We start from the raw sequence: 221,931 nt of genomic DNA, 5'->3' as shown, positions 1-221,931 counted from the left end.
TGTGAATTTTGGAAAAATTTCTCCTAGCACATATTGCCCTGCACATAATAAACATTTAATATATTTTTTCTTGACTGACTAACTGAATGGTAAATAACTAAATTATACTCATCCACGTCTTATCTCCTACTCTTATCCCAACTCTCAATTATTTTCTCAGTCTCCACCCAAATTTTAGATAATTTTGCTCCCAAGTTTTGGCAGCTGGAATGGCTTTTAAAGTGCCTAATTAAGAATGATTTGTTAATGATTATTACCTTTTTAAAATAATTTCCTTCTCCTTTTCACTCTTGTAAGCTGTTTTTACACTTTTCAAGGCCCATGCTGGTTTTTAATTTTAAAGCTAGTTTTTATTAAATGAAAGAGAACAAAACTCTGTTCCTCTCTGCCTTTTAACAAATGTGACCCTGTCTGTCATCTTTTCCTTGGTCCTTTCCAAATCAGCAGTGGTTGCTATAAGTGAGGTTTGAGAGAAAACATGCCAAGTGCAATGGCTAAATTTAAAGAGAAGCATTTGCACCTGTTGTTAACTGGCAATAACACAACACACACCCAATTTGCTCCACCCTCTGCTTCTCACCAAGTGCAATCCATAAGCCCACTCTTTATGTGTTCCTTATAAACAAGTACTGATAAAGATTATATACATAAAAACAAAATGGAGAGTAAATATCATTTGACACTAAGTGAGTTCAGTTTCAGAGGAGCTGAAATTTGGGCAATGTTGTGCAATAGAGGCAATTGAGGAAGTGCTTGTCATTGTCTAAAGAGTTAGTTTAAATTAATTTGCCAGATAGACAACTCTAACCTGGAACAGCTCTCTAGAAGAAAGATAATAACTTAAACAATTTTGACAGAAAATATACATAGAAGGTAAAAGAAGAAGGGGATTATGGCTCAGCTACCCAAGTTAATCTAATCAAATGGGGCTGTGAATAAAGGGGTGTGGCTGACCTCATTCTCAGATCAGCTCACCTCAAGTACCAAAGTACTATGAAAGAAAGTCAAACAACAAATTATGAGAGTTTAATTCTACCTGGACATTCAGTCTCGGAGAAGCCCACGTTGGTCTTCAGAAGAGTAGAGTAGGTGCATACAGGGACAGTAAGAGCGAAGGGTTGGAGGTTGGAAGGTCAGGGCACATTCAGGGTGTAATAAACACCTGGAGTGTGCTGAGAGAGGGTAACCATTTACTGATTTGACATTTTTCTTTTATAATTCAGCCTTGTCAGAGAAGGTTTTTATGATTTTTTGGCATTTTTGATTCGGAAATGGATGATGTTGGATTCTGTAAGAATGTGTGCTGAGTTCCTATGCACTTAGAAGGTGTGGTTTATTTGAGTACAAAATTATTGTCCTGCCCCTTTGAATCACTTCAGATAGAGGCAAAAGACTTCTTGAATCCAAAGGTCTAGTAAATAGCAAAAGCCACAGGAGGCCACAAGCAAATCCAGTACAAAAAGGACAGCATTAAAGTTTGCTGCCAACCTCTCCAGTCCTGAGGAACATGAACAAAGACAGTCCTATCTGAACAAGCCCTGCCCTTCTCAACTCAGTGTTTTCCTGGTGTTGCGCTCTTGACAGAAAAATCTTGCAGATTGGTTATTCCAAACCTAAAAGAATGTTAGATTGCAGGGTCACTGAGTTATAAAATGAAAATGAAGTCAGTTATTCTTTGGAGCCAGACAGGGCATGAGACTCCAGCCAGACAAAAAATTTTAAGAGGGAATATACAAATATATTTACTACATTATATGTTTAAAGTATGTAAATGATTCAGGAAAGAAACAAAATGAAGGAAAAAATGTGTGTGTGTGCATGCTTAGTGAAGTGAGACTAGATATAGGTATAGATAGGAAAAGATTGGCTTAAGAGTAGTAGAGCCCTTCTCAGCTACACTTACTAGAAACATTCATGATCCACAGAAACTGACAGAAAAAGGATATAAAAGATCACAGAAAGTAGGAAGTCATGGGAAAGTGAGTGGTAGTGTTGGGGAGATGACTGCAGATGAATAGGTATAGAGAATAGGAGTAAATACATCTGGAAAAATAGTAAGGGCAAATAGCTAGAAAACAGATTTAGGCGTGGTTTATGATAAATATTTGAAGGCTAAACCCTTTGCTCTTGCTTTTTTTTCTTTGTATACTTTTCTCTGATTTTTAAGAATTGCTGATCTGACTTGGATAATAATTACATTATCAGTGAACCGTGAAACACAGTTCCCAGACCTCTAAGCAGATCCCTTTCATGTTTTCTTGCTCATGTTAATGAGCTAACTGTGTGTGTATCACCTACCCTGGCTATTCTGGAATGCTTAAGCAAATGCTCCATTGAGTTGAGTCATACTTGGGAACTGATTTCAGTGTATATTTTAGCAGGAAACCTAGTTAGGATTTCATGCTCCAGGAAATCTGTTCTGATTAGTTTTAGCTGAAAAAAAAGATCAACCTGTTTTAAGGAAGGAACAGGAAATAATTCTGCAGCCATGTAGGTTTCAGCGGCTGTGTTTTTATAGTTATAAAAATAACATGCAGGTGGGGAAAAGTTAAACCATTCAAAAAGGTAGCTATCCTTTAAAACTCCCCAGAGTTAATGTTTTCTTGTTTATTCCAGAATCACTATCTATTTAAATTATATATGTCTATATAAAACTTTTAAAAGTATCATCTATGCTGTACTATTACTTTTTTAAAAAAAGTATAGATGGGATACTTCTTTTTTATTTTAGATTTTTATTTTTCAATTAAAATTGACATATGCTATTATATTAGTTTCAGGTGTACGACATAGTGATTAGACATTTCTATAACTTGTGAAGTGATCAGCCTGATAAGTCTAGTACCCATCTGATACCATACACAGTTATTACAATATTTGATAATTTATTTTTTAATGGTTCTGTTTTAATAAGTCCCCATATACCGTGTTACAGGGTTATTGTTCAGTTTAACCAGTTCCCTATTGGAAGATGTTTAAGTTTTCTCCAACTTTTTACTTTTAAAAGTTATGATATTTTAAAGTTTTTTTCTGATTACCTTATGATTCCTTATAAACTTAATATCTCTAGAGTGATCAGTAGTGTCTGACATAACAGGTAGTTGATAAATATTAATTCCTTTTCCCTTCATATTTAATTTCCCTGCATATATACTTTTTAAAAAGGTATGAGGATGACTTTCTGTTGAGCTATCTACACTTTCTCCCTCTGGGGGCCTGGCCAACTACCTGATGTGATGTAGCTATGGAGAATATCTTCTCTGTGAAGAGATAATTGGCATTTGTTTAGATTAGTTTCTAGCCCTGGATCATTAGAACTCAGTTTAGTCAATGGATCCTCAAATTCACAGCCTATCTGTCTCTGTGGTGCATCTGTGGTTTCATCTTTGTAGATAGAAGATGAAACATTTTGGTAGAGAGGTAAGAGGAAAGTTTTGGTAATTACTCCAGTTTCAGGTTTATGTACTTAAAAAAACACCCTATTTACTGTGGTTCTTTTGTAGATGCATAGAACTAAATCTCAGTATGGCTGGGTGCACATACAATTTTTATACTTGGAAAAATAGAGGAAAGGCAATTCCAATAGAACTTCTTAAATTCTAAGATAGAGGGCACAATCCTGCTTCATAGCCATATTTGACGAAGGCACAGAAAATAAAAACAAGACTAAAATTCATGGTAATCCAAGTAAGAAATGTGAAGGGACAAGAGAGAAGGGGAAATGGCACTGGCACAGCTTGAATGCATAAATACATAAAATGCTGATGGGATAAATATTGGTGAGTAGAAAATGAAGGGAAGTTGTTTCAGAAATGTAACAGATTTCCAACTAAGGGAATTAATGCTTGCAGCTGTTAAGTGGGGGCGGGGCTTATCTCATTCCTAAATTATCAGGTTCCACTGTTGGGCAATAAATGCCTTTTGGGTGAGTGGCATGATAGTACATCCTGGAGAGGCTAATCATCTTATTGTTGTGGAGTGGGCTGGATGGATTAAGTTAATCAAAAGCTCCACTTAATTATTTATCTGCTCTTGGTCAAAAAAGGTACCATTTCAGTCAAGCTTTAAAGAATATTATTAGAACAAGTGACACAATAAAATTGTGTGTTTTTTTTTTTATCACCTAAGGCTACACTTCAAATATGTTTCCAAAATTTAGAATAATACTTTTTATTTGATTACCTGTTTTCCTTCTCCATATTTTAAAAGGAATTGTGAGAATTAACCAACTCACAATGATAAACAGGCAGTAAAGAAAAATCCTCTGTTAAGGGAACTCAGGAACCCCAAATCTTCCTTTCACAAACTTTAATGAGCTCTCAAAATGAACTTACTCCTTGTAGAAAAAAGCATTTTTTAAGAGAAAGTGATAAAGAGTTATTCAAAGGTATGTTATAATGCCTAATTTAGCTAATTTATGAAAATTCATTAAAATAAACTTCATATGATTTTTTATTACATTGGCCGACATGCTCTGTTTCTACAGTTTAATCAGCGCGCACAAGGTCAAAGATGGTAAGAAAATAGAGTATTGCTTCTGGAGAGTGTAAGAATATCAGTATCAAGGTGTTGTAAAAATGAACTGAGTACTTGAAATATATACACGTCTGTTAATTCACTCCAATCGCAGGTACTCATTCTGGGACTTTGATATCTTAATCGTTCTATCTCGCCTATACTACGCTACTTACTAGTAGCATAGTCATTAGATCACCCTATGATGTAGGGTTAATTTCAGCATACCCAAATGGCATCACTTATGAATAATAATTCTGGTCATGTCGTTGAGAGTTCCAAGCATACCTAGTTAATGATTATTAATTTGGTGCCTATTTTCCCAACTTACAACACTCACGGAGTACAAAGCTTTGCACAAATATCTATTTCCCCAGTTACCCTTGTCATAACTCTATCCTTGAGGCAAATTAGTCGAACTGACTATGCCATCTCTATTGCTTCTGTTATAGGGGGCTCGGGTGCCAACTATCAGTTCCCTAGAATTTGCCCGTAATTGACTAGGTCCCACAATAGGTAACTCTGGAAGTGACTGGCAACCTCAACTGTGGTTGTCCCGCCTGTTTATTGGGCCTTGCAGGAAGCCCCGCCTCATTAACTGAGTCAAGGGTTGCAGTTGGCCCGGCTCCGATGAATGGCGGGCCTCAGCTCCGCCCCGGCCGTCCGCTGCGCTGCTTGGGTCGGCGCCGTTTCCAGTTGAGAGATGGCGGCCGCCGCAGGTAGATCGCTCTTGCTGCTCCTCTCCTCCCGGGGCGGCGCCGTGGGCGCCGGCGGCTGCGGAGCGCTGACTGCCAGCTGCTTCCCGGGGCTGGGCGTCAGCCGCCACCGGCAGCAGCAGCACCACCGGACGGTGAGTGAGCGCGCCCGGCGGCTCCGGGGAGGGCGGGGCGGCGCTGGTGTGTGGGAGCCGCCGGCAGGCAGGCCGCCGGGGCAACGGGCGAGTTACCTCAACTCGCGGCCGCTCCCGAGGTTGCCGGACACCGAGGGGCCACCGTGCCCTTCAGGCGCCTGCGGCGCGACCAGGAAGGGAGGGAGAGCGGAGGAAGCGGAGAGGAGGAGGAGGAGGAGGGGCGACGGCGGGGATGTTCCCGCAGGACTGGGGACACCAGGGCGGGGAAGGCACAGGACTCGAACCTCTCACTTACCCGCCCCCGATCTCGGTCCCTCCCTCCTTTCTTAACAGCTCTGCCCCATTGCTCCCGAACTGAGACCCGTGCAAGTTGTCCTCTTTCCCTCCTCCTCTGGGCGGCTTTGGGTGTCCTGAGTTGCCGCGGCTGCCTTGTGTATGTGTCAGAAGAGTGGCAGTGCCATGCTTTTGGGAACTGTCCCCGGAGAGCAACCCAGGACCCCAGCGGGGTGTCTCCCTCGTCCTCTCTCGGCCCTTTGGGAATGGGCAAGAAGGAAAATCAAACTTTATCCCCCTCTGTGACTTCCTGCGTGTGCGGGGACGGGGAACAGCTCCTTGTTGAGGGATGCTGCATTGCTTCAGGAGGCAAGCTCCATTCCCTCAGGTCCTTAAAGGTCCCCGGTGGTCGTTTTGGAGAGCTGGTTTATAAACTTGTTCGCGCGTGCTTGAAGAAGGGTGGGCAGCAGGCAGAGGGGAAATGGATATGATAAGTTGTTCACAGAGTCAGGGATTTGGTGGTTTTCTTAGCCAGTTATTGCTGGTTTTCATTGGCTGGCAATGATCGGGAGTTTCTCTTTGAACAGCCTTGGGGTGTGTGTCTGTCTGTCTTTGTGATTTTTTTTTTCAGTTGCAAGAAATCAACTTGCCATGGAGTTCTAGACCTAACAAGTCGGCAGGTTCTCTTCCCTTGGACTTTCTAGACCCATATGTGTTGGTCTTTGGCCAACTCTGAGATAAAGAGTGTGGGTTTTAGTTCCTGGGGCTAAGTTCTGTAGTGTGGTAACGGGAGAGTCACTGCAGACAGCCTGATAGGGGAAACTAGTGCCTTGAGCCCTCCACGAATACATCCACCTGTCTTTCTGATTGCGTGGCTGTTGAGAGGAAACTGAGCTGGAGATTTTCAAAGAGGATACCCCAAGACTGATGATAGCATAAAATTGTGTCTGAAAGAGCTTTGAAAAGAACCAACACTCTGTAAATGCAAGATGTTATTGTCAATATTAGTCATTGGTATGGACGCTATTCTTATTCTTGTGACAAAATTGTACTTCTTCATATTTGGCATGCTGACATATTGCTTTGCTAAAGCTTTTGGGTGAGAGCCTAGCTTCTTCACAGTTCAGTTTGAATTTTCATGTTTCATAGCCTCCAGTTATGTGTTTTGTTCTCTTAGAAATATAAGAGCACCCCAAAACCAGATTGTATTTCCCTCTCCCTCAAACAATTTAAAGACTTCCCATGTTGTCTTTATTTCTATATTCTGATAATATATATGCTTTTACACAGTTTGTTTTTAAGACTTTTGGGGTGTGGTATTCGTGTAGTATTTTTAAATTTTGTGCCTTATATATTTTCCACTATGTGAATCTGTCAGGCTGTGAGTGTAATCCTTATGTGGGTACTTCATGAAAGTGTTCTGTGCTATTCTGGGGTGGGTGAAAGTAATGTGCTGAATTTGTAACTGAAAGCACAATTAAAGTGAAGTTTTATTTCTGAAGGGTAGAAATGTTATGGGAATAGCGTCTTGTAAATGAACTTAGATTTTTAAAAAATCTTACAACTGATTATTTTAAATATGCAAAGAGTGCTTTCCTTTTTCTGTGATTGCTCTGAAGCCATCATATATAGAGCTCTCCATCTGTTATTCTATGATTCCTCGCAAGGCTCAGTTTGAACGCTATCTCTTAGAGATTTGTTTCATTCTTGTCATTTTAAAAAGCCTGAAATTGAGGCCCAGAATGGGAGATACTTGGTCAGAATTACACAGCTAACATGTAACAGTTTTAGGACTCACACCCACCACAGATATTTTGACCCCGTTATTGTGTTCTTGTTATTGTAAAGTACTAGTTCGCATCTCTCTCTCCCTTGTAAACTAAGTATTGTTTGGTAGGAGAGTATTGGTATTTCAGAACCCAAGAATTGGAATTCTTGTAGGTAGATGTTGTTTTGAGGCACATGTATAGGCAAATATGGGAACAAACAACTTGCTCTTATAGAAGTCCCTGAGAGACACTAAGGTTGAATTCTGAATAGGAGACATCCTGTGTATGTGCAGCAGATGGCACTCTGCATTGAACTAGATCACAAGTCCAGCTTGTGCCGCTTTTGTTCTGCTGTAGTGGTTCTGGTAAATTAGAGACAGGCGGGCATTACAGTTCTGGTTAATTTTGCTTGAGAGGCATGTTTTTTGAAATCTGTCTATCCCCAGTTTGGAGAATGAGTTCTAAGCAATCCAGTTCAGCTAATTGGTAAATGTAGTTGCAAAGTTATAAAACATAACTCCCCACCCTTCATTAAAACATTATTCAACTGAGTAAGTAGGAGTAAAAGTGCAGGGATTTATTCAATATTTTAAGCACCATCTAGTAATTTTTTCTTTCCTGTGTGAAGAGCCTATATATTTTTTCTTTCTTGTGTGAAGCTCCTCAGCTTGCAACTGTAACTAAGACTGATGTAAAATGTTTGTTGCATGACTTTTTGTGTGGTTAGTGAAGGTGGCTGCTATTTTCAAGGATGATTCTCTAAGTGGGAACTGCATTTCATTGTGAGCTGTGTAATTCCTTTGCTACATCAAAATGTTTCATTTCTGATTATGACAGCCTGACTGTTGGTATTTCCTAGCAGTCAACGGCTATGCTGAATTACTAAATCTCAAGTTTTTTTTAAGTCTGTCATTTTGCTGTTACAGTTTGTGGCTGTCCCTTTGTACTTTACACATTGCAGTTCTTTGGCAGAGGTATCAATTCAGTTTAACCTGAAAGTTTTAACAGATTACATTGCTTGACACAGAGGCAAGTCCCAGTCCTTTTACTGGGCTCCTTATGGTCTGGCCTGGTCTTACTTTGCCAGATTCACCCCAGCACAACTTCTCCACTGTACTTAAGGCAGTATGAATATATTGATACTAAATGTTTATGCAGTTCTTGTAGCTGAGTATCAGTTTTAATCACTCCTCTAACCTCTAAGGTCCATTTCAGGTTAGAGACTGTGAACTTTGACTCCTCTTTGAGTCTCACATCCTTACTTTACACATAAGGAAACAGACCTAATGGGAACTGAGGAAAGTGACTTGTTAGGTTACATTTGTGGTTAATGACATTTGGGATTACAATTCTTTTTAACAGAGGTAGATTCAAGGAAAAGTCCTAGTCTGAATCTTCATTTGTGAAGTTCCTGGCTCTCAGTCCCATACTATTGTTTTATTTTGTCTTCTGAATTATGATAGGATTTATTGTTTTCAGGACACAGATTGACACTGACTTGTCTTGTTCTCTAAATGCGTCACCGTATCTTACTGGGAAGATAAGGCAAAGATTGTGTATCTTGTTACCTTTCTGTCTCTCATCAACTCCGAAACAGTGCTGGGTATATAGGTGACGCTCAGAGAAGCATTAAGTGAATATGTACCCTTTGTCTCTTGCCAGTGAAAAGGCACCCGGCCCGTGCCCCCGCTCCCTGCCCCCCCACCATTTTGACTGGTTTAATGGCCTGTTGCTTACGTAGTCACGTTTGGGTAATTGCTTAAAATTTGATATTGCCAGAGTTGTCTTTGGTTGTATATTGTACTTATTTATGATGGATTGATGGAGTGGGTAGGTACCATTGGGTTAGCTCTGCAGTGGTACTAGCTTTGTGTCCAAAGCCAGCAAAAGTATGATAAATAGCCATATTATTAGAAATATATGTTCAAATCAGATTCCAGATTTATTGTTGTTTAATATAATGTTAAAATTTGAGGGTTTTAGATAAATGTTTAGAGCAGACATGTTTTTTAGGAAGTAGCCATTATACTCTTGCTTATTTTGAACCCCATAAAATATTTAAATAAGTAAATTTGGATTTATTCAACAAATTTTGATTATTTGAACTTTCTTTTCCAAGGGACTGTATATGTTTTATGGAACTCTATTCCAAAAGGGAATCTAAATAGAAAATGCAGCATCAAGAGTGGTGTACGTCAAAAGCAAAAAATTGAATGTTGAATCATTTTGGTTTTGGGGCTGCCTCATGTGTGAAGTTGAATTCATGGAGTGGTCATGGTCTTCTGAAATAGCACCTCATTGATACTATTGTCTGAATAACTGCTGAGATGGTGCTTTTATTTCTTTTTATAGTCTAACTTTGCAATCCTGTAGGTTTTCTTAAGAATTACTATTTGTTTTCCTGTGTTTAAGGGTGAGATTACCTTTTAAGATCTTGAGATAGCCACTCTATATAAGGGAATCCTCTATTCTTTTTTAAAAAAATTTATTGATTTGAGAGAGTGAGAGTGAGATAGAGAAATATCGATTTTGTTGTCCCACTTATTTATACATTCATTGGTTGCTTCTTGTATGTGTCCTGACCAGGGATCGAACCCACAACTTTGGAATATTGGGATGACGCTCTAACCAACTGAGCTACCCTGCCAGGGCTCCTCCATTATTTACTTGACAGATTAATACCATATCATGGCTCCTGGATATATTAGAATTACTGGAATAACATATTACTAGGAACACTAAGATGTTACAGTGGAAGACATGTACTTAAAAGAATCTTGATATTTAGAGTTCAGAAAAACTTTATATTAGGAGAACAAGAGTGCAAGAGTGGTGGAATGTCTTTTCCCTTAGTAGTCCAGCAAATTACTCTGGAGCTGAAAATGTCTTATATTTCTGCTGGTTTTCCCATCAGTTCAATTACATAATTCTGTGTTATATTTTTAAAAAGATTAAACTGAAACTGGTTTTTAAAAGTGAATTGGGGTCATATTCTTTCAGTAAGTTCCTAAACTCAAACTCAGTCTTAAATTATTCCCTGTTTTAGATCAAGCTTAATGACATCTGTTAAAAACCTGTTCTCTGCAGGTTGAATGCAAAAGAGAAAAAATCCGTTTATTTGTTTCACTGTACTTTGTTAAATACCTACAGTGAGACAGCCTGTGTAAAATTAAAGTTGACTTGAAGCAAAGTAAATTTAACAAATTTAGGGAGTTATTGACCCATGAACTGTATACACAGGCTTCAATCTTTTCTAGTGATAAAAATATAACTTGGTGAATTACATCACCAACTGGGTCTAAAAGCACGTCAAAACTGAACTTTTTCTAATGCAGTTTTGGAATAATTGAATAACATGACGTTGCATTTTGAAATTTGTCTTAAACATAAGAGCCTTTTCCAAAGGTTCTTTAAGGGTATTAATAATATTTATTTATCCTGAAGAGTGGTGTTTACTTTTTATTTTTTGTTACTAAATTTTTCAGTTCTTACATATTTTTTTCTTACTATTTATTGTCCACTTTATTGTTTGGAGACCACTTGTAATAATCACCAGAAGATTGCTAAGGAGTGCGTCAGGTGTCTAAGGCTAACCAGAGGACAATCCAAGTATGCAGTCTTAAACTGTACTTATTGTGTGCTTGTCGTGTGCTTATAGGTTACATGAACCTTTAAACTTCTTGTTTGCTTTCTAAGGCTCGTCTACATTGGACTTCTTACTTATTGATAATAAGTGGTGTTACAGGATGTTTAAGAGTATTACTGTCTGCTTTAAACTCGGGAAAGTTAATGTGACTGATAATTGGTCAAATAACAGGAAAAAAATAGGGTAGCTTGAACTATGTGACCTGTGTAGTCAGAGGAGTAGATAAAGAAGAAACCATCTAAAGCTTGAGGGCATTGTGTGACCTCATTTAATTCTCACTCTAACCCTATGAGAGATATTACTATCCCAGTTTTATAGATGAGGAAATTGAGGGTGAGATAGGTTCACTTCTTAAATGTCATAAACTGTTTTAATGCTAGTGAAGCAAAGATGGACAAGACACATATTTTGGAGCGGAGACTTAAGTCTCAGTCTGGCTAGAATTAAAGTCGTCCCGTTTTGGTGTCAGTGTGGGTGATCCTTCCCTTTCATCTTCTCTCCTTTAGTCATGTTTCTTTCTCAAGAGGCTACTGCAGTTTTGTCCCAAGAGATGTCACCATCCTTCCTTCTGACAACTTTTCTTAACTCTATTTTTCCACCTTCCCCTCCAGGTATTTGCTGATAAGAGTCTAAGGTATGCTTCTTAGGGATCTTTGTAATTCAGTTTAGGATTCTAAAAAGTTCCACTTAGTAGACTTGATAATTACTGAGCATTGCTTCTGTGTTGGACACTTCTAGAACATTGTATAGTGTACTGCACAACAATCCTTCAGGCAAAATGCTACCCCCATTGTACAGTTGAGAAAACCAGGATCTAGAAAGGTTGAGAACCTGGAGTCATTCAGAAAATATGTCAAAACTCCCACTCTTCATGACATGCTGTGTTGGGAAAAAGAGAAGCCTCTGAAGAGGTCATGTGGCCAGGAGACATAGAAAAATGTGCTCGCTTCAGCAGCACATATACTAAAATTGGAACGATACAGAGAAGATTAGCATGGCCCCTGCACAAGGATGACACGCAAATTCGTGAAGCGTTCCATATTTAAAAAAAAAAAAAGAGAGAGAGACTGTAACTAGCTGTGCCTTTTTTTCCCCTTTATGGTGATTTAGTGGGAGCACTTAGACCTACCTGAGAGAATTGGGGAAGGTTTCACAGGGGAGGTCTTGCTTATGCTAAAATATGAGGAAATCTAATGTGTGGGGGACTGGAATGGTGTGGGGCGCATTCCAGGCAGTACCAAGATCTGATATGACAGTATGAGGAAATAAGCCAGTAGTTTGTTACATTTGGACTATGGGCAAAAAACTCTAGAGATTAGACTGGACACTACTAGTGCTATCAATAATAGTTAATGTTTATCAAGTGTACCATGTGCCAAACACTTTACATAGACACTTTTATTTAATTTTTGTGATACTCTATGAGTAGGTACTATTATTTTTGTTTTACAGATAGTAAAACTGATTTACCTCAGATTGGTTAAATGATTTGCTCAGGATCATAGCTGGTAAGTGACAATACAGCTAGTAAATGACTTGCCCAGGATCACACAGCTAGCCAGTGGCATATCTTGCATATAAACCCAAGCAGTCTGGCTCCAGAGCCTGCCTCTTAACCACTGTGAAGGAATTAGACTGTGAAGGGACTTGTGAAGAAGTTGAAATTTTATTATGTAGGTCCATGTTTTGTTTTTTGTTTTTTGTTTTTTTTTAAACTGAACCCACAGAAGAAATGCATTTTGTATCATGACCCAGCATGTGTACATAAAACCAAGGAAAGTTTTATGAAACAGTATTTTTATGTATGAGTTACACATAGCTTCTGTTCTGTATTGTTAAAGAATACTGGTTGGGGCCCACTTAAACTGAGTTTACAATTTAGGCTGCACTTTGGAAAAATCCTCCTGGTCAATAGGTGAGTGAAGAATTTCAAGTAGGGGGATCACGTGATCAGGTTAGTGGTTTTAGGTAGGTCGCACTAGCAGCAGTGGAAAGACTGGATTGAAGAGGAGGGGACCAGGAAGGGAGAGAGACCAATAAGGGACATCTTAATGGACCAGGTAAAAGATGCCTGAACTAGAACAGGAGTGTTGGGTATAGGGAAAAGGGGATGATAGAGAAAAGGGAGATTTAGGAAGCAGAACTGGTAGAACTTCGTGATTGGATGGAGGAGTATCAGCTAGTACCAGGTAGAAGGACAGGTTAATTCAAGGCGTCTGACTCTACTTCTCAGGCACTGAAACTTTGTATGTTTCTTTTTACAGTCATGTTAAATATACTGCTTTGTTGTCTTTTCTGTGCCTTTACTTTTGTAAATAAAAATGTGCTGACTTGGTTTAATTCTTTTTAAATGATTTTTAAGTTTGTATATCAAATTAGATGTCCTCCTTATCCCCACATTCCTGCCTCCCCTCCCTGCCCTCTATCATTAGAGTCTGAAAAATTTGCACAGCAGTATGAAAAAGATCACATAGCGTAATGAGCTATGGTTAGCATAATGAGCATAAAGATTTGTTGAGTGTGTTCTCTGCTATACTCTTCCAAAGCAGAAACTCTTAACGTTATGTTCATTAATTACAGGAATACTTTTGAGTAATTTTCTTTGATTTTGTTCTATTTATCTTTCCATTTTTGTAATATTTGATACCCTTTAGGGAATATTTAGGGGATGTCTTACTTTAAAAACAACCTAGCCATTCTGAAGTATAAAATCTTTTCTCAGTAAAATTTTAGCAGTTTTTCTTTCCACATTAGAAATACAGATGTGAGATTCATACTGCTTCTGGTACCCCAGTTTCTAAGAGAGGTATACAGATAAAATTATATAGTTGCGAACAAGGTATTTGGAGTGATTCTCTAGCATTTTAACTAACTAGATAGCCTACTGGAGGGCTTTATTTAGAAAGCACATGTTCTTTGGTCTTCTAGGTATTATAATACAAAGATAAGTATCTATTTATTTGATAACTATGACAATTTTTAAGAGACAATATAATATCTGTTTTACTGGAAGAGATTATATTTGCAATGTAGTTAGTTGGTGAGTCTTTTGAAATCTTACGGGAGCAAAGAATTGCAGTACTATCACAGAATTTTTTTAGTTTTGTGATATAGTTAAATAAATGAAGAGATAGAAGTGGTAAAAGGTGTGTGTATGTTTTTTCCAGTTGCCAAAATAAAGTGAAGAGGATCAAGTGCCATGTGGTAAAAGAGTTAGGCTTAGGGTTCCCTTCTTTTCTATTCTATTCTACTAACTTGCTATTTGACCTTGGGCAAGTGACTTAACCTTTTTGGTCCTAATAAATAAGAATGCCTAATTAGGTGAGCCTAAAGAGCTTCTTTAGTCCTAAGGCACATATCATTTTTATATAACACATAAGTAATTTTTATGTTATTTTATTGGGTGGTTTATATAAAAAATCAAACTCGAGTGTAATGAATTTGCTTATTCTCACAAGGTACAAACTCTTAAAGTGAAGAACAATAGTCTTCTAGTTCCTTTTTTAGCAAGTTTACATAGTTAACCTAAACAGTTTATCCTGCATTTTTCTTAAAACAAGTCATTATGCTTTTAGTTCCATTTTTCTCTTTTGTCTTCTTTTTCCAATCCAAACTGCTTAGTGAGTGATGGGAGAGGTGAAGATGTGTTGGGGACTCCAGAGTTGGAGTGATGGGAGAAAGAAAAAAGCAGTTAATATTGGAGTGTTGGGGTAAGATGGCCCTGTTCTAGTAATTTGTTAATTCTGAGTTGTTGCCTGCCAACCTGAGTGTGAAAACCTTAATAGATAATTAGTTGCCCATACTGGTCTATTCTCCCGAACTCTGTGAACTGAGCATAATAGTGGCAAGAGCATAGACATTGTCAGTGTTGGATAAATAAGTCAGTGAGTTAAAAAGTCCTGGAGACCATTGTATAAATCCTTCAACCTTATGGATAATGCTGCTGTAGCTCATCTTGCTCTTTGTGTCTAGATACTACAGTGATGGGAATCACAGAAATATGAAGAAGGAATTACTTTTCTTTGATTCAGGTAGCAGCCAGTAGTCTTCAGAGTTCACAGATTGTGCTGAAACAAGCAGGACTATATAAAATGCTAAATTAGAATAGTAATGAAAAAGACTGTAGTGCTATTGCATTATAAGTAATTTAAGAAATTGACATAATACATTTACCTGGCAAGTATTTAGAGTGAGTAGGGGAAAGAGGGAAAGGTAAAAGGCTGGGCTCTGCAGAAGAGAGAAAGGAACAATTTGAAAGAGATGCTGCCAACTCTAGGTTCCCTACATATGTATATTATATATATATTTCCAAAGATGACAGATTTTTGGAGGTGTTTATTTTGGAACTAATTTTCTGTATTTCCAGCTGCCCCCACTGTATCCTGTATCTTGCACTGCCAGAAACCTCCTAGCTGCCATGAAGCAGGGCTGTGGCAAGTGGCCAAGTGTGATAAAAAGCCTATTTTTTCATTTTAAAACAGGGTATAGATGTCAGAATACTTTAAAGAAGTATTTAAAGATAGATTGAAACAGAAGTAGTAATAACCTAATGAGAAGATTGAAAGTTTTTGATTTACTTTTGATGTGTTGTTTTTTTTTTTTTTTTTGTAAACAGAAGAATAACAGCTTATGTCTGTCTCTGTCAGTTTTTCTTTTTTGCCCCTCTTTCCCTGATCTTTGAGTGCTGGTGCTAGAAGCACCAAATAGACAGGATAAATGAGTTTTCTGATCAGGAAGTGGTATAGTGGCTTTATTCTTTATTTTTGAGGGGATCTCTATACTCTGTATGAATATCTTACATATGTATGCACATTGGTAGTTTGAGTTTGTTTCTTTATTTTGTTTTTGTTTTAACCCCAAAGAAAGTGACATCTTTTTTTTTTCTCTTCCCATTTCCAGCCTTTGACTTAAGCTTCAAAACAAGATGTTCTCTAAGCACAGTTGATCTGGTAAAACAGAATTATAGTATGACATACTGCAGAATTTTGGAATATTTCTCTATTAGATGGAGAATTGAACTCTAATCAGTAGCTTCTTTAATTTTAATATCTCATTGTGCATTGGCATTTGAGACAGAATGAAATCAAGTTCATTACTTGGCCAAGTGCCACAAAGTCAGGTGAGCTTTAAATATATAATGATTTCTTTTTAATGATTGCTAGAGCTTTTAGCAGTAAGGAGGGGGGAATGAAAGGCGATTATAATATATTTCTTGTCTAAAATGAGTATTCTTGGTAAGATTAAAAGTAGAGACAAGCTGAGGCCCTGGGTTACGGATCTGAAGATCATATCAAAACCAGCATCAGAAAGTAGCAGCACTTGTGGAAGAAAAGACAGAAGATAGCTCCTGAAGAGCAGGTTCTCAAAGAAGCTTAGATGGGAAAGGCTCTTCCATCACCAGGGGTTTTGGGGGGCTTTGGGGGAAGGGGTTAGGGGATGAGGGAGCCCTTCATAAGGAAATCAGATTGTGTTTAGGCAACATACAAGGGAAAAATTCTTTTCTTTTAAAATTATGAACTATGTTATGTCTATAAAAACAAGTAGAATAACGTATTTTCTTTAGCTTGAGAAATTAAAACTACAACTGTAATTACTGCCCCAAGCATCCTTCCTATTTCCTGTTCTCTCTCTCAGAAATAACATCCTCTCCAAGTTGTTGTTTACCATTCCCATGCATGTGTTTATGCTATACATGTTTATATATATGCCTTATATAGTATTTTAAGCATGTTTTAAACCGTATGATATTACGCTGTATGTATCCTTATGCAATTTTGTTCTCTTTGCTTAATACTTTAAAAAATATTTAGTCTTCATTCATTTTTTATTTTTAACTCCTTTGTGAAGTATTATTCCCAATTCCACATATTTAATAATTCTTCTGTAAAAAGACTGGAAGTCTTTTTAGCTGAATATTGGTGGGAGTTGGAAAGAGAAATATATTATGTCATTTTTAAAGTTAGATTGGGAATGTTGTTTTGACTTTAAAAGCAGCCAGTTTCCTTTTTTGGTGTGGAATGTCCTCATGTATTGTATTCTTGGGGAAACCCTTTGTACTTTCCAAGAGAAAGCAGAGAAGAGTAATGTTTCATTACACAGATGAATATGTCTCGTGTAAAATACAGAACAGCATCTGCTGTAATACAGAGAGCTCATGAGGGATTGAGCTGCTGCAGCGAAATCTTGGTTTACTATATTAAAATTCTCAGATTTTTCAAATGCAGACCAGCTATGGATGGAAACTCATTTGCATTTATTTATTGATTTTTTTCTTTGTGTTTGGAATAGTTTGAAATTTGGGACTATCCTCTTATTTTGTAAAAGGGTATGTGTCTTAAATGGTAAAAAGATTTCTTGAATTTTGTCTTGGTTTTGTGGAGCAAAGGAAACAAGGTCTAGGAATGAGAGGAGTTACTTTTTTTTGAGGCAGGTGGTTGGTGTGAAATAAATATTTCTTTTAATGATAAATCTTATTTATTTAATAATCTTATTTGCCAGTGTACATTCTTACATTGTAATCATTGTTTTAATTTTTATATTTAATTAAAAAATCTGCACTCAAGGATATGTTTAGAGAGAGAGAGGAAGGGGGTAGGGGGAGAGAGAGAGATGGAAACATCAATCCTTTGCCTTCCATATGCGCCCCTACTGGGGATTGAACCCGCAACCCAGGCAAGGGCCCTGACTGAGAATTGAACTGACAACCCATGGTGCACTGGACAGTGCTCCAACCAACTGAACCAGTGACTGTAGTCATTATTTTAAAAAGGCAATCTCTAGTAAATATTTTTTCTTGCTAATTTGATGCAATTTCATTTGTAACATCTTTGATAATGGTTTGAAAAATTTTGCAAAATACACAGTACAGAGCTTCATTCAGGTTGTTCCTCCAAATGATTTGCTGTAATGCATTAACCAGAAATGCTGATGCATCAGGGGAAACACTAATAAATGGTATGCTTTCCAGGGACTGTTGCCAAAGCAAGGCAAACACAAGCCAAAATTGAGAAGAAAATGTTAGTTAGGTACTCAAGATGTAGTCTGGCCAGATATGCTATTAACAGTGAATATCCCATTCTAATTAAATTAATTGAGGCCTGCACAGTTTAAATAGCGAAATTAATCTTAAAAATGTGACTCAGCTTTAAGCATATTCAAATTATGGGATAATGAAGTAATAATCTTTAAGCTAAACCTGATTAAGAAGAAAAACTTAAATTATTGCATAAATTCTTGTGCCTCAAGGATGATGAAACTCAACAACTTGTTTCTTCCATTGTGGTTCTGAAGGAAAGGATGCTGAATGGGCCTGCAAGTAAAAGAAGAGATTTCTTTTTTGGTAGGAATGATTAGACAGACGAGGAGAGTGGGTATTGCTAACTGAGAATGATTTTGTTTTTTCACTGTTGGTGTTTTTCATGCAAATCACACAAGATTTTTTTTTTTCACAAATTGTTTTACCCATGAATAATGTAAATATGGGGAGAGGAGAGAAAGCTTTGTGAAAACAGGCTTTAAAAAAAATTTTCATTGTTCTGTTTTGAATGATCTCTGATTCAGTTTACTGTGTCAAGCTTTTTTAAAAAATATATGTTTATTGATTTTGGGGGGTAGAGAGAGAGAGAGAGAAACATCAGCCAGTTGCCTCCTGTAAGCCCTGATAGGGGATCAAACCTGAAACATACGTATGTGCCCTGACCCAGAATTGAACCCACAGTCTTTTGGTGTACGGGACAAAACTCCAACTAACTGAACTGCACTGGCCAGAGCCAAGTGAAGCATTTCGAAACACAACTGCTAAACCAGAGAGTTCTGTGGCTAGGCAAAGAAATGAGATTTTGTTTGTATGTGTGTGCACCAAGATTTCTAAGTTTTGTAAACTTGTTTCTGAAACAAACGAAAGTTCCTGAGTGAACCTGGGTAGTCTTCTATTGCTAGGGTTCCATTAAGTTTTTAAAAACATTTACTTCTTCATTGTTTTTTATGGTTCTCTTTGCTCTTTGAATGCTGGAAGCATAGAGATGGGGTGAAAAAATATTACCTTCTTTACTGTTTTTAAAAGTATTGGTTTATGAATTGTTGCTTTAGATTCTCTATTTTTACATCTGTATGAGCTTACTATGTAGTTATAAAACATTCAAAAGTTTTTTCCTGATAAAATGCATATATCAGTTTCTCGTGAGCAATCTGGGTTTATTCTAGGTTATAATGCACATTCTTTTTTGTATTTATTATTATTTTATTAATATTTTTATTTGTTTCTTTGTATTTTTTGTTTTAATCTTTTTATTTATTTATTTATTTTCAAATACATTGGTCTCTGCCTACCCCCCACCACTGCTTCCCCTGCTCCCCTCCCCCCCCCTCAATTCTTCCCTACTTTGGCTTTGTCCATGAGTCCTTGCTATATGTTCCTTGACTTGACCCTTCCTTTTCCCCGCCCTCCCCTCCCTCCTTCCCTCTTGTCTCTGTTGATTTCTTTTTTCATTCAGTGTTGCTGGTCTTATTTTCCTTGCATCTTTGTTTTGTTGGTTAGGTTCCACTTATAGGTGAGATCATATGGTATTTGTCTTTTGCCCCCTGGCTTATTTCGCTTAGTATAGTGCTCTCTAGTTCCATCCATGCTGTCGCCAAGTGTAGTAGTTGTTTTTTTCTTTCTGCTGCGTAGTATTCCATTGTGTAAATGTGCCATAGTTTTTTGATCCAATCATCTACTGATGGGCATTTAGGTTGCTTCCAACACTTGGCTATTGTAAATTGTGCTGCTATGAACATTGGGGTGCATAGGTTCTTTTGAATTGGTGTTTTGGGATTCTTAGGGTATAGCCCCAGCAGGGGAATCATTGGATCATAAGGCAATTCCATTTTTAGCTTTCTGAGGAAATTCAACACTGTTGTCCTCAATGGTTCCACCAGTCTGCTTTTCCTCCAATAGTGTACTAGTGTTCCCTTTTCTCCACAGCCTCGCCAGCACCTGTTGTTTGTTGATCTGTTTATGATGGCCATTCTGACCGGTGTGAGGTGGTACCTCATGGTGGTTTTGATCTGCATTTCTCTGATGGCTAGTGATGCCGAGCATCCTTTCAAATGTCTCTGGGCCCTCTGTATCTCTTCCTTGGAAAAGCGTCTGCCCAGGTCCTTTGCCCATTTTTTGATTGGATCGTTTGTCTTCTTGGAGCGGAGTCGAGTGAGTTCTTTATATATTTTGGAGATCAAACTCTATCTGATATATCATTAGCAAATATATTTTCCCATACGGTTGGGTCCCTTTTCATTTTGCTGATGTTGTCTTTAGCCTTGCAGAAGCTTTTTATTTTGATGAGGTCCCACTTATTTATTCTTTCCTTTATGTCCCTTGCTTTACGGGACATATCGGTGAAAATATTGCTGCATGGGATATCTGAGAGTTTCCTGCCAATGTTCTCCTGTAGGACTTTTATGGTGTTGCAACTTATATTTAAGTCTTTTATCCATCTTGAGTTTATTTTTGTGTATGGTGTCAGCTGATGATCCAATTTCAATTTTTTGCATGTAGCTGTCCAACTTTCCCAACACCATTTGTTGAAGAGGCTGTTTTTACTCCACTTTATGCTTCTGCCCCCTTTGTCAAATATTAATTGTCCATAGAGACCTGGGCTTATTTCTGGGCTTTCTATTCTGTTCCACTGGTCTATGGGTCTGTTCTTGTGCCAGTACCAGATTGTTTTGAGTATAGTGGCTTTGTAGTAGAGTTTGATGTCCGGTATTGTGATCCCTCCTACTTTGTTTTTCTTTCTCAAAATTGCTGCGGCTATTTGGGGTCGTTTGTGGTTGCATAGAAATTTTTGAAATGTCTGTTTTATTCCCGTGAAATATGTCATTGGTATCTTAATAGGAATTGCATTGAATCTATAAATTGCTTTGGGTAGTATGGACATTTTGATGATATTAATTCTTCCAATCCATGAGCACGGTATATGCTTCCATTTATTTGTGTCTTCCTTAATTTTTTTCTTCGATGTTGTATAGTTTTCTGTGTAGAGGTCTTTTACCTCCTTGGTTAAATTTATTCCTAGGTACTTTATTTTTTCTTGTTGTTATATCGAATGGTTATTTTTTCTGATTTCTTCTTCTTCTATTTCATTGTTGGTGTACAAAAATGTCTTCGATTTCTGAATATTGACTTTGTATCCTGCTGTTTTGCCAAATTCACTTATTAGGTTGAGGAGTTTTTTGGTGGAGTCTACAGGGTTTTCTATGTACACTATCATGTCATCTGCAAACAGTGATAGCTTTATTTCCTCCTTTCCTGTTTGGATGCCTTTTATTTATTTTTCTTGTCTGACCGCTGTGGCTAGGACTTCCAATACGATGTTGAAAAGAAGTGGTGAAAGTGGACATCCTTGTGTGTTCTCGATCTTAGTGGGAAATCTTTTAGGTTTTTCCCATTGAGTATGATGTTGGCTGTAGGTTTTTCATATATGGCCTTTATTACGTTGAGTAATGCCCCATTTATTACCATTTTGCTGTGTTTTGATCATAAATGGGTGCTGTACCTTATCGAATGCTTTTTCTGCATCTATCAAGATGATCATGTGGCTTTTGTCTGTCTTTTTGTTTATGTGATGTATTACATTTATTGATTTGCATATATTGAACCATCCCTGCAATAGGGATGAATCCCACTTGATCATGGTGAATAATCTTTTTAATGTGTTGCTGGATGTGGTTTGCCAATATTTTGTTGAGGATTTTAGCATCTATGTTCATCAAGGAAATTGGCCTGTAGTTTTCTTTCTTTGTAGGGTCTTTATCTGGTTTTGGGATCAGGGTGATGCTGGCCTCATAAAAAGAGTCTGGGAGTCTTCCCTCCTCTTGGATTTTTTGGAATAGTCTGAGAAGGACAGGGGTTAGCTCTTCCTTAAATGTTTTGTAAAATTCTCCTATGAAACCGTCTGGCCCTGGGCTTTTGTGTGCTGGGAGTTTCTTGATTACTGCTTCAATTTCCCCAGCTGTTATCAGTCTGTTCAAGCTTTCTGCTTCTTCTTCCTTCAATGTTGGAAGATTATACTTTTCTAGAAATTTGTCCATTTCATTGACGTTTTCAAATTTCTTGGCATATAATTGTTCATAGTAGTTTCTTACAATCCTTTGTATTTCTGTGGTATCAGTTGTTATTTCTCCTCTTTCATTTCTGATATTATTAATTTGGGTCCTCTCCCTTTTATTCTTGATGAGTCTACTTAAAGGCTTGTCGATTTTATTTATCTTTTCAAAGAACCAGCTCCTGGATTGGTTGATCCTTTGAATTGTTTTTTTCATCTCTGTGTCATTCAGTTCTGCTCTGATCTTGATTAGTTCCTTCCCTCTACTTGCTCTGGGATTTATTTGTTGTTGTTTCTCCAATTCTTGAAGTTGTAATGTTAGGTCTTTTATTTGAAATGTTTATCTTTTTTAGGTAGGCCTCTATTGCAATGAACTTCCCTCTCAGGACTGCCTTTGCTGAGTCCCATAGGTTTTGGACTGTTGTATGTTCATTTTCATTTGTTTCCAGAAACTTTTTTATTTCTTCTCTTAACTCGTTATTGACCCATTCATTGTTTAATAGTGTACTGTTCAGTCTCCATGAGTTTGCAAGTTTTTGAGGTTTCCCTTTGAGGTTGGTTTCCAGTTTCAAACCCTTGTGGTCCGAGAAAATGCTTGGTATTATTTCAGTTTTCCTGAATTTGCTGAGACTTCCTTTATGTCCTATCATGTGGCCTATCTTTGAGAAAGCTCCATGCACATTTGAAAAGAATGTGTATTTTGCTTCTTTGGGATGTAAAGTTCTATATATATCAGTTAAGTCCATTTAATTTAATGCGTCATTCAGCTCCACAATGTCCTTGTTGATGTTTTGTTTGGAAGATTTGTCCATTTTTGACAGTGGGGTGTTAAAATCCCCTGCTATCAGTGTGTTGCTGTCTATATCTTTTTTGAAGTGCTCCAAGATTTTCCTTATATATTTGGGTGCTCCTATGTTGGGTACATAGAAGTTTACAATTTTTATGTCTTCTTGATGGATTCTTCCTTTAAGTATTATAAAGTGTCCCTGTGGGTGTCTTTTTATGGGCTTTGTTTTGAAATCTATTATGTTTGATATAAATATTGCAACCCCTGGTTTCTTTTCTTGCCCATTTGCTTGGAATATGTTTTTCCATCCCTTTACTTTCAATCTGTGTAGATCTTTTGCTCTGAGGTGGGTCTCTTGTAGGCAGTATATGTGTGAGTCATGTTTTCTTATCCATTCAGCTGTCCTGTGTCTTTTGATTGGGGCATTTAGTCCATTTACATTGAGAGTTATTATTGATAGAAACTTACTCATTTTTTTCTCTTTGTACCTGTGTTTTTCTCTTTCTCAATCTTTTTCTTCATCTTCTTAAACCAGTCCCTTTAACATATTTTGTAGTTCTGGTTTGGTAGAGACGTATTCTTTTAGCTTTCTTTTGTCTGGGAAACTCCTTCTTTCCCCTTCTGTTTTAATTGAGAGCCTTGCTGGGTAGAGCAGCCTTGGTTGTAGGCCCTTGCTTTTCATTATTTGGAATATTTCTTGCCATTCCCTATGGCTTGTAGTGTTTCAGTTGAGAAGTCAGCTGCGAGCCGTATCAGGGCTCCCTTTTGTGTTACTACTTGTTTCTCCCTTGCTGCCTTTAGGATTCTTTCTTTGTCTTTGATATTTACCATTTTCATGATGATGTGTCTCAGAGTGGGCTTCATTGGGTTCCTCTTGAATGGGGCCCTCTCTGCTTCCTGGACCCTTGAGACCTGTTCTCTCCTCCAATTAGGGAAATTTTCCATCATTACTTTTTCAAACACACTCTCTATCCCTTGTTCCTCCTCCTCTTCTTCTGGTATCCCTATTATGCAGATATTATTGCGTTTCAGGTTGTCCTGCATTTCCCTCAATGCCTCTTCATTCTTTTTGAGTCTTTTTTTCCATTTCCTGTTCTTTCTGGGAGCTTTTTTCTACCTTGTCCTCCAGCTTGCTGTTTCAATCCTCTGCTTCAGCTAGTCTGATTTTGATTCCTTCTGCTGTGTTCTTCAATTCAGAAATGGTATTCTTCTTTTCCTCTTGTGTCTTCTTGATAGTTTCTATGTCTTTTTCCAGATTGATATAGTTTGCTGTAAGATCTTGTTAGTTTCCTGCAGTTTCTCATAGTTCTCTTTGAGCTGGTTGAGCTCATTGAGCTTCCTTAGTGCCATTGTTTTGAATTCAATATCTGATAGTTCCCTTGCCTCTATCTCATTTAGCTCTCTCTGCGGGGATTCCTCCTTTCCCCTCATTTGTGGGGAACTTCTTTTCTTTTCCATTGTTTGTGAGTCTTTTTTTTTTCTTCTGCTTCAATTGATCCGTCTAGATTTTGTGAATTTGTGGATTAAACTTCTATGGTAGTAGGTGGGTCTTTTTTTAAATTTATTTTTTCTTTTCTTTCTGGGTCTGCCTCTGATGATGTTAGTTGTTGACCCAGTCTGACCTTGGGTCGTTTGTTTGAGCCTTCCAGGAGTCTACTGTCTGTGTCTGTCTCCTGCAGTCTGGTTACTCTGTCCTCATCTGTCAGGCTTATGCACCACAGGGCAGAGCAGTGCCTCCTGATGGCAGGACTCTCTTGTCCTTATAGGCTGCTGTCACTCAGGGGAGTGGTCTGCGTGAGCAAGATGGAGAATGTGGACTGGGGAAGGAGTCAGCACCGGGATCCCCCCCCCCCCCCCCCGCCCCAAGTCTCTTAGTTCTCTGCCCAATGCCTCCGCCTCCAGTCTCTCCTCAAGAGTCTCTAGGCATTTCTGTGTCCCCTTTAGCCGGGGGTCTACTATTTCAGCAGGCAGCTCTGCACTCAGCACCAAGGCCAGCACGCAACTTCTGTCCTGGCTGGACTGTCCTGAGGGCAGGGCTATTATGTCCTTTCCCGCTGCTGCCTCTTTGGGGCGTGGTCTGCCTGCGCAAATTGGAGACTACGGAGTGGGGAAGGAGTCAGCTCCAGGAATCCCCGCCTGGCCTGCAGTTCTTTCCCCAATGCTTCTATCACCAGTCTCTCCTCAAAAGTCTCTAGGCAACTCTGTGTCCCCTTTGGCCAGAGATCCTCTATTTCTTCCGGCCACTCTGAACTCAGCACCCCAGCCCACACGCATGCAAGCTCTGGGCAGAGCGCACAGAAGACAGGTTAATTGATTCACTTATGCCTGAGCGAGATGGTAGCTGCAGAGTGGGAGGTGAGTTATCACCGGGGCTCCGCTGGCCACCGTCTCAGTTCTCTTCACAAAGTTTTCCTCAGGCACCAGCCCACTCTCCTGCCGCCTCTACCCAGAGATCAAGGAAGGCGGCTGCCACTGCATATTTTTTTGTTGGCTCTTTTAATGTCTCTTGAGCGCTCCTAAGTTTTTTGGGGTTGCATTTTGTCTGTGTGTTTTTCTGGTTTCAGCTGCTGTAGTCTAGGTGTCCCTGTTTATGATTCAGACCCTGTTCTTCTCACAGGATCCAACTGGCCGTTTCAATGTCCCTCTGGTGCTGGGGCCCGTAGGCACCCAACCCACCCTCTTGAGCCTCCACCGCACTTCTCACCCGTTGGGATGTGTAAAAGTTGATTCCACTGTCTGTTCGTGGCTCCAAGGCTCCTCTCACTCTATTGTCCTGTTGTTTTCCAGGTGATTTCTCCACTATTTAGTCACAATTCCAGTTTGGTCTTGGGAGGAGGTCTGTGTGACTCCTATTCACTCCTCCACCATCTTCCGTCCTCCTAATGCACATTCTTTTAAAAGTGCCCTCTTGTCCTGAAGGTCACTGTAGCTGCCTAACTGGCAGCTAAAATTGACCTAAATAAGATCTTTTCACACTTTCTTTTCTTTTTCTGGCATTATATGCTGAGGTACCCATGTCACCAGGCTCAGGAGGGCCTTTTCCTTTTACATTGACTTTACTTTTTTCTATTCTTTTAGGTCTTTTACTACCATTCCTACAGTGGTTGGCAAGATATCGTTTCCACCTCACTCTCCATGTACGATGCTAGTGACATCTTAGCTGCTAGAGTGTGGAGCTGGCCTGTGGGAGTCAAGTAAGTGCCTTTTTTACTATTTGGCATGGTTTTTGCCTATTTTGCAAAGCCATGAAGAGGATCTTTTTAAGATTTGTTTTTAAAAAGGCACTTGCTTGATCCTTGCGGGACAGCTCTTTGCTCCAGCCTGCTGCTGAACACCTGGTAGTTAACATGGTGCTGAATTTCATGAGGTGACTATTGCAGAATGGAACATTTTTACTAGGGTAGACCCAAAAGGATGATAGATCTGCTCTTGGCCTGATTAGAGCATGTATAGATGAGCAGCCCCTGTCCCATCCCTGAATCAGTGAGAACTTCTGTTAGCTCAAACAGTTAGCCTTTTGGAAATGTAACAGGTTATGGATGACCAAGGGTCTGGGTTGCATGGAGAAAGAACAGCTCTCCCAGGGAAGCCAATGATCTTGACTTTTATCTGAATTAGTTTTCCTCAGTATATGGAAGAAGTGATGTTTGACACTAATGAGGTTTGGATTTCTATATTTATTGCTAAAATTGCTAAAACCTGGTATTTTACTTTTGCAGGTCACCTTGTAAATTTTGCCTACATAAATTAACATATCCCTTGTTATGTCATAACAACCATGTAAGGGAGAGTGTTTTCCTGCTCTGTCTTAGGTATTGGTGATGTGACCTGTTCATGCAGGGGAAATTTGAACATTCTCAGGTATGTGAAGATCATGATTAGTAAGCATTTCCTTCCTGCAAACAAAACAGTTTATTTCAGTGTGAACTCGTGATGTGGTTTTACCAAAATTGATGTTGCCAGTTGATTTTTCTTCCCCCGATAATACAGAACAGGGAGTGGTAAATTGTAGCTGGGACGTCTGTGGGTTTTTTAAAAATGTATTTATTGATTTCAGAGAGACAGTAAGAGAGAGTGAGAGATATTGACTTCTGTTGCTTCACCCATCTATGCATTCACTGATTGATTCCTGTATGTGCCCTGACTGGGGATTGAACCTGCAACCTTGGCATATCAGGATGATGCTCTGACCAACTGAGCTACCCAGCCAGGGTCACTGTGTGTTTTTGTAAATAAAGTTTTATTGGAATACAGATAGATGTATTCACATATTGTCAGTGGCTGCTTTTGCACTGCAACAACAGTGCTTGTTGAGTTTGACAGAGACCATATGGTCTGCAAAACCTGAAATATCTGGCTCTTTAAGAAAAAATTTGCCAACTCATGCTATAGAAGAACAAACTTCAAGTTACATTTAGATATAAACTTTCTAGAACCACAGTTGAATTCAAATAGTCCTCGAAAGAGAGCGCCAAGACCTCTGTGGTAGTACTGACCAGGAAGTAAATATTTGCAATATGTGTAGTGGTGGGATTACTAATACAGGTTAATGGAATGGAAAACTATGTATGATATCAGCCCACCTTTGGTTATATTTTCTTCCTCTTCCCTGCCCCCCCATCCCTCAGTAGGTGTAAACATTCATTCAGTGGTAGGATATTATTTTTCTTTTTAGACACTCAATAGTTTTATAAAACAGATAGGATAAAAGATTTAACTGGGATATCTGGCATAGCCAAGAAGTGATACGATGTTCAGGAAAATGTTCAGGGATACAGAACAGATTAGTGGCAGAATTGAAACTAGGGGCTAAATCTCCTGTCTTCTTGCCCAGCGATCCTTCTACTACCTCTCATCCCATATTAGGGTTACTTATTTTCCCTGCTAGCTGTGAGGCACAGTCCGTTTTTTCCCTTTATTCCTCCCTGAAGTAAAAGGAAAAACTCAGTGACTTAAACCACAAAAATTTGATTTACTGGAGAACTGACTTGACTTGGAGTTTGGATGCTTTTATTTTATTGTTTAAAGATAACTAGGGGATTGCTTTTAAATGATTCATTAAGTACTTACAGTGTGTACTAAAAAAGGTTAGATTATAAAAAAGGAAGTCTTGAGTCTTGTTCATAATTTCATAGCTAGGAACAAAACCAAAATCAGCATAGATAGAATGCTTCCCCCACATGTCTATGTGTCTAACTCCTTTAAATGAAGAGTTTATGTGTGCATGTATATGTATGCATGTGTGGGTGTATGACAACTCTTAAAGTTCATTTGGATTGCATTCTGAGAGTTTAGCAGTTCTATTACAATCTGTGGATTATGTTGTCATTTTTTAAATGAATTTTTAAGAATAAATTTTATTTAAAAACTTTTTGATTTACAGAAAAATGGTGAAAATAGTACATAGAATTCCCATTTTTCTCTTTTATTATTAATATCTCACATTATATAGAACATTTGTTACTATTAGTGAACCAATATTGATACATTGTCATTAACTGAAGTCTGTATTTTGTTCACATTTCCTTAGTTTTTGCCTAATGTTCTTTTTCTGTTCCAGGGTTAACAAATGTTTGTTAGCATGATCATGATCACTGATATAGAAGTTATCCACCTGAAGGTTAGACTAGTTCTGAAGCCCGTTCAGTTTGTGGGAATATGATTATATGAGTACAGGTTTAACTGTTGCAGAATTCTGACTGGTAACATTTGTATTCTGAAGCAAATTGAGAAAGTGGTTTACCTTGTTGATAGTAATTGCTCAGTTGTTTGTTCCTCAATATTTAGCATCATCAGTTCTAAAAAGGGCAAGACTAACATGGTTACTTCTGTTGTCATAGGCTAAATTGCAGGTGAAAATATTCCAGATTAAATTTCCTTCTTTGGAAGCAATGTGGATCTACTATTTTACTTTTCAATATGTTTGCCTTCCTGAAAGTAGTTTTTGAAGTCAACACTTTCTCATAAATCATTAATCATTCAAATTTCCCCAAATAGATCTTAAAATATTTCTTCCTTAAAAGTTCATTTGTTATTTACTAAAGTTGAACACATGCATGCTCTATGACTCAGCAGTTCCACTCCTAGATTTATACACAACAGAACTGTGTGCTTATATTCACTAGAAGTTATGGACAAAAATGTTTATGGCAGGGCTAATTGTAATAGTCCAAACTGGAATTTTCCAAATGCCTATTAATAGTAGGATGGGTAAATAAGTTTCCGGTATGGCCATACAATGGATATTGAATAGTGGTCACAATGAATAAACTACAACTACATGTAATGAATGGTGCGTGAATTTCACAAATGCGTTGCTGAGCAAAAGAAGCCAGACACTAAAGAGTGCATACTTTATGATTCTTTTACATCCATTTCAAAAACAGGTAAAACTAATCTGCAGTATCAGAAGTCAGGAAATTTATTATCCTTGTTGGGGGTTGGGGAAAGTGTTTAGAATAGAGTCTGAAGGGGCCTTCTAGGATGCTAGTTATGTTCTGTTTCTTGTTTTGGATACTAGCTTTATGACTGTGATCATTTTGTGAAAATTCAGCAAGTTTATATATTTTTCTGTATTTATGTTATTCGAAGAAGAGTGTACAAAAAATAGTAGTAGTTTTGGGGAAAAACACAAAATTCACTGCTAATATTTAAGGGCTATATGGAGAACAAACTGAACACGTTAATCTTATATCTTAGAATATACATGTTTCTGAATCGTAGGATTATGAAAGTGCCATTGTGTTACTGGAGCTGTTACAGTCCTATTTATGTTATAAGATGGATAAAGTAGGTGGTACTAATGACTGCTTTTTACTGTAATTAGGTTTCTGGGAAGCCTCAGAAAAGACATTTTCCCCCCCAGTCTGTATTAAGTAGAGTCACAAGTCACAATGGCCATCTATTCTTTTATTATATAATGGTAAAGACTGATAAGCTAAGTAGCTGTGACTTGGATCTATTACCGTGTTTATGTTAGCTGGAATTTGTCTTTCCCAATGGTTGATTGTCTTTGTTAGATCAGCGAGTGAGCTTCAGTCTTGCCTCTCTGATATTCTACATGTTCTTTTGGCTTTCAAGGCATTACTTCAAACCTAACAAGAATGTAGTCTTTTTCCCAAGTGGAGCCCCTTTTCATGATTTTACTGTTTTTTTTCTTACTGATACCTTTGGCTCTTCTGGCTACTTCAGTTACAATTAATTTTTGCCTCTCCCCTTCTCCTTAGTAACACTTTCCTACCTTTTTAAAAAAATTTAAATATATATGTAACTGAACACAAAATTCACCATCTTAACCATTTCTTAAGTGTCCAGTTCAGTATCCCACCATTTTATTTACTAACGAAATCCTAGTTGGAGCCTGCCTTTGTCTTTGCAGTTTCCATTATCATCACCTTTGCCCTTGTTTAAAACCCTTATCAGTGTGCCTGGACGTTAGTTTAAATAGCAGTTTAACGGTCTGTTTTCTTTGTAATCAATTCATTCTGTATCTTCCTGCCAGATTTATTTTTCTAACATTTCATCTCTGAAATTATTTTTCACACAAAACTTTTGGTTGCCACTACCTATAGGATTTAATGTAAATTTCTTAATCTCATATTCAAGGCCTTATATAATTGAGTTTCAATCTATCTTTCTCTCTTTAATGATAATTTTGTTTTTGGTAACCAGTAACTGCTTACTAATTCCTAGGTTATGTGAAGCACCATACATGCATTATTTTATTTACTTTAGTCTTACAAAGTATGTGCTGGAATTGCCACTGCTGAGGAAATAAAAGCTGGAGAGTTCTAAATAACATGCCCAAGCTAATAAGTAATGAAATCACGAGTTCAAACATATGTTTCCATACTCCATAGTTGTAGCCTGTATCTCGCAGTGCTCCTGAATGCCTCGAGCATTTGTATTTTTTCCCTAGCTCTTTTACAATACTTTGTAGATCCACTGCCTGAAAGGCCCTTACTTGTTTCTCTTTTTCCCCCTCTCACAATCTCGTACTATCTATCCTTCAAGGCTCAGCTCAAGTCCCATCTGTTCAGTGATTTTTCCCTCTCTTTCCCGGATTTATAGAATACTCATTAGCCATACCACACACCTTGTACATTCACTGCCTCCAATCTGTATCTTTTTATATACGGATGATTTAGTTTAGGCTTTAGATTGTAACCTCCTTTAGGCTGAGGGCTTGGATTATAGATTTTTTTTTTTTTTTGTATTCCCTGTAGTGCCTTGAATATAATATGTGCTTAATAAATATAAATGTGTTTATTATTTGAAATGGTAACGGAGCTGTTAACAGCTAAATTTCTAATGCTCACCTAAGACACTTCCTTGATTCTTTGTGCTTCTTGAAGCTCTTTATAAATCTAACTAGCAGTCTTAATTCAGAACCAGGAATGACATATTTAGATTAGAGCTAGATATTATTGAGTTGTAGGCAGAAATCTTGTTTACTCTCGCACATACTGCTTTAAATCAGAACAGCTCTTAATATGCAGAACTGGACTTTTTCTCACTTTCTCACCACTGGCACTTCCAGGTGTGTCCAACCTGCGGCCCATGGGCTGCATGGAGCCTGGGATGGCTGCGAATGCAGCCCAACACAAAATTGTAAATTTACTGAAAACATTATGAGATTTTTTTTTTTTTGTGATTATATGTCACAGTTTATTTAATGTGTGGCTTAAGGCAACTCCTCTTCTTTCAGGGTGGCACAGAGACGCCAAATGGTTGGACACCCCTGGAGGTCACGGCCATGTCTCACCTAGACGATATTAACGGCCTCCAAGTTAGTTTTTAGTTTCCCTGCTTTTGCCATTGTTCTTTATGGTCAGAACTTAAGCAGTGGGAGGCAGAAAACTACCTTTCCAACAGCTTCTGATCTCACCCAAAGTAAAAGACTAAGTACAGTTATATACTGCTTGACAGTGGGGATGTGTTCTGAGAAATGTGTCATTAGGCAGTTTGTTTGAATGTCATACAGTGTACTTACACTAACCAAATGGGATAGCCTACTACACACGTAGTCCATATGGTGTAGCCCATTGCTCCTAGGCTACAAAACTGTACAGCATGTTGCTGTACAAAACAACATGAGATTAAATCAAGGAAAGGGAAAATGATGCAACCAAGAGACACATGGTAAACGTGAAATGTATTAGGCTACTGCTGTGAAACACAGCATATTGTTTTATAGCAGACTTTTTTTAATGAGTAGAAAGAATATGTTCTAAAACAATATTAAAATGTATAGTATAGTAAATATGTAAGCCAATAACATAGTTATTATCAAGTATTATACACTGTACATAATTATATAAGCTACACTTTTATAGGACTAGCAGTTCAGTAGGTTTGTTTACACCAGCATTACCACAAACGTGAGTAACATGTTGTGCTATGATATTAACATGGCTATGACGTACACTAGGTGATAGGAATTTTTAAACTCCGTTATAATCTTATGAGGCCACTGCCATTTTTATGGTCTTTTGTTGACCAAAACATCATTATGCAGGACATGACTGTTCTTAAAGTAGCTCCATAGGAAGCAATGTGTTGATATATTGGATTTCTAGAGTGGGAAAAGCCTCTGATTTGTAGCATTTGCTTATTTTTGTAGTATAATTATTCCCACAATGACATTCAAAGTTCTAGAATGTATCTGTTCTTCAGCTGGTTACCAGCCAGCTCCAGCATACCACTCATGGACATTTGGCTCCCCATCTGACCGCCCTACTGCTTCCACTTTTTCCCTTACCCACTACAATATTGTGATACTGACCTTCTTGCTGCTCCTCAATCATGCCAGGCATGCACCTACCTCACAGGATTTTGCATTTGCATTTTTCTGCAATTAGAATGCTTTTCTCCTGAATACATGCAGGTTGCTTATTTCTTACCTTTCTTAAGTCTGCTCAGATGTCTTCCATGATCTGCCAATATAAATTTGCAATCTTTCCCCATCTACTCAACACTCCCTTTCTCCATTACATACTATTTTTTTTCTTGGCTTTTCCAACATATTACAGTGTATGTTATATATTATTTGCTCTTCCTTCCTTCCTCTTCTTCTCCCTTACAGAAGGAACATTTTCTTCACTACAGAATTCTTAGCACATAAAAGAATGCTTAACACACAATCACTCAAGTAGTTGATTTTTTTTTTTTTAACCTCTGAAGAAATTTTTTTATTGTATTTTTCCCATTACCATTTAAACTCTTTATGCCTGCCTCCCCGCTGGAATCACCATACTGTTGTCCATGAGTCTTTTTTGTTTTTTCATTCAATCCCTCTGTACCCTAACTTCCCTGCTACCAATAGCTGTCATCCTGCTCTTTATGAGTCTGTCTGTATTTTGCTTGTTAGTTTAGTTTGGTCATTAGATTCCACGTATAAGTGAAATCATATCCTATTTGTCTTTCTCTGACTGGCTTATTTCACTTAGCGTATGGTTCTCCTGGTCCATGCATGCTGTATAGCAAAGTGTGAAAATTTCTTCTTTTTATGGCCAAGTAGTATTCCATGGTGTAAATGTCCCATAGTTGTTTTATCTACTCATCTACTGATGGACATTTGGGCTGCCTCCACATCTTGGCGATTGTAAATAACACTGCAATGAACATAGGGATGCTTATATTCTTTTGAAGTAGTGTTTCGGGTTCCTTTGGATATATTCCCAAAAGTGGGATTGCTGGGACAAAAGATAGATACATTTTTAATTTTTTGAGGTATCTCCATACTGCATTCCATTATGGCTGCACCACAAACAGTGCAAAAGTATTCCCTTTTCTCCACATCCTCTCCAACGCTTGTTGTTTGTTGATTTATTGATGATAGCCATTCTGACAGGTGTAAGATGATATCTTTTTGTGGTTTTAATTTGCATTTCTCTGATGATTGATGATGTTGAAGATCTTTTCATATGTCTGTTGGCCATATGAGGGTCCTCATTGGAGAAGTGTCTATTCAGGTTCTTTGCTCACTTTTTAATTGGATTTTTTTTGGTGTTAAGTTCTGTAAGTTCTTTATAAATTTTGGATATTAACCCCTTATCAGATGAATTGGTGAATATGTTCTCTCATTCCCTAAGTTGTCTTTTTATTTTGCTGATAGTCTCCATTGCTGTGCAACGCTTTTTAGTTTGACATAGTCCCATTTGTTTATTTTTTCTTATGTTTCCCTTGCCTGGGGAGATATAGCAGGTAAAACATTGCTACAAGCAATGTCTGAGATTTTACTGCCTATGCTTTCTCCTCGTCAAGTAGTTGTTAAATGAATTAATACGTACTTTTAAAGATGTGTAACTGAGCCCTGGCCAGGTGGCTCAGGCAGTTGGAGTGTTGTTCCATACACCAAAATGTTGTGGGTTCGATCTCTGTCAGGGCACATACGTAGGTTGCGGGTTCAATCCCCGGTTGGGGGGGTGTACAGAAGGCAACGGATGGATGTTTCTCTCTCGTATCGTTATCCGTCTTTTCTGTCTGTCTCTCTCAAATCAACAAAGTGTCCTCAGGTGAGGATTAAAAAAAAAACCAAAATGCACATTTAAGTGTGTGTGTTTCCTCATCTGGGAACATCCTTTGTATGGAAGGAACTTTTAATTTTTATTTTACTGGTTGTCCTGAGAGGACTGCTAATATATGCAAAAGTGTTTTTGTACCTGTCTGATGCCTGGCAGTAGTGATACATTACTCCTTTTTCTAGGCAGTATTTTCTGTAGGTGGAAATAATGGTTATAATTCTGTTGAGACTGAAAAAGAAGCATTTCATTTTGTTTGAAATGAAAACATCTACAATACATATAAACAAATCAGTTTGGGCCTGTCATAGGCAATTGCAACTTGAAATAACTGTTCACTTGAGCTCCTTATAAAACTCAAAAATATTTATAGTTAAGTGTATGTAGTGTGTTATTCCCCAATAATGTCACTTTGAGTGCTAAGATCTGCGGTAAATAATGAGAAAATTGTACATTTTATTTGAAGATTAAAATTGATCTATGATGACATAAATATTAAAATTAATAGACCAATTTAGCATACTGGTTTTTTTTAATCCTCACCCAAGGATATGTTTATTGATTTTAGAGAAAGAGGGAAGGAAGGGTTAGGGGGGAGAGAGCGAGAGAAACAGAAAGAAACATTATTTGGTTGCTTTTCTTGTGCACTGGGGCCAGGGACCAAGTTCACAACCTGGGTATGTGCCCTGACTGGGAATTGAACATGTGATATTTCAGTTTAAGAGACGGTGCTTCAAATAACTGAGCCATCAGCCAGGGCTGCCTTTTTCTTTTTTGAAGAGGAATTAAACCCTCCACTTTACTTAGTTTAAACATAGACTGTCATTACAATGAAGTAGCAAGACTAGGTTGTAGTTACTGTCAGAGTTTTCTTTTTCTTTTTTTTTAAATGTAAGTTTTTTTACAAATAAAATTTCAGTGAAATTGGAGTTGAAACTCTGATAGCCAGAGTTACTTTTTCCAAATTAATCTTTTGTTGAGTAACCATAAGAACACATACTTTTTGGGGATTTGATTCATAGAGGTTAGAGAATAGAGTAACTTGAGCTGAAAACTCTCACCTCTTTTCTTGCAATTAAAAAGTAGAGGAAAAAAGTATTTCTTTTTTGTGAGCATGTTACTTTGAAAGACATTTTAACTAAAATTTGCAGTATTTCTTTCTTCAAGACTTTTGGATATGGAGAAAAAGTCCTTTTCCCTTATGAAAGATTAATTCCCCTTGTTTTTGTCTTTAGAAAAATATTTATCTTTTAGGGATTTTTAAAATTAAGACTTTATGTTTTTTTAGAGCAGTTTATGATTCACAGTACAATTGAGGGTTTTGGATTTTTTTTTTACAACTACACTTTTATTACTTGCCAGACATTTGTCAGAACAAAGATAAACTTAGTCGTCTGTCAGGTATATGATGCTATGATTCTTATTTTTTTCTAACACATTTAGAATTATCTGTTTTAAAGCTATGATTTATATATAATTATCTAAAAATTAAGTCTTTATCATAGAAAGATTAAAATATACAGAGGAATGAAAGGAAGAAGAAATGCTACTCAGAGATAACAACCATTGTTAACATGTTTATGTATTGCCTTCCAGACATTTAAAAAATTTTTTAAATCATGTTTGTTCTATCACAGTTGTCTCAGTTTTCCCCATTTTGCCCCCCTCCACCCACCCCATCACCACCCTCGACTCCCACAGTCAGTTTCCATTCTGTTGTCCATGTCCATAGGTCATTCATACATGTTCTTTGTCTAGTCCCTTCCCCTTCTTTCTACCATAGTCCTCCTTCCCCCGCCCCCTTGTCACTTTCAGTCTGCTCCATGTTTCCATGCCTGTGGTTTATTTTGTTCGTTAGTTTATTTTGTTGAATAGAATCCTCTTATGGGTGAGATCATATGGTATTTGTCTTTTACCGACTGGCTTATTTCACTTAGCATAATATTCTCCAGTTCCATCCATGTTGTCACAAAAGGTAGGAGTGAGTTTCTTTTTTCTTTCCTTCTTTCCTTCTTCCTTCCTTCTTTCCTTCCTCCTTCCTTCCTTCCTTCCTTCCTTCCTTCCTTCCTTCCAATGCAGATTGATTTTATTTATTTTTTAAATGTCAAAATCCATGATAAAATATGAAAAAGTTTAAATCCATTATAAAGTCTCAGCAATTAAAACAACATGACACCAGCACAGAAATAATCAAGTAGATCAGTGAAATAAAATGAGCATTCTAGAGACAAATGTATATGTGATTCAATTGATATTTCAAATCAATGGGAAAATAAGACTTGTCAACAAATAAGGTGCATGGGCCACTATTACTTGAAATAAAATAAATATAGAGCCCTATTTCACACATATACAAAGTATATTCAGGTGAATTAAAAATTAGTATGTAAAAATCTAAGGAGTTTTAGGAGAAAATACAAAATAATATTTTTCTTATCCTGAAGTAAAATAATTAAACCCAGGAGCTATAAAGTAAAATATTGACAATATGACTATATTAAACATTTAAGATTATATAGTAATGTATATATTAAAAAAGTTAAAGGATAAGTAATTGAGTAGGAGAGAGTGTGCCACACATCTAAAAAAGGGTTAATAGTTTTTTTTTTTCCTTAGGACAAAAATTCTACACACCTTTAATCAAAAAATGGTTAAAGAATACCAAAAAAGTCATTTAAAGCTTTTTAAAAATAGAAATAGGCAAGAAATATACAAAAACAGGTTTAGTTTCAACAAATAACAAAGGAACAATTAAAATAACATATCATTGTCACAATCAGCTTAATAAGTATTAAAAATATTGGTAATATCAAGTATTGGTAACTGTGAAAGGAACTGGGTATTCATAGATACTTTTCAACTTCTTAAAGCAGTCCCTTTAGCATATCTTGCAATGCTGGTTTGGTGGAGATGTATCCTTTTAGCCTTCTTTTGTCTGGGAAGCTCCTTATTTCGCCTTCCATTTTAATTGAGAGCTTTGCTAGGGAGAGCAGTGTTGGTTGCAGGCTTTTGCTCCTCATGACTTGGAATATTTCTTGCCATTTCCTTCTGGCTTATAGTATTTCTGTTGAGAAGTCAGCGACTAGCCCTACCAGGGTTACTACCTCTTTCTCCCTTGCTTCCTTTAGGATTCTCTGTTTGTCTTTGGTATTTGCTATTTTAATGATGATGTGTCTTGGAGTGGGCCTCATTGGGTTCTTCTTGAATGGGACCCTCTGTGCTTCCCAGAGTTGTGTGACTTTTTCTCTCCTCCAGTTGGGGAAGTTTTCCATCATTACTTTTTCAAATAGGTTCTCTATCCCTTGCTCCTCTTCTTTGCCTTCTGGTATCCCTATTATACAGTTATGATTACGTTTCAGGTTGCCCTGCATTTCCCTCAATGCTTCTTCATTCTTTTTGAGTCTTTTTTCATTTTCTTGCTCTTTCTGGGAGCTTTTTTCTACCTTGTCCTCCAGCTCATTGATTCATTCCTCTGCTACATCTAGTCTGCTTTTGATTCCTTCTACTGTGTTCTTCAATTCAGAAATTGTATTCTTCATTTCCTCTTGTCTCTTATTGATAGTTTCTATGTCCTTTTCCATGCTGATGTAGTTTGCTGTAAGTTCCTCGTAGTTTCCCTGTACTTTTTGGTAAATCTCTCTGAACTCACTAAGCTCATTGAGCTTCCTTAGAACTGTTGTTTGGAACTCAATATCTGATAGTTTACATGCCTCTATTTCATTTAGTTCTCTTTCTGGGGATTCCTCCTTTCCCTTCACCTGGGGCGTGTTTCTTTGTCTTCCCATTATTTGTGAGACTCTTCTTTTTTGCCTCTGCTTCTTAAATTGATCTGTCTTGCTTTCTTGACTTTGTGGTATGAGCTTCTATGGTAGGAGATGTCTGTTTTCGCTTTCTGGATCTGCCTCTGATGATGTCAGATGTTGTCCCTGTCTGACCTTAGGCAGTCTGTTTGAGACTCTTAGGAATTTACTGTCTGTGGCTGTCTCCTTCAGCTGTTAATCTAGTCACTCTGCACTCAGCAGGCTGGCTTAGAGACACCTCAGGGCGGGGCAGTCCCTCCTGGGGGCGGGGTTATTGGGTCCTCGCACTCTGCTTCTACTCAGGGGAGTAGTCTGCCTGAGCCAGATGGCTGCTGCCGTCCAGGGGAGGAGTCAGCACTGGGATCCTGCCAGCCACTCTCTCTGTTCTCTCCCGAAAGCCTCATTCCCCAGTCTCTCCTCAAGTGTCTCTAGACCAGTCTGCACCCCCTTTAGCCAGGGATCTACTATCTGTAGCTGCCACTCTGTACTCAGCTGTCAGGCTTTAGCACTACCAGGCCAGAGCCGAGTCCCCTGCTAGGGGCAGGGTTTGTGGTGTCCTCCCATGCTGTTGCCACTCAGGGGTGTGGTCTGCCGTCTGGGGGATGAGTCAGCACTGAGATCCTGCCGGCCACTCTCTTCAGTTCTCTCCCCAAAGCCTCCTTCCCCAGTCTCTTCTCAGGTGTTTCCAGCCCATTCTGCCCCCACCTTTGCCAGAGACCATGGTAAGTGGCTGCAAATAAAAATTTATGTTTTGGCCCTTTAAATGGCTCTTTGCGCCTCCAGCCGCCTGTCTCTGGCAGAGAGTAACCCTGCCATTTTTTGCAGCTGTTTGTTATCTGTGTACTTTTTAGGCTCTGGTGCTGTAGGCTAGAGATCCCTGCTTATAGTTTAGGCCCCGCTCTTCTCAGGGGCATCCAACTGGCAGTTTCAGTACCCTTCTGGTGCTGCCTCCTGTGGGCACCCCGCCTGCCTTCTCGAGTCTCTACCGCACTGCTTACCAGTTAGGTTGTGCTAAAGCTGATTCTTCTGTCTGTCTGAGGTTATAAGGCTCCTCTCTCGTTATTGTTCTGTTGTTTGTTCCAGGTGGTTTCTCCACAATTTAGTTGTAATTCCAGATTGGTCCTAGGAGGAAGTAGTGTGACTTCCACTCACTCCTCTGCCATCTTGATTCTCTCCTTGCCTTCCAGACATTTTTTTTGAAGTTTACCTTGCTTTTGATAAAAGAATTGTTCATTTTTACATACAACATGAAATCATATGACTATATTTTGCTTCCTTTTCTTAGCATTGTATTAATTATCTAACAGAGCTCTCATGAACATTTAATAGTATGACATTCCCAAGAGTGGGAATATAATTGTTTCTGTTTACAATGCAATTTTCAAAATAGATTTTTTTGGTGGCACATTTGGGAGTCTTAAAGAATAAACCATCTTTCCCCTTGAAACAAGTTTCAGGAAACTTGAAAAAAAAAAGTCAAAAAACCAATATTCACCTCATGAGCTTTCTGTAACATTGTGCTATGTGAACAGAGTTGGCTACTGCACTGACAATGGTTGTACATAGTCACAAGTAACAGCCACAGATTCCAAAAAGGCTTTTTAAAACATCTTTAAAAAGTCCATCTGTGTGAGACACCATCTTTATGAAACCTTTTGCCATTTTCATGAAAACTGTTAGATTCTCCTTAGGCTATGAGAATGCCCGTCCTTTCATCTATGGATTTGGTAATCCAGGAATATTACAAAACACTGTCTGAAAAACTTTTTTTTAGAATTGCTATGTGATGTTTTCATAGGATTTTTGACTCCTTCATTAAGTGTAGATGAACTACACTTAAACAAAAATCAATATTCTCTGTTATACATTTGTTTCCAGACTTTTGCTATTACTTACTTACATTGCTACAGTGAATAACCTTGTGCATTCATCATTGTTCTTGTATGAATGTATAGAATGTGTTCCTAAAAGCAGAAAGTATGAGAATTACTGTGCTTACATTTTTGCCAGTAGAGTGTGTTGTCAAACTTTTGGATCTATATCAGACTGGTGAAAAAAATGGTATCTCAGTGTAGACTTAATTTGCATTAGTTGAGTGAAGTTGAACATCTTTAAAAACTTTTTTTGTTTGTTTAGTTTTTAGAGGGGGGGAGGGGAAGGGAGAGAAAAAGAGAGGGAGAGAAACATCAATTGGTTACCTCTGGCATGCCCCCAACTTGGTACCTGGCCCGCAACCCAGGCATGTGCCTTGACCTGGAGTGGAACTGGTGACCTTTCGGGGTCCAGTACAGTGCCCAGCCCACTGAGCTACACCAGTCAGGGCTTGAATATCTTTTTAAAGAACTGTACATCCTTTTTGCTGTACACTAAAATTCCTTTTCCTTAACTCTTATAGTGATGTTGGTCTTTTTGTTTGTGATTTGTAGGTACTCTTTGTATATTAGGGAAAGTAACCCTTTGTGATCTGAGCAGAATTTTTTTTTTTTGTTTGCCATTTTTTAACATTTAAAGCCCTTAAGTCTGAGTCTATACTTTGAACTCTTAGGCATGTTTAAGGGTTGTGTTAAAGTAGGGAGCTACCTATAAATGTTGCTAAGTGAATAAAATATTAGTCCTGAAAATATCTGAAGACAATTATGTGGATGTTGGTTAGATTACATTCATTCTTTCTCCTTAAATGAAGCACATTTGAGCCAACCACATGGAAGAATTTTCTTTTATATCAGCTTTAATCTGAAATGGACATCCTTGGGATTAGATTGATTCTTTGTTACTAGATCTGTCATTAGGAAGCAGATATCAACCCTTGTGCTTGCTCATTGCACAAAATAGGCACTTAGTGTTGAATAAGTGAATCTTTGAATCATTCTAGAAGGTTAGATTGGCTAGTTTCTATAGAACCCTTTTTTACTTTTGTACTGTTTTTATTTAAAAAAAACTAATGTCTGTGTCTACACATTTACTTTTATATAACTGAATGTATAATTTTTACTTCCTTTGAGTAATTCCCTTTATCTTTTTTCCTGTATTTTTCTCTAAGGTAACCATATTTTATACTGTATATCCTTCCATATTTTTCCCCATACTCAAATCATTATCTTACCTATTTTTTGTCTGCCTGTCCATTAATATATACACTCCACCAGGTACACGTGCATATATGTAGTTGTTTTATTTTTTACTTTGTTTTTTAAAATTGGATTGTAGTATACATTCCAATTTTCTTCATCTTGTTTTTCTTTCTCAATAATTAGTAGAACATCCTCCAAGTGAACTAGCATAGCACTGAATTATTCATTTAATGGCTATTTAAAATATGTCATTAAATATGAGGTTATTCCCTAGTATAGCTACACCTTTGTTTATTTAACTAATTTCTTGTTGTTGATGGGCATTTACTCTTTTTTTTTGTCATTGTGAACATTATAGCGATTGATTCGTGCTGGCACATTTATTCTTTAAGATAGAGTCAACAGTGGGGTTGCTGATTCAAAGGATATGTACATATGAGATATATATATTTAATAGCATTTAATAATTACTGTCAGATTGTTTGAAAACCTACAACGTAAAGTCTTGCTCAGGTCCCTTTTAATTCATGTCAGACCATAAAATATAATAATTATCTAGCCTTTTTACAATTGTTAATTATAGGATTTGCTGGGTTCTTAGAAGACTTTATCTGAAGAGTTATCTTTATAAAATTGATTGTCTTTTTGTGTTCTGAGTGACTATTACTTTGGTACAAAATAAAACAAAACTTTTTCCTCAGAGCTCTAGTTTATATACTCATTAGCAATGTAGTATTCTAATAGACTGAATGGTAAATGGAATAGAGACAAATTTTAAAACCTGACTTTGAGGATAGGGTTATGAAATAAAGGACATTTCGATAATAGATTTTAGTTTTTAAATTGGGTATTCATTTGGTTACAAGAGGATTAATTATGAGAATCTCTTTCTCTAGTAGTCTCTCATCTTGAACAGATAAATATAGAACATCAATGTTCAAAGAGGGAATGCTGTAGAAAATGTGTGGGTAGCTGTTGAAGTTTTACACAGCAGATAACAGCTAAAATAAAGAATAGGTTAGAATGCTCATTGAGGATTAGTGTTCTTGAAACATTATCACATACAACATTCCAAAGCCTAGCATTCAAGACCATTCATAATCTTGCCTATCTTGCATATTTAAAATATTTCCCATTGAGCTCAACACACTTTACCTTAACTCTGTTTTTTTTTAATGTTTGCCACACTTACTCCCAGTATTTGTTCTTATCCTTAAAAGTAATATATCTCTTCTACAGCCCTGTAGAAAGATTAATACAGTCCATCTTTTCTTTTCTTTTTTTAAGTTGAATTTATTGGAGTGGCATTGGTTCACAAAACCATTCAGGTTTCAGATGTACACCTCAATGAAACACCTGTACACTGTATCATGCGCCCATCACACAGAGTAAAGTCTCTTTTCTGTCCCCATTTATCCCCTCTTTGCCTACCTCCCCATACCCCTAGCCCCCTTCCCTCTGGCTATTATCACACTGTTGTCTGTGTCCATGTGTTTTTTTATATATATATATATATATATATATATATATATATATATATATATTGTGTGTGTGTGTGTGTATATATGTATTTTTGCTTAATCCCTTCACCTTCTTTCATCCAGCTGCACAACCACAGACCCCTCTGACAGCTATCAGTCTGTTCCATGTATCCAGGCCTCTGTTTCTATTTTGTTCATTAGATTGGATGTGTTAGTGAGATCATATGGTATTTGTCTTTCTCTGCCTGGCTTATTTCACTTAGCATAATCTCTAGGTCCATCCATGCTTTCATAGAAGGTAAGATTTCCTCCTTTTTTATGGCCAAGTAGTATTCCATTATGTAAATGAACCACAGCTTTTTTTAATCCACTCATCTACTTATAGATACTTAAGCTGTTTACAGATATTGGTTATTGTAAATAATGCTGAAGTGAACATAGGGGTGCATGTATTCTTCTGAATTAGTGTTTTGGTTTCTTTGGACATATGTATTCCCAGAAATGGGATCACTGGGTCATAAGGCAATTCCGTTTTTAATTTTTTGAGGTAACTCCATACTGCTTTCCACAGTGGCTACATCAGTCTGCATTTCCACGAACAGTGCATAAGGATTCCCTTTTCTCCTCATCTTTACCAACACTTGTTGTTTGTTGATTTATTGATGATAACCAGTATGACAGGTGTGAGGTGATATCTCATTGTGATTTTAATTTTCATCTCTCTGATGATTAGTCACGTTGAGCATCTTTCAGTACCGAAGTGCCATCTTCCTCAGGAAGTCTCTCTGACTTCTCCAGTTCACATATTCTTTTTAGCTATTAAATATTTTATTTAATAGCTAAAATATTTTGTTATTTTTATTTTTATCAATATTTTATTGGGTTGACCAAAAAGCCCCTTGAGGTTTTTTTTGTAAAATAAAAGACACATTTTTCATTTTCACCAATGACTTTATTGATAATGGATATCTTAAGTATGTTGGCTATCTCCCACTATTGGCTTCTAGTGGGTAGAGGCCAGGGGTGCTGCTAAACATCTTGCAATGCATAAAACAGCTCCACAGCAAAGAATTATTTGGCCAAAATGTCAGTAGTACCAAGAAACTTCATAACCACTTTTGATAAGTCATAGCACCTTCTCCATATACTGTACAAATCTTTTTTTGCGTTTCAATTGTGTTTTTACCTTTCTTGAAGTAATAAAGCGTAATACACCAAAAATGTGTATTTTATTCCATCTTCAGTATTAAAAATAGCTGCACAAAAATTAACCGATTTTGTGAAATTTTTTAAAAATGAACACTGATATGACAGCTGTCACAATACAATCTAACAAAATTGTTTCATATGAAGTTAAAGACAACCAAGCACTACGAGAGCCATTGTATGGAATAAACTCAACAAACTTTTTGGCCAATCCAATAAATTTCTTCCTCCTGGTTCCTAAGTATATATTTATGTAGCAATAGAGAGGTTTCTTTTTTTGTTTGTTTGTTTGAGTTTTTATTGAGTGCCTCTTGTATGTGCAGCACTACTCTAAATACTGAGTATAGAGGGATGAACAAGATAGACAAGTCTCTGTCCTCATGGAATTCATATTCTTGTGGGGAGAGACAGCTAATAAATAAAATAATTAACAAGAAAATATTAGTTAGAAACATTTATGAGGAATGAATCAGATATCTTAGTTGTAAATGGCAGAACCTACTATAGTTAGTTTAAGCAGAAAAAATATTTTTAAAGGTTACAGGTAGCTCACAGGATCTGTGGGGGAAACCAGAGAGGCAGTCTCGGAATCTGCTTAGCCAGGAGCAATGGGCAAATTGTACCACTAATCTACATCATTGAACTCTACTGTTTTTGCCGCTGTCTATCCTGAGAATGAGATGCAACTGCTAGGACCTTTGCCATTTCTTCTTCTGAAAGAAAGCTGATACCTTTCTGAAATGTTCTTCAGAATGGATTCCATATGGTGCCTCCATTATACCTCTTGTTTCCTAATTGAAAAAGTATGTGAATGTATTAGGTTGGCAAAACCTAGATCACTTACATACTTGCTTCCAGTTTGCAAGAGAGGCTGGTAAAGTGGATATCTGCCTTTTGTCTTGGGGAGACAGGAATTATGAGAAGAGAAATTCTCCAAAAGGAAGAAGGCTATTTAAAGGTGCCTAGTAATTAAAAATCATGAGAAATCTGATCCAATAGAAAGTGATTTCAAGGTTAGTTTAGACTTGAGTAGTCAGAGACGGCCTCTCCGAGGTCAAGATACTTAAGCTTGTAAGTATCTTGACTTGGAGAAATCCATCTAGTAAGGGTGAAGAATAGTTTAGTATAGTAAATAAGTGAAAAGGCTCTGGTTTGGGACCAGGATTGGGGTTTGGGACCGTGAGTAAGGTTGGCTTATAGGAGGAGCAGCAAGGTGCCTGATGTTGCGGGGTGTAGTGAGTGAGAGGGGGTGTCATATGACATAACAAAGGAGAGAAGGGTTTTGTTTTGTTTTGTTTTAGCAGAAGTTTGAGGTCACTCATTTTATTTCCTTTTTCTTCCCTTGAGATGTCCCATTGAGAGTGAGGATGCAATTATAGATGTGGAGAAAAGAAAAATACTTGTTATTAAACCCTATGTGCTGTTGGATATCATGGAATGACTAAAATTATTTATATACCATTTAGGAGGAGAACAGCATGAAATTTCTCACAATGATGAAAAATACTAGAAAGACTGTATGTCAAGTGAGTAGTGGGATGAATCCTGTTTTTATTCCAGTGCCCCAACCTGACGAGTCTTTAGGGACATTACTTGTTTATTCCTCTCACCTTGATGTACAGAAACAAGGTTTTGTGGTTACTGTTCTTTGTATTATACTAGTTCTCATAACTGCTTCAGAATATCAGAAGGCTCCAACCCCAATTTTTCTTATTAAATAATTGTATTATATAGTGAAGTGATAGAAAAATGCTTTTTAGACTCTTTTTAAGAAGAACTCAATGCCACAAGTGAGGAAATTTTGTCTTTGGAATGCAGAGCAGTTACCACTCTGAATAAAGGAGACTATGTCTCTTGTTCACAGTTTTCCATTTTCAGCTCAAATGGGGACAGGTAGTCCAGATGCATTTAATATTTTCAAACTGCAGAGTAGCATTTGGACTCGAGATGAACTAACAAGACCATTGGCAGTAGTATTCTAACTCAAAGTTTCTCAGCCTTGGCACTACTAATATTTCGTACCAGTTAATTCTTTGTGATTGGGGGACTGTCCTGTGCATTGTAAGATATTTAGCAGCATCCTGGCTTCTACCCGTTAGATACCAGTAGATAACAGATACTTTCCCCATTTGTGATAACCAAAAAATGACACTAGACATTGCCAAATATCACTCCTGATTGAGAACCACTGTGTTAACTGTATCTTTTCTGCTTTCTTTTAGAATTTTTTCTCCTATTTGTCCTTTCTAATAATATTGATGGCCATACCCTGTAGGTGCTTTGCAGAGAATGCATCCACGTGAACAGTTCAGAATATAACCTCTGAATCCCAAACATGCAGAAAGTTTTAACATTATTTCAACATGAGAAGACAAAGCTTCTTTTCCTTGTTTGTATGTATTTTGGATTTTTCTAATATTACTTTTGTAAGATCACGTAAGATAATTTGTTAAAAAGTACACTGTTGGCAATGTTAATGAATGTAACGGTTGACTCCTCAATAACTTTACCTTTCCTCCACTGTACAACAGCAATATGGTGTCTGAATTTGATCCTAGCTTCATGTGCGAACTCTGATTAGCTTAACAGTGGTTCTGAAATTTGCAAATATGACCTATTAAAGGATCATAAAATCAACCTAGTAGAGCCCTGGGCCTGTGGCTCCGTTTACTGGCTCCTGGTCTCATATGCCAGAAGGTTGCGGGTTTGATCCCCAGTTGGGGGCGTGTACGGGAGGCAATCCATCTATGTTTCTCACATTAATGTTTCTTTCCCCCTCCCTCTCCACTCCTCCCTTTCTCTCTCTTTAAAAATCAGTGAAAACATATCCTCAGGTGAGGATTAAAATTAAAAAAAAAAAATATCAACTTAGTAGAGGGGTAACCAACTTAAAAAAATATGTGTAATACAAAAAAATGAGTGCATTGTGCATGGTAAAGATAAGTATTATTTCATAAAATGTTAACTTGTCTGTGTGTATATTTGATTGTACTGAGTCTTTTTTTAAAAAAAAGTTTTTTGTTTATTTATTTTTAGAGAGAGGGGAAGGAAGGGAGAATGAGAGGGGGAGAGACATTGATGTGTGAGAGAAACATCAGTTGGTTGCCTCTTGCACGCCCCAAACTGGGGGCCTGGCTTGAAACCCAGGCATGTACCCTGACCAAGGAATTGAATCTCAGTGACTTTTTGGTTTTTAGGATGATGACCAGCCTACTGAGCCAAACCAGTCAGGGCTGTACTGAGTCTTGATGTAAAGTATATTTCTTATTGTGGCTTATGGATGAAAAAGTTAAAAAGCCACTGGTCTAAGCCAATCAAATTTCACCCCTCTTGCCAATGATTAATTTGGGAATCCAGGTCTAAGCCAGTCTATTCATGGAATCCTCTGATGGCAGTCATTGGTTTTGACATGACCTCACTTAGCCCAGTCAACAGGAAGGAAGGGACTATGGATAAGGGAGCCTTCAGTCTTCTACTTCATGAGTACAGGGAAGCCTGCAATCTACTCACTACTGGGTGTCATCTTTAAAACCACAGGAAGAATCAGCCAGTGAGGTTAAAGATGGACACATGCTGGGCTCTTGGAGACTTTGTGAAACTGCCGTATTAACTAGCCTGAAAGCCTGCTTCTGCTTCTGGCTCTTCATACACAGACAGTATTTCCATAGTGTTTAACCACTTCAAGTTTGTTTTGCTCTGTAACTCAGAGTACTGACTGATGGGTGTAGATGATAGCAGTGGTGATTTGGAATAATTGCTGGGAATTCATCTTATTTTCTGTAGAATCTGGATGAAAACCATATTGACTCCCTTTCCCATCCAGGAAATAGAATCGGGACTAAGTTGCTTGAGGTCTCACATAAAACAGATTACTTTATTTGAGTGCAGTATTTACTGTTTGTAGAGTGTGCCACTCTATGAATATGTGATTATTAAGGGCCCTAATAGCCATCCAGTTTTGGGGTTTTTTTTTCATTTATTGAAGTGGACTCTATTTCTAAACTTTCTTTTTACCTATTCTCAGAGATTCTTTTGTTTTCTGAGCTCAGAAAACAGCTAGGATTTTCCTTTACTGGTATGTTGGGTTATATTTATTTACTTTAGTATTCAAGAGGAAAGTATTATTTGTTTCATTCTTTTTAAATGGCAAAAAAAAAAAAAATCAAAGATGTGTATAGAAAAAGCCAATGAGAAAATAAAAATTATTAACTCATCTGACTTAGGGTCTTCTTTTCTAGGTATTCTTATCAGAGGGCATACAATTATTCCAGAGTATTTTCATCACCACAAAGAGAAACCCAATACCAAAATAAATGAACAAACAAAACAGAAACAGACTCATAGATACAGAGAGCACGCTGATGGTTGCCAGAGGAAAGGAGGTTTGGGGGACTGGGTGATATAAGGTAAAGAGATTAAGAAGTACAAATTGATAGTTACAAAATAGTAATTGGGATATAAAGGTACACCATAGGGAATATAGTCAATAATATTGTAAAAACTATGTGTGGTGCTAGGTGGGTACTGGAAATATCAGGGGAATCACTTTGTAAACTATATGATTGTCTAACCACTATGCTGTACATCTGAAACTAATACAAAAATAATATTGCATGTAAACTAATTGAAAAATAAAATTTAGATAAGAAAAAGAAATCCTGTACCCATTAGCAGTCACTCACCATTCCCCTCTACACCCATCCCTGGAAATCACTAACGTACTTTATTTTATTTCTATGGATTTTCCTAATACCAACATTTTACTTAAATGGAATTATGCAACACATGGCCTTTTGTGACTGGTTTTCCTCACCTAACATAATGTTTTAAAGGATCATCCATGTTGTACCGTGCCTCAGTAATTCATTTCTTTTTATTCAAATATTTCATCCATAATATTTCAACAGTTGATGGGTTGTTTCCGTTTTTGGCTAGTATGAATAATGCTGCTATAAACATTCTTGTACAGTTGTTTTTTTGTGTGTGCATATGTGTGTGTGGACATATGTTTTTATTTCTCTTGGGTATAAACATAGGAGTAGAGTTGCAAGGTCATAGGATAACTCTATGTTTACCTTTTTGAGGAACTACCAAACTCTTTTCTAAAGCAACTGCACCATTTACAATCCTGTCAGCAATGAATGAGAGTTCCAATTTCCCTTCATCCTCATTACTCATTAATATCTGTTAATGTTTGTATGTATGCATGTATGTATTTATTTATTGTTTGTTTCACTAAAGTCATCTGAAGCACAGGATAACCAAGGAGCAACATTATATTCAGGTACAACCACCTAATTTCTAGAAAAGAGAAAGGAAATGATATGATATGAACCTTTTTGATCAAAAGACTCAATGAAATGAGAGGGGTGGTTATTGTCTTTTTTATTTTAGTCATGCTAGTGAGTGTGAAGTGGTATGTCATTGTGGTTTTGAGCTGCATTTCCCTAATGACTAATGATATTGCCTACTTTTATGCTTATTAGCCATTTTTATATCTTTTTTGGAGAAATGCCTGTTCAAATCCTTAGCCCATTTTTAAATTGGGTTATTTGTCTTTATCTTGTTGAGTTGTAAGAGTAAGGATGTCTTTATAAAGCTTTCCTTTAGTTCATTACAAATTTATCATTTATTCATTTTCCATCTTATAACTCAGAATTTTTCCCAAAGAAGGCAGTCATGTATCCTTTTCAGTGTCTTTCAGCTTTTTTAAAGTGCCAGTCATAAAGACAGTAGGTCATTTTTTTGAAATTGAAATAGAGATTGTTGATTCACAAAGATAGATAAGTGGAAGAAATTATAAAGCACTACCAATATAGATCAAATGTGTTAGGATCTGGTGAAATGAATGAAATCTCTTTAGTTCCTATGGGAATCTGATTGAACAGGGAAGCCATTACTGCTGAATGTGTCAAACAAATGTTTTTGGTTGCTGACACACTCCTTAAGTACACTTACTCACATGGAATATAAGAAACATTTATACCTAGTATTGCAAGGTTTTGTGCATAACACTTTGGTTATGTATTTATTTTACCCTCCCTCAGAAGGAATTTGGGTACCAAAGAATTCACAACTGGTTTAACTGAATCATGAGAATGATTTACATAGCAGTCATAGGTACCATCTATTATAGTAGCAAATGAAGGCTGTTAAATATGTCCTTAGCTTGATTAAATTATAGGAGAGAGCATCCATGATACCAAAATTAGCCTTTTGATTTTTTTTTCTGCATTTGCTGGGATTAATATGAGGGTAATCTTTCAGTAAGAGCAGTCATACCTGATTAATATTAAATGGAAAAAAGTAAAACACACAAATAGAATATCTGTAAAGAGTGCTGAAAGACAGGTAGAGAGGATTGGAAAGAACACAGGCTGTGGTGCCAGACTGTATTTCAAAATCTACCATTTCCTCCTTGGGTGACCTTGGACAAGCCACATTTATCTCTCTAAATATAAGTTTTCTCGTATATAAAATGGGATGGATAAAATCTACCTTGTGAAGTTGTCGTAAAGATGAAATGAGGCAATGCATGAAAATCACATAAGCTAGTACCTAATAGACACTCGGTTGACGATACCTGTTATATATTACGTTTCAAATACATATATTTGGGGGAGGGGCAGACTTTAGTTAGTCTTTTTTAGCTGAAATTGAGCACCTATCAATTTTTTAAAAAGTATATTTTATTAATTATGTTATTACAGTTGTCCCAATTTTTTCCCATTTGCCCTCTCTGCCCAGTACCCGTGTTCCCTCTAGCAATCCCTCCCCTTAGTTCATGTCCATGGGTCACGCATATAAGTTCTTTGGCTCCTCCATTTCTCATATTATTCTTAACATCCCCCTTTCTATTTTGTACCTACCAATTATGCTTCTTAATCCCTGTACCTTTTCCCCCATTTTCCCCTTTCACCATTCCTGCTGATAACCCTTCATGTGATCTCCATTTCTGTGATTCTGTTCCTGTTCTAGTAATTTGCTTAGTTTGTTTTTTTTTAGATTCAGTTGTTGATAGTTGTGAGTTTGTTATCATTTTACTGTTCATAGTTTTGATCTTCTTTTTCTTAAATACGTCCCCTTAACGTTTCATATAATAAGGGCAAAATATCCACCAAGCACCTATCAGTCTTGACAAGCCTTACTTCATAGTTTCATAGAAGGTAGATAAAACAAACCTGGACCTACTTTCTTTTTAAAGAATTAGTTTTTTACTGTACTGGTAAAATATGCTTGCTAAAGAAAATTTGGAAAATTATTTTGAAAGTTACATTTTTAAAATTTAAAAGATAGATAGGAATCTGTGAACAGAGGCTTTTAATTGGAATGGAGTCCAAGAAGGAAAGAAAAATCTCTTGAGTTAGTAGTAACAATATTAATTGGAAATTACAAGAAAGAACTGAAGGAGGATTCTTTAAAGACTGATGCATACTATAAAAGAAATTTATTGCTTTATTCAGATCTAAACAGACCAATTGGTTTACAAAATACAAATGAGGAGGATATATAATCTAGAGTGACTTTAGAGTATTGTCAAAATGGGCTCAAAATGAGATGTAGCTTCTAAAGTTACTAAGACAACAAAAACAATTTTAAAGACTGTGGCATAATAGGAATAAGTAAGAATGGGTTTGCTATTTACATATAATGCTGTTGAAACAGATGACAATGAAAATATAATTCTTTACCTCTCACATTTCTGATAAGGAATCTCTTTTGACTTGAAGGATGAAAAATTACACTAGTAAAGGCTAGTCTGTGTGTGAGAATAGTGAAGAGCCTGTAAGTTAGCATACAGTTATCCCAGGGAAAACAAAACAAAATTCCATGCTACTCAGAATCTACATATGAGATTGTCTGTGGCCTTTGAGAAATCTTACAAAATGAGAGAAGTCCTGGAAGATTAAAGATGGGTCCTGTGAAAAGAAAAAAGTAGATTTGCAGACCATAAAAAGACTAGTGACATAGGCAGGATTCTAGAATGGATGATTAAAAGTGGATTTAAAAAATTGTACAATATTTAAGGAGGAAGTAGTAGTTATAGAGTACCCTAATTTTATTTACATATAGGGTTGTGAAACTAGTGGTTGAGTAAAATGTCATATCCATGCTCTTCAGTAGACTAGCCACTAGCCACACAGGTGAGTGAAAATGTAGTTTGAATTTATGTGAACTATAAGTGTAAAATACATATCAGGTTATTTACATGTTGAAATAATAACATTTTAGATATATCATGTTAAATATATTATTAAAATTAATTTTACCTATTTTTTTTACTTTAAAATGTGGCTATAGACTATTTTAAATTATATATGTAACTCACATATTGGAATTATATTGGGCAACACAGTGCTTTAGGATTAGTAATTGTTAACTAAGTTAATTTTGGAAAATTTAAAATTACGGTATTGGATATTAAATCAAAGTTATAATAATTTCCTTATAAGAAAACGAGTATTTTACATTCTTATAATTGAGGGGATTTACAACTAAACATCCAAAGAATTCTAATAAAAAGAATGCATATGCCTAATGGTATGATGTTCTAGTTGTAGTGACTATGATAACAGTAGACAATGGGAAAATGGTTGCAATAGACAGACACTTTGTTCAGCATTTTAAAATTAAAATTTTTATTTTTAGGTAATTACAGGCATACCTTGGAGATATTGTTGGTTTAGTTCAACACCAGCACCATAATATAAATATCACAATAAAGAAAATCATGAATTTTTTGGTTTCCTGTACATGTAAAAGTTACGTTTATACTATATATTGTGGTCAACTAAGTGTGCAATAGTATTATGTCTGAAACACAATATACATACCTTTATCAAAAATACTTTACTGCTAAAAAATGCTAACTATCATCTGAGCCTTCAGCGAGTCATAATTTTTTTATTGATGGAATCTCTTACCTTGATGTTGGTTGTTAATCACACTGATCAGGGTGGTAGTTGCTGAAGGGTGGGGGTGTGTGTGTGTGGAAGTTTCTTAAAATAAGAAAACAATGAAGTTTGTTGCAGTAATTGATTCTTTCATGAATGATTTCTCTATCATTTGATGTTGTTTGATAGCATTTACTCACAGAACTTCTTTCAAAATTGGAGTCAGTTCTCTCATACCCTGCTATTGCTTTATTAACTAAGTTTATGTAATATTCTAAATTCAGTTTAATAGTCTGTACAGCATCTTCAGCAGGAGTAGATTCCATTTCAAGAAACCACTTTCTCTGCTCATCAGTACATAGTAACTCTTATGTTAAAGTTTTATCATGAGATTGCAATAATTCAGTCATATCTTCAGGCCCCACTTGTAATTCTAGTTCTCTTGCTATTTCCACATCTGCAGTTACTTCCTCCACTAAAGTCTGAAACCTTGTATCTTCAAGCCCCACTTCTAATTCTAGTTCTCTTGCTATTTCCACATCTGTAGTTACTTCCTCCACTGAAGTCTTAAACCTCCAAAGTCATTTATGAGGGTTGGAATTAACTTCTTCCAAATACCTTTTAAGGTTTCTGTTTTGATGTTTTCCCATAAATCATGAATGTTCTTAATGGCATCTAGAATAGTGAATCTTCCCAGAAGGTTTTCAGTTTACTTTGTCCATATCCATCAGAGGAATCACTGTCTATGGAAGCTGTAGCCTTCTGAAATATGTTTTTTGAATAATAAGGCTTGAAAGTTGAAATTACTCCTTGATCTATGGGCTGCAGAATGAATATTGTGTTAGCCGTTACGAAAAAAACATTAATCTTGTACATCTCCATCAGAACTCTCAGGTGACAGGTGCATTGTCAATGAGCAGTAATATTTTGAAAGGAATCTTTTTTTTCCTAGTCAGTAGATCTCAACAGTGGCCTTAAAATAGTCAGTAAATTATGTTGTAAACAGATACGCTGTCATCCAGGATTTGTTGTTTCATTATAGAGCACAGGTAGAGTGTATTTTCAGAATGGTAGGTGAGCATTGGCTCTTGCTTAAAATCATCAGTTGCATTAAGCCCCTAACAAGAGAGTGAGCCTATCCAAAAGCTTTGAAGCCAGGCATTGACCTCTCTTGAAGCCAGGCATTGACTTCTCCTCTCTAGATATAAAAATCCTAGATCACATCTTCTTTCAATATGAGTTAATCTCTGGTAGCTTCATACTTTTCCTTCTGCAGCTTCCTCAACTCTCTCAGCCTTCACAGAATTGAGGAGACTTTGGGCCTTGCTCTGGATTAGGCTTTGGCTTAAGGGAATGTTGTGGCTGGTTTGATCTTCTATCCAGACCACTAAAACTTTTTCCATATCAGCAGTAGGCTGTTGTGCTTTCTTATTATTCTTGTGGTCACTGGATTAGCACTTTTAATGTCCTTCAAAAACTTTTTCTTTGTATTCACAACTTGACTGGCATAAAAGGCCTGGCTTTCGGCTTCTCTTAGCTTTTGACATGTCTTCCTCGCTAAGTGTAATCATTCCTAGTTTTTTATTTAAAATGAGAGATGTGTCACTCTTTCTGTCACTTGAACATGTAGAGGCCACTGTGGGGTTATTAATTGCCCTAATTTCAATATTATTGTGTCACAGGGAATAAGGAGCTTTGAGAAAAGGGAGAGAGATGGGGAAATGGCTCATTAGTGGAGCAGTTGTAACACACACAACATTTATCAATTAAATTCACCATCTTGTATGGGCGCAATTCATGGTACCCGAAAACAATTACAATAGTTACATCAAAGATTACTGATTATAGATAACAATGGTGATAACAATGATAATGATAGTGAAAAGTTTGAAATAGTGTGAGAATTACCATAAAGTGACACTGAGACATGTAGTGAGCAAATGTTAGAAAATGGTGCTGGTAGACTTGCTCGATACAGGGGTGCCACAAACCTTCCATTTGTAGAAATCACAGCATCTGTGAAGCAGAATAAAGAGAAGCACAGTACAGTGACGTATGCCTTTACAGATTTACATGCAGTTGTAAGAAACATTGCAGAGAGACCTAGTGTTCCCTTCCCCATTTCCCCCTAATGGTAGCATTTTGCAAAACTGTGGTGGTATAATATCCCAACCAGGATATTGACATTGATACAATCCACTGATGTTACTCCATTTGCTTAGTTTTACTTCTCATTTGCATGTGTGTATGTGTTTATTTAGTTCTATGCTATGTAATTACATGTATAGGGTTCTGTATCCACCATCACACTTTCATTACCATAAGGATCATTCCTTTTGTTCTTTTATAAACACTCATCTTTTCCCTCTTTACTTCCTTTTTTTTTAAAAAATGATTTTATTTATTTTTAGAGAGAGAGGAAGGGAGGAAGAAAGAAACATCACTGTGTGGTTGCCTCTCACATGTCTCCTACTGGGGACCTGGCCTGCAACCCAGGCTTGTGCCCTGACTGGGAATTGAACCGGTGACCCTTTGGTTTGCTGGCTGTCACTCACTTCACTGAGCCACACCAACCAGGGCTCCCTCCCTACTTTCTAACCCTGTCACCCACTCATCTGTCTATTTCTATAGGTTTATTATTTCAGTAATGCTATTTAAATGGACTCATACAGTATGTCACCTTTTGAGATTGGCATTTTTTGTTTTATCCAGCTTGTATCAATTGTTCTTTTTTCTTTATTGTGGTAAAATATATGAGACATGGTATTTATTTTAACTTTTTGTTAGTGTACAAATTAGTAACATTAAATATGTTTACAGTATTGTGTATCCGTCACCAATATCTATACCTCAAACTTTTTCATCATCTCCCCCAAACTCTGTAACAACTGAACAATAACTTTCCTCCCCCCATTGCTTAGTAACCTCTATTCTTTCTGTTTCTATGAATTTTCCTATTCTACGTACCTCATGTAAATATAATCACACAATATATGTCCTTGTGTATCTGGCTTATTTCACTAAGCCTAATGTTCTCACAGTCCATCCATGTTGTGGCATATATCAGAATTTCAGTCCTTTTTATAGCTGAGTAGTATTGTAACATCCCACATTTTTATTAATAACATGGATGAAATATTGATGACTTGCTTTGCAATTCTATATATGATCTTATGCTACAATAAGCTGTATAATTAATGTGTTTTTTCAAAATAGAGATTGAAAATAGTTATTAGAATAAAGAATAGACTAAATTGCTCAAAATGTATTAAACATTGGTACATGTAAAATTTCACAGGGGATTCTAAAAATAAGTGTTACTGTAGATGGATGCTGTGTGGCTTAACAGCAGGTAACTTAAAGAATACCTGGGGACTTTCATTTGACAGAAATAATTAATGCGAGTACACAGTGTGATTTGGGCTCTGTTAATAGAAGCAAAGTGTCAGGGAGGACAATGATTGTTCTAGGGTATTGTATTCATATCTGGGCACCTTATTTGATGGGTACACATTTTAAAACAGACATATTTAAGAGAGAAAGCAGGATGATCTGACAGGAAGGTATTAGAATAAAATCTGTTAGAAGATGGAGTGAACTACCTTGAGAGGTAGGTAGGTCCTTGTCAAAGAAATTGTTCAAGCAGAGGCTCACTAAACATTTGGCAGGGACATTGTAATGAGTATTTTGGTATCTGTAGTTGGGGGTAGGGGGATAGAGAAGGTGCTCCATTATACATATTATCTTTGTGGGTCCTCAACCTTGAGGTTTTGTAATTATAGAACATTGTAGAATCATGGGGTTTAAACCGTTAATAATGGTTGTCTCTGGGGGATGGGATTACAGGGAACTGCCACTTTCCATGTTATATATTTCTGTATTTAATTTTAGTTTTCACAACTATAACTCTTTTTAAAAAAGCAAAAACCTGTGGTACGTTTATACAATAGAATGCTACACAGCAGAAAGAAGGAATTCTTACCTTTTGCTACACAGCATGGATGGAACTAAAGAATATTATGCTGAGTGAAATAATCCAGTCGGTGAAAGACAAACAACCATATAATCTCACCTATAAGAGGAATCTAATGAATAAACTAATGCACAAAATAGAACCAGAAGCATGGAAACATGGAATAGACTGAAAGTGACTGGTGGGGGGGGGGATAATGGTGGGAAGAAGGGGAAGGGACTAGACACAGAACAGGTATGAATGCCCCACGGACGTGGACGACAGAGTGGGAGTTGACTGTGGGAGTGTCGAGTGGGCTGGGTGCAGGAGGGCAAAGGGGGAAAAATTGGGATAATTGTAATAGAACAACAATAAAAATTATTTAATAAAAATAAAGTCATAAATATTCTTGTTTTGAAAATACAATATAATATTTTAGTTTTTAAAATTTGAAAAATAATATAAACATTTTTAGCCTTTAAAACCCTTTGTGTGCATGGAGAGGTGTGTGTACACATGGAAGTTGGATACATGAATTTTTTTTACATCTTTGGGAAAGTGGTTTGCTTCATGTTTGCCTTTATTCCTTTCAGTAGTTCTCTGGATGGTGACAGTGAAAGCTGGCTGGGCTTTGGCAGATCATTCTGCAAGCTCAGCTTTACCTCCAGTTCCAGGTTTGGGTTATTAGATAGCTAAAGAGTAAGATTCTGACTAATTTCTGTGGTTCATTTTTCTTCTCCTTTGGCTGTTGCTGCCTAGTCTCCCTGTACTTCAAAGACTGCTAGTTCTAAAAGGAAATGAAAGTGGAAAAAATGGTTGCATTCTCTTAGGAAAATATTTCCTTCTAATTTAGACATTTTTTGTTTTCCCTAAGATGGTTGGTTATATTTTATCCCCCAGACACCAGGGTTGGCCCTTTATGAATGTTGGGAAAGAAAGATTATGACCAACACTTGCCTCCTCGAGATGTTTAGGAGAACTGTTGCTAAGCTGCCTTAGTAAATATGCTGTAAACATAACTCTGAGCCACACCTCCTTTCTCCATTATTATCTTGGTAAATTTTAGTTTTGGATTCTAATGATTTAAATGCTTCAGTTCTCTCAAACTTTTAAAAGGGAGTTATTACTATGCTTCCTTTACCTATTAACAGTGCCCTTTTGATGATTTTTAGGCCAGGCATTTAGCAATCTAAATGGTGGACAATCTTTGATACCATTGCTTGATGTCAACATGAAACTGTTTGGTGTTTGAGACTGTAGTGCTAGGAGAAATGGTTCTGTTAGCATTTGGTCAAAGAACTTTCATAGCCTGGTTGCTTTCAATGTTTATAAAAAGTTTCCACAAAAAATTGTTTATAATTTGCTGCCGTATTCACTACAATGTACTCCAGAGCTTCTTAGTCTTTTTAGTGAAGGATGTAGGGCATATGACCTGTGGCTTGAACTCTAAATGGCCACAAACATTTTTCTCAAAAATAGCTCTTGTTTTCTCCAAACTTCAAGAGTTCTTCAGTTGGTGCCATAATACTGGTACAGTCTGAACCCTTCGGTCATAAGTTGGCATTCTTAGAGATGTTATAAGGAGTAAACTGAGTCTCGGGGGTAAGAAACCAAAGAGAAGTGGTTTCTAATGTACTATGACAATAGCAGGACCTTTCTGTGAGAGCAGTATCGGACCAAAAATGGTAAAACAGATGAGCAGAAACCTCAATTCAAGAAATACTTAATATAAAAAACAACATATTCTGTACCTTCTTTGTAAAAGTGCCACATTGCTAGTCCTTGACCCCAGATCTCAAATAGCACATAACCTAATTGTAAGAGATTTATAATTTAAAACTTAAAATGAGGGGATAAGGGAAGCAACTCTATATGAATTCCTTAGGAGGAAGATTGGTAGTGTTTTACCTTTTTCTGCATGTTCTCTTTTGATCTGAATTTCAAAGGTACGCTGCCCTGGATATAGGCACCAAGGACAGCATGATGCTGATGACATCTGTAACAGCTCCTTATTTTCCTCTTGCTTTTAAGTTGGCATGGGGGTCGGGATGGGCAGTGGTACTGATGAGGGTTATGTGTAGATACAGTTGCTCTTTAGTAATCATTAGGACTTGCAGGCTTCTGGGAGTTTGTGCAGCTGGAGAAATCCTGTAATATAATATTTACTTTTTAAATTTTTAATTTTTAAAGTAATCCAGTGATAGTTTAAAAGAATGAGAGCGAGAGCCTAGACTGGAAGTGGGGACAGAGTTACAGTCTGCAATAAATAAAAACCAGTGAAAAAGCTTTCTAGCTCTGTTAATGGAATAAAGCTCAAAATTATAGTAATCAAAAAGTTTATTTGAGGAAGATAGAGAAGGAACTGGAATAAAGTTATATGAATGAATACCCTGGGCACTCTGAGAAGCTCCTGCCTTTTTTCCCTACTTAGTTATATGTCCAACAAATCAAAAATAGCCACATAGAGTAAAGAATAGAGCCAGCCATGTATAATAATAAAGTAATATGTACCCTATGTGCTGGATTTAGCTTTTAGTTTGAGCAAACGTTTGAAAAGGCTCTATTTATTTCTCTGGTTTGTGCTGTTTGTTCTAGATAAAATGACACAAAAAGACAGAAGCCTTTCTAGAAAGTTTATGCTAAGCAAGGAAATGTGTATTTTTAACTGTCTGGAAAAGGGAAATGTTGAGTACTGATAGCCATGGTGCTGATGTTGTAGCCTCATATTTCAACAGTTAAAGATTATAGATAACAGAACGTAAGGAAATATGTGAAACTTACAATTTCTTATCTTGGAAATTACGTATTTGGTACAGTTTTTAAATTGAATTTATTGGGGTTATGTCAGTCAATAAAATTATATAGGTTTCAAGTGTACAGTTCTACAGTACATCATCTGCACATTGCATTGTGCCCTCACCGTCCGAAGTCTAGTTGTCTTCCTTCACCGTTTGTCCCCACTTACCATCTTCTGCCTGCCCCCACCGCCCCCTTCCCTCTGGTAATCACCAAATTGTTGTCTGTGTCCATGACTTTTTTTTTTTTTTTTGGTGCTTAATCCCTTCACCTATTTCACTCAGCTCCCTAGTCCTGTATTTGGTACAGTTTTTAATGGTCACCCTTCTGCTTAAAATCCTTTGCTGCCTGTTGTCTGGAGAATATGAGCTTCAAAACCAAAACTAATAAAATTCTTGAGCTTTGGTATTCAAAGTCCTTCATGGCTTGAACGCTGTCTGATTTTCCATGGGTTTTTTTTTTTTTCCCCTCTCTTTTGCAACCTAGAGTTTTTGAAACATGCCTTACAGTTGTGCTAGATTTTTGAATCATGCCTTACAGTTGTCTTTATTCACAGCTTCTTTTTATGTAGGCTGTTCCTCCTCACCCTTTTCACTGGTCAAAATGCTGTTCATTCTTTAGGGTCCCACCTATTTTGTTTATTTGAAAAATAGTACTTTGGATACTATTTTGAATATTATTTTTTGTGTATCCTCTCATTAAATTTAGCTAGAGTCCCAAGTATGTTTGGGTATGTATTAGAAGGCAAGTACTATGTGCACTTAGTATAAATACTTAAGCTTAGATGTTGTGCCACAGTAATGTGCTACACATTGTATTGATAGATGCACAGGAAATTGTAATTACTCAGGTAGGAACTAAAAATCGGAATGTCTAGGTGTAACTTATGTTAATATTATTTGACTGCTAGCGACTAGTTGACTAGTTGACAAAAAAGAAAAGGCTGGAATGACCAGTAGACATTGCAGTGAAGTTCATGTTCATATTTGAGGTGGAGCCTTTTTAAAAAAAATCTATTGGGGTGATGTTGGTTAATAAAATTATAAGTTTCAGGGGTACAATTCTATAATACATCATCTCTAGATTGTACTGTGTGAGGTAGATCCTTTTATACACTTCAACATTTGGGATTATGCTTAGCATAATTTGAATCTTGTTAAATTGTATTGTGTCAAATAGGATTTTAAAAAATCCTAAGTGTTGGAAATAGTAAAGGTGAAAAAGTCAGACCATACATATGCTTTTAAAAAAAAAAATTCTAGCTACAAAGTGTTTAAGTTCTAGGCAAATTCAGTATTTTAACTTTTTGGAAGATTTTATTTTATTTATTTTTAGAGAAGGGAAGAGAGGGAAAGAGAAACATCGATGTGGGATTGCACCTCGGGCGCCCCCTACTGGGGACCTGGCTTGCAACCCAGGCATGTGCCCTACACTGGGAATCAAACCTGTGGCCCTTTGTTTCTCAGGCCGGTGCTCAATCCACTGAGCCACACCAGCTAGGGCCAGATTTGGTATTTTAAGAGCCTTCCTTTCAGCAGTCCTTCAGACTTCTCTGTTTATGACATAGAGAAAAATTTTCCATTTTATTTTATTTTATTTTTTAAATTTTATTTTAATTTATTTTTTCAAATACATTTGTCTCTGCCTCCCCCCCACCACTTTCCCTTGCCCCCTCCTTCCTTCCCTCCCTCAGCTCTTCCCCTTTGGTTTTGTCCATGAGTCCTTGCTATATGTTCCTTGACTTTCCCCTTCCCTTCCCTTTTAAAGAAAGCCAACTTCTTATGCTCCTGTATTCTTTCTTTTTGCGGGAGTAGGTTTGGGGTGTGTCATAGTTCAGCTTCTTATCTGTTAAAGTAGGCTTAGTATGTGAAGTTAGTCAGTGAAGGAAATTAGGATTTTTATTGTTACTCTGCTTTGATCCTGTTAGTCAGCGTTTTTCCACCTTGCTGTATGTTGATTAATGATAGCTCTTTTAGTTACTGTTCGAAGGTCAGCTGGGAAAGAGTGCTCTCATCATGGTCTTTTTCCTTGTAGCATGAAGCTTTCACTTCTAGTACCTCAAAATAGGAAGCTCCATTAGTGAAATGACAGAATATACTATTAGGAATGACTTTCTCAAAACAAAACTTCTTATCTATCAGTTTTGTTGGAATTTTTTGAACAAACAAGCTTTAGTATTGTGACTTGTAGTTCTGCATTTCTGACTTCTGTCTCGTATTCCTATTTGTATCTGAGTTGTTATTTGTTTTCTTTTTTTAAAAAGATTTTATTTATTTTAGAGAGAGGGGAAGGGAGGGATAAAAAGAGGGAGAAAGACATCGATGTAAGAGAAAAACATCAATCAACTGCTTCTCAAATGTACCCTCACCGAGGACGAAACCCTTAACTCAGGCATGTGCCCTGACTGATATCAAACCAACAACTTCTCGCTTTGCGGGACTATACCCAACCAACTGAGCAACACCGGTTGGGGCTGTTATTTGTTTTCTTGATTTCTAACTTTGATTCCAGCAAGCTCATAAAAGCTTGCATAGTACAAGGGTGGGTTCAATCCAACATGTACAATGAGTCATTTGCTCCTTTGCCAGTGCAACAAATATGCTGCTCTTATGTGTGATTGTCTCATAATGAACTCTTTGGGAAAACAGATCCTAATCCAGCTGTGGCAGTGCAGAGACAAGAGCATGAGAGAGGAGGATTTCTAGATCTAATAGGAAAGACTTACTGTATGCCTGAAGATTATAGCTGTATTTGGCATAATGTAGGCTGTTCCAGCATATTTCAATAGTTGTTAATGAAATATTAGTGCATTTATTCATATATTTAATTATACACACAATCTCCCCCCTCAGATATAAGGGTTAATGAGTTTAATAATTGAGTTCTTGAGAGAACAGTATACAGGTTTCAACAGACATAAGTAAATTATGTCAAAAATATGCCCCTATGGTTTATAGGCATTCATTGAAAAGGATAAACATACAGAAATGGTCTCCATTGGAAGGTGAAACCCACTTTCATACCAAGTGGAAGGAAGGCATCTGTACTACAGGAAGATTGCCCATGTTCCCTCTGGTCAGTGGGAACCGCTATTGACATTTCCTGTGTCATGCTTTCAAGTTGATTGTTGCTTCTGGATTATTTATATCTAAAACTTCTATTTGATTGCTATTTGATTGGTCTTCTTGTTTCTACTTGTTCCTATTTTTCCTATGTACTCTGTCCATAGTATGTGTCCATGTATCTTTGTCATCATGGGGATTTTTTCTGACTTGCAATTCTCTTTCAGTTATACTCTGTTGGATTACCATTTCCCCCCAGAGGTTCTCAGAATTTTTATATACATTTCAGCCACTTTTTTTAGACTACCAGGCTTTTGGTTAAGTGAATAATGCTCACAAATGAATATGATTCTTATAGTCACAGTCTACTGGCTCCCACTGGTCGGTGCTTTTATTTATAAATTAATAGCTGTGGTTTTTGTATGTTCATTGTGTGCCTGCCTATTCATGGGCCAGAGTGACTGAAAATATACTTCGTAGGGTTCATGTAGGTTCATGTTATGTTCATGTTCAAAATGGAACATAAGTCAGACATATGTGTTACCCAAAAACTTCAACACATATAGGTATGCCTAATCATGATGAGCCATTAATTTTAAAAGAATCTGTTGCCCGTGGTCAGCACTTGGACTATTGATAAATTACAGGGATTGATTTTCTCTGTGTAGGAGACAGAAAGCAACCGAGTACCTGAGTTAGGAAAGGTCTTTCTGCTGAAGATGTATTTAGAATGGCCTTTTGCTCGTTGGGCAACTTCTGAGCTGATTTTTAAGGGGTGCAAAGCCATAGATACAATTAAGAATTTTATTCAAGGTAGGAAGTCAGGGAAAATTGGGAAACAAGTATCCTGTATTTGGTTTTGGTATCAAATGGGTGTGTGAGAGTGAGTGGGAGTGGGAAAGCAAGAGCTACTTGATCACCACATTGTTGTTTATGGCAATGCCTGGTGATGAGCTGTGTAGGGAAAGGTTTCTAGGGTCCCTTTGATATAAGTGCTTAATGAGGGGGAGATGGTAAACTTAACTATGATTCATTTTTTTTATTCATTCAACAGATTTGTATACTTAGTACTTACCTGTGTATCAGCACTATTCTAATCATTGGAAGTATATAGATTTTTTCTGTACTTGTTCATTTAAGGTGCACATAAGTCATGTTTCTACTTCTAGAAGCTTGCAGTATAAGCTTCTTGATATAAAACAGTATGTTATGAACTTAGAAGCAGATGAATGAAACTTCAACCAAAAAGTATTTACTTTGTATTAACACCTAGAGGGGCACTTACTCTTATTGGAAAGTAGCGATGAAGGAAACGTGACAGATTTGGTATGTGGATGATAGAATTTGAGACTAACTAATTACACTTGAAAAGAACCATTGTTCTATGTAGTAGCATTTCTTCCACTTGAAGTTCCCTTGGTGCCTGATGGCAGCTGATTCTGAGAAGTGAACAAGGTACTACTATCCATCAGTATAAATAAACTCTGCAGCTCTTTCCAATAATTCAGCCATTTGTTTATGTAGGTAAAGCTCATCATTTTCACCTCTCCCTCTTGTCAGTTTTATGTGTGTGCATGTGTGTGTATATAACATGAATATATATGTTTTTTGTTTTGTTTTATTTTTATTCAAAAATTAACCCAATCATTTTTAAAGCTTCCTTTAATATAGGAAATCTTTCTGTATACTCCATAATTTTATTCTATTTATTATATAATAAATGTATAAATAATCTTTGGCTTCATTTTTCCTATTCTAGATCTAAAGCAGGTTTTGTTGGGTTTTTTTTTTAAAGATTTTTGGACGGTAATGTTAGCCGTAACATCATGTTCCTACTTAGTGACAGACTGGGTGCAGACTTGATGGACCAATGGGCTGACTTCATTTGGCCGATAGTTTCTTAAATCCAGAGTTTGGTGAGAAAGAGAAAATCCTAGAATTTTTGGCTGTCTGGTCACAGGATGGAAAATAAAGCAGCAAGGCTCACAGTAAATTCAAAGTCATAGGCCTTCTCTCCTTTCTTTAAAACCTCTGGTTCATTCTAGATTTCTTTGTGCCAGACTTGCTTCTGAGTTTTGTTGGAGTATTGCAGGAATGTTCAAATAGGACTCAGGGTCAGCAAATAGTCCCCATAACTCCATTTGAGAGTTCATATTTTCTTTTAAACCTTGGGTTGTAGTGTAAGATAAAGTTTTCTCTCCTTCAAGTGATCTGCCTTTCTTTGGGATTTGTGTGACAATGTCTAAAAATAAGTATTTCATATTAATATTATAAAATTGCTTATGTGGTTTGTCTATATGAGTTTAAAAAAACTATAAACTCAAAAGGCTTCTGAACAACTTAGATCAAATAGTTTAATTCAATGTTTTAAGCAAGTTTGTTTCTAAATGTTCAAATTCTATATTTACATCAAGTTATACTTAGTTTTTCTTCCAATAGAGTAAAAGCTGTTTAGTATTTTATACATAAGCAGCTACCACAGTATATTACTTTTCTCACAAAGACTCAGCACAGATATTTTGTTAAAAGTATCTTTGCAGTACAAGTTTTTTAGTGAGAGCCTTTTTGCTTATTTTTAAGTTTCAACTGTACCATGTACTATAATATTTTACGTGGGCAGAATTTCTCACCATAGCCTCAATGTCTTTTTGTGGGTGTCTGTAGTAACCTTTGGCTGAAAGTGGAAAAATGTACCTAAGATAAAATTTACAATTTAAAGTATATACTTCCGTGACATTCAGTACATTTATATTGCTGTGTACCATCCCCACTGTCCATCTCATGACCTTTGTCATCGTTCCATACTAAGTAGCTATTTTTTCATTATTTTTATTGTTGACACTATTGCAGATGTCCCCATTCTCACTTCTTTTCCCCCTCCTCCTAGCCCCAGTCCACCTTCTCTCTGGCCATTACCAAATTGTTAAGTGTTCATGAGTTATACATGTATGCCCTTTGACCAGTAATCCCTTCACCTTCTTTCATTCGGTCCCCCTCACACCTCCCCCAGCTCTGACACCTGTCAGCCTATCCCATGTTTCCATGCCTTGTTTGTATTTTGTTCGTTAGATTCTACATATAAATCAGGTCATATGGTATTTGTCTTTCTCTGCCTGGCTTATTTCACTTACATAATGTTCTCCAGGTCCATCCAAGTGGCTGCAAAGCGTAAAGTTTTCTTCCTTTTACGGCCACGTAGAATTGCGTTGCGTAACTACCCCATAGTTGTTTTATACACTCATGTACTGATGGACACTTGGGCAGCTTCCATTACTTGGTGACTGCCAATAACGCTGCAGTGAACATAGGGGTGCTTAAGTTCTTTAAAATTAGTGTTTCCGGTTCCTTCGGATATACTCCCAGAAGTGGGATTGCTGGGTCAGAAGGCAGACCCATTTTTCATTTCTTGAGGTATCTCCATGCTGCTTTCCACTGTGGCTGCACCAGTCGGCCTTCCCACCAACAATGCAAATGGATTCCCCTTTCTCCGCATCTTCGCCAGCACTTGTTGTTTAATGATTTATTGATGATAGCCATTCTGACAGGTGTGAGATGGCATCTCATCGTGGATTTATTTGCACTTCTCTGACGATCAGTGACGTTGAGAGTGTTTTCATGTCTGTTGGCCATCTGAGGGTCCTCTTTTCCAAAGTGTCTATACAGGTTCTTTACCCATGTTTTAATTGGGTCATTAGTTTTTTTGGTGTTGAGTTTTGTTAAATTCTTTATAAATTTTGGACATTAACCCCTTAACAGATGTGTCGCCAAATAACGTTCTCCCATTCTGTGGTTGTCTTTTATTTTGTTGATGTTTTCCTTTGCAGTGCAAATGCTTTTTAGTTTAATGTAGTCCCCTTTGCTTATTTTTTTTCTTTTGTTTCCCGTGCCGAGGGAAACACATCCGATGACAAATTTCTACGAGCTTTGTCCGAGATTTTGTTGCCTACGTTTTCTTCCAGGATTTTTATGGTGTTGGGTCTACCATTTAAGTCTTTGATCCGTTTTGAATTTATTCTTGTGTGTGGTGTAAGAAGGTGGCCTAGTTTCATTTTTTCTGCACGGACCTGTCCAATTTTCCCAACATGATTTATTGATTAGACTGTCTTTAGCCCATTGTATGTGCCTGCTTCCCCTGTCGAATATTAATTGACTATAAAGGTGTGGGTTTATTTCTGGGCTATCTATTCTGTTCCACTGACGTATGTGTCTATTTTTATGCCAGTACCAGGCTGTTTGGATTACTATGGCCTTGTAGTATAGTTTGGTATTAGGTAGCGCGATTCCTCCAACTTTGATCTTCTTTCTCAGGATCGCTGTTGCTATGCGGGGTCTTTGGTGGTTCCATATAGATTTTTGAAATACTTGTTCTATACCGTGAACTACGTCATTGAGCTCTTGATAGGAATTGTGTTGAATCTATAGATTGCTTTGGGCAGTATGGGCGTTTTAATGATGATAATTCTTCCTGTCCACAAACAGAGTATGTGTTTCCATTTATTTGTATCTTCTTCAGTTTCTTTCTTCAGTGCCTTATAATTTTCCAACTATAGCTCTTTACATCTTTGGTTAGGTTTATTCCTAGGAATTTTATTCTTTTTGAAGCAACTGTGAATGGGATTGTTTTCTTAATTTCCCTTCGTCTTAGTTCATTATTGGCATATAAAAATGCAACCGATGACTGGATGTTAATCTTGTATCCTTCTACTTTGTTGAATTCATTGACCAGTTCTAGTAGTTTCTTGGTGGAAATCTATGGAGCTTTCTATGTACAGTATCATGTCACCTGCAAATACAGTTTTACTACTTACTTTCCAATTTGGATACCTTTCATTTCTTCTTCTTCTTGTCTGATTGCTGTGGCTAGGATTTCCATTACTATGTTGAATAAGAGAGGTGAAAACGGATATCCCTGTCTTGCTCCCAATCTTTAGGGGAATGCTTGTAGTTTTTGCCCGATGAGTACGATGCTGACAGTGGGTTTGTCATGTATGGCCTTTATTATGTCTAGATATGTTTCCTCTATTCCCAGTTTGCTGAGAGTTTTTATCATAAATGGATGCTGGGTTTTATCAGTAGCTTTTCCTGCATCTATTGATACGGTCATGTGGTTTTTATCCTTCATTTTGTTTATGTGGTGAATCACATTTATTGATTTGCCACTGTTGTACCAACCTTGCATTCTTGGAATAAGTCCCACTTGATCATGGTGTGCGTTCTTTTTGATGCATTGTTGAATTCAGTTTGCTAATATTTTGTTGAGGATTTTAGCATCTCTGTTCATCAGAGATATTGATCTATAATTTTCTTTCTTTGTAGTGTCTTTATCTGGTTTTATAGTCAGGATAATGCTGGCCTCGTAAAATGAGTTTGGGAGCCTTCCCTCCTCTTGATTTTATGAAATAGTTTGGGAAGGAGAGGTGTTAGTTCTTCTCGGAATGTTTGGTAAGATTCTTCTGTGAAGCCATCCGGTCCAGGGCTTTTGTTTGTTGGGAGTTTTTTGATTACTGCTTCAACTTCATTAGGTGTAATCTGTCTATTCAGAAACACTGGTTTTTCCCGATTTAGTTTTGGAAGATTGTATGTTTCTAGGAATTTATCCATGTTGTCCGGGTTGTCCAGTTTGTTGGCATAATATTTTCTTACAATCCTTAGTTATTTCTTTGGTGTCAGTTATTTCTCCTCTTTCATTTCTGATTTTGTTTACTCGAGTCCTTTCTCTTTTTCTCTTGAGGAGTCTGGTTAAAGTTTTGTCGATGTTGTTTATCTTTTCAAAGAAACAGCTCTTGAATTCATTGATCTTTCGTATCAGTTTTATAGACTCTATTTTGTTTATTTATGCTCTGACCTTTATTATTTCCTTCCTTCTACTCCCTGTGGGCTTAACTTGCTCTTTTTCAAGTTCCTTTAACTGTGAAGTGAGATTGGTTATTTGAGCTTTTTCTTGGGGTTTTCGTTTGTTTGTTTGTTTGTTTTTTCTTTTTTTTTTTGAGATAGGCCTTGTAAGGCTATGAATTCCCCTCTTAGGATTCTTTTCCCAGAATCCCAGATTTTGGATTGTTGTGTCCCCATTTTCATTTGTTTCAGGGTATCTTTTGATTTCTTCCTTGATCTTACTGTTGACCCGTTCATTGTTTAATAACATGTTGTTTAGCTTCCATGTCTTTGCATGTTTTTCAGTGTTCTTGTGATTGAGTTCTAGCTTCATAGCATTGTGGTCAGAGAAGATGCTTGAAATAATCTCAGCCTTCTTAAATTTATTGAGACTTGTTTTGTGTCCCAACATGTGGGCTAACCTAGAAAGCTTTCCATGTGCATTTGAAAAAATATGTATATTCTGCTGCTTGGGGGTAAAATGCGCTGAGGATACCAATGAAATCCATTTGATTTAGTATGTTGTTTAAGGCCACTGTCCCCTTGTTGATTTTGTCTGGAAGATCTATCCATTGAAGTCAGTGGGTGTTAAAATCCCCAACTCTGATGGTATTTCTGTTGATGTCTTCTTTTATGTCCGTCAAGATTTGCTTTACCTTTTTAGGTGCTCCTTTGCTGGGTGCAAAAATTTTTAACTAGGGTTAAATCCTCTTGTTGGACTGTACCCTTTATCGTTAGGTGGTGTCCTTCTTCGTCTCTCACTGTAGCCTTGGTTTTAAAGTCTATGTTGTCACATATAAGTATGGCTACCCCAGCTATTTTTTTCTTTCCAGTTGCATGAAAGAGCTTTTCCATCCCTTTGCTTTTAGTTTGTGTGTATCTTTCCATCTGAGTTGGGTCTCTTGGAGGCAGGATATATATGGGTCTTCTTATCCATTTAGCTTCCCCATGTCTTTTGGTTGGAGCATTTGAGCCATTTACATTTAAGGTGATTACTGATAGATACATATGTAGTGCCATTTTATTGTTACAGACTGTTCTCCTCTGTCTTCTTTTTCCTTTCCCTTTTTCTTCTTCTTCTTCTTCTTCTTCTTCAAGCAAGCCCTAAAGGGCAACATTTGTTGCCACCCTAGTTTCCTGTTCACAAACTCCTCTTGCTTTTTCTTGTCTTGGAAGCTCCTTATTTCTCCTTTGATTTTAAATGACAGCCTTGCTGGCTGAAGTTGCCCTAGTTGTACAGGTCCTTGCTTTTCATCACCTTGAATATTTCACACCTCTCCCTCCAGGCCTGCAATGTGTCTGTTGAGAAACAGATGCCATTCCAGTTGGTGCTCCCTTGTATGTTACTACCTGCTTTTCTCTTGCAGCTTTTAGGATTCTCTCCTTGTCTTTAAGCCTTGTTATTTTAATTATGATGTGTCTTGGTGTAGGCCTCCTGGAGTCCAACTTGTTTGGGACCCTCTCAGCTTCCTGGGCTTACGTGACTTTTCCTTCAACTTTTTCCTTCATCAGGTTATAGAAATTATCAGTCATTATTTCTTCAAGTAGGTCCTCAATCCTTGCTCACTCTCCTCTCCTTCTGGTACTCCCATCATGCAGATATTGTTACGTTCTATGCTGTCTAAAATCTTTCCTAGGCTCTCTTCATTCTTTTAAATTCTTTTTTCTTTTTGCTGTTCTGCCTGGGTGTTATTTTCTACCTAGTCTTCCAAAACACTGATGCTGTCCTCTGCTTCATCTAACCTACAATGTATTCCTTCCCGTGTATATTTATGTCAGATATTGCATTATTTATTTCTGACTGATCCTTTTTTATGGTTTCTATGTCTTTTTCATATTTTTTAGTACCTTATAATCATTACTCTAAATTCTATCTCAACAATTGATTGCCTCCGTTTTACCTGGTTCTTCTAGAGATTTCTCTTCTTCCTTTGGGGTCTGTTTCTTTGTTTGCCTTTTTGGCTGCCTGTTTGTATTTTCCACCTGAGCTGTTTAAATTAATCATCGTTAAACCTGATCAACTTATTAAACTAATGTAGCTGTAATCAGTAGCATGGGCTTTAGTACCACTGAGCTGGGCAGAGTAATTCCTGTGGGCGGGTCTGTTGCTTCTCCTCAGACTGATGGCACTTGGAGGGGAGTGCTCTGCCTGTAAAAGATGGCTTCTGCAGAATGGAATGACTCAGTGCAGAGATCCTGGCAGCTGTTCCTTCAGTTATCTCTCCAGAGCCACCAACCCCAGGCTCTCTTCGAGGGTCTCTAGTCTACTCTGCCCTCTCTGTTCTGGAGCCCAGGGTAAGTGGCTGCAAAAAACATTATATGTGTTGGCCCTTGAAGAGGCTCTCTGAGACTTCAGCTGTCTCTCCCTGGTAGACTGAACTCTGCTGGTTTTCACAGCTGGATGTTGTTGTGGTTCCTTGTTGGCTCTGGTGCTGTAAGCTGGGAAGCTCACCTTGGTGTTTAGACTCCACACTTCTCACAGGGAACCGCCCCCCTCAGGCTTCTGAAATATCCCTCTCGAACTTTAGGTGCTTCCTATGGGAGCCCAGCCAGCCCTCCTGCATGTCTTCACTTCATACCAGTCATGTTGTGGTAAAGTAGTTTCTTCTTTCTCTCCATTGTTATAAGGCTTTTCTCTAGCTAGTGTTCAGCTGGTTATTCAGTATGATTTCTCTACATTTAGTTGTAATTTCAGATTGTCCTGTGAGGAGGTTAGTGTAGCTTCCACTTACTCATGCACCATCTTGGGTCCTCTCTCCCATTTTTAATTTTTTGAGGAAACTCTATATTGTTTTCCACATGGCTGTACCAGGAAGACAAACAATCCAATTGAAAAATGGGCAAAGAACCTGTGTAGACCCTTCTCCAGCAAGGACATACAGATGACCAAAGGACTTAATGAAAAAATGCTCAATGTCACTAACTGTCAGAGAGATGCAAATGAAAACCACAGTGAGATATCACCTTACACTTGCTAGAATTGCTACCATCAATAAATCAATGGACAACAAGTGCTTGCGAGGATGTGGAGAAAAGGGAACCTTAGTGTACTGTTGGTGGGAAAGCACTTGGAGTAGCTGTTTTTCAGAAAGTTTCTATTTATTTATTATTAGAGGGAGGGGAAAGGCAAGAGCAAGAGAGGGAGAGAAACATTGTTGTGCAAGAGAAATATCAATCAGTTGTCTCTTACATGTCCCCTTCTGGGGATCTGGCCTGCAACCCAGGCATGTGCCCTGACCTGGAATTGAACCAGTGGCTTTTCGTTTGCTGCACAGTGCCCAACCCACTCAGCTATAGCAGTCAGGGCTTGAGTAACTGTTTTTAATGTTTCTAATGAAATGGCTTCCCACCTGGTTCTGCCTATATTTTTTTTCCCTGCATCGAGTTTTTCTTTGCAACCTGATACTAGCACATTTCCTTTCTTCTCATTTTTTTCACTCAAAAAATACTCATTTATTGAGCTCCTTTGCCGTACATAGTAGGGCGTAGAACCTAGTGGCGTAACTATTGCCTATAACATTCAAATACAAAACTGTCTGATACCAGCCACACTAGCATTACAGTAGTTTTTTAAAAGTGAAAAGGAAAAAACCTCCGTGAAACTCTTGAATGATGACCAGACTGAAAAGGAAAATAATACAAGTAACATTATGTACCTGGAGAATCCAAAAGATTTTTTTGTGATGGTAAAAAGTGTTTTTGTACAATGGTCTTGGATTTTTAGTTAACTTTGTGAAAGGGGAATAATTGTCAACTCTTTTTTTATATAAATATTACCTCTGTATTAAGTTGGATAAATATGGTTCTATAGAGATACATCATTTGAATTATATTTATTGAAGCTATGCCTGTCCTGAGCACAAAGTCTAAAGTGCATTATTTTCATGTCTCCTATTAGTTCTAGGATATGTCATAAGACTTCAGTGTTTGAAATATCTGAAATTGCCTCTAAACAGAGATTATCCTAGCTACTATGTGTTTGAGGATTTTGTGCTATTTTATAATTCTAACATCAGCCGCCATCTGATTTCTAAACTTAATGCAAAATTTGTCATAATTGTTACTGTGCAAAGTAGGCCAGGTTACAAAAAAAAGAATTTATTTAACCCTGTAGAGGTTGTCTGATCTGAGAAGTACAAACAATTTTCTTAAATATTGTTACATATATCAGGCGCATAGGTTCAAGGTCATGACTAGCTGCGTGTTTGTACATGACTAATGTTAAGCCATAATGTTTAAGCTCTCAGTTTGCTTATAACACATGTTTTGTAAGGGTGTGTGATATTTGATAGTAAATTGTATATGAGAGATACCATGCACTCCAAAGTAGTGTTGGTGCAGTTGTTTTTTCTTGTGAACTTTGAAATCAGTGTTGTGTGTTTTTTTCATTTACCATTGGAAATGGCTGGAAAAATGTACCGATTTGATAATCCTGGAGATGTTGAAGAACTTCAGTGAGTGCTAGTTGAGTCCGATGATGAAAATGATAGAGTAGAATGTGAAAATGGAAGTGATTTAGAAGATGAAGATTACATGGAAGTTCGTTCAGAAGATTCAGATGCTGAGCAAAATATTTTTAGTGAATAAAATGAAGATTAATTAGACAGGACTGAAGAGTATTTTTTTTGGAAAGGATAAAGAATCAAAATGGAGAAAAAATCCAATAAGAAGACAAATTAGAAAACAGCCACAGAATATTTTCTGTCATTTCCATTAGTTTGGCCAAACGTAAAAAATGCCAAAACAGAACTTGAAACTTGGAACTGCTTTATCACAAATGATATTTTAGATATGATCTTATTATATACAAATAAATACATCCTTTCTATATCGAGCTGGTTTTCATGAGAAAGAGATGATAAACGAATAGACAAAATTGAAAGGATTTTTAGGCCTTTTATATTTAATTGGTTTATATCACAGCAATTGGCTAAATTTGCAGGATTTATGGGCTACAGATGGTAGTGGGATTGAACTTTTTAGACTTATAATATCTTTACAGAGATTCAGATTTATTCATAACTGTATCAGGTTTGATGACAAACTTACCCACTTAAAACACCTGAAAGTGGACAAATTAACGGCTATGAGAGACATTTTCTCAGCATTTGTAGAAAATTGTAAATTGTCACTCTGTGGGGACAATATAACAGTAGACAAAATGTCACCTGGCTTTAGAGGCAAATGTGGATTTAGAAAATCAATATATTCTTGCAGGACTTCTGGCAGGACTTTCAGCCAAGATGGAGGCATAGATAGATACACTTTGCCTTTTTGCACAAAAGAAGGACAACAAATTTCAAAACAAAGAATAACCAGAACTGCCAGAAAATTGAACTTTATGAAAGCCTGACAACCAAGGAGTTAAAGAAGAAACATTCATCCAGACCAGTAGTAGGAGAGAGACAGGAAGCTTGGGCAGAGAGGACGTATGGGCAAGGCAGCAGCTGGAGGACTGGGTGGTCCCACATTTGCATGTGGATAAACAGGAGGAAAAGTTGGGGAGCAAGACAGATCATGTAACCCAGGATTCCAGCATGGGAAAAGAAAGCCTCAAAACCTCTGGCTGTAAAACCCTGTGGGAGATGTAGCAGCAGGAGAAACTCCCAGCCTCACAGGAGAGTTCACTGGAGAGACCCACAGGGTCCTAGAATGTACACAAACCTACTCACCCAGGAATAAGTACTAGAAGGGCACAATTTGCTTGTGGGTAATGGGGAAAGTGACTGAAAGCTGATCAAGAGCTGAGCAAGCAGCATTGTTCCCTCTCTGATCCCTCCCCGACACACAGCATCACAACTCAGTGACCTAGGTTGCCCTGCACTGGTAAATACCTAAGCCTCCACCCCTTCCAATGTAACATACACACCAAGACAAAGAAATATGGCCCAAATGAAAGAACACATCAAAGCTCCAAAAATAGAACTAAGCGATGAACAGATAGCCAACCTATCAGATGCACAGTTCAAAACACTTATAATCTGTAACCTCTCACTGAATTGGTTCAGTATGGTCACAAAATGAAGGAAAAAGTGAAAGCTATGTGAAGGGAAATAAAGAAAAATTTACAGGGAACCAACAGTAAAGGGAAGGAAAGCAGGACTCAAATCAACGATTTGGTTCAGAAGGAAGAAACAAACATTCGACCAGAACAGAATGAAGAAAAAAGAATTCAAAAAGATGAGGAGAGGCTTAGGGACTTCTGGGACAACTATAAACGTTCCAACATCCAAATCATGGGCGTGCCAGAAGGAGAAGAGGAAGAGCAAGAAATTGAAAACTTAATTCAATTAATTAAAAATAATGAAGGAGAACTTACCCAATCTGGCCAAGGAAATAGACTCCCAGGAGATCCAGGAGGCTCAGAGGGTCCCAAAGAAGTTGGACCCAAGGAAGCACACACCAAGGCACATCACAATTACATTATCCAAGATTAAAGATAGGGACAGAATCTTAAAAGCAGCAAGAGAAAAGGAGACAGTTACCTACAAAGTAGTTCCCGTAAGACTATCAGCTGAATTCTCAAAGGAAACCTTGTACAAAAGAAGGGGGTGGCAGGAAAGAAGGGAGTGGCAAGAAGTATTCAAAATCATGAAAGCAAGAACCTTACACCCAAGATTACTCTATCCAGCAAAGTTCTCATTTAGAATAGAAGGGCAGATAAAGTGCTTCCCAGGTAAGGTCAAGTTAAAGGAGTTCATCATCATCAAACCCGCATTATATGAAATGTTAAAGAGACTTATCTAAGAAAAAGAAGATCAAAAACTATGAACAATAAAATGACAATAAACTCAAAACTATCAACAACTGAACCTAAAAAATAAAAACAAACTAAGCAAGCAACTAGAAAAGGAACAGAATCACAGAAATGGAGATCAGAGGTGAGGGGGTCGGGGAGAATGGGGGAAAAGGTACAGGGAATAAGAAGCATAAATAGTAGGTACAAAATAGACAGGGGGAGGTTAAGAATAATATAGGAAATTGAGAAACCAAAGAACTTGTGTGTATGACCATGGACATGAACTAAGTGGGGACGGAATGCTGGTGGGAGTGGGGTGCAGGGTAAAGGGAAATAAGGGGGAGAAAAAAATGGGACAACTGTAATAGCATAATCAATAAAATATATATATTATAAAAAGAACTTATATGCATGACCCTTGGACATGAACAATGGTGTAGGGATTGTCTAAGGGAGTAAGCGTTGCTCTGTGGAAGGGAGAAAATGGGGAAAAAGTGGAACTATAATAGCATAATTAATAACATTTATAAAAATTTTAAAAATAAATAAATTATACCAATTAAAAAAATAAAATCAACATATTGCATCCAAGCCCAGTAAATCTGGTATAAAAATTTTTGCTATGGTCTATTTCAAAGTATTTTGCACAGGAAATCTTGAAATATATGCCGGTAAGCAGCCTGAAGGTCCCTATTTGATTAGTAATAAACCAGCAGATGTAATTAGGAGACTTGCAGAACCCATTTACTCATCAGGATGTAATATTAGAGCAGATAACTGGCTCACTGATATAAATCTTACCTTCAATTTGAAAAAGAAGCGACTTTCGTATGTTGGTAATTTTCATAAGAATAAACCCCAAATATCCCCTGAACTTGTGTCTTCTAAAAACAGGCCTGAAAAATCCAACTTATTTGCTTTTGGTGCAGATTGCACGCGTGTATCTAATATACCCAAAGGGGGAAAAATGTAATTTTAGTTTTCAAGTATGCATTTCAATGATGCCATAAATTTATATTTGCATAAGCCTGACAGAATATTACAACTGAATTAAGTCAGGAGTTGACACTGTGGACCAAATGATAGGTACGTATAATGTGGCCAGGAGCACCAGAAGATGGCCCATGGTTATATTCTATGCTATTTTGAATATTGCAGGAATAAATGCTCAGACTTTTCACATGCTGAACAGCAATGTGAAAATAAGGTACAGAACGTAATTAGTGTCAGAACACATAAAAGAGCATTGAGAAATCTCTATAGGTGTGCATAAGCCTTTACACCTGAAACTTCATCAATTTCAAACAAACTGAGGAAAAGACTAATAACAACATAGATATGACTCCCTTGACAAGCAGAGAAAGAAAAAGATGTGTTAGATGCTATGCATCCAAAATGACTCACTTATCAAAATATTTTTGCAAGTGTTGTGAAAAGTATATATGCCTTGAGCATAGCAAAATTGTTTGCGATGACTGTTACAAACGTTTTGCAAAGCCACTTATTGAAGAATCTGATTAATTAATGTTAGACATTTTTTTGTTGTATTTTTTAGCAATAGCCTATGTTTTGGTTATTTGAAAGGAAAAATTTTTATTCTTTATGTTTTTATATTTTTAAAATAATTCCTAGATTGAAAATAAATAAAAATCATGTATTTTATTATATAAAAATAAAAAATCAAATTTGCAATGTTTTAAATTTTTTTTTTTTTTACATTTCAGAGTATGCTAGTAATGAATGTATCCCTCAGATACACATGATGTATGCTGTAATTTTTTTGCCCACGACCTCCACAGGGTCAGAGAGGTGACTGATTTATGACGTGTTTCCTAGAAGTTTGGTAAACACTTAATAGGAGGTTGGTGAGAATGAAGTTAGCCTATTTGAAATTTGGATATATAAAGGAAATTATGAACCTAACAATGAAATTGTTTAGGTCTTTTCATCCTAACTCTGGAGATGTGACCAAAAACACGTAAAAATATAAACTAAAAGTATAAGGGAAAATTTCAGGAGTAGATGTAGAGCACAAGTGCTAGAGTGTAATAGTTTTAGTTTATTTTTATTTGAATTTAGGGCGCCTTCTGTTTGCTGTGTTTAGTACATGTTCGGAGCCTCGATTTTGCTTCCTTATCTCACATTTCATTTCTTCTCTGTGGGTATGTTTTCCAAGCTGTCACTGTAGCCTTAAAATCTATGGTTGCTTGCTTTGAGATTTTTCAAGGATGGCACAGTGCCTAGAAAATAGTAGGTACTCAATAAATTCTTAGGGAATTAATTCTGCCTCTTGAGCACAAAAGTGAGGAGCATGGCATTTTTTAAATATTGAGTTTTGTCTTGGTTTTCATTTTCTTTTAAAAATTGTTAAGGAGGTATAGTGCTTGTTACTAAAGAGTAATGAGGACTGTTCTTGTTACAGTTAATTTTGTTGCTTTGGCACTTTTGGTATAATTACAAAGACTTTATACCTAACTCAGTAATGTCCCTGCTATTGTTATTATAAAAATTATTATGGAAACACATCAAAAGATCATCTATTATAAGACTGTTCAATAAAAATATAATGTGGCCATATATGTAATTCAAAATTTTTTAGCAACCAAGTTAAAAAGCTAAAAAAAAAACCCCATTAAATTAATTTGACTAATATATTTTAACACAATATATCAAAATATTATTTTAATATGTATACAATATAAAATGAATGAGTTCTTTTACTTTTTTTTTTTTTTTTTTGCACTGTCTTCACAATGTTATCGCAAAACTCAATTAGGTAGGACAAGACACCTTTAAAGTGCTCAGTAGAAGAGGTAGTGAGTGGTTGTCATATTATACTGTGTAGATCTATCGTGGTTTCTTTTCTACTTTCCCCCTCATATCTATTACCAAGGAATGATAATGAGTATTAACTCTTTCCTGTGCAACAAAATATACAAAATGTGGATGACAAGGAGTCCGGGCAGTTCATTCCCTGAAGAAATAAGTTTATTGTTTTAGATAGACTATAAAAAATAAAGACACCATGTTTGTTACAGTCTCAAGAAAGAATTTTAATTTGAAACTTGCTCTCTGACAATATCACATCAAGGAAACATAAACTTTCCACCTGCAGATATGATATATTAGAGTCATTTAGCTTCCTTAGAATTTGGCAAATAGCATCCTAAGTTGGAATAAAAAGCACTGACCTTTCCATACTATTAACTATCATTAAAATGAGAATGGAGGCATGGGTAGAGATTTTAAATGGGTGATTTATTTTTCTTCAACATGACTAATAGGAGTTTTCTCCAAAGATATTAGGATATAGATTAACTAGAGTTTCAGGTTGTTTATATGCAGTCATACAGTCTAAAAAAGAGAATTTTATTAGCTATCATTAACAAAATAGGTAAATACTATACACAGCACATTAGGTTAATCAAATTGTTTCCTGCTTTTTAAAAATAATGCAGTATAGGGACTTCTGTTCGTGAGGCCTACTTTCTATGTCTTGGTGATAGGTAAAGATTGTGAGTTAGGTTTCTAAAGGGAAATAGGTTAAGGGTAGGGTCGCCATATAATTTTATCTAAAGAGTGAAAGAGGATGCTGTTAATAATTGTGTCAGAACATCACGTGTCAAACCAGGACTGTCCCATGTAAACTGGGATATGTAGTCACCCTAGTTAAAGGGCATTGTTGTAGCTTGGCTTTCTTTTTGGGGGAATCCTGGTAGGCTGTGGAAAGTGAATTTATGCAGGTTATCAGTGTTAAAGTCCTGATCTGTTAGGGGGAAGTCTCCTTCATCTCAGCTTAAATAAGTTTTTATTCAGGGAACTCTGAATTTGAGAGGTTGAATAAGAAGGAAAAGATAAAGAATTTTAATTTAACAGAAGGACCATGTCTCCCATTCCCTGCAAGAAATGTTTTGCTGCCATGAAAACAACATGATAGAAGAATGTTTTAATTGTGCGATGTTATTGTTTTTAAAGTCTAGATTAAGTTTATAAAAACAGATACAAATAAACTTTAGTACTTTTCCTAAAAAAATTTTGTGTTAAGACATTGATTACATATTTGATTTTTATTGTTCATTGCCACTTTTTGGGTTTTTTGTTCATCTTTGAGGGCGATGTCATAGTATTTATGTGGAGGCCATCTAACTGCATGATCTGGTAGCCTTTTACATTTTTAGGAGGTGGATATGTGGTATGTAATGCCATATATCTTGCATATACATCACTTTGATTTTTTGTATAATAATATTGACTTTTTTGGGTGTACATTGATATGAATTTTGACACAAATGTAGATTTCTCTCACCACCTCAACAATCAGAATACAGAACAGTTCCATCGCCCCTGAAATTCTCTAGTGCTGTCCACTATACCAAAGCCCTCCTTCCATCCCTAATCTCTGGCAACCTTTGGTCTATTCTTTGTTTCTATACTTATGTCTTTTGCAGATTGTCATATAAATGGAATCCAATAATTAGTACTGTTTGGAGATTCACTTCCTTCACTCAGTACGATACCTCTGAGATTCATCCACGTTGTTCCATGTATCAGTAGTTTGTTTCTTTTACTGCCAAATAAGATTGCATTGTATGAATGTACCACAGTTTGTCTTTTACCAGATTTGTTAAGTTTTCAGCCACTGTTCTTCAAATTTTTTTTTCCTGCACTATACTCTTTCTGTCTTCTCTGATGACACAGATGTCATACTTTGTGGTATTGTCCCATATGTTCCTGAGGCTCTGACCTCCTGAAAACATTCTTACTTAGTTCTCACTGTCATCCATCCAGCAAACATTTTTTTAACTGTAAAATTTTACTTTATTTTTTCTTAGTAGCTCTTTAATTTTAAAAATTTTAATGTGTTTTTTCATTATTCATTACCATTTATTTTCCTTATATCCCCCTACCCACGACAGTCACCACACTGCTGTCCATACCCATGAGGCCTTTTTCCTTTTTCAGGAAACATTTTATAAACACTTGTTACCTGTTCTCCCATTGACAATCAGGCAGCTATTACCACTTTTTTTCCTATAATAAAAATGTTGCTCTTTTGAACATTCTTGTGCAGGTCCTCTTGGGAACCTATGCCAGGCTTTCTCTATGGCATTTCACTATGAATAAGATTGCTAGGTCATAGGCTTTACATACAGTTTTTTAAATAAATTCTACCCAGAGTTGTCATACTGATGAGGAGTACTGCATCCCGCATAGAGTCACCCTGGGTTGCCGTGGATGGAGGAAAATATAGTAAATCGTTCCAGATATTCTTGGTCTGCCAGGAAAAGGGAGTGGTGATTCCCTCTAGTGGAGAATGCCCCAAGCCCTTCTCTTGAAGTAGCTTTTATTGAGAATATGCACGAGAGTATCAAGCATGCATGCAAAGCTCATCAATCAGTGTCAGAAGGCTATGTTTACAGAACACAGATAGAGATCATAAATAACAACTGAAGGAACACAGAGATTTGCCTCAGGTCAGGGTCTTACAGACAGGGCTGCACCCATTTGGCCCTGAAACCTGGGAAACTGATCACATTCTATGCTCAGACCCCAAACACCATGACTCATTAACTCAGGGGCATTCTTAGCAAAGTAAGTTTCATAGGATTTAATGCATTCCTTTTCCAGGACTAACTGTCCCCAGAACTACCCCAATCCAGTTTAGGGCTGTACCTGCCTCTAGCATTGTTTCAAGCCTGAGCCAGGCGCGTGGAGTGGAACAGCAAAGAGAGAAGGAGACTTCTTTCAGATAGAATGAGGACTCTGGCCATGACTAAGCTGGGGGGGGTGAGGGCCTTTTGCCCCTTCTCCATGTCTCCCAAGTCCTTCCCTCATGGCCCCTATGTGACTGTGCCTATCTTAGGTTGCACCTGCCATCGAGGGGTCTTACCTGTCATTGACTAACCAGCCATCCTCCGGGGCCAAGCAGGGTGATGTGAGGGAGGCAGGGACTGCGCCCCTGCCAGGGGGACAGATTTTGTCTCCTCAGTGGCCTATTTTCCCAAGGCCTCCTTACTCAGCTCTAGCCATGGGGTCCTCTCACCTATCGGTGAGGCTACAGTCCCTGAAACCAGACAGGATGGTTCCCAACATCGTACGAACTTACTTTTTTTTTTTTTTTTAATGAGCAGTGTGTGTTTACACTGCTCTTTATCCTTTTCAACACTTGGTGGTTTGAAAACATAATTCAAAATATGTATTTTTTAATAATCAAGTAGATCAATGAAATAAAATGAGTTCTAGAAACAAATGAATATATCTAACAATGTAATATATGATTCAATTGATATTTATAATCAGTGGGGAAAATAAGGCTTATTCAACAAATAAGGTGCATGGACCACTATTACTTGAAATAGAACCAATATAGAACCCTATTTCACACATTATACAAAAAAAAATCAGGTGAGTTAAAAATCAATATGTAAAATCTAAGGAGTTTTAGGAGAAAATACAAAATAATATGTTTCTTACCCTAAAGTAACATACTCAAACCCAGAAGCTGTAAAGTAAAATATCAACAATATGACTATATTAAACATTTAAGACTATACAGTAATACACATATAAAAAAAGTTAAAGGACAAGTAAAGAATAGGAAAGTATTAGCCACACATCTAAAAAAGGGTTAATAGTAGTTGTTTTTTTTAGGGAAAAAATTCTCCAAACATTTAATCAAAAAATGGATAAAGAATACCAAAAAGTCATTTAAGCTTTTTCAAAAAATAGAAATAGGCAAGAAATACACAAAAACAGGTTTAGTTTCAACAAATTACAAAGGAACAATTAAAATAACACATCTTTGTCACAATCAACTTAATAAATATTAAAAATATTGGTAATATAAAGAATTGGTGACTGTGAAAGGAAGTGGGTATTCAAAGACTCTTTTTCTTCATTTTCTTAAAGCAGTCCCCTTAGCATATTTTGCAATGCTGGTTTGGTGGAAGTGTATTCTTTTAGCCTTCTTTTGTCTGGGAAACTCTTTATTTTACCTTCCATTTTTAATTGAGAGCCTTGCTGGGTAGAGCAGTCTTTGTTGCACACTTTTGCTTTTCATGACTTGGAATATTTCTTGCTGTTCCTTTCTGGCTTGTAGTGTTTCAGTTGAGAAGCCAGCTGCTTGCCATACTGGGGCTCCCTTATAAGTGACTACCTGTCTCTCCCTTGCTGCCTTTAGGATTCTCTGTTTGTCTTTGATATTTGCCATTGTAGTGATGATGTGCCTTGGAGTGGGCCTCGTTGGGTTCCTCTTGAGTGGGACCCTCTGTGCTTCCTGGACTTGTGTGACTTTTTCTCTCCTCAAACTAGGGAAGTTTTCCACCATTACTTTTTCAAACAGACTCTCTATCCGTTGCTTCTCTTCTTCTCCTTCTGGTATTCCTATTATGCAAATATTATTACATTTCAGGTTGTCCTGCATTTCCCATTTTCTTTTTGAGTCTTTTTTCCATTTCTTGTTCTTTCTGGGAGCTTTTTTCTATCTTGTCCTCCAGCTTGCTGATATGTTCCTCTGCTTCATCTCGCCTGTTTTCAGTTCCTTCTTCTGTGTTCTTCAGTTGAGAAATTGTATTCTTCATTTCCTCTTGTCTCTTATTGATAGTTTCTATGTCCTTTTTCATGCTGATATAGTTTGCTGTAAGTTCCTTGTAGTTTCCCTGTAGTTTTTTTGTAATTCTCTCTGAGCTCACTGAGCTCATTGAGCTTCCTTACAACCGTTGTTTTGAACTCAATATTTGATAGTTTATCTGCCTGTATTTCATTTAGTTCTCTTTGTGGGGATTCCTCCTTTCCCTTCAATTTGGGGGTGTTTCTTTTTCTTCCCATTATTTGTGAGACTGTTCTTTTTTGCTTCTGTTTCTTAAGTTGATCTGTCTTGATTTCCTTACTTTGTGGTGTAAACTTCTATGGTAGGAGACTGCTGTTTTTTCTCTTTCTGGATCCACCTCTGATGTCAGATGTTAACTCTGTCTGACCTTAGTCAGTCTGTTTGAAACTTCCAGGAATCCACTGTCTGCAGCTGTCTCCTTCAGTTGTTAATCCACTGTATGTTTTGAGATATAGGTCTTGAACTACCTTTGTGTTTCTGGCGTCTTCCTAGTTGTCTTTTTAAAACCAGTTGAGGTGGTGATTTTATTTCTCTGTGGCTTGCTTTATTTGTGAACTGTGTTCTAGATAAGAGGTATTATGCTTTAGTAATTTAGTAATAACCCTACACTATACACAAAAATAAACTAAATGGATAAAATAACTAAATATAAGTTATGAAACTATAAAAATCTTAGAAGAAAACATAGGCAGTAAAATCTCAGGTATCTCATATAGCAGTATTTTTGCTGATATATCTCCTAAGGCACTGGAAACAAAGAAGAAAATAAATGGGACTACATCAAATTAAAAAGGTGCACAGTTAAAGAAACCATCAGCAAGATGGATAGGGAACCCACTGTATGGAAGAACATTCTCACTAGTGATACACCTGATAAAAGCCTAATCTCCAAAATATCCAAAGAACTAAATGAGAGCAGCTTAACCCCAGGAAGACAAACAACCCAATTAAGAAATGGCCAAAGACCTGACTGTACACCTCTCCAAAGAAGACATTCAGAGGGCCCATAGACATATGAAAAAATGTTTAACATCACTAATCACCAGAGAAATGCAAACTAAAACCTCAGTGAGATATCACCTTACACCTTTCAGTATGGTTACCATCAGTAAATCAACAAATAAGTGTTGGGAAAGATTTGGAGAAAAGAGAACCCTAGTGCACCGTTGGTGAGAATGCAGTCTGGTGCAGCTACTGTGAGAAACAGTATGGAATATCCTTAAGAAATTAAAAGTGGAACTGCCTTTTGACCCAGTGATTCTACTTCTGGGTATACATCCTAACGATCCCAAAACACCAACACACACAGAATAATATATGCACCCCTAAAATAGCAGCGCTATTTTCAATAGTCAAGATTTGGAAACAGCCTAAGTGCCCATCAGTAGATGAGGGGATAAAAAAGTTGTGGTACATTTCCACAATGGAATACTGTGTAGCAGTGAAAAAAAAAACAACTGTCACATTTGCAATAGCATGATGGACTGGAAGAATATTATGCTAAGTGAATTAAGCCAATCAGTGAAAGACAAAAACCACATGATCTCATGTGTATGTGGAATCTAATGAAGTAAATAAACTAACGAAATAATAACAGAAACTTAGATACATGAAACAGACTGACAGCTGTGGGTAAAGGCGGGTGGAAGGATGGGATGAAAGATGATAAAGAGGTTGTTAACCAAAGGCACAACCCATGGACAGGGGAACAATATGGGGGCTGACTCAGGGAGGGGAGAGGGTGAGGCTGGGTGACGGTGGGGAAAGGAAGAAAAAGCAGGGACAACTGTAGTAGCATAAACAATAAATATAAATTATTAAAAAGACTAAAAAAAGTTAAAAAAATAAAAGGTGATATAAGTCATAAGGATTTACATTTGTAGAATGTTTCTATTCTTGGAAAGCACTCTCACAACCTTTCCTTTATAGTGCATTGAAATAATTAAAGCATGTATTTTTATATTTGCATGATGTAGTGTTGACAGAAACAAGTAATCCTATATGCATATCACTTTATAATTTAAAAAATTCGTTTTCATACATTATTTCAGAGTAGACTCACAGAGGCTAAATGATTTGCTGAGGGGACAACACAATTTAGTGACAGATTCAGATGTGAACCTATAGGTTCTTGGTGTCCATTCCATCAAAATGCGTCTTAATGAACAGAGTAATCTACCATAAATATAGAATGTGCTTTATACCTGAGTGCTAAGAAGATACAGGCATTAATATAGTTGAGAAAACATTCCTTTTTTCCTTTTAGTACTACTGTCTCAGTAAATGTGTAACTAGCATGCTGGTGGTAGTAGTAACTGAGTAGCAACCAAAGAACAAAACTTTTAAGCACATTTAGAACAAAGAGAGACATGAAAGAATCTCAGCAATATTAGGTCTTCATTTTATTTCAGATTTTGCCTACTTCATGGGTCACTGTAGCAGAATCCAGTTGTAGAATTGGAGGCTTCTTAAATCCTTTAATTTGCAGGACTGTGGTAAGTGTGTGTTCTCTGTAGCTTATGACTGCTGTGAGACTCTAAGCTTGAAATTTATGGTAATAGAAACTCTAAATATCCCAAATATTGCTATATGGTTAGAAGGAGCCCCTTTCTTAAGGGAGCAGGGTCAAATATCTATTTTGAGGTTGAATAGAATCAAGGGGTAGTTTCTGAGGAATGCCATTTCCAAGTTCAGAGAAACTGCAGTTATTCCCCATGTGTAAATCTGGTAGTTTATAAGTCTCATGTAGATATAAAACAGTCTTTGCCATTGAGAGGCTCTAATTTTAAGCAAGAAGGTTTAGTCTTCCTGAGGTGATTTTTTTTAAGTTAGCTTTGATAGATTATGGGATATTTTTTTTTTCCCTGACTGGATAACAGTCTTAGACCCATTAAATTTGTATTGTTTACAGATCTCTCTGATGAAATAATATTCTTCTCAGAATTTAGAATGATCCATGATCATAAATACTCTCTCTAAAATAAGAAACACCCCGAAAAATGAATGTATGACATAAAACTTTTAAGTGTCAATACAAACAGCAAAAATTCCATTTAATATTTGTCATGGATTGACTGAGAATTAGGTACCAAGAACTTTTTTATTTGCTAATTCTTTATATAAAAATTATAAACATGCACTAGTTTATAAAATGTTTCTCATCACAAATCAACATTCATAGAATTGTCTTGTGAAGTAGATATTTGTTTTACAAATGAGGGATCTGAATCTCAGAGAGCTTGTGATACTACTACACATGTCATTACAAGATATTGGTTACAATTTATTAAGCACTAATTAAGTGCCTAGCACTGTACTAAATGCTTTACTTGCATCATTTTATATAATCCTCAAAACCTCACTATGAGGAAAGTAATGTTTTCAAAGTGGACGAGGTAAAGAAGAAGATCACATCAGTGTTTTGGAAGACTAGGTAGAAAATAACACCCAGGCAGAACAGCAAAAAGAAAAAAGAATTTAAAAGAATGAAGAGAGCCTAGGAAAGATTTTAGACAGCATAGAACGTAACAATATCTGCATGATGGGAGTACCAGAAGGAGAGGAGAGTGAGCAAGGATTGAGGACCTACTTGAAGAAATAATGACTGATAATTTCTATAACCTGATGAAGGAAAAAGTTGAAGGAAAAGTCACGTAAGCCCAGGAAGCTGAGAGGGTCCCAAACAAGTTGGACTCCAGGAGGCCTACACCAAGACACATCATAATTAAAATAACAAGGCTTAAAGACAAGGAGAGAATCCTAAAAGCTGCAAGAGAAAAGCAGGTAGTAACATACAAGGGAGCACCAACTGGAATGGCATCTGTTTCTCAACAGACACATTGCAGGCCTGGAGGGAGAGGTGTGAAATATTCAAGGTGATGAAAAGCAAGGACCTGTACAACTAGGGCAACTTCAGCCAGCAAGGCTGTCATTTAAAATCAAAGGAGAAATAAGGAGCTTCCAAGACAAGAAAAAGCAAGAGGAGTTTGTGAACAGGAAACTAGGGTGGCAACAAATGTTGCCCTTTAGGGCTTGCTTGAAGAAGAAGAAGAAGAAGAAGAAGAAGAAGAAGAAGAAGAAGAAGAAGAAGAAGAAGAAGAAGAAAAAGGGAAAGGAAAAAGAAGACAGAGGAGAACAGTCTGTAACAATAAAATGGCACTACATATGTATCTATCAGTAATCACCTTAAATGTAAATGGCTCAAATGCTCCAACCAAAAGACATGGGGAAGCTAAATGGATAAGAAGACCCATATATATCCTGCCTCCAAGAGACCCAACTCAGATGGAAAGATACACACAAACTAAAAGCAAAGGGATGGAAAAGCTCTTTCATGCAACTGGAAAGAAAAAAATAGCTGGGGTAGCCATACTTATATGTGACAACATAGACTTTAAAACCAAGGCTACAGTGAGAGACGAAGAAGGACACCACCTAACGATAAAGGGTACAGTCCAACAAGAGGATTTAACCCTAGTTAAAAATTTTTGCACCCAGCAAAGGAGCACCTAAAAAGGTAAAGCAAATCTTGACGGACATAAAAGAAGACATCAACAGAAATACCATCAGAGTTGGGGATTTTAACACCCACTGACTTCAATGGATAGATCTTCCAGACAAAATCAACAAGGGGACAGTGGCCTTAAACAACATACTAAATCAAATGGATTTCATTGGTATCCTCAGCGCATTTTACCCCCAAGCAGCAGAATATACATATTTTTTCAAATGCACATGGAAAGCTTTCTAGGTTAGCCCACATGTTGGGACACAAAACAAGTCTCAATAAATTTAAGAAGGCTGAGATTATTTCAAGCATCTTCTCTGACCACAATGCTATGAAGCTAGAACTCAATCACAAGAACACTGAAAAACATGCAAAGACATGGAAGCTAAACAACATGTTATTAAACAATGAACGGGTCAACAGTAAGATCAAGGAAGAAATCAAAAGATACCCTGAAACAAATGAAAATGGGGACACAACAATCCAAAATCTGGGATTCTGGGAAAAGAATCCTAAGAGGGGAATTCATAGCCTTACAAGGCCTATCTCAAAAAAAAAAGAAAAAACAAACAAACAAACAAACAAAAACCCCAAGAAAAAGCTCAAATAACCAATCTCACTTCACAGTTAAAGGAACTTGAAAAAGAGCAAGTTAAGCCCACAGGGAGTAGAAGGAAGGAAATAATAAAGGTCAGAGCATAAATAAACAAAATAGAGTCTATAAAACTGATACGAAAGATCAATGAATTCAAGAGCTGTTTCTTTGAAAAGATAAACAACATCGACAAAACTTTAACCAGACTCCTCAAGAGAAAAAGAGAAAGGACTCGAGTAAACAAAATCAGAAATGAAAGAGGAGAAATAACTGACACCAAAGAAATAACTAAGGATTGTAAGAAAATATTATGCCAACAAACTGGACAACCCGGACAACATGGATAAATTCCTAGAAACATACAATCTTCCAAAACTAAATCGGGAAAAACCAGTGTTTCTGAATAGACAGATTACACCTAATGAAGTTGAAGCAGTAATCAAAAAACTCCCAACAAACAAAAGCCCTGGACCGGATGGCTTCACAGAAGAATCTTACCAAACATTCCGAGAAGAACTAACACCTCTCCTTCCCAAACTATTTCATAAAATCAAGAGGAGGGAAGGCTCCCAAACTCATTTTACGAGGCCAGCATTATCCTGACTATAAAACCAGATAAAGACACTACAAAGAAAGAAAATTATAGATCAATATCTCTGATGAACAGAGATGCTAAAATCCTCAACAAAATATTAGCAAACTGAATTCAACAATGCATCAAAAAGAACGCACACCATGATCAAGTGGGACTTATTCCAAGAATGCAAGGTTGGTACAACAGTGGCAAATCAATAAATGTGATTCACCACATAAACAAAATGAAGGATAAAAACCACATGACCGTATCAATAGATGCAGGAAAAGCTACTGATAAAACCCAGCATCCATTTATGATAAAAACTCTCAGCAAACTGGGAATAGAGGAAACATATCTAGACATAATAAAGGCCATACATGACAAACCCACTGTCAGCATCGTACTCATCGGGCAAAAACTACAAGCAGTCCCCTAAAGATTGGGGAGCAAGACAGGGATATCCGTTTTCACCTCTCTTATTCAACATAGTAATGGAAATCCTAGCCACAGCAATCAGACAAGAAGAAGAAGAAATGAAAGGTATCCAAATTGGAAAGTAAGTAGTAAAACTGTATTTGCAGGTGACATGATACTGTACATAGAAAGCTCCATAGATTTCCACCAAGAAACTACTAGAACTGGTCAATGAATTCAACAAAGTAGAAGGATACAAGATTAACATCCAGTCATCGGTTGCATTTTTATATGCCAATAATGAACTAAGACGAAGGGAAATTAAGAAAACAATCCCATTCACAGTTGCTTCAAAAAGAATAAAATTCCTAGGAATAAACCTAACCAAAGATGTAAAGAGCTATAGTTGGAAAATTATAAGGCACTGAAGAAAGAAACTGAAGAAGATACAAATAAATGGAAACACATACTCTGTTTGTGGACAGGAAGAATTATCATCATTAAAACGCCCATACTGCCCAAAGCAATCTATAGATTCAACACAATTCCTATCAAGAGCTCAATGACGTAGTTCACGGTATAGAACAAGTATTTCAAAAATCTATATGGAACCACCAAAGACCCCGCATAGCAACAGCGATCCTGAGAAAGAAGATCAAAGTTGGAGGAATCGCGCTACCTAATACCAAACTATACTACAAGGCCATAGTAATCCAAACAGCCTGGTACTGGCATAAAAATAGACACATACGTCAGTGGAACAGAATAGATAGCCCAGAAATAAACCCACACCTTTATAGTCAATTAATATTCGACAGGGGAAGCAGGCACATACAATGGGCTAAAGACAGTCTAATCAATAAATCATGTTGGGAAAATTGGACAGGTCCGTGCAGAAAAAATGAAACTAGGCCACCTTCTTACACCACACACAAGAATAAATTCAAAACGGATCAAAGACTTAAATGGTAGACCCAACACCATAAAAATCCTGGAAGAAAACGTAGGCAACAAAATCTCGGACAAAGCTCGTAGAAATTTGTCATCGGATGTGTTTCCCTCGGCACGGGAAACAAAAGAAAAAAAATAAGCAAAGGGGACTACATTAAACTAAAAAGCATTTGCACTGCAAAGGAAAACATCAACAAAATAAAAGACAACCCACAGAATGGGAGAACGTTATTTGGCGACACATCTGTTAAGGGGTTAATGCCCAAAATTTATAAAGAATTTAACAAAACTCAACACCAAAAAACTAATGACCCAATTAAAACATGGGTAAAGAACCTGTATAGACACTTTGGAAAAGAGGACCCTCAGATGGCCAACAGACATGAAAACACTCTCAACGTCACTGATCGTCAGAGAAGTGCAAATAAATCCACGATGAGATGCCATCTCACACCTGTCAGAATGGCTATCATCAATAAATCATTAAACAACAAGTGCTGGCGAAGATGCGGAGAAAGGGGAATCCATTTGCATTGTTGGTGGGAAGGCCGACTGGTGCAGCCACAGTGGAAAGCAGCATGGAGATACCTCAAGAAATGAAAAATGGGTCTGCCTTCTGACCCAGCAATCCCACTTCTGGGAGTATATCCGAAGGAACCGGAAACACTAATTTTAAAGAACTTAAGCACCCCTATGTTCACTGCAGCGTTATTGGCAGTCACCAAGATATGGAAGCTGCCCAAGTGTCCATCAGTACATGAGTGTATAAAACAACTATGGGGTAGTTACGCAATGCAATTCTACGTGGCTGTGAAAGGAAGAAAACTTTACGCTTTGCAGCCACTTGGATGGACCTGGAGAACATTATGTAAGTGAAATAAGCCAGGCAGAGAAAGACAAATTCCATATGATATCACTCTGAGTATTCTAATGAACAAACTATTTTAAGAGGCAAACAGAGATAGACTCATAGATGGAGAATAGATGACAGTTAGTAGGAAGAGAGTTAGGGAGTGGAGAGATTGAGCAAAAAGGGAAAATGTTCATGGATATGGACAATAGCGTAGTGGTTGGTGGTGGGAGGGTGATATAAGGGTACTAAATGGTAATGTCAAGAAATACAGTAAAGATTAAATTTTTTAAAAAGTAAAAAAACAAAAACAACTACAAGAAGAGAAAGCTACTTAATCCCTCTGAGTCCTCCCATCTCAACCCCAATGGGCATAATATATAGAATCACCTTCATATGGTCATTACAAAGATTAAGAAGGCTTGTAAAACACTTAACTACTACGTAAGTGGGCACGTATTATGCCAAAAATATGTTGGCTGATAAACCATAGTATTTTGATGCCTCTGAAGTGGGGAAGTATTATAAATTTTGGATTATGAAATGGCACTTTGATACCTCTAAATATTTTTAAATCCTTGATTCAAGAGATAAACTTCCAGTGGTAATTTATTTTGTCAGATACTCAGGAGACCTAAGTTAAAAAAGTAGCAAATAGATAAAATTGTTTTTAGTGGACCTTGGAATTGATAGAACTAAAAGTATGTTCCTAATGACAGTATATATGATTTTTTAAGAATATGTGATCTCTGATATGAAAAAGGACCATGGATTTTAATAAAAGCTATCTATTTGTAAGTTCCATGGGAAGACTTGTCCTGTTAATAAAAGTTAGAAGAAGTAAACTGGTATTAATAGATCTCTGTGCCTAGAATAATTGATGAGGAATGAAAACAATTCATATTGCCAATTAAGATTCTGGATTGAAGAAAATTTTTTTAATTGTAGTAATAAGATCTTTGGAATTAAATTATGAAACATGTATCAGTTCTAAAATACTGTTGAGCATATCTGTAGACAGAAGCTGTGCTGGGTACTGGGAATACAATTTTAAGTTAAGATAGAGAGTTCCTACCTTTGAACTGACAGAGACAGTAATAGTATAGCATCATAAAACTGTCCCCAGATGTATTAGTTTTTTATTGCTGCCATAACAAATTACCACAAATTTAGTGGCTTAAAGGAACATAGATTTATTATCTTTCAATTCTGTAGGTCAGAAATCTAACATATCTCATGGGGCTAAAATCAGGATGTCAGAGCTGTGTTTCTTGGCACGTTACAGGAGAATTCATTTCTTTGTCTTTTCTGGTTTTTAGAGGCCACCCGTATTCCTTGCCTCATAGTCCCTTCTTCCATCATGAAAACCAGCAGCAGTAGGTCCAGTTCTAACACTGATTTTAAGAACTTATGTAATTAAGTGGGGCTTATCTGGATAATCTTGGATGATGATTTTTAACTCATCATCTCAAAATTTTTAACTCTGTTTACTTTTGCAATATAAGGTAACATTCAGATTTTGGAGGATTAAAGTTTGGACATATTTGAGAGCCTTTATTTAATTTTTTTACTTTTTACTTTACATTTCATTTTTTTTTCATTTCAGAGAGAGTGGAAGGGAGGGAGAAAGGAAGGGAGAGAAACATCAACGTGTGGTTGCCTCTTGCATGCCCTCTATTGGGGACGTGGCCCACATCCCAGGCATGTGCCCTGACTGGGAATTGAACTGGTGACCCTTTGGTCCTCAAACTGGCACTTAATCCACCGAACGACACCAGCCAGGGCTTGAGGGCCATTATGTTACCTACCACACCAAAGAACTATGGAAAAAATAACTAATTTAAGGGTATAGGAAAAACTTCAAGGAGGAGATCACCTGAGTCTTGAATTGTGTAAAGGAGGAATATAGGGAGATGGCTGCTGGATGGTTATCAAGATGAATTAGAGGAAAGCATTTTGAGTTAGGGGGAGCTATATGAGTATATATGGAAGTGTGAAATAGCATGGCTTATTTATTTTTATTTTTTTAAGGAACCACAAATTCAATTAATTATGAGAGAGTGGAGTGAGGAGAGAAAGGTTTGACTATGATAGGACTTTTCATACTGTACTTCAGAACTTGTGTTTATCTTGTAGGCAGTGAAATGACATTGAAGGATTTGAAACTGGGGAGTGACATGATGAGATTTCACTCTAAATAGGTCATTCTCAACTGTCCAGAGGGAGTGTAAGACCAGAGGTAAAGAGACAGTGAAAAGGCTGTTACTTTTGTTTATGTATCTTTATATATAATTCAGTTGATTAAGTTTTTGGTGTAGGTGATTAGGTCATACCATCTGAGATAGAAGAATACAGAGAGAGTTTTGAGAGATGTCATAATACTACACACACACACACACACACACACACACACACGAAAAGAAGATAAGAACCTTGTAGAGAATTAACCCAAATTCTTAATTTCCTTCTCTGAAAGTAACCATTTACTGTCAATAAGTAAGCAAAAATGGCTTAGGTTGAATTGTTAGATTTTTTCCTATTCTTAAGAGCAAGCTTTTTTGCCCTTTGGCATCCTTTGCACATTTATATAATGTTGACTGGCCACATATTTGCCTTTCCCTGCCCTGTGGCTTTCTATTCCACTAAATGATTTAAGCAATCAGACCTTTGTAGAAGTCTATTCTAGTTTACCTTCTCTTCCTTTGGTATGCTGTGTTGATTGAGCCAGTCCCTGGCTTGCCAGAGAGTCCATTATTCAATTTAATGGGCAGCGTAATGTTGGCCGCAGAAGGAAGTTGTTACTTCAAGATATCAAAAAAATTTAGGGAAATGGTTGTTGATTGGGCGTGAAATTTATATGTAGACGTGGTAGTCTTTCCTTGTGGTTATACAGCAATTTAATATATTGCATAGCAAGGAATTCCAGTTATTTTGAAAGATGACTGTTTGGTCTGGTAGATGAAAGGTAGTATATAACATGTGCCCATATATTTTCTGTTCACTAGCTGGTATGCAAGTAGGGAATAATTATAATTTGAATTTAAATGGTTCCATTCCCATAAACAGATTTGGGGTTATATTTTTAATATTTCTAATTGAAATGTGGGGCACAATCTACACAGAGTAACTATGAAATGTAATTGCCATTGGGGGAGTACCAGAAACTTTCATCTACCCTCAAGGTTTTTTTGGCTGATTTAATAATTAGACATGAGACAGGTTAGCCCAAATTTAATTACATATGTATGTATGGGAACCCCACATAGGCGAGAGTTAGAGATCCCACATACACGAGAGGTTCTAAGACAGAAAGGGAAAATGGGTGTATATGACATTCTAATGTAAGGTGCCTTGAGGGCCTCAGAGGATCATTGCAGGTTGTTAGGAAGAGCAGATATTTAGTAAATAGAAGTTTGCCCTACTCTATGTATAGGTCAAAAAAGGTTATCTCTGATAATCTCACATTATGTGCAAGGTCCCTAATTCAAATTCCTCTAGATAGTTGGGGCTGGTGGTGGTGTGGGGGCTGGGATGACATTTCTCTTGAGCCCACAGAGTCTCAGTTGCTTTTTAACTCAAAATAATCTACATATCACCGAGGTACATTTTGGGGTGGCTTTTCTTGAACCCCTGCATCATGAAGTTCTAAGTTAATTTATATTACTTTTTTGGCCATATGGAAAATATGGAGTTTATCAGGGGATGGTCTGAATTTTTTTTACAAACTATTTAATCATTTTTTATTGTTATTCTATTACAGTTGTCCCCGTTTTTCTCCCTTTGCCCTCCTCTGCCAATTCCACCCCCTGCTCCCACAGTCCGTTCCCACTCTGTTGTCCATGTCCGTATGTTATATAGTTTCATTGTCTAGTCCTTTCCTGTAATGGTGAATTTTTATATAGGACAAGTTTACTGAAAATTCTTTGTTTAGTAGCCACATATGGAATAATTAATGACTGCATATTTGTAGAATGGGATAAAAATGAGACTTATACTGATGTGATATATGCCTTTAGGAAGAGAAGAATTAGACATTAGGTGGGTATAGAGAACAAAGGTCTTAATGAAAATAATGTGCTTTCCCCATTAAACTCAGTCTATAAGAATTCAGTTGTTGTTAGCATAGTATAGTTAACTATCTGATCATTTTGAAATGTATTAATTAAAACAGTTTTGTCCATAAAACGTTGCAGAATCTACAGATGGTTTCATTAGAAATGAAAGATGATGAGAGAAAGTTGTGAGTAGGAAGTAGGGAAAAGTTTATTAGCTTTTTGTTTTGTTTTATGCCACCTCCTTCTGGAAAGCTCTTATTTCCTGGGACGTGTCTTATGTTTCAAAGATTATTATTTTAATAACCTGTAGGGCTTTCTATTCCAGATATTAGAGGTAAATAACTTTATCAAGAATAAGGAACCCCCTTTTTTCACCAATGAGTTACAAAAGCTCTGAAACTTTTCAGAATAAAAACAATGCAGACTATTTTTTATTTCCTGAAGTTTTTATCCATTGGAATAAAATTAAGAGAAGGTTGGAAATTTAAAGTATCTTTTAGATAGCTCCTTTTTCCTTTTTCTCTCAGAAGAGATTGTTCTTTGGGGGTGAGTGGGGGAATTTTTCTACATGGTCTGGCCTTGATTCTGTGTCTTTTGTTCCTTTTTAAATTAACTTTATTTAACTATAATTTACCATACAATGAACTAACTCTATTTTAAGTGTACAGTTTAATGAGTTTGACTGGTGTATATATCCATGCAACCACCACTGCAATCACAGAGAGGATATTTTTATCACTCCAAAAGTACCCTTGTATCCCTTTATAGTTAATCTCTTCCTTCTACCTCTGATCACAGGCTACCTTGACCTGCTTTCTGTCATCATAGATTCCATATGTAAAAAGTAGTATTTATTTAAAACTGTAATTATTTTATGGCTTTTTATTATTTTAATGGATCACTTTGATTTGGAATATTAGGGGTTTCCAAACTACAACAGTTTTTCTTCTGCTGTCTGTAATGGTCCTCTCAGCTCTGAGATTTCCTAAGGAAGATACAACTTGCAATATGCAGATGAGAAAACTGAGACACAGATGTGAGAGAAGCTCAGAGATGATATAGGACCATGTGAATTCTTGTTTTTTGAAAATAGAGCTCAGTTTGAAGTCTCATGAGTGTATCTGAGTTCTAGTATGAAATTGGTTCATTTCAGCTCTTTTTTTCTTCTGGCAGATTACTTCTGGTGAATTTATAAAGGGTGAAAATTGAGGGCTTAGGATTTGTGTTTGAGTGCTGAGCCTGCCCTTTGTTTTTTTAGTGACTTTGACCAAATTACTTAAAGTTTTTGAAGTTTAGTATTCTTATCGATAAAATAAAACTAAAAATTCAGAGTTGTTTTGGGAGTTAAAGTGAATGTATGAGAAAGTATTGTACTGGCTGCTTCATGCTTTTGTTGGGCTCTTCACTTTTAATTTTGGCGACATGTTGGATGACCCGGTCAGCTTTAAAAAACAGCCTCTAAGGGAACATAGGAAATGCCAAGATTCTTAAAGTGACCTATACTAATGACAAGAAAAAAGATTCTGACATGTTCTAAATTAAATTAGAGCTGGCTGAAAGAGAAAGAGCCTAGGAACTGGGTGCTTTTGACAAAAGACTGCTCACATTCCTGAATGTCTGTTGGAGCTTTGGGTCACTGTCCAGGTATCTACCAGCCAACCCTGCATATGTATAACTTTTAGGACTGTTCCAAAGAAGCAAACACTTTTTTCTTAAGGACTCTGCACCTATTGCAGAATTAGCTCTTCTTTACCTTATCCCACCCCCTCATCTGTAGTCAGTGTAAATTTTTCAAAACAACTTACCTCTTTCTTTCTCCTACTCGATGTATTAAAAAACACCTGTCAACTCAGGACAGCTAGCATGCTGTCTTTTCCACCTAGTGCTGCTACTGGTGGTTTGGATTGATCCATTAAGGCCCAATAAACCCTTTCTTTTGAAAGACTTTAAAGCATGGTAGTTAAGTTTTTTGTTTAACACTATTAGAGCAGCAATTTTCAACCTTTTTCATCTTTTGGCACATATAAACTAATTACTAAAATTCTCTGGCATACCAAAAAATTTTTGCCAAGCTAACAAAAAGAATAGGTATAATTTTGATTCATTCACACTGGATGGCTATTGTATTGGCTGTTATCATTTTTGATTTGATAATCTAAGGGAAAAGAGGTCAGTGCCCCTTACTAAATGGTCAGATATTGCATGTTTTAAAAATTCTTCTGGCACACAGGTTGAAGACTGCTGTGTTAGAGTAAAAAACTTCTAGAGGGAAAAAAGAGGATTGGGAAATAAAGGGTAGTCAATTTTTAAACTAGAGAATAAAACAAGAATAAAAGGACTTACTTATTTTTTAAAAATTGTGTTTATGCACAAAATGAAATTACTATATAATCTTCCATAAATTCTAACTCTGGAATCCTCTGGGTGAAACTGTTGACTATGAAGTCATTTTGGTATTTTATTAATTAATCTTTCTTATCCAGGTCGCAGGATATTCAAAATCTGCTTTATAGTCAATAATAATAAGGTTCTGAAGAACTTTTTTACAAAGGATTTTGGTAATTAATTTCTTGATTTAAAGATCTTTGTATAATCTCAATGAATTTAGGATTTTGGATTCTTGTTAGAATTCCAGTAAATTAGAATTAGAAAAATCAGTCTCTAACTCAGTGCATTATAGGTATGAAGTTAGCAAGATGAAAATTTCAGACTCTTAAATGATGAGTGTAGTCCACTCATATTGTTACTAATACACTATATTTTATTGCCTCTAAGATACCATCAGTTGTAAGATACCATCATTTTATGTAGGAGTTAAAAAAAATATAAGTGAACTATGACATAATACTTTTTTATTTTTCAATTGCAGTTTACTTTTAGTATTATTTTATATTGATTACAGGTGTATAGCTTAGTGGTCTGACAGTCATATACTTTACAATGTGTTCCCCCATCCTGATATTTCCAGTACCCACCTGACACCATGCATAGTTTTCACAATGTTATTGACTATATTCCCCATGCTATTTTACATTCCTGTGACTGTTTTGTAACTACATCAATGTGTACTTCTTAAATCCCTTGACCTCTTTCACCAGTCCCCCAAACTCCTCCTGTAGCAACTAATCAGTCTGCTTTCCGTGTATGAGTCTGTTTCCTTTTTGTTTGTCTGTTTATTTTGTTCTTTAGAATCCACATACAAGTAAAATCATATGGTATTTGTCTTTCTCTGAATTATTTTTATGATGTAATGCTCTAATGAAAGAAAAATCTGATTTTATACTTATTGGCTGTACCATCTTAGTGAAGACTGTTTTCTCTGCACTGTATAGCCTCTTATATTTCTCAAAGGTCACAGTTTTTGGCATGCACAGAATCATCCGAGGATGGTGGTGGTGGTAGCATGGCTGTCTTTTGCTATCTCTTTTCCTGTTCTCTCTGCCTACCTCTATAGGTATCACACCCAGCTGTTAGCCTCCACTAATGGCCACTGATTGCTGTTATCAGTAAATGCTTGTGGCATAAATTCATTCATACCCTAACTCAATTAAATTTGGGCCTCATGGCAAGCATTTGAAGTTTGTTCTGAACAAAGGAGGAACTCTTTCTTAGCTCTCTCTTTCCCTGGTTCTCTGGTAAAATTTTAGATGTTCTGTAGTTTAGCTTGTTACTCTTGCAGAGCTACTACCAGTCTCTTGATTGCCTACCACCAAAATCTTTGTTTTTTATAGTGCCTTCAGGCTTGAACTTCCCCACTCTGTATTCCAAATAAAGTCAATTCCCTTGGGGATTGCTTCAGAACTCTCCCTTCTTATCGCCTGCTTCTAGCCCTGGACTAAACCTCTGCCACTGACCTGGAGATGAGAGGAAGGAAACAGTGATGCTTTCTCTTAGAATGACACTCCTGCTTGGTATTCTGTTGTGGAAACTTCACCTTGCAAGCAAGTTAGGGCAAGGGCAGTTGGGATCCCAGTATTTTTGGCCTGCCCACTATGGTCGAACTTCTGCCCAATGAAAATGTACTGGGTGTAAGAAATGGACTCCAGACCTCTTAGCTGCTCTTGTAATAGAACTTTTGCAACACAGGTGAGAAATGCAAATGGACTGCCTCTTCCAGGAAGATACCAGGGTCCTCAATTGGGAGTTGGAGAGTGAGGAACCCCTGCATTCTTGTTTGCGCTCACCCAGAGTGGAGCTTCCATCTTTGTGAACTCAGGGAAAGGTGGAGGAGGAAGCAGGTTGTGGTTCAAATGCCATAGACTTTTGCTGTTTTTATAGAGATTTAATAGACTTTCTTGAATAAATGTTTCTTCATTTACTACATATCTTTAGGACAATTTCCAGAACCCCTAAATGGTCAATTTTTTAAAATATATTTTTTCTGTTGTAATTGTTTTGCTGGCTAGAGAGATGGCCTATAGAACTCCTCAAACTGGCATTTTGGAAGTTGTCTCCGTTTGCATTTATTTTTATGATTTTGTTTTACTTTCTAAAATTATCCTACTCTTTCTGGTTTTTCCTTAAGCTTTTTCTCATTTCTTGCTCTTTCTTCCAGAAAATGTATGCTTTATGCCCATTTCTCCCTCTGTGGGTTTAAAAGTTGTGTTTTATCTACTCTATTAATATTTATTTATCCTTATAATTTTAACACGCATTTCTTACTTAAAGTCTAAAGTTAATTACTGTCTCTCCCTTTCTTTCATACATTCTGGAAACCTAGTATGTTTTACTGCTATCATTCTTCTACATACAAAATGTTCTTGTCTAGTTTTAAATTCTGTTTTTTTTTTATTTCTCCAAATTTTTTGTTGTTATTCTTACTGGTTTTTATATAATTCTGGTTTAGATTTGCCAGTATCTTTTCACCATTTCTTTTCTTTTAATTTTCTTCTTTCGAAGTGTATCCTTTAGTTCGTTCTCTTGGGTTTATTTATAGTGAACTTTCTCATTCTATGTTTTTGTGAAAATGTTTTCACTTTCCCTTATCCTTTAATGACTGGTTAGGTGGCATAGAATTTTAATTTGACAGTTACTTTATCTCAGCCTTTTGATGATGTAATTTCATTTTGTTCACACATCCAAAATCAGTCTAATTATTCTTTCTTTTAAAATGATCTGTATTTTTTCCTCCAGCCTTTTTTTTTATTGTGGTAAAATACACATAACACAAAACTTGCCATCTTAACCATTTTTAAGTAGGTCTGTGTTGTTATATACTTGTACATTGTTGTGCAACCATCACCACTATCTCCCAAACTTTGTCATCATCCCAAGTGAGAACTCTGTACTCATTCAACAATATTACTCTACTTTTTATCTCTCTGAATTTTACTATTTTGTGTACCTCATATAAGAGGAATCATATGTTATTTGTCCTTTGTGTGTCTGACTTATTTCACTCACCATAATGTTTTGAAGGTTCATCTGAGTTGGCTTATTAAAGCTGACAGTATTTCATTGTGTGTACATACTACCACTTTGTGCTTATTCATCAATGGATATTTGTGTTGTTTCTACCTTTTAGGTATTGTGAGTAATGCTGCTGTCAACAATGGTGTACAAAATATTTATTTGTTTGAGTTCTTGTTTTCGGTTCTTTTGGATATATACCCAGAAGTGCAATTGCTAAATCAAACTTAGATATAACAATTCTCCTTTTAATTTTTTGAAGAAACAATATTTTCTTTTCTATAGCAGCTATATCTATATATGTAAAATATCTATATATATAAAATATCTATAGGGGATATTTTACATCCCCACCAGCAATACACAAGGATTTAGTTTCTCCATATCCTGCCAACACTCTTTATTTTCTGTTTCCTCCCTAGTAATAGCTATTCTAATGGGTGTAATGTGGGATAATGATTAGTGATACTGAGTATGTTTTCCTGTGTTTTTCGGTGTCCTTTACTATTCTCTTTTTTTGTCTGTTTCTTCTACTACACGGTAATGTGTGCTCGTGTGTATACACATTATCATATTTTGATTCATGTCTCTTTTATAATTTTTGGGTAATTCTCAATCAGATGTCTCTACAAATGTTGCTGTTTTTGCATTATCACTCCTCTCGCTCTCTCTGTGGAGCATATATTAGCAGTACAGTGGTGGTTCTTTTCATTCCTTTTTATTTTTAAAGTTTTATTTATCTTTTATTAATGCTTTATGGATAATTTTTCTATATTTGACTTCTGGTTTACTCATTCTTTATTATGTCTCATGTGTTATTTGAACCTTGAATTTTACGTTTTAGTTACTAGGTTTTATTTTTAGAAGTTCTGTTAGGTTCTTGTTCAAATATACCCATAATTTGTATAGTGTTAAAACATTTTCCAAATTCTTCTTTTGGTCTTTATTCATCTTAAACTAATATGTTTTATAGTCTGTATCAGATGTTTTCTAGTATCCAAAGTTAATGGGGTAGGAATCTAATATTATCCATGGTGGATTATTCCCTAATGTGTTTTGTTTTTAGTTCCATAGGTTTCCTTTTTAACTTCTCTGGTTTTGTTTTGTTTTGTTTTGTTTTTGTTTTTTGTGTGTAGGAATTCTGAGTGGCGTAAGTTAAGGTTTTTGTCTCCAGAAATGTTTAAGTTTGATTTTTTTATGATTGCCTGAGATTATCATGTCTCAGCACAACTTTCTCTATTTCTCAGTTTGAGTGTTTCTTGTACTATTTGAATAGACACCAGGCTGATGGTATGTTTCCTTGTCATACCTCTGTGGTATGGATAGATTCCTTATAATCCATTCCTTCTTTAAGGATGTAGCACTTCAAGAGTTCTGGCTTTATGTGAGGATCTTAGTCATAACCTTACTTTTCTAATAGCTCATATTTTTTCTCCAGTACTGTTGAAGATTTTTTAAAAATGGTGGTGAAATACACATAAAATAAACTTTACTGTCTCAACCATTTTTAAGTGTGCAATTCAGTAGTGTTAGGTACATTCACAGTATTGTACATACAGTCTCCAAATCTCTCTTCATCTTACAAAACTGAAGCTTTATGTCCATTAAATAACAACTACCCATTCCTCCCTCCTGCCGGCTCCTATGAACCACCATTCTACTTTTTCTCTATATATGCATTTGACTACTTTATGTATTTCATATAAGTGGAATAATCGAGTATTTGTCTTTTTGTGTTTGGCTTATTGCATTTAGAGTAATATCCTCAAGATTAATCCATTTTGTAGCATATGTCTGAATTTCCTTCCATTTAAAAAGTCAATATTCCATTGTACTTATATACCATGTTATGTTTCCATTCATCTGTTGATGGAAATTTGGGTTGTCTCCACCTTTTGGTTACTGTGAATAATGCTACTATGAAAATGGGTGTGCAGATCTCTTAAGTTTCTCTTTCTTTTTGAGGACCTGCCATGCTGTTTTCCGTGAAGGCTGCCCCATTTTACATCCCCAACAACAGTACATGGGGTTTCAGTTTCTCAGCATCCTCTCCAATGCACATTATTTTGTTTTGTTTTTCTTTTTAACAGTAGCTGTCTTAATGGATGGGACGTGGTATCTCATTGTGATTTTGATTTGCATTCCCCTAATGATTAGTGATGTTCAGCATCTTTTCATGTGCTTGTTGGCTATTTCTATATCTTTCGATAAATGTTTATTCAAGTCCTTTGCCCATTTTTTAGTTGGGTTGTTTGTTTTGTTATTGAGTTATGAGTTCTTTATGTATTTTGGATTAACCCCTATCAGAATGATTTACAAATATTTTCCTCAGTTCCATAGTTGGCTTTTTAGTCTGTTGGTTGTGCCCTTTAGTGCACAGATGTTTTTAATTTTGATGTAGTTCACCATAGTAAGTTTTAAAACTAAAGCCTGTGTATTACCCAGACTAAGGAGTTTCCTCTGGGGCTCTTGTTTTCAGTTCTCAATTCATTTTTAGGCCCATGGGGTGGGTTGGTGGGTGGGGGGCGGGGGTGTGTGCGTGTGTGTTCACGCGCGTGCTTGCCTATGCATTTTAAAGGATGTTTGTTGTACTTGTATCCAGTACTTCTCTATTATGTGACAAGAGAGTTTTTCATTTACCTGGTCTAAAGTAAAGGTAAGAATGAAAGTACCACCTGATCTAACTTAGGAAATTTTGCATATGTGAATTAGGCTAGGGGCCTCTTAAAATCCTAGGATTAAAGAAATCTTTTTTTTGGAGGGGGTGTCATTTAATCATCTTTTACTTTTAAAACACAGATGATATACAATACTGTTCTAGTTTCAGGTGTATACCACAGTGAGCAGACACCACATAACCCACCAAGTTATCATCCTGGTAAATCCTGCACCCATCTGACACCACACATAGCTACTTGAATACCATTGACTGTATTCCCTATGCTGCACTCCACATCCCCACAACCATTTCAGAACAATTAATTTGTACTTCTCAATCCCTTCACCACCTTTACGCATCCTCCCCAACCTCACTCCCATCTGGCAGCCATCAAAATGTTCTCTGTATTGCCCTGGGTTTGCTGTTGACCCACAAAGCAAGAGGTTTCTGGTTTGATTCCTGGTCAGTGCACATGCATGGGGCACAGGCCAGGTCCCTGACTGGGGGCCTGCAAAAGACAACCAATCGTTGTTTCTCTCCCTTCCCCTCTCTCAAAAATAAATAAAATCTTAAAATAAATGTTCTCTGTATCTGTAATTCTGTTTCTGTTATACTTGTTTTTTAGATTCAGTTGTTGATAGATATGTATTTATTATCATTTTAAGGTTCATATTTTTGATCTTTTTCTTCTTAAAGAAAATCCTTTAACATTTGATAGTACTGGTTTGGTGGTGATGGACTTCTGTAGCTTTTTCTTGTCTGAGAAGCTCTTTGACCTTTTAAGTCTAAATGATAGCTTTGCTGGGTAGACTAATCTTGATTGTAGGTCCTTGCTTTTCATTACTTTGAATGTTTCTTGCGAATCCCTTCTGGCCTGCAAAGTTTCTGTTGAGAAATCAACTGACAGTCTTATGGGAGTTCCCTTGTAGGTAACTAACCGCTTTTCTCTTGCTGCTTTTAAGATTCTCACTTTGTCTTTAACCTTTTGCATTTTAATCATAATGTGTCTTGGTGTGTGCCTCTTTGGGTTCATGTTGTTTGGTACTGTGTGCTTCCTAGACTTGTAAGCCTATTTCCTTAGCCAGGTTAGGGAAGTTTTCTGTCATTACTTTTTTCAAATAGGTTTTCAACTTCTTGTTCTCTCTCTTCTCCTTCTGGCACACCCATGATGCAAATGTTGGTATGCTTGAGGTTCTCCCAGAGGCTCCTTATCTTGTCTTTATTTTGTTTTTATTCCTTTTTTGCCCCACTGTTCTGATTGGGTGTTATTTTCCTTCCTTATATTCCAAATTACTGATTTGCTTCTTGGCGTCATCTAGTCTACTATTGATTCCCTGCAAATGATTCTTCATTTCAGTTCTTCTTTTATGATTTCATTCTCTTGAAGTTCTCATTAAGTTTCTCAAAGTTCCCACTGAGTTCCTTGAGCATCCTTATAACCATTATGTTGAATTCTGTATCTAGTAGTTTGCTTGCCTCCATTTTAGTTCATTCTTTTTCTGGAGATTTCTCCTTTTCTTTCATTTGGGACCTGCTTCTTGTCTCCAAATTTTGTCCCCTAAGTTTGTTTCTGTGTATTAGGTAGAACTAGTATGTCTCCTGGTCTTGGCAGAGTGGCCTTGTATAGTAGGTATTCTGTAAGGCTCAATGGTACAACTTCCCTGTCGCCCAAGCTAGCCACTCCAGGTATGCCTCTGTGTGGGCTGTGTGCACCAGTCCCGTTGTAGTTGAGCCTTGATTGCTGTTGGTGTCACTGGGAGGGATTGATCACCAGGTGGATCAGTTGCTATGACAGCAGAGTAGCTTCTGTGCAGGAGCCAGCCCTACAGAGCAGGACTTGCCGCAGTGGGGCTTTGGTGTTCACTGAGTACGCCCCTAGAGTATGTCGATCGGGGAGGTAGTAGGGTTGTAATCTGACCTGGTTGGAAGCTGTCTATGGAGCCTTGCTATGGGACCACCCAGCATAAACTACAGTGCAATCTGAAGATGCCTGTTATTTGTGCTGGCCTTGGAGGTGCCCATTAGAGGCTAAGCTGTGAACCAAGGCTGGTTGCTGGTAGTGGCGGGCCTGGGGACTCTTAGTGAGAGGTATGGAACACAAGAAGGCCAGATGCTGCTTGTTTGCATTTTGTGACCCTTTGAGAGATTTTAGGAAATTCTGCAGCAGGAGCCAAGAATGGCAGTTTTTATAGGAAATCTTGGGTGTGCCTACAAGTTGGGTGGGGCAGCGTGTCAGGGAATCACCAGGGTTGGGCAAAATGTGTGAGCCAGATTGATGGAGACTCAGATATGGTACCCGTCTGTGTGATTTGTAGGGGTTGAGGGTTCCTTACAAATGGAACAGTGGCCTCTGCTAGAACTTTGTCTGGCAGAAAGCTGCCCCCCCCCACCCTAGCTCTTGCCCTGATGCCAGACAATTTAGTTCCTCCTTGTATATCCCTGGATTTTTTCAAACAGCTGCCCCCATGCTGGAGCTCCGAAGGAGTCCAAGTAAGTCCATGCATGGGCCCTTTAAGAGGATCTGCCTAGGACTCTAGAGGCCCTCTGTCACACTCAGCCACAATCCCTACCGTTTTTGTTTTGACATTGTATGTGCCCTGACTGGGATCAAGCTCTCAACTTTCGCATATTGCGCCAATGCTTTAACTGACTGAGCTACCTGGCAGGGGCCCCCACTGGTTGTTGTTCTTTTTTAAATTTATTTATTGATTTTTAGAGAGAGGAAGAGAGAAATATTGATTTGTTTTTCAATTTATTTATGTGCCCTGACCAGAGATCAAACCTGCAACCATGGACTATCGGGATGATGCTCTAACCAACTGAACTACCTGATGGTAGGCCCTGCTGGTGTTCACAGCCAGAAGTTATGGTGACTTCTCTTCTTGGCACTGGAACCCTGGGCTGTGGGGCCTGATGTAACCCCAGGACCCCTCACTCCTCAGGGACTATGTCAGGAGCAACTGAGGTATCCCTCCTGATTTTTATCTGGCACGTGTGGGTGTTGGACCAGCCTGTCCTGTGGATCTATTCCTTTTACCAGTCTTGAAGTGGCTTCTTAAATCACTAGTTGCAGTACTTCATTCGGCTACATTTCACGTAGTTCTGAATGATGGTTGCTCTGTAGTAGTTCAGTTGTATTTTTGATGTAGTTTTGGGAGGATTTGAGTACAGCATTTACCTACACCACCATATTGACCAAAAGTCAAAAGAAATCTTAATTGGCAATATCCTCTTCTTTGGATAGCTGGTATGTTGCCACAAGTGGGAAAGAGGATTCAAATTTAAATTAAGACATGCACTAGTACTACCGCAGCTGTAGATGGACTGAGGGAAGATGGATTGATAGTATATAAAGTTTCTTACAAATTATTTACAAATTTAGATAACGCAATCCCCTTGTAAGTTGTATAATGATGCTTTATTATTATTTTTATCTAGCACACAAAAGTATAGTACTATGAAGATAGTGTAGGACCCAATATGTCTCAATAATTTTTAAATAGATATCTATATATATTTCAAGCTGATAAAGAATGTACAGGAAACACTGAGAGGATATATTGTTCACTGTTTTCCATTATGTCTACACAGCTGAATATATATAGCCATTTGTCCTTGGGTCTTATTGGATGTAGAATGAAATATTTTTTGGATCCAGGGTTATATGTAATTGGTTCATGCAGTAGCCTTTTATTGTGGTTGATTTTTATTAAGTGGATAAAGCATGAGGTAGCAGAAGGTGTAATACTTAGTTTCATTTTTCCAGAGACTTGATAGCAATGTAGTTGCACACTTTATTGTTGAGTCACAAATCTTTGCTACTCTCAAACTCTTTGGCCAATTATTTTTCCGCACATACCAACCAATTAGTAGGAGGTATGCAGTGCTTTACAAATTGATTATTTCATTCTTTGGATATTATAATTAAGAATCTTGAGATGGGGAGATTATTTTGGGTCTAATATAATCACAAGAGTCCTTATAATGAGGCAAGAGATGAGAGTCTGTAGTAGGAGGTGTGCTGGCTGTAGAAAGAGGTTGGAGTGATGTGAGAAAGGGGTCTTGAGTCAAGGAGCGCAAGAGGCCCTTCAGAGCAGAAAAAGGCAAGGAGGTGGATACTCCACTCAGAGCCTCTAGAAGGAACCACCAGCCCTGCTGAAACCTTGAATTTATTTAGCTCAGTGAGACTCACTTTGAATTTCTGACTACCAGAACTGTAAGAGAATAAATGTGCTGTTTTAAGCCACTAAATTTGTAGTAATTTTTTAGAGACAATAGGAAACTAATGAAACAAGGAAAACCTAACTTCTGTGGTGAAGGCACTGGTAGTGTTAATAAAATATTCATATTTCTTGAGTAGTTTCATTTTTGTTTCAGGGAAAAATTTGGCTAACTTTTGTTTTTAAGCTTCAGGCATTTTCATAGTTTCATATCCTAGCAGTTACAACTAAGATTGTCTAACGTCACCTTTCTTCTGTTTCTAATAGTCAAATGAAAAGTAGATCAGAACAGAAAATTAAATTTACACAAATAATCCCATGGCTATTATACATTAGCAAACCAGTAACTTCCTTTTTGTTCTCTACTGCTGATATGACTGCTCACATTGTTGCTCCAAAATCAAGAATTAGAGTAAAATCAACTATTAAAGGCTAATTTCTACCATCGCAGATATTGAAGACTCCTCTGTTTTCCGCAAATACTGGCTTCTTTCAGAAGTAAATGGGTTTTAAAAGCATAGTGAAAGGAATGTTCACTTTAAATGATTAGCCAATAAATTCCACAAATACAGTATTTCTTTGAAACTTATTAATGTTTAATGAACTTGTTAAATTTCCAGCATAATTCTCAAGTTGTGTCATAGGGAAGCTTTGAAAGCTGTCATGTATTAGTAATTATCACATGAAAAAATGTTCAGCCTCTTCCTGGCTGATGTGGCTCAGTTGGTTGGGTATCATCCCGTAAAGCAAAAGGTTGTCAGTTTGATTCTAGGTCAGGGTTCATGCCTAGTTTGTGGACCTAGTCATCCCCGGTTGGGGTGCATGTGAGGGGCCACCAATTGATGTTTCTCCTTCACAGTGATCTTTTTCTCCCTCTCTTTCTCACTACCTTCCCCCTCTCTGAATAAATAAATAAAATCTTTTTTAAAAATGTTCAACCATAATATGTGTGTGTGGGGGGGGAAACCCTTTCTTACATTTGTAGGTAAATCCTCATATTGAGATGACCTACTGTAAAAAATAGGAAAAGGAAAGTTAAAAAAAAATTATTTTAAGCTCTTGAAGCCAAAGGCATGATTTGTAACTGGAACATGGGAGTCTTGTTCCCAAGACTGCTCTGAATGACTAGATTGCCCAGCATATGTCTGTTGCCTTGGCCGGGGTGTCTCAGTTGGTTGGAGTGTCATCCTGTACATGAAATAAGGTTGTGGGTTTGATCATCGATCAGGGCACCTACCTAGGTTGTGGGCTCGATCTCTGGCTGGGGTGTGTATGGAAGGCAACGGATTGATGTTTCTCTCTCATATTGATGTTTCTCTTTCTTTCATTACCCCTTACTCTCTCTCTAAAATCAATGAACATATCCTTGGGTAAGTATTAAAAACAAAAAACTTTGCTGTTGTTTTGTTGTTTAACAAGCAATATTTACTCACTGCAAATAGTAAATTAAAAAATGCAAATATATGGAAATAAGAACCAGTGATGATATTCACTGTTAACAATTTGGTATAGATCCTTCCTGACTTTTCCTGTATATGCTATTTTTTAAAGTGTTTTTTATCACATAGCATCACATTGAATATCTTTTCATGTGACACACCACAATTTTAATATATGTCAACTTTTCATAAAGCTCAAGTTTAGAATCTGGAATCAGACTTTGTTTTCATTTTGGACTTTTCAGCTTAAGACTTATATGATTTAGCTAATAAACCTCATTTGTAAAATGGGGGTAGGATTGTTTTGGAAGGTTAAATGAGGTAATATAAAGCATTTAACACCCATCTGATACACAATATTAGTTAATAAATCCTCACGTATCTTTACTTAAATATTCTATTATATGAATGTCCTATATAGGTAATGTAACAAATTGCTATGGTGGGAAAACTTTTTATATGTTTCAGGGTTATGCAAAAATTGCAATATTTAAGCAACTTTTTTTCTTATCCCCACCAGAGGGGATGCTTATTGATTTTAGAGAGAGGAGAAGGGAGGAGGAGAGAGAGGGACAGAAACATTGATGTGAGAGAGAAACATCAATCAGTTGCCTCTCGTATACACCCTGATCGGGACTGAACCCTGGGACCTAACCCTCAACCCAGGCATGTTCCCTGACTGGGAATTGAACCTTCCACCTTTTGGTTTATGGGATGACGCTCTAACCAGCTGAGCCACACTGGCCAGGGATAAGCTTCTTAAATGTCACGAAAACTTAACAGGTATGAGATTTGGGATTTGAATCTTAGTACCTTCCATGATCAAGAATAATAACCATGTAATCTTTTTATTTATTTTTTTAACTTATAAATCATGTTTATTCTATTACAGTTGTCTCAATTTTCCCCTTTTATCCCCCTGTACCCATCACACCCCCAGCCCCCACTCCCACAGTCAATTCCCACTCTGTTGTCCATGTCCATGGGTCATTCATACATGTTCTTTGTCTAGTCCCTTCTCTGTCTCTCCACAATTGTCCTCTTTACCCCTCCCCTCTTGTCACTTTCAGTCTGCTCCATGTTTCCGTGCCTATGGTTTATTTTGTTCATTAGTTTATTTTGTTGAATAGAGTCCACTTATGAGTGAGATCATATGGTAATTGTCTTTAATCAACTGGCTTATTTCACTTAGCTTAATATTCTCCAGTTCCATCCATGTTGTTGCAAAGGTAGGAGTTCCATCTCTCTCTCTTTCTTTCCTTCTTAAATGCAGATTGATTTTATTTATTTTTTTAAATGTCAAAGTTAAGTATAAAATATTAAAAAAATTTAAAACCATTATAAAGTCTCAGCAATTAAACCAACATGACACCAGCACAGAAATAATCAAGTAGATCAATGAAATATAATGAGCATTCTAGAGACAAACATATATATCTGGTTAATATATGTATGATTAAGTTGATATTTCAAATAATGGGTAGCATAAGGCTTATTTAACAAATAAGGTGCATGGACCACTATTACTTGAAATAAAACAAATATAGAGCCCTATTTCACACATTATACAAGAAATATTCAGGTGAGTTAAAAATCAATATGTAGAATCTAAGGAGTTTTAGGAGAAAATAGAACTAATATTTTTCATGACCTAAAGTAAAATATTCAACCCCAGAAGTTATAAAGTAAATATTGACAATATGACTATATTAAACATTTAACACTATAGTAATATACGTATAAAAAAAGTTAAAGGACAAGGAATAGAATAGGAAAGTATTTGCAACACATCTAAAACATGGTTAATAGGGTTTTTTGTTTTGTTTTTATTTTAGGGAAAAAAGTTCTACAAACCTTTAATCAATAAATGGAACAAGAATACCAAAAAGTCATTTAAAGCTTTTAGAAAAAAAAAAATAGGCAAGAAATACACAAAAACAGGTTTAGTGTCAACAAATAGTAAAGTAACAATTAAAATAACATCATTGTCACAGATTAATGAGTATTAAAGATATTGGTAATATCAAGTACTGGCAACTCTAAAAGGAACTGGGAATTCATAGAAACTTTTTCTTCATCTTAAAGCAGTCCCGTTAGCATATTTTGCAGTGCTGGTTGGGTGGAGGTGTATTCTTTTAGCCTTCTTTTGTCTGGGAAACTCCTTATTTCGCCTTCCATTTTAATTGAGAGCCTTGCTGGGTAGAGCAGTCTTGGTTACAGGCCTTTGCTTTTCATGCCTTGGAATATTTCTTGCCATTCCCTTCTGGCTTGCAGTGTTTCTGTTGAGAAGTCAGCTGTTAGCTGTATTGGGGCTCCCTTATATGTTACTACCTCTTCTCTGGCTTGCTTTAGGATTCTCTGTTTGTCTTTGCTGTTTGCCATTTTCATGATGATGTTTCTTGGAGTTGGCCTTATTGGGTTCCTCTTGACTGGGACCCTCTGTGCTTCCTGGACTTGTGTGACTTTTTCTCTCCTCCAATGAGGGAAGTTTTCCATCATTACTTTTTCAAACAGGTTCTCTGTCCCTTCTTCATCCTCTTCTCCTTCTGGTATCCCTATTATACGGATATTATTGCGTTTCAAGTTGTCCTGCATTTCTTTAAATGCCTCTTCATTCTTTTTGAGTCTTTTTTCATTTTCTTGCTCTTTCTGGGAGCTTTTTTCTACCTTGTCCTCCAGCTCACTGATTGGGTCCTCAGTTTCGTCTAGCCTGCTTTCGATTCCTTCTACTGTGTTCTTCAATTCAGAAACTGTATTCTTCATTTCCTCTTGTTTCTTATTGATAGTTTCTATGTCCTTTTTCATGCTGATACAGTTTGCGGTAAGTTTCTCATAGTTTCCCTGTTTCATACATATTCTAAGTGCAGTTTAGAATATGGTATGAAGAAAAAAACTTTAATTATGTTTACTTAAGTGTGTTATTTACAAAAGACACTGAACTGTATGATAATAGGTACATGAGTAGACCTGCAGTTTTGATACTCTGCCAGTGATTAGGTGAGTGATTTTGGACAAATTACTAATACCATGTGACTACAGTTTCTTTTGAGTAAAATGAAGGCATTGGACTACATCAGCAGTTTTCAAATTTGAGTAATATGTAGATCCTTTAAAAGGGACAAATATTCTAAGTGTTGATTTAAACTATATTGTTGTTTTTAATAATATACTTAAATAGTGTGGATAAACATAAAGCTAAATAGCAGTTCCCTCTGCTACATCCATGTGGAACCACAAAACCAAAACAATTGAAGTACAAACAAAACTACAAAACCAACATATTAACAACATTAATATGATGAATGATAATGGTTTGCTGAAAGTAAAATGCTGCTTCTGATGTGAATATATTACTGCTCCTTATTTTATAAGCTCTTTTGGATTAGGCTACCTAGAATAATGTGAACTAGATAATCATATAATTCTCCTATAATGTTTCTATTAAAACTGTCTCTTATGTAGTACATCATGGTATTATTTAACCTTCAACAGCCGAACTGTATTGTCTGCCTCTGCTGTTTTCATTAGCCTAGGATGGTGAGGGACACTGATGACTTTCTGTGTTGGTAAACACAAAAGGGGGACACAAATATCCTGGAAGCACTCAATTATAAAATATCCTTTCAGATGATCCAAATTTTCAAAGATTACCAGTGATCAAGGCACAAAATTTAAAACTTATCGAGAACCTATAACCTCTTGAACGTACAGTCGTTGATCTTGGCTGTGGTCCATACTGAGAACACCAAACTAGATTATTAAGCTGCTTCTATGATTCTGTGACTAGGAAACTGTTCCTATAAGTAACTATAGTAAAATATATATACATAGACATAGACATAGACATACACACATATTCCAGGGTGTCTCACTGTCTTAGATTAGGAAAATGTATTTATGAAGCTAAACAAAATTAGAGTATTTTTTTAAACAAGCAACTGAAAAAAAACCATACTATCTAATTGCTGTAGGGCATTGTTTCTCAATAAGAGGTAAGTTTGCATTGCAAGAGAGATTTGGCAGTGTTGGAAGATGTTTTTTGTTGTCAGCAACTGGTGGGGGGCAGCAAAGCTACTAGTATCAGGGATGCTTCTAAATATACTGTAATACACAGGAGAGCCCCTCACAACAAAGAATTATTCAGCCCAAAATGTCAGTAGTGCTAAAATTAAGAAACCCTGCTATAGGGCAATTTGCTTTAAAATAATTCTGGGAAGAGAGGGAGTAACCAACCTAAGGGTAGTTTTAGAGATAAAGAGAACAGCATGATCATATTTTTAAAAACTTTATTACTGAATGTATAGAATACCCTACAGTCTATCCTATAATATAGACCAGGACTGTTTAAAATCAAGAATTTGTGCAAGAGATACTAACTTTAATAATTTTTTTCCTAAAATGGGTTTAGGAACAAAAGAAGAGAAGCATGGAGCTGCTCAAGTTTTTTAAAACAAATGTGGTTTCCATATTGTAGTTGCAGAAGCTGTTACCTAAGAAAATTAATCTTATTTGATTTGTCTTACATTTTTTGGTAACTTTTTGTATAAGATTTTTCTGTTCTACAATTAAATTTGAAAGAATAACCTTTTTAGTTGTGGTTCAAAATTATACCAAAATGGTGTCTGAAATATGAAAATCTCCCTATCCTATATGACACCTTACCAAAAGAAAATTATTATGTTTTCAGCACTGGGTCACTCTTATAATTTTTTTGTTTTGTTTTACTTATTATAGAAAATTTTCAAAACTACATGAAGAAAAGAGAATAACTCGTGAACCCTGACATATCCATTAGCCGGCTTCAGCATATTCACATTTTGCCAATTTTGTTTTATCTTTCCTTACTCTCTTCCCAGAATTATTTTAAAGCAAATTGCAGATATCATGTTATTCCATTGATAAATACTTTGTAATGGTGTTTTAAAATGAAGGTAGAGAAGGTATTATCTTGCGGGGGGATGCTGTTGAGGAAGGGAAATTGTAATAAGTCTCTGGAATGGAGGTTTATTAGAAATAGGTGGCTAATCTAGAGCCTTCCATATAGAAGGCATTCTATTTTATATTTATCAAATTGAAAAATCTAATATAAATGATATGTGAAGTAATATTATAATTTTAATGTGCCACAAAGGCAATTTGCTGATTTTTAAAAATAGTTTTTATGCCGACTTTAGCATTGGCTTTAATCATAGCATGGCCCCGCCCCTGCTCTTCTGTTTACCCCCTGGCATTTTACTTATCCATATAATTTCTTCTGGCACTTTTCCCAAATGTGTATCATGACTCTTGACTCTTGGAAATCTGATACTACTTTGGTTCCTCCCTTTAAATATTTGGAATTTTGAAAATTCCTAAAGCTAATGAAATGGGGTTCAAGTGAGGGAGCGACATGAAAAGATTAGCATTTTTGAACTATAATTATGGTTATGTTGTGGAGGATAGATTGGAGGTAGTGAGAAAATGGGATTGGTACAGTTTAGCCTTGAAGATATTGAAATAGATGGATTGAACAGCTATTTAAGAACTAGAACCCACAGTCTTTGGTGACTGAATGAAGGAAATTGGAAGGAAGGAGTAAGGAAGGATGGCCAAATGTGTAATTTTGACACCTAAATTATGGTACCATTTTCTGAGAGAAGAAATACAAAGGACAGAATAGGTTTGTGGAAAAAATATTGTTCTATATAATTTCCTATTTTGGTGAGTGGAATAGGGGAAGAATCTTCTTTTGACTCTCAACATGGTATTCTAGTGAAACAAGAATTGTTTTACTTGAGAAGCATTTTGAAAATTTATTTAATTTATGATTTTTAACTGGTTTATGAGAAGGCTACTTGTCTTCCCAGTTCTTCACAGCATGAAAGTTTTGTGTAGTAATTAACTGAACCAGATTTTGTTACCTGACTCTCCCATGCCAGAGGTAGTATATGAAATGCCTTGAGAGAAATAATAGTCAAAGTTGAGCATACGAGATCTGTGTAGAAAAAGTCCAGCCATTGATAATACAACAGCAGTGGTTTGCGCGACATCGATATAACCTGGCAGCCAGGGAGAGCGGACTGGAATGTGCATGCATAAACAATGACAACTTCACTGTACTAGTCAGTGGGGGCGGTAGATGCCGTTGAGTGAGCATGTGCACTGTGCTGCCATCACTTTCAAAATGACTGAGTAGAGCAATGAGTCTGCATCAAATTTTGGGTTAAGCTTGAATATTCCTTCATGGAAACTATTTGGATGATTCAGAAGGCTGCAGCTATGGACCACTAGTGATTGGAAGCTTCATCATGATAACCTGCTTGCTCGTGCATCACGTCTTGTGCAGAGTCTTTTGATAAAACATCAAATCACCCAGTCCCCCTACAGGCCAGATTTGGTACCCTGTGATTCTAGCTTTTCCCAAAACTAAAATCACCTTTGAAAGGGAAGAGATTTCAGACCATGCATGAGATTCAGAAAAATACGATGGGGCAGTTGATGATGATTGGGGGAACTGTGTGAGGCCTCAAGGTGCCTGCTTTGAAGGGAACTGAGGGTCATTGTCCTATGCACAATGTTTCTTGTATCTTCTTCCATAAATGTCTCTGTTTTTCATATTACATGACAGGATACCTTCTGGACAGACCTTGTAAACCTAAGATAAATGAAAACATTTGTCTATACAAACTTGAATAAACATTTATATGTAGTATAAATTATTCATAATAGTCAAAAAGTAGAAATAACCCAAATGTCTATGAACTAATGAATGGATAAATAGAATGTGTTATGTCCATACAATGGAATATTTGGCAACAAAAGTGAATGAGTACTGATACATAGATGAACTATAACATATTATACTATAACATAGATGAACCTTGCAAATATTATGCTAGATGAAAGACAGTCACAAAAGACCATATACTACCTGATTCCATTTGTATGTAATATCCAGAACAGGCAATCCATAGAGACAGAAAATAAATTAGTGGTTGCCAGAGTTGCATGAAAGGGGGTGAGGAGAGACTACTAATATGCATGAGGTTTCTTTTTGGAGTGACAAAAATATTTTAGAATTAGATAGTGATGATGGTTACATAACTTTAAATGATGGTTACATACTAAAGATCACTGAATTGTATACTTGAAAAGGGTGAATTTTATGGCATGTAAATTATATCTCAAAAGTAGTCTGAAAAATAACTGTGGAAGAAGAAAATGGAAAATAAAGTTTGTCAGTTCTTTTGTACTAAGTAAGGCACTAAGATGTTGCTTGGCTAACGCTGTGTGTGTATCTATGAGTATGTTTGGATGAATTTGGAAGAGCGGAGGAAAGATACTTTTGTCATCATGTGTTAAAACAAACTTACCGTAATCTCTTAATAAAGCAGGCACATGAGGCCTACTTTATTTAGTTGGAAAGCCGCAGAGTTTCACCTCACCACTCCCCCAATATTCCCATCATCCAGAAAGGTCTAGCCAGAGTGAAAAAGAGTGAGAGAGAGAAAGAATGAACGAACCAAGAATAGTGCTATTTGAGTTTTATCATATCAACTGCATCTCTGGTTTTCTCCTGCTAATACCTTCCTCATATTCACGAGCTTATTGTGAGAGTCAAATGAAGTTAGGCGGGAAAGGGCTTTTAAAGAATTAAAAACACTCTACAAATGTAAAATAGCAAATATAATAGAACAGAATTTTTAATTTGGTGATTTATGAAATCCATTTAATTGGTTTGACTGACATGTAGAGATAGTAATTCAGTGAATAGTTTATTCATTTATTTCTGGGTATTTTTACCATCTTATTATAATTTTAAGAATTGGAACACTGGAGTAGGATGAAGGGAGGGAATATTAGATACGGAGATTTTTTTGTAGAATTTGGTATTTTGTTATTGGTAATCAGGAAATATTTGATGAATTGAATTTGTCAGGCAAAGATTTGGGGGATCAGAAATTGTTGAGTCTGAAGCTACTTGGAGCCAGTAGGGGCCTCTTTGTTTAGGTATATAAACTGATGCATCCTTAGCCTGGGCTACAAGCTTTTAGTTTTTCCCTATTGGTTACTTTGTCTCTGACACTTAGCTTTCTCTGTTTTTTAGATTTACTAATTTTAAATGAGTCATTGTGGAGTTAAATTCAACTTAAGGCTAGCCAGGTTATAGATGGTGAGGATTCCCAAAGGCAAAATATACACAAAGTATACTGTGTATGAGACATCATTCAGTTCATTCTCTTTTGTGTTAAAACAGGCTTTTGGGGCTTGAGTATTTATGTTTGTTTTCAAAAGTAGGTGGCTGTGTAGTTGTACATAAATAGATGGGTTTGTTTTCCAGGGAATCAGTTGAGACTTAAGTGTAGGAACTTAACCTGAGCTAATTTCTAGGTAAAGAATGAGAATGACGACTTCCTTAATATTCCTCAGATGAATAGGTATTTACTTTATTGTCAGTTCCTTCCATTTTATTAATCCCTTCCCTTGGAGATGTGATATACTTAAGGTCTTTGGTGGATTGGCCAAAGGGATAATGATCCTGGAATCTATTTTAGTGGCAGGATCTTTGTAGATGATCCAAATAATAGATTCTAATAGAATGAGGACACTGTGACTTGTGGTCATGCATAGGCTGCAAAGGGGAAACTTCTTTGTAGTCTCATCAGGTATTTGGGGTGACTTCCATGCAGGTAATAGTGGGTGCTGCCAGGACTGCAGACTCCTCTCTTTAGTCCTTGGATAACAATTCTCTCTACTCCAACCTCTTTTACTATTGCTGATTCCACAAAATAGTATATGTAACCACACATTTGGATGGGGGAAACCCAAGAACTGGCAATACAAAAGAATGCCATGTTTCTTACTGGTCCACCTGAAATCTCACATAGTGCTTGTAGAAGAGTAAGTCTACTTAACTGGTCCATTTCCATTGGTAGCATGCCTGGTACATTTTCATCTTCACATGTATGTATTTCTTCACTCATGCACCTCCAAATGCTCTCTTGTCCTTTTCCATTTATTTAAATCCTATCTATATTTAAAAGTCTAACTGAATTTCTGTCTCATCTGAGGAAGCCATTTTAATTTTATTTAACTTGACAAGGATATTTGTTTATTTTCCTTTACTGTTTTGTAAGTTCCTCATATGTAGGGCTTATGCATTATTTTCATCTTTGCTGGTAGTTAGCAAGGCCAGGAACAACAGAGGTTATTGTGACTTTAGTGTAGCTATCTAACATCCTGCAGTAGCATACAAGTGACTAGCCCTTGAATTTTAAAGGAAACCAGATAAATGATCAAGAATCCAGGGAATTTAGAAATATTTGTGACTGTTACTGTCCTCACTGGATCCTCCTACTATGGCAGTGATTTTCAACATTTTCATTAGTTTATGGGACACATAAACTAATTACTAAAATTCTGCAGCACACCAAAAATATATTAAATTTTTGCCAGTCTGACCCTCCAAAAAATATAATTGTGATTCATTCATACCAGACAGCTATTATTGTGTTGGCTGTTGTCATTTTTTTAATTTGACAGTGTAAGAGAAAAGAGGCCAGTGCCCCTGACTGAATAGTCAAGTATTGCGTGTTTTAAAAATTCTTGCAGGACACCGGTTGAAAAATCACTGTAATAAGGCAATTTGTAGTCTACAGTTCCACAGGAAAGTGGGAAGGGAGTTCCCAGCCATAAAAAAGGACACAGTAACTAAATTGCTATGAAATTTTTGCTGAATTTACTTGACGCATGATTAATATCCATCCTAAGTTCTTCATTTAATAGTTTAAATAAAACCACTGCTTTGCCCGTGCTCTGCCTTGGCTAGAGAATGCCAATGTGTGGATTGTTTTCAAGTTGGATTTTATTGCCCAGCATAGGGACACCATCTAGGTACATTTATGTAAAGCTTCCCGATAGTTTGGAGGACTAGATTATGTTTTTTTTGTTTTTTACTTTTCAGTTACATTTGACGTGCAGTATTGTATTAGTTTCAGGTCTACACCATAGTGGTTAGACATTTGTATAACTTATGAAATGATCCCCTGGTAAACCTATCAATGGTCACCCCCCCCAACATCATACATAGTTATTACAATATTACTGATTATATTATCCATGCTGTACTTTACATCCTGTGATTATTTTGTAACTACCAATTTGTATTTCTTAATCGCTTTGCAATTTCAACCAGTTGCCCAACCCTCTGCCTACCTGGCAACCTTCAGTTCTTTGTATCAATAAGTTTGTTTCTTCATTTATTGTTTTATTACATTCCACATATAAGTGAAATCACATAATATTTGTCTTTGTCTGACTTATTTCACTTAGCATAATACCCGCTAGGTTTATCCATTTTGTTACAAATGGTAAGATTTCATTCTTTTTTATCACTGAGGAATATTCCATTGTATGTGTATGTGCACCACTTCTTTATTAAATTGTCAATCAATAGACACTTAGGTTTCTGTCATATCTTAGCTATTGTAAATATGCTGCAATGAACATAGAGATGAACTATTCAAAGTGATGTAAAGCAAGTGCCTACAATCTAGATTACTCAACCCAGCAAGTCTATCGTTAAGAACTGAAGGAAAGAGAAAGAGCTTCCCAGACAAGAAAAAGCTAAAGGAGTTTACCACTACCAAATCAGTATGACAAGAGATGTTAAAAGTGTCTTCTTTAAGAGGGAGGAGGAGATAAAAAATGTGATTAGTAACATGGCAGTAACTACATACCTATCAATAATTACTTTAAATGTAAATGGATTAAATTCTCCAATCAAAAGACATAGGGTGCCTGAATAGAGAAGAAAACAAGACCTATACATAACTGTGCCTACCAGAAAGCCACTTCAAAGAGCAAGACACACACAGATGGAAAGTAAAAGGATGGAAAAAGATATTTCATGCCATATCCCTGATGAACATAGGTGCAAAAATCCTCAACAAAATATGAGCCAATTGAATTCATCAGTACATTAAAAAGATCATACACCGTGATCAAGTGGGATTTTATCCCTAGATTATGTTTCAGTTTTCCCATCCCTTCACTATCATGACCATGTCTAAAACAAGTGTGATGCTATTCCTTTTAGTGAATAATTTTTTTAGGACAAAGGCATGGAAAAAAATAACTATGGCTCCTTGAAGTGATGTGTTTTGAACTCAGATATGGAATTGCCACATGTCACTCATACGGGTCTGTCTTTGGCATCTCAGAGGTATTGCATATACAGTGTGAACCATCTCTTTCTAAAAGAGCTTGCTTAATAGGACAGTGTTGGGATTTCGAGCCCATTTTCTTGAGGCAAAACATATCAAGTTAAACATTGCAGGATGAAGAGGCTTTTTTGGGAGGGGGGAGAGCAGTTGTATAGAGCATATACTGTTCATTTTATCAAAGGAAGAGATAAAGCAGATAAATTCCAAGAAAAACACATAAGGTAGAACGAGGTGGAGAATAAAGTGTGGTAAGTTCCAAAAATCAGATGCATATATGAAGGATCTTCCTTGTAATTAGCTCCCAATGTTTTTTTTTTAAAGTAGTATTGCCTGTTTCTTTCTTTCTTAGTTCTTTCCTGTTTTAAAACATTTTTAATTATATTTTATTGATTTTGCTATTACAATTGTCTCAATTCTTCCCTCTTTGCCCTCCTCCTCAGCACTTCCCACTCTCTCAGGCAATGTCCCAACCATTGTTCATGTCCATGGGCGTGCATATAAGTTCTTTGGCTACTCCATTTCCTATACTGTACTTTACATCCCATGGCTATTCTGAAAGTACCCATTTGTACCTCTTTTTTTTTTTAAAGATTTTATTTATTTATTTTTAGAGAGGGGAAGGGGGGAGGGAGGAAGAGAGGGAGAGAAACATCAACATGTGGTTGCATTGCTCATGCCCCCTGCTAGGACCTGGCCTGCAACCCAGGCATGCGCCCTACACTGACAATCAAACCAGGGACCCTCTGGTTCACAGGCTGGCGCTCAGTCCACTGAGCCACACCAGCTAGGGCCTGTTTGTCCTTCTTAATCCCCTTACCTCTTCACTGATTCCCCAATCCGCCCTCTGCCCCGATCTGGCAATCATCAAAATGCTTCCCTTGTCAATGATTCTGTCTATGTTCTTCTTGTGTGCTTAGTTTGTTTTTAGATTCAATTGTTGATGGATATGTATTTATTGCCATTTTGTTGTTCTTAGTTTTGATCTTCTTTTTCTTAAATAATTCACTTTAACATTTCATATAATACTGGTTTGGTGACGATGAACTCCTTTAGCTTTTTCTTTTCTGGAAAGCTCTTCATCTGTCCTTTGATTCTAAATGATATCTTTGCTGGGTAGAGCAATCTTGGCTGTAGTTTCCTGTTTTTCATGTCTTGCCAATCCCTTCTAGCCTGTAAAGTTTCTTTGGAGAAATCAGCTGACAGTCTTATGGGAATTCTCCTGTAGGTAACTAACTTCTTTTGCTGCTTGTAAGACTCTCTCTTTATCTTTAACCTGTGGCATTTTAGTTATGATGTGTTTTGGAGTGGGCCTCTTTGCATCCATCTTGTTTGGGACTCTCTGTGCTTCCTGGACTTGCATGTCTATTTCCTTCACCAAAATAGGGAAGTTTTCTTTCACTGTGTTTCAAATAGATTTCTTAATTCTTGCTCTTTCTCTCCTCCTTTTGGCACCCCTATGATGCGAATGTTGGACCTCTTGAAGTTGTCCCAGATGCTGCTTATACTATCTTTGTTTTTTTGGATTCTTTTTTCTTCTTGTTGTTCTGACTGGTTGTATTTTGCTTCCTGTGTTCCATATTGTTGATTTTATTCTCGGTTTCATCCACTCTACTGTTGTTTCCCTGTAAATTGTTCTTTATTTCAATTAGTGTATCCGTTTCTGACTGGGTCTTTTTTATGCTGTGGAGGTCCTCACTAAGTTCCTTGAGCGTACTTATAACCAGTGTTTTGAACTCTACATCTGATAGATTGCTTATCTCCATTGTGTTTAGTTCTTTTTCTGGAGTTTGCTCTTTTCTTTCATTTAGGCCACGTTTCTTTGTCTCCTTGTTTTGGCAGCCTCCCTGTGTTTATTTCTATGTATTAGGTAGAGTTGCTATGACTCCCAGTCTCTATAGTGTGGCCTGATGTAGTAGGTGTCCTGTAGGGTTAAGTAGCACAACCTCTCCTGTCACTCAGGCTGGGTACTCAAGATGTGCCCTTCATGTGGGCTGAATACATACTGCTTTTATAGTTGAGCCTTGATTACTGTTGACAGGTCAATGGGAGGGATTGACCCAGGCCCAGTGAGCTGCAAGGAATGCAAGGACTGGCTGTGACCACTAACTACCAACCACCACCATCTGTGGAGACACAGCCCTCTGGGTGCTAGGTAGTGGTACTCTGACATGGTCTGTAGCTGTACACTGTGTGCACAGGCTCTGGGGTTTCCCGGGTGGTGCAGACCAGGGTCAGCTCCTACCTGTGTTTTGCTTGGGACCACCCTGACTGAGCTATAAAGCAATCTGAGATGGCTGCTGCTTGTGCTGGTTTTGGAGAGACCCAGGTGAAGCCAAGCTGTGAATTTAGGCTGGCTGCTGCTAGTGTGTGGCCTGGGACTACTTAGCAACAGGTACGGGGGTTGAGGACTCACTGAGGCTGACCTATGCTTGTTTGAGAGGATTTAGGAAGTTGTGAAGCATAAACCAAGGCCTGTAGGTTGAGAGGGACTGAGTCTCTGGGGATCTTCAGGGTGGGGCAAACAGTGTTAGCCAGACTGATGGATTCTCAGAGATGGTACCATCCTACTGGCTCTGTGGCTCCGTGGCTCCGTGGCGAGAAAGTTCAGAAAGGGAGAGTGGCCTCCTGCCTTTCTGTCTGCGAGAAAGCTGCCCCTCAGCTCTCACCTTGTGCCGGATACTTCAGTTCCTTCCTCTATTCCACTAGTGCCTTTCATACTGGTGTCTAGTGCTGGAGCCCAGAGGGAGTGAGTCTGAGTAAGTCTGTTTATGGGTTTTTTAAAAGGAACTGCTTGGAACTCCAGCAGTTTCTTCCACCGGCTCAATCCCTGCTGATTTTTGTAGCCAGAAGTTATGGGGACTTATTTTCCTGGTACTGGAACCCTGGACTGGGGGGCCTGGTATGGGACTGGGACTCTTTGCTTCTGAGATATCCCTTCTGAATTGTTATCCACCACATGTGGGTAAGGGACCAGCCTGCTCCTCATCTCTGCCCCTCCAGCCAGTCTGGATGGATGTGGTTTCTTTAATTCCATAGTTGTCAGACTTCCATTCAACTTGGTTTGTGACGGTTCTGAGTGATGGTTGTTCTATATTTTAGTTGTAATTCTTACATTTTAATTTTGATGTGATTGTCTCAGGAGGGAAGCTATATTTACCCATTCCGCCATATTGACTGAAAGTTTCTGTTTTTGTAGTTCTTTTCTAAACAAAATCTATATATATATATTTTACTTTGTCCTAGATTCTTTAGCTTCAAAAGCAGATTATGAAGAAATTTATTATGAAGTTTAGAGCCAAAGGCATTATTGAAATTTTTCAGCCCCAAAAGTCAATATCCAATTACTGTACCTTTTTGACTGTTCCGTATAATTAACCCTGCTGCTTGATTCAAGGGAATCCAAGGGAAGCCCTGGCACTGTTGGAAGTTGTAGCTTCTTGCTTAACCCTTCATGCTGTGCTGCAAGAGCCCACGTACCTGGACCTCTGAGGGGTTGGAGTTTTTGAAGAAAAGATTTCCTTCTGCTCTCTCTTGAGAACCAATGTAAAGCATATTGCCTAATACTCTTCAGAGAGAGAGAAAGATTGCTTTCTTTGAATTTGACTGAAAGGGGAGTGCAGAGGCTATTGTTTTCTTTTTCATTCCTTATCAAATTACGAATGGAAAAACTTAGCTGTTTTTTCTTAATAGAGCTCTTAGGATTATGTCTCCTGTGCAGGTAGTAATTGTTTTTAAAGCTAATATGTGTGATTTATTTACTTAAAATTAAGCCATCTTGTAGCCATGCATAATTTTCCTGAGCATTTTGTTTGGAAAGTAAGTGCAATAATTAATTGGCTACAGTTTGTTGTTGGAGAGATTGAGGAATAAATTTAAGTAAGTTTGCTGCCTACTGGCATATCAAAGGACAGAAAGTCCTGCAAAGCAATTTGTTGGTGGGGATTAGATCTCTGGATGTCTGCCTGTAAGGAAAATCCCTCTGTGCACCCAGTAACTGTCATAAATGTTAATTGTTGCAATGTGCAGGGAGGTGAGGACCATCTCATTTCAGAGCAAGTTGCTGGGGAAAGCCTGTCCTTAGGTATGCGTGGGTGTGTGTGAGAGCTGCTGAGCACTCTGCCTCTCTGTCTAAAATATACTGCAGAGCAGCTTCGCCTTTTCATTGGACTCTTGTGGGGGGAATCCCTCCTAGCCAGTAAATTTGGGGAAATTCCTAAATGCTGATGCATTTTCAGCCCTAAAATGATCATGCCTTTGTTGGAGTGAGGAGCAAAAAGCACATAGAGAATGTTTTTAAAACACGAGTCAACCAATTCCTAGTGTGTCTTTTACTTGCTTGACACAGCTGTGCAAGCATAATCTTGCTGTTGTCAGGGGAGCTGGGATTCCACATAGTCCAGAGATTGCTCTTTTCATTTACCCAGGGATCCTCCTGTTCTAATTATTTAGCATGCAGATGCAGTTTCATGATCCAGCAGGAGAATCTCCCCAATTTTCACGCATATCATGCAGTCAGTGAGGCAAATCGTAGTGGTGGCTGCTCCAGACAAACCTGGCAGTGTTTCTGCCAGCAGTTTTATAATAACCTTGGCGTCTCTGCAGCAAGGTTAGTGCTTGTGTGTTTACTGAAGCAACATCTTTCTTTTTCTCTCCTCTCTCTGCCTCCATCTGTACTCCTACCCTCCTTCCTGCCACCCCCTACACTTACGTTTATATGCTTGTCTATGGTATGCAGGAACTAGACATGCATTATTAAAATACATTTCAGAGTTTTAAAATATGTGCATAATAGAAATATATCTAAGTGTTCAATAACATTCTCTGATTGTCCTGGTTAGCGGCAGGTTAAGGAAACAGAATATGAAATAGCCAAATATTTTATAGGAAGTCATACCCACTGAGTAGGCATTTGTCGGAGAGATTGAAATGAGCTTCTTTTGTGTATTGGCATATAGTCCAGAATTGCAATTTTATTCACTTTATAGTGTTTATGTAAAATTCTATTGACTCATTTCATGGAAATGAGGGCTCATTTTATCTCTGACACTTGTTTGTAGCAAGATCCTACAAGGACAGTACTTTTCACCTTGGTTTAATTTGTAAGGAAAATATTATCATGAATGTGTAGCCACTTAATTTAGTATTAGTTATATAATCATAGAAGTGGCTGAAGAGAGAATCCTTTTGGAAAGGAGATTTTTGTAGAAACCAAAGAGTGTTTCTCAACAACTCTTAATTGGTATTTATAGAATATATACTCTGGGAATGTATTAAGCACTTTACAAATTCTGAAAAAGGACAATACCTTGTCTATAAGGTATTTCATACCAATTTAAAGAGATAAAAGTTGCCCATGGTACAGTAAGTGAATAAGACTCTATTAAATAAGGTTCTGAGCTATGCAATGAAAGTTCGAGAATAGAATGATACATAATGAACTGATTTGCTATTGAGATCATTTCATTAGATGTGAGATTGGTATTCAGAGATTTCACCCAGTTTAGTTAATTTAGTTCTACATAACTGTTTGTGAAGTTATGGCTAGTTTTTTAAATTTGTAGTGTCCATATCCTGTCTTTGAACACACTGACATTGAGTGAGCAGCCACTGCGTTTGCTACCTAAAAGAATGAGTCACATATGGTAGACAGAGATGAGTTTTTAGAATCAGATATATCCTATTTCAAATCCTAACTGCAGATTCCTTCTATTAGCTTAATTATGTAACATAAAATGTATAATTATGTAATAATTATTTAATATTAAGCTAAACAAAACACTATTTGAAAGGCACGCCTGCTGTCCCTGTACCTTTTAAAATTACACATCGTTTTGAACCCAGCTGAGGTCTCCCCTCCTAGAAGTTTTCTCTGGCCACTCCTGCCCACATTAACCTTGTCATTGAAAATTCAGTTCTCTTGGTTATTTAAGTTGTATTGTGTTTACTTCTCATTTGGCACTTAAGCATTTTTATAACTAATGTATATCTTTTGATGATCATACCATGCCTTACTAGTTAGATCGTTAGTTCTTAAACCACATGGACCTTGGTTTGTTTGTTTGTTTTTTCTTCCTGATAGCACCTCAGTGTTGCTCTTAACATAATAGGTACAGAGTTGATACATGAGAAAAGTGGTAACAGTTGTCAGGAACAAAGGGCTGATTGTATTCTGTATTCCAGTCCGTGAGGGGAATTCTGGCCTATTCATTTAATAGATATCCAGCCATTACCCAAACAGGTAATTGTTGACTTTGAATGTATGACTCTAGCTAGTTGAACAACTCAATGGCTGCTCTCCACTGTAGCCCTGAAATGATAAGATTGTAGTGAAAACACATAGGTAGTGAGTTCTATGAATGGTTACACATACAAACTAGTGATGAGTAAAATTTATCTAATACATCCTATTTGGAAATTTTACACCACATCCATATTGCTAAGGGATGGGTAAAGAAAATGTCTTAAAATCATTTTATTTTTTGCACTGTCACATAGTAGCACATCATAAGTAATTAACTCATGACAGAGTGCTTGCTTGTTAGTTTATATAGGTGCCTATTGGAATAAAAATCACATTTTCTTAAGTATGAACCTAAGAGAGTAAGGTTTGTGTATGTCTGAATCCCTTCTTCTGGCAACAGTCTAGAATGGAATGTGATGTCTTAGTGCTAGTTTGGCTGTTTTCTTGAATCTCATCTCGTTATCTCTTTCCCTAAGTGGAAAAAAATAAGCCCGTGCTTAGAGTTCTTGACTCCTAAAACTGGTTCATTTGTGCCTGTTTAGAATAATTACTGTGTCTACTCCAGGCTTATTAGGGAGGTGAGTTTGGGGAATTAGATGAGCAAAAATTACAGGGCAGGATTGTAACTTCTCAGTTTTTATCCTTGGTCCTCATTGACCGTCTCTGAGTTCACATGTAAGTATGCTGAAGTACACACTAGGGACCTTAAAACTTACCACCACCAAGTGAACAGAATTGACATTCAGTTAATTGGCTAGGTCCAAAAATGGTATTGAATGGCTGGAAATTTTGGACACAGTTATGGTACTTAAGAATATAATCTTAGCACGATAGGTAGTAAGATGTTCTGAGTTTAAATAATGTTACGTAATTCAAATTTTTGTGTTGGCAGTATGGATACCAGTTAATATCTAATAGAGTCAAATGTCTGGAATTTGAATTTGAGTACAGATTAACTATAATACAACGTTCCTCAAATGTCTATAACTCTGTGATATGTTTGGAACTGCAATAGCTTTAGCTTCATGTCAAGTAAATGTAGGAGCTTTTAAGAATTTATAATGTGCCCTGGCTGGGTATCTCAGTTGGTTACAGCATTGTCCTGATCCATCAAGTTTGCGGGTTTCCAGTCAGGGCACGTACAAGAAGCAATCGGTGAATGCATAAATAAGTGCACCAACAAACTAATGTTTCTTTCTCTCTCTTTCATATCAATAAATAAAAAATTAATTTATAATGCTAGCTCTATGTCATTTTATAGTCTATTCATCTTGTTTTGATCTCTCTCTGATTTTGTTTATGGAAGAATTGCTCCATTTCTATACTACGTCCACATACAGTAAGATTAAATCATATTTGACACACAAGGTTAGTTCTTGCCCCATTCCCTTAAACATAATATTGGTGAAGTTTACCTCCATATTTCTGGCTCTTCCTTTCTTTTTCCATTCATCTTGGTTAAGTCCTATTTGCTTGTAATTCTCCATCAAATTTGCACCCCTAGAAAATGTTAGACTATCAACATATTAATCATTATAACTCTCCTAGGCTTCTGAAATTAAATTCATTATTTCTAATCATGGTACAAAAGTAGTTATCCTCTTTTAAAGACATTATAGACTTTGTCAACCCACCTAAATCAAACAATAAAATATGGAGCACTAGAAGAGAAATTTGAAAACCACCTAGCATGATCAGAGATCCTCAAAAAGATTCAGGTCCTGTTCTTACTACATGACACACCAGCTCTTTCTGGTTACACACTTAGGGTGTATTTACTGGCTTTAGTTCTGGTTGGGCTCTGGTTCTGGCTCAATTTAGGAGACTTTTTTTGTGTGTGTGGAACCTATTTTGTGTCATGCATTGTCATAGAACACTTAAACTGTAGACATATACTTCAGAATTCTGAACTTTGAACTCTGTGGCTCTTTCTTAACCCTACAGCATTGCAGTCCTGATACCAGCATTTTAGTCTTAATTCTAGTGTATGTTTTTCATGTTGGAAAAATTCAGCAAACATGGAGGGCAGACATTCCCTAAATCTATATTAAGTGAATGTTGGCTTTTTTTTAATACTAAGAGAGTGGAAATGACTTCTAGGCTAATTCCAGACTATTTTTTTAGTGCTTCCTATCCTCCATCTTCTAAACCCAGTTGGTGGGTTTTGCAAGCTACACAGGAAGTTGTATTTGTTGTAAACCTCCCAGAAGCCTAACCAAACATAAAGATTGTTAATTGAATAAGCTCTAAGGTGAATTGTATGGACTCCTGTTAGAGATTTATGGTATTAAAAGAAAACTCTGCAAGATAATTCTGATATGTTTTATTTTTTTTTAAATTTTCTTTATTTTGTAGATGAGTAGAGATAGAGGTATAATAAGCATAGAGTAGAAATATTCATTTCTTAATAAGTTGGACCTCTTTTTGCTTGAAGAAATTACCCTGGATATTCCTGGGATTCCCTGGTGCATATTTTTTATAGGTTTGTATCTAGGAGGACTATATGATAAAAGCTACTAGGCACGCTGGATGCCTCTGTGCTCAGAAAGCTTTGATTGCGGAAGTACTTTTGTGAATACCAGCACTTCAGTTGACATGTAATGTCCTAGGATCTCAAATCCAGTATATATTTAAATCATAATAATGTTTTTCATTTTGATTATAGAGAAATAAACAAATATATTGTAGTCTGACAAGGATAGACAAATCAGGTATATTTGGAGGCATTTCAAAATCTTGAAAGCCTTGCTCTATTTGTATGTACTTACTAGATATTCTTCAGTGATTGATTCCCCTGGGAGGAATCATATGCATATGATATATTCTTCATAGTCTTCATAGGTGGGCAGAGGGACTGCAAGAATATATAGTAAGTCCTCCTTTACTCACGGTTTCACTTTCAGAAGTTTAAGTACCCGTGGTCAACCACTGTCTGAATATATTAAATGGAAACTTCCAGAAATAAACAGTTCATAAGTTTTCAACTGCTGCTGTTAGGAACAGCATGATAAAATGCTGTGCCATCCCACCTGGGTCCTGCATCGCCACTTTGTCCAGCGTATCCAAGCTGTGGACAGTACCCTGCCCGTTCATTAGTCACTTGGTTAGCAGGTCGATTGTCAAGGTGTAGAAGTGATTGTGTTCAAGTAACTCTTATTTTAATTATTTTATTATTATTCATTGTTAATCTCCTTAATTAATAGATTAAACTGTATCATAGGTACCTATGTATAGGAGAAAAACATACCATTTATAGAGTTCAGCACTATCTGAGATTTCAAGCAACCACTGGGGTTCTTCGAATGTACCCGCACTTTCAGGAATATTGACCCTGAATTGTCAAATAAGAGTTGTTTTATAATCAGTATGCCATAAGTAAAATGAGTAAATTTTAGAAAAATTTCTATTAAAACTGCTAAAAATTGAAAATGTATGTGATAATTGCGATTGTTTTAAAACTAATTTTATCTTACAGAGATACTAAAATATTAGTGTATAACATGATATAATTTCTAGGATTTTCTTCAAAATAATGTTAATGAGTGAAGTAGGATGTGAGACAGATGAAATAAGGTCAACCAAAAGTTGCTAATTCTTAAATCTGAGTGATGGGTTTATGGGGATCTATTGTACTATATATTTGTATATATTTGTTTTGTGGGAGGCAGCAAAAGTTATACACAGAGATTGAGTTTGTCTTTGCCAGCAATTTATTTAGCACAGGTTTGCTGTGGGAATTATAATAATATCACAAGCCAATAGCCTATAGGATAATATCTCTTAATAAGCAAAATATAGAAATAACATACTCCAAACAAATGACAGATTAATCACACTATTGTTCCAGGCAAAGGGAAGTGAAAGGAATAAAGTTCAAATTTAATACAAGGTGTACCTTGTATGGTGATTACCAGAGGGACAGGGGAGTAGGGGGAGGTAGAAGAGCGTAAAGGGGGAATAAATGGTAAAGGAAAGAGACCTGACTTAGGGTGATGAACACACAATACAGTATACAGATGATGTATTACAGAATTGTATGCCTGAAACCTGTATAGTTTTATTAACCAGTGTCATCCCAATAATTTAATTAAAAATATGACGTGTACCTTCTTATATGAGGAGGCACTCAGGAGGGTGGGTGAACAACTAAGAGCTGATTTCCAGCTGCCAGCACAATGAAGTCCCCTGTTGCTAAAGCACATTGCTAGACAATCAGGATGCTAGTGTTGGTAGGCAGGCTGATATTATTCATAGGCACTTTCTGGGGTTTGTTTTTTTTTTATTTGTTGCTCAATTACAGCTGTCCCCATTTCTCTCCCCTGCCTTACCCCTCCCCCCGCCCCCCGACACATTCATACTTTCTGGTTTATCACCACTGTCTTGGCCAATAGTGCCTCCTCAAGACAGGAGTGAATGCCCTAAGATTCTCCAGAGAGTTTTTAAGATTATCAAAGAGTTGCCTCTACCAAACCAAAACCCTCAGATAGTCCTCACAAACTCTCAGTGTTTGTAGTCTAAATGTCCCCTTGCCATAGTTATTTCTCCACATGTTCTTATCAGTACGCCCCCAACTGGGTTCCTCAACTGTTGGGCTTCTGACTGCTTATCAATGACAACAGCTATAGAATAGAATAATGACATCCTGGCATGACTTACATCATTCTTGTAACAAAACAGTGTGGAATGATGACATACTGTGATACAACTTCATAGTATATCAACACAACTTTTAAGTGGATTAAAACAACTTAAGTCGTAAACAAGTGGATTTGAAATCATATTAAACCTATACACAACAACATTGAAATTTTTCCACCATAAAAAGTTAAAGTAAAAATACTTTTAGAGTTCTCCAGAGGAAAGTAAGTTAAAACTTAAAAAGACTTTATACTGTAAAAGGTAAGCTTTAGTTTCCAGTAACTCGGCTTATGTGGAATACTCAATTTTCTGACAGTGCCAAGTAAATGGGGCCTCATATGGTAATTTTGGTCTGCTACACTTGTGCACCTAAACTTTTGTTCTCATTTTTTTTCTTTTAAAAAAAACTTTATGATTGCTGTGTTTATCCACAAAAGCTATTACATGATCTACTTTACTGGATCTTACATGGCATCACAACAAAAAAAGTGACTATACTAGGTAATTTTCAAAATACTCTCCTGAAGTACCCCTATCTACAGAGACTAAGCAGTATACCCCTCAGGATTGTAGGGAAATCCTTGGCAAGTGTGAAATTTCTTTGAAACCCCATGTTTTACCTTTGAAGGTTACATATATCTTTTTATTCTACTATGTACTAAGTATATCTATTTATTGTAATATTAAAATGCTTTCTACCATAACTCCAAGAAAAATACACTCCAGGCGATTGTGCCAGATTTCTCCTCTAACACCAAGTAACAACACGTGGGCACACCGTTACTTACTCATTCCCTAATTTGATCACAGCTCCTGATTACTGGAAATACTGGCCTCTGGTGAGACACCTGTTTGTTTCCTTATGATAAATAGCTGCTGTGCATATATATTCATAATTGTTATCTTTTTAGTGAATCATAACTCTTTGTGGACTGCCTTAGATTATCTCTTTCTAGTTATGTGATCTTGTATCTCTAACTGCTCTCTGAGCTTCAGTTTGACAGTAAAATAGGATTAACATAATTAATATATTGAGGTTTAAAAGTGTTCATAGTTATTGTCCCCTAATTACAAAGATCATAGTGATGTAATTTGAACAATACAGAAATGCATAAAGGGGAAAAATAACTACTCATCATTCTAGAACCCTAAGATGACCACCGTATTTTTATTACATCCTGCCCCAAATTTTTTTAAGTGCATTTAAATTTTTTTTAATTTTTAGAAAGCTTTTAAATTAGAATTTGTAAGTCAGTCAGATAATACAGAAGGGTTATAGAATAAAAAGTAAACATCATCTCTCCTTATGTAAAACTATTAGCAATTTGATGTAGATTCTTCCAAACTTTTCTCTATACATGTACAAATGTGATGATATATTTAATGTGAAAATACAGAATCACACTATATATTTTAACACAAATATAAAATCATACTATATTTAATTTTATAACTTAATTTTTACATGTAACATCTCTATGAGATACTCTTTTCACAGACATATGTGGATCAACCTTATTTTTAAAAAATTTATTTTTAGAGAGAAGAGGAGGGAGAGATGGGGAGGGAGAGAAGTAAGGAGAGAAACATCGATGTGTGAAACATCAATCAATTGCCCCTTGCACGCCCCCAGCTGGGGTCCTGGCCCAAAACCCAGGCATGTGCCCTGACCAGGAATGGAACCAGAGACCCACTGAGCCATACCAGTTAGGGCTCAACCTCATTCTTTTTTAACAGCTATGTAGTATTTCATTGTATTGATATACCATAATTTATTTAGACTGTTTCCAAATATTCACTATAATAAATAAAGCTGAAGTGATCATTCATTCATTCAATAAACATTTAATGAGCACCCTCTGTGTGCCAAGCACTTTTGGTTTTGAAAACACAGTGGCAAACAACTAGGTTCAAGCCTTCATGAAGCTATTCTCCAATGAATACTCCTATCTTTGTATACCTGCGACAAGTCACTACAGAAAGTTTTTGAAGGCAGAATTGCTGGGGCAAAGCACACATATTAGATACTATTAAATCTCTTTATTTTAATTTGATAGGAAAACAAACAACTCATTATTTTTAATCATTATCATTATTAAGATTAAACCTTTTTTTCTGATTATTGACCACTTGTATTTCTGATTTTATGAATTGCCTGTTCATATCTTAAGAACTTACATAATATATGATGAGTGTGTAATAAATGGCTTTGAAATATATTGGCCATTTAAATTTGGTTGGACCATGGTTTCTTTTATTAATTATTTTTTCTAATCAATCTGACAAATAATGCAAAAAGATGGAAAAGCCTCTTATTCATGTATCAGCAAGTCGATTTATTTACTGAATGACGTAGTGAATCCACATAGCTACCCTGTCTAAAAATTACATCCTCTGAGTTATTCTCTTTATTTGAAACCTGAAAAATCACTAATTACAAAGGCAAATATCCTCTAACAGAATACTTAATAAACGAGAAAGCTGTATTTTCCTAAAGAAATCTTTTAATTGAGTTGTGTTTGGATGATTTTTTTAACCTTACCAGCAAGTATTAAATTTTTTTAAAAATTTTATTTATTTATTTTTAGAAAGGGGGGAAGGGAGGAAGAAAGAGTGGGAGAGAAACATCACTGTATGGTTGTCTCTTGCATGCCCCCTACTGGGGACCTGGCCTGCAACCTGGGCATGTGCCCCAACTGGGAATCCAACCGCCCACACTTTGGTTTGCAAGCTGGCACTCAATCCACTGAGCCACACCAGTCAGGGTGCAAGTATTAAATTTTTTAAAATTTAAATATAACTTAACATGCAAAAAATAAATATAATTTACATCCAATTTAGTACATGAATCTTAGGTGTTGGATTATTTTAAAAACTGTTTCAGTAAAAGGAAAAACCAAAACGTTTAGCATATTATCACTAACTTGGGGAGATGGAGGCGAGTGCAGTCTCTATTTGTAGTCCTTTGAGTACTTCTTCTAAGAATATATAGTTCTTTAGTGTTATGATACAGTATCACCTATTAAGTTAGGTACTATTAGTGTATGATAGAAATTTAAAATGCTTTAGAAATGAAGGTCAGTGACGGGTTCTAATTGATTAAATAATTTTTAGTTAGTAATTAGTACTTCAAACACTCTAGTCCTTTTTGCCGAAGTATTTCCTAAAGCTCTCTTCTGTTGTGTTGATATTTTAGGTACAGTGTAGTGACTCTTACTTGAATGATTATATTGCCAGGTACTTCAGGGACATTATTTTGAATGTATAAATATTTTACCATCTAGGATTGGAGTATAAAGGCTGTAGTATCAAAAATGATTTGATAGAAATTTGTAATCAGGACCTTAAAGATCACCTAATGAAGTACTCATATCACAGATGGAGAAATCAAAGTTCAGAGAGAGGTGAGGGACTTGAGAAAGCTCATAGTCTTAGCCAGTACTGGAGCTAACATTAGAACTCTGGCATTCCGGCCTCAGTCACCTGTTCTTCCCATACATACTACTTCTTTTGACAGGCTTACACTGACTCATAGACTTCTTAGAAGAATACTTTCTGTAATCCTTTGTCAGTTTGTTTTCTTGAAAATTGCCACTTCATTCTAAAAATTAAGAACAGGAAATATTTTATTTTGTGAGGGTTCTAGGTAATTAACACAAGGTAAATAATTAAGCGTGTTTTCCACAATAATGTAAGATTTCTTTGAAGAGTACATATGTGGCCTTTGAGGAATTGTAATACCAAGTTTACAGCTCAAAAAAAAAAAGGGGGGGAAATTCCGGCATTGTAGATGTTGTTCCATTCTACCTTGAAGGCTATAAGGCATTTCCTGACGCAAAGGGGTCTGAGAAGTAGGCTCTTAGTGTTACCTGGTGATTTTCCCTACCTCCTTTGAGCAAGTCATCTATTGTTGCTTCAGTTAACTTCAGCATTTTCAGTGAGTCTAGAGTAGGAATGAAAAATGGACAAGACACGACAAATTTTGTCAACCCCATTTCCATTTAAAAATAATTTTGTATTTAACTAAAATACAAATGAAGCCTGTTTGAGTTTTCTTAAAAAAAAAAATAAAGGTTTATGAGTGACTCAAAGCTAGCAGCTCTGGCCAGGGCTTCTGAATGATGTCTTAAAAATGTTTTAGTAAAACTAGCAAGAACCTAAATCAGGCCTACAAATTTGTAATTTCATCAGAAACAGTAAAAAGGGAAATTACGGTAAAGGTAAGTACTTAACTGCTCTAGGCTATTGGATAGTCACAGTGCTCAGAGCCTTCCCTACTCAAATACTTATATTATACTATATTATATTATATTTTATTTTATCATATCATATCATATCATATCTTCAAATTATTCAGCCTTTGCTTTTAAAAACAAATAAAACATTGATTCCTTTGCATAATTCTTAAAGCGTCACTTTTTGTTTTATTCCTTTATTTAAACATTAAAATAGTATTCATTTATATATTTTTCTTTATTCTATAAATGCCTATGAAAAGTGATTCTGTAAATCCGTTCAGTCCTTTACAAAAACGTTACTACTTAAACTTATTTTAAAATATTTATAACTCCTGAGTAATTGTGTTGAGTAGCTATTCACTACAGTTTAATCAACAGTGGTTTCATTCCCTGTACAACCTTTTAGCTCATGAACTAAAAGAATTGTATCTTATTTCATTTATACTATTCATGACTCATTGTTTCTGTATTCTCTTATAATAGAATATTTTCTCCCCGCTTGCTGCCTTCTTTGTGTGTTGTGTGTGTGTTTGCCAGAGAAGATAGATTTAAAACAGAATACTTTTTAAGAGCAAAATTAGGTGGGTTTTATCATCTTGATAATTTGTCTTATTGTGGAGGAGAATATAACTCCTAGAGTGGACCATTTGGTTTTCTTCCTGCTTGTGTGTTTGTTTTTGTAAAAAAGCAGCAGTTCTACTTTTACCTGTATTTCTTCATCCACTTGGCTCTCATTTTTCTCTACTTGCCTATTGTGATAAAGACTCAATGGCCCTGAGGAAACTGCAGAGCTTTCATTTAATAATGCAGTTATGAACACATTGTTGCCACAAAGAAAAAAAAAATCCAAATTCATAAATCTGATTATTTGATTTTTTTTCTCAGTAGCATCCTCTGCTATTAATTTATGTACATACTCTGAACACTGCAAAAGGGGCTTTTGTTTGAAGATTTTTCTTGGAGAATCCCAAAATCTGTTCAGTTCCTATCCTCCATTTTTGTAATAAATAACCTTAAGCTTCCATTTACTATTCTTAATATTTTATTGTGAAAATTTAAAACTTTCAGGAGAGTTGGAAGAATTGTTTAGTGAATTCCATGTATCCATTACCTTACTTATTAGTTATCAACTATATGGCTCATCACATTTCATCTTTACCTTCACCTGTTTACACAGACACAAATACTGGAGCGTTTTATGCAAATTATTTATCATATCCTTTTTCCCAAAATACTTCAATAAATTTCTCTGTAAGGATAGCCACGGTCCCGTCATCAGATCTAAAAATATCAACACTTCTTTCATATCATTAAATAACTAGTTATTGCTCAAATTTTCCTAACTGTCCCACTAATATTTTATTACAGTTGGTTCATTTGAAGCAGAATCCAAACTAGGACCATACATAATATTATCTTTTAATATATGGGTTCCTTTCCCTCATTTCTATTTAGCAATATAAATGAATATTAGAATGAGAAAAGAGCTCCAACAATTTACACATTTTAAGAACCAACAAATACATATTCCAGAAGAATATTAAAACATTTGAATATTAAAGCGTTTTTATTAATTGGCACACTTCTTTAGTACTCTTTAATTCCACATTTTTTTTGGTCTTTGTACTCTTTGATCACTTCTTCATATAACAATTTTATGAAATTTGTTTTTTATTGTTGATAGTTTGGATGCAAAAAATGAGAAAATTCACACACAGATGCACTTATTATTTATAATATTACTACACACAGGAGTACTGATTAATTCTGTTTTGTGCTATATCCAACAAAAATGAAAAAAGGTATGGTGTAGTATAATTGTATGCATGTGTTATCAAATATATTTCTTTTTTTTTTTCTGAATATATTTCTGACAGAGAACTTCCATTTGACTGGGTGCTAATGAGAACTGAATCTTTCACTTGCATTTTTCCCCCTTGCCATTTATTTGTTGAACAAACTAGGTTGTTTATGCTGTAGAAATTCCCTATAGAATCTGCTAATCCTTGTGGCATTTTTTAAACATATTGCTTGTCTCTTGTATTTCTACAAACTGCTAATTATATCTAGAGGTGTGATCAGATTCTAGTTCAGTTTTTTGGCAAGGATACATCACAGGTGATTTTGTATGCTTCCTATTGCATCACATCAGGGGGCACAATGGTTGCATATTTCTCCTTTTGTCAAGATATATTAGCATTTTCCCCCAATTTTCAGTTTAATTTTTTAAAAAAGCTAATCTAAAACCTTGATGTTGAAGTTTTGCTTTAAATATAGCAATTTGGAACTTCTAACACTGCAAAACAAATTTATCTTTTTCTTTTGTAATGTGAAATATGTATTTTTTTAAAAAAAGACACAGAGAACAACTCTAATTCCCAGAATAGGCCCTCTTACATGAGAACTATACAGTGAAACAGCTATTTACTTAAATTAAGGATATTATCTTAAGTTTTATTTTCTTTCTTCATTCCACAAATATTTATATATATTTATTGAGAGCCTTTTTTGTGCCAGACCCTTTAAAGGCAACATTGTTCCTGCTTTCATTAAGCTTACAGTCTAATAAAGGAACTGATATTAGTCATAATCTCACAATTAAATATAAAGTTGTATTTTCATTAGTGTTAAAAAAGATATGAATAACTTTAAGAGTATTTAATAAGGGAGTTTGGCATAGTCTGGTTATCAAGGAGGTGGTGATTGAATGAGATTTGCAAAAATGAATAGGCATTAACCAGATGGAGGAATAAACTGAGGTCTTTTTTCTAAAAGGACTGAATGGGGAAAGACCCTGTGCCTACAGAGGAGGATGTAGAATTTAAGTAGTTACCAAAAGCCAGTGTACACTGAAGTATGGAGAGTGAAGAAAACCTGGTATGAAATGAAGCCAAAGACATAAGTAGGCAGTAGGCCATGAATGGCTTTACAGGCTGTGAGGAAGCCTTCAGATCATTCATTTATTCAAATATGCAGTAATTATTTGAATGAATTGTGTCTATTATGTGCTGGGCACACTGATGTTGGTGCCAGGAACATGTAGTTGAACTGAGCAGTAGGTCATGGACTTTGTGTTCTAGTGATGGTGTAAGGTGAAAGGAAGGGGACGAAAAGAAATTAATAATAAATCACGTAGTTAGAAGCACCAAGGATAAAATAAAGCAGAATCTTGTGTTCACAGTGACTGTTGAGGTACTTTAGATTGAGTGAAGATAGAAGACCATTTTGAGGAGATGTTTATTGAAAGCTGAATGACAGGGGGAGTCAATCATGTGGAAATCAATGGAAGAAATATTCTAGGCAGAGAAAAGAAATTATGCAAAGGCATGAGGCCAGAATAAGGTCTGCCGGTTCAAAGAACTACAAAAAGGCATTGGACTGGGACCTAAGGAGTAAGAATTACAGAGATACAAAATAAGGTCAGAGAGACCTATAGCTCCTATATAGCTATAAAATCATATAATCGTATTGCAAAACTAGTAAAACTCAAATGCTTTTAATTTTTTATGATAATCTTTTACTAACATTAAATGGCCAACCTGAAATATGACTATGGGACACATTACCACTGCTCAGATTCTTTGAGTCCAACACACATACATTACTGTTTGTGGTGTGACGACTCAATTCTCCTACCATTTTCTCCCTCCCTTTGGAAATTATGCAAAAGGTTTGTACAATCTATCATGATGTCACTTGGCTGCATAGAATTTCTTTTCACTAATACAGTATAAAACACAAATGTGGAGGTGAGTTTTGTAGATTACTCCAGTTTATCTAGGTTATGCTTTTTACAGTCTGAATAGCACAGCTCTAAAGAATGGCATTTGCTTTGCTAATTAACATGGTTGTTTAAATCACTGAGAAACAATAATTATTGTATTGCTTGTCACACAAAGAAGCAGCATTTTCATTTATTACTTCATTTATTATTTTGGTATCTAGGTGACTTTGAAAACCTGGATTTGACCATAAGTAAATACCATTATAAAGTGATTCACCTGTAGTGAGAGGGGAAAAGGCTCTTTGATAGTAATTTAATAATTCTTCCATAACAGTCAATTGAAGTAAAACCTGAACAAGAATCTTGAGGACTATCCTACCTAATGTTAATATTTTAATAACTGCTCATTCAACCAAAAGTACTTCTAAAATCCTAAAAAAGGAAAATCACTGAGATGCTTCTTCTTGGAGCCAGTAACTTTAAATGTGGTCTAAGCCAAGGAGACTAATGTAATTTGCTCAGGTTCGTGAGTTCTGCTTTTGTCATTTTTATTAGAAAAGAAGGCTAGTCATCATGATATAATCAAAGCCCAAATTTTAGCCCCAAAGTAATTCAATTCTAAATTGTTTATTGGAATAGTTAATCTAATACTTTGATTTTTCTGCCTCATTTTACTCCTTTGTGCATATAGATGATCCTCAGCTTACAATGGTCAATCAACCTATTTTAAGTTGAAAATATTGTTAATCAAAAACGCATTTAATACACCCAACCTGCCAAACATCAAAGCCTAAGCTACATGCTCAGAACACAATATCCAAAAAACACAACACAGTGCGCTGCAGAGTATCGGTTGTTTATGCTCATGATTGCTTGGCTGAGGAACTAGGGCTTGCTGCCATTGCCTAGCATCACGAGAGAGTATCATACAGCAAGCATATCACTAGCCCATAAAAAGATCAAAATCTGAAGTGCTCTTTCTACTGAATGGTATAGCTTTTGCACAGTGGTTAAGTCAAAACTAACTAAGTTAAAACACCGTAAGTCTGGAGCTATCTATACCTTCTCTCTCATTCTCTTCTTTCCTTCACACACATAAGCTGTGATCAGAAAATAGATACTGGACTTTTTTACTGAGATATTGATACTGGCTGTCCTAAAGAGTGGCCAACAGAAGACAGGGCACTGAAAATCTTTTGCCTTTTCTACCCAAGAACATGTATTATTCATAAAATAACAGTTTGTTAATGTGTATTTACAAATTATTAGAAGGATAAACTAATAGAAAAAAGAACTTGAAAAGAGAATCATTAATTTCTGTTCAGATTCTGTTTACCTAAACACTGAATTACTTTTCCAAATAAAAACAGCCACTTAGATGCAATCTGGTCAATAAACAACATGATATAGGAAACTTTATCATTTTTTTATTCTACTTGATGGTAGATAGATGCTGCTGTAAGAAATACTTAGGAAAAGAATAACACGAATTTAAAGAATAGTCATGTTTTACAAGGACATATTATTACTACTAATGACTATTAGGTTTCTTTTGTCATTGTATTCAGCAGTTGGCGTAACTTTTCTTCTATCTGCTATATCTGAAACAGCCAGTTCCCTTGTTTTTGGTTTCTGATGCAGAGTTCATTACCAGGTAAAGGAGAATGGATTCAAGTAAATGTTTGCCCTGAAAATTAGATGAGTTTGCTGCAGGAACAGTCATGAGCATCTGAAATACTAATTTCAAAAGGCTCGCGGCGGGGGTTGGGGGGGAAGGAAAGCTTGCGAAGTCCCAAGAAAATATTTTGCAATTTTGACTGATGAATGAAATTCCCAAAAAGTTTTGTTAATTTTTCAGGTGAATTCTTCATATTTATGGGATAGAGAGCTGTGAGATAAAGGAAATAATACTATAATAACACATTTTTAAGGGCATGTTTTAGAAAGAACTAGAACCATGACAAAGAGTTAAGATTGGTTTATTTTGCGCAAAGCCTTGAAAATCATAAGAAGTTTGGCTTTATTCTTTAAACAAAGAGAAGCCAGTGAAAGTGTTTTGAAGATCATCCATTCTTTATTTAGGAGGGTGACAGGTACACTTTGATGGATATATTAGGAGGACAAAAGATTGGAGACTATTTCAGGAATAGTTAAGAATCACAAATTTTTTAAGTGTTTTTCAGTGTCAGTGTTTTTATACATTAGCACTTGACAGTGCACAACATCTGGATTTATAGATGAAGAAAGTAAGGCTTGAGGTAGTTAAAGAACTTGCTTAAAAATCACAAAGCTAATAAATGCAGGAGCCTCATGAGATTCAAATCCACTTGTGACTTTAGGACCTGTGCTCTAACCTCTGAGTTACACTAATATTGGGAGAAAAATTGACTGGAAGTACATTGAAGACTCTAAGATGGCTATGAAGCCTAAAGCCTGAGGGACTGACTAGAAGAAAGTTGGAGTTACAATTAATCAAAATAGGAAACAAAGGAGTGGAGCAGGTTTGGGAACATATTTCGTTAAAACTAACCTACAGGTATATTTGATAGAGATATCTAACAGTTGGAAATTTGAATCTGAAAATTAACTTGAGAAAGGATTGAAAATACTGTTTTCATTAATAACTTGAAATTATTGTACTTTATTTTGATGTGAGGTGGAGACTGGGTAGAGCAAAAGACAGAACAAAAGAAAAGAGACCTCTGATCTAGTGATCAGAGAGAATAGGATTTTGAGGCTGAATATAGGATATGAAGGGGTAAAGAAACTACAAGGACAGTCTCTAGTGAGTAATCTTTAGGGTTCATTATTAAAGATAAGTCTCTAAAATAGCATTTGGAATGAGGTGCTACTTCCCTGAAAATACATACCATAACTTATATTTGCATTTGAGGCAAATTGTTGTGAAGCAACATGAAAAGCTTACTTTCATTTTACTGCTGCTTTAAATAATGTTTATCAAATAATTAGTTTTTACATTGTGTGTTCATTGGTGTCCTGCCCGAGATTGGTAGAGTGGGGCAGCTAACCCTTGAGTAAACATAAGACCTGCAGCTTGACAATTTAGTCGTCTCTGTGACTTGGAGATTTAAAATACGCCATTAAATAGCATGAGGGCTCACTGCTGCCAGCACTTGAAACACAGTGTAGTTGTTAGTCCAGTATCCCAGCCCAAAATTCTGGATTTTTCATATATTGAGGATGAGTCATGTCAGGAATTCAAACAGGTTCCCCTCTGAAATGAGAGAGCTTTTAGCAAGATGAGTAGACTTCAAATTCAAACATATAGTGAGAAAGAGCCACTGATCAGACAACTTGGAAATTAACATTTAGAGAGAAAGGACTGTTTTATGAGCAGAGGCATCCACTAGCAATGTGATGTAAGATTCAGAGTAAACAACTCTGAAGACTGCAGAAACCCAAACTTTGAAATATAGAAGGTAATAAAAGAAATTAGGCAAAATTCGGGAAAAAATTTAAGAGGATCTCTTAATTTGAATACCTTGTCTTTTGATATCTGCACTGTGGATAGCATATTTTTGTGATTTTTTTTTCAGATTGTGAAATTTTACAAGATTACTATAAATGATTTAGAATGATACATAATCACATATAAATTTATTTGGCATCTGTCCTTCTAGTCTATACATAGATATTTTAAAAGCATAATTCATCTTCATACTGTACAGTCTGTATTTTAAACTACAGCATGGTATTTTACTACCTAAAACCAAAGAATTTAAGCCTTAAAAATAACCTTATCAAACCTCCTAAAATTGGAGGAAATATTTGAACCAGAACGGCAGATGATAGAAAAGGAAAGGTAACTATATGCAAACTATTTGTTAACAAATATACACCAAATCAAATGGAAGAGTGTAACAAGAGACTTCAGTGATGGTCAGATGAAACTGCTAATCCTAATACTGAACCTAATTGTAAGCATGCTATGGAAATCTTTTGTAGTACAGCATTCTGCAGCTACTTTTAATCCAAGTGATACAACTGATTTGGCATGGTTGCTCGAACAGATCTCCAAACAAATGTTGTTCCTGGCACAGGCTTCTTCTAAGCAGTTTTTTCACACTGCTGATGTTGGTTTTTTTAATCTTTCATTTCCTGATGTATTAAAACCTCGCAAGCCTATAATTTAGTGCTTTTTCCTTTCTCCTTTAAAATTCACTTAAAACAAGAGGACAGGGAAAGAGAAAAGAAGTCCATCATTAATGAAACTAGGCACAAGGCTAAGTCCCACAATACAAACAATGAAGCATGACTTGCTAAATACTTTCAAATCTAGACGACATGCTGGAGGATGCTCAACCCCTCTTGGGAATCCCTAGCAGTACTGTACACTGATTTCTCTAAAAGAAAGTGTTATATTGCTTTAAAGATCTAACCAGTGAGATTTTATTGAGCTCTGACATGTAGTTTTTCACTGACTCAGAAAAATTATAGACATTATTGGTTACAGAAGATAGTAACAGTTTTTTAAAACCTATCCAACACAAGTGTTAAAAAGAGATACTAGTACAGTAGGAGATGAAAAACCAGTGTGTAAACCACAAGAAAGAAGCATTAGAGAAATGAAAACCACATTAGAAATTTGAGAGAGACAGAGAGAAAATGTAATCAGAGACATGGCTGAGAGGCTTGACAAAATCACATAAAAAAAATATAAAATATAAACATTATAAAGAAGTTCAGGGCAAACAAAGGATATCTATTATATGTGTAGGGTCAGCAAAGTTTTTCTGTAAAGAGCCACATAGTAATTCTTATTTTAGGCTTTGTTGTCAGTACTGTTCCTGTTACAGTCATTCAGCTTTGCCTCTTGTAGCACAGAGCAGCCAGACACTATGTATGGCTGTGTTCCAGTACAACTTCATATCTAAAAACAGGTGGTGGGCTGGATTTTGCCTGGTCATAGTTTGCCCACCTCTGTGCTGAAAACAACAAATGGAACTGAAAACATATTTAGAATTGTAGTAGAAGAAAAATTTTCCTGAAATAATTAAAATCTTGACCTAAAATGACTACGCTGTAACCTGGGAATATTGATATCGAAGAACTGATACTAAGGAGTATCTTGGTTGAATTACTGAACTTGAAGATTAAAGAAAAAATTCTGTGGACATCTAGGTAAGTGGATGAGGGACAGAACTTGGACTTACTTTAGCTCTTCCCTCAATATAAAAAACAATGTTAGAAAACAATGAAGAAATGTCTACCATGTCCTGAGGTTTACCCAGGATTTTTTAACCAGCCAGATTCTTTAAGCATAAATACAACACATGGATGTTATAGGAAAAACGTCTAGCATAGAAAGTTCAACAAACATAAAACCCACAAGACCTTTTTAAAAAACAAATTATGTCATGATGAAATATACCTAATCATAGGATGAGTCAAAGAATTCAGAAAGAGACCACAACTAAAATATTGTGATAATAAGAAAATAAATTTATTTTATTATAAAACTTGTATACTTAGTGGAAATTACACTTTCAGAATAGATTATAAATTTATAAACCTTGATATTATAAAAATAACTAACAAATCAAGTAGGGAAGGGGGATAAAAAGAAGTATCAATTTGCTCCTTTCTTCATCTTTTATAGCAAGGAATCAATAAATACTCCTTAAAGTTGAAACATGGCTAAAAAATTACTCCAGTCTCTAAATTTTTCATAATTTTATTCTTAATTTTAGTGGGATCTTTTAAGAATTGCTTATGTCATAGGATGTAGCACTCATTAGCAAATCTTCCATTTTACATCAGATTCTTTTCCTTCAGATAATGCAATGAAAAATTTAAAATACTCTTAACAATACATTGTAGGAATGTGTTGGAATGGGCAAAAAATAAGAGATTTATTTGGTTATACAATAGAATTTTTAGTAGTCATTTACGTAAAAGGAAATTTCCTCTGGCTTCCTACATTTCAGTAACTGAAAGGTGTTCCTTTCCAGACAGTTGGTGTGTGCTTTTAAGTAGCTAATACAGGATGCTTAAAACTAAGATATAGCCTGGTGAAGTTATTGAGTTTCATTATAATCCATCTGGGCTATTAGGCAAATAAATATAAACGGATGAGGAGTGGTAGCATAATGTCATTCATATAAATAGTTACACTTAACAACTTGATTAATAAAAAGTGTTATGCAGGAACCTTATCGACTATCTTTTTATCTATTTCTTTTCATTGCTGTGAATTTATAATTCTTTATTGGAGGCAGTTTCCTTCGTAATCCTCCCCTGACATAAACTCTAAAATAGAAGGATCCAGAAGAACAGTCTTTGGATGGTTCTGTCCCTTCAACTTTTTTTTTCTTTTTTTTTCCTAATTGCTCTGGTATCAGATGTAAGTCCTCTCTATTGCAAAGCAAATATGTATACATTACATGTAAAGTAATTATGGTAACTAAGCTTTTACTTCAGAGGGTAGACTCTCCTCAGTTATGTTTGTTTCTTACCGTTTTACCTGGCACTATTTCTTAGGTGTTTGGCTTGCAGTAGCCACTGGCCTTGGGTATTAGAATTATTATTGTTTTTAACATGACAGTTATTGTGATTACTATGAATGATCATTAAGAGACATGACACTTTCAGCTATCAAAGAGTTTATGGTCTAGTCAGGAAATACTGAAAGTGTCAGTAAAAACTGGAAGTACCTTATTTTGTTATTAGTAAAGTAACAGAAGGAAAGTAGGTAGAGACTTTAATGGACTTGAGTGACCCAGAGAGGTATGAAATTTTATCAGAGAAGAAATTAACATTTATTGAGTGCCTTGCATATACTAAGTATCTGAACATTATTCAATCAAGTACTAATTCTAACATCTAAATGTAGTGTTTTGACTTGGTTTATTCTTTTAGAATTTTGTAAAATGGAAAATAACTGTTTGAAAATATGTGAAATCAACAGTGTTTAACTTCCCTCTTGGAAAAGAATTAGATAATAGGAGAGTAGTAGAGTAGAAAACTTAAAAGACACAGCTTATGATGGAGCAACTGCTCTGGCTATACTGGATTGAAAAAAAACGAGATTTAGAATGAAAAGTTCTTGGTAATCCAGGTCATTGTCCTCTTCTGTGACCTTAGATTTTCTTGTGCTTCATGTATACAATGATTAGTGGGAAGGGATAGGCTAATGTGAGCAAACTGTGATTGCTTTGTTCTGACAATAATGATATTCACAGTGTTTGGTTAACTAACTCTATGAAAAGAAAACAAAGTACTGTTCTGAGAAGCCAGGAAAGTTCTCCCTTGTCCTTGACTTCTGTGATTAGAACCGTGAACCCATTTAACACACCTTGACTGTAGAATTGACTGGCTTTTATTTATTGAATTATTTAGTAGTGTTGAACCCAAAAAGGGAGAATATGACATTCTGGCCATCCTCAAGGAGCTTGTGTTGTCAAGACATATAAAGACAACATTGACTCAGAGCATTGTCTTAATGATGTTATTCGATGGCATTAAGCCTGTTGTCACTGAGAGTTATAGACTGGAAATAAAAGTAATTTCTAACTTTTAATCTTATAGGAATATTAATTTGGTGTATAAACAGATGCCAGTTTTGACTCTGTTGTGTCTCTATAATATTTTCTTTTGGGGGGCAAGGCAGAAAATGAGTTGATATTTTGTTGGATGCCATTTGAAAATTTGGTGGGAGAGGCCTGTGGAGAATGGTGTCTGGATCCTAACTAGCATTCTAAAAATCAATATTAGAGAGGGATTTAGGTCAGTTTTCATTATTTTGACAAATTGGGATGAGTTAGGATAGGCCTCACAATTTGCAAGCCGCCCGTAGTTCAGCTGAATAGGTACTTTGAGGAAGTAACTTTCACAGTAAGTCTGATGTTTTGTTGAGAAGGGAGAGTGGCAATAGCTAAAAGAAAGGAGACGAGAAGATAATTTTTATTAGGCATTCACGCAAAACTCTGTCTCTTCTATATATTTGAAAACTCATACCCCTTTGCATTTTTATTTAACATTAAATAAGTAATTAGGGATTAATAGTTAATTAAATTTAATTTAAAAATTAATTAGGGATGAACATTGTGTTTCAAATAGATGCATTAAAGGAAATAGTGAGGTCCTCCCATTGGAGGGGAGTTGGTAGGAGTAAGCCTCCTGAATCATAGCCCATCTGTCACCATTAGGCCTCCACCTAGGTATTACAAAGTGTTTTTGGCCAGCAAAATAGCCCATCAAGACTGTTGCAGCTCCTATTTGACTTTTATAATAACAGAATTTATTCTCTCTCCTCTGCTTAGATTAGCTTTGGGATATTAAAGAACTCAGCATGTTCTAAAATTAAGAATCTGTTTTTTAGGCAAGTGTTTTAAGTCAAAACACACACACCATTAAGATACAAGTTGTTAGTTCTTTCATTAATTGTTGCTGTTCCTATTTCCCACTGTTTCCGTCACCCCACATGCTAAATACTTATAGGTAAGTTTAGATGCCAGCATACTAAGTATAAGATGCCAAATTAAATATAAGAGGAAGTCAGAGAGGAAACTTTTTTCTTTCAAAGAGCTTACAATATTCTGAGTATTTAGCACTTGTAGTTTCCTAGTTAATGGTAGCCCATCAACCTTAGCATTTTGGATTTTTAATAAAAGCTTTCCTTTTTAATAATTTATTTGAAAATTTTCCAACCTACAGAAAAGTTGAAAGCATAGTACTATGGAAATCCAAATTACCTTTATCTAGAGTCATTAATTGTTAACATTTGCCACTGTATAATTTATTTCTACTAAACCTTTTGAGACATTATTGACACTTCATCCAAAAAAGTTCAGTATGTGTTTTCTAAGAACAAGAACATTCTTCTGCATAGCTATAATATAACTATTATACTCAAGAAATTTAACATTGATACAATACTAGTCAATATTAACTAATGTACAGTCCATTGAAGCATATCATAGTTGAGTAGTATAGTTGTCTCAAGGAAAAATGTTCTTTCTGCCCACTTAAAAATAAATACATATTCTCCCTTGAAGATAAGTCTAAGAAGAAACTGTTAGTTATTCTGTGAAGTTGAGTGGCATGTGTCTATTGCAGGGCAAGAAGTAATAATTGTGCTTGAAGTGGGCATCTTCCATGACTGAGAATTTATTGAAAGATGTTATTCATTTACCTTACATGTGTGCCTCAAAGACTATTTCATCTGTGCTGTGCATGTGTATAATATATATTTATATACCTTATGTTTTTGTTGCTATTGTTTGCTAACATTTGTAGAGAATTTGTCAGTAAGAAATGAGTTATTATTTACCATGTATTGTAAGAACTGTTAAATTTGATTCTTTACGATTTTTCTCATTCTCCTATTAGACCGGTTATACTCATGAACTTCCTAGGTTAGTTGTCGGAAAGAAATAAATATTTTTAGTTTCTTCTTACTTTTCACTTCATGTTTAGGTGATTATTTGTCACAATTACTCAAGCTTTGCTTTAAAGAGAGACTTAACAAGGAATCACTTGATATTTTACTGGCAAATGATCAAATCAATATTTCCTTTTGGACTTCTTACTCATCCATTTGGCTAGGTTTTTTTGATAGGACGATAATATGAAATTTCACAGTGTTTTGGTCAATAGTTACTCCCTACTACACCCTGTATGAGTTCTCTTTCCATTTTGTTTTGTGTTCAAATGGTGACATGATACCATATTTCACACACTCACCTGCCTTAGAACAATTCATTATTGAGACCAGGACTTGAACTTTCTGCATCCAATTCTGTTCCTAGATTCAGTACCCAGTCTGCCAACTGAAATTGATTTTTGCTTTATCTTTAAAGCACTGTCCATCTTTAACTTTCTAAGTCCCTGTTACTTGTGTCTTAGGGAAGTTATGGGTTCCTAAATTGCAGGAAACAGACTAGAAAGCAAACAAGATCTACTTGTAAAGCAAAAGCTTTATAAGGGTTTTAAACACTTCTTAAACCAAAACATTTGGTCCCCAAAGCCTGTGTGAAATACAAAATTGATATTTTCTTAATGAAATTCTCCCCTCATGCAAAATGTAGTGAGGTTGTCAGCTACTTTTAAACTTCATCTGGTGTTTAAATGTTTTGAATTATATGTGATAAGCTTTTTAAGGATTATATATTCTTCCTAGAAAACTAGTTTAAAACCATTTAGGCTGTGTAACTCCATAGGGTAAAAATGACTTAGGCCAAACTAATCCTCCAGTCTTAGATTAGTATCTATGCCTGGGTGGTTCTTAACATGAAATTGATCTTATCATAAGGAAACAAACATACATGCTTTTCTGTTTGGTTTTACTCCATAGTATTACTCCATAGTATTTATCCACAGCAACATACTATATTTGTAAAGTTTCTCACAACAGTTTCTTGAAGATTTTTATTTGCAGTGATAGAATAGCTCTCTAGTCAAGCAAGAAACAGTTAAGCCCTTTTTTGTCACCCAAAAAAGTCAGCTTTAACTCAGCTGGCATTACAAGTCCCTGATAATAATACAGTGGAACACTTGGCTATTTTGAAATGCACTTGGAACTTTTTCCAAACCTGAAAATAAGCTAGTCCATAAAGCAAGTCTTTTTTTAAGTATATTTTATTGATTATGCTATTACAGTTGTCCCATTTTTCTCTTCCCTTTATCCCCTCTGCCCTGCACCCCTACTCCCACCAGCATTTTCCCCCTTAGTTCCTGTCCATGGGCCATACATACTAGTTTTTTGGCTTTTCCATTTCCTATACTATTCTAAAACTCCCTCTGTCTATTTTGTGCCTACCAATTATGCTTCTTATTCCCTGTACCTTTTCCCCCATTCTCCCCTACCCCCTTTCCGCTGGTAACCTTTCATACGATCTCCATTTCTGTGATTCTGTTCCTGTTCTAGATGTTGGCTTAGTTTGTTTTTGTTTTTGCTTTTGTTTTCTAGGTTCAGTTGTTGATAGTTGTAAGTGTGTTGTCATTTTACTGTTCATAGTTTTGATCTTCTCTTTTTTCTAGATACGTCTATAACAAAGGCTTGGTGATGATGAACTCCTTTAACTTGACCTTTTCTGGGAAGCACTTTATCTGCCCTTCCATTCTAAATGATAGCTTTGCCAGATAGAGTAATCTTGAATGTAGGTCCTTGGCTTTCATGACTTGGAATACTTCTTTCCAGCCCCGCCTTGCCTGTAGGGTTTCTTTTGAGAAACCAGCTGACAGTCTTAGGGGAACTCTTTTGTAGGTAATTTCTCCCTTTGATGCGTTTAAGATTCTCTCCTTATCTTTAATCTTGGGTAATGTAAGTATGATGTGCCTTGGTGTGTGCTTCCTTGGGTCCAGCTTCTTTGGGACTCTCTGAGCTTCCCGGATCTCCTGGAAGTCTATTTCCTTTGCCAGATTGGGAAAGTTTTCCTTCATTATTTTTTCAAATAAGTTTTCAATTTCTTCCTCTTCCTCTTCTGCAGGCACGCGTATTATTCAAATGTTGGAATGTTTAATGTTGTCCCAGAGGATCCTAATCCTCTCCTCATTTTTTTGAATTTTTGTGTCTTCATTCTGTTCTGGTTGAATGTTTATGTCTTCCTTCTGCTCCCAGTTGTTGATTTGAGTCCACATTTCCATGTCTTCACTGTTGGTTCCCTGTAAATTTTTCTTTATTTCACTTTGCATATAGCCTTCACTTTTTCCTCTATTTTGCATCTCTACTCAATCATTTCTGTGAGCCTCCTGATTACCAGTATTTGATAGGTTGTCTATCTCGTCACCTAGTTCTATTTCTGGAATTTCGATCTGTTCTTTCATTTGGGCTGTATTTCTTTGTCTCTGTGCACCAGTTATCTTGAAAGGTTGTAAGGGGCAGAGCCTTAGGTATTTGCAGGGCAGGGCAACCCACTTTATTGTGTGGTGGTGCTATATGTAGGGGAGGGGTCAGAAAGGGAAAATGCCGCTTTCTCATCTCTCGCCTGGCTTTCAGTCACTTTCCCCACTACCCACGAGCAAATTGGGCCTGTCTGGTGCTGATTCCTGGATGGGTGGGTTTGTGTACGTTCTGGGACCCCATGGGTCTCTCCAACAAACTCTCCTCTGAGGCTGGGAATTTCTGCTGCTGCTGCAACCCCCACGTGTTTTTACAGCCAGGGGTTTTGAGGCTTTAGTTTCCTGTGCTTTGAACCCTGGGTTGCACAGTCTGTCCTGCCCCCCAATTGTTCCTTCTGGCTTGTCCTCATGCGAATGGGACCGCCCAGTCTACCAGCTGTTGCCTCACCTGCCCGTTTTGCTGCTTTGCCACTCCTCTCCACCTGGCTTGCCCATCTCTGCCCCTCCTACAAGTCTGGATGAATGTTTCTTCTTTAACTTCTTGGTTGTCAAACTTCCATACAGTTTGATTTTCTGGCAGCTCTGGTTGTTTTTGTTTTTAAATTTGTTATTGCCCTTCTTTTGGTTGTGCGAGGAAGCAAAGCGTGTCTACCTACCGCTCCATCTTGGCCGATAGTCCCATAAAAGAAGCCTTAGTAGACTTCAAAAGATTGAAATCATACAGAGTACGCTCTCTAACCATGGTGTAATCAAGCTGGAAACTATAACATTTTCACTGGGAAATATTCCAATATTAGAAAAGTATATCAAAGAAGAAATCATAATTTATCAATATCAGGAACCAAAAAAGGAAATATCACTACAGATCCTACAGCTTTTTAAAAAAAAGTAACCGGGTATCTGAACAGCTTTATGCCAATAAATTTTAAAATTTACACGAAATCGACAAATTCCTAGAATAATATAACTTGCCAAAAAAATGCAAAACTCAATAATAAAAAGACAAATAATCCAATTTAAATATGGGATTAAAAAGGATCTGAATGGACAGTTCTTAAAATATATAAATGGCTATAAGCACATGAAAAGATACTCAACATCTTTAGTCATCAGAGAAATGGAAATTAAAGCCACAGTGAAATACCACCTCACACCTACTCAGATACCTGTAATAAAAAAGACAGATAATAAATGTTGGAGAAAATGTAAAGAAATTGGAACCTTTAAACATTGCTGGTGAGAATGTAAAATGATACAACCATTTATAAAATATAAAACCATTTTATAAAAAGAGTTTGGCCAATTCCCTGAAATGTAAGAAATAGAGTTCCCATATGATCTCACAATTCTTCTCTTAGGTAAATAAAAATATATGTCCACACAAAAACTTTTACACAAATGGTCATGTCAGCATTATTCATAAAGAGCCCAAAAGTGAAAGCCGAAATGGCTATTGACTGATGAATGGATAAACAAAATGTCATATTCCAAACAATGGAATATTACCTGGCAAGAAGAAGGAATGGAGAACTGATATATACGAAAACATAGATGGACCTTTAAAACATGCTAAGTGAAAGAAGCTAGTCACAAGAATACCTAACATACTCTATGATTTAATTTATATGAAATGTCCAAAATAGGAAATTCCATAGAGACAGAAAATAAATTAGTGGTTGTCAGGAGTTGAAGGCAGGGAAGAGTAGGAAATGACTGGATATGAAGTTTTAAGGGGTGATAAAAATGTTCAAAAACTGTGGTAATGGTTGTGTAACTTTGTGTATACTAAAAATTATTGACTTGTATACTAGGTGAATTATATGGTTTGTGAATTATATCTCAACACCTAGGAGTGGAATTGCTGGGTCATAATATATGCATATATCAACTTTAACAGATATATTAAAAAAAAGAAAGTATGACACCACTCAGAAAACAATGAAATTTCATACTAGAAGAAATAGAAAAACTGATCAGTCTCCTATCTAGAAAGGAAATGTAATTATTGTTTAAGTCTTCCCACATAGAAAACTCCAGGCCAAGATATGATTTTAGTGATGAATTTTTAAAAGTCTTTAAGGAAGAAATTACAGCTATTTTAAATAAACTGTTTCAGAGAATGTAAAAAGTATAAATACTTTATAACTTGATTTGTGGTCAGTGAGAACATTGTTAGAAAGGGAAAGGATAGACCATTTTCTTCATAACTAAAGATAGGTATAAACAGCCTTCAAAAAAACAAATGAGCATCAGCAATCAAAATATCCTTTCAGCAAACTAGTAATAGATGGAACTCCCTTAATCTGATAAAGGGTTATCTACCAAAAAATTTGTAATAAATTTATATTTAATGGGAAACATTGGAATTTTTTTCTCTTGAGATCATGAGATAAGGATATGGCTTCCTCCACCTTTATTCACCATTGGTCTTTAAGACCTAATCAGTGCAATAGGGAAGTAAAAAAAGTCTTAGTAATAGAAAGGGAAATATGAAACTTATTTGCTGGTGATATGATTGTTTATGTCAAATCCAAAAGTGTCTACAAATAAAATATGTAAAAAAATTAACACATGAGTATTACAAGGTTGCTGAAGTCAGTATACAAATTGGTTGTATGTTTGATATGATCAGTTTGTAAACATTTATCAAGCTACAATACTTAACAGTATTCTTTTTTGATGCATCTTGTACTTCAGTACAAAGTCTTTTAAAAATTAGTTGTCAAAGATGCAAGGAAAATAAGACCAGCAACACTGAAAGGAAAAGAAATCAACAGAGACAAGAGGGAAGGGGGGGGGGGGCGGGGAAAAGGAAGGGAAGGGGAAAGTCAAGGAACATATATAGCAAGGACTCATGGACAAAACCAAAGGGGAAGAGCTGAGGGAGGGAAGGAAGGAGGGGGCAAGGGAAAGTGGTGGGGGGTAAAACAGAAAACAAACAAAAAAAATTAGTTGTATCTCCTTATGCCAAAAATTGTAATAGAAGAAATTTGAAAAATGATATTCTTTATATTATATCAAAAAACAAAACCATCTAGTAACAAATCTAGTTAAAGATGTGCCAAACCTCTACAGAGAAAATCACGAAGAAGACCCAAGTGAATGGAGGAATATTCATGTTTAGGGGTTGGAAGACTCAACACTGTTTGATTGTCAGCTTTCCCCATATTGCTATATAATCCCAGTCAAAACCACAGGAAAAAATTTTTTTGTGGGAATTCATAATCTTTCTAAAATATATAAAGAAATGCAAAAGACTTAGACAAACCAAGACAATCTTGAGGAAAAACAAACTTGAAGGATTTACGCTACCAGCTATTAAGACTTAATAATGCTCTAGTAGTAAAGATAGTGCAGAACTGGTACAAGGGTAAGACACTAGACAAATGAGACAAAGTAGAAAGTACAGAAACAGACCCATGTACCTGATTTATGACAAATGCTTCATCTCAGTTCAGTGGCAAAAGGATGGTCTTTTTCAATGCATGGTGCTGGGTCACTGTGGAAAAAACTACATTTAACCTAGGCCTCACCTCACATCAGACAGAAAATTCTAGGTAAGATATAGATATAAATTTGAAAGGTAAAACAATAAAACTTATTAAAGAAGATACAGGAGAATGCCTTTGTGACTTTGGAGTAGGAAAAGATTTCTTGAACAGAATATAAAAAGTACTAACCATAAAATAAAAGATTTCTAATTGGACAACATTAAAAAGTTTTGTTTATCAAGATATCATTAAGAGAGAGAAACAACAAGCTACAGAATGAGAAAAAACATTAAAATACATATATATGATGAAGGACTTATATCCTAACCATTTTGAGAAATTTAATAAAGACAACAACTAACAAATAAGTGAACAAGAGATTTGAATGACTGCTCACAGAGGACATCTAAATGGTCAACTAGCTTATGAAAAGAATCAACCTCATTAGTCATCGAGGAATAAAACAAATAGGAGATAACATGCATACCCACCAGAATACACAAAATTTAATAAAACTGACCATACCAGGTAGTCACAAGAACGTGGAGCATCTGGATCTCTTAAACACTAGTAGATGTCTAAGCTGGTGCCTGCCACTTTGAAAAACTGACGATATCTGTTAAAGTTGATATATGCATATATTATGACCCAGCACTTCCACTCCTAGGTGTGTATCCAAAGGATGCACAAATATAAGTGTACCTAAAGAGATATAAAAAGTATTCACTGAGCAGTATTAGCCAAATCTGGAAAGAGCCCAAATATCCATTTTGGAATATTCATACAATGGATTAATATAATAGATACATATATATGCAACAATAAAAAAGAACTACTGCTATACTCAACAACATGTATGAATTTAATAGATAAAATGTTGAACGATAAAACCCAAATTAATAAATGCCATATGGTTTTATTAATGTAAAGTCCAGACCTTTATTAGAAAACAAAAACTTCAACTTTCTTCCTTCCAGCTCCCATGAAAGCTTAACTGGAGAAATGGTGTTTATTGAAGACTGTTTAATGGGTAACAGTCCTATTTTTTCTTTCTTTTTAATAATTTGAAACTTAATATTGTAGTTATGAAGGTTTTGATGGCCCAAATACTCTTTTCCCCCAATCTTTGTCTTTTGGTATTTTTATTTTTCTTGGTCCTGGTTTTTAAATTATAATTCTAGGATTTAAAAAAAATTTACGACTATTTTTTGATATGTGTACCTTATAGTTGCCCCCAAATTCTTTGCAGAACAGACTAAGGATAAATAAAACAATTTTAAAAATTTGGACCCTGTGCATACTTAGAAAACAAAGAGGATGGTAGTGATAAGGATAACAGGGATCTCTCTATATATAGTTAGATAAGGATCTGCCAGTCTCTTCGACTGTGTAAAATTGTGACCAGAATGACTTGGTAAGAGATTGTCCCTATATGATCCCTAAACAGATACAAGGATGAGCTGGAGTCAGGCAGAATGGGTTGAGGACTATTCTGGATTGAGTGTTTTCAGTTTAGAATTACACATATATGAAAATTACCTTAACTATCTTATTTAATCTTATCCTTTGTACTGCACTAAAGCCTTTCATGACTATTATTCTTTTATATTAATTTTAAGTAATGTGTTCATTATCTGAAGTTATACCTTGGAACAGCCTTATTAAGGATTATTAAAAATGAAGCAAAGTAATCTACCTTCCCTTCACTGAAGGTAAATAAAAGGAGGAAAAGATATCAAAATCTGTGTATTTGTATGAGGCTAGAGTGTTAAAGACAAATAAGACTTACATTTTTAAATCGTTAATTGGAGGTGGATTGGTTGTTCTTACGGTATTCCTGTTGGATAGTCAGAAGGTCTGAAAAAACATCAGTAAGCAAGTAAATGATTCTATTACTTATATTCTGGATTGAGATTTACAATTAAGCAGGACAATTATGTTAGAAATGTAGACAGCATGTTCATTTTATTTTTAATTGGGTAAGATAACTTAAAATAAATGGAAAAAGGAATTCTGAAGCAAAACCAACTACTCTCTTTATATGATTTAATCTTCTTGTGGTAGCAGTCTATTACACAACACATGGGAGGTTGGAGAGTGATTTTTATAGCAGCTGTTGTGTCCCTCTTGTTGCAGGGGAATAAAAAAGGCCTGTAGTTATTTATATTTGTGAGTTGTAACTACCTTCTTTTTTCATTATTAGCTGAAGCTGAAGCAACTCTGAAAATCACGTAAAGACTACTTTTGGTTCGAAATTGTTTACTTCATTAATATAAGGAAGATGTGATATGACTTCTCACCACTACTTCTTTCCCTCCTTTTACCTTAGCTAAGAAAAAAATAAGCAAGTCTTCAACTGAAGGGCAAAATAAAGAAACAACATGGGAGTGTATACTGAAATCTCCTGTGTAATGATTTTTTCTTTCTCTCCTAATTTTTCTTTTGCATTTTGGAGGTTACAGAAAAATAAACAAATCTATTATATTTTATTTATTTTTAAGTATATTTTATTGATTATGCTATTACAGTTGTCCCATTTTTTTCTCCTCTTTATTCCCCCTCTGCCCTGCACCCCTACTCCCACCAGCATTTTCCCCCTTAGTTCCTGTCCATGGGCCATACATACTAGTTTTTTGGCTTTTCCATTTCCTATACTATTCTAAAACTCCCTCTGTCTATTTTGTGCCTACCAATTATGCTTCTTATTCCCTGTACCTTTTTCCCCATTCTCCCCTACCCCCTTTCCGCTGGTAACCTTTCATATGATCTCCATTTCTGTGATTCTGTTCCTGTTCTAGATGTTGGCTTAGTTTGTTTTTGTTTTTGCTTTTGTTTTCTAGGTTCAGTTTGATAGTTGTAAGTGTGTTGTCATTTTACTGTTCATAGTTTTGATCTTCCTCTTTTTTTCTAGATACGTCTATAACAAAGGCTTGGTGATGATGAACTCCTTTAACTTGACCTTTTCTGGGAAGCACTTTATCTGCCCTTCCATTCTAAATGATAGCTTTGCCAGATAGAGTAATCTTGAATGTAGGTCCTTGGCTTTCATGACTTGGAATACTTCTTTCCAGCCCCGCCTTGCCTGTAGGGTTTCTTTTGAGAAACCAGCTGACAGTCTTAGGGGAACTCTTTTGTAGGTAATTTCTCCCTTTGATGCGTTTAAGATTCTCTCCTTATCTTTAATCTTGGGTAATGTAAGTATGATGTGCCTTGGTGTGTGCTTCCTTGGGTCCAGCTTCTTTGGGACTCTCTGAGCTTCCCGGATCTCCTGGAAGTCTATTTCCTTTGCCAGATTGGGAAAGTTTTCCTTCATTATTTTTTCAAATAAGTTTTCAATTTCTTCCTCTTCCTCTTCTGCAGGCACGCGTATTATTCAAATGTTGGAATGTTTAATGTTGTCCCAGAGGATCCTAATCCTCTCCTCATTTTTTTGAATTTTTGTGTCTTCATTCTGTTCTGGTTGAATGTTTATGTCTTCCTTCTGCTCCCAGTTGTTGATTTGAGTCCACATTTCCATGTCTTCACTGTTGGTTCCCTGTAAATTTTTCTTTATTTCACTTTGCATATAGCCTTCACTTTTTCCTCTATTTTGCATCTCTACTCAATCATTTCTGTGAGCATGCTGATTACCAGTGTCTTGAACTGTGCATCTGATAGGTTGGCTATCTTTTCATCACTTAGTTTGTTTTGCTTTGATTTGTTCTTTCATTTGGGCTGTATTTCTTTGTCTCAGTATGCCTGTTACATTGTAAGGGGCAGAGCCTTAGGTATTTGCCAGGGTGGGGCAACCCAGGTCACTGCATTGTGGCACGGTATGTGGGAGAGTGGTCCAAGAAGGAACAATGCCGCTTGCTTGGCTCCCGCCCGGCTTTCAGTCACCTCCCCTGCTACCCACAAGAAAATTGAGCCTTTCTGGTGCTTATTCCTGGTTGGGTGGGTTTGTGTATGTTCTGGGACCCAGTGGGTCTCTCCAATGAACTCTCCTGAGAGGCTGGGAGTTGTTCCCACCACCACAACCCCCATAGGTTTTTACTGCCATAGGTTTGGGGCTTTCTTTTCCCGCAAAGGAACCTGGGCTTGCGCGGTCTGTCTTAGCTCCCCAGCTGTTGTCCCCCGTTTATCCACTTGCAAGTGTGGGACTGCCCAGATCTCCAGCCTCCACCTTGCCCACCTGGACCTCCAGCTGCCACCTTGCCCCATGTCCTCTCCACCCCCGCTGCCCGTCTCCGCCCCTCCTGCCATTCTGGATGAACATTTCTTCTTTAGCTCCTTGGTTCTTGGCCTTCCATATAGTTCTGATTTTCTGGCAGTCTGGTTATTTTTGTTTTTAAATTTGTTGTCTTTTGGTTGTCCGAGGAAGCAAGTGTATTTACCTGTATGGCTTCATCTTGGCTGGAAGTCTGTATTTTACTCTTTAAAAAAGAGAATAGAATAGGGCATTTTGGGGTCAATTTATATCTATATCTATAGCAAGAATTATGTTCTTTTTCTCTCAACTTCTATTTAGAAAAAATTTTAAACCTACAGAAAAATTGCTGAAAGAGTACAATGCATAGTCTTATGTCCTTCACCTAGATTCATCAGTTACTGACATTTTGCCACATACGTTTTATTTCTTTGTCTACACACACACGTGGTATGAATATATATTATTATTATTCTTTATTTCCTGATCCATTTGATAGTGTGAAGCATCATAATCCTTCTGTTAATGCTTCATCCATGTTTTTCTTAAGAACATTAACATTCCGCTGCTCTGTACAAAATACAGAATCTCATTTTAATTTTTCCTGAATTCTGTCTATTACCTGTGTTTTATAATCATTCAAGAACAAAGGAAGCAGTGACGGGAATTATTAATAGTAGCCACCAACTTCCTAAGTTATTCACCACTGTGCATCTGCCAGAAAGCAAGTGTGAAAACAAAAGATAGAGGTTGAATTCCAAACTACATAAATACAAAATAATTGATGTACAAGGCCTCTATACCATTAAAAGTACACCCAATTTTTTGAGTATCACATACACCTGAACCATTTTTCTAAATACCTAATGGGATTTATTTCATAAATTTATAGGCTTTCAGAGTTGGAAGGGCTTTACAATGTATGTTGTATATAACCTGTTTATTTTACACATGCGGAAAACTAAGGGTCAAGGTCAAACAAATAATGAGAGATGAGACTAGAATCTACTTTTTCAAACTCTGAATGCAATAGTCTTCCTGTTATGTTATGTCGTCTCCTCATGAGCCCTAGTTGCTTATTCTAGTGTGTTGATAAATAAGAAAGGTAAAATGTCTCAGGCTACTACACTTAACTAATGTACCCCTTTGAATCTTATTTGGATGAACTATAGCAGTGCTTCTTAAGTTTTAATGTGCATGTGAAATTGCTAGGGATCTTGTTGAAGTGTAAGTTATGATTCACTAAGTGTGGGGTCAAGCCTGAGAGTCTTCATTTCTAATATGTTCATCTGAAACTGATGTTGCAGATCCCTGGACTATATTTTAAATAGCCGTTATCTAAGTAAGCACAGAAATCTTCTAGTCCCCAGGCATCACCAACAAGTAGAAAAAAATACAAAATATTTTAGTTACATAAAGTATAGAGAATACTATAACTAAGACCTGTTTACTCATTGAGAGGGGTACTCTGTCCCACAGATTCCCCCCGGCCGCCATGGATGAGGAAATAAGTCGTTCCAGACACTCTCGGTCTGCCAGGAAAAGGGGGTGGTGATTCCCTCTAGTGTAGGATACCCTGAGCTCTTCTCTTGAAGTGGCTTTTATTGTGAATCATTTGCACAGGGATATACAGCATGCATACAAAGCTTATCAGTCAATGCCTAAAGGCTATGTTTACAGAAAACAGATAGAGATCATAGATAACAGTTGAAGGAACATTGAAGGAAGAGATTTGCCTCAGGTCAGTCTGGTAGACAGGGTGGCACCCATTAGGCCCTGAAACCTGCAAAACTGATCTCATTCTATACTCAGACCCCAAACATCACTACTCGTTAACTTGAGGGCATTCTTAGCAGAGTAAGTTTCATAGGATTTAATGCATTCCTTTTCCAGGCCTAATTATCCCAGGAACCACCTGATCCAGTTTAGGGCTGTATCTGCCTTTAATATTGTTTCACTGACCCAGTAAGGGGGCCCAGGCTGAGCAGTGAACAGATAAGGAGACTTCTTTCAGACAGAATGAGGACTCTGGCCGTGACAAAGCCAAGGAGTGAGGGTCTTTTGCCCCTTCTCCGTGGCCCCCAAGCCCTTCCCTGATGGCCCCCATGTGACCCCTGCCTAAGATCGAGGGGTCTTACCTGTCATCGACTAACCAGCCATCCTCCTGGGCCAAGCAGGATGATGTGAGGGAGGCAGGGACTGCGCCTCTGCCAGGGGGACAGGTTTTGTGTCCTCAGTGGCCTATTTTCCCAAGGTCTCCTTGTTCAGCTCCAGCCTTGGGGCCCTCTCACCTGTCAGTGAGGCTACAGTCCCTGAAACCAGGAGGGACGGTTTCCAACACATCATCAAAGCCAAAATAAAATATTTCTAAAAGTTATTTTCCTAACTTTTATGCTACTTCAGAGAAGGGAGTTTTAGCCCAATACATTAATTTGTAGATGCAACTACCTATTTTCATACTATTATTACATCAACAAATATTGAGATTCCACAGACTTTAATGGTACTGTGGAAGGAAATATGAATTCAGGTTATGAAAAGAACTATGGCCAAATTGAACAGTCAGTCAAAAAGAACAACCAATGACGTTCCATTGTTACTCTCAATAAAAACCTCTTTCAAACTAGCTACGTTCATTCATTTAATAAATACTTGAGAGTTCACATTCCCATTATAGGTTGCACCTGATTTTATTCCCTCATCTGTCTCTAAGTCTATATACTGCTTTAAATTGTGCAAATGATTGTTGAAAAGTACAAAGCTAGATTATATGAGACAGTCCCTCAAAGAGTAAGGGTTTTGTATTTGGATTTTTGTTGTTTAAAAATAGTAATTAGCAGTATACTTAATAACCATATAAATACAACATGGAATACACTTATACCTACATCAGCTAAAAATAGAAGAGATTTAATACATATAAGAAAATTTGTACTTTGAATATTTCCCAAAATACTTATAGAAATCATAATTACTTCCTTCTCAGAACAGGTAAGCGGAAAAATAGCAATTCCCATGGGAGGGAAATTGGACACAAAGCAAGTTATAAAACTTGCCAAAGATACTGAGATATAAGGAAAGAGACATAGAAGACAACTCAAGTAAACATTTATTGAGATTCTACTTTCTCCTACTGTATGATGGGGGGAAGGTACCAATATATAAAGAAATGAAATCAGTCTTCAGGGTGGTCATGACTCTGAAATGGGGGCAGGCATCTAAACAGATAACTAGAATACAGTGTGACAATGAAAAGAGGTAGAGGGGAAATCTAGGAGCAGCTCAAGAAGATTGTAAAGGAAATGGAGTTGGAGAATATTAACACATTTAAAAATGATAAAAGAAACTACTAGAGTAAAGAATTTCTGTAAAATAGAGGGCTGGATAGATAACATGTTAATGTAGAATCTAGGTGAAGGGTATAAAAGAGCATTCACTGTAAAATTCTTTGAATTTTGATGTATGCTATGAAAAGTTTCATAGCAAAATGTTAGATAAAATAATGTAAAAAAACAAATAGGATGATGTAAAGAGGCCACCATTTTCAGTTTTCTTGTGAACAGTAGGTTCTTAGGAAATGAAAGGAACAAAATAGAAAATAACTTTCCAATTTGCTGTGGGGAGGGCAAGTTGTCATTTAAGGAAGACAGAAATTCCTTGCTCTGTTATCATTAACATATCTTTCATGACAGCCAAGAGAGTATAAGTACACCCATTAAGGAAAACGTAGCAACCATCAGGGCATAAACATATTCCAAATGTAGTGTAGAATTGCCTCAGATAACCAGGGGTCTAGATTACACAATGAAATTTTAGCAGTTTTTGTTGTTTCTATGTCTTTTTTCATGCTGTTAAGTATCCATATAATCATTACTCTAAACTCTATTCTGTGAGATCACTTGCCTCCCTTTCATTTAGTTCTTCTGGAGGATTGCTTTGTTTTTTCATTTGGGACCTATTTCTTTGTCTTCACATTTCAGCTGCCTCTTTGTGTTTGTTCCTATGTATTAGGTAGATCTGCAAAGACTCTGGTACAGTCCTACGTCAGATGTTGCCTGTGACTGGCCCTGGGCATCCTATTTGGACCTATCAGCAATCCATAGCTTGTAGCTATCTCTATTGTACCTGGGTATGTCCAGAAAGAACCAGGCTATGCATCCATGGCCAGCTTTTACCAGCACCTGGGCCGGGGAAGGGTTAGCTAAAGTCTAAGAGCTACCAGAGATCCACCTTAATTGTTAAACTTAATGATTAACATAGCCTTAAGCTGTACTCAAGCAGCTTAAGCTCCATGGGGTAGGGCAGAGTAATTCCTGCCTGCAGGGCTATTGCTTCTCCTCAGGCTAATGTCACTTGCAGAGAAGTGACATTAGAAAGCCTTAGAAAGGTGGCTTCTGCAGTATGGAGAATGCCCCAGCACAGGGATCCTGAGGGCTATTCCTTCAGTTCTCTCCCAAGAGCCACCAGCCCCAGACTCTCCTCACCTGTGTCTAGTCTGCTCTGCCCTCTCACTGCCTGAGCCCAGGTTAAGTGGCTGCAAATGGAATTTTGTGTGTTGGCCCTTTTGTGCAGTGGCCCTTTAAGAGGCTGTCTGTGTCTCCAGCCGTCTCTCCCTGGTAGACAGAAACCCCACATCTTTTCACAGATGGATGTTATCTGAATTCCTTTCTCAGCTCTGGTGCTGTAGGCTGGGGAGCCCAGCATGGGGTTTAGGCCCTACACTTCTCAGGGGGAGCCCCACAGCAGCTGAAATATCCCTCTGGAACTTTAGCTGCCACCCTTGGGGATCTAGCCAATCCTCTCATGCCTCCTCCACACTCCCTACCAGTCTCTTTGTGATGAAGTGGTTTCTTCTGTCTTTCCACAGTTCTAAGGCTTCTCTCCAGCTACTGTTTAGTTGGTTATTCCAGATGATTTCTCTACAATTTAGTTCTAACTCCAGATTGGTCTTGGGAAGAGGTTTTTGCAGCTTCCATTTACTCCTCCGCCATCCTTGATCTCCTCAATACCACCTTTCATTTTTAGTAGATTTTTGGACTCTGGTTATTGTACAGTATAAACCATAGATCGTAAATTTTGGGGTAATGTGCCAGTAAGGACCACAGGTGAGACTGTGGCCACTTAATTTGAAGGTTCGGATTTGCGGACAATACACACCCTAGATCAAAATAAGAGTAACTGAGTACTCTATTAAGAGAAAGCAAAGTGAAAGCAAGAATCAAGAGCAGACCTCACCAGACGGGAGTTCACCAACACGCCAAACACAGACACTAGGGAATCCCGGAGGCAGCATTCGGGATCCTACTGGGAAAGTTCTGAGAGAAGCATCTTCCTGTCAGGTGGGATTTCACAGTCTTACTTTGGGGCTATGCTTAAATAGTTTTTAGACAAATGTGGCTATGGGGCTTACTTTGGAGCTATGCCAAGGCTCTAAGTGACTCAGTTAACTAACAGGTCCTTCGGGGAAAAGGGTCAGTTCTCCCTGAAGGAACAGCTATACATCAAAAGTTGAATATTTACAGTACTGGTCTCCCAGGGAGAAGGGCCACTTCTCCCCTGGAGACAGCACGTCACCAGTTTATTCTTACAATAAAAGTCATGACTTGGGCATAAACAGGGAATATTCTTAATGTCCCTTTAACCCATTAGGTAATAACAAAATCTAAAATAAAAACATTATTAATAAATCAAGTTAATTTATACCAATGTATCTTAACTTTATAAATAGTGGTATACTAGAAATAACACCAGTCTTTTCAGTCTTAGAACCCAGTTACTGATTTCAAAACCTAATGTAAGAGAATTTGCTTTTATGAGCATTTCTTGATACTGTTAAATGGATGTTTGTATACATTAGGATAAAAAATGATGTTTTATCAATTCATAGGTTGAATGATACGATATATAACTAGTTACAGTTGAAGTTTAAGTGTTCTGGTTATTATAGTTTATTACTACATCAGCAGTGGTGAAGAATATTGTCTAAGATCTTGTCTTGCATGGTTTTATATTGTCTTACTTGATTTTCAAAGCACGGTGAGTTTGGTGAACCAGTATTAATTTTTAAATAATTTTATATCTAATTTGGGAGCTCAATTTGATTTCCTAATTAGAAAACTGATGTTGAAAGATGCAACAAAAAGTCCTTCAAATTGCTTTGTTTTATAGATGTGAAATTCTCTTAGATATCAAAGATATGTAAATTGAATAATGACTTCCATTTTAAAGTAACAATGTATTCTAGTGGGGGAAATGTTGCCCATGTTCTAGTAAAATGTAGTAACAATTTTTAGTAGTATATTCAAGCAGAAAATAATTTTCTAATATTAAACTGTAATATATTACTTAACTCACAACATGTAAATACCACCATCACTTAAACTGTCAGAATCTTTGTTTCCTTGGTGAATCATTGAAAGAAGAATAAAATATGTCCTGTATCTAGTCTAATCCTTTAAGTGTTTATGATGCTATCTAAACAGATTCTCTTTTAAAACCTCAGGTTTATCTTTAGCATCAGGAGTATAATAATTTATATTGTATAGTATCTCTTTGTTTAGGAATAGTTGTGGCTTTTGAAATGTATTATACTTACTAAATTCTTTACAGTAAGAGTCGGTTTCTTAAGTAAATTGAAGATTTGTTTTGAGTTTATATTTCCTAATATTTTACATTTGGTAGAATGTTAATCATGCAAATGTTGGCACATTTATATTGTCACTTATCTTTTTATGATATCAGCCTTGTGAAATAGTCAATTATGTTATCATTGCTGTTGTTTTTAACTTAATAGATGAGGAAACTGAGACTTAGTGTTGAAATTAAAAATTGTAAGTAGGAACTGGGCCCCAAGTCTTCTAATTACAGTGTTTTCTTCCTATATCAGATCTTGAGGGTTTGAAGCCACAGTGTATATTGGTAGAGGCAAAGTAGTGAAAAATTATTTCTGATTTGATGTTTCAGTAATTTTATTATATCTAGGATGTGGACAAAATGGATGTCATTTTGTAGAAGCCGATATAGGTATGTCTTGCTTTAGACCTACTAAAATAATTGTACACCGTTAATCCTGGTATGCTTCAAAGCACTGGATTCTGGAGATAGGTTTGGCAAAATTGTTGAAATATGGGTAGTCTGATCTTTAAAAAGAAACTTTGGAACATATACTGCAAGGATTTATTCTCATACACATTTCATGTTATACTAAGGGAAATGTAGCAAAGGGATATAATTTAACATATTTAAACTTGTGGTATAGTGGGACTATTTTTGACAAGGTTTTAGCCACGGACAAACATATAAATATAGTTATTTCACCTAAAGCTGTTTGATATAGTGTGACATAGTTAATAAGATATTTGTTTGCTATGAAATTAGGTCCCAAGGTTTTCTTAAATAAGGAAACTTGAGTTAATAAGGAACTACCTTTTTCTTTCTATTTTTTTTCTATTTTTTTCGTGCTCTGGTCTAATGTCTAACTGCCTTTGAATATTTTGGGGGTATTGACAAGTTATTTAGACTTGACAGTCTCCTGAAGTTGCTGGCGGGAAAATATTGCTGAGTTTGCTCTTTTGAACAATGAAAGGTGATTGTAGGCAAAGTTGTATAATTTACAATAGTAGTAAAGCATGGATGGAACTAGAGAGCATTATGCTAAGCGAAATAAGCCAGGGGGGCGAAAGACAAATACCATATGATCTCACCTATAAGCGGAACCTGACCAACAATACAAAGATGCAAGGAAAATAAGACCAGCAACACTGAAAGGAAAAGAAACCAAGAGAGACAAGAGGGAAGAGGGGGGCGGGGGAAAAGGAAGGGAAGGGGAAAGTCAAGGAACATATTGCAAGGACTCATGGACAAAACCAAAGGGGTAGAGTTGAGGGAGGGTGGGAGGGAGGGAAGGGGCAAGGGAAAGTGGTAGGGGGGGAGGCAGAGACAAATGTAGTGGAAAAAATAAATTAATTAATTTATAAAAAGAAAAAAAAATTGAGCCATCAAATTATCCTTGGAATAAAAGTATAATGATGCAAAAAAAAAAAGTTTTGATTTGAATTTAATAATTTGTCCTGAGAGCATAAAATATCTTTTTTTTGAAATATCTTTTTATAATACTAGAATTTGATTTTTTTTGTTAGCTCGAATCTTATGACTTGGGAAAATAAAATTACAGTGTTCTGTAGTAGAACTCTAACTTGATAACACTAACATATTTCTTCTCCTGGAGTTAAGATGAAAGGGAAATGGTTTTGATACCAGGAACGATGTTACACTTTCATTTAACTGAAAATCTCTGTTTTTGATAAAGCTCTCAAGTTACTTATGAAAGATGTAGACTGTTTCATATCAAAAGTATAAGCTTGCATTTGCTTTTCAAAGGTCTATGGTAATACCAAATTGCCTTGTTCATTTGACATTGCTATTGCCTAGAGATTTACTCTTTGATGATTTCTGCACATTCTGTATTTTTACTTTCTTAACTGTAATCTTGTTCTCTGCCTATGAAGTTTAAATATGTGAATAATACATGCCATTTGCCTGAATGGTTTTGTTTTTAACTTGTTGACATATTTTTTAAATTTTCAGCATTAGTCAAGTATTTATTAAAAGCTTTCTATGCTATAATTTATTAAGAACATACAATTTAAACAATGAAATATATTCAATCTAGGATAGTTGTGGAATAATTTAGAATAACAATATCTCTTTGGCCTTGAGCGCTTATATTCCTCTTTTTTTGTCTTTGTTTTGCTTTATTTGTTGTTGCTGCCATATTTCAAAGAAAAAATGAATTTGCTTTTGTTTCTCTTGGCCTTATTAGACTATAGGCTATTAGAAGGTTTAAATAAAGAAAAGGATCTACATGGACATGGACAACAGAGTGGGAGTTGACTGTGGGAGCAGGGGGTGGGGGTGGGATGGGTGGAGGCGATAAAGGGGTAAAAATTGAGACAACTGTAATAGAATAAACATGATTTATAGATTTAAAAAAATTTTTAAATGTAAAATTTAAAAAAAAGAAAAGGATCTATATTTGTGTGTTTATGAACACTTAATAAGTAATATTTTATAGTTACCAGTATCATCATAGAATTAAGTGACTGGGAAGGACTTTGGGCAAGTGAGTTACCTCAAAACTACAGAAGCAGGGTTCTATAGCAAGGGTCATCAAATGTTTTCTTAAAGGACAAGATGATAAGTAATTTAGGCTTCGTGGATTATACAGTCTCTGTTGCAGCTGCTCAGCTCTCCTGCTACTACACAGTTACTCAATTCTGTTGTTGTAGTGTGAAAGTAATGGACTTGGTTATGTTCCCAGTAACACTTTACTTACAAAAACTGGTTGCTGGTCTGCCTACCTATGTTCTATAGCATCCTAACAAATAATATTCATAAGCAACCATGTAGTTACATAATTCTCTGCCCCCAAAAAACTTCTTTTATTATTGTTGAGGATAATTTTTTAAATCATGAAGGACTGAGGACTTCCTGTTTTAAAATGGCCCAGTAGATGTATACTGAAATATTTTCTGGCAAAGCAATATGATGGTTGGAATTTCCTTTAAGATACTCTGTGGGGGAAAACTAGGTAGATAGAGATGAATGAAGTTTGACAAAATGTTGATAAGTATAGAAGCAGGTGATGGGTACATGGAAGAAATTCATCGCACTATGCTCTCTATTTCTGTGTATGTTTTAAAACATCCTTATTAAAAAGTTTCTATTCTTAAAGAAATAATGGCCCTGTAAAAGACCTTTCTCTTGAAAGCACCTTACTATAACAAAGATAATAAGAAACAGAAATACAAGCTTAATTTTCAGCACAACCAGAGATCTCTGCAATCCTGAAGCACCATATATGAAGAAAGGCTGCCAGATCCAGAGAAAGTCAAATGAGTATGTGAGAAGACCCCGAAGGATGACACCTGTGGTTACAGATCCCAAAAGAGCCAAGAGAGCTCAGCTCTCCCAAAGAAGCGCCAAAGCAGCATCCACCACTAACACTTTACCTACGAAGTCTTCAAGGAAAAATTAATTTAGGAATTTTATACCAATTCAAAAGAATCACTCAATATAAAGGCAAATACACATATTTTTAAGATGCCAAGCTTCAGATAATTTAGCGCTTTTGAGCCCTACTTGAAGTTTACTCAACCAAGAAATGAAAAGAGAAGCTACAGTTAAAGTATTGGTAGTAAGCATAGAGTCGGTTGATTCATAAAGTTAACAGTAAAACAAATGCGTGGGTTTGGAGTTATGGTCTTTCATAGTGCCCAACAGTCAGAACAAACTGTGGCCTTCAACCATTGCCTGGCCTGTGCCCATAGCAGGTTACACAGCGTAGGGGCCAAAAAGGCTAAAATGAATATGAAGATTAGGTTTTACAGAGCAGAATATAAATGTTTAAAACCTTGACAATGTAGTAATAATATAACGAACAAAGTTGGAAAAATGAAGGAGGCTCTCAAAAGATATATAAAATCAATGAACCTAACAAAAGATGTATGGAGGTTTGGATATACGTAGGTAGGTAGATGATTAATAGGTAGATAGGTAGGCAGGTGGAAAGATAAATGGATAGGTAGGTAGATATAGATAAACACCAGGAGAAATAATGTAATAAACTAAATTTGATGGTAAAGGAGAAGAAAAAAAAAGCATAACTATATTAAGTTCATCACTGCTTATATTAGAAATAGTGTATATTTCTATTATAAGCAATAATGAATATATACACACAGATACAGTGATGTACATATGTACACACACACATTTACATATATATAGAAAGAGAGAGAAAGAGAAAAACCAATTGATGGGATTGCCATATAAAATTGAATGGCCAGAGTGGGACAATATAGGAAAATATTGGCAAATGAAATCCAAGTAAAGATTTGAAGGAAGTGAGAGAGCCTAATAGTTATCTGGAGAAACAGTATCTAAGCAGCGGTGGTAGTTGTTGTAAAGGTCCTAAAGCAAGAGATAGCTGGTGCTGCAAGAAACAGGAAAGAGTCCAGGGGGCTAAAGCAGAGTGATTGAGAGGAAGAGTGGTAGGAAATGGAATCAGAGAGATAATATTGGACTTTAAAAGCACTTAAAAGAACTTAGACTTTTACTCTGAAACAACTAGTAACACAAAAGTATATCTCCCATATTATCAGAAGAATTACATGTATGACTAAAACAACGGAAGCATTTCCCATTTCATAAACTGTTTTGAAGAAAATAAAGCAGCAATAAAAACAGAAAGCATAAAATTTTTATAGCATAAAATTTGATGACTCAGAGGAGATTAAATATTACAAGAGCTCTCCACAAAGTATCCAGCCATGTGCTATGAAAAAGAGAGGCATTTATTGAAGAAGATACAAAATACAAGAAACATTACATAGGATGATGATGCCTCAGTCCCCCTCAAAGTAGACACCTTGAGACCTCACACAGTTCCCATCACCATCAGCTGTCTAGTTGTATTTTCCTGAATCTCATCAACAATCTGAAATCCCTTCCCTTTCAAAGGTAATTTTAGTTTGGGAAAAGCCTGAAGTTGCAGGGTGCCAAATCTGGGCTATCGTGGGGCTGAGTCACCTGGGTGATTTGATATTTTGCCAAAAAACTCTGCACAAGACGTGATGCATGAGCTGGCGTGTTGTTGTGATGACGCTGCCAATCACTAGTTGCCCATAGCTGCAGACTTCTGAATCATCCAAATAGTTTCCACAGAGGAATGTTCAAGCTTAATGCAGAATTTGATAGATTCTTTGCTCTACTTACTCAGTCATTTTGAATGAGACGGCCACACAGCATGCATGCTCACACATCGGCATCTGCCACCCCTGTACTGACTAGTAGTGACTAGTACAGTGAAGTTGCCATTGTTCACACATGCACATTCAAGTCACTCTCCTTGGCCGCCAGTTTAATTCAGTGTAACACAAACAGTTCTTGTTATATTAACAGTGTCTGGGCTTCTTCTGGACAGACCTCAGTATATTGTATTAGTAAATATAAATAGGCTGAATTTACCTAATAGAAAATCCTAATTAGATCACAAAGAAAACTATTCAGGGTCATTACAAAGAACAAAGAAACTCAAGAAGAGTAAAAAAATTAAAGGATAGGCAAGGATATAACTCATATGCAACCAAAAAATGTATGATCTTAATATTGGACATGACAAATTTAGAAAGCATTGCGTTAGAGAGAGAGAACGCGCACACATTACGTTAGGAAAAAGGACATGCCAAATCTGTATGAAGAAAACGTTAAGATGTCTCTCAGGGACACAAAGACTTAAGTGGAAAGCCTTCTTAGGTAAAAAGGTTTTTCAGTAAAAAGACTCAAAATCATATGGATTTTGGTTTTCCTTGGGTTGGTATGGAAAAAAGTTAACATGGAGTTATTATGATTTCAACTTAAAAAACAAAAAACAAAAACTAACATTTATTGAGCATTTACTTGTAACCAGGCACTGTTCTTATACAATATGTATTACTCATTTAGTCCTCGCAGCATCTTTATGTGGTAGGAGCTAGTATTACTCTGTCCATTTTTCAGTGAAGAAACTGAGGCAGAAAGATGTTGAACTTGCCCAAGGTTGCAATTAGAGTAAGTTACTAAATCAGAATAAGAAGTCTGATACAAAAATACCATTAACAAAGTGAAATACTGGGGAAATTTTTGTAACATTTTGTTGACAAAGGGCTAATTTTCTTAGTATTTAAAGAACTTTTACAAAATAATACTCAGACCAACAATGAAATTGAAAAAAAATTGGCAAAGCATATAAATACTTAGTTCATAGGAAAGTAAATACAAGTTCATAGGAAAGCAGATAAAAATGTGCATAAATCCTCAGTGGTAATACCAAAAAAATACAAATTACAACTATGTTGAAATACTGTTCACCCATGATTTTGCAAAATAAAGTTTGATAATACATTATTTAGGAAGGTGTCAGGAACCAGATACTCAACAAATGAGCAGGAGTATAATTTGTAGGTATGTAAATGCATATAACCTCCATGAAAAATAATTTGGCAATAGCTTTCAAAATGTAAAGTATACCTAACTTTAATCTGGCACTTTCTCTTAAGTATTTCGTCCTCAAATATCTGTACCCATATGCAAGGATATTCACTCTAGTATCATGTGTTTTAATAATAAAAGGTTGTCAGTAGGCATTTGTAAAGGTATACCATAGAATTCCATTTAGTTACTAACAACCAGTAAGTTAAGTTAAAAACAAACAAGTAATGGGACCTCAGCATTCTTCCATATATGTTTTTTAAAACTTCCCTGAATACATATATAAATGCACAAACTTTATGTGTGTATAACACTGTCTTTGATAAAGATACCCACAGTTAACCTTTCGGGAGAAGAATGAGTAGCTGGACCACAGGGAGAGGAAGAAAACCAGTATTAAGTGTAAAAGATGTAATTTTTTACTTCATTTTTCTACTTTTGAATTTTATATCTTGTCCTATTTATTCAAAAGAAATAAACATTTTAAATAAAATCTTATTGATAAGAAATACCTAAATATCCTAGCCCCTAATGCTATATAGTTGGGCAAACTGAGACACGTAGCGGACAAGACCAAGGCCCTGAGTAGTTTGTATAGATGATTAGCAGAATTGAGGCCTGGATTCTGATCCTGATTCTGATATGTGACTCTTAGTAAGTTACTTTCCTTCTGTGGGTCTCTGTTTTCTCATGTGTAGAGTAAGGGATAGGACTCATCTCCCTTTGTCTTCCAGCACTAGTTTTCAAACCAATTCTTAGAGCCCAAGTATTCTTTGAATCCCTTTAGGGATCTCAAGCAAAGGATTGGGATTGTAGGGTTTGCCAGTGTACCCATATTAAACCAGAGCATCCCTGGACCTCTGAGTAAGATTGAGTTTACCTAAATGTTTTGAAACTTTTAAAAAGGTTTTTTGAAAGTCACAATCCACAGTAAAGCCACCATATATAGGAGTGGGCAAAACTAGGTTTACAGTGGTGAGTACACAAAGCACGGAGTTTATTCTCGTATTATTATTTATTATTGTATTATTTTTATTACAACTGTAAACCTACTTTTGCCCAGCCTTGAGTATATAAGTGTATTAATTTAAAGATTCTCAGTGCCACTGCCACAACCCATTACTGTGTCATGATCAACTGTGAAGTAAGTCTCAAGTAATTTTAAATAATTGTTTACATTTTAAAATAAATGCCAACTCACGTTCCTGTATGCTTTCTAAGTTGGAAGGAGGCAGGGGTTAATTATAGTCACATGAAGGATGTAAAGTCGGTTATGTGCCAGACTGTTGTGTTAAGGCATGTGTTGTAGCAGCCTGAGTGACTTTTCTTTGGGCTGATGGAGTGGAATGTAATATTTGGCTCTGAAGCTAACACATTGGCTTTTAGTCACTTAATGCCTTCCTTTCTCCTTCCTTTAGCACTTTTTGGGGCTGGGAAAGAAAAGGTACAAAGGGATAAATTGAGCATATGGCAAGTCAGAAACATTCAGTATTCTTTCTGAAACTTAGTTTAATGTGAGAACCTAAATTTCAGGCCTAAATGCCCAATGACACTACTCTTTGACAAACTGTTTTCCTTCTAACGTTCAAAAGATGATAGTGATTAAAGATTCAAGGAATTTAGTTGCCTGACCAATTTTTTTAAAAGGAGAATAAACAGAAAGACTAAATATTTACTCAGTAACAGTGAATTCATGATACAGCTACTTAATAACTGATGATACCTAGCAAAAGACATTTTGAAAATGCAGGTCTAAAAACCAGCAAGAGGAGAAGGAGGAAATTTTAGTTTACACTTCATAGCACTCAACACTAATATTAAGGGTTTTAAAAAGTATATGGAAAAACAGTTTGTGTGATGTGTGTATGTAAATGGGTTTGTATGCAGCCTTGAAAACAAAACAAAATGTTCATTACTGTTACTGTATTTTGTCATAAATGATATGCACATTTGCCCAAATTTTTGAGGGAAAAATAAGGATGCACATTGTACATGTGTATAATGATTACATACCATGGGTATAATAATGGGTATAATAATCCCGTGTATAATGCACACAAAAACATAGGTGTGCATTAGCGCATTGTACCTGGCAAAATACGGTATTTTCGGATGATGGGAGTTTGAGAGACTTTTCTTTTATCTTTTTTTTCTTTTTATTTATTTATTTTGAGAGAGAGAGAGAGAGAGAGAGAGGAAGGGAGAGAAACAGCAATGTGTGTTAAACCTAGGCATGTGCCCTGCCTGGGAATCGAACCTTGGCCCTTTGGTTCACAGGCCAGCACTTAATCCACTGAGCCACACAAGCCAGAGGACCTTTCCTCTGTATTTTTTAACTTCTCTACAAAGAATACATATTAAGTATTCAGAAAGCTATTATTTACTGCATATACACAGATATACGTATAACATTTGTTGTTTTGTCCTGACTATGGATGTGTCTTTGTATTTTGTAGGTGCAGCAGAGGCTTTCTTCTTGGCAGAATTTGGGTGTTGTTTATTGCAGTACTGTTGTGCCCTCTGATGGTGAGTTTTAGCAAATCCATTTAATCCTTTTTTTATGTCTGTTTTTTCCCCCGTTATTAACTCAGGTGTTTCCCATTCTCTAATTGACATAAATTTATAAGCTATACTCTTTTTCTTAAAATTGGCTTGGAGTCAGAGAAAGAAGGAGGTAGCTTAAAGAAAAGAAATAAAATTTGAATGAGGATCTAGTGAATTTAGAGGAGGAATCAGTAAAAAAAAACAAACTAATAGACCCATCAAGTTTTCATAGATATAGAATATTACTGTCCAGTTTTTTTCATTTGTTTTAAAACTGGGGACATAGTTAATGTAAAGATCACAAAAGCACCGTCTTTGGTATTTCCTAACCATTGGGTCTTAATATATAGATAATAATCAAACATCCCAGCCCATTCTTGGTATTAGAGCCTACATGGAAGCAATTCAGTTCTGGGACATACCCCCACCCCCTTGTTTGTCTTTTTCTTTCTTTAGGCTCAAGACTGTAATAATACCCTTCTTGATGTGGAAAAGAATGAACAGATGCTTGGGGACTATATACAGTCCTTTGTTAATGTCCATGATGCTGCAAATTGACAACAGAATCTAAATTTTGCTTGTTTTTACGATAGTAAAGGAGATATGTTTATTACTGTCATTTCTCTTAGCCAGTATTATACATTTATAGTTTAGATTATATGCTTAGGTCTGACTGTTAAATGTATGTCCTCTGTGTAAAGTTTAGTTTGATAAAACTCTAATTTCAACCTTTATAAACATTAATTCTTAGAGTAACCATCGAAAGAGTATCCTGCAAATTTATAAGGATACCTGAAACTGAAAGAACCCCAGATAAACCATGAAAGCCCTAGGATCCCTTGTATTTAATCAATATAGATATTTGCAGTGTTATCAAAACCCCTTCCCAGAGCTGTTTAGTTTTCTGAATATATAGACAGTGTGTTCATATTTGCCAGATTCTCTAATCTTGGGGGAAATACCCATTTGTGATTACTGATTTGTAATATGGAAAAGTTGAAAGGAAAAATAGGCCAGAATCAAAAATAAGAAAAATAGTAACTGGCTTTCTTTTTTTATCTCTTCAAGACATAAAGAACTGATAAAGTAATATCAGGATCTAAATTAAAAAGCAGCACTCGGTCGTTTTTTTACAGCTGATGACAGGTAGGAATGTGGACCCCAGTCCAAACTCAGTATGTACACAGATGCCAGTATTTCCCACATGGCCGAAAGCCAGTGGACCATAATGCCACCTCCCCATGCCACCTACTTTGTTTCCTCTTTGGCCCCTTTAAAGCAGTGGGTGGCTATCACGCTTACCCCTAATTCTGTATTGGCCCATTAAACATCCAACTGGGTGCAGTCCACATCTGTGCCAACACCACTCCCAGGTCTTATTTCCTTCCTGCGTTACCACTACAGGGTAACATGATTAGATACTTTCAATAAAGAGAGAATTTCTCTCAATGTGTAAAATACTGTTCATAATGTTGAATCTTCTCAGATTTTGCTAAACTAGCAGCATTTCATTAAAAAATTTCTAGTTTTTATAATATTGTCTGAAATTGTTCTATATTATCAGTATATATTAATATGTATTCAGTAACTTATGTGTATTCAATATTAACTAAATTATTCTACAACAGGACAGTCAACTGCCAGTGGTTAAGATATTCGGAAGCAATTAACTTGAACTAGTGAATTTATTTTGAAATTTATATTATTAATTTTACCACTTAATGCAGTTACTATTAGTCTGTATGAAAATATTTCAATACTGTAACAATGGTACAGTTGTACTGGGGTATCTGTCTACATGTTATCCAAGGACATAAATGCTAGTAGGTTGTCCCTATGTTGCATGAGGGATTGAAGGTAATATTTTTACGAAAGCTAAAAGTGTTAGGGTGGTCTGTGATGCAGTTTGTGAAAGAATTCACAAAGAGAAGAAAGCGCAGAGAGGAAAGGTTTTATTTTCATTTTCCCAAGGGTGGGAAATGGCTAGGTGCAGAGATGTGCACCAGCCCGGCCCTGAGGGTAGGGGCTTTGAGTTGTTGTCAGGTTATGGATGTTGTAGAGCAGGATATTTCAGTTGGGCTGCAACTTGTTATCTTTGCGTGCAGGGTCCAGATGGTCCTTGTGGTCTGGTCTGTCCTGTTTCGTAAGTCCCAGAGCCTCTGTGCCTTCAGGGCGCTTCCAGTAATTTTCCAGTCCTGAGGATGAAGGCTCATAAAACAATTAGCATCAGTCATGCTTTATGGGGTCCAGCCAGCTCTAGGAAAGAGGGCCTGAGAAAGTGGCTTTTGTCCTATTAAAAAGGATACATTATTTTTAAAGAGTGGCTTCTAAATTTCCTACCGATAAGAAAAGTAACTCATATTTAGCTATCAAGAAATAGAAACACAAAATTATTTGATTTAGTATACTGGTAACTCAGTGTCTTTACCACCATCAAATTGTACATCTTTCTTATTTTCTATTTATTAATTAATTTAACGTTAGGTCAATAGAACATATGAGAAAACTCTGCTTAATACACAGCTACTTTAACAGTTTAACTACCAGTAGCGAACAGCTCTACCATCATTTATTGCTGTTTGTTGTAACCTCTGGGTTATAGTCTATTATCAAAAGAGGACTTGACCCTAATTTTTTAAAAGTACAAAATCTAAAATACACACATTGTATAATGATAATATTTATATAACTAGTATATATCGCTGATATATTCTTCCCTCAGTAATTACTTGTTAATAATATGGTTTGGCAAATCTTTTAAGTATGACTATGATAGCTGATATAAAATATATAGATTATCTTAAATGTTTAACTTTCCTACTAAAGCAGTCTAAAAGGTTCTTATTTTTTGTACACATGATAAATTCTTTTGAAGATCTGGTATAGGCTCTAGATTCTTTCTCTAGAAGAAACTTTATGTATACACATAGGAAATTTTACATGTAATTTCTTAATGACCAGACTCCCTTAGTAACTCATGGAATCCCTAGTCTCATGAACCTCAGCTCAGGAACCGCTTGGGATATATTGCACACAGGTACATATGCACATACCTGTACCCACATTTGTGTTCACTTTCAGGAGAGGCAATGCGCTTAGAGGTTAAGGGAAGAGCTTTGGAATCCAGCAGACCTAGGTTTGCATCCCATTTCTAACCTTGTAACCTTAGGCAAAGTAATTAACTTTTCAAAACCTCTTTCCTTACCTGTGAAATGGAGATAGTATTATTTACCACCTCCAAGAGAAAAATGCACTTACCCTACAGAAATAGTACTTATCTACCTGAAATGCTTATTCTTTAAAGGGTGGTAGTTATGGTAGTGTTACAGACCCCTAATCTAAAAAAATGTGGTTCTGGGGTTCTCATTTTAATTTCTCTGTGCTCAAGATCCTCAAATGTAAAATGACTCACTGTGAAATTTTTACAGTTGTATGATTTATAACTTAGGTCTTCAAAGCCTTTAGGTGTTCCCTTTCTTGTTAATGGAAGTTAAGGATGAGAGTAATTCTGCTATGTACAGGTTGAGTATATAGATTATCATCCAGCCCAGGACACTTTTGAGAGTGAAAGGGGGACAGCCATAGTAGTACTAATAGTTCCAATAGCATAAGCCAGGACATGTCTTCACCTTAGCTACAGGGAAAGTGCTGAAGGTAAGCTGAAGTATGAGCAAGGAAAAATGGCCTCTTCTATTTGCCTTCATATCTCTGCACAGAAATATAATGCTATTCAGTTAGCTCTGTATTGTGAATTGTGAGTTGTGTTTCTTTTGTAGTTAACAAAAAATATATAATATTTCCTTACAAAAATTGTTTGAGGGTAAGTAATTTTTAGAATAGTTATTAGAAGTTTCTGTTTAATAATAAACAATCAACTATTTAATTAATCCAAGTATAGATAATATATAAATCCTTAATCTAATGTCTATGGATGGTTTGGGGATTGAATATATGCCCCAAATTTTTTCTGTTTTTTGTCCTGTTACTTTTTTTTAAAAAAAGATTTTATTTAGTTATTTTTAGAGAGAGGGGAAGGGAGGGAGAAAAAGAGGGAGAGAAACATCAATGTATGGTTGCTGCTCATGTGCTGCCTACTGGGGGACTGGCCCGCAATCCAGGTATGTGCTCTGACTGGGAATCAAACCAGTGACCCTTAAGTTCTCAGGCCAGCACTCCATTCACAAAGCCACACCAGCCAGGGTGTCCTGTTATTACACAGGGTGTGCCTATCAGAAAGGCACAACGTTTTATTTGATTTTTATTGTTTTATTATTTATTTTATTTTTTTTCCTTACCTGAGGACGTGCTTATTGATTTTAGAGACAGGGGAAGGGAGGGAGATAAGTGTGGATGTGAGAGAAAGTGTGATTGAACTGTTCTTTTATATAGAATTAAAGTTTATTTTCTGTTTTAATTTGTAGTCTTGTTTTCATTCACTGGTGAAATATAAGTTATATCTTTAAAAAACAGTAAATAGCCATTGATTTTGCTTTAAAAAGAAGAAAAATGCTTCAGTTTTTGTAAACATTTATTTTTTAAATATGCAATGTAGTAGTCTCCTGAGGGTGCCATACAAACCATTGACTTGGTGGCTTAAAGAACAAACATTGATTTTCTCTCAGTTCTGGAGGCTGGAAGTCTGAGATCAGGGTGCCACCATGGTCAGGTAGTAAGAAGTCTATTTCTAGCTTGCACATGGCCACCTCTCATAGTGGGGAGTGGAGAGAGCACTTACTCTTCTTACAAAGCCACAACCCTATCAGATTAGGCCTCCACCTTCATGACCTCATTTCATCTTAAATATCTCTTAAAGGTCCTGTTCAGATAGTCACATTGGGAACTAGAGCTTCAACATATGAATTGGGGGAGAGAGATGCGCCAACACAATTCAGTCTATAGCAGGCATTATGAAGGAAATCAGTTTCCAATGAAATAAAATAAATTGTATATAAAAATTTTATGTATAAATTGCTTGAACTTTTCAGGAAACAGGGCTAAAGGAGGAATCTAATTCTTCATCAGAGTCTCAAAGAGATCAATTATCCAAAAATATTAAGGGACACAGAATTGGTTTGCATAACTTACACTCTTAACCTTTGTTGCCCTCAGTGGAATTGGTCATGTTTGTTCTCTTGAGATTTAAAGGCATGGCTGGAAATTTTCTCATGGATGTGTTACATGATTTTAGTCTTTAGGTTTTAAGACTTTAGATTTTAGGAAAAGTAAGAGAAACTATTAAAGCAGGCATTTTCATATATTTTCATTAAATGTTGTGAGATATTAGAATCCATGCATTATAGATAGGTAATGGCGCTGAGGTATAGTTATATTCAGAATGTGCCCAGGGATTCAAGGTGTCTACTGTGGTAAAACTTGAGTACTACCAAATCTGAGATTCCAAAACCCACAATTTTTCTACAGCACTCCACTGTACTTTAAGACTGTATTCCGCTTATCACCACCCAGAAATTAAAGTGGGTCAAAATTTAATGAACTTACTTTCATAACAGCATCATCAAAAGCAGTATTCTTAAAAACGGAAAGGGGTTAGAGCACTCTATTAATACAGTATTTCATTTTTACAAAAACAAAATAAAATCTTTAATTCTCAGTAGAATGAGTACATGAATGGAAGGGAGGAAGAGAATGCCCTTTCACTTCACACAAATGCTTTTTGACATTTATGAAAAATTATTTTTATAAACTGATTTTAAAAATACCAGAATTACAAAAGGTACATAGGTTGTACAACTGTTTAACATAAGACTAATAATACTGTATATTAAAAGATTATATATAACTTTGTTTTCACAACTTTTATCATTTAAGCCCCATAATAACTTCATAGTTTTTTACGTAGTTCTGCAGAGATTCAGTTGTACAAATCGCCTGAGGTACACAATGAATGTATAGTGGATTTGATTAAATTTAACTTATACTACTGATTATAAAGACCCAAACAACTGGATTTATCAAATTGCTAAAGTTGTGGTTATATAATTGAGCATTCTTATATTGCTGTGAAAAGATATTTTCTACATAAATGTTTTTCAAAATGAGTACTCTTCAAATGATGTTAATATGTGACAGATTTAGTATTTTTAATATATTTTGAATAATTTAAAGATATTTTTAATTATTTTACATATTTAAGTAGATTCTTTTGAGATTATTGTGAAGCAAGCATGTTTGGCTTATGCATGTTAATTATAAATTCCAATGGTATATTTTGCCATAATGTATAAGGAAGGGCTTTAACATCACCAAAATAATAGTTTATCCTTTTAAAATGGTATTCTTACTTTTGTCTAACATATCATAATTTAATGAAAAAAGCACATGGACTTTTGAAATTTTATTTGTAAGTGTAAAAGTTGTTATTAAAAATAAAATATTTGATGGTATTTAGACATGAAACTAGTAAAAAAATCTGATTATTGAACAGAATAAACTTTATTGAAGGACATAAGAGAAGACAGGAATAAATGAAAAGTGATGCCATGTCAGTGCACATGAAGACAACAATATAAAAGTTTGTCAGTTTCCCCCACATGAATTTATAAACTCAGTGCAGTGCTAATCAAAATCCCAACAGGAGTTTATTAACTTATTTAAAAATGGATATAAAAGAATAAAACGATACACATAACTAAAATAAATTTGGATTAGAAAAGGGGGAAAGGATTACCTAAAGCACATGTTAAGATGTATTTCTAAAACCATGATGATATAAGTAAAGTATTGGTACAGGAAAAATTGTAGGATCAGATTAGAGAGACCTTGCATATACGGAAATTTGACATGTGATATAATTAGCATTGTAAATCAGAAGATTGGGTAGACTATTCAATCAATAATACTGTTGCAATTGATTTCTTACCTCACAAAGTAAATTCCAGATGGCAAATGTGGAACACAAAGTTCTAAAAAAAAAAAAAAAAAAAAGAGTTGGCCAAATTTACACCAGAAACTAAAAACATTGCTAGCTCTCTTAGCCTTTTAAAAAAATTTATAACAGGGAAGAAAAAATTTGACTTTTCAATTGATAAATAAACTAGTATATTTATATAATGAAATTCTACATAGAACTTTAAGTGAATAATCTAGAAATATGATTCAATTTGAATAAATCTCAAAGCATTGCTGAGTATAAAAAGCAAGTTGTAAAAGATTATATACAATGCTACCATTTATGTAAACTCTTAAGTACATGCAAAAATTATGTTGTATATACAAGGTCTGTCCAGAAGGTATCCAGTCATGTAATATGAAAAATAGAGACATTTATTGAAGAAGATATAAGATACAAGAAACATTGTACATAGGACAGTGATACCTCAGTCCCCTTAAAGTAGGCACCTTGGGATGTCACACACTTCTCCTATTCGCCATCAGCTGCCTTGTCATATTTTCCTGAGTCTCATCCACAGTTTTAAATCTCTTCACTTTCAAAGTGATTTTTCAACCTGATTTGTTGTGGGATGGAACCACACAAGGATGTGAATACCTAGAGGCAAGGGTCATATAGTACTCCTTTAGAGGCTGGCTACCACAGTACCTACTACATATCGTATTAATATATTTGAGGGTATGTGTATGTGAATCTGTGTCTGTGTGTCTGCCTCTGTGTGTGTGTGTCATGGATAGGAATGATAAACACAAAATACCATATTCAGGATTGGGGTGGGGTTTGGTGGTTGGAGAAAGAAAGATTACCTGATTCAGTATGGCTAAGGAGCAAGGCTGGAATGAAGTAAGTGGCCTGGTATAAGATGGTGGTAGTAGAACCTACTACAGCAAATTGGAGGGGTTAGAGATTTTAGAAATTAGAATGAAAGGATGAGCTGACTGATTAAATATGATGAATGTAACGTTCTGGCTTAAGAGTCGGTGATGTAAGAAACATTCAAACCTGTAGAGAATTTTTAGGAGTTTATTTGACCCATGCTTTTGCCAGGGTGACAATTTGCCAGGAAGCAAAATCTCGAAAGGTTTAGAAAATTGGAGAGAATAGCAGTTTTGCAGCTTACTTTATCCATTAGAATAAAAGGAGACACATGGAGGTTATGTGAAATCTATTCGCGGTAGATTAAGGAAACAGGAGAATGCAAAGCAGGGAAACCTGGGATTGGATAAAAAGCAAAATAGAGAAACACATATATCTTTTACATTGGTGGTTACAGCATCGTTAATGTCCCCAGATGGGGACCAGGCTGAGGCAAGTCTGTCCCAGCATGATCTGGGATATGTGAATCCTTGACCTCATGCAGCAAAGATGTCAAGACACAGGTTCAGGTGATTTTGACAGTACATTTAAAGCTTGGGACAGTGAGACAAAAGAAGGACTTAGGGTAGAAGAAGCAAGGACTTAGGGTAGAAGAAGCAAGATCACAGCAACGGGACTGAGCCAGACAGAGCTGCTTCAACTCAGAAGATCACAGGGGCAAAAGAACTGAGCCACAGCAGGGTTGCTTGACTTGCTGAAAAGTCACAGAGGCAAAAGGAGGGCCCTTGGAGATAGGATCAGGGGGTTAACCTGGGGCAAGTTGCCACTGCCCACTCTTTCCCTGGTTGTAAGTTGTAACCTTAGAGCTCAGGAGAAATAAAGCAAAAATACACACCTGGGGAAAAGGGAGGGGCACAGGTATGATCAAGATAGAGCACACAATGGCATTCTGTTTTGAGGGTTTTTCTTCTGTTTTCTGCAGGTGGGAATTTTGGGGGCAGTCTCAATCAGAATATTCATCAGCCTTCCAGGTGTGGCCTTTACTATGCTGATGTATTAAAATGAGTGATATAGTCGGGGGTTGAGATCATTCTCTAGTCAGCTTCACCTCTATCTTGGATTAGTCTGGCTGCAATTGTGTTTTTTGTTATTTATTACCAACTTCATTCCTTCTTGGGTTTTTCTGGCTCTAATGGCACTAACTGCGTCTCTGTTTTCTATCTCCCTGAGAAGGGTGGTTTAAGCTGCCAGCTCTTTGATTGGGGAAGAGAGATGTAAACTACATGCTGTAGGTGTCTTTGGTTAGGGAAGAAGATAAGATCTTGTGATTTATTGCTTGGCTAATTGCTCGACCATTTAACTATCTGTCTCATTTTCCCCATTCCACTTTGCCAGGGAATTTTCCTAGCTTCTTACTAACCTGCCTCAGTAAACACAGAGCAATAGAGATAGTATTTGGGCAACAAGATATCAGTGAGGGGTTCTGTAGTCTCCTGCTCTGGTTCAGGCAGTTATGCCTTAAAGGGCCTGGAAAAGGTTACTCTAACATTTCAAAAATACGTTATCTTAGATGCAAAAAGACAGTAGACAGGCTCACTTAAGGTAGATTTTACCCATGTCAGGGAAGCTACAGGTCAGGATGTGTCTACCCACTGTGATTCACTTTTAATTACTAGGGATTTTTATATTCAGACCATCCTATGTGGTTGCTTTTGGTCCTTGAGTGTTTAAGGACACCATGCAGGTCTCCCCTGAGGTTGTCAGGTTTAGTATGTGGCCCCTTTTTCATCCGCAGAGTACAGAAGGATACCAGACAATTTTCTGGATTGGGCAGTAGTTATGTAATGATGGTGTTATTGACTGAGATGAAAACTGTCAGAAATGGGTGATTTGAGGGAGAGTAATTTAACTTTAGGATTTTTGAGTTTTGGGGTATGCCTGTGAGAAACCTAGTTGTCCAACAGACAATTGAATATAGGTTGGGGGCATCAGCATTTAGATGGTAGCTTACACTTTGGAAGGATATAAGATTTCCTATAGCAGCAGTCCTCAACGTTTTGGGCACTAAGAACTGGTTTCATGGAAGACAGTTTTTTCACCGACTAGGGTAGGGGATACAGTTTCAGGATGATTCAAGCACATTACTTTTATTGTGCACTTTATATCTATTATTATTACATTGTAATATATAATGAAATAATTATACAACTCACCACATGCTAGGGTTTTGCATGTAAGCTTACCAAAATTGTGACTGAGACAAGTGCGCAGCACAGGAAAGAGGCACAGATGGAAGTGGGAAATAAAATAATGGGTGGGTCACACGCAGACTAAAGTAAGTGTCGGATTCTTATTTAAAGCTTGCCACTGATGTAGCTGTACAAATGAAGTATATGAATTCGCCACTATAAAGCCTGCCACCAGATGCACCTTAATTGTCACTTGCCACTCACTGATAGGATTTTGATACGAGTCTGCAATCAATTAATTTATTTTGGTCTCTGTGCAGTCAAACATCTCTGCTAATGATAATCTGTATTTGCAGCCGCTCGCCAGCACTAGTATCATCTCCTCAGCTCCACCTCAGATCATCAGGCATTAGGTTCTCATAAGGAGCACGCAACCTAGATCCTTCACATGCACAGTTCACAGTAGGGTTCACGCTTTAGTGAGAATCTAATGTTGCCACTGATCTGACTGGAGGCAGAGCTCAGGCAGTAAAATGAGCGATTAGGGGAGCAGCCATAAATACAGATGAAGCTTTGCTGGCTTACCCACTGCTCACCTCCTGCTGTGTGACCCACTTCCTAGAGAGTGTGTGGACTGAGAAGCACAGAGGTCTATGACAAAGAACTTAGAAACTTAAGGGATGAATACAGAAAGAAAAGCCTATGAAGGAAAATTAGAAGGTGTAAACAGAAAGGAAAAAATAACCAGGAGAGTGTGGAAAAGGGAATGCTTTTTATAAAGTGAAGGAGTGGTTAACATCATTAGATGCTGCTTAAAACAAGTTAAGGGCTTAAATTACTACTTAATTTAGTATCCATTAAATGTCTTATTTGACCTGAGGAAAAAACAATTGTTTTAAGTCAAAAGATGAGATGAAAAGCCATTTTGCATTGAGTTGAACTGTATGACCTTAGCACCATCATATGACCTTTCTTCACTTTACTATACTTAGCTGCGAAAGAGGAGCATTAACCTGTAAGATTTCCCTGGCCCTTCCAATACTAAAATTCTATGATTATATTTCACATTTCTGATGTAGAATATTACAAAAAAAAGGGAAGAAAGAAACAGACAATGGGAAGACAGAAACCACTGGAATCATCCATTATATGAAGTTCAGCTAAGTAGAGTTGGAGAAAACATTCCACATGTGCTTCCTTATTGTACCAGTTCCCTTTCATAATAAGTCCTTACGACATATACAGTCAAGCTCATAAGATGATATATTTTAGAGATTTTACCCATTATTTTGAACAGCAATGAAATGTCCTACTATGAATTTTTATAAACATTTTTAACAGCTAAATAACAAGCATTTGTATGTTAATGACATTTTTTATACCTGATGCTGTAAATACAGTTTTTAAAAATTCCTTCTTCAAATCCAAATGTGTTTACCTCGCACAAAAAGAAAAGTTCCTTGTCTTTTTATTTTTATGCCTAAATCAGTTGTCATGTTCTCTCAGTACTGATATTGGATGACCCATATTTCTAAATTTCTTTGAAGCACTGCTGTAAAAACATAAATTATTTCTTATTTTATTGAAATGGAAACCAAAACAAAAGACTTTTAAAAACCCAACCCAAGTCACTTCATGAAATTTACAATTAAAAAGAATATCTGTCTCCAGGGAATAGTAGCTGACAAATGTCATTAACTTGTAAATGCCCACTGTGACTTCACTACAACCAACAGTTATTTTAAGTATTGTAAAACTGGAAAGACTTAGGTAATTATTCCTTTTTTGGTTGCAAACCAAGAACACTAACATTTATATTGCAATCTAGTGTGTGTAAAAGAAGGAGACCTGGGGATTTATTTCAAAAGCATTATTGTAATAAAGATTTATCAGTTCCAAAATGTGCTATTCCATACAGTCTCTCAAAGCTTTCACATTTCATCCCATTGAAAAGTTTCATAGTCTTCAAGGAAAAAGTTAAAGTGGATGAGAAAGACTTTAATTTTCTCTGTTGATTTTGGCTCAGTTATTTTAAAACAGTAACCCCTTAGCACTACCTGTGAAACTGGTGTTTTAGTGAAATTTTTCATACTTTATGTGTTTAAGTGTCATAAATTCCTATTTCCCCAAGAGACTATAATATTTTATTTTCTTTGGGATAATCTAAAATTTCACTGGTAATTTTAAAATAATGTATTTTTAGTAATTTACCTTTAGGCATTGTACAAACTTCTTTGTTTTTTGTTTTGTTTTTCTTTTTTTGGCACTTGTGCACATTTAATGAAATCCCATCTGTGTGGCTTCAAGCTACCAGCACACAGGCCCCACCAACACTCTTAACCTTCTCCTCAGCTCTTCTGCAGAAGAATTTGGCCTTCACAAGGACAGGCTGCTTTGGGAGCTTTCCCTTTGCCAGAACTTTGTAGTAGCCTGATCGTACCACATCAATGATGGGAGTGGCTCCATTCTTGTTTTTGGCAGCATTTACCTGTGTCTGCTCACTGACCAAGGTCCACAGTTTATTAAGGTTGACAGTGGGGCAGAAGCTCTGCTTCCTCTTTAAGTGGTGATGCCTCATACCAACTTTCCCAAAGTAACCTGGGTGATGTTTGTTGAAGTTGATCCTGTGATAATGCCAGCCACCAGCATTACCTTGGCCTCCTGAGTGCTCCCTGTGCTTGCTAATGTGGCTGTGGCCATGGCTCATGTGGCCCTGAAGTTTCAGGGTCTTCCTCAGTCTGGAGGGCATGTTGGTGGCTGACATGCAAGAGGCCAGACTTTTTTTATTGTTGGTCAATTACAGTTGTCCCAATTTTTCTTCCACTGCTGTCCCCATCCTGCCTACCCCCCTCCCCTGCTCCCACAATCAATCCTCACCCCGTTGTCCATGCACATTGGTCATTTATACATGTTCCTTGACCTCAACAGACACTTCTCCAAGGAGGATATACAGAAGGCCCAGAGACATATTAAAGCATGTTCAATATCACTAGCCATCAGAGAGATGCAAATTAAAACCGCAGTGAGATACCACTTCACACTGGTCAGTATGGCCATCATAAACAAATCAACAAACAGCAAGTGCTGGTGAGGTTGTGGAGAAAAGGGAACGCTAGTCCACTGTTGGTGGGAAAGCAGACTGGTGCAGTCACTGTGGAAAACAGTATGGAATTTCCTCAAAAAACTAAAAATGGAAATGCCTTTTGATTCAGTGATTCCACTGCTGGGATTATACCCTAAGAATCCTGATTCATCAATTCAAAAGAACCTATGCACCCCAATATTCTTAACAGCATTATTTACAATAGCCAAGTGCTGCAAAAAAATGAAACTAGGCCACCAAATTACACCATGCACCAAAATAAACCCAAGATGGATAAAAGATGTAAATATAAGTCATGACACCATAAAAGTCCTAGAGGAGAACATAGGCAGGGAAATTTCAGATTATTTCAGATATCTTGCACAGCAGTATTTTCACCAGTACGTTCCCTAGGGCCAAGGATATAAAGGAAAGAATAAACAAATGGGACTACATCAAATTAAAAAGCCTATCTTTTATTTAAATTAAGCTCTGTTTTTTGAAATCTGTGGTTGAATAGTTTTTTTTTTCCACATGTGAAAAGGAAATAATTGAGGGGGAAATACCAGGTGAACAAGTTAATCGCTTAATTTTATGAGCTCATCATTACTGCCTGCAGAAGAGATAGGAATATTCATGTTAGTGACTCTGACTTTAAGAAAACAAACACCAATTGCTAAGGATTCTTTTAGAAATGAGAAAGAAACTGAAAACATTTCAAGTATCTTTAGATACTGAAAACTTTAGTTTATACATGCTGGGTATTAAGTTCATATTGTTATTTCTCGCCTCTTCTTCCTTAGAAACTTAGACTCCCTTTTGGAAGGAATAAAGCAATGAAGATTTTTGACTTGGCTTCTTTTTTGTTTTTATGTAAAAATTCAAATCATGTACTCACAAAGAATTAACTGCCACAGGAATTGCCATCCTACTGTCAACAACTAGAAAACCAGACAAAATGTGTGAAACTATTTTTAGACATTGGACTACAGCACAGGACTGTGATCTCTGAGAGAAGAGAAACAAATTTGATTAACCCTACATTGCCTTAGCTCACAGCCCGAGGTTTTGGGTGAATTCTAAACCATAATACCAATCCAGAACAATTTCCAAGGAAAACAATTACTAGGAGCTGTAAAGTGAATAATTCTCGGTGCTCATACAGGGCCAGAAATCATTTGACTTCTCTCTAGCCAGAAGGGAGAGACATCACTGAATACATGAACATTCAGTAGAGATTCCTAGAAGAACCATACCTTAGAAGTGGTACCAAATTGGCACTCAGACAATGGATTCTCTAGATCTGTCCTAATAGACTTTTTTAAAGACTTGAAAGTAACTTAACTGTACAAGATCCAGCATTCAACAATATGAAATTAACAATTTCTAACCTCCAATCAAAAATTACTAGAAATATGAAGAAACAGGAAAAGAACCAGAATAAAAATCAGTCAGTTGAAAGAGACCTATAAGTGATGAGAGGATGGCATTAACAAATGAGGATTTTAAAATATTATAAATATGATCCTTACATTCATCAGGGAGAAGGAAAACAAAAGCATAACATGAAGAGAAAAAGAAGTTATAAAAATAAACAAATGGCCCTGGCCAGTGTGGCTCAGTTTGCTGAAGCGTCATCTTGGAACCAAAAAGTTGCAGGTTTGATTCCCAGTCAGGGCACATACCTAGGTTGAGAATTCAATCCCTGGCCTGAGCACATAGGATCCCTGCTCAGGTGCCTACAGGAGGCCGCCAACTGATGCTTCTTTCTCACATTGATGGTTCTCTCCTTCCCTTCCTCTGTCTCTAAAAGTAATGAAAAAAAAAATGTCCTTGGGTGAGGATAAAAAAATAAAAAATAGAAAAATGGAACTTCCAGAGATGAAAACTGTATCTAAAGTGGAAAACAGTACAAATAGAATTAACAGCAGATTAAACACTACTGAAGAAAAGATCAGTGACAGTGAAGCACGTAACGATTAAAAATATCCAATATGAAGCTGAGAGGGGGGAAAAATCCTGGAAATACTGGGTTGGCCAAAAAGTCCGGGTTTTTTTTTTTCCTGTAAAATAAGAGAGATTTTTCATTTGCACGAATAACTTGATTGATTTGGATATTTTGCATATGTCAGCTATTTCCCATGTGGTATAATGTTGATTGTTCTCAATTAATGTCTCGATTTGATCACTGTCAACTTCAACTGCTCTGCCCAACTGCGGAGTATCGTCCAACAAGAAATGTCCAGCACAAAACTTCACAAACCATTTCTGACACATCCTATAAGTCACAGCACCTTCTCCATACATTGCACAAATCTTTTTTTGCGTTTCAGTTGTTGTGTTTTTGCCTTTTTTGAAATAATAAAGCATAATATGCTTACTGGTGTGACAGCTGTCACAATACAATCTAACAAAATTGTTTCTAATGAAGTTAAAGACAACTAAAAGGCTGTGGCACATTTACACAATGGAATACTAAGTGGCCATAAAAAAGATGGAACTCTTACCTTTTGCAATAGCATGGAAGAACCTGGAGATGATTATGCTAAGTGAAATAAACCAGTCAGAGAAAGACAAATACCATATGATCTTTCCTAAATGTGGAATCTAATGAACAAAATAAACTGATGAACAAAATAGGAGTCATGGTTATATGGAACACACTGACAGCTGTCAGAGGAGAGGGGAGTTGGGCAACTGGATGAAAGAAAGTAAAGGGATTACCAAAAAATATATATATATATATATATATATATATATATATATATATATATAAATAAAACACATAGATATATAAACGTGTGTGTGTGTACGAAACACATAGACACAGACAACAGTGTGGTGATAGCCAGAGGGGAAGGGGCGTAGGCAGTAGGTGGAAGTGGGCAAAGGAGGGGGAAGTGGTTGGAAAGAGACTTTGCTTAGGGTGAAGAGAGCACAATGCAGTGTGCAGATGATGTTTTATTGAGTTGTATACTTGAAACCTGTGTGGTCACCTCACCTCAAAAAATTCAATTAAAAAAAAAGATACCTTCAGCATGAAAAAAAATTGCACTAGTAATACATTCAACAACATGAATGAATCTCAAAATCATTATGCTGAGAGAAGGAACCCAGATTAAAAAGTGTACGTAATATATGAATCCAGTGGTATGAAACTCTGGAAAAACAAAATATCTGTGGTGACAAAAATTGAAACAGTGGTTACCAAGGGATTAATTGGGATGGGGCTCAGGGAATTTTGATTATTGTGTGAAGATTCATCAAACATCCATTTAAAATAAGAGTGTATTTTGTCATTTATAAATTATGCCTTAAGGGTTGCTTTAAAAATTTAAGGCATGAAAGAATTTAGTGCGTGGCTTTTTGCATATATTGTGGACCCTATGAACTACTAGAATAGATAAGGAAATAAGATATAAATGACTATGGAAAATTTGATGCATTTGTGATCTTCCAGAACTTATGTACATTTCCTCCCAACTCATCAATTTGGAGGGGTATGTTGCCTTATAAACATTATAGAATGTGCCTTTTGATTCTTTAAAAAAAGCTAATAAAGCAATATTATCCCTACGTATCAATCAGTGTGCTAAGTGTTTTAAAGGGTTTATTTTATACCTTACAATAAGTCTATCAACCTCTTTTATATATGAAAAAGGTGAGTCTCAGAGAAGTTATAGATATGTCCAAAGTTAACAGCCAGAATTCCAGCCCAGATTTGACTCTAAAGCCTGTTTTCTTCTTCAGTACTATCTTATCTTTAAATGCTTGGTTGCTTATATAAAAAATTCTGATTCAAAATTAACTTATTTTTCAAAATTCATTTGAAAATTAGTACTTTGAAAGAGTTATTCTAAAATTTGTTTCAGTGACAGGCTCTGCAAATCAAGACTATTGAGGGAAAAGATAAGGAAATAAGGAACTCTGAGCCATACTGCTGTGGAGAGTCCTTTCAGTTGTATAGCTTATAATAATATCTCTTACAAACTTTCGTTAGAAAATCCCAAATCTTTAGCTTCTCACTAACCTTAGGAAGATGTTCAGAAGAGCATCTGCATTTGATTATATAATAATATGTCCATGTTGTATAAGAGAATGCTTACTTATTAAGCACCTTGGATATAATACTATATCATAAATTTGAGTTGACTATACTTGAGTAAGAAAGAATCTCACTTATTGGTGTACTTCAATATGTCTTTCATTCTCAAGGTCTTCTTTAAAAAAAATTGCTTATTGATTTTGAGAGAGAGAGAAAGAGAGAAACATTGATCAGTTGCCTCCTGTACACACCCTGACTGGGTATCAAACCTGTAACCTTTTTGGTGTACAGGGCAATGCTCCAACCAACTGAACCACCCAGCCATGGCTCTCCAGGGCTTCTGGAAAGCTCTGGCTCTCAAGAGCCACCTCTAATAGGTTGTGGAGTCAGTTACCAATCTGACTACTTAATAAAATCTTACTAAATAGAATCAGGTAAAGTTCTCCAGCAATACCAAGAACTTCACTTCAAATTCCTGAGAAAGCCTCTCCTCTATCCACTTAGAAGATAATCCTTTGCATATTTTTGTTTTTCTGAAAAGGGAGTTGTATGACTCATATGATCTCTCATAAAATAGTTCCCAGAATAACCTTCAAGTAAAGCTAAAGGACATATTCATAAACATTTAAAAACATTTTAAACTACACTAATAATAATAGATCCCATATAAGAATGGTAATAATATAGTACCTTATAATGGAATCTTATAATGAAATGTAACTTTCATATGAACGTTGGTCTTTTTCATTCAGATGTGACAGTGGTGTATCAAAATGGGTTACCTGTGATATCTGTGAGGCTACCATCCCGGCGTGAACGCTGCCAGTTCACACTCAAACCCATCTCAGACTCTGTTGGTGTGTTTTTACGACAACTACAAGAAGAGGATCGAGGAATTGACAGAGTTGCAGTCTATTCACCAGGTACAGTCACCTTCATTGTTAATTCCCACCCATCCATTTCCCCCAAACCATTTCCACATATACTCACTCACACACACACAGGTAGCTACAAAAGAACCCCTTACTCTTAACTTTCTATGCTTAGCCAATGTCAAGAGAAAAGGTCATTTCTCTCCCAGTGGTTCTCAGAGTATAACTGTTCAGTTTTAATAAATGTATATACATGGAGAGCTTCATTCAAAAGCAACTCACATGCAGTGCCATAGACATTTTATGTTATTAAGACCTTTTATCATTACACTAGGCATAGAGTAAATTTTTCCAGTGGTTGAGCCCTCATCTCTAGAGATATGAAATATTAGGACTTCTTTAGATTTTCTTATGGCTTACACCTAAAAGTTCACCAAAATAAAAACATATTACTTGAAAAGAATATAAAGTAAGGCACTAAAAATTCCCATTTGACATGACACCCGTTTAACTTATTTTTTAAATGCCTTACATTTTTCCCCATTTTTACTTTGAAATATTTTAAATCTACAGAAAACCTGAAAGTCTAGTACAATTAGTACCCACTTACCCTTCACTTGAATTTACCAGCAGTTAACAATATGCCATGTTTCTATCCTGTAAATACTATAAATATACTTAATACTCATCTAGTAGTATAATTTGTAGGCAAGTTTGATGTACTTTGCTAACTGTAGCATTCATCCCTAATGAATTATTGGCATCTAATCAGTGACCATACTGAAAAGTACCATATGTTATAAAACACTGCTTTTTTTACTCAACCACCTTCCACCATAGACAAATATAGGATGTCCTAGTGAGCCTAGATTTCCAGATGAAATTTAGAAGAGATAGAATTTTTGAAATCTGTTTTGAGAATTACTTTTTCCTGACCATTCTTAAATAACCATAGACATATGACAAGTTTAAATTTTCACATTAAATTTTTTTTCACAGATGGCGTTCGAGTTGCTGCCTCAACAGGGATAGACCTCCTCCTCCTTGATGACTTTAAGCTGGTCATTAATGACTTAACGTATCATGTCCGACCACCAAAGAGAGGTAAAAAAGTAACCTTGAAAAGGTCAGAGGAATGTGAGAAGGGCTTTTGGAAAAAATTTAACATCCCTGAATAACCTTGAGAAACAGACGACATTCAAAGAACACTGAAAGATTTATGTACAGACTCCATTTCAGTTGAAGAGCTCATTGAGTACCTGGCATTTGGCTAGTACATTGACTGAAATTTAAATTCTACCTAGACACCAGCAAGCTTATTATCTGATACTGTCACTATTTCACGTAAATGAATGTTCTACATAACTTAAGCTCCTTCCTACCATAAAGCTAAAAGTCATATTATTTTAATAATATTATAGGGGGAATCTTTTAAAAATAAATTATGGACTTCCCTGTCCTCCTAAACATTTATAATAGGAATTAATCCTTTTTTAAAAATTTTTATTTTTTTTTATCTTTGTTCAGTTACAGTTGTCCCTATTCCCCCTCCCCCCACCCACTGCGCTCCCCTACAATCCTTTTGTTGCTGTTGTTGTTGTTGGCTGTAGGTCATCAGCCTGAAAATCAATAATTACACAATAACAGTCCTTAGGAACTTCTGACATGTATGTGCTTTTATGCAAAAAAGTCAGGTACTTGCCTCAGGAGTAAATTTTAAGAGAGTGAGTGCCCAAAAACGTAATAGTCAAGATAAATAATATTTTAATGCACTATTTAAAAACCAAAGTTAAGTGAAAAAACATGGTGAATAAAATAGCAATATTTTAAATACACAGTGTTGCTGATTGTACTTTTTACCCCAGGCTCCAATATGGCTCTGTACAGTACTGATGCTAAATAGCCCTCTAAAATAGCATTTTGAGTTATGTCTTTTTTGATCACTTTTCTTTCTTTGCCCTTGATATTTATTGTCACTGACTGCTATTCTTAATGCTCCTTTTACCACACTATCCGTCAGCCTACTTAGGACATCCCTACTTTTCTATTCTGCTTTTGAGAATTGTGTCTAATGCAGAAAAAGGTGTCAGTAAAAATTTAAGCATTGAATGCCTCCAAAGTCTGGTCCACATCTACCTTTAAAACTTTTCCCTACCCTGTGCGGTATAGCTCAGGGGATTGAGTGCTGGCCTATACACCAAAGGGTCACTGGTTCACTTCTCAGTCAGGGCACACGCCTGAGTTGCAGACCAGGTCTTCATTGTGGGCCACACAGGAGCCAAGCACACATTCACGTTTCCCTCCCTCTCTTTTTCCTACCTTTCCCCTCTCTCTCAAAATAAATAAATAAAATCTTTTTTAAAAAAACCTTTTCTCTTACATGTTGCCTACTTTTCTTCTGCCCTGTATATTCCTTTGCTGTTTCCTAAACTGTGCCCCATTCTTTGCCCTCTCAGTGTTTATTCATCTTTCTTCTGGCTAAGATGTCTTCCTCCTTTCTTCCTAACCTCTGCCCAGTTGTCAATGTCAGCTTTTCTATGAAGTCTTAATATGCTATTTATTCTTTCTTCAACTCCCAGCCAGCCACAAGTGATTAATCTCTTTTCTGAGTTCTCCTTATTCCTTTTAGCTATAAATGCTCGGAGGGAAAGGCACTGTGATTTGTAACCCCCATTGACTCAGGTGGTCATTCTATTGGAGGGAATTAAATAAGTAAACTTAGTAGCATTTTGATTTTTCAGAGGCCAGATCCTCTTCGTGTTCAAGCTAATTGAGACAAAAGTAGCTTAGAAAAAAATACAGAAAAAGGTAGTTAGGAAGGGAAAGTATCCTTTAAAATATTAAGGCATTCCGGAATCAGTTTTGTTAAGTGGAATAGTTGAACATGTAGATCAGGAATTAACTGTATATTAGCTATGCTTGCATGTTTTTCTTCTTTATTCTCTTTTATGCTAAAAGTTTTCTTTAAAATAACAGAACTACAGGTTTCTTTTATTCCATTTTTGTTGTATTCTTTAAATTTGCTCTTTTCCCCCCAGCTTTATTGATGTATAACATTGTATGAGTTTTAGGTGTACAATGTAATGGATTGATACATATATATATATATATATAGTGAAATGATCACCACAATAGGATTAGTTAAACACCTCTATCACCTAATATAATTATCATTGTTTTCTTGTGGTCAAAACATGTAAGATCTACTCTCTTAGCAGCTTTCAAGTATAAATACATTACAGTATTGCTAACTATAGTCACCACGTTGTACATTTGCTCCTTAAAACTTACTCATCTTATAATTGGAAGCTTGGTACCCTTTGGTCAACATAGAACTACCACATGATCCAGCAATCTCACTTTTGGGAGGAAATGAAATCAAGATCTCAAAGAGACATCTGCACTCTCACGTCATTGCAGCATTATTCACAGTAGCCAAGATGTGGAAACAATCTAAGTGTACATGTATGGATAAATGGATAAAGAAGATGTAGTATATATATATGAGGTCTGTCTGGGGACAGTCCAACCACTGTTAATATAAGGAAAATGGTTTGTGTGACATTGATTTAACCTGGCAGCCAAGGAGAGTGGACTGGAATGCGCATGTGTGAACAATGATGACTTCATTGTACTAGTCAGTGGGGGCCGTGGAGTGAGCGTGTGTACTGTGTGGCCATCAGAGTCAAAATGACTGAGCGTGTAGAGCAAGGAATCTGCATCAAAACTTGCATTAAGTTTGAACATCCTCCTACAGAAACTATTCAGGTAATTAAGAAGGCTGCAGCTATGGCTACTGGTGATTGACAGCTTCATCACGACAACATGCCTGCTTATGCATCACATCTGGTGCAGAGTTTTTTGGCAAAACATTGAATCATCCAGGTGACTTAGTCCCTCTATAACCCAGATTTGGCACTCTGCAACTCCTGGCTTTTCCCAAAACTAAAATCACCTTTGAAAGGGAAGAGATTTCAGACTATCGATGAAATTCAGGAAAATACGAAGGAGCAGCTGATGGTAATTTAGAGAAATGTGTAAGGTCCCAAGGTGCCTACTTTGAAGGGGACTGGGGCGTCATTGTCCTGTTTACAATATTTCTTGTATCTTGTATCTTCGTCAGTAAATGTCTCTATTTTGCATAGTGCATGGCTGGGTACTTTCTGGACAGACCTCTTACAGTAGAATATACATTTAGCCATGAGAAGGACAGAAATCCTGCCATCGGACATGCTGAACCTGGAGGGCATCATACTCAGTTATTTTGTGTATATGTGAATTAAAGAGTTTGTTCCATTTAGACTTTCTATTAGTAAAATTTTTAAGTTGACTAATGTATTCCTATATAAAGTTTAACAATGAGGAAAGTTAAGATATGAGCTTCCATATATTATGTTGTCAAAAACTAGAGGTATTTTAATCAATGAATAATTTCAACCATCTTATTTAATACTATGTTTTTAAAACAGAAATGAATGTTTTAGTTTTTCAAATAGGACTATCCCCAAGTTGAATAAGGAAAATAAAGTTAGAAATTGAAAAGAGAAGAAATTATATTTCATTCCTGGGTAATCAATCTGGCAGCCTAACAATTCTGCTTTATCTGTATCTCATAACTGGAATATCTACCCAGCTTCCCTATAAATCAATTAGAACATAAAGTTTGTAAAGGTCAGAAGTCTGTAATTCATGGAATAATTGTAAATTAAAGTATGAAATTTGGTAAACTCAATAGCAGCATTGGTGTAGAATTTTTAAAAACGTTTTTAATATTAAATTCACACATGAGCCCTGGCTGGTGTGGCTCAGTGGATTGAGCACCGGCCTGCGAACCAAAGGGTAGCTGGTTCGATTCCCAGTGTACGGCACATGCCTGGGTTGCAGGCCAGGTTCACGGTGGGGGGCGCTCAAGATACAACCACACATTGATGTTTCTTTCCCTCTTTTTCTCCCTCCCTTCCTTTCTCAAGAAATAAATAAAATCTTTTTTAAAAATTAACACATCAAAGCTTTCTCAACTCTGTTATTTAGCCAGTGAGAGATTATGCCATTAGATACTCTTTCTCACAGAACTCAAACAGTACCATTTTAAGTCCATAAACATTTTGTTTTTCCCACCTTTTATGATATAGTAAATCTTTTTTTCTCTTGATAAAATGTAAAATAGGTTTTAATTTTGTTTCCACCGTGTTATCTTCCTCTCCCTGTCTGAGGACAAGACTGCTGGCATCCAAGTAACCACACTTTTTTAGTTACATGGAATATGAGAACAGGTTGAATTTTTGTACTTAAGAAGGATGCCAGTCAACCAGATAAGTAAGCATTCCCCATATTGTAACTTTTTTTAGTGAAAAGAAAGGAAATTAAAGGCCCTAGGTTCGGGTGTAATGAGGAAAAACACTGGGATTTTATATATACATGAAGCAGGTGGAACAAATCTATTTTGTGTAATAAAATTTAGAACAGTTAATGAAGGAAAACTTTTCCCGGACAGTTTTGTTTTTTTAACTCACCTCTTATCCCCTTTAGCTTTCATGTCCCTTTCCTATTTTTCTTTTCCCTGTTTATAGATAGCACTTTAGAGCTAACAATGCCCTAACAATGTTGTGTCCTAGTAAACCTGAACTTCACACGCTTCCTACAGGCACTGAGGATAAAGGTCTCATTCATATAGGATCTAATATAGCTACATTTTATGTTCATGTGGGATTGGCCATCCATGGGTACTGTGGATCCTTAAGCATATACAACTCTTACACCTGACCCCAAAATTGGAGGGAAGAGGCAAGAAAAAACTGAAATGGAACAAGGGGGTAGGTCAAAGCAGTAAGGCTAGTTTCAAGCTCCGTTGCATTCTTTCGCTTACCATAGCTGTACATGCCTGGATTCCCCTCTGACCACTGCAAGATGAGAGGAGTAACTATTTTAGTGATAGATGATTTTTATAACCTTATTAAATCTACAGTGAAGGGAAGAATATGGAAAGAGAGCACAAAAAAAGCCTATTATCCCTAGTCCATGTTGAAGTAGTAATTAACTGTCTTCCTTTTAGTCTTGGGGAAAAGAAAATCTGCCCCATGTTACTAATGGTTGAAAGTTTTCCTGCTAAGGAGAATCATTTTGATTGGCACTGCTAAACCCTTTTCCCCATGTATCCATCCAGAGGATATTGAAGACCTTATGTCTATATTAGCGATGTAAATAATGTGAGAGAAAAGGTTGAACATGTAAACCAAATACCGACCATAACAAATTCTTTATCAGAGACTCAAGCAGCCAGTCCTTCTCAAAACATTGTAGTAGCTGAAAGACTTTTCAATCCCCATTACATTAGCACATCTCCCTGCCTTTCTGCACCTTAATTTTCCTGGCACTGATGTCATGTTCAGAACCATTAATAAGCAAGTGATTGCATTTTTAGTGAAGCATACACTAATCATTCAAAAGTGTTGTTAAGCCATTAGTAGATTTATCTTCCTTTTCCTGTAATTTCATCTCCAAATATGTGGGAAGATTTTGGGGGTCAAGGTTTTGAGGTGACTGTTACTGGCATAGTACTTGGAACCATATTCTTCCTGTCAAAATAAAGCCTTGTCCCCTGAGTTTACTAGGGTTTTACTGATGCCTCATCTGAAAGATAACAACTCTATTTTCAGTCAGGTCTAGAACTGGGCATCTGTGAGATTGCTCTTCTATGAATTATCATTTTATTTTATTTTCGTTGTATTAGAGGACAACTGTGGTTACACATTAAATTTTTATTAGTCTTGAATAAATAATACATTCACAAGTTCAACTCCCAAAGACAAAGAATGTATGGGAAAAGTTTTCTCATCCCTGTTCCTTCTCCTCTATACCAGCAAACACTGTTCTTAGTTTCTTTTGTTTTCTGCCCAAGAAAATCAATGCATTTATAAGAAAATAATAAATGCATAATCTTTTTTCCCTTTTTATGCAAATAATTGCATATCATACATAATGTTTGTATCAGTCTGGGTTCAGTTGGGAAAGTAACCACATGAATATTATGGAATAAAAGACTTATTATAGGTATGAAACCTTGTACAATTGTATATGAAGCTGAAGAAGTAAAAGTCTGAAAAGAGAGCTTGGAAGATGGGAGAAAAGTGACCAGTTCTTAAGTAGTGGCATAGGTGGACAAATCAAAGCTTGCCAAAGAACCTAGAAATTCAGATGCATCCAACTATTAGGATAAGGAGGATTAGCAAAAGAGGGCTGATAGAGAAATCCCAAGGACAGTATTATCAAATAGAACTTTCTGTGATGATGAAAATGTTCTATTTCCTCATTGTCCAATATGGTAGTCATTAGTCACATGTGGCTATTGAGTACTTAAAATGTGACTAGTGTGACTGAGGAACTAAATTTTTGTACCTTGTACAGAAATGTGCGTCAACCTTACCTGTCTGGGATTCATATTCCTCACCTATAAATTGGGGGCACCAGCCTTACTTGTGCTGTTAATTGTGAGAAGAGAGAACATGGGATAATACATATGATACTATTTTGTTAACTATAGATAATTTATACCTTCTTAAGGGATTGACTTTTTGAAAGGGCTTGAAGGAGAAATATAAATATTGGTATAGTAGAAGCATTATAACTCAGCTCCAGGACTGGGGGTTAGGAGACATGGTCTCTGCCACTTCACTATGACGTTCTAAACAAGTTAATACTTTCTAGAGTGCAGTTTCCTCTTCTGGTAACTTTGGAAAGTGTAAAACTGTATGCACATGTGAGCTGCAACTTTAGTGCAAAAAAGACCTTGTTGATGTACTTGACTTCTAGAACTCAAAGTGTTCTTGCCTTTGTCTATTCCCGTTAATGCAGCAAACATTTACTGAAGTGTGCAAGAGACTGTGCTAGGTACTATATCCCATGTTACTATATCAACTCACCTCCAATCCAATTTGCTACCCTTACTTGAATTTTTAATTGATTTAATTTCTGTGATAACTGTACTAAAGGACATTTTTTAAGAATATTTGAAATATATAGCTAATTCTGATTATGGCCTTTTTTGATTTAGGAGAGGGCTGAACTTACGCTATACCTAACAAAATGTCACATTAAGGCTAATATCCTAAAACAAAAACTTTCTTCTGGTGTTTTTTTAAAAAAAAATGACAGCTGAAATCAACTTAGTTTTTGATTAGGTTCTCAAAACATAATTTTTAGATTTCTAGAAACACACACTACTCAGGAAAGAGGATATTGAATCAAAGAATTTAATCCATTATTTTTTCCAATCATTCTTGTAACTTCATGACCTTTAGACCATGATATTGAGGTCCATACAGCTCTCTTATATCTTTTCCCAACAGGAAATAAATAAAAGCTGGTATGCTAGGGGGAAAGTATATGGGAGCTAATATTATTAGGATTATGGTGTCTTTATTTATACCTTTGCATTTACAAATTTGAAATATTGTATAGGTTTTCAAGTGTTACTAAAGGGAAAAAATGGTCAGTTAAAATGGCAAGGCCACCAATAGAGATCAGCATTTCAATACACATAATCAGTTTATCTCTAAACATGTCTTCTAGTTTTTAACATATTGTCTTAAATTTTGTATCCTTATTTAATGAAGATCATTGTTACTATTTGTAGCTTCATGTGTAGCATTTAAACTTACAATAATGATGGTGAATGTTGGTTTCAATTTTCAAGTTGCCCAAATATGAATATACTTTCTAGGATTTGTAGCTACCTCCATTTAAAAAAAGAACTATTATTTCCCTTCATTTTCTCACTGAAAACGGGATCCCTATAGTGAATGAATCTGCCTTGTTCTTACTATCTGATAGCCCCAGGAATAGCAATTCTTTACTTAAGGCATGCATTTAAAAAAATAAATAAATAACCTCTTTCTTTCAGACCTCTTAAGCCATGAAAATGCAGCCACGCTGAACGATGTAAAGACCCTAGTCCAGCAGCTATACACAACACTGTGCATCGAGCAGCACCAGCTAAACAAGGAAAGGGAGCTTATCGAAAGATTAGAGGATCTCAGAGAGCAACTGGCACCCCTGGAAAAGGTACAAACTGAAATCTCAGACTTTTCACTGATGTTTTTGCAGTGTAAAAGCATATATGTTTGCTTATTTTTACCTCCACATATGTTTGCTATTTAATGTAATTGAACTGTGTCAATCAAACTAGTTTTGGGGACTGAATCATAAAAAGTTCCAATCCAAGTTAAGAAAGGACTTAAAAAGAAATAGTTTGGAGCCTTGATAGTGAGCTTGGAGCTTTATGGTCTAAATGTCTGCCCTTACCCAGATTTACCACCATTGCAACAAAGATTGAAATAACTGTTGACCAAGAAAGGTTCTGAGTACAGTGGGTAGTGATTTTAGTCAAGTTAATTAGGTAGAGTATTATATATCTGTTAAAATGACTATGAAGCGCTAGTATGCTATAGAAAACTATTCATATTATTTTATGGAAACTAAATTATAAAAAGTATGCATATTAGTGTATACTGTGATCCAATTTTAAATGTATTATGCTCATATTTTTACATGTTTATGTATCTTAAAGATATACATATATAAAGAAAAATATGCTAATTAGTAGTAGGATTATGATTGATTTTTCTTCTTTACACTTATCTGAATGTTTTAGAGTGAGTATGTGTCATTCTTATTTTTTAATGATACAAATATCTCCATATTAAGAAATTAGATTGTAAGAGATTAACAAAAGGCACAAATTATCTTTATATTGTGATTTTTCTAATTTCTCTAAAAATAATCAACACATATCCCAAGGTTGTTCTAAGTTTAAGACCATTAGAAAGTTGTGATAAATTAAACTCTGAGGAACTGTTGTGAAGAGAGATGAGATTTAAATTTGGTATTTTCAAAATGTAAAGCATTTTTTCAAATACCAGCTATAATGAAATAATTATCATCCTGTATTAATATTTACTATCTGCCAGGAATTATGCTAAGTATTTTACCTGTATTGTGTTAATCCTCAGAACAACTCAATAATGGAGTTGACGGTAATTTGCAGTCAGGGCCTAAACTCTTCCTGTCTGCATCCAGAGTCCATGGTCTGACTCACCGTGGTGGCCTGCCCCCTAGGAGGCCCCTCATATAAAATAGATTAAATTTTATATGTGATGGTAAGAGAACATGTGCGTGCTTTCATTTCTCTCTTCTCAAAGAAAGTAATCTTGTAGTTGAATGAAGAGCTGTTGAAACTAATTCACTTCTATAGTTTCACTATATTTTCAGCCACTTCTAGCATGAAATATGAAAAACCATGTCCTAAAAAATATATTACTCCTTTTAAATATTTTATTCAGTGAGAACTATAGGTACTGTTTAGGAAGACAAGCTGTATTTTATAGAATTGAGACTAACTTGTATCTTGGTTATGAGCCCTGATTCTTTAGTGAACATAAAACAGTTTAAATAAGAACAATTTTAAATTGATTCTATTCAAAGCACTTTACAAATGACCAGTCATGTGCACCCCACAGGTACGAATCGAGATTAGCAGAAAAGCTGAGAAGAGGACCACTTTGGTGCTATGGGGTGGACTTGCCTACATGGCCACGCAGTTTGGCATTTTGGCCCGGCTTACCTGGTGGGAATATTCCTGGGACATTATGGAGCCAGTCACCTATTTCATCACTTATGGAAGTGCCATGGCAATGTATGCATATTTTGTAGTAACACGCCAGGTAAGAGTTCCTCTTCAAGTAACTTTTTATGAAATAGTAATGAAGCTTTGCTTGTCAAAGTAGTTCTTTTTTCTCTCATATTCTTTCTAAGGCCAGTTTCCTGTAAGTACTCATTTATGTGTAGGTGCACATATATCCCAGTTATGTATCAGGCACTATTTTAGATGCTACAGAAAAATAGATATGAGATACAGTGTCTGCCCTCGTGAAGCTGAGTATAAAGAAAGCCATATAAACAATTACATTCAGAAAAATATGTTACAGTAAGTTATAGAATAAGAGGGCAAATGAGGAGAGTGGTCTGTAGGATAACTTGTTCAGCTAAGTTGGCTTGGCTTTTTATAAAGTACTATGTAATTAATTTAACAGTCAAATGGAGCAGTCCCAAGCTTTTTTATTTTGATTTTTTTAAATTCTTGGAATAGAGAATTGGTAATCCCTAATCAAATAGTTACACTAAACTCTGGGGTACTTTTAAGTATATTAAACAAATACATGGGTTTTTGTTCTTTTTACTTCATGGAAGAGAGACAAAAATTAGATATAGAATCATTTTATACTCCTGGCCTATTCTTTATCAACCAAGGCTCATTTATTAAATATCTTTATCTTTCTCTGGCTGGGTGGCTCAGTTAGTTGGAGTGCCATCCAGTACACCAAAATGTTGCAGGTTCCATCCCTGGTTAGGGCACATAACTAGATTATGAGTTCAATCCGCATGTACAGGAGGCAACTGATCAATGCTTTTCTCCCTCTCCCCCCTCCTTTCTCTCTGAAATCAATCAAAATGTATCCCCAGGTGAGGATTTAATAAATAAATAAATATCTGTAGCTAGAACTAATTTTTGTCGCCAGTCTTATGTTTTTAGTAGCTTGGAAATCCAGAATGTCACTTTAAGAGGTAGGAGGTATATTTTTTTAAGTATATTTTATTGATTATGCTACTACAGTTTTCCTATTTTTTTCCTCCCCTTTATCCCCCTCTGCCTGGTGCCCCCATTCCCTCCAGCATTCCCTGCCCTCCACCCCCGCTTAGTTATGTCTATGGGTCGTACATAGAAGTTCTTCGGCTTCTCCATTGCCTATACTATTCTTAACCTCCCCGTCTGTTTTGTACCTACCAATTATGCTTCTTTTTCCCTGTATCTTTTTCCCCCATACTCCCCCCCGCTGCTGATAACCCTCTATATGACCTCCATTTCTGTGATTCTGTTCCTGTTCTAGTTGTTTGCTTAGTTTGTTTTTGTTCTTTTTTTTTTTTTAGGTTCAGTTGTTGATAGTTGTAAGTTTGTTAATCATTTTACTCTTCATAGTTTTGATTTTTTTTCTTAGATACATTTCTTTAACATTTCATATAATAAGGGCTTGGTGATGATGAAATCCTTTAACTTGACCTTATCTGAGAAGCACTTTATCTGCCCTTCCATTCTAAATGATAGCTTTGCTAGAGTAATCTTTGTGGTAGGTCCTTGCTTTTCACGACTTTGAATACTTCTTTCCAGCCTCTTCTTGCCTTCAAGGTTTCTTTGGAAAAATCAGCTGACAGTCTTATTGGAACTCCTTTGTACGTAACTCTTTCCTTTTCTCTTGATGCTTTTAAGATTCTCTCCTTATTTTTAATCTTTGGCAATTAGGATCTTTCTTGGTGTGTTCCTCTTTGGTTCCAACTTGTTTGGGACCCTCTAGACTTCCTGGACTTGTATGTCTATTTCCTTCACCATATTAGGGAAATTTTCCTTCATTATTTTTTAAGTAAGTTTTCAATTTCTTGCTTTTCCCCTTCTCCTTCTAGCACCCCTATAATTTGGATGTTGGGACGTTTAAAGTTGTGCCAGAGGTTCTTAAGCATCTCTTCATTTTTTTGAATTCTTCCTTCTTCACTTTGTTCTAGTTGAATGCTTATTTCTTCCTTCAGTTCCAAATTGTTGATTTGAGTCCTGGTTTCCTTACCTTCATTGTTGGTTCTCTGTATATTTTCCTTTATTTCACTTTATATAGCCTTCACTTCTTCCTTTATTTTGCAGCCATACTCAGTCATTTCTTGAGCATCCTGATTACCAGTGTTTTGAACTCTGCATCTGATAGGTTGGTTATCTCCTCATTGCTTAGTTCTTTTTCTGAAGTTTTGATCTGTTCTTTCTTTTGGGCCATATTTCTTTGTCTCAGCACATCTGTTACATTGTAAGGGACAGAGGCTTGGGTATTCACCAGGGTGGGGCAACCCACTTCGCGGTGTCGTTGCGCTGTATGTGAGGGAGGGGTCAGAGAAGGAACAGTGTCTCTTGCTTGGTCTTACCCAGCTTTCTATCACTTCTGCTGCTTTCCAGATGTGAATCATGCCCTTTCAGGTGCTGCCCTGGTGCTGAATCCCAGTTGGGTGTACTTGTGTACAGTCTAGGACCCGGTGGTCCCTTCCAACCAACTCTCCTGTGAGACCAGCAGTTTTTCCTGCCACTGCAACCCTCACAGGTTATTACAGCCAGAGGTTCTGACGCTTTATTTCCTGGCACTGGAACCCTGGGTTGTGTGGTATGTCTCGCTCCCCGCAGTTGTTCCTCCCAGTTTATTTGCACGTGAATGTGGGACTGCCCGGTCTGGCCACCTCACTTGCCTGGTCCGCCAGAATCACCTTGTTGTACATCTCTCTGCCCTCGCTGCCTGTCTCCCCACCTCCTACCAGCCTGGATGAATGTTTCTTCTTTAACTCCTTGGTTGTTGGACTTCCAGACAGTTTGATTTTCTGGCTGTTCTGGTTGTTTTTTGTTTTTAAATTGGTTGTTATCCTTGTTTTGGTTGTGTGAGGAAGTGGAGCTTATCTACCTAATTCTCCGTCTTGGCCAGAAGCCAGTATGAGGTATTTATTATCACTTGTTATATATCTGATACCACCACAGATCCGACCTCCCTTAAATTAAAAAAAAAAAAATTGGAATAGGTTAGACATATGAGAAACTATTTGTATTTTCTTAAGAAATAGAAACTGAGAATTTTTTCTTTTATATTTTTATGTGGCTGCTATTGAACATAGGCATTTTGCTTCTGTTGTTATACCAGTGGTCATAAGCCTATATATGTGTAGGAAAATTAAAAACCAAGAACATTATTTAACCTTTCTGGTCCTCCCAAACTTGTGTATTAGAGACGAGAGTCAGTAAACTGTCCATGTCTGCCATCGTTCACTCATAGTCTCTAGCATCTAGTCCCATGTCTGGCTCATACCAGTTACTCTGTGTGAACAGAAATTAATAGCCAGAGCTTTGGACAGGGCTTACATACATCTGTCTCTGTGTGTTTCTTTCCCTCACCTCTTACCCTTCTTTCTTCCTCCCTGGTCCCTCTTCCTTATTCTGTCTTTTCTCTCCACCTTGTAGGAAGTCTGTCCATAAAGTATCCAGCCATGTAAGAGGAAAAAAATAGAGACATGTATTGAAGAAGATATAAGAAAGAAACATTGTACGTAGAACAGTGATGTCTCAGTCTTTTCAAAATAGACACCTTGGGACCTCACACAATTCTCCCCATCACCATCAGCTGCCCCGTTTTTTTCCGGAATCTCATACATGGTCTGAAATCTCTTCACTTTGAAAGGTGATTTTAGTTTTAGGAAAAGCCAGAAGTAACAGGGCACCAAATCTGGGCTGTAAGGGGGCTGAGTGCCTAGGTGATTTGAAGTTTTGCAATAAAACTGCACCAAACATGATACACGAGCGGTCATACTGTCATGATAAAGCTGCCAATCACCAGTTGCCCATAGCTGCAGCCTTTTGAATCATCCAAATAGTTTCTGCAGAGGGTGTTCAAGCTTAACACAAAATTCGATGCAGATTTGTTGGCCTACTTGCTCAATCTCTTTGAATGTAACAGCCACACAGAACACATGCTCATTCAGCAGCATCTATCACCCCCACTGACTAGTACAGTGAAGTCATCATTGTTCACACATGCACGTTCCAATCCACTCTCCTTGGCTGCCACGATACATTGATGGTGCACAAGCCATTCTCATTGTATTAACAGTAGTTGGACTTTTTCCAGACAGATCTCAGATACACACCCCTTTAATGGGTTCTTTTTAATGTATTGATGGAAGTCCAAACTTCTTAGCTTTCTGTTGTGTTCAACCCCTCTGTGTATGTACTGTTTGCTCTAAACATATCAAATTATATTTTTTAAGCTTTTATTTATTTTTAGAGAGAGGGGCAGGTGGAGAAAGAGAGCAAGGGAAACATTGATTGGTTGCCTCTCACACGCCCCCACCAAGGGACCTAGCCCACAACCCAGGCCTGTGCCCTGACAGTAAATCAAACTGGCAGCCTTTTGGTTTGTGGGATGACGCCAACACCAGTCAGTGCTCAAATTATATTCTTTATTCCCCGCCCAAATATCCCAGTTACCTACAGCCAACCTCACATTCTGCTGTGAATTCCTGTAAGCACATTGTGCCTCTCATTTCCCTAACCCTTTGCTATCTCATATTATAATTATTCATATATAATGTCTTTTCCCTTATACTACATTATATCTTTTGAGGCTAGACATTTAGTTTCTTTCAATATTTATTTCCTAGCACAATGCCATATATCTTTTAATAGCCTACCTGTCCTACTAGTTAAATGTTGTACTTCTGTGATTCCCAAAGCACTTTTGCTGCCCTCAAGTGACAAATTGCAAAATAGCAATTATAAATAACATAGTCATAGTTATTTGTGAATAACAAAAGTTGACCAAATAAAATATAGATTCTTGTATTAAATATTCTTTTCAGTATTCATATCCATAATTAACAGCCATGAAGCAAAATGCTTAACATCATTTAAACTCTTCTAAACTCCTGTTACAATGAGATACTGCTTTTGCTAGCAAACTAAATATATCCCAATAGTATATTAAGTTCCAAAGAATCTTTATAAGATGACAAGTTCCTTAAAATCAAGTATCCATAAAGTCAAATGGGATATTAAATTTTACTGATTAATATTTCAGTATCAATTTCTGTTATGAAAAAAAATTAGCCTGACAATAAAAATTGCCATTCTGAGCTACTTCAGCAAGCATGCGGACCACCCATCCAACACCCTAGCCCATGCCTTTTTATCAAAGAGGGTATTGCCCCCACAAGGGAGAAAATTGGTTCTTGGGAGTAAAACATCTTAGATGTTTATAATATATAAACAGATATACAGTGTATCTGTAGTCGTAAACCTTCTTGGGGGATGAAGGGTAATCCGAAAAAATATTTTAAAAGGCTAATTAGGGGGACAATAATGAAAAATAAATAAACACTGATCTAGCCTTTAATATCCTTTGTCATCTCAATTCCAACAACCATCATTTATATTCTCCTCCAGCAAACCACTTTAATGACTATTCCGGGCCTTCTTTCCTGGAACTACCCTACTTTTAATATGAATTAGCATGCTAACTTCTGACCACAATTTATTTTCTATCTAGTCCTTTTGTTCACTCACTTTCTGCTTTGACTTCATCCAGATCTTTAGGCTCCTGTTACCTCTTTTTACTGGCACCTTCCTCATGTGTTGCTTTCTTTTCTGTCAAACTTAGACCCTATTGCCATTCTCTTCTTGGTATCTTATAATCCTTACCCCAGTGTCTTTCCACCATATGTACTCTATAAATTCCTAGTTTTGGATGAATCTAGCCATTTATCCTATATCCAGGCTACTGAACATTGCTAGAGAAAAATCATGTAATAGTGTGGATTTCCTTCCCCCACATCTCCACAGTAGTTATTCTGAGATTTCATATTAAACTCCCCATGCCACCCTTAACGTTATCTCCTACTTCTAGAAAATCGAGGTAACAAATATAAGCTTTCTAATTCCTAAATCTGTAAGTTTAACAATATTTGCACCTACTGTCGTACTATTTACTTCAAGCTTAAATAAAAGGTGGCATTTTCCTGTTCAGGGCTAGCTTCTCTACCTGTTTTTAGTCCCACCCTCCACACCCTCTTTCAGTATCTTACTCCAGTTTATTTTTTGTGTTCCCTGTGTAGTCAACCAAACTTTCCTTCTCTGAATTTCTTCCCTTTCTAACCAAGCCTTGCGCTGAGTGTAGTATATACTTGCTTGTAAATGCTTATTGTCCAAAAGAGGGAGCATAGAATATATATGAACAAATTTAGTTTGTGTGTACAATTATATTCTAAGCAAAGATGGGTGAATAGCCTAGTATCAGCAATTGAGATGAAAGTAGAGGGCTTTCCCTCAAGTTTTTAATCTGACAGTTATCCCTTCAGTCAGTATTAATTGATTCAGACTTGAATTCTATCCATTTTCCAAAGGCTTTCTAGTACCATTAGCTACGACTTACCCATTATCTATCATCATCAATAATTAAACATTTACTTCTGCTTCTAGTATGGCATACTAGGTAATCAGACCAATACTCCCATTAGGAAAAATTAGAATAATTAGACCAAACATAAAACACATCTGCCTGTGGACACCTGAGAGCTAACAAGATAGAAAAAATTACCAGGCAAGGACCTAAAGAAGTAGAGTCCCAGGAAAATGAACTGATGTTAAGTGTGCTTATTTCTATGAATATTTACACTAATTGAGGAGGATAAAGCTGAGAGGCCAAGAAGCTGAGCCATATTTGATACTCTAGAAGGACCAAAGCCATAGAATTGGTGTCCCCAGATTGCTAAAGTAGGTGAAACATTTTTTAATTGAATTAAGGGGGGGAGGGAGGTGAAATACAGAGAGAAAGAAACATCGATTTTTTAGTTCCACTTATTTATGCATTCATTAGTTGATTCTTGTATGTGCCCTGACTGGGGATCGAACCTGAAACCCTGGCATATTGGGACAATGCTCTAACTAATTGAACTTCTGCAGGCTACCATTATAGAATAAGGACAAATCTGTTTTAGGTTCTTTCAGAGACTAACTCATCTTCAGTCATCTCAATCCCATAATTAGATTGAGGTAATCCTAGAATTCTGGTAATCCCAGAGCACCAGTGTTCACAAGTTCCAGGCAGGAACAAACATAAATCATCCCTGAGCAGAGAAGTTAAGAAAAAGATAAAAGATGTAAAGATTGGAAAGAAAAAAAACTGATGTTATTCATAGATTTTATACATTTAAAAAAATACAAAAACATGTAAATGTTAATTGGTTTGAATACTTATGTGAATTTCATAAGGTTACTGGATACAAGGTCAATATAAATAAATAAATTGCTTGTCTATATGCCAGTAATAGTTAGAAAATGAAACTTCATAAAAGATGAAACTTCAAATGACTTTTTTGCTATTCAATAATTTTTTTAATTTTTCAAATACAGTTGACATACAATTCTATACTAGTTTCAGGTAAACACCCCCATGACCAGACACCACATAACCCACCAGTGATCATCCCAATAAGTTCTGCACCCATTTGACCCCACATATAGCTACCAGAATACTGTTGACTTTATTCCCTATGCTACATCCCAGATCCCCATGACCATTCTGTAACAACCAATCTATACTTGTCAATCCCTTTACCCCCTTCACATCCAACCTCCCTCCCATCTTGCAACCATCAAAAGGTTCTCTGTATATATGAGTCTGATTCTGTTTTGCTTCTTTGTTTGTTGTCTTTTCTGATTCATTGTTGATAGGTGTGTATTTATTGGCATTTTATTGTTATGTTTTTTATCTCTTTTTTTTCTTCCTCTTAAAGTAGACGTTTTAACATTTCATATAATATTGGTTTGGTAGTGATGAGCTCCTTTAGCTTTTTCTTCTCTGGGAAGCTCTCTATCTGTCCTTCAATTCTAAATGATAGCTTCACTGGGTAGACTAATCTTGGTTGTAGGTCCTTGCTTTTCATCACTTTGAATATTTCTTGCCAATCCCTTTTGACCTGCAAAGTTTCTGTTGAGAAGTAAGTGGATAGTCTTATGGGAGTTCCCTTGTAGGTAACTAACTGCTTTTCTCTTGCTGCTTTTTAAGATTCTTTTTTTTTTTTTTTTTTTTTTTTTTTGTCTTTAACCATTTGCATTTTCACTATGATGTGTCTTTGCATGGGCCTCTTTGGGTTCATCTTGCTTGGGACTCTCTGTGTTTCCTGGACTTGTATGTCTCTGTCCTTGCCAGACTAGGGAAGTTTTCTGTCATTATTTTTGAAATAGGTTTTCAATATCTTGTTCTCTCTTTTTTCCTTCCAGCACCCCCATGATACAAGCGTTGTTAGGTGTGAAGTTGCCCAAGAGGCTCCTTACATTATCTTCATTTTTTAAATTTCTTTTTCTTTTTACTGTTCTGATCGGGTGTTTTTTGCTTCCTTATATTCCAAATTGCTGATTTGATTCTCAACATCATCTATTCTACTGTTGATTTTCTCTGAATTACTTTTCATTTCAATTAGTGTATCCTTCATTTATGACTGGTTCTTTTTTATGGTTTCTATATCCTTTTTCATGTTGTTAAATTTCTCACTGAAATTGACATCCTGATAATCATTGTTTCAAATTCTGTATCTAGTAGTTTGCTTGCCTCCATTTCAGTTAGTTCTTTTTCTATAGATTTCTTTCATTCTTTCATTTGGGATCCATTTCTTTGTCTCTGAATTTTGGGTGCTTCCCTAAGTTTGTGTCTGTATATTAGGTAGAGCTACTTCGTCTCCTAGACTTGGGATAGTGGTCTTATAGGTGTCCTGTAGGGCCCAGTGGCACAGCTTCCCCAGTTATCTGAGCTGGGAACTCCAAATGCACCTCTGTGTGGGTTGTGTGCACTGTCCTATTGTAATTGAGCCTTGATTGCTGTTGGAGTCACTGGGATAGACCCCTGGGCCAACTGGCTGTGAGAACCAGTGACTACAGTGGAGAAGCTGTTGTGCAGGAGCTCACCCTGCAGAGCAGGACCTGATTCAGTGGGGCTTTGGTGTTCACCAAACCTGCCCCTTCAGTGTGTCACTCATAGAGGTGGTAGGGTTGTAATCCAGCATGATCTGAAGCTGTCCACCAGGTGCACTGGCTCTGGGGCCTCCTGGGATGTACAAGGTCAGCCACTGTCTGTGCCCTGTGTGGGGCCACCCAGCATGACCTACAGAGCTATCTGCAGATGATTGCTACTTGTGCTGGGCTTGGAGGTGCCCAGGGGAGGCCAAGCTGCAAACCAAGGCTGGGGCCACCTAACGAGAGGTAGGGAGCACACCAAGGTCAGATGCTGTTCGTTTGCAGTTTGTGAACCTTTGAGAGATTTTAGGAAAGTCCTTAAAATGGCTTTTAAAAATATTTAGAAATAAATTGTGCAAATGATGTGCAAGACCTCTATGCAAATAAATAAAATAAGTAACATAAAATTAAGGAAGACTTAATTAATAGAATGACATAGCAGGTTCATAGACTAGAAAAGTAAGTACTGCAGAAATGTCATTTCTATCCAAACTGAAGCATTTGATTCATTGCAACCGCAGTCAAAATCCAAACACACTTTTGGCCGGGGGAGGGGGAGAGGGAGATTTGAATAAACTCCTTCTAAAATTTCTATGGAAATGTGAAGACTGAGAATAGCCAGCAAACTTGAAGAAAAACTAGGTAAGCAGATTTGCTCTATCAGATGGAAGACTATAGAGCTTTAGTTATAACACTATAGTAATGAAGATAGTGGCACAAGGATGAACAAATAGTACAAAGGGACAGAAGAGAGAGTGTAGAAACCAGCATAAATTAACTTTTGGTTTTAGAAAGATGACATTGCAAAGAAAGGAGAGTCTTTTTTCATAAATGGTGCAAGGATAATTGAATATCCAAATTAAAAAAGTGAATCAACCCCATCCTTACATTGTAAACAAAATTAATTCCATGTATTTCCATGTATTTAATTTCATGTATTATAGATATAAACATGAAAGGTAGCACAGTAAAGCTCCTGGAAGATAATATAGGAGAATCTGTCAATTACTATGGAATAGGAAATGACTTCTCATGTAGAATGAAAAATGTTAACCATGAATATGAGAATGATAAATTACACTGTTTTAAAATTAAGAAATTCTGTTTATTAAAGAACACCATAAAGAGGGTGAACAGAACAAGAAGATATATTTGCAGTATTTATCCAGAATATACTCATATAAACAAATCCTACAAATCAGTAAGAAAAAGGCAATCCAATAGAAAAAAAATGGTAAGAGGTTTGAATAGGCACATATAAAAGAGGATCTGCAAATGGCAGATGATATATGAAATGAAAAAACCTCAATGTCATGAGTGATCCAACAAATGCCAGATACATCTAAGAGAAATGAAAATGTGCACACAAAAACTTGTACATGAATGTTCACAGCAGCCTTATTTATAGTAGTCAAAAAGAAGAAACAGCCCATTTGTCTACCAGTTGATGAATGGATGAATGAAATGTGGTGTGTCCATTTAATGGGATATTTGGTAATGAAGTGAAGCACTGACACATTCCACAAAAGGATGAACCCTGAAAAAAAAGCCAGATGCAAAAGGCTAAAAAATTGAATAATTTCATTTATATGAAATGTTCAGAATATGCAAATTTATAGAGTCAGAAAGTAGATAAGTAGTTGCCTAGAACTGGAGGTGTTGAGGGAGATAGGAAGTGACTGTTAAGGAGTATGGGGTTTCTTTGGGGGAATGATGAAAACGTTCTAAAATGTTCTATTATTTAGAATTGAAGGACAGATAAAGACCCCAGAGAAGAAAAAGCTAAAGGAGCTCATCACCACCAGACCACTGTTACATGAAATCTTAGAGGGTTTTCTTTAATAAGAAGATTAAAAAATATAACAATAAAATGGCAATACACATCTATCGACAATTGAATCAGAAAAGAAAATGAAGAGGCAGAACAGAAACAGATTCTCATATACAGAGAACATTTCGATGGTTGCCAGATGGGAAGGGGGTGTGGGGATGTGAGTGTAGAGGTCAGGGGATTAAGAAGGGCCAGTTGGTAGTTACAGAATAATCATGGGGATGTAAAGTACAGCACAGGGAGTAGAATAGCCAAAGAGCATATATGCGTGACCCATGGGTATGGACAACAGTTTGGGAATTGCCTGAGGGATTAAAGGGTTGGATGAAGTGGGGGCAAAGAGGGAAAAATTAAGACAATGGTAATAGCATAAAAAATAAGGTATAATATATAATTTTTTAAAAGTCTTATCAATAGTACAATAGATAAATAAAATGTGATGTAGTCATACAATAGAATATAACAACGAGAGAAATAGACTAAAGCTACATATAAAAGATAAATCTCACAAACATAGCATTGAGTGAAAGTAGTCATACACATACTCTCTGACTCCGTTTTTTTATTATATTTATTATGCTATTACCAGCTGTCCTGATTTTTCCCCCTCTGCACCCCTCCCCGCAGCGCTCCCTATTCCCTCAGGCAGTCCCCCCACCACTGTTCCTGTCCATGGGTCATGAGTATAAGTTCTTTGGCTACTTCATTTCCTATACTGTACTTTTCACACCCATGGCTATTCTGTAACTACCTATTTGTACTTTGTAATACCCTCACCTCTTCACCCACTCTCTTCTCCCTTCCCATCTGACAACCATCTGGTAACTAACTTCCTTTCACTTCTTTTAAGAGTGTCTCTTTATCTTTAACCTTTGGCCTTTTAATTATGAAGTGTCTTGGAGTGGGCCTCTTTGCTTCCATCACAATTGTGACTCTCTGTGCTTCCTGGACTAGCATGTCTATTTCCTTCACCAAATTAGGGAAATTGTCTTTCATTATTTTTTCAGATAGACTTCCAGTTTCTTGCTCTTTCTCTTCTCCTCCTAGCACCCCTATGATGCGAATGTTGGACTTCTTGAAGTTGTACCAGAGGCTATTTATACTATTCTCATTTTTTTTGGATTCTTTTTTCTTCTTGTTCTGCATGGTGTTTTTTTGCTTCCTTATGTTCCAAAACATTGATTTGATAATTGGCTTCATTCATTCTGCTGTTGTTTCCCTGTAAATTGTTCTTTATTTCAATTAGTGTATCCTTTGTTTCTGACTTTTTTTATGCTGCTGAGGTCCTCACTGAGTTCCTTGAGCATCCTTATAAACAGTGTTTTGAACTCTGAATCTGATAGATTGCTTATCTCCATTTCATTTAGCTCTCTTCCTAGCGTTTTGATCTATTCTTTCTTTTGGGCCATGTTTCTTTGTAGTCTCGTTTTGGCAGCCTCCTCCCTGGTTTGTTTTTATGTGTTAAGTAGAGCTACTTTGACTCCGTGCCTTGGTAGTGTGACCTAATGTAGTAGGTGTCCTATAGGGTCCAGTGGCATAGCCTTCCCTATCACCCAACTGGGTACTCAAGTTGCGCTCTCTGTGTGTGGGCTGCATACACCCTCCTCTTGTAGTTGAGCCTTGGTTGCTGTTGACAGATCAATGGGGGAGGGATTTACCCAGGCCAGACAGCTGCAAGGACCGGCTGTGACCACTTACTACCAGCCTCTGCCATTTGTGGAGAATCAGCAGTGCAGGGACAGGGCGGTAGTGCTCTGACGTGACCTGTAGCTGTCCACTAGATGCTCTGGCCCTGGGGTGTCCTGGGTGGTGCAGGCCATAGTCAGCCCACACCTGTCTTTTTCCCAGAGTACCCTGCCTGAGCTGTAAAGCAATCTGAGATGGCTGCTACTTGTGCTAGGCTTGGAAATTCCCAGACAAAGTCAAGCTATAAAATCTTATCCGGCTGCTACTAGGGCTCACTGAAGCCAGCTGTTGCTTGTTTGATAGGATTCAGAAGCCAAGACCAGCCATTTTTATGGAAAAGCAGCTTGGATGGGCCCATAACTTGGATGGGCAGAGCCTCTGGGGACCTCTAATGCAGGTTAAACAGTGTTAGCCAGGTTGATGGAGTCTCAAGTATGGCGCCAGCTTCCTGGCTGTTGGGGGAGGATTTAGCAAATGGACAGTGGCCTCTGCTCGCCTTGATGCCAGACACTTCAGTTTCTGCCTGTGTACCTCTGGTGCCTTTCAAATTGCCACCCCAGTGCTGGAGCTCAGAGGGAGTGAGTCTGAGTAGGTGAGTCTGTGTGTGGGTTAAGAGAAACTGCGTGGGGCTTCAGCACTTTCTTCTACTGACTAACTCAGGTGGTTTTTACAACCAGAGGTTGTGGGGACTTATCTTCCTGGCACTGGAATCCTCGGCTGGGAGGCCTGGTGTGGGGCTGGAACTCCACACTCCCGAGATATCCCTCTGGAGTGGGACCAGCCTGTTCCAAGTGTGCGCCTCTGCTACAAGTCTGGATGGATATGGTTTCTTAAATTCTATAGTTGTTAAGACTTCCATTCAGCTCCATTTCTGATGTTCCTGCGTGATGGTGGTTCTATATTTTAGTTACAGTTTTGATGTGGCTGTGTGAAGAGGTGAGCCATGTCTGCCTATGCCACCATCTTGACTGGAAGTCCCCTGACTCCACTATAAAATTCAAAAACCAAGTATAACTAAACTGTAGAATTCAGGGGGATGTATGTTTAAGTAGGGAAGCTATAAAGAAAGCCAGAAAATAATTATCGTAAAAGTCAAGATATTGATTATTTTGGGGAAAGGAGGACTTAGTCATTGGGAAGGGGCTGGAGGAAAGCTTCTGGGTTGTTGGCAGTGTTCTTTTATTTTCCATTTTGATTACATTTTTAGTTTGTGTGCTCTTCTGTGTGTTTCACAATAAAAATGGTTAAGAAATAATTAAATATTTAATACAACATGTCAGTTTATATCTTTATATGTATGTATATGTGTTGATTCTATTCAACAGTATGTAAATGCCTATTTTGTGAAGATAGCATGCTAAGGACTATTGTTTTCTCCTTTGTTTTTGTAGGAGTACATTTATCCAGAAGCCAGAGACAGACAATACTTATTATTTTTCCATAAAGGAGCCAAAAAGTCACGTTTTGATCTAGAGAAATACAATCAACTCAAGGATGCAATTGCTCAGGTAAGTTTTCCAAAAATAAAATTTAATAAATCCCAGTTCCATCTTGTATGGCATTATTTTATCTATAACCACAGTACTTCAATGGGTAAACTCTGAAAGAATGACCCAACCCTCTTCTTCCTATATAAATTATTCCTTAATTGATATTAATGACTATTTTAGCATGGACACCTCTCTAGGAAGTTGTATAACACAAGCAGATGAAAAGATATTGGGTCCTAGCTATCCTATTAACACCAGCATATTGAAATTTTTGGACCTCTGTTTACTTTTTCATTTTGTTTCTTTAAAATTGTCTATTTATACTTTTCTTGCTTTTTAAAATCTTTCTACAATAATTGATCCAGAGATTTCTCACCTGAAATGTGTGGTAGCAATGGGGCAAAAATAAAATATAGGAAAGAGAGAGAGACCACTAGGAATCTTTGCCAGGAGCAGGTGAGAGATTATTGAACTAAAGGATGCTTTTTAAAAAAGATTAGTGTATTTTATTTTTCATAATCATTACCTCTTTCAGATTTCTAAGTGTTTCTTCCTCACTCTGATATATTAGATTTTGGTGAATAAATCCTCTTCTTATTTTCTGTAGTCTTTTATGACTTTAGAGATTTTTCAGAAATCTCCAGAAGCTCTTCCCATCCTCTTAAATGGTTAGTCGCTCTTCTCTGGACCTTCTCTGCCTTCTCTGTCCCTTACTGGTGATGGGGTTATGCTTTGAATAAGCTTTTTCCATCTTCCTGCATTGGCCCAAGTGGATTAATGTCTTTTGTTGTTCTATGTGGTTGTTCTCAGTGGGAAGGAATGCAACAGAATCATCTCTGGAGCTATTAAAAATACAGACACGTCTGCCCCAACTTAAGCCTATTAAACCAGCTCCTCGGGGTAAGGGTCAAGTATGTGTGAGTTTTGAAAGTGCTGCATTGACTACACATCCTCGTTTTAAAAATCAGTATCTATTGAAAAACTTAAACAACTGTTGGGTAAATAACAAAAGTCTTGAGCAGCATAAATTAAATTTCTGGCTCCAGGCAAAGGTTTGTGAAAGGGCTTCTCTCTGGAAAAATACCACCAAGGTGCATTAGATGCTCCCAATATTTTCGAGTTCTGCCCTATAGATAGCACAGACTTTCTGGATCTCTGTTGGTAGCTGAAACTGCCTGACTTTAGTTTTTGTCCCCCTTTGTCATCCTGTGCCTTTAAAGCCTGTTGCCTCTGAGGCGCTCTTATTTTGCGAATAATTGAGATGACTTCTCTGACACATAGTGATGGAGGAAACACAATTTCCTTTTCTTAGGAGACATTAATATCAATGAAAGCTTCACTAGCCAATTTTTCTCACCTTTTGTTTCTATTTTAGGCAGAAATGGACCTTAAGAGACTGAGAGACCCATTACAAGTACATCTGCCCCTCCGACAAATTGGTGAAAAAGATTGATCTGCAAAGAGCCTCTGAATCCTGGCAGAAAGAACACTTGTTTATAACTATTGCCTTTTTAATTAAAACATTGCAGGTGGAAGCTGGGAGCCATGTTGGGGTGGAGGGTTTTTACCTTTAACTAAAAAGAACTAAAACAACAAGGATCTTAGGGAAAAATGGAATGTTAAAATCTGAGGATCAGGCTTTGTGAAATACAAGCTCAAAGGGCTTAGTGAATATTGTCTTAATCAAGCATCTCAGTCCTGGATGAAATGATATATTATATAGTTGAGAGATTCACAAAGAGTAAATGATGCTGGGGTGTTAGTTTCTTGCATCTTCTTTGCAGGTCAGCAAAACAGTAACACACCAGCACCCCACTCTGCTCTATTTTTTTTTAATTTAACTTTTCTTATTTTGACATAGGAGTCAGTAAATACACCAGAAAAGCAAATGCTCAAGCTATGTGGGTGGCAAACAGAGTCTGAGCCCATGTCATTAGCATTTACTTTAAATTGGACCTAGCCTCTACAGAGTAAACCAGGAATTTCTCCCGCTTCTGCCCCTTTTCGGACCACCCACACCTATTGGTTATATTTTATCCATATGATGATTGGAACCAACTTATGACTGATGATTGACACTTTGGATTATCCTTAATATCTTCTTAAATGTCTGTGTATTCCAGAGCTCTGGATCAGTATCTAGAAATCATTGAAAACACTGCATGAGGTTTTTTGTTTTGTTTTGTTTTTTACTAATTAATCTTTGAGAAGAGGAAGAATTTCCCTCCTTTTAACTATCCCATTGATAGTCCCCTCTCCCTCCACAACTCCAATTGGAGGGGGGAGTGTTCAGCTGTATTAACAAATCAGGAAGATGTAAGGTTTACAAATTGGCTAAAAATCATGGATTTGTGGCCATTTCAGTACCAGAATAATTTCATTACTGTTAATCTGCTTGTGTGACAGCATGTCTGGAGGCTTGTTAATCTCGAAGGACACATACACACTTCCACACTGTTTGTGAGCCCACCCACTTCCACAACTTCAGAAGTTGTAAATTAAGTGTGTGGTTCTCAAAGGGTGCGATTTATCTTTATACAGGAATACATTTCTATGGCTTCTTTCAGCCTACCTTCTTCCCCCAAGTTTTTCTTAAATTGAGAGAAAGAAGCATTAATCTTATACTCAATCAAAATATTTTCTACCATATTTCCAGATGACGTGTGCACTTGAAAAATCAAAGAAACCTAATATTCTGTTTTTAATTTCTGTGGGGGCAGGATAAAAAAATGATGGGGCTTGCCCCACAGCTAATTGGCTTTTTCACATGATTCATCCCTCCTCATTGTGGCAAGGGACTTCTCTTTTTCTTTCTCCTTTGGAATCATTGTGTATAAAAAGAAGAATTTTTAATGACAAACCCAGACTCCAGGTGCCTTGCAAAGGTTGAAGGCCAGCCAGGATTGCTGCTGCCGCTGCTCCTGCCACCACCCCGCCCACTGGCATGATGGAATGAAAGGATGCATGTTTCCACTTCCTGGCCCCTCCTCCACTTCCTTCCCCTGCCAACCCCCTAGTTGCAACCTCTTCCTTCATTTATTTTTTTGTTAAGTTGTATGAATTATTTTTAAACCATTTATCCTGTTTGTACACAGGGTTTTTAAGAAGAAACAGCACAGTGCAATGAGCAAGTCCTTTCTGGGTGCGTGGGAGGCAAGGAAGGAAGGATGGATGTGGAGAAAAGTCCTTTAAACAAATAGCAAAATATTGAACATGTGTAAAATCCTGTATCATTTATGAAATATGTATAAAAAGCAATGTAACTTCTGGAACAATAAATAGTTATTCAATTTTTGAACTATAGCATTTCATTCTTTAAAGTAAAACCAAAAACAACAAAACCCTCTTTCCTATGATTTTAGGTGGGAAGCTTTTTACTTATAAAATTAATTTTTATAAAAATACCATTTTGAAATCAAGATTTGTTCCTAGAACCTGTATTTTAAAAACAGGCTTTTCATTCATTTTTCCTGAGCTTAGTTGGTCACTATCTTCCTATGTTTTCAGAGCCACCCAAAGTTGAGTGACCTGTATAATCATAATAAAGCCAGTGGCAGGACTGAGGCTCGTATCATCATCTCCTGATTAACAGGAAAAGTATCCATTATATCAGACCACCAGATTGCCCATGTGGCCTCCTAGACTCCAGAAAGTTGTTCATGGGTGAACCAAGATTAAGTATTATTTTAAGAGTTTGTATCAAAGTTATAATGATCAAACAAGAAAATGCCCTATGCTGTCTAGTTTATCAAAGGCATATCAAAAAACATTAAATAAACGAATTAAATCATGTGATCATATCAGTGGATGCAGAAAAAGCATTTGGCAAGATACACACCCATTTATGATTAAAACACTCAAAATGGGTATAGAAGGAAAGTAACTCAAGGTAATAAAGGCCATGTATGACAAACCCTCAGCTAATATAAAGGTAAGAAACAAAGCTTTTCCTCTAAGATCAGGAACAAGACAAGCATGCCCACTCTCACCACACAGTAGAGGAGGTCTTAGCCAGAGCAATCAGGCAGTGAAAGAAACAAAAGGCATCCAAATTGAGAATGAAGTTAAAACTGTCACTGTTTGCACATGACATGATTCTGTATAATTCCACCAAAATACTATTAGAAACAAAGTTGCAGGATATAAAATCACACAAAAATCTGTTGTGTTCCTATATACATACTAACAATGAAATATCAGAAAAAGAAAACAATGCCATTTACACCTGAAACAAAAAAAGATTAAATACCAGGAATAAACTTGAAGCGAAGGACCTATACACTGAAAACTACAAGACATTATTGAAAAAAATTGAAGACACAAAGAAATGGAAAGATACTTCATGTTCATGGATTGGAAGAACTAGCATAGTTAAAATGACCATATTACCTAAAGCAATAAACAGATTTAATGCAATCCTCATCAAAATCCCAATGGCATTTTTCAAAGAAAATATCTTCAAATTTGTGTTGAATGACTAAATAGCCAAAGCAATCCTGAGAAAAAAAGAAAAGTCATAAATACCACACTCTTTGACTTCAAATTATACCACAGAGCCACAATAATCAAAGCAGCATAGTATTGGAAGGAAAACACACCAATGGGACAGAATTAAGAACCCAGAAATAAACTCACACATATGTGGACAACTACTTTTTGACCAAGGAGCCAAAACATACAATAGGAAAAGGAAAAGCTTTTTCAATATAAGGTGGTGAAAAAATTGGAAAGTCACATACGAAAGAATGAAACTAGACTGCTGATGCCATACACAAAAATTAACTCAAAATGGATTAAAATCTTGAATGTAAGACCTAAAACAATAAAATACATAGAAGGAAACAGGCACTAAATTTATGGCCTGGTCTCACAGGGGTTTTTGTGAACTTGACCCCAAATGCAAAAGAAAGAAAAGCAAAAATAAAATAATGAGACTATATCAAACTAAAAATCTTCACAGCATATCAAAACAAAAAGGGGGAAGATATTTGCAAATGATACCTCTGATAAGGGGCTAATATCCAAAACATATAAGTAACTCATACAGTTCAAAAAACAATCCAATTAAAAAATGAGCAAAGGACCCGAATAGACACTTCTCCAAAGATGATACACAGATAGCCAATAGACATATGAAAAGATGCTCAATATCACTAATCATAAGAGAAGTACACTTTAAAACCACAATGAAATACCACCTCACACCTGTCAGAATAGCTATCAATAAATCAAGTGCCATCAAGGATGTGGAGAAGGGAACCTTCATACACTGCTGATGGGAAAATAAATTGGTGCAGCCTATACGAAAAACAGTATGGAGATTCCTCAAAAAATTAAGAACAGGATTACCATACAAACCTACAATCCCTCTCCTGAGTGTCTGCCCTCCAAAATTGAAAACATTTATTTGTAAAGATATGTGTATGCCTATGTTGATGGCACATTATTCACAATAACCAAGACATAGACACTACCTAACTGTCCTTTGACAGATGATTGGATAAAGATGATGTGATACGTACATTCAGTGAAATACTACTCAGCCATAAAAAATGATGAAATAATACTATTTCAATGGATGGATCTTGAGAGTATCATGCTAAGTGAAATAAGTCATATGTAAAGGGACAAGAACCCTATGCTTTGACTCATGTGGGATCTAAAACAAAGCAACAAGTGA

The 221,931-nt window shown here is 36.5% G+C and overlaps 2 protein-coding genes and 1 non-coding gene across 5 annotated transcripts; 2 read left to right on the top strand and 1 right to left on the bottom strand.

Annotated features, from left to right (window-relative positions):
- The first annotated feature begins 5,203 nt into the window (after positions 1-5,203).
- On the top strand, positions 5,204-219,518 carry MCU (mitochondrial calcium uniporter). 3 transcript variants are annotated; one of them, XM_054572630.1, is made up of 8 exons: positions 5,204-5,365; positions 173,613-173,682; positions 191,495-191,665; positions 192,614-192,718; positions 200,514-200,674; positions 202,129-202,332; positions 216,153-216,269; positions 217,631-219,518. In XM_054572630.1, exons 1-8 carry the CDS (start codon positions 5,219-5,221, stop codon positions 217,649-217,651), a joined length of 996 nt encoding a protein of 331 aa, XP_054428605.1. In that variant the 5' UTR covers positions 5,204-5,218; the 3' UTR covers positions 217,652-219,518. The 3 variants fall into 3 exon arrangements, with proteins under 3 accessions (XP_054428605.1, XP_054428604.1, XP_054428606.1); XM_054572629.1 differs by having other exon boundaries at positions 217,627-219,518; XM_054572631.1 differs by lacking the exon at positions 5,204-5,365 and adding an exon at positions 105,771-105,909 and having other exon boundaries at positions 217,627-219,518.
- Positions 11,993-12,099, top strand: LOC129070044 (U6 spliceosomal RNA). Its single transcript, XR_008529063.1, has one exon. It is a non-coding gene; the product is annotated as a U6 spliceosomal RNA (small nuclear RNA).
- Positions 185,918-186,420, bottom strand: LOC129069892 (60S ribosomal protein L27a-like). Its single transcript, XM_054572632.1, has one exon. It carries the CDS (start codon positions 186,377-186,379, stop codon positions 185,918-185,920), a length of 462 nt encoding a protein of 153 aa, XP_054428607.1. The 5' UTR covers positions 186,380-186,420.
- Positions 219,519-221,931: the final 2,413 nt, after the last annotated feature.

This window comes from Pteronotus mesoamericanus, unplaced genomic scaffold (genome assembly GCF_021234165.1).
Source record: "Pteronotus mesoamericanus isolate MK-2021 breed Mesoamerican mustached bat unplaced genomic scaffold, CSHL_Meso_final contig_24, whole genome shotgun sequence".
Lineage (NCBI taxonomy): Eukaryota > Metazoa > Chordata > Mammalia > Chiroptera > Mormoopidae > Pteronotus > Pteronotus mesoamericanus.
The sequence above is the reverse complement of the archived record's forward strand: the minus strand, read 5'-3'. Positions and strand labels throughout refer to the sequence as shown.

What these genes read in the sequence shown, in the direction of transcription:
- LOC129069892 (XM_054572632.1), bottom strand. Translation starts at nt 186,379, where the DNA reads ATGTCAGCCACCAACATGCCCTCCAGACTGAGGAAGACCCTGAAACTT.
- MCU (XM_054572629.1), top strand. Translation starts at nt 5,219, where the DNA reads ATGGCGGCCGCCGCAGGTAGATCGCTCTTGCTGCTCCTCTCCTCCCGG. An exon ending in AGCAGCAGCACCACCGGACG is followed by an intron (nt 5,366 to 173,612) that starts GTGAGTGAGCGC and finishes TGTATTTTGTAG; the next exon opens with GTGCAGCAGAGGCTTTCTTC. An exon ending in TACTGTTGTGCCCTCTGATG is followed by an intron (nt 173,683 to 191,494) that starts GTGAGTTTTAGC and finishes TTTTTCATTCAG; the next exon opens with ATGTGACAGTGGTGTATCAA.